This window comes from Phodopus roborovskii, unplaced genomic scaffold (genome assembly GCF_943737965.1).
Source record: "Phodopus roborovskii unplaced genomic scaffold, PHOROB, whole genome shotgun sequence".
Classification (NCBI taxonomy): domain Eukaryota; kingdom Metazoa; phylum Chordata; class Mammalia; order Rodentia; family Cricetidae; genus Phodopus; species Phodopus roborovskii.
The window spans coordinates 8727411-9015768 of NW_026126410.1; the positions used below are offsets into that span (position 1 = coordinate 8727411).

General features: G+C 35.5%; 2 protein-coding genes and 2 pseudogenes across 2 annotated transcripts; 1 reads left to right on the plus strand and 3 right to left on the minus strand.

Annotated features, from left to right (window-relative positions):
• Positions 1 to 33582: 33582 nt before the first annotated feature.
• Positions 33583 to 35865, minus strand: LOC127220746 (disintegrin and metalloproteinase domain-containing protein 29). Its single transcript, XM_051182673.1, has one exon. The coding sequence runs from the start codon at positions 35863 to 35865 to the stop codon at positions 33583 to 33585; it is 2283 nt and encodes a 760-aa protein (XP_051038630.1).
• Positions 35866 to 62562: 26697 nt separating this feature from the next.
• Positions 62563 to 63492, minus strand: LOC127220808 (peptidyl-prolyl cis-trans isomerase E-like; annotated as a pseudogene).
• Positions 63493 to 90000: 26508 nt separating this feature from the next.
• LOC127220809 (palmitoyltransferase ZDHHC21-like) lies at positions 90001 to 90906 on the minus strand (annotated as a pseudogene).
• A 10273-nt stretch (positions 90907 to 101179) lies between these two features.
• Glra3 (glycine receptor alpha 3) lies at positions 101180 to 230284 on the plus strand. Its single transcript, XM_051182439.1, has 10 exons — positions 101180 to 101281; positions 132640 to 132767; positions 145735 to 145802; positions 172802 to 173025; positions 182239 to 182321; positions 204744 to 204881; positions 207421 to 207635; positions 216205 to 216348; positions 218618 to 218662; positions 229942 to 230284. The coding sequence occupies exons 1-10, from the start codon at positions 101211 to 101213 to the stop codon at positions 230218 to 230220; spliced, it is 1395 nt and encodes a 464-aa protein (XP_051038396.1). The 5' UTR covers positions 101180 to 101210; the 3' UTR covers positions 230221 to 230284.
• The last annotated feature ends 58074 nt before the right edge of the window (positions 230285 to 288358 follow it).

The following is a 288358-nucleotide window of genomic DNA, read 5'->3' on the forward strand; positions in this document are numbered from 1 at the left end:
TGTAAATAATGTTTGCCTCAGCATGAAATAAACAGAGCAAATATCAACATCAGCATATATTTAATAACATTGTTTCAGTTTTGTAGGTGATCAGTTGTTTCTATAGAATTCAAATATTTAGTGACAAGAATGAATATTTATTGTTGTTTTTTCAGTTGTAACTTAAAGCTACTTGCAATTTTAGTTAACCTAAAAATAAATTTTGCATATAATTTACTTCACAAAATACTTTAATCATCATCAACATAAGCTAGAACTATAGTATTTTATATTTTGTAATATGGTATCACCGAAAGCTTAATAGTAATTAATATAATGTTGACAATTTAGCTACAGGAAAGACTTCTGGATAAAGTCTTCAACTTTGTGGCATAGTCTAAGGAATCAATACGCAGCAGAAAAATTGGAAAAACATCATGGAAAGGCAATACTTCTTGTTCCAGGTGACCTTAAAAATCTGCCATGGAGGGATAACTGCCTTAACCTAGAGACAGGAGAGAAGCCCTAGTCCCTACTTCACATGACCTGTCAGATCTACATGACTCCAACTGGATGGCATTCCCCTACATATGGAATTGGGGTGGGGGATTGGGAGGGGAGGGTGTTTAGAGTGTATGTGAGAGGGCAGAGAGGGTAAAAGCAAGGGAAGGAGGAAAGGAGGGAGGGAGGAAGGGAGGGAGGGATGGAGGGAGTGAAGGAGAGAGGGAGAGGGAACTGGGATCGACATGTAAAATAATAAATTAAATAAAAAGTGTATTTAAATGATGAAAGGCAATCCTTCATCATCACCAAGAGAAAGGCTTTCATTACATACTGTGGTTAATTCACTATATCTTAATGATGGCACTGTGATGATTAAAGAGAATAATACTTTGTTATGACTTTATACAACACTTCTACATGCATATGTTTCTTCCTTTGTAAAGCATGGTGACTCAAGTAATTGAGAAAAGCAATGAACAATTCATGAAGGTTCTTTCACATGAACATGTGAAACTACAAGTGATTTCCTTACCTATTCATAAATGCAGTATTCCTTTATAACTCCAGGTGTAAAACTATGAAGCGAAGATACAGGTAAGGAATTAAGGTATTGTTAGAAGCAGAGCTGTGCTTCAGGAAGTTGAATATAGCAGGCATATAAAACCTGCATAAAGAATTTGAGAAAATTAAGGATGGTTTGAGAACAAGGAGCTATCAGTTGTAAAATTGCCTCATTGTCCTCAACAAGTGTGCTTGAGGTAACTGGTGATATTGTAAAAGAGGTAGCTATTGTAGTTTTTTGTTTCGTTTGTAAGCCTGGCCTTATCTTCCAAATTTGAAATTAAAAACCTCAGGTAGAGGAGAATAGAATTAGAGTCTGCCGAAGGGTATATTTTAAATATAATGTGATTGTAAAATAAAAGTATATATGGAAAAGAAGTGACCATGAGAACTATGTAACATATTTGTAACACAAGCATAAATATTTTTTCCAAATTAAGGACGTAAAAATAAAAATAGAAAAGGAGTGATCCTGTGATACCTTTGTATTGCTCATGGCAAGGACAAAGAGTATCCAAATGTGGAGGCAGAGAACATAGAACAGAGTGGAGACAGAGATGGAGTGGTAGCTGGGGATCTATCAAAATACAGCTTTTTGCTCTTTGATATGTATTTTAAAAACTATGTTGATTACTAGTGTGTGTGTGTGATGTGTCTAGGAGGCACAAATGCCTCACATATATGTGGAGGTCAGAGATCAACTGTGTGAAGTCAGTTCTCTTTTTATCTTTGCATGCACTCTTAGGATTGAGCCCAAGTGCTTGCTGAGTCATTTCCCCAGTATACTTATTGATATTTTTAAATCCTTGTTTATTTTCTTCATTCTGGTATTTATATCCCTATGCTTACTGATGACAAAATACAAACGTAGTTGCATTTAATTGTTAATACCTGTCTCCTAGAAATATGTAGAAACAGAGCAAAAGGAAAATATTTCTGGAAAATATATATTACATTTCTTAGTCTAATAGTCAATAGTATGGGTACCAATTTCTGCTATCAGATGAAATCTTGTTACTTGTAGGAAGGAATGAACAGATATTGTATGAATGCAAAGAAGATCAGAAGTTTTCCAGATAGGCTTACACAACCATTATATATTATTATATGCTAGAGTATCATTACTGACAAACATGAACTCAGAGGTAATACTTAGCTGTCACCTACATGACCACTCAGGAACTAGATTGGGAAAAATCCTCCCTTTATTTTCAAATATGTGAAACAAAGATCAAGAGAATACAACCATTCACCTATGGACACAACATTTTTCATGTGTCAAGTTGGGGACTAATTCAGATAGTAAAATTCTTTCCTTGCTTTCAAAAGTTCCTGGTTTGATTTCCAACATGAAATAAAGCAGCCACAATGGCACATGCTTTAACTGAAGTACTTGGGAGGTATAAGAAACAGAATCACAAGTTCAAGGTCATCCACAAAATACTCTTTTAGTCTAATAAAATAAAATCAGAATCCCTTACTAACAATGTGCCTGCATCTTTCCTTTTGAATCTGAGCTCCCTAAAGCACTTCCTTGATAAAAATTGAAAAAGCAGGCCAATAACTCTAAGATGTATAATCAGAAAACATTATCAAACAGAATTAGATAGGCATAAGAAAGATAGTACCAAGAAGGATTTATCTTAGGAATGCAATAAAAAGAAGAAAAAAAAAGGAGAAAGAAAGAGAAGTCATGAAATATAGCATGTATTATTGTATATATCTTCTTCGAACAAAATATGAAAAATAAAATGAAATTATACCTTTTGCATTTTTGTCTTCTGCACAGGTTTTAATCATGCTAGAATCTTTTCTGCACTGATCACTAGCAAAACCAAGCCTGGTAAGTATACTAAATGTTATAAGGAATGGGGCAATGCCTGTTTGAAACAAATGATCAAGGGTTATAGAGGAGCAATTGCATTTTTGCACATAGCACTGATATCATTCTGTGCCAGAATAAAGGCACAAATTTTACTCTGAGAGCACAGAACATTCTGGGTCAAAGCATGAGTTAGAGAATTACTTTAAAGAGATATTTAAATTTTCACTCCTATTTCTAATTTCTAGTTATTGAAATTTCTGCCTTTGGTTGGTTAATCTGTAAAACAGGCATTAGATGATTCCTCAAATAATTCCATAAGCAACACTTTAAAATAAATTGGGCAATAGCTTCAAAAAACATCATTTTGCCAATAAAAAGTAATTGTTATGTAAAGACAAAGTAAAGAAAAGAAAAAAATCAGTTATGCTGATATTATTAGATATCTTGTATACTGGACCCCAATATCCAGGCCTCTGCTAGAGGTGAGTCTGGGACCAGGTCAGGTTGAATCCCCCACCGCCTTCCCTGGGATCTCCCTGGTTTGGCCCTGAGTCTTGCTCCCCCCCTGTGTCCTGTGCCCAGAGAGAGCCCTCCTGGTGCTATGATATATACCCATATGATTGCACATATGAAGAAAACAGACGATAGTCACATAAGAGAATTAACAGCCCAACTGAAAGCATTAAAACAGAGAGAAGCGAACGCACCCCATAGGAGTAGACACCAGGAAATAATCAAGTTGATGTCTAAAATCAACAAAATAGAAACCAGCAAAATAATACAAAAAATCAATGCAACAAAGAGTTGATTTTTTGAGAAAATCAACAAGATAGACAAACCTTTATCCAAATTAACTAAAAAACAGAGAGAGAACATGCAAATTAACAAAATCAGAAAAGGAAAGGGGAACATAACAGGACACAGAGGAAATCCAGACAACTTCCAAGTCTTACTTTGAAAATCTGTATTCCACAAACATTGAAAATTCAAAGGAAATGGACAAATTTCTGGATAACTATAACTTACCAAAATTAAATCAAGAACAGACAATTTAAATAGACATATAACCCGCAATGAAATAGAAGCAGTCATCGAAAGCTTTCCAACAAAAAAAAAAGTCTAGGGCCAGAAGCTTCAGTGTTGAATCCTACCGGATATTCAAGGAAGAATTAATAACAATACTCCTCAAATTGTTCCACAAAATATAAACAGAAGATCCATTGCCAAAATCTTTTTATGAGGCCAGAATAACATTGGTACCCAAGCCTCACAAAGACACAACTGAGAAATAAAACTACAGACCAATATCCCTGATGAACATCGATGCAAAAATACTCAATAAAATACTGGCAAACCAAATTCAAGAATACATCAGAGAAATCATCCACCATGACCAAGTATGCTTCATCCCTGGATTGCAGGGATGGTTTAACATATGAAAATCTATCAATGTGATCCACCATATAAACAAACTGATACAGAAAAATCTTATGATTATATCCCAAGATGCTGAAAAAGCCTTCGACAAAATTCAACACCCTTTCATGATAAAGGACTTGGAGAGATCAGGAATAAGAGGAACATTACTAAACATAATAAGAGCAATATATAGCAAACCAACTGCCAACATCAAACTGAATGGAGAGAAATTTAAGCCAATTCCACTAAAATAGGAACAAGACAAGACTGCCCTCTCTCTCTAGCTCTTCAATATCATACTTGAAGTTCTAGATAAAGCTATAAGACAACAAAAGGAGATCAAGGGGATCCAAATTGGAAATGAAGAAGTCAAATTGTCTCTATTTGCAGATGTTATGATAGTTTACATAAGCGACCCAATAGACTCTACCAGGGAATCCTACCTCTGAGAATCACCTTCAGCAAATTAGCAGATTAAACTCAAAAAAATCAGTAGCCCTACTTTTTTCAGATGACAAAGAGATAGAGAAAAAAATCAGAGAAACATCACCCTTTACAATAGCCACAAGCAACATAAAGTATCTTGGTGTAACACTTACCAAACAAGTGAAAGACCTATATAATAAGAACTTTGTGGCTCTAAAGAAAGAAATTAAAGAAGATACCAGAAAATAGAAAGATCTCCCATGCTCTTGGATAGGTAGGATAAACATAGTAAAAATGGCAATCTTGCCAAAAGCAATCTACAGATTCAATGCAATCCCTATTAAAGACCCACCACAATTCTTCACTAACCTTGGAAGGATAATAATCAACTTTATATGGAGAAACAAAAGACCCAGGATAGCCAAAACAACCCTGTACAATAAAAGAACTTCAGGAGGCATCATCATTCCTGACTTTAAGCTCTACTACAGAGCTATAGTTCTGAAAACAGCCTGGTATTGGCATAAAAATAGACAGGTAGACCAATGGAATCGAATTGAAAATCCTGACAGTAACCCACACAACTATGAACACCTGATTTTTGACAAAACAGCTAAAAGTATACAATGGGGTGAGGACAGCATCTTCAACAAATGGTGCTGGCACAATTGAATTGAGGGTGTGTAGAAGACTGCAGATAGACCCATGTCTGTCGCCATGCACAAAACTCAAGTCCAAATGGATCAAAGACCTCAACATCAATCCAGCCACCTTGAACCTCTTAGAAGAGAAAGTAGGAGGTACCCTTGAACAAATTGGTATAGGAGCACGTTTTCTGATTATACTCCATGGGCAGAGACACTGAGAGCCACAATTAATAAATGGGGCCTTTTCAAACTTAGAAGCTTCTGTAAGGCAAAGGACACAGTGGACAAGACTAAACAGCAGCCCACTGACTGGGAAAACATTTTCACTAATCCTTTATCCGACAAAGGGCTGATCTCCAAAATATACAAAGAACTCAAGAAACAGGTCAAAAAAACCACCAAATAACCCTATAAAATATGGGGTACAGAACTGAAGAAAGAATTCTCAATGGAGGAAATCAAAAAGGCTGAAAGACACTTAAGCAGCACTATTTGTAATAGCAAGAACCTGGAGGCAACCTAGATTCCCCTCAACTGAAGAATGGTTAATGAAGATGTGGCACATCTACACAATGGAATACTACACTGCAGAAAAAAACAATGGAATCTTGAAATTCACAGATAAGTGGATGGCACTTGAAGAAACCATCCTGAATGAGGTAACCCAGTCACAAAAAGAGAAACACAGTATGTACTCACTCATATGTGGATTTTAGACCTAGAGCAAAGGATCACCAGCCTTTAATTCACATCACCAGAGGAACTAGGATACAAGGTGTATTCTAAGAGATTCATATAAAGTCCCTCATAGAACTGGGAAGGGACAAGTCCCCCAGATCTCAGGTGAACTGGGGGAGGACAGCGAATGGAGAGAGAAGTAGGAGAAAATGAGGGGGAGGAAAGGAAAACATGTGCTACTAGGAAGACTGAGCTACTAGGAAGAATAGAAGACAGGAGAGAGAGAGGACATAAAAAAGGGAGGCAATATTGGTTTGAAGATAAAATTGAACACAAAGAAAGGTCTAGAGAACTACAAGACTGCCACCACCTAACAATTTGAGCATCCGTGGAAAGGCTACCATAAATGCCCTTCACAGAGAGTGAGATCAACAACTAATTTATCCATGGAGCTCTCATCAAATACCTGTTGGAAACAGGAGCAAGTACCCATACATAAACACTGAGTATAACTAGAATCCAGATGCAGATGGAGAGGACAAGACCAGGCAGCAGAAACACATAGAGACAGCTTTCCTGAACAAGGAGGAGCAAACAGGCCACCAGACTGATAGCTGGGAAGCCACCATGGGACTGATTCAGGCCCCCTGAATATGGGTCTCAGCCAAAAGGATTGAGCAGTCTAAGGGATTCAGACTGTGGAGCCAGGATGTATCCCTGGTGCACAAAAGGACCTTGTTAACACATCCCCCCATGGAGGGATAACTGCCTTAACCTAGAGACAGGAGAGAAGCCCTAGTCATTACTTTACATGACCTGTCAGATCTACATGACCAGAACTTTATGGCATTCCCCTACATATGGAATTGGGGTGGGGGTATGGAAGCAGAGGGTGGTAAGGGCAAATGTGAGAGGGCAGAGAGGGTAAAAGGGAGGGAGGAAGGGAAGGAAGGAGGGATGGAATGAGAAAGGGAGGGAGGAAGGGAGGCAGAGCAAACTTGGATCGGCATGCAAAATAATAAATGAAATAATAATGAAAAAAACAAGAAGTATACTGAACACCAAATAGACTGGACCAAAGAAAAAAGACCCCTCAATACAAAATAATCCAAACACCTAACATACACAATAAAGAATATGAAGAGAAGCGAAGGAAAAATGCTAGATAACATAAAGGCAGACCCATCAAAATTGCTTCTCCATGGAAGCTCCCGTGGCCAGAAGTTCCTGGACTGATGTTCTACAAGTACTAAGAGTTCATGGATGCCAGCCCAGACTACTATACATAGCGAAACTCTCAATCAATATAATCTGATAAATGATATTTAAGGACAAAGCCAGATTTTCACAATATGTATCTACAAATAGAGGTGTACAGAAACATCTAGAAGGAAAACTCCAACTCAAGGAATTTAACTACACTCACAAAGACATAAGCAAAAGATAATCCTACTTCACCAGAACCCAAGGTTAAAGCAGGGCAAATATATTCACAATACCACTGCCAACAACAAATCTAAAACAAACATTGATTACCAATCAATGGTCCTTACTTTCCCTCATTATTAATCGTCTTGACTCACCTATGAAAAGAAAGAGGCTTTCAGAATGGATACAAAGAAAGAATTCATCTTTCTTCTGCATACAAGATACACATCTATGCTTCAAAGACAGAGATTACCTTAGTGTAAAGGATGGGAAAAATATCTTTCAATCAAGTGGACCCAAGAAGCAAGCAGGTATGGCTATCCTAATATCTAACAAGTTAGACTTCAAACCAAATCAATCAAAAGAGTTTAAGATGGTCATTTTGTCTTCATCTGAGGAGACATCCATAAGCACACAGTCTCAGTTCTGAACATCTATGCCCCAAATACATATGTAAAAGAAATGCTACTAAAACTCAAACCTCACATAAAACTTTACACACTTATAGTGGAAGATTTCAACACACCACTCTCACCACTAGACAAGACCACAAGTCAGAAACTTAACAAAGAAACAAAAGAACTAACAGAAGTTATGTTTCAATTGGGTTTAACAGACATCTTTAGAACATTCCATCCAAACACAAAAAAATATTCCTTCTTCTCTGCTCCACATGGAACCTTCTCTAAAATTGACATGATCCTAGGTAAGGTAACAAACCTCAACAGATACAAAAAAAAAAAAAAAAAAAGAAAGAAAGAAAGAAAAAGGAATATTCCCCTGTTTCTTATCAGACTACTAGAAATTGGAATTCACCAGCAATACAAAATACAGAAAGCTGACAAACTAATGGAAAATGAACATTGTCCAATTGCACCATACCTGGGTCAAAGAACAAATTAGAAAGAAATTAAGGACTTCCTAAAATTCAACAAAAATGTGGACATGAGACTCGGAGTTCCTGCAGGCAAAATCATTGACCCCCAAATCCGGGCCCCTGCCAAAGAACGAGGTCTCAGTGGGAGAGCGCCAGTTTCCAGTGAGATCCCACTACCCTGCAAAACCTTCTCAAGTTCAAGCACAGCCCTCGTCCTCTTCTGCCAGTTATTGGCCAGAGCTATTGGCCAGAGCTATTGGCCAGAGGACCACTGTGAGTACCTGCTGGCATCTTCTTCTGGATCCTCATCCTTGACCCCATCCCTGGATCCCTGTCTGCGGAGAAACCTCCTAGAGAGCTTGGACCACACAGAGCTACAGATATTGAATCTCAGATCCACATAAGCCCATCGGGGAAGGACCATAGAGAGAGGGAAGAGACACCACCAACACCTACTGGAAGAAACTATGGGAAGAAGGCAATACAAGAGAACACCTAACAACAGAAAGACAAACATGACACCACCAGAATCTAGAGAATCTACACCAACTAGAATGGAACAGAACAACAAAACAGAGGAAGCAGAAAGGTATGACTTAAAAATCACCATCATAAAAATGATAGAGGCCCACAAAGAAGATGTGAGAAAATCCCTTAAAGAAATGGAGGAAAAAACAAACAAAAAAGTGGAAGAAATGAACAAATTCCTTAAGGAAAGTACAGAAAGCCAAGAAAAAACAATTAACCAGGTGAAGGAAACGGTTCAAGACTTGAAAACTGAAATTGAGAAAATAAAGGCAACACAAACAGAAGGAAGGATGGAAATTGAAAAGCTGGGCAAAAAATCAGAAACCACTGACACAAGCATAACCAATAGAATTCAAGAGATGGAAGAGACAATCTCAGGCACAGAAGATAAACTAGAAGAAATAGATTCATCGACCAAAGAAAATCATAAATCCAACAAATCCTTAACACAAAACATCCAGGAAATGTGGGACACCATGAAAAGGCCAAACCTAAGAATAATAGGCATAGAGGAAGGTGAGGAAGCCCAGCTTAAAGGTGCTGAAAACATATTCAACAAAATCATCGAGGAAAACTTTCCAAATCTGAAGAAGGACATGCCCATGAAAGTACAAGAAGCATACCGAACCCCAAATAGGCTGGACCAAAGAAAAAAGATCCCTCGACATATAATAATCAAAACACCTAGCATACAGAATAAAGAAAGAATATTAAGAGCAGCAAAGGAAAAAGGCCAGGTAACATATAAAGGCAGACCTATCAAAATTACACCTGACTTCTCCATGGAAACCCTCAAGGCCAGAAGGTCCTGGATAGATGTTCTAAAAGAATTAAGAGAACACGGATGCCAGCCTAGGCTACTATATCCAGCAAAACTCTCAGTCAATATAGATGGAGGGAACAAGATATTCAATGACAAAACCAGATTTTCCCAATATGTATCTACAAATCCATCCCTACAGAAAGAATTGGAAGGAAAATTCCAACCCAAGGAAGGAAACTACGCCCACAAAATGTAGGCAACAGATAATGCAACTACACCAGAAACCTAGGGTGAAGAAGAACAAATATATTCTCAATACCACTGCCAACAACAAACCTAAATCAAACAAGCATCAACAATCAATGGACCTTACTCACCCTCAACACTAATGGTCTTAACTCACCTATAAAAAGACACAGGCTAACAGAATGGTTCTGAAGACAGAATCCATCCTTCTGCTGCATACAAGAAACACATCTTAGCTCCAAAGGTTTACATTATCTCAGGGTAAAGGGTTGGGAAAAGATTTTCCAATCAAATGGAAATAAGAAGCAAGCAGGCGTAGCTATCCTAATATCTAACAAGTTAGACTTCAAACCAAAACTAGTCAAAAGAGATGAAGATGGTCATTTCATATTTATCTCAGGAGAAATCCATCAACACAAAGTCTCAATTCTGAACATCTATGCCCCTAATACAAAGTCACCCACATTTGTAAAAGAAACACTACTAAAACTCAAAGCTCATATAAAGCCTCACACACTTATAGTGGGAGACTTCAATACACCACTCTCAACACTAGACAGGACCACAAATCAGAAACTCAACAAAGAAACAAAAGAATTAACAGAAGTTATGTCTCAACTGGGGCTAACAGACATCTATAGAACATTCCATCCAAACACAAAAGAATATACCTTCTTCTCTGCTCCACATGGAACCTTCTCTAAAATCGACCACATACTAGGAGACATAACAAACCTCAACAGATACAAGAGAATAGGAATAGTCCCCTGTATCTTATCGGACCACCATGCTTTAAAACTGGAATTCAACAACAACACAAATAGCAGAAAACCTGCAAACTCATGGAAACTTAACAATGTGCAATTGCACCACTCCTGGGTCAAAGAAGAAAGAAAGAAAGAAATTAAAGACTTTCTAATATTCAACGAGAATGAGGATACAACATACCCGAACTCATGGAACACCTTGAAAGCACTGCTATGAGGGAAGTTTGTTGCACTAAGTGCCCATATGAAGAAAACAGAGGATAGTCACATAAAAGAATTAACAGCCCAACTGAAAACCTTAGAACAGAGAGAAGCGAATTCACCCCGCAGGAGTAGACGCCAGGAAATAATCAACTAGAGGGCTGAAATCAACAAAATAGAAACCAGGAAAACAATACAAAAAAAATCAATGCAACAAAGAGTTGGTTTTTTGAGAAAATCAACAAGATAGACAAACCTTTATCCAAATTAACGAAAAAGCAGAGACAGAACATGCAAATTAACAAAATCAGAAACGAAATGCGGAACATAGCAACAGACATAGAGGAAATCCAGACAATTTTCAGGTCATACTTTGAAAATCTGTTTTCCACAAAAATTGAAAATTCAAAGGAAATGGACAAGTTTCTGGATAACTATCACTTACCAAAATTAAACCAAGAACAGACCAACAACTTAAATAGACCTATAACCCACAATGAAATAGAAGCAGTCATTGAAAGCCTTCCAACCAAAAAAAGTCCAGGGCCAGGTGGATTCAGTGCACAATTCTACCAGACATTCAAGGAAGAACTAATACCACTACTCCTCAACTGTTCCACAAGATAGGAACAGAAGGTTTATTGCCAAACTCTTTTTATGAGGCCACAAAAACTTTGGTACCCAAACCTCACAAAGACGACAGAGACAGATAAAGAAATCAGAGAAACATCACCCTTTACAATAGCCACAAGCAACATAAAGTATCTTGGTGTAACGCTTACCAAACAAGTAAAATACCTATATAATAAGAACTTTGTGACTCTAAAGAAAGAAATTAAAGAAGATACCAGAAAATGGAAAGATCTCCCATGCTCTTTGTTAGGTAGGATTAACATAGTAAAAATGGCAATCTTACCAAAAGCAATCTACAGATTCAATGCAATCCCCATTAAAATCCCACCATAATTCTTCACCGACCTTGAAAGGATAATAATCAACTTTATATGGAAAAACAAAAGACCCAGGATAGGCAAAACAACCCTATACAATAAAAGAACTTCAGGAGGCATCACCATTCCTGACTTTAAGCTCTACTACAGAGCTATAGTTCTGAAAACAGTCTGGTATTGGCATAAAAATAGACAGGTAGACCAATGGAATCAAATTGAAAATACTGATATTAATCCACGCACCTATGAACACCTGATTTTTGACAAAACAGCTAAAATTATACAATGGAACAAAGACAGCATCTTCAACAAATGTTGCTGGCACAATTGGATGAGGGTGTGTAGAAGGCTGCAGATAGACCCATGTCTGTTGCCATGCACAAAACTCAAGTCCAAATGGATCAAAGACCTCAACATCAATCCAGCCACACTGAACCTCTTAGAAGAGAAAGTAGGAAGTACCCTTGAACAAATTGGTATAGGAGACCGCTTCTTGAACATATTTCCAGGGTCACAGACACTGAAAGAAACAATTAATAAATGGGACCTCTTGAAACTTAGAAGCTTCTGTAAGGCAAAGGACACAGTCGACAAGACCAAATGGCAGCCCACTGACTGGGAAAAGATTTTCACTAATCCTATATCCGACAAAGGGCTGATCTCCAAAATATACAAAGAACTCAAGAAACTGGTCAACAAAACACCAAATAACCCTATAAAATATGGGGTACAGAACTGAAGAAAGAATTCTCAATGGAGGAAATCAAAAAGGCTGAAAGACACTTAAGAAAATGCTCCACATCCTTAGCTATCAGGGAAATGCAAATCAAAACAACTTTGAGATACCATCTTACCCCTGCCAGAATTGCTAAAATTAGAAACACCAGTGATGACTTATGTTGGAGAGGATGTGGAGAAAGTGGAACACTCCTCCACTGCTGGTGGGAGTGCAAACTCATACAGCCATTTTGGAGATCAGTATGGCGGTTCCTCAGGAAAATGGGAATTAGTTTACCACAGGACCCGGCAATCCCCATCTTAGGCATATACCCAAATGATCCACATCCATGCAACAATGACATCTTTTCAACTATGTTCATAGCAGCACTATTTGTAATAGCAAGAACCTGGAAGCAACCTAGATGCCCTTCAATTGAAGAATGGTTAATGAAGATGTGGCACATCTACACAATGGAATACTACTCTGCAGAAAAAAATAATGGTATCTTGAAATTTGCAGGCAAGTGGATGGCACTTAAAGAAACCTTCCTGAATGAGGTAACCCAGTCACAAAAAGAGAAACACAGTATGTACTCACTCATATATGGATTTTAGAACTAGATCAAATGATCAACAGCCTATAATTCACATCACCAGAGGAACTAGGATACAAGTTGTATTCTAAGATATTCATATAAAGTCCCTCACAGAACTAGGAAGGGACAAGTCCCCCAGACCTCAGGTAAAGTGGGGAGAGAGAAGTAGGAGAAAATGAGAGGGAGGAGAGGAAGGCATGTGCGACCAGGAGGATTGAGCCTGGTTAGGAATGGAAAATAGGAAAGAGACAGAGAGACAGAGACAGAGACAGAGACAGAGACAGAGACATAGAGAGAGAACATAAAAGAGGGAGCCAATATTGGTTTGAAGATAAAGTTGAACACAAAGAAAGGTCGAGGGAACTACAAGACTGCTCCCAACTAACAATCTCAGCTTCCGTGGAATGGCTATCATAAATGCCCTTCCCGGAGAGTGAGATCAACAACTAACTTCTCCATGGAGTCCTCAACTAATGCCTGTTGAAAACAGGAGCAAACACCCATACATAAACACTGAGCCGAACTAGAACCCAGAAGCAGATGGAGAGGACAAGACCATGCGGTAGAAGTACATAGAGACAGCTTACCTGAACAAGGAGGAGCTAAGGGCCACTAGACTGATAGCTGGGAAGCCAACAGGGGACTGACTCGGACCCCCCCTCAATATGGGTCTCAGCCAGAAGTTCTGAGCAGTCTAAGAGACCTCAGACAGTGGAGCCAGGATGTATCCCTGGTGCACAAAAGGACTTTGCAAACATATCCCCCATGGAGGGATAACTGCCTTATTCTAGAGATAGGAGAGAAGCCCTAGTCCCTACTTCACAGGACCTGTCAGATCTACATGACCCCAACTGGATGGCATTCCCCTACATATGGTATTGTGGTGGGGGGTTGGGAGGGGAGGGTGTTTAGAGTGCATGGGAGAGGGCAGAGAGGGCAAAAGGGAGGGAAGGAGGGAGGGAGGGCTGGAGGGGAGGGAGAGGAACTGGGATCGACATGTAAAATAATAAATTAAAAAAAAAACGCTTTGACTCCAAAATTTAAGTTGAAGAAAAAGTTACTGGGGAAAAGTATTTCTATTTTTGATTCCACAGAAAATGAAAAGATGTGGATTCCTTACAGACTAATGTGGTTTGATCACGCCAGACCGCCTGAAACAGAGTACAATCTGATCCTACATTCCAAACAGCTGGACAAAACAGCCCTGCAGACTACAGCTAGGATATCTGAATCTTCTTCGAATCCCCCAAGACAGCGCCCCTTACCAGCAGGAAGTAGTTTGGAAAGAACGACGCCCAAATTCCCAAATATTGTGTATAAATGTTTGTTTTCATTTAATTGGACTTTGTTATATAAAATTAAATAAAAAAAAAAGATTAGCTAGTCTTTTTGGTAGTTAAGGAATAAGGCTGTGTTGATGGTTCTGACATCAAAATAGGCTATGAGCCATATGAGCTGAACTTCTTACTGTTGCGTAAAAAGGGATTTCACAGTCCTTCCATTCATCTTGCTATGATATTACACAAAAGGGAAGGACTAGTGCTAATACATCATAGCTGCTACTTGTCAAGAATAAAAGGAAGACAAAGGTTTACAGGTAGATAAGAATTATACAGTCATGGTTGGCTTGGTACAATATGCCCAAATATACAATAGTGGCACAAATTTCTTGGGAATAATCAGTGGTATTCTGTTTAGATTTATGGCATGTTTCATAAATTGAAACCCATTATGTGTCACCAAGAATGGATTCAGGAACCTGTGGTTGACTGGTGATAAGCTTAGAAGAGACCTTGTTAATTTTACTCTGCTAAGTGGACACCTTATTAAGCCCATTACTAACCATTTATCATTATATCCACAGATTAGTGCATTTCTTAAGCTTCATCAGAGAAACTTCTTTTGTAGTAGATGGCTATTAACACTGACCCTGGTTAAAGTGTACAAAATAATGGATGTGTGTTTCTCAACACTAAATTGGACATCTGTATCATATCTCTTCTCTTAAGTTTTATATATCATTGCAGAAGAAGAGATAGTGAATGACTATGAGGAAATAAAGCCTTTCAAGCATAACAGAGCAATTATACATACAAACTTACATACAATGTTACAGTTTATGAAAGACCAGTGAAAACTTAAGCTGAAGGCCTGAAGTCCCATCCAAGGCTGAGGAGTTATTGGTAACAAGAAGATGCTAAGAGTGAGTGTTTGTTTTCATGTTTGTTTGTTTGTTTGTTTTTAGCATGTGGTCCCTGGTAGGTCAAATAAGCATCCCTACAAGAGTGTTTAGTAATCACTAATTATACAGTATTTTTTTAAATGAAATTAAAGGTGGATTTAAAAGGTAATGGAGAGGGAGTATATAACCAAAAATAATAAATAACATCTCAAAGAATTAATGAAAATATTCTAAAAGACAAACAGACTGGACAGATATCTCAGAGGTTCAAAGCACATACTTCTCTTACAGAGGACCCGAGTTTGATCCTAAAGACACATTTTAGGCACTTTCCAAATTTCTGTAACTCTAGTGTCAGAGAATCTGATGGCTTTAGCAGCATGTATTTAGAAAACAACAATGCAAGAAGTTATCTTTAGATTGTGTAAATTAAACTGAGTTAAATACAGTAAAGAACTAGTAACAATGTAGCTGACAAAAATACAAAGAGTAATCATTATTTTGTGACAGATAGAGATATATGAAAGAGAAAAAGAGAGAGATGGTGATGTTATACATATAGTTAATAGCAGAAGTGAAGATGAATACATTGATGTAGAAACAGAAAAACAAATACTTAACAAAAACCAAATATGAATACTAAGTTAAACAATCTTAGACACTGAACATTAAATAAGTTCCAAGAAAATTACAATTTGAAACACAGGTTAGCAAAATCTGAAGAATATATAATAATGTTACAACATCAATCAAAAGTAAAGGCAAAGTTAGAATCTAATCAAAATATTATTATACATAATTACACCAAAGTAGCTAACATACCTTCCCCATATCTTCACAATTTTGTCAGTAAGAGTTCCTACAAGGTGTGTGTGTTTTGCAGCTTGAGTTTTAAGCCAGTAGAATATTGGATTCTATAAAAAAAAAGAGAGAGATAAAAAATGCATTCTTAAAATATTTCAGTCACCTAATACAGTTACCTATTTTTAAGTAAGGTCTAAATTTGGGTAAGTACATAGTATTTGTGAATTTCTGTAGTCTCATTAGCCAAACTGTTTCCAAATTGGTAGACAGTAAACTATATTAATCATCTGGTTGAAATTCAGCTCTGCATTCACACACTAAGTAAAGTTTTAACACAGCTTGAGAGAAATCATAAAGCCAATGCATGTTTCTCTGCTTATTAAAATTTCTTTCCACTGTGACAATAACTAAAAATGGCTAACTTTATCTCTTTTGCTTAATTTTGGTTTGAAGTCTAACTTGTTAGATATTAGGAGAGCCATGCCTGCTTGCTTCTTGGTTCCATTTGATTGGAAGATTTTTTTTCCCAACCCTTTACCCTGAGGTAATGTCTATCTTTAAAGCTTAGATGTGTTTCTTGTATGCAGCTGAAGGATGGATTCTGTCTTTGTATCCATTCAGTTAGCCTGTGTCTTTTTATAGGTGAGTTAAAACCATTAATGTTGAGGGTAAGGACCATTGATTTTTGATGTTTCTTTGTTTTATGTTTGTTGCTGACAGTGGCATTGTGAATATATTTATTCTGTTTTACCCTTTCATATTCATCGCAGGAGAAATCCATCATCAGAAAGTCTCAGTTCTGAACATCTATGCCCTTAATTCAAAGGGACACACATTTGTAAAAGAAACGCTACTAAAACTCAAGCTCATATAAAACCTCACACATTTATAGTGGGAGAATTCAACACATCATTCTCAACACTAGAGAGGACCTCCAATCAGAAAATCAACAAAGAAACAAAAGAACTAAATGAAGTTATGTCTCATCTGGGGTTAACAGACATCTATAGAACATTCCATCCAAAGACAAAAGAATATACCTTCTTCTCTGCTCCACATGGAACCTTCTCTGAAATTGACCACATACTAGGTGGCATAACAAACCTCAACAGATACAAGAGAATAGGAATAGTCCCCTGTATCTTATCAGACCACAATGCTTTAAAATTGGAATTCAACAACAACACAAATAGCAGAAAACCTGCAAATTCATGGTCAATTTTTTTCAAAGGCAAAGGAGAACAATATATTACTGGCGAGTAGCAAAAGTATTCTTTCCAGTGGAGTTTCGCAAAATATGCCCAGGAATGAAGGTATATGTTTTTATTTGATTTTTTTGATTTTTTGATTTATTTTATATAACCAAGTCCATTTAAATGAAAACAAACATATATAGACAATATTTAGAAATTTGGGCGTCATTCTTTCCAAACTACTTCCTGCTGGTAAGGGGCACTGTCATGGGGGATTCTAAGAAGATGCAGAAATCCTGGCTGTAGTCTGTAAGGCTGCTTTGTCTAGCTGTTTTGAGTGTGGGATCACCTGGTTCTCTGTTTCAGGTGGTCTGGCTTGATCAAACCACATTACTATGGAAGGAATCCTCATCTTTTCATTTTGTGGGGAAACAAAAATAGAAATCCTTTTCCCCAGTAACTTGTCCTTGAACTTAAATTTTGGAGTCAATGCATTTTCTTAAATTTAATTTATTATTTTACACGTCGATCCCAGTTCCCTCTCTCTCCCTCCCTCCCTTTCTCCCTCCCTCCTTCCCTCCCTTTTACCATCTCTGCTCTCTCACATGCACTCTAACCACCCTTCCCTCCCATCTACCCACTCCAGTTCCATATGTAGGGTAATGCCATCCAGTTGGGGTCATGTAGATCTGACGGGTCATGTGAAGTAGGGACTAGGACTTCTCTCCTGTCTCTAGATTAAGGCAGTTTTCCCTCCATGAGGGATGTGTTGAACAGATGTCTTTGTTGCATGGATGTGGATCATTTGGGTATATGCCTAAGAGGCAGATTGACAGGTCCTGTGGTAAACTAATTCCCACTTTCCTGAGGAACCGCCATAAATGATCTCCAAAATGGCTATATGAGTTTGCACTCCCACCAGCAGTGGAGGAGTGTTCCCCTTTCTCCACATCCTCTCCAATATGAGTCATCATTGGTGTTTCTAATTGTAGCCATTCTGGCAGGAGTATGATGGTATCTCAAAGTTGTTTTGATTTGCATTTCCCTGATAGCTAAGGATGTGGAGCACTTTCTTAAGTGTCTTTCAGCCTTTTTGATTTCCTCTATTGAGAATTCTTTCTTCAGTTTTGCATCCCATTTTTTTTTACTGGGTTATTTGGTGTTTTGTTGGCTAGTTTCTTGAGTTCTTTGTATATTTTGGAGATGACCCCTTTCGGATATAGGATTGGGAAAATCTTTTGCCAGTCTGTGGGCTGCCGTTTGGTCTTGTTGACTGTGTCCTTTGCCTTAGAGAAGCTTCTAAGTTTCAAGAGGTCCCATTTATTAATTGTTTCTCTCAGTGTCTGTGCCCCTGGAGTTATGTTCAGGAAGCGGTCTCCTATACCAATTTGATCAACAGTACCTCCTACTTTCTCTTCTAAGAGGTTCAGTGTGGCTGGATTGATGTTGAGGTCTTTGATCCATTTGGACTTGAGTTTTGTGCATGGCGACAGACATGGGTCTATCTGCAGTCTTCTACACACCCTCAATGTAATTGTGCCAGCACCATTTGTTGAAGATGCTGTCCTCGCCCCATTGTATACTTTTAGCTGTTTTGTCAAAAATCAGGTGTTCATATTTGTGTGGGTTAATGTCAGGATTTTCAATTCGATTCCATGGGTCTACCCGTCTATTTTTATGCCAATACCAGGCTGTTTTCAGAACTATAGCTCTGTAGTAGAGCTTAAAGTCAGGAATGGTGATGCCTCCTGAAGTTCTTTTATTGTACAGGGTTGTTTTGGCTTTCCTGGTTCTTTTGTTTTTCCATATAAAGTTGATTATTATCCTTTCAAGGTCAGTGAAGAATTGTGGTGGGATTTTAATGGGGATTGCATTGAATCTGTCAATTAGTTTTTGTAAGATTGCCATTTTTACTATGTTTATCCTACCTATCCAAGAGCATGGGAGATCTTTCTATTTTCTGGTATCTTCTTTAATTTCTTTCTTTAGAGCCACAAAGTTTGTTTAGTAGTGCATGTGAAAAGTAGTGGGGGGAAATATCTCCACTATTAGAGCAAAAAGAAGATGTAGTTATGTCAATGCATTTATAGTATAAATTGCTGTCATCATATGCAAACTGATTTTAGTCTAGCAAGTAAAAGGAAAAACTGAAGCCAGTGTAAAGTAGCTTCTTGGAAGTCAATAGCAGAGCCAAGCATAGCAAAGTGTTGAGTGCCTGTCCTAAAGAAACTGAAAAACAAAAATAAAACACTAAGGCAAATATATATATATATATATATATATATATATATATATATATATATGAAGGAACTCACTAAAGTATAGTATAGTATAGTATGAAATGATCTTATACTCATGGGTTTTGAGATTAGGAAACAATGTAGATTATGAAATCAATAAAATCAATGAGTTATAAAGAGTAGGAATTCAATTGTGTAGAGTAGTTATTGACATGAGTCAGAATGAAGCAAAAGGGTGAAAGAGAAAGGTTTTAAAGAAAAAACAGCAACAACAAATCTGAGAGGGTGACATGGAAAACAGTCAGAGGAAGCAACAGCCAGAGGTAATAACCCAGTCCGGTATTAAGTTTTAAAAAATAAATCCCAAAACAGCCAAATCAAATGTAAATTTTAAAATTTTAACTCAGAGTTAATACAAGGAAGCCACATCTTTGGTAACAAATGTAGGCATATTAAGTCTTTTTTTAATTTTTGTAGTTTGAATTTAATAACTTGTTAGTATTAACTATCAACATGAAAGATACATTATATTTGCTTAACACTTGCTCATTATATAATAGCTTGCAGCTCTTAATTAGATATATATTATATGTAAATTTAGAGATCAGCTAAATATTTTTACTCCTAAATAATTTGGAATTCCTAGACTATCACAGACCCATTTTTATTCTTTTATAGTAGGTGTGATCTATTTACCTTTAAGCATGTTAATATTTAAAAAATACCTCTTATTTTCTGAAATTATAATTACATAATATCCACCTTCCCCTTTCTCCCTGTCAACTCCTCTATATAACCCTCCTTGCTCTCTTTCATATTTATGGCCTCATTTTGATAATCGCTGCTACATTTAAAGATGTGTTTAAGTATCTTTCTTGGACAGAGTTTCATTAAGACACAGAATGTTGTAAAGGAAGGTGAAACATTCCATTCTTTACGATGTGTCTCAAATCAAAACTCAGGAAGTAAACAATTCAGTAACTACGGAAAGTTCCTGAAACCAAGCAGATTCACTGCCCTGTCAAGCTTACATAAGAGTAAGGAATGCTGGGAGTCTCTCAGACTATCTAAGCTGCGTGGAAGAGGCTCAGACTAACTGAATTGCTTGACATAAATAAACAAACAAACAAACAAACAAACTAACAAACCAACTCTCTCCAGCCTGTCAAGCTGTTTGTAAGTGGAGTGGTGGTGAAGTATGCTCAAGATTTCCAGCTATAATGAGCCATCACCATCCTGACTTGGGTTTCTGGTGTTACAGCTGTCTTTGAATAAATTGAGCATCTGTAAGTCACATATTGCCTATATTCCTGTTAAGTAACCCCATAAAAGTCACTGATTCACAAGGTTGACTTCGGTGGTATCCCTGTTTTGGTTTGTTACCAATTTTATGTCTGAGGTAAACAGTCATTTATTTGTTCTTCTCTCTTCAGGATGGTAACACACAACAGCAAATGACCCTATAGTTATAGGTATTATACTATGTCCTAAAGAGGCTGACATTTATTCACTGTATGTTTTGATATATATATATATATATATATATATATATATATATATATATATATAAAGTAGGTAGTTCTAGCTGAATGGGTTCAATTCTGTGCCCTCTATTTTAGTTCAATGCTGTACATACTGTTTTTGTGTGATTACCATGAATTTTTCTCCTGTAGTTAGACATGAAATAAAGTTTTGGAATAGCTCCAGCACTATTCCTCTTACTAAACATTGCTTTGGCTCTTTAAGTTCCTTCACTTTCCATAGAAAACTTAGATATGCTTTCTCTTTCTTTGAAGATTATCATTGGAACTTTGGTGCAGTTTTCATTTAAGATATAATTTATTTTTAGGCATATGGCCATTTTCACATTAACTCTGCCATACATGCATATACTATATTTTATTCAAATCTTCCTTCTATTCATTCCCCTCTAATTTTCTCCTACCCCTGCCTATTTTTTCCTTTCAACTTTTTGTTCCCCCTTTCATAGCTGATGATTGCACTTAGTGATACATGTACATGTGTGGATTGTAGGACCAGCCAATTAAAGTACTTGTAGTCTCTCAGGATCTGCAACTGTAAGAAAATCCACTCTCCTTCCCACAGCAGCCAGAAGTTGCTGGTACCCCTTCAATTAGGACTGAGACACTACAAGTTCCTACCCTGACAATGCTGTGATTTTGGCTCACTTGTTCTTGTGCATACAGTCTAAGGGACTGTGGATTATCTTACAAACACATCAATATAGGCATTACTGAATTATTTTATTATTATTTTTTCTTATTTTATATATCAATCCCAGTTACCTGTCCATCTCTCCCTCCCATGACGCCCCCACCTCCATACCCATCCCATCTTCCCACTGCACAGGGAGGGTGATGCCTTCCAGGAAGGATTATCAAAATATGTCAAGTCATTTGGAGTAGGGATTAGGTCCTCCCTCATGCCCCTAGGCTAAGTGAGTATCCCTCCATGGGGATTGTGCTCCCAAAGTCCTTTCGTCCACTAGGGATACATCCTGGTTACACTGTCAGAGGTCACTTAGACTGACCAGACCATCTAACCTTCTAACTGAGACCCACATTAAGGGCATCTGAGTAGGTCAAATGTTGGTTTCCCAGCTATTAGTCTGGAGGTCTATGTCAGCTATCTATGTGGTTTTCTCTAGCTTGGTCTTGACCCTTTTTCTTAACACTACTCCCTCTCTGCATCTGGATTCCAGGAGTTTGGCTCACTGTTTAGCTGTGGGTGTCTGCTTCTGTTTCCATGAGGCACAGGAGACCAATTCCTGAACATAACACCAGTAGCACAGACACAGAGATCAACAATTAATAAATGGACCTCCTCAAACTGAGAATCTTCTATAAAGCATAGGACACAGTCAACAAGACCAATCGGCAGCCCACAGACTGGGAAAAGATCTTCACATCTGACAGAGGTCTGATCTCCAAAATATATAAAGAACTCAAGAAACTTGTCAACAAAACACCAAATAGCCTTATTAAAAAGTGGGGTATAGAACTGAATAAAGATTTCTCAATAGAGGAATCCAAAAGGGCTAAAAGACACTTAAGAAAGTGTTCAACATCCTTAGCTATCAGGGAAATGCAAATCAAAACAACTCTGAGATACCATCTTCCTCCTGCTAGAATGGCTAAAATTAGAAACACCAATGACAGCATATGTTGGAGAGGATGTGGAGAATGGGGAACACTCCTCCACTGCTGGTGGGAGTGCAAACTTGTTCAGCCATTTTGGAGATCAGTATGGCAGTTCCTCAGGAAATTGGCAATTAGTTTACCACAGGACCCGGCAATCCCCCTCTTAGGCATATACCCAAATGATCCACATCCATGCAACAAAGACATCTGTTCAACTATGTTCTTATCAGCATTATTTGTTATAGCAAGAACCTGGAAGCAACCTAGATGACCCTCAACTGAAGAATGGATAAAGAAGTTGTGGCACATTTACACAATGGAATATTACTCAGCAGAAAACAAAAAACAAAAAACAAAAAACAAAACAATGGAATTTTGAAATTCTCAGGCAAATGGATGGAACTTGAAGAAACCATCCTGAGTCAGGTAACCCAGTCACAAAAGGAGGAACATATGTACTCACTCATATATGGATTTTAGGTATAGAGCAAAGGATCACCATTCTATAATTTACACCGCCAGAGAAACTAGGATACAAGGAGGATTCTAAGAGATTCATACAAGTTCCCTCAAGAAGGGGAAAGGTGCAAGAGCTCCTGAGCATATTGAGAGTTTGGTGGGCAATGAGTGGAGAGGGAGTTAGGAGAAATTGGAGGGAAGGAGAGGAGTACATGTGGGACCAGGAAGATTGAGTTGGGGAACAAATAGATGAAAACAAAAAGAAAAAAGAAAAAAAAGAGATACTGATAGAGAGGGAGTCATTATAGGTTTGAAGAGAAAACTGACTCTAGAGAAATGTCCAGAGACCTATAAGGTTGACTCCAACTAACAATGTGAACAACAGTGTAGATCCTATGTTAAGTGCCCTTCCCTCATAATGAGATTGATAACTAATTTATATGCCATTATAGAGCTCTCATCTAGTAGCATTGCTTTATTATATGACAATTTTATTTTTAAAATTTTGAGGAATCTGTCTGCTGTTCCTCCTCGGTTAATAATTTCTGATTTCCATTCCAGTAGTGAAACAATGTTTCCTTTTCTTTATATCTTTACATTTCTCATTCATTTTCTCCTGAAGCCACCAAGTATAAAGTGATATCTCATGGTGAATTTAATCTGTTTTTCCAGGATGTGTGATATTGAGAATTTTTCATAGGCCTACAGATATTTGTATGTCACTTTTTGAGAAGTGAATTTGAAAAAATGTTTTTAATTTTTTTGATTAAAATTAAATTATACAGGATTCAAATTCCTTTTTTCTACATCTAATCCCTCCCATGTTTCTCTTCTTCCTCAATTTTAAATTATTTTTTTCATTAACTGCTGTTACACACACACACACACACACACACACACACACACACACACACACAATCTTTCCTAAATACTTAGGTACAACCTGCTCAGTCTTTATAAATTTACTTGTATTTATGCTTCCAGTTCTGACATTTTGGTATTTAATAAATTTAATAATTAATTGACATTCTCTGCTTGGGGAAGATGATCACTCAGTGATGTTATGGAAGACAGTGCCAAGATATTTTAAGAGCAAAAGTAACAGAGAATTTGCTGTGAGGCTGTGTTCTCCTAGGAGTATCAGAAGTGTCAGAAGCTATTCCCATAAAGCCTCATCAACATGACTGCCTAAACACTGACTCAACACAGACTATAGCAATAGACATGCTGGCATGGAAAAGGAAAGCTCATGATACCCCAATTCTACATGTAGAGCTACAGGTAACCTGGGAATTCTGACAGCCAGATTGGAATATGTCTACGTCTTTGTTTTCTTTGTAGAGGATTATTTATATAAGGTTTGTATAACAACCACTTACCATCGTGGATTTTGCAAAACTCTTTTCCCATTGTCTTGCCATTCATATACTAATTTTTACTTTATTGCACAGAACAATGTTAGGACACTTTTATTCTGGCTCCTAGTAGTTCATAGTTTCACATTTTGGCTTATAGTCATTTCGAATTTATATTTGTATACAGTATGAGGTAAAGGTTTAATTCCATATGGATGCCCAATTTCCTCAATCTATTTATTGAAGAAATTATTTTTGTCTCTATTATGTATTCTATCACTGTTACTGAAAATATATCGAGCATATATCAATGCATTTATTCCTGGCTTCCCAGTTACATGAAATTGGTTTATATGTCTATTCTTGTAACAATTATGATCATGTTTTGATTTCTGTGATGTGTGTGTGTGTGTGTGTGTGTGTGTGTGTGTGTGTTTGTGTGTGTGTGCGTGCAGGTGCAGGCACATATGTATGTGTGAACAGGCCAGTATTTCTATAAGAACATTGCTACAAAGAACATTGTGAGATGGGAGAGATACAAACTAACTTTGTATCTTTGAAGAATTAGTCTCCTTAACAATAGAGAGACAGAGAGAAAGTATTTCCATAAGAAGAATGAATAAATTATAAAGGAGATTAAGAGAATACTGAATGCTATCTGGCGACTACTAGCTCTATAGTGTGAATCTAATTTTCCATATGCTTTAAGGCCTCTCTATTTTGGCCCCAATAGATAAGTATGTTTCTAAGAAATAAATATTATAGTATAAAATTATGAAATTCTGAGTGTGAGAACAAATAGTTCTTTTTGTGTCTATATTTGTTTCTTGTACCTTTCTTGGTTTTTTCCCTTCTCTTTGATTTTTTTTTGTTATATTCTGATGTGTTAGTTTCTGTTTTACATTTTATTTTATTTTATTTCATTTATTATTATCCTTTTTATTTTCTAATATGAAACAGAAATGGGGTGATCCTGATGGCAGAGGAAGTAAAGAGGAATTGGGAAAAATGGAGGGAGAGAAAAACCTTAAAAGGACAATTTTATAGACGAAAATAAATCTATTTTTAATAAAAGGAAAAAATTCAAAAGGAAGTCATATTGTTAGCTATATACCTTAACATTATTTTATAGTCACTAATCTTGTTTCTTTCTTTCCTCTCTGGTTATCTCTCTAAAAATACAGAATATGAATGAATCAACCATTGTTAAAATGGGATTTCACCTTCTTTCCTGTTTAGACAATTCATGGTTTGATATCCCAGGTCTTTGACACATCTAGGTCAAAAGACATACCTTGCCATTACATTCATGCCGTATTTCTGACTTGGTAGTTTATTCCTACTTTTGGGAGTTTCTTTGTTTTTGTTTTTGTGAAAAAAGGTAATGGAATATATCTAGTACTGACATGTCACATAGCATCTTTTAAAAGAGACACCTTCACTGCTATTCTTTACCTGTGTTATTTTTTTTTGTCTTTTATTTTCTACCTTTTCCCAATAGTGAACTTATATGAATTGATTTTAATGTTTTATGATCAAGTCTAAGATGAATATATAAATGAATAGAATACATGTTGACACAACCCATAACTTTTTAAACAAGAGAATACTTTAAACATATTTACAAAAACATTCATCAGTGGACACAGAAAGGAACTTATTAATCACATTATTACAAGCCCACAAATTTAAATAGATAATCTACCCAAGTGATTATGTTGGAGCCATCTTGAACCCATACTTAATACTGTTGTCAGGTTCCAGAATTTGCTGCTAGAAAGATCCTAGGTCATTCGAGAGAACCTACTATTATTTGCTACATGGGCATAGGATTAAACTAACTCCTAATGACTAATCATTATTAACACAGGTTTTTAGTTGTCAACCATCCTTACAAAACTTTCTATTTATTTTAGATGGTAATTAACACAGAGGCACACAAGTGCACAAGGCTTAGTTTTTGACTGAATGACCTGTCTTCTGGCAAGAGTGGGATATTTGCTAGGAACTGTTGGTTCACTCCTTTAATTAGAGCACTTGGGAGATAAAGGAAGATGGATATCTGTGAGTTCAAGGCCTGCAAGTTTTACAAAGTGAGTGCCAGGACAGCCTGGACTGTTACATAGAGAAATTCTGTCTCAAAAACAAAACAAAGCAAAATAAAAGAGTGGGGTATTGAAATCCCCTACTATCATTAGACGAAGGTCAACATGTGATTTAACCTCTAGTGGTTACAAATTTTAAAATGTTTAATCAGGGCTTTATTTATTTATTTTTAATCTATGGCTCTTTCTTTTTTTATTTTTTTTTTATTTAATTTTATATAACAAAGTCCAATTAAATGAAAACAAACATTTATACACAATATTTGGGAATTTGGGCGTCGTTCTTTCCAAACGACTTCCTGATGGTAAGGGGCGCTGTCTTGGGGGATTTGAAGAAGATTCAGATATCCTAGCTGTAGTCTGTAGGGCTATTTTGTCCAGCTGTTTGGAATGTAGGATCAGCTTGTACTCTGTTTCAGGCGGTCTGGTGTGATCAAACCACATTAGTCTGTAAGGAATCCACATCTTTTCATTTTCTGTGGAAACAAAAATAGAAATACTTTTCCCCAGTAACTTGTTCTTCAACTTAAATTTTGGAGTCAAAGCGTTTTTTTTTTTTTTTTTTTTTTTTAAATTTATTATTTTACATGTCGATCCCAGTTCCCTCTCCCTCCCTCCCACCCTCCCTTTTGCCCTCTCTGCCCTCTCCCATGCACTCTAAACACCCTCCCCTCCCAACCCCCCACCACAATACCATATGTAGGGGAATATGGCTTTTTCTTATATACATTATGGCTTCCATTTTTGTGTTTATATGTGATTCTTGTGTGTACAAATTTGTGTGTTTCTGGGTCAGTATGTTTCTTGTGATTTTTCTTTGATTCTTTTTCTTCTGTGGGTTTTATCTTATTTTGATTAATTTATATTTGTCTTAATATTCTTTAGATTCCTATTTGTTTTACAAGGAGAGTCTGAAAGGGACTGAACTTGAATGGAAGACAAAGTAGGTGGGATCTCTGAGGAGGTAGGAGAGGAGAAACCATATTCAGAATATATTGCATGAAAATAAACATCTGCTTTCAATAAAAGACAGAAAAGTTTAACTAGCACACCCATTTAAATTTATATACATATATGTTTATATTTATATTAATATTCATATATATGCACACATATGCATATGAAACTTTTGCAACAGCAAGCTTCCACATGATTTTTTGAAATTTTTCTCTCTTTATCAATCTCAGTGTTCCCTCTTCTATTCTGCCTTTCTTTTTCCACCCATCTCATTTAACCCTTCCTGTTCCATTATTCTTCCAAGGGGCAATAGAGCACAGTGATATAAATGCTGAATCCTCTTTTGTATGTGAGTTCTGAAAAAATATATTGTACATCTCTGTCTTGCAGTCATTCTTTTCAAGATTTTGTTTTATTTGACACGTAGATTTTCTTTAATTAAGTTTATAATAACTTAAATTCATCTAAAACCTATTTTTATTATTATTTAAGAATCTCTCCTTACTCCAGGGTCATACATTTGTTTTCTTGTGTTTTCCTGAAATAATCTTTTGATTTTATATGAATAAATTTGAACTAAATCTATGTCACGGGTTGGTCCAGCACATTAGACAAAATGTTACTTGGCTCCCTTTTGTATGTCATTGTTAATTTTATACTGTCTTTATGCTTACAACTTTGTATGATGAATAACTATTACAGTATATATTTCTTGGCTTGCTGTTGTTCTCGGAGATGCAATGATATTACTTTCTGATTCTGACTCTTTTTTTAAATATCTTTTCATTGAAATAGAATCATATCACTGAATCTTGTGTACCTATTTATTTGTGTCTCCTTCATTCATTTCATCAAAATTTTCAGAATTCATTGAGAAAATTTTTCACATATTCTACATTTTTTCATGATTTCTATTACATTCTCTATGCATTTATTTCTGACTGTAAATAAAATCTGGAGTTTTTTTTTCTTATATTCAGCTGTTTTATAAAATAAGTTCTTTTTTAAACTTCCTTTTTATGTAATCTTTGTGTCTTTCACATCATGCATCTCGATCCCATTCATTTCCCTATTCCTCCATATCCACACTCTACCCTTGTATACGCCTCTGAAATAGAATAAAATTTGAGAGAAAAAAGAAAAAGGAAACCAGTAAATATTTTTGTCCTTATATCTTTACTTGCAAGAGTCATTAGCCTGAGGTCTCTGGTTTCTGTAACAATATTAATCCTCGGCCTTCACTGGGAACACTCTTGAATATCTTCTTTTTGCCCTGTATTGTGAAGATCCTGTGTCCTTGGGTCTGTAGAGCTTGCCCCTTCACATGCTCCAACAGATCATAGATGGGGTGGATTTTCAGGTGGGCCAACTCATAACCCTGGTGGTAGGTTTGGGTAGTTGCAAGATTGGTCAGCCTGCCACAGTTCCCCTTCCCTCATTAATCACCAGGTGAGCTGGGCAAGCTCTCTAGCATTGCCCTGGAGGGAGCTATGAGCAAAGGGTGGGTCTAATTCTCTTGCTTTCTTTCTTCAGAGTTGCTGCTCCCACAGCTGAACCATCAGAACTAGTTCTGTTGAGCTGTCCAGGAGAGGTGCAGGGGCCACTTTCTTTAGTGCTACAGCTGGTGAAGAGCAGGGACAGCTTTCCTATTCTTATTACCTCAGGTGCCATCCACCACTTGCAGTGAGGAAAGGGGGGATTGGGTAATTCTTTCCCCGGTGACATGAGGAGTGGGGCCAGATCTTCAGGCTCACATTGTCTGGTGGTTCACCAGACTATGTCAATAAGGTCAGCTCTATTATGGCTAAAATTAGAAACACCAGTGATGACTTATGTTGGAGAGGATGTGGAGAAAGTGGAACACTCCTCCACTGCTGGTAGGAGTGCAAACTCATACAGCCATTTTAGAGATCAGTATGGCGGTTCCTCAGGAAAATGGGAATTAATTTACCACAGGATCTGGCAATCCCCCTCTTAGGCATATACCCAAAGGATTCACATCCATGCAACAAAGACGTCTGTTCAACTATGTTCATAGCAGCACTATTTGTAATAGCAAGAACCTGGAAGCAACCTAGATGCCCCTCAATTGAAGAATGGTTAATGAAGATGTGGCACATCTACACAATGGAATACTACTCTGCAGAAAAAAATAATGGTATCTTAAAAGTCGCAGGCAAGTGGATGGCACTTGAAGAAACCATCCTGAATGAGGTGACCCAGTCACAGAAAGAGGAACTCAGTATGTAATCACTCATATATGGATTTTAGACCTAGATCAAATGATCAACAGCCTATAATTCACATCACCAGAGGAACTAGGATACAAGGTGTATTCTAAGAGATTCATATAAAGTCCCTCACAGAACTGGGAAGGGACAAGTCCCTCAGAGCTCAGGTGAAGTGGGGGGGGGGGCAGCGAATGGAGAGAGAAGTAGGAGAAAATGAGGGGGAGGAAAGGAAAACATGTGCGACCAGGAAGATTGAGCCTGGTTAGGAATAGAAGATAGGAAAGAGAGAGTCAGAGACAGAGAGAGAGAACATAAAAGAGGGAGCCAATATTGGTTTGAAGATAAAATTGAACACAAAGAAAGGTCTAGAGAACTACAAGACTGCTCCCAACTAACAATTTGAGCTTCCGTGGAAAGGCTATCATAAATGCCCTTCCCAGAGAGTGAGATCAACAAGTAACTTCTCCATGGAGCCCTCAACTAATGTCTGTTGAAAACAGGATCAAACACCCATACATAAACACTGAGTCTAACTAGAACCCAGATGCAGATGGAACCCAGAAGATCATCTGGCAGAAACACATACAGACAGCTTACCTGAACAAGGAGGAGCTAACAGCCACTAGACTGATAGCTGGGAAGCCAGCATGGGACTGATTCAGGCCTCCCTGAATATGGGTCTCAGCCAGAAGGACTGAGCAGTCTAAGGGACCTCAGACAGTGGAGCCAGGATGTATCCCTGGTGCATAAAAGGACTTTGCGAACACATCCCCCATGGAGGGATAACTGCCTTAATCTAGAGACAGGAGAGAAGCCCTAGTCCCTACTTCACATGACCTGTCAGATCTACATGACCCCAACTGGATGGCATTACCCTACATATGGAATTGGAGTGGGGGGATGGGAGGTGAGGGTGGTTAGAGTGCATGTGAGAGAGCAGAGAGGGTAAAAGGGAGGGAAGGAGGCAGGGAGGTGTGGAGGGAGGGAGGGAAGGAGAGGGAACTAGGACCGACATGTAAAATAATAAATTAAATTAAAAAAATGCTTTGACTCCAAAATTTAAGTTGAAGGACAAGTTACTGGGGAAAAGGATTTCTATTTTTGTTTCCACAGAAAATGAAAAGATGTGGATTCCTTCTAGACTAATATGGTTTGATCAAGCCAGACAGCCTGAAACAGAGTATAAGGTGATCCTACATTCAAAACAGCTAGACAAAGCAGCCTTACAGACTACAGCCAGGATTTCTGCATCTTCTTAGAATCCCCCATGACAGTGCCCCTTACCAGCAGGAAGTAGTTTGGAAAGAACGACTCCCAAATTCCCAAATATTGTGTATAAATGTGTGTTTTCATTTAATTGGACTTCGTTATATAAAATAAAATAAAATAAAAAAAAAGGTCAGCTCTATTGTGCTGTCCAGGCGAGTCCATTTTCCTGAATACTACAGCTGAAAAGGGGGAGGGTCAGCTCCCTAACTCACCACAGGTGGCAGGAGCAAGGGGGTGAGGGCATCTTTCCCTTGCTCCCACCACTATACCACAGCCAAGTGAGGTGGTACTAGCTATGCTCCTCTCACGCACTCAGGGCTGGCTCACCAACATCCCTGTCTATAGGATCAAATCAATAGTGCTGCACAGGTGAAGTGTGGGGCCTGTTTGCCCGAGCGCTAAAGCTGGGAGAGGCTGATTCAGGTACCTCAAATGCTGTAGCTGTGGAGGGGCATGGAGATGAGGCCATCTTTCTCTTACCCATGCTACGACATGGCATGCAAATTGGGCGCTGTCTGCTCTCCCATTTTCACACACATAGGGTCACTTTGCCCATGCCCAGGCAAACAGAGTCAACTCAATTGTGCTGCCCAGGTGAGTGTAAGGCCCTCTCTCTCCTGAGTGCTTTATCTGGTGAAGGACAGAACCAGTTCTCCCTAGAGTTCAGCCTGTAGGGGCCAGGCCAACTCTGCATGGCCCTCTTCTTTGTGGTATAAGGAACCATGGTATCAATAGAGATCACACCTGCATCAGAGCCATGGACCCAGACATGGGCTCCAACAGCATTATAGGCCCAGATATCACTATGGGTCTGGGTGGCAATCAAGCCACCTACTTCAGCCCACTCCTCACTTCTTTCACTTCTTCAGGAATGCCTCTGTCCATGGGACATGAACCATTTTATCTCTCTCTCCCATCTCACACTATACATTTGATCACCATAGTAGTGTCCATCTTCTTGGTACCACAAGGTGCCAGGTGGGCCTGTTTTCTCTCCTTGGAGCTGGGGCCAGACCATCCAAACATGCATGTGGGTCTCCTTGTCCCACTCAGTCCATCATGACACTGGACAGGACCATGCTTCCTCATCACAAAGATATCACAATAGTGCTCAACTGCCCATCTGGCTTCTGGTTGGTAGAGGTATTGCTGGAATTTTCTCATGGGCTTAGGCTAGAAATCTTGGGTTTCATTTGGTTGAGTTCTCACCACCCAGCCACACGGTATGATATAGAGTTGTTCCTGGAGTTTTCTTGGCATAAAATGAGTTCCTAATTTGAATAACTTACATATCTCTAGATACAATACCTCATTTAACTAACAATAGTTTTATTTTAGCCATAGTTTATTTAATTATTGGCAATTATCCTAGATAGTATATGTAGTAGGATATTTAATAGAGGTCAAATGGAGTTTTATTCCCCTTTCTTCATCAATTTATTGTGTCTCATCAGCTTTCTCAAAACATTTCAAATAATTCACCAGTGGATACAATATTTACTGATAGATATTTGTTGTTATTTTGTCTTGAAAAATTATTCGTGTAAGTAAAACCCTCTTCTCCTTGGAGGTTGCGCTTTCTTGATTAGGTGTTTAGAGTGCTGGAAAGCTTTTGTAGCACTTGAATGTTACTTCCTTTGTTTTTAAAACTTTAATAATGTTATATTGCAAATATCAAAATCACAAAGGACTTAACCATGATACTAAATTCCTTTTCAAGTAAAACTACTTAGCTTTGTTTTAGTGATATTTACTTATGTACTTATGGGGGCTGAGTGTCTCCATTTTTTTTTCTCTGTGTTAAATGTGGTTCAGGATACAGAGGCAGATAGAGGGAAAGAGAGAGAGAGATCATAACAATGACTTGGAAGAAAAATAATTGAGCATAAATAATTAGATACAACATTACTGAAAAAAAGAAATTAAGAAAGAAACTGTGATCCTAATTAACTATGACTAACTAATTAAAGAAGGATAATTTCACATAAAGTAAAAGAACAAAAGAAAACTTGGGGTTACTTCAACTTTCAAAACTGTGTGATCTTAGACTTAGTACTCTAGGATTATTGCTTAGATACTTGTGAAAATGCTCAAATTGCTGGAATTCACATCATTGGGAGTAACACTGGAATCTCTGAAACTCAAAATAGCATTGTTCTGAAATGAGTTCATTAAAAAAACAAGTTGGAGAGTTAAAAGCATGCATCACTCTCAATGGAACATTGGTTATTCAAGAAACTCTAACATATCAGAAGAATACCTCTTCTATATCTTTACTCATTCTCATATCTTATTGTCCTATTGCCCCATAGGAAGAAGTATGCTATAGCAGAAATGGTGCTGATAGCAATTAAAGTATATAAAATGAGAAAATATATCTTATTGACAAGAACCTGAAAAATACCTATACCATCCACACATTTCCCCCCTGGAAATGTAAAGAACAAAATTACAGAAACAAAGTTACTTAAAATAGCAAAGAATAAAGAGAGCCACACTAGTGATTAATATTTATTTGATAGTTTTTATAGATGAAGTTCTTGAAGCCAGTAATGATGGTATTCTTGACTGAGGTCGACTTATAGAAGCTACTGAACTAGGCCGTCTGCTTACAACATTGCTTATTTTTTCAGATGTAGCTTGGATTTGGGGCTCTTGTTGACTTTCTTTCCTAGAACGAATTAGCCAGAAAAGACAGCCCAATAAAATAAACAAAACAGCGAACAGATATAGACACAGGTAACAAAACTTTTTCTTCCTTTTTATCTTGGGAGGTGGGCCACTGTCTACACTACCTCCATAGCCTTTTATCATGCAGTTAGGAGGATCCCACAAATAGTTGCAGTGGCAGTGATGTTTATTGTTGCAGATGCCCCTTTTATGACAAAATGTAGGTGAACAATTGCTGTCCAGTACAGATATATGTACACAATGCCTACGGATGCAGATATGATCTTGACCACACTCTGTACCATCTTTCACATCACCAAAGTCATCTACACGTGTTCCAAGGTGGTAATCGGTGCCCCAGCAAGATAAACCTTTGACAACAGCAAAGTGCACAGTACTGTGTGCTTTCATGCGGGGAATTTCTGACACATTATCACATTGAAGTCTTCCACAAAGGACATCATTGTTTTCACATTTTATGTACCCAGGTCCCTGAAGACCACAGTGTCCAAAACGATCACCTTTAGAGTGTACTTCTTTGTAGCAATTAGTATTTGCAGCCTTTGCTTTGTGGCCAAAAATCTTCTTACAGTATTCATTACGGTCATTACATCGCTTTTCATAGCAATAAGCTGAATCATTACAGGGAATTCCATCTTCCACATAGACATCATCTGGACACTTATGCGATGTTCCGTTGCACCACTCTGGAAGATCACATATGTTATCCTGTTTTCTACACACCTCCCCTGATGGCAAAAATTGGCAGTTTTTACAACAAAGGCCAAAGGCGCAGGAAGACCCCAAACTCAGAGTGCAGTTTGGCATACAGCAGAGATCTTTTGCACAATGCCGTAAAGATCCACAGTCACACTGCTCTTCATCTTCAACAATACCATTTCCACAGTGCCTCAGATTAAAGATATCCTTTGTGTACATGTTCTCCAGCAAACAACTTGCCTTATTTACAGTGTAAGTCCAAAAAGAATCATAACTACAGTTGCTAAATTTGGGTATTGGTGGGTTACTAATGTCCATTATACATTTTTTGTATCTACACTTACAGGTCTCTTCATCATGTTCCATGCCCAAATTATGGCCTAAGTGGTGAGCCACTCCAAAGGCACGAAGGTTTAAAGTTCTGCCTATGAAAGTAACAATTGCACAATTGCGGTTTTGATCACACACCCCACTTGTTGAACCTATGCCACTTAATCCTCTCAAGTGCCTGTATATAAAAAGATGAGTTGTGTCATGTTTTAATCGATGGATAAAGTTTGCAACTTTCCACTGGCAATATAGCTGAAGAGATTTTCTTACATCATCTATTACAATAGGGTTTTGCTTATTCCAAACCTCCAAACCAACCAATAATATTTTAACACCAATTTCGTCATAAATGGCATCCACCATACTTATCACAGAATATAGATCTGACATCATTACTGTGTCATTACTCTGATAGTGGTCATACAGACTCTTATCCACAACCACTACGAATTCAACAATTCTAACATGGGTCCACCAGCCTTCATAGCCAATTTGCTTGAGAGTAGAATTACCAGTTTTTTGTAACTCTACTTGGCATGTTATGTTATCTTGCATAAGGCTGGAAATGCTTGATTCTGTTTTATTGCTATCCATTTTATATACCAGATGTTCAAATTTGGTAGAAAATTTCTTGGGCATGATTTCATAAGCAGTATTATTTATCTCTAATAGTCCTTGAAAGCCCCCAAAACAAGAGTTTAGGGAAACTAAGGATTCTGGGTCACCCTCCACATAACCATGATAGTAGCAGTCATCCTGTACGAAAGGGTAATCTACAAGCAGAGAACCCTGGTCAGAGTAGGTGAACATTGGGAGGTTCCTGGTTAGAAAAAGATTCTTAATCTTCATGTGGATAATATGTCTCTGGCCTCCAAGTTTCAAGCTATAAGAGATCCAATCTGGAGGTTTCATGCCTCTGGATTTCCCAGTTACCTTCAAGGGAATCACCACTTCTGTGGGACTGTGGTAGCGCTGATGTCCAGCTGGGGTGAGTCCAGGCAAAGACAGAAAAATTCCAAGCAATTGTGTTAAGAACAACATCTTCATGAATAACAGAGCTTCAACCACAGTCATCATGAATATGTGCCTATAAAAACATTGGTTCAAAGAAGAAATGAGGTGTGGGAGTCATTGTTACTATGAATCCTTCTAGGCTGGCCAGTGTGTGGTGTTCATAATCAGGCATCTGTCCTCTGGAAGGGCCAAATCATTGGTTTGTATTCCTGTAAGTAAAATAAAATAAAAGACAATATGGATGAGAGTGGTTATGAAAATATGGCAATAAGGAAGGAAGGAAGAAGGGAAGGAAAGCAAGGAATTAAGGTAGTTTTGGTGTGGTCAAGGAATTACTAAAGACTTGTTTGAGTGGCATGTGCCAAGAATCTCAGCACTTCTAAGACAAGAAAGGAGATAGAAAGTTCAAAGATAGATAAGATATGTAGGAAGACTCTGGATCAAAACACCAAATGTTGGGAATATAGATTAGTGGTAAAGTATTTGCCTAGCATTTTCAAAGTCCTGGATTCAATTCTCAGCCCCACAAATGTGAATAATATAAATGAATGGAGACAGACAGTAAGGAAGGAAGGAAGAAAGGAAAGGAGAAATTTATTGGCATTTGTACTTAAATCTTGAGCGTCAGGGCCTGAAGAGGTAATGATTCAGCACTTAAGAATACCACCTGCTCCTTCAAAGGATCTATCTCACTCCCATTATCAGCACCCACATGAAAGCTCACAACTGCTTGTAACTCCTGTTCTAACAGATCAATGACCTAATCTAGTCTCTATGGGCTTCTGTACACATTTGGTACACCTCTACTCTCATAGTCATATATGCAAACACATAATAGATAAATCAACCTTAAAAAAATAAGAGGCAAAAAGAGGCAGAAAGCACACAAAAATTAAAATTGCCTATAAATGTTTATTGCATTTGAATTACCAGCAAAATGAATTAGTTTTATTATTATATAAGTATACATTTTGTTTTCAGATAATCCCAATTATATTTGTCTAATTGGAGTAGTAGTGGCTTTTCAACTTTTGATGACAAATTACTTGGCAACTCTGCATAAGAGATATTTAAACTACTCTTGTGTCATTTTTAAATGTATTTAATGTAAGCTATCAAAATCCTCCTTATAGCACAAGATTTAATTTTGCCTTTCTTTTGTAACTTCATCTTCTCTTCAGAATTGAAGACAGTGTAAAACAACATTTGTTGTAAACACACACACACACACACACACACACACACACACACACACACACACAGAATCTTTAAAATAATCAGCATATCTATCTGAAACTGAGTGCTGAACAAAGCTTAGTATCAAAACCCAAACTTCAAAGACAAAAATAAACAAAAGAAATTGAAGAAATTGTTCATGTCCAATGATTGAGAACTCACATTTTCAAGGGAGACTTGGTAGGTATTTCAGTACCATGTCTGGAATTGGGGCACATATGCACTTTTTTTTTCATGGTGGCAATTTCAGAAATTTGACAACCACACCCAATATAGGATATAAACTCCTATGGATAAATAAAAACAGAGTTTTGAAACATCATGTACATGATGGTACATGAATTACATGTCAATTTGAAATACAAATACATTTGAAATAAAACAATTTCATTGGGTTTCTTTTCACCATTTTTTTCCAGTAAAGCATTATTTTCTAAGATAATTCAGAAAATATTATTACTACCTGAATCTACTGAAGAATCTTAGTTTGTCAAAAGGTAAAAATTCTAATTTTATGCTTAAAATAAATACAAGGAACATAGAATCTTCTATGAATAATTCCCACTAAAAGCATAAAGTCTTATCTAATCAAATTTCAAGAATTAATTTATATTTATATTAGAAAAGAGGCAATAGAGGGGAATAAGAATAAAATAAGTGCATCAAGATATGGTATCTTTTCCTAAACACCTAACTTGTTTGTTTTCAATAAATCAATGACATTAATAGACAACAAAATGTCAGAGGGTGGTACAGATTTAGAGTGCAAGGGTATAGACAGGGCAAATTAATATATCTGTGGACTTTTATAGCTCCTGATTAGCATAGGCTAATGGTGTAACTATGGTATCAGAGTTAAATGTGGTGAAAGAAATGCTCAACAGTTTTGGTATTTTACAAAACACCTACATGTTAGAGATGCAGCAGTAAACCCATACGTGGTGATTGCAAGGCTTAGTCAGGCAACTTGAGAATTACCTTCTCTATTTTCTAGCTTTCAGAACAGACTTGGTTATTACTATTCTATGTTTTGCATAAGCTAAAACATCAAAGATCTAATTGTGCTGCTCCCTGGCCATTTCAAGTCAAGATCCTTCCATTTTATCTGTCTTTGTTCTGGAAAACACACACACACACACACACACACACACACACACACACACACACACACCAGAGACAGAGAAAGACAAAGACAGACAGACAGACAGAGACAAAGACAGAGGCAGAGACAGAGAAAAGGTCAATACCCTGACTGATAATTTCTGAACTGTCTCTTTAGTCACTCTCCCCTTCTAAGATATATTAGCGGAGAATTTTCCCAAATATTCAAGCTCTGATTCTAGCTTACCTTACTAATCCTTTCTTTAATTAATATATCAGTTATGTTTACTATAAGCGATCTGTAGGAACCAGACTGTTCCTTTGAAATGTCACTTACAAATGTCATCAGATACTTATCCAGTCACATTACAGGCCACTAGCTTCATCAGAACACAAGACTTCAACAAGATTTTTTGACACTTCATAATAGGAATTGTCATTCAATTTCTTTCCAATCTACTGCTACTAAAATGCCTTTGAAAGCCCATACCCTACCAACAACTCTGTTCATGATTGCATTTATTCCCCCAGAAGAAAATGAAGTTTTCTGTCTAAGGCCCCCTTTGTCTTTCTGAGCCATCACCAAATCATAAGTGTTTTTTTCTGAGTAAAATGTATTTTATTTTATTTTATTTTTTTACATATCGATCCCAGTTCCCTTTCCCTCCCATTCTCCCATGCCCCCCACCCACCTGCCATCCCATCCCCTATCCAGTCCCCAGGGAGGGTAAAGCCATCCATGAGGGATCACCAAAATCTGTCAAGTCATTTGGGGTAGGGCCTAGGCCCTTTTCTGTCTTTTGGCTAAAGGAGTATCCCTCATGGGGGATGGGCTCCCAAAGTCCATTTTACACTAGCGATAAATAATGATCCTCTACAAGAGGCCCCATAGATTTCCCAGGACTCCTAACTGATACCCCACGTTTAGGGGGTATGGGTCAGTCCTATGCTTGTTTCCCAGCTATCAGTATGGAGTCCCTGAGCTCCCTCTTGTTCAGGTCAGCTGTTTCTGAGGGTTTCTCCAGCCTGGTCTTGGCCCCTTTGCCTATCACTCCTCCCTCTCTGCAACTGGATTCCAAGAGTTCAGCTGTGTTTAGCTGTGGGTGTCTACTCCTGAAACTGAGAAGCTACTGTAAGGCAAAGGACACAGTCAACAAGACAAAACAGCAGCCCACAGAATGGGAAAATATATTCACCAACCAGGCATCTGACAAAGGCCCGATTTCCAAAATATACAAAGAACTCAAAGAAGCTAGTCATCAAAACACCAAACAATCCAATTAAAAGTGGGGTGCAGAACTAAATAGACAATTCTCAAAGGGAAGAATCTAAAATGACTGAAAGTGTTCAACATCCTTTGCCATCAGGAAAATGCAAATCAAAACAACTCTGATACCATCTTGCTCCTGGCAGAATGGCTAAAATCGAAAACACGAAGGACAGTTTATGCTGCAGAGGATGTTGAGAAAGAACACTTCTCTGCTGCTGGTGGGAGTGCAAACTCATATAGAACTACCAGTTTTTAACCATCATTCAATTTCAAATCCATTTCTGTACTTGGTTGTGAGAGAAAATTAATTCTCAGTACTGAAATATAATGGATAATATGGGCATCTCTGACAAACTGTCATAGGCCAGATTACTTAAACTGAAAAAGCTTTATTTTTCATGGTTATAGAAACTAGAGATTGATTCTAAAGTAAAGGAGCCAGTGTACTTGGGCTCTGGTTACAACACTCTTCCTGATAGGAGAAGCCACCTTGACCTGTATTCTCATATGGCAGAGAGCTGCAAAGGAGAATGGAAATAAGGAAAGGAGAAAGAGAAGGGAACTAGAGAAAATATTGAAGAGAATGAATCAAAACAAGCTTCCTAGTAGCTTTTCCTAAGGGACAGTAATCATGACAGTCCCTCCAGGGAGATCTCTTTTTGAACCTAATTCCATACCAATGCTCATCACATTGTGTAGTTAGACACTACATGAATTCAGAAGCACACAGTTTTGCTCCTCAACAATAGACTTGTTATATTATTATTGTGACTTAGTACTTTCTATGATTTTGACAAGTTTATGGGTTGCAGTCTAAAAAACAGGAAATCCCAGTTGCCTGTGATAACAGGTAAATGACACTTCCCCCATGCATAAGGACTCTATATAGAACCTGAATAAAACTTAGTAGCACTATACATATTAAAAAGCTGCCTAACTCCTCTTTTGTACTTACTCAGAACAGGATACAACACAGAATATGACTATTTAAGGGCTGTTTGTGTTTTATCTACTGGACAGATATTTAAACAATTAGGTTAGTTAATGTTTTGTCCTCAAAATTGTAAGCTTAAGGGGATATGAGCACATGTCTTGATGCAGATATTGCCATCAAATGCACCTTGAAAAACTGAGGGATTGGAGTCTTGAGTGTAGTGTTTAGTGTTGTCATCCCGAGTTCAATTCCTAGAGGTAAATTGTAAAACGTAAAAGAAAACTATGAGGGACATGAAGGGAGATGGGAAGGATGGAATGGAGAGAAGATGGAAAAAGGGAAATGTGTGGATAATTCTTTTTAAAAGGCAGAAGGAGAATGGGTAAAATAATGGGAATTAGTGTAACAGTAGGTGTCACTTGCTGTAAAACAATAAACATCATGTTCACTATGGAGCAGGTACCCAATTTATTTTTGATACATATTTGTAACACAGGTGAAACAAATGTAACTGAGATAAGATGTTTTTACAGTAAATTTTTTTTCAGAAGAAAAAGGTCCTTCTCCAAATAATGAAATTAAACAAACATTAAATTTGCTGTCACATAGGAAGCCACTGTTATCTTTTAAAAATCTTTAAATATGCCATTATTGTTGAAATGTGATATACAACTTACATAGTGTTTGCATATTTATGTTCATGTAAAGAAAGGAGAAAATCAGTTCAGCAGATATTTAAACATTGAGAACTGCTTTATTTTTGGCTATACTAATTGCAAAGTACTGTGATATATGCAATAATGACATCTAAGATGTGCAGAATTAATTTCCTGGAGTTTTCTCTTACAAAATTTACTTAACCAGCACAACAAAGTCAACATCTATGGTGAATCAATAATATGGTGTGTACTGTAGAATATGATATCCCAGGCTAATTGCCTAAGATCTCTATGCCTCCATGCAACATTATTATTATTATTATTATTATTATTATTATTATTATTATTATTTGCTTTTTAATATCTTATGAGAAATGAAAATGACAGTGTGGATCATCCCCAGAAAAATGTTCAAGACTAACAAGCAATTTTCATTTCCCTTTTAAGTATTTCAACCACCGCCGCTACCACTATATGCACAGCAATTAGTAATTTGAACACAAAACCAAGACCTACATTTAAGTTTATTCTATTTTGTAGATTTGTGAATCAAAGTATTTTCTTGATTTTTTCCATAAATTGCTTGTTGTAGTGAATAGAAAGTTAGTGATATTTGTGCATTAACTTTCTATCCTGCAAAAAATTAATTCATTATTCATCTTGATCAATTTCAATCTCACATTATAAAGGTGATTCAAAATATACTCATCATAAATGTGATTTATCACACATATAAAATGAGCCCTTTCTTCTGTTGGTCAGTATATCTTTTTTTTTTCTAGATGTTCTTCCAACACACAAAAAAATGTAAAGGGATATTAAAAGCTTTAGAAGTGAGGGTTTAGGGCATTGTTTTTATCTTATAATAATAATAATAATAATAATAATAATAATAGTAATAATTATAATTTCAAATGGTCAGCACTGAATACATACATATTAGTAACAGCTGAGCAAGTTATAGTTAGAAATATATATGTATATGCATATACATTTATGCATGTAACAATAATTAATACAAGAAGACATCAATTTGAAGACATGTTGAAAAAGAACAAGAATGGGTATATAGGAGGGTTTGGAAGGAGAAAATGGTATCAATATCTCCAAAAATTAAAAAAATTCAACTCTGTTTCATCTTAGATATTTTCTATTACTTCCTATTTTATAGCAGTTCAGGGGAATACAAGTCACTTTTAACTGTTAACACAGCAAATGGACCCATAGAAAAAAGACTTCACTCTATTGGGCAATATCCACACTAACCTGACATTTGTCAGACATATCAAGTGATTAGGTCATAGTTGCAATGACGGATTATTCTAGAAATATTATTTTGAAACAAACAACAAAAAATATTAAGAGGCACCCAAAACTAAAGACAAAAAGATCAGGAATTGTTGACTTTCAGAAGCAAACTATTAAAATTGCAAGAATTTACCTGTTTGTTATATCTTCAATAGGTCTTTGTATTTTGCACCTCCCCCATGAATGTTTACATCTACTTTTCCGAATTCTTAAGTGTGTGTGTGTGTGTGTGTGTATTATTTAGCAGCTCTGAAAAAGTTTATTAAGATTTCTAACACTAAGAGAGGTGGTAACTCAGATTTTATTGCTTGCTCTTGGTACTCTGTTCCTCCTCATTGCCTCCTGCAGCCTTGATAGATATGAGACTTTGTGGCTAGTCTTATTGTTTTACTGCAACTTCATATGCCATGTTTGGTTGATATCACAGGGAAGCTTGCTCTTTTCTGAAGGGAAATGAAGGATGGGGGATCTGAGGGAGAGGAGAAATGATGGGGAACTGGTAGGAGTAGAGGGAGGGGAGGCTGTGGTTTTTGGGAATGTATTGCATGAGAGAAGGATGATGATAACGATGATGATGATGACAATAATAATAAACTAGTGTGACAAAAATATCTTTCTAGTTTTGGATCTACTGTCCTGGTCCTGTCTTGTCAGTACAGCTCTCCTCCCTTAACAAAGAAGCCATTAAAGAAATCCACAACTGGCCCAAATCCAAAGAATATCTGACCGTGGTGTTCTTGGACCCAGTGAGCACATCTACAACATAGTCTGTACACCTAGCACTCAAGTAACATAGAACAGGAAAGATCAGAAGAGATACATGATCAGGAAACTGGCATTGAGTATGTATTTCCTATATAAGACAAGGAAGCTCTGCCTATGAAATGTCAACAGTGTGGTCCCTACTTAAGCCCTGAACAATGGGAACACCAGTTGACATGCCAATCTGCGTTGGGGAAATCACAGAAGAAGCCACCCCTAGGTAAAGAGTTACAGGCTAATTAATGACTCCTGAGAGTAGGAGAATTTATTCAAGAATGAACTCACTTGTAGGTTATCTAATACGATGTAGTCTCCATGTGTGTGATGTAACATTAGATAGACTCAGCAGATTGTATGTATGTATGTACATATATAGATATATATGTCTAATATATATCTATATATTAAACAATGATAAAGGAAAACATATAAATTTAACAAGGGGGCAAAGGAGGGAGGAATGATGAAAATCTAACTTAGAAAATGTTAAAATATACTTCTAGTTTTGATTTAAGTTGCATTTCACAAATGAAGGATGAATATCTTTCACATATATATTTGATATTTATGTTTATTCTTTAGCAATGTATCTGCTGAACTAGTCCTATATTTTAATTGGAATTTTTCTTAACAAGAAAATTGAGAGCTGTCAATATCTATCAAGTACAAGAGATCATTAGTAATAATAAAATAAAGCCATATGATAAAAAGTTATAGCCATATACATCATATTGGCTTTAACTGTCAATTCGATTTCATCTGGAACAAGAGGACCTCAAGTGGAGAATTGCCATTATTGGCCTGCTGCAATGTCTGTGTGGTGTTTTCTTAATTAATGATTGATATATGAGGGGCCAGTCCTCTGTAGGTGATGGCATCCTTGGACAGGTAGGTGAGCTATAGAAGAAAGGTAGCTGAGAAAGCCAGAAAATAAGTGTTCTTCTATAATTTCTTCTAAACTTTTTGGCCCCATATTCCCACAGTGAGTTTGTGGCTTTCCTTAATGACAATTTTAACCTACGAGCCAAATAAAGCCTTCATCCCATAACTTGTTTTTGGCTAGAATTTTCTCAGAGTGACAGAAAAACAAACTCATATAACTTACAGCATACTTTAATAGAAATTTACATTGCTTACATTGGAAAACAGCATTTTTGTTGACACGATGTTATTACTGCTATTTTCTAGACTCAGTACAGAAGTTAAAAACTGGTAATCTAACAGAAGACCTAACAAAGCTCAGTAACTATGTCATCTTTGGAGCTTGAGAAAATATTTGCAATATAACCCTAATGATATCTAAGAGGAGTATCCTGAGTCTGTGTAGCCTTATTTACCTATGAGCAAAAGGCCATGTTAAGAAATGGGTCTGAGCATCAGTTTCAAGTAATGTTGCAACATTCCTGGGAACTAACACTGGATGTACAGAAAGCACTCTCAAAAATTTGTTTGCTTCTTTTCTAAAGTTGTGGGAATGCTTACTCATAGTGTATGTAATATGATGATTAATCTTAATTGTCAACTTGATGCACTTTGGAAGTACCTGCAAAAGTAATCTAAGAAAGGGATTGTGTAAGTCAGCTTGGCTTGTGGCTATGGCTATGGGAGTTTGTCTTGATTATATTTGTTTAATTGGGAAGAAACATACCATTTCCTAGACAGGGGATCCTGAACTGTCTGAATGAGAAAATCTAGCTGAGTGAAAGCTTGGGAGTTTGAATGTAATTGTTCCCAATAGACACATAGGGAGTAGTCTGATTAGGTGGTGTGGCCTTGTTGCAATAGCCTTGTTGAAGGAAACATGTCATGTTATTGGGTGGGGCTTGGAGTTCTTATATATGTTCAAGCCATGTCCAGTGTCCCAGGTCATATCCTGCGGCCTGAGATGGAGATGTAGGACTCTAAGCTCCTTCTGCAACACAACATCTACTTGAATGCTTCAATGTTCTGCCATTATGATGGTAATTGACTAAAACCTCTGAAAGAGTAAGGCAACCCATTAAATGTTTCCTTTATAAGAGTTGCTGTGGTCATTGTGTCTCTTCACAGCAATAGATACCCAAGCTAAGATGGCAAGTATGCATGCAATAATTCATTCTTCTTTGCTTGTTGATGATGGATATGATGTGAACAGTTCTCTTGAGCTGCTCCAAGTGTGACTTTTCCACAACAATGTATTGTAACTTAGTGCTATGAGTTAACCCCTCCCACTTGAATTGCTTTAGTTGAGTTATTTTACAGCAAGCAGTAACAGACACAATATTGAGATGGTTTTCTAATTAAACAAGATAATTTACTTTAAGTATTTAGTACAATGAATGCTATACTGATGTACTTGATAAAAATACTTTTACTGAGAGGGGGAAAAAAGTCTTCTCAAATTTACAGCTCTTTTTAACTATGCAAAGACCTAAAAAGTATCTTTCATATCCTGCAAAAGTTATACCCAAGTACTTCTGAGTGTTTGTTTTTCAAGGAAGAGTAAATAATTTTCTCAACAAGTGTATTAAAAGGTAAGTCAATTTTCATTCAAAAGGGTGTGAAGCTTTTCTGATTCACATCCCTAGAAACATCTATACCTGATACTCCAATTTGATTTCTCTTTTGGCAAACTGGAAGGACAGTATTTTGCACTCTGCTTCTGTGATAAAACACTGATCAAAAGCAATGAGTGAAGAGAAGGGTTTATCTTAGTTCACAGGTTGTGGTCGATCACTGAGGAAACCAAAGCAGGAACTCAAAGAACCTGAAGCCAGAATCATGCAGTACAGCTATTTACTTGCTTGCTCCGCTATAGCTCATGGCCAGGGAAAGGAAAAAGTATAGGCTCAGGATCCCCAAGACCAAGTTTTCAGCAGAAAGGAGATTTGCTCCAGGGGAAACAAGAGGTGGGGAACAAGAGGCAAAGACAGGAGACTGAGGATGAGGGTAAAGGGACAAGTGAGATGGGGAAGTAGTATTTCTTGGCGACAGGGTGGGCAGACAAAGGACTGCCTCTGGATAGAGAGGAGACCAATGGGACCCATAGGCAAGTGGTGGTTTATAAAGGTAAAGGGCAAGTTGTTTCATTTTAATTAGAAATGTTAATTAGGTGAACCAAATGGGACCTTTTTTAAATTTAATATTTTCTAATTATTTTACATATCGATCCCAGTTCCCTCTCCCTCCATCCTTCCCGTTCCACCACAGACCCCCCCCCATCCCATCCCCTGTCCACTTACATGAAGGCTCATCAAAGTCTGTCAAGTCATTTGCCATAGGCCCCTGCTTTCTCTTCCCCCCTGATGTCTCTAGGGTAAGGGAGTATCCCTCCATGGGGAATGGGCTCCTGAAATCCTTTCCTGCACTAGGGATACATCCTGTTAAAGGGAACTTCTGATTGCTGGATAACAGTACTTTGTTATCTGGACCTTGGTAGTCAGCCTCAGGAGAAGGCTGTGGCCAAATAAGGGACTATATCAAGATAGCTAGCTTTAGGAATATAGCAGATTTTTAGCAAGGCAGGGGGAGTCCTGGAGAAGGGTAAGGCCTGCCAGTGCCATGCTCATTACAACAGAGCTGGGCAGAGTCCTGTCAGCCAGGTACCTTTCTTACAATGGCCAGGGTTATCATCCCAGCAGTAGTGTTCACCCACAGTGGGCTATGTCCTTCTACATTAACAACCAGAATAAAATGTCCCACAGATATGTCCACAGGCCAATTCAATCAAAGCAATCTCCCAACTGAATCTCCCTCAGATAACTCTTGGCTACGCCTAGAAGACAGCCCAAGCTGACTATGAGAGACTAAGTACACACACTGAGTATCTAGATATTTCTTAAGCCTTCTAAAGAGCTATTGTGCCTAGTTTTCATCTAACATTTTCTTTTCCATCTTGTTTGCTCATTGTTTCTCAGAAGCCCTGGTCTTTATGTAACAATCTGGGTAGCCACTTCCCTTTTCCTTTGAAATGGATACTTTTTCCTGGCAACTTGATTTTGGCACAAGAAAAAGAGGTCTGAAAATTCTTCCAGATTTAAATATGTAAAATGAATTCTGGTACTGATCATTTGAATTGGACAGTTCTGAAAGAGAACACTGCGTAGAGTACTTCCTCTCTCTCTCTCTCTCTCTCTCTCTCTCTCTCTCTCTCACACACACACACACACACACACGCACACACACACACACACACACATGCACACACTATATCATTGTGAGACACATCATGCCTTCTTAGAAGATATACTTTAAACCAGCAGGTAAGGCATGATTATATGAAAAAGAACTGATATAACTATTAAATAATTTTGTCTAAAGTATGTTTATCAAACAGTTTAGGTTTATTGAAAATGTTCATACAGAAAACCTCTTATACCTCATAGTCATCCTTTTTGGCATAATTAAAGCAACAATACTAAATGTACCAGTATACCAAGGAAAACATTTTCAGATTTCCTTAACAATGCCTGGTTTGGGATCCGAAGGTACGGGACACCAAGTTCCAATCAGCTATTTACTCTTTCCTGTATCCCTGGGCTCCTTTCACCCTTGTTTTTCAAGATACTGAGAATTTTGATGATCCCAGCACAAACATGTTGTAAGAAAGTCTTTCAGTTGCTGTTTTTCTGATTTGAATTTATTTCACAATTTCACTGACATATATGTGTTTTGGGAAGAAAGGCCACACACATGAAATGGCTTGTCCTTAGTATATTAACAGCATTTATGATGTCAATATGCCTGAGCTTAAGCACTTAAACTTGGTAGTGTTTCTTCAAATTCTCCACTATAAAATTACGTTTTTGTTTCCATGCTTGCTCTGTGCACGTGTGTAACTGTCACATGGCTCACACTGAGGGGCTGAAGAATTGTACTTCTCTTCTCCCAAAAAAAACTTTAAACATGCACATTTTCCCCCTTTTTCCTGCTTTTTCTAGAATCTCATGGAAAATTATACAGCATGCAATGTTTTCAGACTGGGTTCTTTCACTTTAGCACTATACACTATCTTTATCCGTGGAGTCAAATTGTGCCTACTTTGGCTATTGATACACATGCACTTTTCATTCTTCTATCATTCTTAATTCATTTTCCTCTCTTACGATTTTCCAAAAAAAAAAAAAAAAAAAAAAAAAAAAACCTCTTCCTCATCTGAAATTTGAATCTTGTAGTTATTCAGCTTATTCTATTATTGTACAGGAATACTATCCACATAATGGTAATAGGACCAAAGAAACTAAGATTAAAATGAAATTTTAACTATTTAGTGAAACTTTGACATTAACATTTATTCTATATCTCACTCACACTAATAGGTGAACTAAGAAATGTACAGCTCATCATGGGGAGAAATGGCCTCTCCTATGTGAGATATAGGTCTGTCAAGTCTCTCCTTCTAACATTACAGCTTTTAATTTAATTTAAAATGCATTTACTCCTCTATGCCCCCATTTGAGCCATGAATGTATCTGTTTAAACTTGTTACCAAGATGATTTGGTGAAGTTTGTAGAATTAAAATCAACAAATGTGAGGAAACACTCATGAGGTGTCATCTGCCCTCAGGAGTTTCTTGCTCTCATAAGAATCTATATGTAGCTGTCAGCAGTTCATCAGAATTATTCTACTTCTACCTATTTATCACTTCAATAATCTACTCCAGATAATATGGACAAGGCTATGGCATGACATTAGTTTATTTTATAGTTTAAGGAACAAATTTGCTGTTTGATTTCAATTATCTGATTGTCAATGCCACAGCATCCAATCTGATTATCCCTTGCCATCATTATAGTTGTAAAGAAATACTATAGGTCATTTTCCTTATGTTATTGAGGTTCTATGGTGAGATATTTTAATCTTCATTTATTTATAACATTTTAGAAGGCACCCCCCAGTTAAGAAATTTTGATATTTATATTTACTTCTACCAAACCAATTCTTTAACATCCAAAATGATCATATGTAAATTTAATGGCTGGCTTTAGCTTGACCCTAAAATTGTTACAAAAATCTATGTGAATCAGCCTTCTTGATACATTCACTTATTTCTGCTCTCATTGCAAAACGAGTCTATTCAGACACTAATACCATTGAAAATTTTTGTTGCTCCTATACTCTAGAAAGACAGACACACTTGGAAAATATTTTAAAAATCCAAGTTTTCATACATATGTGAATACAATATATAACCTATATGCACATGTGCGCATAGTTTATTCTTATGAATATTTCCAATTATACTTGATAATATACCTTAGCTGTATTGAATGTTTAGTAAAGTTTTAAAAATGATTTGATATGCATAAGTTTATATAGAGAATTTCTTAGTCTCTTTTACTGAGAATACAATTGAAGATGTCATCTCTTAACATTCAGGCGTGAATCATCCTAACAAGGAATATGCCCCATGCCAAGTTTAGATAACAGATATTTGGTTTCTGTGAGGGTACTAGAAATTGGTTGTTAGAGACCACCTGATGATCTGATCTATGTCAAAATACCCTCCAAGGTTATCAAACAGTATCAAATTCTTTGGTACCACTTAGCAAAAATAGTGTCACAACAGGCAGATAAATGTGTTTCCTCACTAATGCTTGAAAACTGGCCAATTTGTTCTGCGTGTATGGCTAATGCATCACAAAAATGTTTTAAAGATGTCATGTGGAGAAAGCAAGCAGCAATGGAAGGAAGCCAGAAGTTATTTCCACATTATGAATATACTTTTCTGCCTTTGAAACCAAAGACTGGTATTGTGAAATGTTTTACAATATTATCTAAGGCTTTCTAAAAAGTAGGGTCTTTTGCAATATTTGAGATACTGAGATTTGAGGGAAGACAGTTCACTTCCTATAATGGTTAACCAGGACATTCCCTATGGTTTTGATGTTTCCTCGTTTTGTGTGGACATCTTTTCTTCTTAAGTCAATTCCCATAGATCCGCTAGAATTACTACATTGCTCTTAACATTAGTAGTTTGTTATTTTAGCCAGGTATGGTGGTGCACACCTTTGATCCCAGCACTCTGTGAGTTAGTTTAAAATCAGCCTGGTCTAAAGATCGAGTACCTGGACAGCCAGGACTATACAGAGACACACTGTCTTGAAAAACTTTGTTCTCTTAAAAGTTTTGAATGAATTAATACATTATTTTTAAGCTATTTATGATGCTGGAGCCCTTAATCAGTATATCTTTATACTTTAAGGTTCTGACAAAAAAAGTTAACAAAGTAATATATTAATTAGCCTGATGATAAAATAGTTTTATAGTATGATCATAAACATAAACATCAAACATTACCTCATACCCACATTAATATAGAAAATTAAAGATAATTGTAATCTGCTAGCTATTTATATTTGATGTTCCTATTTAGACTATGTGTATTTTTGTCTAAAAGCCTTAACAAAATCACAACATATTTCAAAGCCTTTCTATTGCTAGTTTATATAATCACCTTTCCCAGAATTCACAAAGCAAACTTCTGTTGGGGGATATTTGATCACATTTTGAACTCTGAGTTTGCATTTGCACTGATTAAGTAAAAATAGCATTGGTTCAGGAGGCTGACTTAGTAATTAGTTGACAGAAATTCATCATAGAGCATTAGAAGGCATTCACAGAGACAAGTGACACTGGAAGTAGCAGGGAGGGAGCCAGTGGCTTTATTTGGTTTGGCAGAGTGGAAGCACAGGTCTTTTCAAAGAAGGCAGCAATGAGAAAGGGTTAGCTAGTTGCTACTCCATCTCTCTGAACCTTCAGGTTTTTACTGCAGCCTTTGAATCTCGAGTCTTATTTATAAATAGAGCAATAAAGATTTAATTAAAGCTGCCTTTAGTTGCAGCTACAGTGTCTGTGCCTGCAGGACAAAATTCCCACCATGTTGCAGCCTGATCAGTCAGGCCACAGCCAGAGAAGGAGGTGGTAGCTTCAGAGTTGCAGTTGTTGACTGAAATTGCAGTAGATTAAGGTGCAGCCTCTGTGTACAAGGTGATCCTATATTCAAAACAGCTGGACAAAGCAGCCTTACAGACTACAGCCAGGATTTCTGAATCTTCTTCGAATCCCACATGACAGCGCCCCTTACCAGCAGGAAGTAGTTGGAAAGAACAACGACCAAATTCCCAAATATTGTCTATAAATGTTTGTTTTCATTTAAATGGACTTTGTTATATAAAATAAATTTAAAAAATTAAAAAAAGGTGCAGCCTCTGTGCCAACCTTAAAACAACAAGTTGCTAGAAACACAATGAATTCTGTAACATTACAATTGGTCTTTTTTTTAATGTCTTGAAAGATGTAGTAAGTTAGTAGCAAGTTAAGTCATATTAACAGTATAAGCTTTCTGGAAATTGGTTGATAAGGATAACCTAAAAATACAGTTTGTGTAAAAGTGCCCCCATGGATTGTCAAATGGTGTTATACATTTTTGATATTTGTTTGAGGATTTTGTTTAGAATATGTGATCCACAAACATAAAAGATTAAATACATTTTTTTCTGTGCATGCTCTAATATATTGATTGGTGTCTTTTCATAGATACAATTAAAGAACAACAGTTAGGGAGATATGAACTCCATTATCCCAATAAAAGAAGAGTAGTAATATGAAAATACTGCAATGATGAGTAGAAGATAAGGAAACAGAAACAGCAAAAGTACATTTTCCTTAATTGGTTGGAAACAGTGAAGAAAGAAAATGTTGGCAAACTAAGACACCGGTTGGAGTGTCTTAGTTGAAAAATCATGCCAATCATGTTAATAGATATTTCTTTTGGATCTCTATGCTATCTTTAAATAAGATTTTGACCTTATGCTAAAAAACCATTTTCATGACATTGGTGTGTGAAGTTACAATACATATTTCAATGAATATTTGGCTTGTTTTGGTCTCTTTCATGTGAATAGGTGGCAGGATTTATACAGAAGGGACACTGTTGGGGACCATCACCATCCGTACAACATCAGGTCTCTGAGACAGAAAATTACTGCCTCTTAAAGAAAGAAACAGAGAAGGTGGAGCAAACAGTCCACCCTACTTCGGAGACTTCTCGGAGCAACTCTGAACTAAGGAGACCTGCCTATCCACGCAGAACCACCCGTAATTTCCACATGCTTTGTCTCTGACCCCACCTCCAGTCCTCTGCTGGAGTCCCGGACCCCTGCCAGAGATCCGCCTATCTCTGCAGGTCCACTCTGAGTTCCTGCCTGCAAGATCCTTGACCCCCAAATCCAAGCCTCTGCTAAAGAAAGGCCTCACCTGGAGAGTTCCAGTTTCCAGTGAGATCCAACTATCCTGCAAAACCTTCCCAAGTTTAAGCTCAGCCTTTGTCCTCTTCTGCCAGCTATAGGCCAGAGGTGAGTCTGGGCCCAATCGGGGCTGCCTCTACCCTACAACCTCACCCCCCCAACCCCCCCACTTCGAACTCCCTGGGTTGGCCCCTGATCCTGCCGCTCTGCCTCCTGTCACCATTGAGAACACCCTTGGAGCTCTGATACAACCCCACCCATCCTCACCATAAGCCTGCCCCCATACTCTGTGCCCTACCCCTGCCCAGTGTCCTGCCGCTCTGGTTGAGCACTGGGACAGAGGGTGGAGGCAACAGTCCACCCTACTTCGGAGACTTCTCAGAGCAACTCTGAACAAAGGAGACCTGCCTATCTACGTGGGACCACCCATAATTTCCACCTGCTTGGTCTTTGACCCCCACCTCCAGTCCTCTAGTGGAGTCCCGGGCCCCTCCCAGAGATCCACCTATCTCTGCAGGACCACTGTGAGTTCCTGCTGGCATCTTCTTCTAGATCCTCATCCTTGAACTCATCGCTGGGTCCCTGTCTGCGGAAAGACCTGCTAGAGAGCTTGGACCACCATTAGCTACAGATATTGAATCTCTGACCCACATAAGCCCACCGGGGAAGTACCATAGAGAAAAGGGGAGACCCCACCAACACCTACTGAAAGAAGGCAATACAAGAAAACACCTAACAACAGAAAGACCAGCATGACAACACCAGAACCTAGGGAATCTACACCAACTAGAACGGAACACAACAAAGCAGAGGAAGCAGAAGGGAACAACTTAAAAATTACTGTCATAAAAATGGTAGAGGCCTTCAAAGAAGATGTGAGAAAATGCCTTAAAGAAATGGAGGAAAAAACAAACAAAAAAGTGTAAGAAATGAACAAATTCCTTAAGGAAAGGCCAGAAAGCCAAGAAAACACAATTAAGCAGGTGAAGGAAACGGTTCAAGACTTGAAAACTGAAATAGAGAAAATAAAGGTAACACAAACCGAAGGAATGCTGGAAATAGAAAAACTGGGCAAAAAATTGGGAACTACAGACACAAGCATAACCAACAGAATTCAAGAGATGGAAGAGACAATCTCAGGCGCAGACGACAAACTAGAAGAAATAGATTCATTGACCAAAGAAAATCATAAATCCAGCAAATCCTTAACACAAAACATCCAAGAAATGTGGGACATTATGAAAAGACCAAACCTAAGTATAATAGGCATAGAGGAAGGTGAGGAAGCCCAGCTCAAAGGTGCCAAAAACATATTCAACAAAATCATCGAGGAAAACTTTCCAAATCTGAAGAAGGACATGCCCATGAAAGTACAAGAAGCATACCGAACCCCAAATAGGCTGGACCAAAGAAAAAAGACCCCTCGACATATAATAACCAAAACACCTGGCATATAGAGTAAAGAAAGAATATTAAGAAGGAAAAAAGGACAGGTAACATACACAGGCAGACCTATGAAAATTATACCTGACTTCTCCATGGAAACCCTCAAGGCCAGAGGATACTGGATAGATGTTCAAAAAGTATTAAGAGAACTCGGATGCCAGCCTAGTCTACAATATCCAGCAAAACTCTCAATCACTATAGATGGAGAGAACAAGATATTCAATGACAAAACCAGATTTTCCCAATACACATCTACAAATCCAGCCCTACAGACAGAATTGGAAGGAAAACTCCAACCCAAGGAAGGTAAATACACCCACAAAAATGTAGGCAACAGATAATCCAACTACACCAGAAACCATGGGTAAAGCAGAACAAATATATTCACAATACCACTGCCAACAACAAACCTAAATCAAACAAGCATCAACAATCAATGGTCCTTACTCACCCTCAACATTAATGGTCTTAACTCACCTATAAAAAGACACAGGCTAACAGAATGGATACGAAGACAGAATCCATCCTTCTGCTGCATACAAGAAACACATCTAAGCTTCAAAGATAGACATTACCTCAGGGTAAAGAGTTGGGAAAAGATTTTCCAATCAATGGAAATAAGAAGCAAGCAGGCGCAGCTATCCTAATATCTAACAAGTTAGACTTCAAACCAAAATTAATCAAAAGAGATGAAGAGGGACATTTCGTATTCATCACAGGAGAAATCCATCACCACAAAATCTATGTTCTGAACATTGATGGTCCTAATACAAAGTCACATACATTCGTAAAAGAAACACTACTAAAACTCAAAGCTCATATAAAGCCTCACACACTTATAGTGGGAGACTTCAATACACCACTCTCAGCACTAGACAGGACGACAAATCAGAAACTCAACAAAGAAACAAAAGAACTAACAGAAGTTATGTCTCAACTGGGGTTAACAGACATCTATAGAACATTCCATCCAAACACAAAAGAATATACCTTCTTCTCTGCTCCACATGGAACCTTCTCTAAAATCGACCACATACTAGGAGACATAACAAACATCAACAGATACAAGAGAATAGGAATAGTCCCCTGTATCTTATCAGACCACCATGCTTTCAAATTGGAATTCAACAACAACACAAATAGCAGAAAACATGCAAATTCATGGAAACTGAACAATGTGCAATTGCACCACTCATGGGTCAAAGAAGAAATGAAGAAAGAAATTAAGGATTTTCTAATATTCAACGAGAATGAGGACCAACATACCCGAACTTATGGGACACCTTGAAAGCACTGCTATGAGGGAAGTTCAGTGCACTAAGTGCCCATATGAAGAAAACAGAGGATAGTCACATAAGAGAATTAACAGCCCAACTGAAAGCCTTAGAACAGCGAGAAGCAAATTCACCCCATAGGAGTAGATGCCAGGAAAAAATCAACTTGAGGGCTGAAATCAACAAAATAGAAACCAGGAAAACAATACAAAAAATCAATGCAACAAAGAGTTAGTTTTTTGACAAAATCAACAATATAGACAAACCTTTATCCAAATTAACGAAAAAGCAGAGAGAGGACATGCAAATTAACAAAATCAGAAACGAAATGGGAAACATAACAACAGACACAGAGGAAATCCAGGGCAATTTTCTGGTCATACTTTGAAAACCTGTATTCCACAAAAATTGAAAATTCAAAGGAAATGGACAAGTTTCTGGATAACTATCACTTACCAAAATTAAATCAAGAACAGACCAACAACTTAAATAGACCTATAACCCGCAATGAAATAGAAGCAGCCATAGAAAGCCTTCCAACCAAAAAAAGTCCAGGGCCAGATGGCTTCAGTGCTGAATCCTACCGGATATTCAAGGAAGAATTAATAACAATACTCCTCAAATTGTTCCACAAAATATAAACAGAAGATTCATTGCCAAAATCTTTTTATGAGGCCAGAATAACATTGGTACCCAAGCCTCACAAAGACACAACTGAGAAAGAAAACTATAGACCAATATTCCTGATGAACATCGATGCAAAATTATTCAATAAAATACTGGCAAACCAAATTCAAGAATACATCAGAGAAATCATCCACCATGGCCAAGTATGCTTCATCCCTGGATTGCAGGGATGGTTTAACATATGAAAATCTATCAATGTGATCCACCATATAAACAAACTGATACAGAAAAATCTTATGATTATCTCCCAAGTTGCTGAAAAAGCCTTCGACAAACTTCAACACCCTTTCATGATAAAAGACTTGGAGAGATCAGGAATAAGAGGAACATAACTAAACATAATAAGAGCAATATATAGCAAACCAACTGCCAACATCAAACTGAATGGAGAGAAATTTAAGCCAATTCCACTAAAATCAGGAACAAGACAAGGCTGCCCTCTCTCTTCATAGCTCTTCAATATCATACTTGAAGTTCTAGATAAAGCTATAAGACAACAAAAGGAGATCAAGGTGATCCAAATTGGAAAGGAAAAAGTCAAACTGTCTCTATTTGCAGACCATATGATAGTTTACATAAGCGAACCAATAAACTCTACCAGGGAACCCCTACAGCTGAGAAACGCCTTTAGCAAACTAGCAGGATACAAGATAAATTCAAAAAAATCAGTAGCCCGACATTTTTCATATGACAAAGAGACAGAGAAAGGAATCAGAGAAACATCACCCTTTACAGTAGCCACAAGCAACATAAAGTATCTTTGTGTAACGCTTACCAAACAACTAAAAGACCTATATAATAAGAACTTTGTGGCTCTAAAGAAAGAAATTAAAGAAGATACCCCGAAAATGGAAAGATCTCCCATGCTCTTGGATAGGTAGGATAAACATAGTAAAAATGGCAATCTTGCCAAAAGCAATCTACAGATTCAATGCAATCCCCATTGAAATCTCACCACAATTCTTCACTGACCTTGACAGGAGAATAATCAACTTTATATGGAAAAACAAAAGACCCAGGACAGCCAAAACACAAAAAGTTGTTGATTCTGGCTAGAGAATGCACCATACACTAAGTTATGAAAATTAATGAATTGTCTTCATTTGTAGTTCAGCAATTTGAATTCATTTAGCAGTTCTAATAATGACCTTATATTTTTGTTGACTTTGACTTCTATAAAAATATTTTTAAAAGCCAACAATTACTAAGAATTTTCTACTTATGTTTAAATGATCAACTCATTTGATTTGGTAAAATACATAAAAATGGAATTTTCTTAAAATAGTGAAAAAAAAAAAAAAAAAAGAAATAAACAGAATGTTCAGCAGAGCATTCCAAGGTATAGGCTTTCGGTTTTACAGCCAGTTAAAGAACTGCTCAGGGCTATCTCTCCTGCTGCAGTTTAACAGCCAATTATAGGTTAGCCAAACAATTTAGGGCATTCCTTCTACTGACCTTCTCACTCTGCCTATGTGCCAGCACTCTTGCCCTGGCTACATGCAAACCCTGCTCACATCCTGCCCACAGTTCTATATAAGCCTCCCCCCAAGAAAATAAAATTTGTCAGCTTGATCTGAATACTGTTATGCTTTCCTCCTTTGTATCCATTGTTCTCCATCCTCTCCTAGGTATTTTCTTGGTTTGTTGTTGACTGCCCCTGGGTCGGGGCAGAACACATAGCAGGTTTTTGAGCTAAGTTTGAAGAGCATAATGCCAAGGCTGGAGAGAGAGCTGGAGAGTGAAGAACACATGTTGTTCTTGTAGAGTTTCTAGAAAATGTGTCAAGTGGATCCCAACCACCTCTAATTCCAATCCACCACTATACCCAAGCTCACACAAATAAACAATTAAAAAGAAAAACATTTAAATTGAAAAAAAAATGCCTTAAATTCACAGGGAAGAGATTTGTTTATCAAAGACTTTCCTAAGTTACAGATGCTGTGTCAATTTCTGAAAGTGATGCTAAAATGAACCGTTAGAATCCATAGTGTGAATGCCCTTTCTAATTCTTCCTCTCACTTGTAGGCAAGGTTTTTGTCTTTGAATGGTCAGGTTATGTTACATGTTGGTGGTCTAATTTTGTAATAATAATTTGATTAAAATTTGTAGACTTCAAGTTATAAGCCACATTATTTTGAGTGAGACTTACTTAATCACATGAAAACCATAAAAGTAGGAGAAGATCCAGGTGACCTCAAAGAGATAGTATTGACTATGCCCATACAGAAGCATTGCTAAGAAATTTGTTGCTATAACCACAAGGAACTAAATTCTCTCAATATTAACAACACTGCAATCAGCATAGAGTGCCAGAATGAATGGTTGTAAGATGGTTACACCTTGCTTTTGACTTATGAACCAAATAGGGAACTCAATTGAGTCTTGACTTGCCTCCTCATGGTACATGGAAACTGGAATATATATTACAATCATTCTCATATGCTAAGCACGTGCTCATTTTCTATGCAGAAATAGAAAATTGATGGATTTATGAACCTATTGTCCGGTACAGCTAGTGTCATTCAAGGAATAATTTCTAAGATCTGTTTGGCTATTACTACTCATGGTTATAATATTCTATTTGTTTTATTAATATTTTATTGTTTTTGCTTTTTGAGAGAGGGTTTCTCTGCTGTGTAGGTTTGTAGACCAGGCTGGATTAAAACTGATAGAGATCTGCCTGCCTTTGCCTCCTGAGTGCTGGAATTAAAGGCATGCACCACCACTGCCCACATTATAATTTTCTAAATTGGAGAAATTCATCTCCTTGCAGTAATAGGTAATCAGGCTAGAAAACTTTACCTTCTTGTGATAAACTATTACCAATAATCCTCTTTAATTTTATGACTTTTTTCCTTCTTTTCAGAAAATTCATAGAAATTATATATTGTAGATAAAGCATGTCAGTCCAAGCGTGGGCTATAGATAAGAGTAATTCAAGCAATGGTTATCTCATTGTGTAATTGAACATATTGAAGTTGATGTTACCTTTAAAAAATCACAGTGTCTCAATAAAACTTAGGGTTACAGTTGTGACCCTTTTTTTCATGAGAAAGAAGCCAAAAACCTCTTTTAGCTAAAATATACAAAAATAATTGAAAAAAGTATAGCTTTAAAGTATGTATCTTCTTTATATTCTAAAGCTAAAAGTGTATTTAAAACTATGGAGAAGTAGTTGAGCTAGATCTAGATACCTGAAATTTGAAAAATTTAATTGACCATTTTTAGAATTTTTTCAAAATAATTTGAAATTAATAACTTAATCCTATGTAATATTGCAAAACCACTATGTTGTATCATCAGAATAAAAGTTATTTCTTTTACCTTTGGTTTGTGCTAACAGTACAGGTGTATGCGTGTTAAATTACTTATGGCCTGCTTATGATGAAAAGTGTCCTCCGACATGTTCAGGAACAGACAAGAAGGTGAGTTTCTGTTTTACACTGGACCCTTACAGCTTTCCATGTGCTTAAATAGATGTGATGTCATAAAAGAAGAAAGAATGTTCCACAAGTAGAGGTCTGAGTTTGGCAGTCTTGAGTCACCAGAAGTGATAAATATTTTACCATTACAGTTATCCTGGAGTATTAAAGCTTTGGATCTCATGATAAAGTTGGATAAAAGTGCCAGGGTCTAGGAAAGAAACCACCAAAATTCTCTAAACTATTTTTTCTATGTAAACAAATCTAGCCTTACAATTTAAAGGAAATATTGGGTACTTAATTGTTCATTACGGAAACTTCACAATCTCCTTTTTAGTTCACATTTATTTATTAATTATATCAGTGTAACTATTTTTACAACACCCATTCACCTTAACGTGGAAAAATACACTTTTACATGGTTGTGCTGAATAATCAGATGAGAACATAATGTCACATTATATTTGCAGCATTAATATGCCCTGAAACTTATTCTCTTTTGTCAAAATTACATTTCCAGATATTCAGCAGGGAGTTGATCTCCTAATTGAAATGTTTGTTTGAAATATTATTGTATGAAAAGGAATTAAAAGCATTCTTAGGCTGGCTCAAGTAATAAAATTATAGGACCCTTGTTTTTTCTTCTCATAGGAACTTGTTCTTAAGTATTTGTAAGAGAAACAGGACAGAAAAAAATGAAAAGAAAGACAGTAGTGTCTTTGTAATCAGACAGGCTTCCATAAAGGACATAAGATTTTCAAATATTAACATATGACTACAAGAAACCAAGATGAAAGCAAGCAAACAAATAACATTCAGTATTTGTGAATTCAACAAAAAAAAGCCGGTGGACCTCAGTCTGTCTAAGAGACAATTGTACTTGATGCAAAATAGGGCTCTAAATAGTCTGCTGTCTCTTCAAAGGTCTAATTTCATAGGGTCTGAAAGAGGAAGTATTCATCAGATTTTAGTTGGATGTAAGAAAAAAAAATGTCGATGTCTATAGTAAGATTGACAAACAAAAATGCTTACAGAAGAAAGCTAAGCCACTTTCTTACCAGTGTTAGTACTGTCTTGAAAAAGGAAAAGCAAAGTTTGGATGTTTAACATCATTTCAGTTAAATCATGAAAAACAATTGAAGAAAACGAAATAACTCTCAAGAGTTGACAATTAATTTGGTTGTTTTGCATCATTCTGGGGTAACATTCCACCATTATAACAAATGCCGGCGATAGCTGTCTGGAAAGAAGAAAGGTATTTATTTTGACTCTTAGTTTTAAAGTTTCAGAACAAAGCCAGCTGTTTCTGTTGTTCCTAGCTGGTGACAAGGCCGCACAGCAGGCAGAAAGTAAAGGTGTCACAAGTCAAGTCACCTCAAGGCCAGGACTGGAAATGACAAAGAGGTATCACAGTCATCTCAGAGAGACTTCATCTAACAAATTAAACCCCATTGGACACCATTTCTCACAGTTTCTATCACCTCCAGAAAGTGCAAGGATGAACCCTTAACATACAGACCCTTGTCAGGGACATTCTAAATTCAAACTACAAGAATGTCTATTATCATTCTATACCAATTCGAGTTTTTCAAAAGTACTTCTATGAAGAATGCTACTTGTTTTTTAAAAGAACTAAAATAAACCTATACATTTTTAAAAGGTATAAAAATGTTACCTGTATCAAATATATTAACCTATGAATACACAATTTAAAATTAATTATAACTTCTAAAATAACTCTTATAGGGTAATTAATGAAAATATATATGTTAAAAACCAAGGAGTAGTCATATTAGTTTCTTTAGCTATTGTAACAAGTTACCATAGTTTAGTAGTATTTAAAATATGAATTTATTCTCTCATATTTCTAGAATTCAAATTCTGGATACAGCGATGGACAGAATCTTATCTGTCATCAGGGCTCCTTGGAAGAGTTGTGCCTTTCCTTGCCCAGTTTCTATAGATTGTCCTTATTCCTTGTCCTACAGCTGCATCTTTCTTTTTCCGTAGACCACACAGTGCAATCTCCGTATTTCAATACCTTTAAGTAAATCTTTTAGAGGGCTTTTTCCATGGAAGGCAACATTCATGATTCCATATAGATATATTTTTGAAGGATTACCTTTTAATCCACTAGAAGGGAGAAATAAACCATTTTAATCATATTTTAGCAATAAATAATTTGTTGCAGTCTTCTTGGTTCCATAATTATAAAATAATTAATTTTGTGTTTCAAAATCATTATGTTGCAATGTGTTACAACATAAGTAGGAACCTAGTACATTGTAGTACTTCATTTTGAAACTATTTATGGAAAATATCTTACAACCCATTTAATATGAAAATTTTATTTCTAAAGTTTTATACCAATCTCTTCCCATTCATATCCATAAATGTAATCCATAAAGATATCCTTAGCCTGAGAATCTGTTACATAATGTACTTTGTGTTACAGAAGAAAAAGCTTTAGAAATCCTTAGAGCTAAGGGCATCATATATTCTGAAATCAAATATACCATGATTGCTAACTAAATGATGTACAATAATCAGGAAAATGATGATAATAATTCAGTTTATGCTTACAGAATATACTTAATGTGTTAAAATTAGCATTTCAATTTGATTAAATCATAATTGGCTTTCTTCATTTCAGAATGAACTATTGCCTTAGCAATTGCTCATTAGTGTAATTCTAATTAAGATACTAGTTTTGAGCAGTGATTAAATATCTTCACTGAGTATAGCTTAGTGTTGAAGTAACATTATTATTACTGAATAGGCACACCTGTCAGAAACTGTTAGCTTTAAAATACCTATAAGCTCACAGAACATTCATACATGGTCTACTTTGTCAATAATGTGACATAATTTTTAAACATAGATTTGTTTAAAGGTTTTAACAACATTTCCATAACTGTAATATGATTAAATCCATACGTAAATATTCTCCTCTATGATCTTTTATTTTTATCAGTTATATAGAGTTACTCTGCATTTTTCAGCCAAGAGGAATTATATCTTGTCTTTATCACTGTCTAAATTGGTAGATTTACAAGAGAAAAAACATTATGGTAAATCTATTACTACCAGGCTACTAACAGTACATATATTTTTGTTAACATTATTTATTTGAATTAATATTTCTCAATGTCTATAGTTATTATAACATAATTTTTGAACAGTACAAAAACCATTTTTTTTTTTTAGCAAAGAAGACCCTCAGTGGCTAAAGCCTCCCAGGACAGGATGTGCAGGATGTGGCAGCACACGTCTAAGAGCCTGGGCAATGCAGAGGAGCTGTTGCTAAGGAAGTTGACTCGAAGGGCTTGGGCGATACAAAATTGCTTCACAGGACCCACTCAGCACCAGGGCCCCAGGTCAGGCAGTTCCATCCTTGTCTTACAGAGGTGAGAGCTGAGCAATGCATCACATTTATTCTCCACAGTCAGCGATGATCACCTTCTGCTTTGGCTTCCCGTCCTTGCTGCCCTAGGCCTCAATCTGCTGTAGGACACCCAGGCCCTCCGTGATCTCCCCAAATACCACATGCTTGCCATCCAGCCAATCTGTCTTGTCACAAGTCAGGAAGAACTGGGAGCCGTTGGCGTTTGGGCCAGAATTGGCCATGGAGAGAAGACCTGGTCCTGTGTGTTTGAGAATGAAGTTTTCACCATCGAACTTTTTTCCATAGATGGACTTGCCCCCACCCCTCCGGTGCCATTGTGGTTTGTGAAATCACCGCCCTGGCACATGAACTGGGGGATGAAGCGGTGGAAGCTGCTTCCCTTGAAGCCAAAGGCCTTTTCATGGGTGCATAGGCAACGGAAATTCTCGGCTGTCATGGGTACAACATCAGATCTTAGGAGCATTTGGATGCGGCCAGGTGGCTTGTTCCCCATTTTGATGTCCATGTACACCTGAGAATTTGACCGTGCTTTTTTTTTTTTTTTTTTTTGTAGTGGGCTCTCTCTCTCTTGGGTTTCTTTGGGAGGCTCGGGCCCTTCTTCTTCTTTATTCTCTTTTAGAGTCTTCCCAGAAAACTTCTTCAACCAGTCATCATCTGACCAAACTGGTCTGGAAGAGCCCTCTTTAATTCTCATTGGTTTGGCCAAATTGACACGAATTGTCCGTCCAAAGAGTTCAGATGCATTCATGTTGTCGATAGCTGCTGCAGCATCCTCTGCCAACTCAAATTCAACAAAAGCAAATCCTCGATGCTTTTCTGTTTCATAATCCAGAGGAATCTGAATATCTGTGATGTCTCCAAAAGGGATAAAAGCAGCATGAAGAACCTTGTCGTCCACCTCTTCTGCCAGCCCACCCACGTACAGCACACGCTTGGTGGTAGCCATCTTGCTCACTCCCCTATTATAACATAATTTACAAATGTATAAGATATCATACTGAGGTATTGCTAATTCTATAATTAGCAGGAAGCAGGAAGATGTATCTTTCCTTTTCTGGAAAGCTTTATATATTATTAATATCCCATGGAACAAGTCAATTATAAGGAACATAGCTATATATCCTCATTTAACACAAACTTGAAGTGATCTTAATATGTACAAAATACCATTTACTTCCCCTGAAAGCATGTAGAGGACCAAAAGTTCCACCCAGGGAATCTAAACAAGACCTGACCAGTGATATTTCCTCGTGACTTGCCAACATGGATGAGTGAATTTTCAAAAAGCCTTACCCTAGATGAATGGTAACTGAGAGTGGGAAAGTTAGTTTTTTTCCAAAATAAACCTATATTGGCTATGCAATACTAAATGCTCAGCAGTAAAAATGTACACATAGGAACAACACTAAAATAAAGAAATAAAGAGGTAATTTATATGTAAATTTCTTCCTTTTCTTTGTATTTCTCTTTGGTTACATTCTGCCTAATTAAGAACACTAACTAACATGGAAAAGGTAAGAACTCTGGGCACATAGTTAATAAAAAGACTGATGAATCAGAGACTACAAAGGTTAATTAATACAATAAATATTTAATTTTTTTAAAGAATACTTCCTTTTTTGTGATAATCACAATGATTAACTTCACCTCAAAACTCAAAATTCTGCATTTGTTTTGTTTTGTTTTCTATTTCTGGAGATATTTCACTGTATAGCGTTTTGTTCTTTTCTCTGTCATTAGTTTTATTTTTTTAAACACCTTCACATTTTATAATTGTCTGAAACAGAAGTCATCAATACAGTGGAAAAGCCATGTGCTGTTTTGAAATAATGTATTCCCTACCTACTAGATGTGTTGTTCTGATAGATCAGACTTAGTAATTAATGAAATTGTTGCCATAAGAAAAATTGAAAATATGAAGTCAATAGATACAATGGGTCCTTCTAAAGTTTCCTTTATAGCAGTGGTTAAAAAAAAAAATAATGGAAGACAAAAAATATCAACCATTTAAAAGCATAGAATTTTGTGAAGTTTCACAAAATAAGGTGTCAGGGCAGCAACTACACACAGATAACATGTAATTAAAACTATATGTTTAGATTGATATAAGTAGTATATTATGTAACTGCCAAGAACAAGTCAAAGAAAACAATTGTGAATTCTGTTTGAATAATACCTTCAATAATTAAAAAGGGAAAATATTTTGCTTGAAACAAGAAATAAGCAGAATTTCTATTCTTAGGCTTGTACCCAAACATTATGGTAATTATAAAGAAAATATAGATCATAAAACACTTCTTCAGATAAACATGATCTGTACTGAAATGTACAAAATTAAAAACAAATATCACATACACTCTAAAATACCACCACAAAGAGATACTGTGATTGTATTGATTAGGGTTATCATAGTTAAATAGATTCCCTATAAATACAAAGTCGTTAAAATGCCACATATATATCAACAATAAAAATGTTTACTGCATTATAATAACAAACACACAGCAACTTTTATGCTAATAAAATAATTGGTCTAGTTGAAGTAATACAGAATCAAGTCCCATTTTGTTTTTTTAAGGCAGTAGTTATTTTTGAGTTGTTGTTGCTAAGTAATGAGAAGCATATCAATCACAAATCTATTTTTATCAATCATTAAAATAAAGTCATTTTATTTTCTTGAATTAACTCTATGCTTCAAAATAAAGAAATACATAGGTTACCACTTCCTATACTTTATGACTCTCTCTCTCTCTCTCTCTCTCTCTCTCTCTCTCTCTCTCTCTCTCTCTCTCTCTCTCTGTGTGTGTGTGTGTGTGTGTGTGTATTTATATATAGTTGGATTTTTACACAAAGTTATTATTAGTCACAATTTATTTCTGGTAATTTGGTAATTTCTGGGAAGTAGTGCTATAATCCACTCCTTATACTATAGAATTTTATTTCCTTTTTTTCAGAAAATGAACATAAGCTTTTTGTTTCCCCATAGATATATTTTAATTATGGTGCCCCTCCCTAAACTCCAGCCACCTCCCCTAAATACACAAGTCCACACCCTTTCTGGCTTTCACTTTTATTAGAAAACAAGTGTCACAAAATAACTAAATAAGTAAACATAGACACAAATAAATTAATATTAAACTAAAGCAAACATACATAGTTGCCGAGAAACACACATTTTTACACACAAGAATACCTTAAAAATACAAAACAGGAAGAAGAAAAACAAAGCAAAACAAAGACTCTTCAACAACATTATGAGACAAGGGACCTACAAAAATGTCATTGAGTTTGTTGTGCTGGCCAGGGTCCCTGGTCTTAAAACTGTATTGTATACCTAGTGAGACACCACTGGAAAAAAATCAGTTTTTCATTTGCAAACAATTTTCAATTGGAGAAAGATGGATAGTGGTTATTTGTATGGTTTAGGAAGAGGGTTAGCCAGCCATTTGAAAGTTCTCAGCTCCCCTAGGGCTTGGGAACCTAAACTTCATTTCATTCCAAAGGTAAAATGGAATCTGAAGTCAAAATGGCCATACTCAGGCCAAGGTTTTTTGCCTGGTACCTTCAGGGTAAAGAACTAGGAATTCTTATAAATCCTTGTTAATCACATAATTTTTTTTGTTTCAATTTTTGTCTCACTAATTACTGTAACTTTTAAAAAACACAACCACCCATCTCCTTTCTGCACCATAAGAGTTGACTACAAGTTATTTAGAGTCTGTGCAAGAGTCTCATCAGATTGAGAGCAGTGTTTCCCAGAATTGATTTAGCAACTGATTGATTATATAGACCTTCATTTGGGGTCACTCAGATATTAGCAGATTTTCATTCTTTAAAGTAGTGGGACTGAGTCTATGTTTCTGTCTGCCTGTCAATCCCCCCTCTCTCTCTCTCTCTCTCTCTCTCTCTCTCTGTGTGTGTGTGTGTGTGTGTGTGTGTGTGTGTGTGTGTAAGACTGATCTTAGACCATGGGCTACATTTAGGTCCTTTCCCATTTCTCCTATGCTGAACTTCCAATTTCTCAGATTTCAGAAAGGCCCAAATATATTTTAGAGAATTATCTGAACTGAAAACCCCACCAAGATAATCTGCCTTTTGATTAGCTCTAACTCAAGTGATTGATATTCTAGTTACAAGTATAAAATCATATTTATAAATATTTTTCATACTCAAGAGAAGGGGAGGTCAAGTAAGGGGGCATATACCAAGGGAAAGTTACCATAGAAGCTGTAGCATAACTATGCCAACTACAATGTACATAGTTATTAGTAGTGTGCTCTGTAGGGAGGGAAATCTTACTTGACAAACATACTCCTTTTTACACTATTAGCTTAAAAAGTTACCAGACCAATGACTCTTTGTAACAAACACTTGAAAGTAAAGATAGATAAATAAAAGGGTTTATTGCATGACTCTCTGTGTCACACTATAGCTTCCATGACTAAAATTTTTCCTTTATTTTTTTGTTCTCTCAAGTTTTATTGGGGGGTGCTGCACGGGCAGAGGACAGATATGAAGGGAGTGCAAATAAGTAGGTTTGAGATGTCTGAGGTGTAAGACACAAAGAATAAATAGAAAGGAATGTTTTTAAAAAGTTAAACCAGGCCTTTGTTTTGAAGGATTGTAATGGTACTGTATATTATATATGTATGTATGCATGTATGTATGTATGTATGTATGTATGTATGTATATATATACATATATATCATATATGTGTGTGTATGTGTGTGTGTTTGTGTGTGTATGTGTGTGTGTGTGAAGTATTGCTTCATTTTCTCCCAAATGGTTTGTGTTTGTTATTTAAAATAATTGTTTATTTGGAAAAGAAGGATTTGCTTCTTGAGCTGTTAGAAGTACAGTTTGAACTAGGCTTGGCATAGAAAAAGAAACACCATAAGAAACTACCCACTGGAGTCAGACTGTAGATACAGTCAGATAGCATACATCTTTACGAATCCATAAATGTAATACCCTTTTTTTCTGTTACTTTCAAAATCCCTGATTGTGATCACAGTGATCACAATTCAGCTGCTAGTAGAATCCCTATACTTCCTATCATTTGTGGGATGAAAACATTATTGTACAGAAGAATAAAGAGAAGTCTCCAATACAGACGTTTCTCCCTACACAGAGTAGAAATCCTCAATGCTATATTCTCTGTCAATTGGTTCAATTTGAAACCAGACTGAAAGAATTAACATTTCATTTTCTTTCTAATTCATATTTTAATTAATTCATCAACAGTGACTTCTAAAACAAAGTTCAGCAGGCTATGGCATATGGCAGTACAAGTTATAGTATTTATCTAGGTGGCATATATTTTCCTAAAAGACAGCAACACAAATTCTTATTCAAAGTAGCTATGGTGGCCACAATAATGACTTCATAAACAAGTCCATTTCCTGAGTCCCTAAGACATTGCATATGAAAAAAATAAAAAAGAAAGACAATCAAGGTCGCTAACTAGGAATTCTATTAATACAAGGTAATAATTTTGGTTTTTCCTGATGTGTTGAATCTAACATGGAACCATGAATCTGAAGAAACACAGACCACCATTGGTAGCAAAGTAAAGTGGCAAGCCAGCAAAGCTGGAAATGAGCAACTAAGGCATGCTCCCTAAGAACCTACAGAAACTAATACATCTTGCTAATTTTTTATCTTATTATTGGGAGATGTAAATTAGAGTGTAAGATGTCAAATTCATGTTAAGCCACTAACTTTGCAATAATTAGCCACACTCACAGGCAAAAATTAATATAGTAGCTATTAATTTAGTACATGAATTTCATTTCATGGACCATCAGGAATGAAAATCAAAAGCATTCACTGAAGTAGAAAATATATAGCACACGATTTTGCCCCAGGTCCAAATCTAGTCTGCCCAATTCTGTCACAGTATGTTGTTATTTTGTAGATCATCTATTCTGGTGTTCTGTGGAGACTGAGAAGCAAAAGTTAGCAAATAATATGTATATATTATTGGAATATTAGCTAATCCAAAGACACTGCATCAAATGATATTTTGCTGTTTGGATTTTGTTTGTTTGTTTGCTTGCTTTATTTATTTATTTTGAGAAGTCTTATGCTGCATCCTTGGCTGGCAATTTTCCTGCTTCAGTCTTCAAAGTGCTAGCATTACAGTTATGCATTACCACACAGCCTTTGATGAAATCCTTAATGAGCTAAACATCTACTGTTTTCTGAAACTCTATAACTCCCTGCCATTAAAATGAAGTCAGTACATAGAAGACCCTCTTCATTATTGAAAAATATGTACCAATTCTGGGGATTCCTATATGAAGCGACATAAATCTGGCAGTTTACAATGAGGCTCAGAACACAAGGTAGCATGGCAACCAGTATTTGCTGTGTTATTTAAAACACATCCATAGCAGATCAGAAAATACTATTGATCAAAGGATACTGGTGAGTTGAATTCAACAAGTCTCTTCTGAAAATGGCTGATAGGTGACAGGTGACAGGATTGGGGAGCTGTTGGGTCCCTGTTGTCATTATCAAAGGCTTTTGACCTACTACAACTATAATATTCTACCATCATCACATTGTAGTGCAATTTTAGCCCTATTATTATGATTTTTCCCAAGTGGTAATGATATCAAATTGACTTCTAAATATGTATTTTTATATATCCTGGCTGATGTTAACCTTGGTCTGAGAAACTTCACTTTGCAGTTGGTCATGGTTAATATACAGACTCATAACTGACGAAAGTGCTGAGAGTAAGTGACTGTGATTGCTCATCTATAAGTAATATAGCCATACCCGCCCCCTTTTAGAGATAATATCATAGAAGAGGAGACAGAAATATTGTAAAATGTCATCTTTAGAACATGTTACACCTGTTGCACTTAAGAACTCTCAACACTGTGGCACGTGCAAAAGACCCATGCAAGCAGAAAACAGTCCCACAGGGATGGGCAAAAGACTTATGAGGTACACTTGTAGATGAACAGCTTTGGTAATTGATCAAAAAATGGGGGCAAATAGTTATCTTTCTTTGGGGTTGTGACTAATGATCGTTTGGTCATCTTCCAATTGACAGTGGAAGTCATTAATTAGATATACTGAAATACATTGTTTTTAAAAAGAGGAAGCCAAAGTTAGGAAAGGGACGTGCTGGAAAGATTCAGGAGGAGTTAGATGGGAAAAAATAGGGCATAGAAACAATAATAATACATTATACACATAGGTGGGATTCTCAAGGGATAAATAAATATGCAATAAGTAAAAATTATCATAAAGAAAAGATGACTATATCCCAATAGAACTTTACAAATTGGCCCAGAATCATATATTGCCAAGGACCATATTATACTCACCCCTGATATAGAAAAATAACATTGGATGACTCATCTTTGAAAAACTCAAAAAAGTTAAGGCATAGGCCAATTAGATTTTGGGATGAGACATTTCTATCTTGTGTAATACAATCTCTAAATTAGGAGATATGGTAGAAACTGTTCCCATAGAATGAAATGGCTATGATTCATACTCTAATCATTGGCAAACCTGTTGTGTCATAACAATGAACAATAAACTACCCGAAGTTGAAGGTTGTATAGGTGGGAACCAGCCCAAGCAAATCTAGATAGACTAAGTCAATTGATAAGATTTCCCTGTTACCTTATTTTGTATGCATTTCAAAATATCTGGCCTTGCATGAGGTCTCTATACTTTTAATTAATTTTATAGGAGAAAAAAGGAAGGAAAATTATGGAGAATGATGAGTAATGTGGGAGGGAATGGACAGAAGAGGAGAAACTCCAGTCAGTTTTAAAGAACGATTTCCTGATTTACATCAGTGATGCTCAATATACATGATAGTTGTGTAGAAAAATGTTCCTTTAGAAATTAGTAAGCAATATATCTTCTTACTAGCTTCTGTAGCAAATTAATCATAAATATCATCATGAGTTTCTGAAAACATTAACCTTGAAATATTCTAAAGTAGAACTTGAAGAAATTAAGAATCTAATATATAGAATCTAATAGAACACACTGTGCAGCATCCAGCATGGCTTGGTCATGGAATGCTGCCTAGGAGTAACATGACAATGGAATGAAGAAAGGACAGATACACAGAACATGAACACAGGAACACTGTGGTCAGGTAGGTTCTGTGAACGCTGATAGAGGGAGGAGTGGCACCAGATGAGGCAATAATAAAGGCCATCAGTTTATTTGCACAGGTGAGTTATCTAATCTTAGTAGGTTGAGTCTGTAGGTAAGCAGTTCCAGTCTATACACATCCAGGAGGAGAAAGTTGCTAATTTTCACACATTAATCAATCAATCATGCCCACTGCTCCTGTGACCTGTCCCCATCGAGAGCACCCTTGGAGCTCTGATACAACCCCACACATCCCTACCGTGAGCCTGCCTTCCCCACCCTGTGCCCTATCCTGCCCACTGTCCTGCCTCTCTGGTTGAGCACTGGGACAGAGAGTGGAGCCAACAGTCCACCCTACTTCGGAGACTTCTCAGAGCAACTCTGAACAAAGGAGACCTGCCTATCGACAGAGGACCACCCGTAATTTCCACCTGCTTGGTCTCTGACCCCACCTCCAGTCCTCTGCTAGAGTCCCGGACCCCTGCCAGAGATCCGACTATCTCTGCGGGTTAACTCTGAGTTCCCGCCTGCAAGAACCCTGACCCCAAAGCAGGGCCTCTGCTAAAGAAAGAGGCACCCAGTTTCCAGTGAGATCCGACTATCCTGCAAAACCTTCTTAAGTTTCAGCTCAGCCTTTGTCCACTTCCACCAGCCATTGGCTAGAGGTGAGTATGGGCCTAATCGGGTTGGCCTCTCCCCTACAACCTCTCCCCCCCACCCCTGAGAACTCCCTGGATTGGCCCCTGATCCCGCTGCTCCTGTGTCCTGTTCCCATTGAGAGCACCCTTGGAGCTCTGATACACCCCATCCATCCCCACCACGAGCCTTCCCCCACTACCTTGCCCACTGTCCTGCCTCTCTGGTTGAGCACTGGGACAGAGGGTGGAGCCTACAATCCACCCTACTTCGGAGACTTCTTGGCACAACTCTGAACAAAGGAGACCTGCCTATCCACGCAGGACCACCCGTAATTTCCACCTAATTGGTCTCTGACCCCACCTCCAGTCCTCTGCTGGAGTCCTGGGCCCCTACCAGAGATCCTCCTATCCCTGCAGGTCCACTCCAAATTCCCACCTGCAAGATCCTTGACCTCCAAATCTGGGCCTCTGCTAAAGAAAGAGGCCTCAGCTAGAGGCTCCCAGGTTCCAGTGAGATCAGACTATCCTGCAGAAACTTCCCAAGTTTCAGCTCAGGCTTTGTCCTCTTCCACCAGCCATTGGCTAGAGCCATTGGCTAGTGGCATCTTCTACTGGATCCTCAGCCCTGACCCCATCGCTGGGTCCCTGTCTGCAGAGAGACCTCCTAGAGAATTTGGACCACCCAGAGCTACAGATATTGAATCTCTGACCCACAAAATCCCACTGGAGAAGTACCATAAATAGAGGGGAGACCCCACCAACACCTACTGAAAGAAGCTATGGGAAGACACAATACAAGAAAACACCCAACAACAGAAAGACAAGCATGACACCACCAGAATCTAGGGAATCTACACCAACTAAAATGGAACACAACAACAAGGCAGAGGAAGCAGAAGGGGACGACTTAAAAATTACTGTCGTGAAAATGATAGAAGCCCTCTAGAATATGTGAGAAAATCCTTTAAAGAAATGGAGGAAAAAACAAACAAAAAAGTGTAAGAAATGAACAAATTCTTTAAGGAAAGCAAAGCACGTACAGAAAGCAAAAACAAAAAAAAAAAAAAAAATTAAGCAAGTGAAGGAAACAGTTCAAGACATGAAAACTAAAATAGAGAAAATAAAGGCAACACAAACCAAAGGAATGCTGGAAATAGAAAAACAGGGTAATATATCGGGAACTACAGACACAAGCATAACCAACAGAATTCAAGAGATAGAAGAGAGAATCTCAGGCACAGAAGATAAACTACAAGAAATAGATTCATCGACAAAAGAAAATCATAAATCCAACAAATATTTAACACAAAACATCCAAGAAATGTGGGACACCATGAAAATGCCAAGCCTAAGAATACTAGGCATAGAGGAAGGTGAGAAAGCTCAGCTCAAAGATGCTGAAAAATATTCAACAAAATCATTGAGGAAAACTGTCCAAATCTGAAGAAGGACATGCCCATGAAAGTACAAGAATCATACTGAACCCCAAATAGACTGGACCAAAGAAAAAGGACACCTTGACATATAATAATCAAAACACCTAGCAGTGAAGGAAAAAGGACAAGTAACATATAAAGGCAGACCTATCAAAATTATACCTGACTTCTCCATGGAAACCCTCAAGACCAGAAGATACTGGATAGATGTTCTACAAGTATTAAGAGAACACAGAAGACAGCCTAGGCTACTATATCCAGCAAAACTCTCAATCACTGTACTCGCTCATATATGGATTTTAGACCTAGATCAAAGGATCACCAGCCTATAATTCACACCACCATAGGAACTAGGATACAAGGTGTATTCAAAGAAATTCATATAAAGTCCCTCACAGAACCGGGAAAGGACAAGTCCCCCAGAGCACAGGGGAAGTGGGGGGGGGGCAGCAAATGGAGAGAGAAGTAGGAGTAAACTAGGGGGAGGAAAGGAAAACATATGCGACCAGGAAGATTGAGCCTGGTTAGGAATAGAAGACAGGAGAGAGAGAGAGAGAGAGAGAGAGAGAGAGAGAGAGAGAGAGAACATAAAAGAGGGAGCCAATATTGGTTTGAAGATAAAATTGAACACAAAGAAAGGTCTAGAGAACTACAATACTGCCGCCTACTAACAATTTGAGCTTCCGTGGAAAGGCTATCATAAATGCCCTTCCCGGAGAGTGAGATCAACAACTAACTTATCTATGGAGCCCTCAACTAATGCCTGATGGAAACAGGAGCAAACAGCCATACATAAACACTGAGTCGAAGTAGAGCCCAGATGCACATGAAGAGGACAAGACCAGGGGGCAGAAACACATAGGGACAGTTTACCTGAACAAGGAGGAGCTAAGGGGCCACCAGACTGATAGCTGGGAAGCCAGCATGGGACTTACTCAGGCCCCCCTGAATATGGGTCTCAGCCAGAAGGACTGAGCAGTCTAAGGGACCTCAGACAGTGGAGCCAGGATGTATCCCTGGTGCACAAAAGGACCTTGTGAACACATCCCCCATGGAGGAATAACTGCCTTAACCTAGAGACAGGAGAGAAGCCCTAGTCCCTACTTCACATGACCTGTCAGATCTACATGACTCCAACTGTATGGCATTCCCCTACATATGGATTTGGAGTAGGGGGATGGGAGGGGAGGGTGGTTAGAGTGCATGTGAGAGGGCAGAGAGAGTAAAGTATGGGAAGGAGGTAGGGAGGAAGGGAGGGAATGAGGAAGTGAGGGAGGAAATAAGGGAGGGGGAGGGAACTGGGATCCACATGTAAAATAATAAATAAAAAAATGCTTTGATTTCAAAATTTAAGTTTAAGGACCAGTTACTGGGGAAAGGGATTTCTATTTTTGTTTCCACAGAAAATGAAAACCTGTGGATTCCTTCCAGACTAATGTGGTTTGATCAAACCAGACCACTTGAAACAGAGTACCAGGTGATCCTACATTCAAAACAGCTGGACAAAGCAGCCTTACAGACTACAGCCAGGATTTCTGCATCTTCTTAGAATCCCCCATGACAGTGCCCCACACCAGCAGGAAGTTGTTTTGAAAGAACGATGCACAAATTCCCAAATATTGTGTATAAATCTTTGTTTTCATTTAAATGGACTTGGTTATATAAAATTGATAAATAAAAAAATGGAAAAAATCAACCAATCATAAATACTGTCAATATTCTCACTCGGACCAACTTGGACCAACTGAAGACTTTTGTTAGTACCACACTTGAACTATAGGGAAAGCTTGGACAGTTTCCTGGAGGAGATGTCTAAGGTCCTTGTCAATAATACATATTCACTAACAGTTTCCTTGGTATTTCAAGGTGTAGCGCATAGCTTTGTAGCCTTGATCTTTTCTTATTGGAGAATCATGAATGCTGTCTGCCTTGATGCACTTTGGGTATAGGAGCAAACCTAAACACATTGGTTTTGACTCTATATAGAGTTGAGTAATTGAATGTGGGGACTGTAGAAAACTTGACAACAGGAAGCCTTTTCTGAACACACAGCAAGAAATAAAATTCTAATTCCAAAACATAATGCAATAAATCTGAGTTGTTTCAAAAGCATGAAGCTATATTATCTGGGTTCAAAGTAATCTTTATTATTGTAAATACACAGCTTATGTTATGAGCATGCCATCAAATAGTATTGCTTAACTTCCTTTGTAAAAGTCAAGCCTGCTCTATATTGTGAACTGTTGTATATTTATTATATGTGCAAGTTCTCGTCCCTTACAGAAACATAGAAGTTTTAATGTAGGAAATAATTGCTTTTAATATGTTCATGCTCTAGCATATGAATATCAAATTAATATATCTTTATGTTGCACTGTCAGAACTTTTATTTTAAATTTTCCAATTCAGCTTCTCTCTTGAGTTTTTTTTAACTTGTGCAACTTTTTAAAAATCAATTATTATTTAAATTCAAAACAATCTTAATTCACATACCTATCCCAGTTCCCTCTTCCTCCTGTTCTCCCATTATCCTCATTACCTCCCCATCACACCCCAGATGTACTCCTCAGGGAGGGTGAGGCATCTCATGGGGGGATCATCAAAGTCTGTCACATCATTTGGGGCAGCACCTAGATGCTGCCCCTCCTCCCACCTGTATTTAGGTTGAGAGAGAATTCCTACATAGGGAATGGATTGACAAAGCCCATTCATACACTAGTGATAAATACTGGTTCCACTTCCAGAGGCCCCATAGACAGTCCAAGCTCCCAAACTGACAACCACAAGTAGGGCACTTGGTTCAGTCCTATGCTGGGGTCCGTGAGCTCCCACTTGTTCAGGTCAGCTGTTTCCGTGGGTTTCTCCAGCATGATCATGACCCCTTTGTTCATCACTCCTCCCCATCTCTACAACTGGATTCCAAGAGTTTGGCTCAGTGCTTAGATATGAATCTCTGCTTCTGCTTCCATAAGCTAAGTAATTTTGGGAATAGCTTGGAACATACTTTTGACATTTTATATTGTGTATTTTTGTGACTGAACATTTTTAATATTCGTGACTATAAAATGAAAGCATATATGAATTCTGAAAAATGTTGAAGGCATTTGATATCCTATAATATTAAATGTTCAGCAAATATTTAATTTTCCTTGTAAAAATAAACAAGTATATCTATCTCATTAGCAGAAAAATTTGCTTTAATCTTTTATTAAAGGTAAAATAAAATTAAAATCCTGATAGTGTTAAAACAATTTTGAAAGGTTAGTTACCAGTAAATATTTTAATATTTATTTTGTGTATAACTATGCTTTGCATATTTACACTTATATTAAAAAGTCCTATAAAACATCTCAGATGAAAAAAAATATCACAAGTAGAAAAGGAAATTTAGAAGCTCTGCTTTAGAGGATGTGCCTACCCCCATAAGATCTCAGACATTAGAGACTTTTCACAATTTAGCAGTAGCATATAGCAGCAACATTAGAGCAGTAGCATCTCTGAGTAGAGATGTTATCTTAAGGAGTTAACTGGACTCTGGTACCACTGACCTTATCAATGTATTAACCTATCAGCTGAGTCACAGATTAATGACCCTTAGGGATGCTGTTCGTATAGCAAACTCTTTTTTTCTCTTTGCTTCCTGGCTCTGGGAAATGAATGCCACTCTTCTAACACACATTGTGATAGACTGCCTTTTGTTCAAATGTAGTTTTGCTAAGTTCCCATGAAAAAAAATCTGAATCTGTGAGTCACAGTAAACCTTTCTCCTTTGTTGCAATGTTTATTATGTCAAAATAATGCAAAACTCACTAACTTAAGACATAAAAAGAAAAGGCTGCTTCGTAATATAGCATTTTGCTGTTACTGATTCCTTCCTTTCTTATTCATAGTTTTAAATCCCTTCTTGAATATTAATCAGGTAGACCTTGAATACATGGAATATCCTATAATAAATGAAGCATATATCTAGCAAATGAAAATTAAATGAAATGTATTTTTAACTGCTATAAGTAATTCAACAGGAAACAGGAAGAGACAATTACAGATGTTGAAATATGCAAAAGTCAGGTTTCTTGGATTTTTCTTCATTTTTATTTGATCCAGAAAGAGCATCTTTACCAATGCCATGCCAGCACCTTCCTCTCAGACACTCAGCTTTCAAAATGATGAGAAATAAGAATTTTTATTTGTTTAGCTATTCAGATTAAGTTTTTTGTTACACCAGCACATATTAATCTATTTTTTGTTACTAATTATGGACTAACACAGGCATGCTATAAAGAAAAGAAGTTTATTTGAGAACACGATTTTAGTTCTTAGATAAAGGAGCATGCTTACTGGGCAGTGACATTCTGGATGGCAGAGTCCTAAGTCATGAAGAAATACATGATGAGGGTCTGCGAATATACACATTAAAATAATCTGTGTCTATATGGTCTCTCCTATAATCTGTGTCTATATGGTCTCTCCTAACAGAGCCACTCATCAATCAAAGGTATTCAAACTCAGTAACCAAACACAATCTTAATCACTTCCTGGAGTTCACATATCCCAACAGCACAGGCAGTTTAAGTTTTCTCCAGGTTAATAGAAATTAAAATGCAATATATGATGCCATGTGGGACACACTGAACTGCCTTCCTAACCACATCAAACACTATATAGCTTGTGCAGAGATGAGAATCATCTGTTTCCAAGTAGTGTGTTCACAGTGGTGAACAGAGTGAAAGCAAAGGAATTAACAGTCCAGGATCAAAGGTCAGTGCTGGTTCTTACTTGCCTACCCATAGACTCCATGCAGAGCAGTCAGTGTATGCTTACAAATGTTTGTGGCAATTTATGGCTTTCTAATTTGCTACACAGGAAGAGAGACATATCTGGTACTGCAAACCTGGTGTAAAGCATATGGCTAGGCAGTTCATGGGCTAGGGATATCTACATTTTGATAAATGGAGTTTACTAAGAGTAGTTAAACTGCTTCTAAATACTTGCATTTATACCTGTAGACTTATGAAAGGCCCAGTCTTAGTCAGAGAAGCCTTGTGGTAATGGATAGCAGTCAATATAGAGACTTGTAGAGACTTGTAGCTCTCACTGAGAAAAAGTGACTGACTGTTAAGGGCTCAGACTTTAATGGAATATCGAGACCATGCACTCTGAGGCCCAGAGGACATTGTGGAAGAGGATATGTGAAGGATGAAAGAGTCATAGGACTTGGGAAGAATATAAATTATTATCCTGAATATGACATGACTTTTGTAATCATAAACACATAGTACATGCAAATGTTGCCCTCCCCAAAACAGAGATGTAAAAATTGGAGTTGGACATAATCTGGGGTAGAGGAAGGATAAAAAGTTAACAGCAGAAAAGGATACTATCACAGTACATGTGTATAAGAAACTGTCCAAAAATTTATCTAATCTTTCATGCAAAGATATTAGTTGTATTTGTATCCTCAGAATCAGAAGATTCTTCTATGGTAAACTAAATTTAACCTCAATGAAAATGTGACTTTTAACATTTTGTAAAGTTTGTTTATCATTTCTATAAATCTTATAAGCAATGGGGATTAGAAGCTAAATAGGGAAAAATTCTGGTGTCAGTGGACTCCTTATATACTGGAAAAACCTTCCAGGAAGCATGCAGGAGGAATAAACATTTATGAGTTAGAAGATAGTAATAGATAGGAAAAAAACCCAGCATGAAGCATGCAAGAGGAGTAAACATTTAAGATTTAGCAGGTAGAAAGAAGTCAGAAAGCATAAAGTTCAGTTCTGATGATGAACTCACAGTAGAGTCAAAAAGGATGGTGGTGCCTGCATTAAGATTGAAGATATGAAGACTCCGTTTGTTTCTTTTTGTCTTTCAAGTCTTTAAGCAGCAGACACAGGAAAGCTGAGGAAGACTCCTTATCACAAGACAACTCAGTGCCTTGCTACATAGTTTCAAGTTCATTACAGGATCAATATGGAATAGTGACATAATTTAAATTAAATCTCAGTAATGTAACTAATCCTAGGCTAACAGGATGGGTGGAAGGACAATTGAGGAGCTCCATTTCAAAGGAGGTGGACATAGATAGGTATCAAGTTTGGATTGGATCAATATCATTTTTATGAGAACATTAATTGAATAATCAAAAAACAAAAACAAAACAACAACAAAAATACCTAGCATTTTCTTCACCCATACATCTCAGACCAAAGTATTTTTTTTTCCCTGTTATTGAGGCTCTTGGTGTAAAATTTCTCTATTGTGTAACAGATTACTAAACAATTTCATCTTTAAAATCATTTTCATGTATTTACACATGGCTACACATCAGGAGACAGAATAGCTTAGTTGGTTTTCTTCTTGGGCATATACAAATCTACATTCCAAGCATGGTGGTTTTCTTGTTAGAAGGTTCCCTGGGAGAAAATATGCCTCCACTATCCCTGAATTTGATTTATTATTATGTATTATTATTATTATTTTCATTATCAATATCATTATTATTATCTTTATGGTTTTTAAGACTGTTTCTCTGTGGAGACTTTGCTGGCCTTTAATTCACTCTGTAGACTGGGCTGACCTCCTATTCAGAGATTCACCTGCTTCTGCTTACCAAGTGCTGAGATTAAAGTTGTGCACCACTATGCCCCACAAGTTATTGTTGCTTTGTGTTTGAAGGTATGACATTCAATTTCATGCCAGAGATTCACTCATGAACTAGATCAATCCATGGTTCATTTTGTTATTGTAGTTGTTTTCTTTTTTATTTAAATTAAAAACAATCTTAATTTACATACAAATCCTGGTTCCCTCTCCCTACTCTGTTTCCATGCCCCCATCAAGCCCCCATCCAACCCACCCCATCCACTCCTTATGAAGGGTTAGACCTCCCGTGGGAGCTCATCAAAGTTTGTCATATCATTTGAGGCAGGACCTAGGCCCTCCTCCATGTATCTAGGCTGAGAAAGTGTCCCTCCATACGGAATGAGCTCCCCAGGCCTATTTGTTACCAGGGATAAATACTAGTTTCACTGCCAGAGGCCCTATAGACTACTCAGTCCTCCCAGCTGACACCCACATTCAAGGGGCCTGGTTCAGTCCCCAGCTGTGAGACTGTAGTCTTTGAGCTCCCACTTTCTCAGGTCAGCTCTTTCTATGGGTTTCTCCTGCCTTTTCTTGACTCCTTTACTCAACACTCCTCCCTCTCTGCAGCTGGCTTCCAGGAGTATGTCTCAGTGGTTAGCTGTGGATCTCTGCTTCTTCCATCAACTACTGTGTGAAAGTTCTAGAATCCATTGTTCTTAATGTCACTTTTCTTTACTATACTTCAAACAAAACACCCCAGATTTTGATATATTTTTATAAAATATGGTTATATATGAGTAAGGACTCAGGCAGACCCTCCTACTATCTCTTATCTATAGTCTGTCTTCTGGCATTCAGACTCAAATTCTTTATATGAATAATGCACTCACAACCACTCAAAGCTATCAAGGAATTCATTTACCATATTATCAATCCCCAAGTTTCAAATCTCTTGTTCTAAACCAGGTCCAGTTTTAACACTGGCTTCTATTTATAATCTGCCAATGACAGTTCATAGAACATAATTCTCCATCTGTAGACATAAGAAACAAAAAGGACATGTTATCAATACCCAGGCTAGCAACATAAAACAGAGAGATGAGCATAGACTAATAGATATTGACAGGGCAGATTGAACATCGGGTAAAAGGAGAGATCCAGAGTAGACTGAGTAGACAGATTGGAAATACACATGGTCAAATGTTTGGCATTGCTTGATTACTTTTCACACTCTGGGATACCTTTTGTGGGCAGCCAGATTCACTGTTAACAGTTTTCCTTTCGTGAAAGGTTAACATGTTTGTTTACAGTTGATTTCATCAGTCTGCCTCTTCTAGTAGAATTTTAGACATCTGACAACTTCCTTTCACTGCACATTTGCTGTCATTTTCAGTCCAGTTATTAGTATTTTCTTTCCTATTTTTAGCAATTTATCCAAACTTTTATAGATCTTTCCACATTTCAATGGTTTATTCCATTTTACAAAATCCACTTTAACAAATGCTTTGAAAAGAACCTCATGTCTCAGTCTCCTGCTAAGAGAGATGGGGTTAATTGATGGAACTCCAGAATTCCTATAATTTAATCAAGGAGATCTGGGAGGCCCAGTTTTAAATGATTCAAAAGCTTTGTGTAGTTGAATATTCTAGCTTTGGGTGTTTTTGTGCTAACTTAACAAAAATTAACACTGCCACAATTTGGCCTTTTCTTTCCCCCCTGTGCCAGGATTTCAGAAACGACATGTGAATTGCATAATCTTTTGTACTTGTGTGTTGAGTATTCAGAATTGTAAACTTAGGTCTGGCATAAAGCAGGGTCATCATCTACCACTGATCTATAGAGTTTGATCAATCTGCTATTGTATTAATAGTGTAATAATTTGCAGAATGATTGTTAGTTAAATCATTGCACTGTGATATATAGCTGGCATAATATTTTTTGTTTGTTTGTGATTGGGATTTTTTATTTTACCTTTTTCTTTCCTTTTTTTTCCCTCATGGTGTCAGAAGTTTCAGACTACAATTGCCAGGATTGGCTGGCTCCAGGACTATGTGCCTGTGACAATACTGAATATGAGGGTGATGGAAGCATGTGGAGGAAAAGGAAGCTCACTCCATACTGGCTGAGAAGTAGACAAATAAACAGGACATGTAGGACACAAGGCACACCCTCTATAGAGCCCCATTGACATGATAGGAACCCTCCAATTATATCTGCATGCTAGAGTTATTTGTTTTTTTGTTTGTTTCTGAAACAAGATTTCTCTGTGTAGCTTTGTAGACAAGGCTGGCCTCAAACTCACAATGATCCATCAACCTCTGCCTTCTGAGTGCTGTGATTAAAGGCATGTGCCACCACTGCCAGGCTTCATCCTAGCTTTTGCCAACACTAAAATATTCTAAAAATGTGGATTCCAACAATGTATTTAGTGAGTTGCCCATGTCAGAGCCCTAATTTTTCATCACTTTATAAGATTCTATCAGCTATCAACCAAGTCTTCAACATATAACTCTTTGAGGGAACTAATAGAACTAACATCCAATGTTTACATTTCAGAGATAAATTTACCTTAGTATTCATGGGAATGAGGGACTTTTATAAGCAAGGGACCATGAAGGGGTTGAAGGCAGGTCTCACTTCCATTCAGTATTCATTTTAATTCAAGTACTGGTTGCACTGAAAATTCGTGTAGCTAAGTATTCTCAAGATGACAGTAATCCTATAAAAATGGAGTTTCTATCAACTTCTTCCTCCCAGGGTCAAGCCATAATGACTGCATCTGCCAGTTTGTATTACATGGAACTCTCTGGCCCATCATTTTCTATTGATTGAACAGGGAAGTGGTTATTCCTATGTTTGATAACAAACCACGGTCTCCATGCTTAACAATTCCAAAGTGTTTCATGAAATTATGTTTAAATTTATATTGTGAGGCTGTATTATACTGAAATATACAGCAACACCCATAAATATTAATTCACCTATTTTATTTTGATACATATATGCTATAGTTCTTACAATACTATGTCACTTCACTTGTGCTAAATCTTAAGAAGATTAATATATTAATATCCTATACCAAAGACTTTGAGAAAAAGACTTTGAGAAAAATTTACACTTTAATATGAATGTAATTAAAAGCAAGTGATTAATTTTTTTATGAAATTCTATAAATGAGAAACAGTAGCTTATGTATCATTCCTTATAGGATTATACACATCATTGTTATTTTTTAGTTAAACAAAATGTATTCCTAGATATAGTTTTATAAAATATTAAATGTATAACATCATAGTAGAAGAAAATGCAATAACTATGTTGTAGTTAAACATACAAAAAGCCACACAGACATGGGTATGTACACACACTTAGAACAGTAAAAAGAAAATATCTGAAAACACCAACAATCAAATTTGGTATTTAGTTTCACAAAAGCTCTTGAATATTTTATGAATTGAATTTCCTCTCAATGATCTCTATTTAATGTTTTATTTTAAATGTACAATTGTAATTTTACTTAAATCTACTTTAAGGTTTTTCCAGCCTCTATGTATCCTGAGGATAAATATCATTTGAATACAATGTAGAATACTATGGTAAAATTCTATGTTATGGGATTCTAAGCCTTAAATATGAATATGCCCACTGAACACTGTACTAGAAGTTATGTGTAGATTAAGGTGGTAGGTGTCATACTAACTACATTAAAGTGATCAGGAAATAAACTATCTCCTCCATGCTATAAATTAGGAAAAGACACCCAATAATCCTTTCCATTGTTATTAGCCAAAGTATATACACAGCATCAGGAGAAAAGTAAAACAGAGCAATGGCCAGGACTAATTTTCTCAGTGTCTGTAAAAGTCTGTTTTTAAGGAGGAACATTTCTCTTACAAGGAGGATAATAGATTGGAGGAACACGAGTAAACATTTGCAGCCCTTTGCACAGTTGACGAGAGGCACTGCCAACACTCAGTTAGCCACAAGTGAATTACAATTGCTTTAAATTTTACATTATGATGAAAACTACTTAAGATTCCAAATAGGTACTTGAATATACTTTATAAAGAGGGAAAATTATGTAGCCTGTGAGAATACTTAAAAATGTGAGGGATAATATTTCTCATAATATTTCGTATATACATATTAAGTAAGCTACAGTTGACTTGGTTTTGAGTCAGGGAACTTAGGGAAAGACAAGGATGCTTTTCTGTATTCTTGGCCCAGGAAAGTTGCAAATATTTGGTTTAGATTTTTGTATTTTCATGTGTACAGAAAAATTTTGGGGTCATTTTGGTTTTGATTTTATTTCACAATTTCTCTCCTTTTTAAACATTTACTTTTTATTTACGTATGTGTGTGCATGCCCAAGCACGCATGTGTTTCTGTGCACACGAGTGCTGGTACCCTTGGAGACTAGAGGCTTCAGATGCCCTGGAATTGAGATGCAGAAGTTATTTGCTCTCTTGCTAGGAGCCTGCTAGAGTCGCAATGCTGCCAAAGGAGTACCAACATGCCGGGAGAATACTGGGTAAACCACAGGCTCATGGAAATACATAGATTGATAGAAATGCATTAAGAGTTAAGACAGAGCTAGCTTATTTGAAGGCCTAGTCATCAGCCAAAAGTTTCATAGTTAATATAGTGTCTGTGTGTTCATTTAGGGCTGAAGTAGCTGTGAGACCGGGCTGGTGGGAAGGACCATCTGCAACACTGTCTGATAAAGGTGCAGGAACAGAGCTTGCATACTCATGGAAAACAACACTACATGCAGAATATGTCACATAACTATCTTTTCAGCCCTTCATAATTTATTAAATGATATGCAAATAATGCTATTTTTTAATTAGCTTAACATATACCTATTTATTTTTCAGGAAATCATGCCACCTTCAATTTCTTAATAGAGGATATTGAGAGGCCTTTGAAAGTGTCTTACCTGATAGTCCCCAAAGTTAGCTGTCTCCATGGTTACAACATGATTTTTTTTAAAGACATTTCTGTCTTCTTTTATTTACTGAATATCTCAGTACATTGTTTCTTGGCAATGTCAACTATGTTATCAATACACACTAAACTATACAATACACACATAACTATAGCTGCCACTGCCACAGATTCAATGTCTGTCCCTGAGGCTGACCTTGGTGATAGTGTCTGCATCAATTATTATTTATTACCGATGTTGAGGACCCTGCTGACTATGCCAGGACTACTGCCAAATCACCAGGCTTATCTCCATCAATCAGCACAATGTTTTCTCTATGCCCTCAAATATATATCATAGAAAAAGTTCTCTTCCGCTCTTTTTCTCTCTCTGTGTCTGTCTGTCTCTGTCTCTTTCATATTCAGTAATTGTGATTAAAAAAGTTAACATCAATCATAAATTATTTTCACTCTCCATATGTATGTGACATAGTTATAAATAGATAATAAATGACAGACAGATAAATGCCAGGCAGAAACTTTGTCAACTAAGCTATATCCCTAGTCTCAAATATTGTTATTATCACTATTTGAAGCACTTTGAATAAGACCCAAAGCTATGTCTAAGTTAGGCAAACAAGCATCCTACCACTGTGCTGTATCCATTGACTTCTGGCCATAATTATAAATACTGATGTCTTTATCATAAGTTAATGATATTCTTTTCTATTTAAATTTAAATGTTATTTTAATATATATGTTGTGCTATTATTATTATAGTCAGCGGAAAATACAAAGAGGTAATAAAGGGAGGAACCTACCTCATGAGGCTTTGAATTGGGACAGAAAATACATTAACAGAGGTTATTAATCAGGAGTTAAGTGAATGATGTGATGGAAAAATAGAAGGAACTATCCACTTTGTAGAGGATGATCAAGAATGCCTGCTATCAGTATGGTTTAAGCCCAAGTAGTGGGAAGGGGAGCAATTATTCTTGCAGATTGTTAAATATCATGGATAGAGGAAAGCACAATTACAAATGTCTAAACAAAGTTAGCTAAGTATTTTGAAGAACTTAGAAGAAACTTATTTATCATTAATGTACACAAACTAACTCTGGAATAATTTTAATTTTCACTTACACATAAACAAGGACCACTTTTTCTCCTAGCAATGCATTAAAACATGCTTAAATTTTAAAAATTAATATGGTTCAAGCTGAATTTTAAAAAGAAAATCCTTAAGATACCCAATATTTTACTGTTTTAAAAATATCTTAAGTAATAAATAAGTTCTCAATAAATAGAATAATAAGTAGTTTTGGCTTGCACATAGTTTGAAAGCCATCATCTTGTTCTAACTGTAGTTGAAATGATGAATAAAGTGAACAGCAGCAGAATAGGTGAGATCATAGGACCAATTAGTCCATCCCAAATCTGACAATCAGGTCAGTCATGCCTCAAGTCAGGAAAAACAGCTTGGAGATGACAGACAGTACGTGTCAGTGGGAACTGCAATGGGAACCATGACCAGGTTTGGAAATTGAAGGATACATTAACAAACTGCCTCAGAGTTTGTGTGTGCACACCCAAAGGCTTAAATCCCAGCAGGGGAACTCAGGGTTTTGAGCCTGGCAGATTCACACATTATAAGTACCTGGGACTCTAAGAAGTTGCCACAGCAACAACCAGAGCAAGGTCCCCTCATATTGTGACCAGGCAAGGGGAAAAGAGACCATTTTCTGCAGGCTAGGGCACACTTTCTGAAAAAGCCTGTCCTCCATACTGACAACTTAGTCAAGTGCAAACATGATGGGATTTTACCAGAGTCTGAGTATTATTATTATGTTGGTCTGAATTATTCCTACAAAGCTTGCATATAGAAAGACTGGCCTTAGGACAGCAATGATCAGAAGTGTTTGTGACGTTCATAGCTCAGGACTGAAGCTTATAAAGCACTAAAGTCTAATCATAGGACTATATGACCCCAGTACTACACTTTACCCATTATCATTGAAAACTACTTATAGAAATTTCATTTAATCTTTATGTCAAGCCTAGCAATTAATCACAATAAACATAATAAGAGTTTCAAGAGCAGGAGAAATCAGATTCATGTATGACCCAGATTGCAATTATCCAAATGGGAATGTAAAATGTTTAATGTGGTGAGAGCTGTAATAGATTAATTATACTTCATGCAAAAATAGGTAATGCAAGTAGAGATTTAATAATTATAAGAATCAAAATATGATAATAACAAAAAGTATAATAGGAAAGATAATTAATTGTTTTGGTTAAATCTTTGTTGAGACAGAGTCTAACTATGTTGTTCTGGCTGACCTAGAACTCACTACATGCACCAAGCTAGTCTTGAACTCATCAAAATCTGCCTGGATCTGCGTCCTGAGCAATGGGATTAAGGGAGTTAAAAGATGGTAGCAACATTTGAAAGAATAATAATCTGGATTTTCCAAAATCAGGATCAGGAACAACAGATCCAGGAAGCTTAGAGAACACAAAACACTGCAAATGCCAAAACAATTAAACTCAGGCACAAAATATTCAAATACAGAATATCAAAAACAAAGAAAAAATATCCTGAAAGGAGCCATAGTTAAAGCATAATAGAGGGGAGCAAAATAGGAATTGCATCTGAATGCTCAGAATTCATGTGTGATAGAGGACAATGAAAAAACCCACAGTCTTCAAATCTCAAGCAACTGCACTTAAAATGTAGAGGAAAAAGGATTTCTCAAGAGACAGAAAGTAAGATTGTAGCCTTCTGTGGAGGGAGCTACTTTGAAAGAAGAGTTTTCAAAAGGGAAGTAACAAAGAACAGTAATACAGCTTGATATTAAAATTGGAAGAACTTTAGAGAAAAGGTAAATTAGGGCAAAATGGAAAGTTTAGTTTAATTCTTCCTAACTACGTAAACATTATAAATATAGGCTTAGACATGCTTACATAAAAGTTAAGTTAAAACAAATTATATAAGGGATAGGAAAAAGGAATTGGAACACATTATTCTGAGACCTTCAAATGGTCCATGAAGGGCAATATTGCCATTTGAAGTGGGATCCGATTCCTTTGAAATACAAGTGACAATTCTAGAGCAAAAATGGAAAAATATGAACATTAAAACAAGTATAACTAGTGTTCTTCAAATTGAAAGAGGATTGAATCACATAAAATGTTTATGGAAATCTCTAGAAAGTTAAAATACAGTGGAAGAAAAAGAGGAATAAATAGCAAATAATACAATGAGAACTTGTAATATACTTTAACTATACCTACATTAAAGATCGTTTTGAACTTCAATGGCATATGTGCTTATGTGAGAGCACAAGTATGTGGGTGGACTTATAAATGTTTATATGGGGTACGTGGACTTATACATGTTTGTATGGGGTACAGAGACCAGAAGTCATTGTGCCTTCCTTTATTTGTTGCTTTTTGTTTCATTTTGCTTTTTGTTTTTGATAATTTTAAAAATTATACTAGAAACAAGCTTGTTTTACATGTCAATCTCAATTCCTGTGCCCTCCCATCCTCCCCTGTTCCACCTAGCAACTCCCATCCCATTCTCTTTCTGATCCCCAGGGAGGGTGATGCCTTTCATGGGGAGTCTTTAAAGACTGTCATATCATTTGGAGCAGGGCCCAGGCCCTCTCTTATGTGTCTACGTTGAGAGAGTATCCCTCTATGTGGAATGGGCTCCAAAAGTTCATTCCTATACTAGCGATAAATAATGATCCACTACCAGAGGCCCCATAGCTAAACACTAAGCGGAACTCCTAAAATCCAGTTGCAGAGAGGGAGGAGTGACAGGCAAAGAGGTCAAGACCAGGCTGGAGAAACCCACAGAAACAGACAGATGACCTGAATAAGGGGTTGCCCATGGACCCCAGTCTGATAGCTAGGAAATGAGCATAGGACCAATACAGAACCCTGAATGTGGGTGTTAGGAGGACTAGGCAGTGTATGGGGCCTCTGGTAGTGAACAGTATTTATCCCTAATATAGGAATGGACTTGGGAGCCCACATAGAGGGACATTCCCTCAACCTAGACACATGGGGGAGGGCTTAGGCAGTGCTCCAAATAATATGACAGTCTTTGAACATCCCCCATGGAAGATTTTACCCTTCCTGGGGAGCAGAAAGGGGATAGGATTTGTGGTGGTGGAGGGCAACAGGGGAGGATTGGAAGATGAGGGAATTGGGATTGACATGTAAAACGAGCTTGTTGCAAATTTAAATGAAAACAAAAAGGAGTTATACAATCATGGGAAAGCATTCAGGAGCCCTAAATGCACATATTAAAGTGATCAATGAGACTCATGCTTGGAATTCCAGAGCAAAACATAGAAATAATCAAAAGTATAGTGATTGTTAGGTAATAGATGAAACAAAGTATGACTAGGAAAACAATGAGGGATTATGGACTTATTCAACCACGCTATCACACTGTAAGAGGCAGTGAATGTAACTGTATAATTGTCCACAGAGATATAATAATATAAAAATTAATAATAAACTCCAATGTAGACTACAGCATTTGTGTGATAAGATTGCTTTAATGCATTTTTATCAGTTTAAGCAAATACATCATTGTGTTATAGGATGTCAGTTATAGGGGACATTATAAAATTGTGGCAATGGTAGTGCTTACATCACTTCTAGGCCTTTCATTCAGTTTTGCTTTGGGCCTATCTATGTCTACTCTAAAATAATTATTATTTATAGAGAGTTCACTTGGACAAATGCTTGCCAAACAAGCATAAAGAGTGTAATTCAATCACCAGCACTCAAGAAAAAATTAAGTGTCTCCAAAATTGTGGACCCTTGTGTAGTGGGATATTCACTTTTTCTCCTTCTGTGGCACTGACCACGATCATTGGGGGTGGAGCCAGGGGAGGAAGTGACCTGTGGAAGGAGGTCTGAGGAGGAGCCTGGGAATGCTCCCTTGCTGGCAGGTCAGGGAGAGGAGAACATGGGGTGGAGCCTGCTGGTGTTCATCTGTCTAGGTTGTAAGTTATTTTTGAAAAAGACTTAAAATTTTCCACACCATTTAGGGTCAGGGGAGCTTTCCATGTATCTGTTAATGAAAAATCAGCAATGAAAAAACACTCAAAATGTGTCATTGCATATCAGTGGGAACCAATATGCATGAAAGATTTAAAAGGTGTAAAGGAAGCAGTAGTCTCTTATGGCATGTACTGTCCTTTGTTGTTCACCCTACACTGCATATTAAAAACCCTACAGAACATAGAAAAGGAAGTAATGAAAAGCATTGTAACTTATATTCAAAAAAGAAAATTTACACATAACAAAGTATATCAAGTTTTGTAAATCTGAAGAATTAAATTCAAATTTGGTCAGTACTGCTTAAAGGTAAACATTAAACATCTCAAATTTCCTATAAATTAAAATTTAAAATACTATGAGCACTGAAGGAAATTTATTTACAATTATTTTATCCCAATCACTGCCTTTTGAGTTTAGTAACAAAAGCATTTTAAGAAGTTCTGGTGGAAGGCTAATATGAAAGTATACATCCTTTTAGAACTTAAATATAGATCTTGTATTAGTCCCACAACAGGATCAAGATCACTATTAAAATAAAGCCTGGGGCACATTATGATGCCTAAGATTGGTAGGTGGATTTTAATTGACTTGAAGATTGTCATAGTTCTATTCTCATAAAACTTGTAATGCATTTCCAGCATGGAGGATCCATCTGTGCCCACCATCCATCTGTTTAGACATGATTGGCAAAATGGTAGGGAACTCGCAGTGGTTGCCTCTGCCTGAAAGGAATGAACCACAGGATCTTCCAACGAGTGCCAAAAACTTCTGAGAAGGTCTGCTGCCATGGTTTTCCAGGCCGCAATTTATTTTTTCGCAATAGTTTGACATCTTTTCAATAAATGTTGTATCTGTGATGATGCCAATCAGTTGTGTGTAAGAGTCCAGTTATTCCAACTAACATAGTAATGTCCATAAAGGCAGTTAGTATCATAGTAGCCAGCTTGTACCGAACAACAAAGAGGTCCAAATTACGCTTTTTTAGTGGAAGAAAATAATAATAGTGGCAGAAAGAAAACATCAGTGCGTAGCAAGTGAGAAGCTCAGTGTAGAAACACAACTGCAAGAAGAGCCAGTGGTTGTCTTCACCCACACAATTGTTTATCCAAGGACTTGTTGCATAGCTCCCACAGCTGCGGTTCTGCATGTGGGATCTTGGGGTTTTCCGGCAGTCTTCCAGGGTCAGTTAAGGAGGCCCTCACTAAGGCAACCAGACAAAATATGGAAATGCCATAGAATATTATTATTAAAATGCCTGGAATATGTCCTTCGTCATAGTGAGGAAAGAGGACAATTTTGGGAATTAAAACAATATTGTATAATCAGACAAAGACAATCAAACCCATGCAGCACCAACCATGTGGGTCAACAAAGTGAATCCGAAGCCCCATTCTGCAGTCCTAGAACTGCCTGTCAACCCACAGGAAGACAACCCACTTGCAAATTCACTGAAATGAGCTGTAAGTTTTCTGGCACTTGCATTTAGAAGTGGTATCTTCTTGGGTCATTCTTTTACTCATTTCTTTATATCACTTATTCCATCATATGGGCCTCCCTTCAATAACAGTTTCTAGTGAGTACCACCGCCTGCTCCATAGCTCGCCACTTGGTTTCCCACCCTCCTGCCGCCCAGGCCAGGCGCACTCCCCTTCTGCTTCAGGGAGCTGCAGCGCTGGGACTGCCTGAGTGGGTGTTTACACGCCAGTGGATTCACCATCTCAGCTTCAGGCCCCTGGCTCCCTATGGGCATGGTCAGTGCCACAGAAGGAGACAAAGTGAATATCCTACTACACTCTTGTAATCCCAATACTTGGTGAGTAAAGACAAGGAGACCACCTGTGGGAGATCACCTGCCAAGCATCCTACCCTAACCTGTGAACCCAAGTTCCTATCCCAAAGGCAAGGTAAATCTGGACTTCGTATGAATGTATACATGCATACAAACTTGTGTTGACACAAACACACTCACACACACACACAGACACACACATACAGAGGACCCATAAACATTTTATTAGATAGACATAACATTTGAGAAATCAATGTTTTCTTCAGCAAATCTGAAAAATATTAAGATATATGAGAAAAACTGATCACATTGTTCATGGTTCCATTTATAGAAAATATGCACAATAGGCCAATTTATGAAAGCAAAAAAAAAAAAAAAAAAAAAAAAAAGCTTAGTTCTTCTCAGAGGCCAGAGATAAAAAGGAATTAAAAATGATTGTCAAAGGGTGTAGGGCTCATTATTAAAGAGTTTAAATGCTATAAATTCACTAACAAAATTATATAGAAATACTTAAGAATTATATATTCCAAGGAGTAACTAATTGTATAAGATATATCTTATTTCTCAGTAAAACTATCATTTTAAAGATTATATTAATTATCTTCTTTGGTCACTAAGTTGTTGGTCCTTTTCATGGACAAATTGAAAGAGTTACAGGTATCTAAAATAATAACAAAAATTTAAAGAATTCTTCAGACATGAAATTTCAATGGAAGTGAGAAGCAAGGCCAGGTGGCAGAAACACATAGAGACAGCTTACCTGAACAAGGAGGAGCTAAGGGGCCAGCAGACTGATAGCTGGGAAGCCAGCATGGGACTGACTCAGGGCCCCCTGAATATGAGTCTCAGCCAGAAGGACTGAGCAGTCGAAGGGACCTCAGACAGTGGAGCCAGAATGTATCTCTGGTGCACAAAAGGACCTTGCAAACACATCCCCCATGGAGGAATAACTGCCTTAATCTAGAGACAGGAGAGAAGCCCTAGTCCCTACTTCACATGACCTGTCAGATCTACATGACCCCAACTGGATGGCATTCCCCTACACATGGAATTGGGGTGGGGGGATGGGAGGGGAGGGTGGTTAGAGTGCATGTGAGAGGGCAGAGAGGGTAAAAGGGAGGTAAGGAGGGAAGGGAAGAGGAAGGGAAGGAGGGATGGAGGGAGGGAGAGGGAATTGGGGTCGACATGTAAAATAATAAATTAAATTAAAAAAATGCTTTGACTCCAAAATTTAAGTTGAAGGACAAGTTACTGGGGAAAAAGATTTCTGTTTTTGTCTCCACAGAAAATGAAAAGCTGTGTATTCCTTCCAGACTAATGTGGTTTGATCAAGCCAGACCACCTGAAACAGAGTACCAGGTGATCCTACATTCAAAACAGCTGGTCAAAGCAGCCTTACAGACTACAGCCAGGATTTCTGCATCTTCTTCTAATCCCCCATGACAGCGCCCCTTACCAGCAGGAAGTAGTTTGGAAAGAATGACGCCCAAATTCCCAAATATTGTCTATAAATGTTTGTTTTCATTTAAATGGACTTGGTTATATAAAATAAATAAAAAAGAAATATATGAAAATGAATAGGTGAATACATTTACATTTACAACACTGAAACTCAAAATAACAGTTTTGAATGAGGTAGCAGGAAAGCAGGCATTAGAATTGGAAGATGAACTGCTGATGTCTCTTAAAAGTCCTCCTCAATACTCAGATATCTCAGCAAACATTATCACCCTCATGGTGTTCCTTATATATCCCCTTAAAATATCCAGTCTTCTTTTCTTCAATATAGTTTCTTTACATATCAATCCCAGTTCCTTCTCCCTCCCACACCTTCCAAAATAAACCCCCATACCACCACCACCCCACCTACTCCATAGGGAGGGTGAAGCCTTCCATGAGAGATCATCAAGTCATTTGGGGTAGGGCCTAGGTCCTCCACCAAGTCTCTAGGCTAAGGGAGTATCTCTCAAAGGGGAATGGGCTCCCAAAGTCCATTTGCACTAGGGCTACATCCTGGTTCCACTGCCAGAGGTCCCATAGACTGCCCAGTCCTCCTTGCTGACATCCACATTTAGGGGGCCTGGTTTGGTCCTATGTGGGTTCCCCAGGCCACCACAATAAGCAAAAAATTGCATATTATATATTCCAGGTGACTAAAAGTTAAAAACCATTCAGAAAATTACTAATAATAATGCTCCAGAACAACTAAAATTCTAACTACTGTGGCCATAAATTTCTAGCTGCCACTGTGGGTTACCTGCCTTAGCACATGGGGAATCAGGATCCTGAGAGCTGTGCTTTATCATCCTTTTCAGGAACAGATTGGTTAGTGGTTTATATTTACTCTGAAAAATATCCATTGTTATCAAAACAGGCTGAATTAATATTCAGGCCATTTACCACCTTTATCATTACTACAGGCAAGCAAATCAGTGTTCCCAGGTAGAATCTACAACGGACCACAAAAGGTAACCACAAACACATATACAACTATTTACATTTTCCAGACAATTCTTGTCTCATATCTTCTGTTAAGTCGTCCAGTAAGTTTGAAGCCTGTGATACACACATAGATAGTATACTGTTTTTAAGAGTGAATCTCTGGCCTTGGTGGCAGAAAAGGGTATAAATTAAAATCTCTAATATCTATGATAAATTTTATAAGTGATACAATTACACAATCTAGAGAAAGGCATATTAAGCCTAATGAATAATTAGACATGTGATGTTTTATAATAATTTAGAATTCTCCTTTTCCATTTACAGTAGCAACTTGTTATTGTTTACACTGTTACATATTCACAGTTGTAAAAGCAATAGACATTCAAAACCACATGTATATTGTACATGACAAAGTAAAATCAGTGTCTTTTTTACCAAGTATGATCACAAATTATTCATTTGTTTTAGTAGTTACATTATCCTTGAGATTATGTACTGTCTGTTTGCTGGTGCATAAAACAGAGTTTGAAAATCATTTGAAGGTTTGATACCATAGTAGTTTTTAATTAACACATTGACAAGTACCTCTTAAGTGATAAATCATAGCAACCATGGAGATGGTTCAGCAAATAAAAGCACCATAAATGCCTAATAGCCTAACTTCCATCTCTAGACTCAAATAATAGTCACATGTCTAATACTCAAAAAAAGGTCAAAAAAGGAGTGACCCTGTCACAAACAAGGTAGAAGGAGAGAACTCTGGAAAGATTGTTGTTTAATGACCACGGGCATGTGGTAGCATATGCACACCTGTAGCTTCAACACACACACACACACACACACACACACAGTGGGGAACAATAATAAATAGAACACTATAAGATAAACACATGGGAAAATTTTATTGTAAAACATTAAAATATCAAAGTTGCTATAGTGACTGGAAAAATACTTTTCAAAAAGTCTTACATATTTTCTCTAAAAGGAACTACATTAAAATGTACAAGGTTGAAATAAAGAGTAATGTGGTAATAGAACATTTTGCTAAATAAACACAGTGGGGTGTTATGGTATATAAATTATAACCATAAAAATTAAAGGAAAAAGATCATAAATTTGAAAATGAGTTGGGGGTGGACACAGAAAGAACTGTAAGCATGTGGAGGTTAAATAGTTTAAATACAGTATGAGTATATGAAGTTCACAAAATTATTTTTAAAAATTAAAAGTTATTACACAGGAAAATATAATGATGGGGGATGTTCTTCTGTATATGTTTCTCTTATTGGTTGATTAATAAAAGACTGATTGTCCAGTAGCCAGGCTACAAGATAAAAATTCTGGGGAGAGGATACAGAGTGAGCTTCAAGGAGATACCATGCAGCTATCTAAAGATAGGATAATGGACATTATCTGGTAAGATAAGCCCTTGTAGAAATACACAGATTAGTAGTTATGGATTAATAAATATGATAGAGCTAGTCAGTGAGACGTCTAAGCTATTGTCCATACATTTTATAATTAATATAAGCTTCTGTGTGTTTATTTGGGACTAAATGGCAGCAGGGATAGGAGGGACAGAAACTCCATCTTCAATATAAAAAATAATTAAATGCTATTTTCAGTGAATCTTTAAATAAGAGAGTCTGTTAAAATTAATAATTTAAGGATAATTATAAAATATTTTAATGATAATTCAAATATGTAAAAAAGTAAACTTTGTAATATATAATTTGCCTCCAGGAATAAAAATGTTCCATTTGAATAATTACTCTTTTAAAACTATCGACACTTTTTGATTGTCTTAGATATTTACACAGAGTGAGGTTTAGTCATATTGTGTGACTTTTCCTCATGAAATATGAATTGATATCTATTTACCCACAAAGAACACTATCAGAAAAAGGACATGATTCCACCCCAAGTCTAGCTGAGGGAACCGGTGAGTTTACTGGAGTTTCCTTCATGAGCATAGATATCTCAAAATATGAATATCTCTGAATGAAGAGAAATTCCAGCCCATCATGAGTCAGGAAATACACATGCCTGTTACTCCCTGTGTGAGTAGGATACTTGGCAAGTTGGAGTCATCATCATCATCTTCTCCTCTTCCTTCTTCTTTTCTCTTCCTCCTTCTCCTTCTTCTTTTGCACACAAAACTTTATTGTCACAACAAACTATATACTTAAAACAAGCAAAAAAGACATTTATTTTAAATTATCCAGTTTCTTAAAAGCAAGGTGCCTATCATCAAGCACCCTATCCACTTTGGGGAATACACAGGAGCCATAGCCAGCACATACTAACAAATCCGAAAACCACATGGGCTGTGACAAATAAATAATTTGGAGAATTTATAAATTATCATTCAATCAAGTAATTAAATTGCTAATTTTGAAAGTCTTTATTAAAATGAACATTATATATGCTTTATTTTATGATTGGAGGCCTTTCTCTCTGATAACTATTACTGTCTCTTATATATTTCTTGCGGAGGAATACCATGAATCTTTTTAAGTTTTAGAAACTCCGTGAAACTTGTGAATTGATTAGTTCCTGAATATTGGGAAGGTTTCTCTTCATTTTCTGAGTCATAATGAGCCTCCCTCCTGAATTAAATATTTTAATGTCGAGGCAACAAGTCAACACTTAGAAATGTTGAAAATTCCTAATAGCAGCATAAGAAAATAAAATAAAATTCCAAGATCAATATTTATATCATAAATGTCTGTGCTTCATGCCACAGAATGAGTTAAGCTTTACAAACACCAAATATCCTGAAGGTAAAACCTCTGACAAAATTTTGCATTGGCTAAACCTTCCTTGAATGGCTGACTTTTACATTTGTTTAATAACTGGAAGAAAATAAGTGTGACTCTCTGTTAGTGCCTGAGGAGAGAATTTGCCCAAAAGCAATTAAGTTCAATTGCAATTATTTGAGGCCTTTTGGAAAACATTGGTGATAAGATTTCCAAACACTGAAAATTATTGACAGCACATAAAAATTTAACTTACATTATACCATAAATATTCTTATTATACAAGTTCAAGATGTTATCTTAGTATTAAACATATTAATAAGGCAGTGATGCATTTTATCTTTTCTACTTGAACATATTCTCTACTCCCTCTCTCTCCAGTGTAGAACTATACTACTTTATTTTCTATAGAATGGTCTTTCTTTGAAATTAGTCAAAAGACTGAGAATATTCCCATTCCCAAATGATACTCAATTTTAGCTTCTTTTAAAATGGACAAAGTCCTTTTCATCATTTACTATGTCTTCATCATTCCTACAATCACCAAGATGCTGTAACATTAATAATTAATTAATTTACACATTGGATTGAAATATTTAGAACCTTAATTTAAGCATAATAATCTGTTCAGCAATTTCAAAGTATTTACTATACTCAAAATTGTATTTGTCTAGTTTACTTGGAATTTTATCTGCATATAAAACTGAATAAATAATCCTGTGTTTAACTTCTTAAAATTTCATACCTTTCTCTGTGAATGAAAATCATTATTGTTGTTTATTTCTTTTTTATAAAACATAGAGCAGGATTGTCTTCCTTTTGGCTCTGTCTTTCCATTTCTTGGAGTCCAGGCTTACACCATGCCAGAGTTCAAGCCTTCATTATATTGAAGAAGACTGGTCTCCTTAACATAAGAGGTAGTTGGTAACAAGATACCTTTATCTCCTATGATAAATTACTAAATTCTTTTACACATTTTTTATATTATTGGATTGAAACATATGGAAGAAAGCTTAGGGTAGCTTATTATTACTTATAAATGCATTGATTATAGGAGGGTTTGACTATATTTATTTTCACTTCAAAACTGCCTCCAACTTAGCATTATTTTTAATACTCTTAATTCTTTAACTCAGTAAATTATTTTATCATATATATTTTCTACATCTTAAACTTATGTCATTTGTTTCTTATGCAACTCTAATTTTTTCATATTATTCCATTTACTCTTGCATGTATGCTTGCTTATTTTTCTCTCAGCAGTTGAATTCCTATGCTATGAAATGTTTTTTTTTCTATTGTGTCTTCTCTACCACTAAATTAACCTGAGTTTATTATTAAGTTGGGCTGTAATTTACCTTCTGATGTAATTACTTGCCAAATCAACATTTCTAAATTGAGAAAGCATGTAGGATTGCAATGCACTTAATTTTCTTTAAATTCTTGTTATTTGTTCAAATTGTCTCAAAAACAAATTTATTTTCCTAGCATGAGGTCTGTTTGTACAGACTGATCTTGCTTGATGTTTGTTGTTTCTTTACTAGACTTAAGTTTGATTGTAGGAGCAAAGAAGAAAAGAAAGTCTAGTTCTGAAAAATGGTGTTGATGGTGCAAGACAAGGTGGGCTGCCAGCCCCTGCTGAGTGTCAGGATAAAGCCCCTTTTGTTTCAGATCTCAAGTAATATTCTCAATTTTGGGATCTAGGATCCAGTCCAGTTCTTCCATTTATGCAAAATATTTGTCATTCAGGGTTTAAGAATTTATGTGAGCTCCTTTTTATCACAAATTGTAGTTACCTCCACACATAAGTAAACACGTAGCTACCACCTCTAACTCTATAATGTTACTTGTATGTGTGCTTTCAGGGCTGACCATTTGGAGATTGATGTCCAATTTATTTGCTCTTCCTGGGGAAGACAATTTCTCCCATTCTCAGCATTCCTAGATTGACTACAGAGGGTTATATGGAAGGGTTTGGGAGGAGGAAAGGGAAGAAGGAAATGATGCAATTACATTTTAATCTAAAAACTAATACAAGACAAACTAAATGGGGTGGATGCAGGAGGTTTTATCTATATATTTATGTGTACATGTACACACACATGAATTTTATAAAATATATTAATACTACTAATAATACCAGTAATAATGAGGCCATGAATTTGAGATGTAATGAGAAGGGAACCATTATCAACTGATAAACAAAACAAAGATTCTAAAAAGTTACTCAAAACTGCTATGATAGTAATCTTGAACATCTCCCAGAATGCAGAAAATCCATCACATTTGTTAAAATAACAGTTGGAAGCATCCCCTTCTTCATTCTCTAGATTAGGGAATATATGCTCCAGGACTTTAGAAAGTTTGGCTTTTCCTGGTAATAGATCATACTTTTAAAGAAGTTTTCATAAATGTAACAAGGTCCTTGAAGAACTCAAAACTAGAAACCAGGGAAATAAGTCTAGTAATGCACCCCATGATTTGAGTTATAGCCCTTAATTATGAATAAAATTGACCATCATTAATTCTATCAATATTGTGCTAATTGCTTTTTTGTCAACTTGACACACACATAGACATACTGGAAAAAGAGAATCTTAATTTAGGAGTTGTCCCCAAGGGGCCAGTGTAAGAGGCATTTTCTTTATTATGATTGAAGTTGGTGACCCAAGACTACTTTCACCACCACCTCTGGGCATGTGGTTTTTGTAGAATAAAAAAGAAAGCCAGTAAGAAACTTTCTTCATGGTTCCTGACTCTGCTTCAGTGTCAGTAATGGACTGTGGTAGGGCTTGAAGAATTGTTTTCTTTAACAATAACTAATATAAGAAAAATTATAATGTGGACATCATTTTATTGTGTGGTTTTTCTTAAAGCTGTAATGGTTAACCAAAGAATAACTAATAAGCATGTGTGTTACGTAAGCTTTCATCAACTTCATTAAAGCATTTAGTTAATCAAAAATAGTATCTTCTCAGAGACAGTGAGAAGGCTGAGGAGGTGAAGGCATTTCTACCAAGCTTGATGGCCAAGTTTGAACTCAAACTGACAAGGTGAAATGACAGCATTGACTCTCCACAAGTTATCTTATGACCACCAAACATAGCATAAGCATGCCCATACATACATTTATGTGTGCATTCAACACATATGCAAATGTAATACAAGTATAAAAAGAGTGGTATGAACATATGAGTGTTCTGATAGTTTATGATTTAAATCAAGAAACAGCCACATAAAATATCTTTCCAAATACAGATGTAAATTGAGAAAACTTTTATTTTGACTGGATGAGAATAATGTGATCTACTAAATAGGGGAACTAAAATCATATTTATGGTTATTCCTTTTAGCTGGTTGAGACATAGTGCCTTGCATTTGTACCGTGGAATAGAGTACTGCAGAGGTACTTAAATTGTGAATTGCACTTTCAATTCAGCTATGATAAATATTGAGAGACTGGTTATTAATAATTATTAATATGCAGCTTAGTTGTCGAAAAGGTTAAGAGTAGAAGGGACAGCTTTCACAATAAATTCCCAATGGACTTTTGAAAAAAGAAGAAATGAACATTTTGCCAACAGCAAATAAAGATTTTCTATTTTATACACATACACACACACACACACACACACACACACACATACACACACACACACACATGCATGCACGCACACAAACATGCGCTCGAGAACTCATGCTAACTGAATGAGAAGAAGAACGAAGGATCAAGGAATGGAACGCGGAGGAAACAGAGAGAGACAGAGCTCTGAAAGTATCAAAGAAGAGATAAACCAACTGATACTATAAGCTAGTTCCTCCCTTTCAATCCACTGTGAACCTTGGAAAACTGGAGGTGGAATGGGGGTGGGGTCAGGTCCAAGTGATGTCTCTAGCAGCAGTCTCAGGAGACTTCACCTCTTAGTCTTTTCAGAAGTCTTATTAGTATTGGAGTCAATTAACTGGCTTCTAGCTGGCCATGCTCATGAGATGCTTCTAGAGAAATCTGATTCTGCTCTGTGTGTGCACCATATACCCAACTTCCCAAGCCCTTTTCAACCATTTCAATATGAGCTGTCTTTATTAAATCGTGTCTTTTCCGTGAAGCAAGGAGCATCCCCACGTTCTGCTCCCTAATCCTGGAAACAGCTAATACTCCCTTTTCAGCCCTGAAGCTTCCTTCTCCACTCCCTCCGGGAACCTAGTAGGCTCTGCACCAAATCTATTCTGCCCCTTCCTTTTTTTACATGGTGAAAGGCTGAGCACTCACAGGCGTGGTAAGTGGCCTGTCACTCTGTCCTGCTGTGCAGCTGTGATTGGCGGGAAGGACAAGTCCTGTGGCCCCGCCCCCGCCTGTCTTTGCCGCGCTCCTTGGGGTTTTTTCTTTTTTCTTTTTCTTTTTCCAAAGGTGGAGAGCGATATTCTGGAGAGTCTGGCGCTTGGACCTAATGGAGCAGTCTTCCCAATTTTGACTGCTGTTGTTCTTTCTCAACCAGTGAGTGGGGTCAGAGCCAAGAAAAAGCGAGTCCTTTCCTGCTGAAAAAGCTTTGGGGGAACTGTTGCTCAGGACCTAGGCACTCCTGACGCATCGTCTCAGTCTCACTCCATTCTATGGCTCTACTGTGAAATCACTTGCTTGCACGTTTGTAGCCCTGTGAATCCCTCAGCTCACTGCTTGGAGGAGGGGTCTAGGAAAATATCCAGTGTTTGAAGAGCAGTATCCAGAGTACTGCGGGAGCTGTCTGAGGTGCTGAAACCTTCCAAGTGTTTGTCTCCACCAGCCCCAGAAGGGGTTAGATGGCAGGTTTTCATTTCTGTCCTTCTGGTCCCTCATGCCTCGGATAAGACTCTTCGGGATCGTGAATATCGCTCCGTATCATGGCCCACGTGAGACACTTTCGGACACTAGTTTCTGGATTTTACTTCTGGGAGGCTGCACTGTTACTGAGGTAAGTCCCCATTCATTAACACTAATTAAGAGCTCAGAAAGCCAATGTGCTAAGCTGCAACCACTTGTTAATAAGGAAGCTGACAAAATGTGTGATTGTGTACTGACTTACTGAAGCTATCCTTTAAATCACACTTTTCTGTCTAAAAGGCCCTCATAATCTCTCTATTGAGACTTATAAAAACATGTAATTTCCTGTTATTTTCACTGGTTATGTGTGTTTAAGTAACTGAACACTTCCCATGTTACTGTTTAAAACCATATGGTTTAAAAAACATAGACATTTTTCCTTCTCATATATTTCTCTTAGATTATTCTTTGAAATGGTGGATTGTGTGTTCTTAATGTTAATTTCTTTTTAAAAGTTACAAAACAATAATCATTTAGAAGGGGCATTATTAAATTGGAAAGAAAAATATACAACATAGGCATTTATTGATCAGAGAAATATCATTTTTAATATATTCATGGATTGTTAAAATGGGGACTTTGAGGTACTACTTTGCAATGACCTAATTCAATGCATGAAGGCAAAATCATTAATAAATCATCAGATATAGTCTATCCCTACAGTTGTTTTTGGAAGCAAGCAGCATAAAAGGCCTATCAACTTGTAAAATTGTTGTGATATGACATTTTTTTTTTACCATGTCCCAATCATGTTAGGTAAGCTTTCTACATTAACATTGCCTAGAAGAGACTAATAGAAGCTAGGTGAGAGATCAGATAATTAAGATCCCATAGTTAAGCAAATTCTGTATGAAAGCAACAATGTTCACATAGATATTTAAACTAGCAACAAAAATTTTATGTTACCATTGTCACTTAATGAGTGTTCCTGGGATTTTCACTTCATGACTGACAACTGTTTCAAGAATGCCAAAGTTAAATAGCTAGAACAATTAAGTTAGTTAAGTATATACTGGTTTTCATCTGGAGTAAGAATTCTTTCTTGTGCTAGTAAATCAAGTTTTAATCTTTAGGCTGCCTTAAAAATGAGACTCTCATGAGCTACGTTGTAGAAAGTCATATAGTTCTGGCATGCCTGCATGTAATAGTTGAAATGATTGAGAAGAAAATTACATTTTCTCCAAATGTTGACTGCCTTCTATATTGAGGGTTTGAAGCATTTCAGATCACAGTATATTCAGTGAAAAGTATTTCAATATTATTTTATTATTTTTGTAACTTTCAATTCACAGAGATTTTATATGTAGAAAGCAATTTAAAAGTATATAGAGCTTTCATGTGTATGAAAATGTTATGCAAAGTGACATAAAGTTGAGATTGCAATAAACTGGTCAATTCTCCTTGATATTTTCTACTATAGTCATTTACAATGTTTATATCAAAGGTGATCATGTGCATGTTTTTAAAAAGGAAAAAGTCTTTATTTGATGGATATTGAAGATCAATAATTAAGACATGTTACTCAATGAACTAAAATGTCAATTCATCATGGTATTTTTATTGTAACTGTATATAAACTCTTCACCATTGTATCCTCAGGTTTATGACATGTTTTATGAAATTTGCAAAAAGCCAATTTGATAATTATAATTGATTTTCCATAACATTAACTAATTAACAAATGTAAAAGAGCAATACAATCACACACCCTTAGGGAAAAAATAAAACTTCCCCAAAAGAGCTTATTTCATACCTAGATTCTTAATCAACTTTCTTCCAAATGTCAAGGAAAACTTCTAAACTGGAATCAGATTAGAGTAGGTCATTGTTCTATGAAAACTTTAATAACATATGAAAAATAATTATTTTCACTCCCAGTGGTAGTCCTTAAAAGACGATTTCCATGGGAATGAAAGAAAACCTTACTAAAATTATGTATTAGTGTCTTCAGGGAAGTTATTCTTTGTTAACTAATTCTACTTGTGTTGTGTTCATAGAAAAGAAAACGTGAAGATATTGATTTGAAATATGTACTTCATTATTGTTAGCTATAGTCAGCTTACTATCCTACTGAGCAGCAGAAATCATTACTTTAATATGATATTTTAGCAAACTCTTTCCAGGACAACATAGACGTAAGAGCAGCAACCAAACACCAAAATCATTAATAATGTTCTAGTTCAAATGATTTTTACAAGTTTTTAAGATATTGAAAGTTTTATCTAAGGAGTATACACATTTCTAGAATAGACATAAATGTAAGATTTAGGTGAGGTTTTCATAAAGGAAACATACCAAGATGATGAGATCACAGAACAAGAAATAGAAGTATCAATCAATACCACATAGGTTCACATCCCAACTACCACCTCCATCTCCTTTCAAAGACAACCTTTCCCAATGGTAATCTCTATCCTAATTTATGCCACAAATATGTTTTCCTGCTTTTTATTTCCTGCTTTTATTATAAATAAAAGTAATTTGCATCTTACTCATTTTTCAGAATGCTGTGCTTGAAAGATTATCCATAGTGCTGTTTATTAAACTATGGGTTTATCTTGTATGACCACATAACAATCAACTTATCCATTGCTCTCAATAAATTCATGAGCTATATTCATGGACTAGTTTGGGCTAATATATTCCTACTATGAATATCCTTGAACATCTTGTATGTATGTATGTATGCATGTATGTATGTAGCTAGCATGTACATGAGAACTGTGTATGCCAGATGTGAGCTTTTCTCTAGAAGAATTGCTAGGTCATAGGGCAGGCATGAATATGGTTAGACAAGTATATTAAACTTTGGTAGATGCTGTTACCTTCCCAAAACAGGTGTACCTAATTCTATTCTTGTAAATGACATCTGTGTTCCTCTTGTTTACTAATACATCACTTGACTAATGCTAAGATATTATAAAAATGGCTAATGTTTTTCTTGATGACTATTGCATGGCTACAGATTTTTTTTATGTTGGGATGATTTTTGCATTTAGAAATTAAGTTTAATAAAATCAGCCAAAATTATCAGAACAAAATATTTATTACCACAATGCAATTAGAACTAACTATGAGGAAGAAATGTCAGTTTTGGAATATTTTAAAGAAAATTTTACAGAAGATAGTTTTTTAAATTTATGTTTCAAAACTGTATAGGCATAGAATATTAATTTCTAGGTGTTGAAGGTGTTAAAGCTTTCTTGTTTTGCTAGAATATTCCTGTTTTGTTAAGCACTTTTTCATGGGTTTTAGTTTTCATCTTAATAAAGCCAGAAACAAAGCATCACTGTTCAGGTCTCTTTGAAATGCAGATAAATGATGATTAAGAAGGGCTTGCAGAATAACTGTCAAAGCATAAAACTACAAACAAAACTTTCTTTAACATGGTGGACCACCAACTATACCATTTAATTTTTTTTTATTCATAGAAGACCAACAGAGGCTTGCTATGTGAAAAAACAAATTATATCATTTTGTGGCTAAACCTGACTGCGTAAACTTCAGAGATCAATGCAAATGAGAAGAAATCAAGTTGTAATACATTACTTTGATATCTACCAAAATATTTTATCATTTAAAACTTTTGGTTTTGCTTTTTATTATACTCTAGAAGATGAGAACGATCCTTGTAAGTGGCTTTTCTGGGAAGATATGTTTTTTGTGTAACACACTGAAAAATAATATATTTCAAAGAATAAACTTACACCTTATTACATGAAGTTAAATAGACTCAATGATTTTTATAGTTTCAATTAATTATACCTCACACATGATTCTTCTGCTGCTGAATGAAAAAAATAGAGAGATTAATCATAGCCCAGAATTCCAATCTATGTTGAAGATTACAGAACAGATTATAAAATACCCTTTAAAAAATAAACTAATTCTTTTTTTATTCACACAACTCTGTACCAATGTATAGCAATCAACAATTGTGTTCTTATGTATAGCATTAAGAATTTCAGTATGATTCATTCTCCAAATCCTGCACATGTGTTTGTGTCCAAAGCATACTTAGTTATATTTTTGACTGGGGAACTATCACCACTGAGCCCAGAAGAGAAAATGGGGTCAAGTGTCAAGAAATATACTAACTCCATTTCCTGGACTTTGAGGCAGGGAAGCTAGCTGTTGAGAAATCTTGATAACTGTTTCGGGTCATATGAATTAGGCACTCAATAGTCAGAAAAGAATATTTTGAACATTAAATAATAGTACAGTTATAAAGTGCATGGTTATGTTACTGGAAGAAAACATAGTTTATGGTTTGTGATCACATTCTTCTTGCTATAATTATTAACATGGCTAGCATAATAAAGCTTGAGGGAGAGAGAGATGGCTCAGGTTGGGATGCTGTTGCTAGGTCATATGACCCAAGATATAATCCTAGAGACAACATGGTAAAAGGAAGAATGAACTCCTAAATTCTCTCTGACCTCCACATGTGCTGTGGAATGTATATGCTCCAATATATAAATATTTAAATAAATATAGGCACACATAGTAAATAAACATAAATAATAATAAGTCCTCCCTAATAGGGAGAAAATGCAATGGAATAGAATATGAATAAAATTAGAAGCAATTGACTCAGTAGCTGCTATTGCATGGATAGTGCTAGATTAGAACTTACATCAAAATACCTATGTATCTCTCTCCTGGGAGACAGTGTTTCTTTCAACATATGGGCAATTACTGGGTATAGTGTCATTCATGAGGGCTCAGCTACTCAAGAGGATGAGGTAGGTAGGAGAGTTACTTGAACCAAGAGAGCTCATGGTCAGCCAAATTAATACAACAAAACACAGTGTAATAAAACATGCAGTTAATCTTAAAGTTGATAATAAAAACTAGTCTATCATGGTGGTAACATCCAGTAATATGAGTTACTCTGGAGGCCTAAGAAAGAAAGACTGAAAGCTCAAGGCCTTTCTGGGCTACAGAGCATGGCCCTGTCTCAAAACTAAAAATAAATAAATAAATAGAGTAAAACTGGGACATAACTTCATAGTAAACACCTGCTGTATGTTAAATCGTCCACACAGAAATGAAAAAGAAAAAACACGAAAAGATGGAAATACTGACATAACTAAATTTGCATGAAAAAAATCATTACATGTATGTTTGCTTTATCATTTAGAAACTAAATTTGCATTTTCTTAAAAATGTGCCTGAAATATTAGAATTCTACTGAATATTTGGGTCATTTCAAGTCAGGGGCCCCTAAAGCAGTTTAGGATGCTTCAAACTGAGGTGTTACTTTTGTGTCCTACCATCCATTAGGTCTGTAGAGAGAGATCTAAAATAATGTAACTGCTGCCAATGTGAATTTCAGCAGATATATATATATATATACATATATATATATCAAAAGAACATGCATGAAAAGCTATAAACAATACAATTATGGGTCAGAAATATGGCTCAGCAGTTACAAGGGCAAGATTGCAAGACTCAGTTCCAAACACTTACACTCATGTGTGTGCACACACATGCATGTGCACACACATAAGTACACAAATATGCACATACACTTTTTCTCATACTGTGTTGTCTCATTAATCCTTGATATGGGGTTTGTGTCTGTTCTTATTGTAATGTGTTATGCACTGTAAAGTTGATTTTCCTGCAAGACCTGTTATTTTCTGGAGGGAAATGGAGGAGTAGATCGAGGGTAGGGAGAACTTGGAGGCATGAGGGGAGGGAAAACCTTGGTTTGTATGTAATGCATAAAAGAAAAATGAAAAACAAAAACAAATAAAAGAATGGGAAATACATTTAGGTTGAATGATGGTGGAATACAGAACACAGTATAGTTAATGTTCAGCTTTGATCTCATGTATCTTGTGATGTGTCCAATGGGTATTCACTGCTTCTTCTACTATCTTCTATCTAGTTCCCTTCTACATATTTTTCTTTATATTTAGATTACCAGTACTCATGGAATACAACTAACAAAGACACTTGTCTGCACAGAACTGTGAGGTGATTATTCATGGGTTGTCTTTGCTTTGTTGCTTCCCAATCAACAATGGTACAGCTTGTAGCTTTCTTTTCCTTGGATGAGTAGCCAGGAACAGGGAATAATGAGTTATCCAAATCTGGTTTTGGATTAGAGGCAAGAATTATATGACAGAACCAACAAAGTATGTGTATCAATTGAGACATTCAGACACAGGGGTGAACCTATGCTAAAACTGTGTGCCAACAGCATGCATTTTTCCAAAATTAGAGTACTTTACTAATCCTCAGATGCCATCAGAGGAAGAAAATAATAAGTAGATGTGGCCCCATCATGGAACATTTCTGAAATGCAAACTTCGCCATGCTAGATATTCTTTTGGAGGAAGTAAGATAACTGGTAACTCATAGTCAATTTAATTCATAGTAGTAGCCTTCAAATATGCAGCTAAAAATGACACAAAAGCTAAGTTTATTACTACTATTAGAATGTTAATGGATGGAAGAATTTCAAAGGCAATTGGTGAGGGCATGCATCCACACATATTTTCCATATCAAATATAGCAAACCTTGAGACAGTTCTGACAGTATTAAAACTTACTGCTCAAGTAGTGTGATTAGGCTAGCCATGTAGGTAACTGAGCCATGCAACTCCTGACTCTGAGAGCATCTGACAATCATTTATGCTAGAGGGCCATTCCTGACAGTTTCAAAAATTCTTCATATTGGGACTTCTTCACAAGAAAAATAATAAAATATATTTGTTAAATAATTTTAATAACAAAATTAAAATATTCTATTCTTCCTATTCAAAATAAGCTTGTTTTCCCTATATACACAAAAGTAAATCTTAGACTCTGAGTTTACATTTTATTTACTCATTTTTTTTAGATTTTTATACATTTTAGATGAGTTTTCTGCAATTTCTTACTCATGATTAGAATCAGGAACAGATTCCAGTCTGTGTTTTCATGTATGAAGCCCAAATACTCCAGGTTAATATTGTTTTGGAAATTTAACCTGGATCTTACTATGGTTTTTATTAAAATGGGTAGAATAATGGCTACATTAACTTTCTAAGGTGCAAAGCACTAGTTCAAAACCCACCCTTTGACAGTCAGTTACTGTACAGACAGCATCAGTTTCATATTTGTGTTTTAGTTTCAACTAAGTTTTCTCTCACCTTAAAATTTGTAAGTTCCTCAAGGATGGGTTTATATCTGAACAACATTCTATCTCTATAATGTCTCATTCAATATCACATATGGAGTAGCAACTCAACAATCAATAAAAGAACCTGAGATGATATCTGCTTATATGACATAAAAAGTAAGTTTTGCATTCAGTATCTCATATGAAATACATAACCAAACAAATTGTCACTAAAAATATTACATACCGTGAAAAGAGGTTCAAAAATATACATATAGACATTGGACACGTCTTAAGATTAGTAATAGATTTGTTTGATTTTACTCCATGAAGACTTGAAATCCTGTTATGTAATGCAATATGAATTATTTTACAATGGTTCAATTATTATTGCTATCAATTCTTTCTCAGATATTTCTGATTATTGCTTTTAGGACTATTTTCTACATAATTCAAACCATAGTCCATGAAAGTATGATACCACAGGATCTTCATCTCTTACTCATATATTCTATGTTCTTGTACTCTTATGTGTTAATACCAACAGTTTAAATCCCTGTACAAGTAAAACATTCTGCCTGCTTAATGGTAGCCACCCTGTTATGATAGTTCTGTGTTAAAACTGTACAGTTATATCACCTGGAGTCATAACTGAGAAATAAAGCATATATTTGCTTATTTTGAAGTACTAGATCTTTGCAAATTTGACAATAAAAGATTGTGTCAACTAAGTATTGGCACTGTTTAATATAAAGTAGTTCTAAGAGCAAAGCAGCAGGGTTTAGCACTTTCTCTTTTCATAAAAATATGATTTTAAGGTAACATTAGGCTTTCTACAAATATATTTTAAGTCACAACTGGCCCGACTAATGTCACTGTTGGATGACGTTATACTTGTGAATATATGTACATACATATATATATATATTCACAAAAGAAAATTAGAGACAATGACACTTACTCTATTTCTTTTTTATACTTTGGACTCAATTATCATATTGATCAGGAACATGTGAAACATCTTATGTAAATTTATGATATCCTAATAAAGCATAATCTTAGTATATAGTATTTGTATTCACTCTACAATGTCTCCTGTTGGGAAAATATAAGATGTCAAGTGTGGCTATTACAAAGATTTTAATTTTTTAAGGTTAGATTTTTAATTATAATATAGTTTTTTCTCTCATTAGAAAACAGAGAAAATCTAGAAGAAATAATGAATTGTTAGTAGTATGTGAGGCATCATCAGCAATAATGTTTGACTTGCAAAAATTGTTGTCTAAAGAAGATGTGGCACATTTACACAATGGAATATTACTCAGTTGGGGAAAAACAATGGAAACTTGAAAATTTCAGGCAAATGGATGGAACTTGAAGAAACCATCTGGAGTGAGGTAACCCAGGCACAAAAAGATCAACATGGTATGTACTCATTCATATATGGATTTTAGACATAAAACAAAGGATCACCAGCCTACAATTCACACCACCAGAGAAGCTAGAATACAAGAAGGACCCTAAGAGAGTCATACAAGGTCCCTCACAGAAGGGGAAAGGGACAAGATCTCATAACATATTGGGAGTGAGGGGTGGGTAGTGAGTGGAAAGGGAGTTAGGAGAAAGAGACAAGGATGGGAGAGGAGAACATGAGGGACCAGGAAGATTGAGTTGGGGGATGAATAGAGGAGAGCAAGAAAAGAGACAACATAATAGAGAGAGCCATTATAGGTTTGAAGAGAAAACTGACACTAGAGAAATGTCCAGAGACCTACAAGGTTGACCCCCACCTAACAATTTGAGCAACAGTGGAGAGGCTACCTTAAATGCCTTTCCCTGATAATGAGATTGATAACTAACTTATATCCATCCTAGAGCCCTCATCTAGTAGCTGATGGAAACAGAAGCCAGCACCCACAGATAAACACTGAGCAGATTATCTTAATAATACTTCAAATGTGAGTCTGAAGAAGATAAACAATTAGAATCCAGTGAAATGGCATCCGACTTCTTCCATGAAAGGACTGGGAGAAAACATGAATTCTGTCTCTTTGCATGACTAAATTGTTCTCATTTTATAACACCTTTTCTAAGACACCACCTCCGATCTCGTCCCTAGTCTCAGTGATGACATCTCTTCCATTTTCCAATGTCATGTGGTTGTTTGAGTATACCACCTACTCAAAGTGTAAGTGCTTTCAGTACAAAGACAGACATATTCCTCACATGAATATCTTGCATCCAAATAGGTCTCCTGACCACAAGTCAGATATTAATCAAGTGTTAAGTAACATATTGAAGGTCACACTTAAATTTCTGTCGTGTCTATTACAGCTCTCAGATCAGAGTCACTGGCATGTTTCCAAGTCCCTAGATAAAGGGAAAATGCTGACAGCATAGATATTTTTTCTTCTTTTAATATATTTATTATATGCATATAAATATTTAGTTCCAAGAGAATATTTTTTCATTTATTTCTGTATTTATTTATTTATTTTATTGTTGATAATCGCTGAAAATATAGCCATAGATAACTGCCAAAAGTAATAACAATTATCAACACTGAAAAAAAGCAAGAAACATTTTCTTTGGGAGTGGAAACAGATACAATCTTCCTAAGGAAGAAGGAAATTTAAGTGCACATAGAGCTCCAGATGGGACCTGAGAAAAGGAGGAGGACCATTTCAAGTGGAAGCTGCTTCATTAGCATGGATGACATTTTCAAAGGGGAGTCATAGTGACATTTCTACCACAAGGGCCCACACTTTCTTTTAAATAAATACATACTTAATGCTATTTTTGGAGAACTGTCTCCTGAAAAATCTGTAAGATATCAGCAAGTGCTTTTTAAAATAATATTTTCTCTATTCCCAAATGTTTTATGTGTATTTCTTTGATGGTAAGGGAAGATCATACTCTGAAAATCTAATTCATCTGCATGTGTCTAGTATATGCATTTGTTGATTTCTGTCATAAAAGTCTGTTTATTCTGTGCTTGGAAGCTTAAGGAATAAACTTTAATTACTGGTAAATTTTTAAAAAGCCAACAAAAATGGCTGTGGATATGGTTAAGTCAGTATGGTGTTTCCAGAACAAGGGAGAGGATCCCAGTTCTGTCTCTAGAGCCTTTGGAAAACTATGCTGCTGCATGATTGTAATCCCAGCACTAGGGAGAAAGAAGTGTACTGTCTCAAGGACTTAGTGGCCAGACAGCATAGCTACACTGATGACTTCCACACTTCCACATCCTAGTGATTGGCCCATCTACAAAACACACTACAGCATCTGAAGGACAACGACCAACAGTTTCCTCTGAAATTTGGATGTGCACACATCCATACCTATTGGAACTTTCATACAAATAGATTTCTGACACAACACACACACACACACACACACACACAGAGAGAGAGAGAGAGAGAGAGAGACAGACAGACACACATGTGTGCACACACATTTACACATAAGTTTATGAATTTTCATAGTGATAAAAAGGCATTATTTTCCTGACCAGAGTTATAAAATTGAATATGTCAGATAACCTTAATTCTGAGTACACTTGAACAATGTACCTTATAAACTATTACTTGTTACTAAAAACTCTAAGATGCATAGACTGGCTATCTATTACTTATTCAATGATCATCTAGTAAGATATTTGTCTTTAGTCTGCTTACATACTGAAGAGCCTTTCATTGTATAGCACATCCTATAATCTAATACAAATACATAAACTTCTCCATGTTCCTTTTTGCTTCATGTTTTACATAGTGGGGAATAATAGAAGCGGCAAGGATTATCTAGATTAGACTTGTACATCTTACTCTTCCTCAAGTTGTTACTTTGTAAGGATCTTAAAATACTTGAAAGGACTTTTGAATCCTTTTTTTCTTCCTTAAACCCTCAGGATTTAGAGTATCTCTTTCTTCCTGGAAATCTTAAACAGTGAACACCATCAAAGGTTCATTCTACTGCAGATCTCAGCTGGTGTCTTCAAGATTATAGTAGTGTTGAATCCTATTTTTAGCTCAAATATTTCTGCTTAACTAAAATCACACAAAACTCAAACTTTGCTTCACCTCTTATCATTCTCTGTATATAACTCTGAGTTTTCATATATAGCAACACAGAACTAAGACTATATTGGAAAAGTTTAATGAATATAAAAAATATATCAAAGAGTTAGAGACAACTAAGACCTAAGCCCTGAATGTAGTGTAGAACTGTAAGCCTTCCTAAGAAACAGCTAGCTTATTTTTTATTTTTTTCTAAAATAGCACACCTTACATTTTTCTGCTCTCTGAATTCTTTTGTCAGCATGTACCTAAACAAGAAACCTGGAGACAATACTCTAGGTCAAACTTCATTTCTCAATATGAAGGTCTCAGTGACCTTTCCAAGGACTGACTAATTGTTTCAACTATGCTACCTTTAAAGTACAACGTATGTAGCTGTATACATCTAAAGAATACATTATTTAAACTGACATGCTCAGAATGTGATCATATTCCCTTAGCAGAAATATGTACTGGTCATTGCAGTGATGACTCCTTACTTATATTAATAAATAACCTGTCTTGTAAAATCTATTTTATAACTATCATTCACTGTACTCATATATTTAAAAGATATTTAATTATAGTAAAAATCATCATTGTTTTAGTTCAGATGAGATTCATTTGTGTGCTGCTGAATAATATCAATTTAGGGAAGTCGTGTTTCTGTCATGTTTTAAGACAGCATCTTTTTAGAGACCTGTGTTCTGGAACTGTCTATGCTGGCTGGGAATATCCTAAGACTTATAGAAACCCAGTAAGTCTCTGCCTTCTAAGTGCTGAAATTAAAGGTGGACATCACCACACCCACTCTCTGTCCAATATAATAATAATAATAATAATAATAATAATAATAATAATAATAATAATAAACAGTATGGGGAGGGTAAGGAATAGGATCAAAATTTATTTTCTGAAATTTTTTTAAATTAAATTTTAAAAACATACCTGAGGACACACGAACAAGGCTGGCATGGCGCGGGTTGGGCTGTCCTTGATACGGTATTGCTTCTGTGAGATGTAGGATAAACCAGAACAGAAGAGGAGGCTCATTTTTAGGCACAATCTCAAAGTTCTAAAGTTTCTCTCTCTCTCTCTTTTCTTTTTTCAGTCAAGTGTCAAATGCTGGCCAGTACACTCAATGCAGAAACTGCATATTCACCTTTTTTTTTTTTTTTTTTTTTTTTTTTTTTGAAATACCTTAGTGTGAAGCATAGAAATTCTGCTTTGTGGAACTCTATTCTTTTACTAGAGGGGGAAAAGGAGTTATGGATCAATTGGGAGAATGATCAGGTTGAGGTTCAGGTATGGCTCTCAGGAAAAAATCATAACTAAGGACAATTTGAAAGAAATTATTTCATCGCTGGGAAAAGGGAAACTGGGTCTTAGTGAAATTAAAGTATGATCAATGCAAGATAATTTTCTAAAATTAAAGAAGAGACCATATATATAAAATAGGAGGAAAACGTTTACAATAATTGCATGTGAGAAACAGAAGGTAACATACGATAATAATAATCACACACACACACACACACACGCACACACACAGAGAAGGGGCTGAGAAAGAAATGTGATATTCATGATTCTCCCAGTTTGTGGAAAACTTCAAAAGTAATTATAAGATCTGCAAGTAAACATGATTGGAGAGCGATTATTATGAGGCAGAGCTTACAGCACTTTTCATACTTAACAGTATGCATTCAATTGCAACAAGCAAAATGCCTGATGGTTCATGTAGACCTCTGGCTAGTCCCGTATCACATCACATACACTGGGAGCTGAACTATGGGTATTAACATAGCATACCTTTAACCCATTGTGGCATTCAGATGATAAAGCAAAATGAAAGAGCCAAAAGAAGGATTTCTTGATAGCTTTGATTCACAGTTAGTTTCTACTTATTATTATTATTATTATCATCATCATAATCACCATCATCACCATCATCATTTAGTAGAAAGAATTAGGTAGGGGCAGGAAATGTATAGAACCACTCAGAAACTTTTCTCAATTTTTTCATGCACCTAAAACTTTATTAGATCTATAAGGACAACTTACTAAATTAGAAATTGGTTTATGTTTGTTACCTGTAGAAAAGAAGTACATGAATTTGGAAATGCTTTGTAACAGAAAGTAAGAAGAAAAGGTGGCCAAAGAGTCTGACAAAGATGAAGAACATTTGTAAGAGCAGTAGCTGAAAGGGTAGATTCTGAAGCACAAAGAGTCAAAGTCTTTGAAACTAAAATGAATGTAAGAATAGTTGCATCATAGGCTATACAGATCAGAGAGGTTCTGATTTTATAAGTAAGACAATTTAATGGCAAGTTATTCTTTTGAAATAGAAGAATGGGTTATCAACTGAAATACAGATGAACAGTAAAGCAGACTTGATGATGGCTACTCAACTAATTACAAAAGCAGCCCCGTTCACTCTGTGCCACTGCAGCAAAAATCTGCTGTGGATCTCAGTGAAAACCCAGCCCAGCATTGCTGCAACAGATGACAACTGTGAAGAGGAAGCTGAGGGACAGAGGGTTGGGTCTTTACTAGACCATATTAATTTGGGTGGTAAAGCCATGAGTAGAATTCATGCAACCTAATTAACACAAACTGCTTATTTTTCCATGAATGTCATATGAGGCTATTTTAATGGACAATAATATTAACAAAAGACAAACCTTAATTCTGTCAAAGGTGATAGGTAGTCCAGGTTGGTAGCACACTTACAATGTCAGAATTTGGGAAGTGGCCAGAAGGATAGATGCAATTAAAGGACAGCCTAGACTGCAGAATAAGACTAATTCAGCAATAAATAAAAATCAACATCAAAACAAAAAAAAATAAATAAAATTAGGAGTTTAAAGCAGAATAAGACTAATTCAGAAATAAATAAAAATCAACATCAAAACAAAAAAAATAAATAAAATTAGGAGTTTAAAATGTGACAGTGTTAATTAGAATCAAGAGTATTGATTAATCTTTCTATTGGAAAATATGATACCATGTCTCAAAATTTTTATGTTCTTTACATTAGTTTATGTCTGTGCATGAAAGCAAGAAATGTTGGGCTATATTTTCCCTCAAAATCTTGATTTATTTTTCGTTTAGTTTTTGTTTTGTTTGCATCTTGACATGGTCATCCTATTATTGTAAAACAGTGTGTGTGTAGTGGGTGAAGGGCATGCTTTAATGAATAAAAACAAACTCTCTTAATGCTAAAGGTGATAACTTCTATAATGTAGGGCAAATACTTTCATATCACCCCCCCCCTAAAAATTATGCATGTAGATCAAAGGTTAAAAAGAGGATGAGAAAATGTGGAGGTGGGATGTAGATGAAGACCTGGTGGGAAGATGTGCAAGTTGCTTACTAATGCTGTATGCTAGTTAAGTATGAAATGATTACTAGCTTGTAGTATAATGTGTGCATCCTTGATCATGACTTTTTGATTTTATTCCTACTCTTAAAAAGGAATGTAGCTGAATAAAAGCCCTTGAAGTCTATTATAATATTAACTGTTCATAAATTTAATCATACTGCATCTACTGTTACATCTTGTCTAATCAGAATTTTATGGTATTATTTGATTAACAGTGTGTTCTGTGTCTTAGTTTTTGTTTTGTTTTTTTTTTTATCTACTACAAAGAATGTGATATTGAAGTAAATGTGAGACTTTCTGAACCACAGGAAGAAATATTTTCAGTCTGTCTTAAATACAGTTTAGGTACAGTACCTTCCACAGCAATGCATCATTTACATAAACATTCATAGTCACACAAATGGGAATATCTATGAAATTCTGATTATCAGTGTTCTGTTGATGCAGTGTTGATGCACATTTTTAGCATGATTCCATTTTAAATCCTCTGTACTTCTCTTTTCTACACTGGAGATTTAAAAGACAGGTGCTTTGCTTTATATTATCTTGCTTTTATATCATGAATTTTTGCCACATTGAGAATTTATTTTTAACATGTACTTCAAAAATATGTGTTGATATAATTTCAGTTGAAACAGCAAACTATAAGTTCAACATAAATTAATGTTATTTCTGCGTTGTATATTTCCTTGGTGAACCTCACTAACTGTTAAAATACAAGTGAAACATCATCTGAAATAGTCCCAGACACTCCTGATTGGTGAGGTAAGGAACATTTTTTTTTCGCTGTAGTTTTTTTTTTGTTTTGTTTTGTTTTGTATATGAACTACTTGGGTCATACTAAAAAGAAATCTACATTGATTTTAAACAAAATCAATTTTGAAGTATAAGAAATATTTTTTAGATAAAATTCAGAAAAAAAGACATCCCTTTTGCAAAATTGCTCACTGAGTATTTTATATAGCAGTTTTGACATTAGTCATTCAAAACACTGTTGAAGCCATCCTCAAAGATTCTGTTTTGTAAATTAAACTATTTGATGCATATTAAAGAACAATGTTCTCTTAAGCTACACATTAAGCAACCTACCCTCTATCAAACTGAACACTAGAAGGTATTTCAGAAACTACAGCAAATCGTATATCAGGGCTTTTTGTTCATCTCATTCCCCATGAAGAAGTTACATGGTGCAGGCTTTGCCCTCAGCACTGAAGTTACCAGTCTTGTAGAGAATATAATGATATACTATATTACATATCAGTAGTGAATACCAGTGAAGGACAGAGTTCTACATAAACTGTGCTCTGTGACAAGTTGAAGAGGGATACTTCTGACTCAGCTAATCAAAGGAAATGTTAAGTATCATGGCATTCAAGGAACAATTGATAAAATTCTAATAATCATAATGTAGTTCCCAGTGACCAGGCCACATTCTAAATTGTGAATAGTTAGTTGCTATTATAGCTTCAGTGAACCTTGCTTACATTCCATATTCCAGATGCAAAACACATCTCTGCTCTGGAGGGTACTGGGATTGGTATGTAAAATAAGAAATGCTTTTAATTTAAACAAATTTTTTTTAAAAAGATGTAGCATTTATTTAGGTGGTGAAAACTTTATGTACAACGTGGGATTATGTATGTATGCACATGTGTCTTTGCTGTGTGTGGTGAATAAATACAAATAGAATAAGCAGGTTTAAAACCAACCTGAAGAGATGAGGAAACCATGCCTGAAGAAAAAGATTTGCATGTGTATGTCAAAAAAAAAAATAAAATAATCTCTACCAAAAGGAAGAGAAGAGCCATGGTAATTATGAGCAATGTTTTACATTATGCAATTCATCTTAAGAAGTCAGCAGTATTTCACACTTTTTAAAATAAAGTGAATGTTGATACATATTTCTCTGACATGCTGGGAAGATAAAGAATGAATCTGCTATTTTGTAAAGTAGAAGTTGTAGCTGCTAGTGGAATTATTGTTGTGTCACTATCATGAATGTGTATTCATAATGTTTCTTGTTTACTTCAAAAATATCCCGGAGTACTTGCATGAATTTAATTTTGTGTTTTCAATAATCACTTAGGTAATGCATGGTTTGGTTGTCAGTACAGAAATCCAAATACTTCAGATAAATCAAAACTATTCCCCACTGTTGCCTGGCCCTCTCCTTAGAGAGCATGGCTGAAGAACTTATGCTTTCCTGCGAGGTGACATGCTTATTAGGGATGGAACACCACTTTATTTGAATACCATGTGCTTTTCTCTCAAAGAGAGACAGTGACACAGACACAGAGAGAGACACAGACACAGAGGTAGAGACAGAGAGACATGGAGACAGAGGGTGGTGGGGAGACTTCACAGAAAGTCCACTCTTCTCCCAATCTATTCTACCACAGTAAAGACAAGGAAATACACAGAACTCAGCTTTTCTCCTCCCTTCTTTTTCCATGAACTTTTGAGTAAAGTGGTGTGTGCATGCCTCAAATAAGAATTTCCATTTACAACAGTCTGAGCAATTACATCCATCCTGTGCTTTAGTGTCTACATTTCAAATAAAGACACATTTTACCTACTCACTCATCAATTTTTATCTCAAAAATTTTTACCAATTTTAATGACATCTACCCTCATTAAAATGGACACTCTGGTTATTACAAAACTTGAGAAGTCTGTTTCATGCTAAATGTGTTTATTTTGTATAAACTGATTATTCATACACTTTTTCTACTCTTCCATGGAAACAGCTTCCTAAATGATTTGAATTGCTTCATACAATTCAAATAGTAGTGTACTGTTAGATATATACTTTAGAAGTGACCTACTAAATTTATTTCTTAAAAACATGACTTCTTAAGCACACACACAAGTTTTCAGTACCATGAACTATTGTAATTATGATACATTTCAGCTGTGCCCATTGCAGTTTTTGCTCTCTCATATTTTCTCAAGCCCATTCAGCTTGATTTTAACTAATTTCCTAACAGTGCACCATTCAGGCAACACTGACCTCTGTATTGAAGAATAAAATGATTAATTTTCAGTCTTCATCTATTTGGACTGTTAATAGCTTTTACTGGCTGGCTCATTGCTTCCTCCTCTTTGTTTTGACTGGCTTCCAGGATACCTTATACACTGGTGGCCCCTTCTACCTCATCTGCTCTTGGCCTGGTAGGCTGTTTTCTCGTCTAGCCTTTTATCACTTCTCGTTTCTCTTTGTTTAATCTTTTCATGACATTATCTAGCCTCAAGTCTTTAAACAGATTCCTAGTATAATATTATATGGTATAATGGAATATAATAAATTTCAATGTGGCAAACTTCTTCACCCCAGCAAGTGCCTTGACAAATACAACCTTCAAACTAAAGTTTATTTCTGGTTTATAATGCTCTGGTAGACTTCAATCTCAATTATATGAGGTAGATGATTTGAGCACATCTTGTTTATTGTAGAATCCAGAGTCCCCCAAATAGTACTTAGCGTATTGAATATTTTCTAGGAATATTTTGAAGAGAAAATAAATAAGTGTAGGTAATATACAAACTTTTCCTCTTAAGACTTTCCTTTTTTTCCAGTTTGTAAAAGTCTGTTCTACAAATCTTAAGCAAATACTGCTTTATTTCTAATCCTTTATTTTGAAATTATTCCAAAAGACAATTACATATGGATTAAAACATGAAAAAAATTGAAAAACACTTTCATAGCACTCCTTGGTACTGCATCCCTCCCACATATTTGTATTTCTATAGAGCAGCATTTTCATACACATGCTTTAACTCTGCTGATTGGTTTCACACATTTAACTAATAACTTCATATTGTTAATTATTGGCTCACAGTTTCTCTGCCTTTAATTTTAGAATTATTCCTCTAGCTTTATTGAATCTTATTGAAAAATTGTGTCAATTTGACACAGAATACTTATAGAGAAAAGAACCTCCTTTGTGAAAATGCTCCTACCAGATTGTCCAGTGATAATTGGTTTGTGGGGGTTGGTTTCACATGAGTGTTGTTACCCCTGCATGGATAATCCTGTATGATATGGGGAAGCAGGCTAGGAAAGCCACTAGGAGCAAGTTAGGAGAAGCACTCTTCCATGGCCTCTGCATCAGTCCTGCCTTGAGCTTGTGCCCTGGCTGAGTACAAGCTGTAAGATGAAATGAATCTCCTCCTTCACTAGTTTCTTTGGTCATGGTGTTTTATAACAGCAACATAATTTCTAGTTAAGACAGCACTCTTTCTTCATGGATTTCATTTCTCTTATGCTCCAACCTATTATTTTTGTCTTTGAAATATATTTTTTGTCAGTGAAATATATATATATTTTACACTCCTTAGTAGATGTTTTCTTACACTTCTGTACGGCTTTCTGAGTTGATACTGTCTGTGGAAATCATAATATGTTTTCCTAAGTTAAATAAGCTCCTTCCTTGATTCTTTTTCTTGGTTTACTTTCTCAGTGTGCTCTAATCAGTCCTAAGGCTTTTCAAAAGAGAGCTTTTGTGCAGGTAATTGGTAAATGACTTGTGTTATGATTATTTAATAGGTCCTTCACTTTATATTAAGATTGTCTAGAATTCTTGTGCAAAAGTACTGAACAAGCATGAGAAAATTTAACTTATTATCTTATAATATCCATAAATGGTGGTTAAAAAGATAAACACCACTCTTATTTTACTCATTTGAATTTTTCTTTTAAGATTTTATTTTTGCTTGTATTATTGTTCTTTCTACATGGAGTTTTACTTCATTTATATATACATTTTTCTATTTACCTTTATCTCCCAACCAACTCTTCCCAGATCTCCCTTCCCTTTCCACATAATCCCCACCATTCCTGTCTTTCCTTAAAAAATAAACAGGAATGTAAAGAAAAAATAATAAAATTAAATTAAATAAAGCAATATAAAACAAATTAAAATGTAAACATAAATAAGGCAAAACCTCTGTGTGTGTGTGTGAGAGAGAGAGAGAGAGAGGTAGAGACAGAGAGAGAGAGAGATTGTTAAAACAAAGGGAAAATACATACAGGAGAAGAAACACACATGTTAGTGCCATAAAACACAAAACTTGATGCCATGATATATACAGTAGTTGACTTGGTATGTTAACCATCTGCTGCTGGTCACTGGCCTTTCCTTTGGGAGTGTTTTATATCCTCAGTGAGATTCTGTTGGAGAGAACTGAATTTCATTTGCAAGATCTTTTGGGACAATCTCTTTATTTTTAATGTTTGACAGTTTTACTAAAAGTCATTCTCTATCAGTTCTATCTACTCTGAACTTAAGTGAACTCCTTTTACTCTGAAAAGATATGTATATTTAACCATTTCTTTATGTTATCTACATGATAAGATATACACATTCAAGGAGAGATTATTTTCTCAGTTATTTTTTCTTCCAGGAACTTGAAGATAATTGTTCTTTGTGTCTCTTTTCTGCTGTTTTCTTAGGTAAAAGTATGCTTCCAGTCATTCAATTCTGGTGATTCAAACTCGCATATTCACATTGTGTGGTTAAAAGTACTACTACCCATAAAGCTATCTCTTGAGGCCTGTACCTGGGTCTCTCATTAAACATAGATCTCAATGATTTTGCAGGGCCAGTGGGTCAGTAGGACCAAGGGGTTCACTTAGTTCTCCTCAGCATTGAGATTGTAGGCTTGTATGTGTGGTGGGATTCAAACTCAAGTCCTAGTACTTGTACAGGAAATACAGACTAAGTAATTTCCCATGTACTCACATTCTATGCATTTATATTTCACAATAACTTTTTTAGTTTTGTGTAAGAGTTTTCAAAATTAGTTTTATTTCATATGGAAGTATTAAATATAATTTGTCTGAAAGGCTCACACATGAAGCATTTAGTTTAATCATATATATTTTCCAGTATGTTTATAATTTGATTTCAGTTCATGTTTTTCATTGTGAAGATTGAACAAAGTATTTTTTTTTTATTTTATAAATGTGCTTTACCACTGATAGCTCCAGCCTCTACTTACTTTAATTGTTGTATGATCCAATTGAAAACAATAGTATTCCCAGACAAAGAAATATATGGCTTCAAAATTGTTTAAATGAAATAAGAACAAGAACCATAAACATGAGCAGAAATCTCAAGAGGAAACAACATAACATTCAGACTTTCTGTCCTATCCTTTCAAAAGTTCAATGATGTTCCAACTCAAACAGCAGTTTTTTTAATTGGCCTTTGAGACAATACCGAGTTTAGCAATTGAGTAATCATATTTTCAGAAGCATATTTGCAAGCATCTTTATTTGAGATATTCTCCTAAAGACTATTTGTTTGAAAAAACCCCAATATGTAATATCAAATCATGATATAGTAAACATTTATTTTCAATAAATATTAATCTTTTGTGATTAAAAAGAAATGTCTTAGTAATTGTTCAGTGCCCTTACTATAAATGGCTTAAAATAGCAATGCATTTCATGAACCTCATAGTTTCTGTGAGTCAAGATGGCTAAACTGTTTAATCAGGAGTCTTAGCTTAATTTCTCTTGAAATGACATCAAATCATCAGTAATGGCTATAGTCACATGGTACTTTAGATGTGGGTGAGAATCCAGTTGGGGAGTTGCTAATGTGTACTGAGAACAACCCTTATCTTCTTCTCTCAGACATTCAGTGTCTTTATAACAGGATTCCCTATGTTCCCAGTGACCCAAGGACCCTCTGTAAGTTAGAAGTAACAATACATTTCATTACTTAGCAAAAATATTATATGCCATTCTCCAGCCACCAGTCCAGTCAATATTAATATGGAGTAAATTAGGAAAGCCAGTAAAAAGAATGATATGCCAAAAGTTACTTATTTTAAACTTACTATAATTACCATTGCAAAATTTCTCTAATTCACATCACGTAGAAATAAGTTTTAATTTCTGTGGAAGCTCTTCATTGAATCACCTAGCTTCTTCTCTTCTTCATCGTTGAATAATATGGTACCCTTCATGTTCTGCAGCCTCTCTTGGCATTGTGTTGACACACTTTGTCTCTATTACAACTTCACTAATCTCTTGACCCTTGAGTATTTCTGTCTGTTCATCTAGATGGCACTGTGCATTTTTATTGTCATCTGTCATTTAAATCATTTTTTTAGGTCTGAAAAACTAAACTACCCCTACCATTCTTACATTCTTACACATTTTCAGAGCTTTATATAGATTGATTCATTTTGAATTATTTAAGATATGCCACAGAACCAAATCCATTTAAATCCATCTATTGAAAATAAAATTCAAACTAAACTCAAAATAAGTATTTTTAGGTGCAGATTCAATCACTGAGTTAAAGCAGGTTCAATGTCATGAATGAGAATATTGAAAATGTGAATAGACAAAAATGTTAGCTAGTGCTCATATAGGCAAATCTCTTCTTAATGTGTCATTGAATCTCTCTGGCAGTTTCAATTATGAATTGCATTCATGACCAAGGATGAGTCAATGTGATTCTATTTCTGTTTATGTTACTCATTCATTACTAAGATCTCTGTATTGTCTTTAGTCGGGTTGCAAGAGGCCACTGTAGCTACACAGGACATTTACATAGATTAACTTGAATAGATTTCTCTTTAATTCAATCAAAGAGTTATGGTGCTTAATGCAAAAGGAAAACCTTGTCATATCTTCTTGATGTTTTAATAAACATATTTATACTTTTTGTCATTTGTTTTATTAAACTCTTCTATGGAGAAAACAATGTGTATTTGCTTTACATCACTATATTCATACTGATAAATGAATGTTGGGCTTGCCCAAGGCCAAATAACTAGTTAGTGACAGGAAAGAAACACAAAATAAGGCTCCTGACTGTGCAACTGGAGCCTTTAATCACTGTACCACGAGGCCTTATGTTCCATTATCATGTTCACTCAATACATAATAAGAACCGTTAAGCTGATTCTAAGCAATTTCTGTGTACTCTGAAACATTTAATTAGTTTTCTTTAAAATAAATAAGTCATTAGGAAACTACAAATTAGTGAGTTAATTAGATGTATTATGGCCTTTTGGCTCTTTCAGCTGAAGTAAGCCCATGCCCAAACTAGCAAGTATCCTAGTCATTAGCCATAAGATAATCAGCTTAGATGAAGCCACAGGAGTCATCAAGAATTTGAAGCATAGAACTAGTATGGTGTTCAGTAACAATGATAGATATATTTTGTATAGAAATGAATATTGTTCAGATGTACCTGTTATACAACAGCAAAGTGGCACAATGATTTCCTAGTATGTTTGAGACCTTGGAATTTATCTTTATCATAATAAATAACAATAATAGTAATAAAATTATATTACTCTTTCTCGTGCCTATTTCATGGCACATTGCATATACATCAAGCTTATCCTTAAATAGTTCTTAAAAATCTTAGTACTTAGTGTTATTGTAGCTAAATATTTTTAGTTTCAGAGACTCTTCAGCAATTAATTGTTTAATTATTGCTGAGTTCCCCAATTATACCTATTTTCCCACTTTACAGATATTCAGTTTTTTTTTTTTGCAGTAATCTTTACTCTGCCCTCTAGTTGTCACTTATTATCTTTCCATGTTGCCTTTTATGTATTTTCTTTTACTCTGTGTTCCAAATGACTGGTTCTCTTATTAGTTGTGCTTAATCCGTTGTTAATACAATTGAGCAATTGAACTTAATTTACTTTGAAATTGTTAATCATTTTAATTTGGTTGGTAAATAAAATTAGACACCCCCTGGTGAAAATTTACACCTTGTGCTTTAATTCTTTAAGTGTACAAAAGAAAATCATTTAAAGTCAGTATGAGGATGTTGTTATCTGAATCTTCATCCTACTTTTATCATGATTTTTATTATTAGTCCTTTCACTTCATCATACTTATATGCATCTTTCATTCTCTCCTCCCATATATATATATATATATATATATATATATATATATCATTGTATTCTAATATAATCTCTGACGTAGATGATTTCATGGAAACCTTAGATAATTCTAATATATCTGTATTTCTGTTTATTTTGCCAATAGTTATAATCCTCTGAGAGCTTCAGTTCTTATTAATTTACACCTTTGATGACTCTAGGATGTAATTGTTGTGACATTAAGCTCATAAAACATTCAAAACTCATACTTTATTATTAAATTCTCTATTGTTGCTTCTAAAATTCATTGCTTTGCATATTGGAAATAGAAACCTAGAAGCTATGTTCACTTCTGTGAGTTTCTTTACCCTTCACATATTAGCCATGACACTTTTCTCTGTACATATTTTTGTTTCTCAGGAAACAATTTTTGGTCTCTTTTTTTTTTTAACAAAGAGAAAGAAAAGCATGGTTTGAGACTGTAAGAGGTGTAGCTGATAGGAGAGACAGGACCATGTGGTATTTTTCATTAGCTAAGAACAAAAGAAACACATTGTTACTCATCTGTGGTAGTTCAGAAAATAAAGCTTGCTTTGATTTAAAATATGGGCTGGTTTTAGTGTGTGAATAATCTGGGGAACATTGCCAACTCTTTCCTAGATGTGCTGTTATTCATCTGTAATATACAGGTAACAGTACCACCAAGGTTGCTGTGATACCATTATAAAATTCTGTGACTAAGAAACCTGGAGGCAGCTGTCATTTCTGTTGGCAGTGTAAAGTTCCCCATACTCATAAGAGTGCAGAGAGAAATGAGATCATTTAAAAACAATACTCATATTTTATTGTCACATTACCAAGTAGAAAGAATCAAGATCCCTGTGGTCCATCAATTTTTACTTAAATATTCTACTGCAGAGGTGTTCCAAAATAGTCCTGTTTATATTTCTTCTACTTTGATCTTCGGGTTAATGGTTAATACAAAAAATAAAAAAAAATACTAATAATGTCTTAGCTATAGTAAGGTATTATTTTGGTTTAAAACAATCAAAATGTTGCTTATTTTAAGATAGACTAGGTTCTCTTTAGTTCTTCCTACACTAACACATAGAGAAATGTTTAGTATGCTAATCTCCTCCATGTGGGTCTTGTTTTTCAAACTGTGGTGTATTTTACTGCTGTTCAGACAATGTCAAGAAGTAACAACTGGTCTTTAGTTCACAAGGAGTGATAAACTTATGAAACTGGCTAATGGAGATGGAAAAGACAGGGTAAACTCTTTCTATTTCACACTCAACATTTCTGCTCAGAATCAGAAAGAACACTCTTTTGTTCCCCACAATCACTTTATGCAAATCAGCTCACAAAAATATATACATTGAAGTTTGTAGCCACAAATGCAAAGAAGTCTCTTACATCAACGTTGTTTTTCACCACTATAAATTTCAGATTTCCTCTATGATATGAACATTAATTTGGCAAGGATAGCAAAGCATTTGAGAGTTTTATGAAAAGACATTTGGAAGCATTTAAATTGTGTCATTGTTTTTGTTCACCAAAAACTCTACTGTAAAAACTCTACTGTAAAATTCTTGACAATTTTAATGTTTAGTTTAATTAAGGGAATGGATTCTTCTTTAAAAGGCTCCTGTGGAGAACCCACTAGTATCATTTGGCCAAATAGACATACTATCAGCCAGTCTTGTAATTTTCTATTTCTATATCCATAGAGTAGAGCAGCTTTTAGGCCAAGTCCAAGAAGGTTCTTTGTGTGCTAGGTGATAGCTAACATGGAAACTCACAAGTAATAAAAGTTCAGAGGATATGTCAGAGGACAACTCATTCTCAAATGTGACATCTATGTTACATCTTTTCACAAAGTTCAGCGGTTATCTCAGAAGAAAGGATAGAAAGATCATAAGAGCTAGAGGTCATGGAGGAACAGAATGAAACTGACTCCTGGACACAGCAATATTAAAGCATTCATGAAATCACAGCAGCTGTGGCTGCCTGAGTAATATCTACCCAAGTTCAAGCCAGTCAACATTCTAGCATGGAATGGGCGGGGAACTCATGGACCCCCTACCTAAGTGAGCAGCTATAGATGATTGATGGTTTCGGGGGACAGGTCATTTTTCTCTAAGGGAGTGGTCTGTGGCTCAGATGATAATGGTTTCACTCACATAAGTGTGTTGGCAGCACTGACTGGACTTGGTGGATTATTTACATCAAAAGAAGAAGACACAGTTGAGGAGGGATTCAAAGGTTGACGGTAAATAAAAGGTGTTTGGGGCTGAATTCAGCTGGGGCTGAATATGAACTAACTCTATTATATTGTAATACTCAAGAAATTATATTTAAGAAGTTTCTGAATTTTCCACTACTGTGTCTTTGTACAAATAATATGTAAACTACTTAGGTTTAAAGAAAAAGATTTTGAAGGGAATGTGTTTAGGGGCACACATAATTTCCAACTAAAGTTAATGTGAGTGAGCTCATGAGTATACCATTAAAAAAGTGCAGCATCCGCACGTGGGAGGGAAGCTAATTCACACAGATTTTTGAGATGATGCATAAATAAAAGAGTCAAGTTTGCTTCTTTTAAAAGTACTGATGATGATTTTTCCACAGTCGTAGTAACACTCTGTAAATATCTTAGATTTGTGTACTGAGAGGTTTGAAGAACAACAACAAAAATATGGCATTGATGATAGTCTATTTTCAGAAGATCTGTCTTAAACGAATCTAAGACTTTCTCTTTGCCTGTTTCTATCTAGAAGTTTTAAAAATTAAAAAGTATATTTTTGAATATGAATGCATAGATGATGTTGACACTCTGAGAAAACATTTCAGATTAGTTATGTGGAGCTTATTTGTGTTTTCTTATGAGATCTTTTAAGTGGCTATAATTCTCTGACAGCTGACATTAATATGGTACAATTCTCACATACAACTGTGTAGGAAGAAAGTTTTAAGAACATGCTAAAGCAAGAATTAGTGTTGACACAAAATCTCACTTGCATATGAATTCTCTATGATTTTTAGAAAAGGGATAATTCATAGAAAATGATTCAATGCCTTTTTGAGAAAATTCATTTTCACTCAAAATTAAGTTTATCAAAACAAAACACTTCTAATTGTGTGCTCTACATTAGCCAATTTATGAAATGGTAATCGACTGTAAGTAAATGAGGTCACATAACAATAGAAGCCAATTTATCAGGATGCTGCAATCTGAAAAGTCCAACATTAAGCTACAAAAATGTGTGTCTGGTGAAGGTCTGCTGGATTAATTATAATTGCCTTCTCACTGTGATCTCACATTTGGAGGAGCTAAACCAACCTCTGGAACCTCTTGTGTGATGACTTTTTTTGTGATGATTCTAGTTAGCTGCCCACATTTCCATGTTCTAATGCCATCATCTTGGACTTAGAACATTAAAACTGAAGGAAGACATAAACACTCAAGTCACAGTAACTGGAAATAAAACTTGGGGGTATTTCTCTGCCCATTTCTCTGACTATATTTTATAGTCAAAACTTGCTTTGCAATTTTCATTTTGAAGACATTTTATTTTTTATTTATTTGTTTATTTTACTTCCCAGCCACAGTTTCCAATTCCATCCTCTCTTCCCAAAGTCCATTTGTATACTAGGGATAAATACTGATCCATTACTAGAGGCCCCATAGACTGTACAGTCCTCCTAATTAATATGCACATTCAGGGGGTCTGCGTCAGGCCTAAGCTGGTTTCCCAGCTATCAGACTGGATTCCATGAGCTCCTCTTTGTTCAGGTCAGCTGTCTCTGTGGGTTTCTATAACCTGATCTTGACCTCTTTTGTTATTACTCCTCCCTCTCTGCAACTGGTTTCCAGGAGTTTGGCTCAGTGTTTAGCTATGGATGTCTACATCTGCTTCCATCAGCTAATAGATGAAGGCTCTAGGATTCCATATAAGGTAATCATCAATCTCATTTATTGTGGAAGGGCATTAAAGGTAGCCTCTCCACTATTGTTTAGATTGTTAGTTGGGTTCATGCTTGTAGATCTCTGGGCTTTCCCCTTGTGCCAGATTTCTCCTTAAATCTATAGTGGCACTCTCTATTATGGTATCTCTTTTCTTTTTCCCCTCTATTCTTTCCCTCATGCCCACCTCTCCCCTCCTCTTCTCCTCTTCTCTTTCTCCTATTCCCCCCTGCTTCCATGGTATTTTTATATAAATAACTTCTTCTCAATTTCTTATGGAGATACTCATTGCTTGCTTCAGTAGGTATAGATGATAGTTTGAAAAGGAAATGATAGATGATAGATAGATAGGTGATATATATATATATATATTATCTTTTAATTTTCCCACTAGAATAGCAATCAACTACTTATTAATATTTACTAATATGTAGTTAATTAGTAGCTTATGACTTACCAGTTTGAAATAGCAAAAGCAGTACCAAAACCTTTTCTTTTCATATCAAATTTTGATGTTAGTTATGAGATTTTTCTATAGTCCTAAAAATAGTATTAAGGAATTATGTGAGGACATGTCTATCATGTCTCCATGTCTATCATGGAGACATAAGTATGTTAGATCTTCATAGGAAAAAACAAACGAACAAACAAAAACAAATCATAAGTCCAATATGACAAAGTGTCTAGGAGATAAATTATGGGAATGCAGGGACTGGTTTAGAGTCATATGGACCTCTATCAACTCACTTCCCTAGAAATGCTGAGAGAAAAATTGGAAACCAACATTTTCAAAGCTCTGGCATTTAATCAGAGGCTTGCAACAATCTAGGAAATAACTTAATTACTAAAAATATATAATGAAACTTTTGGAATTATATTTTTCTGGATTCCTAGACCAACTTCTTGAGATCTGTGGGAACATTATAAATCAAGAGCAGTTAATCACAAGTGGCAGAATGGAGTTTCAACCTTCAGTTCTCCATTCTCAGAGAGCTGCTGTTATTTTTCATATTTGAAGGTTCTCTAGGAAAATGCATTGGCACAGATTCTTTTATCTAATGTAACTTGTAACTCATCCACTGCAAAATGCTTTTTTTTTCCTGGAGACATTTATCAAAAGTATTTATAGATATCATTTTTAGCATGACAAGTACCTGAGGCAATGTATAATAGTGAGAACAAATAATAGACTATATTCTTTCTTTAAAATCAATGGATTTGCATGTGTACAGGGGCTTGGGAAGCTTTCATATGCTCCTAGACATCTAGACTGTCTCATGTATGTATGGAGTAGTGAGTATTATATATGGTGTGGGCTAAAGTGTGTTGTTTGAAAATTCATATTAATGTCATAAACCCTAATATCTTAAAACCTAACTTGGAAATTCAAGAATTAGAGTAAACCAAAGTCATATTGGAAGTGACTTATACAATGGCTGATTATTTGAAGAAGACAAGCACACATAGACCCTGGGAAGAGACTGTGAGAAATTGCCATATTTAAGAAGAGGGAAGAGTTTTAAATAACCAACATCGGTGGTTTCCCGATCTTGAAATTAGTTAATTGTCTGTTGTTGTCATAAAGCACCATGACCAAAAGCAATGGGCAGAAAAAGGATTCTTTCAACTTATAGTTTATAGTTCATCGTGCAGGAAACCAGGATCTCAAGACAGGAATGAAGAGGCAATAGCGGATGAAAAGGCCATGGAGCAGTTTTGTTTGCTGCCTTGTGCTCCCTGGCTTGCTTATTAAGCCAGAAACTACCCCAGACTCACCTACTAGTCAGTGTTAAGGAGGCATTTTCAAAGACCCCCTCTTTTCAGCTATGTATAGTTTTATGTTAACAAATGAAGAAACCAAAAAATAAAGCAAAACAAAACAAAAACAGCCAACACAGAATTCTAGTCTTTAAGAAATAGGAAAATTAATTGCTGCTCCTAAACTCCACTGTCAGTAATACTCTATGGCAGCCCTACCAGCAAATAACCTCAAGCACACGAGTGTTCAGGAAAGACCAAAGAAGACCTTCTCAACTCTGTCTATCTCAAAAACAGAGCTCCCAGTAACACTTGGTGACTTAGTCTAAGAATTCATAGACACCATTTCCATTCTAAATATGTATGATGTCAAATGATGATGAATGTAGATATTATGAGTTTAGTTGGACAGGTCAGCCTTACAAAATACAGTCCAACTTGGCTCAACACAGGTTCTATCCATTTAATGGCTAGGTTCCCAGACCAAATTTATGGTAGGTTTTTCTACATTGAGACACCTATTCTAGATCTGTTTCTTCCTCTATTTTTATTCATCCAATGTGTCTTTCACATCATGCATCCTAATCCCATTGCATCCACCCTTTGCCTCTGCAAGCCTCCACAACCCCCAATAAAACAACATTTAAGAGGAAAAAAAGGAAAAAATTTAAAATCTCGTTATGGAAGCTCTCTTGTGATACAGTGAGTCACACAGTAAAACTCCTTTGTCTATGTATCTTTACTTGTGAATTTTTTTTTTTTTTTAGTTTCTTTTTTTTTTTTTTTACTTGTGAATGTTTATAACAAAGAATCATTGGTCTGGTTTGAGCCCTGTGGTTTCTACTACACTATGGATACTGGGCACTCAATGATACTCCTCTTGGATATCCTGTTGTTGCTCTGTGTTTGTGGAGATCCTGTATCTTTGGGTCTGTGTGTCAGACCCCTTCACTTGCTCCAAAAGATCATATATGGGGTGGTTGTTGGGGAAGACCATATCAAAATCCTGGTTCTGGGCCTGAGCAGCTGCCAGATTGAACAGCCCACCAGTTCTTCCCTGTCCTCACCACCGGTGTGAACTCTACAGCATTGACCTGGTAATTCACCGTTGTAGCAATGAAAGGGGTGGGACAAGTTCTTCTGTCCCCATGCACTCAGGTTCAGCTCTCCCCCACTTCCACCATTAGGTGCTGCCCAGTTGAGGTACATGAGGCCCAACTTTCTGATCCCAGGGTTAGGTCTTCCACCTGTCTCAGGTGTTGATGAGGCATCTACTTTGCCCATGCCATCACGTCAGATGAGTAATGGGGGCAAAGCTCCCTTGCTCATAACATTGGTTCTGGGTCACCCACACCCCTGAAAACCAGCCCAGCTCTGCTGTGCTGTACTGTGCTGCCTAGGCGAGGAGCAAGTCTGATTTCTTGAGTTCTATAGCTGTCAAGGGAGAGGGTAATCCCATACCCCTGTTGCAGACAGTAAGGAGCAGGGGCAGGCAATGAGAGGTTCACACACTATTGTGTGACAGACAAGTAGTGGAGACAACTTTCCCATGCTTACAACTTCGGGGCTTGCTTGCGCACACCTCTGCCAACAGGGTAGGCACTATTGCATTGCTCTGGTGAGGTTCAGGGCCTGTTTCCCTGAGTGTTGCAGCTGGTGGAGATGAGCAGCAGCTCTCCCACTCTCATAGCCTCCCACCTGCCTCAGACATTGATAAGTGTGTTTGTGGGTGAAGGGGGAATGTTAAAAAAATGTATATAGCAGATAAACAGCAGACAAGTGCAAATGAACGAATTTAATGAATTGTTATTAATAAAGGAAACTAACTGAATCACAAATATTACTATTTATTTATTTTATAGTCATTTTTTAAGGCAGAAGAAAATGCACAAAGTCTAACTGATAGGTGTTTTTGTCTCAATAGAAGCAATGAAAATTAAATTACACAATACAGGTACACTTTCATGTTTTTATACCTCAAGCACTAAGAATACTTTTAGCCAAAATGGTAATCTGACATCAGGTCTGAGTAAAAAGATTCTGAAAGCTTTAAAATTTGGAAATGCATTTAGTTTCAAGATACAACATAACATGATACCACCTCTAGTGAATGAAGGAATACATGTGAAATTTTACTAATAACCTTTGATCATAAATCCATATACATTTGTCTCATAACATTCACTGTTTGGTATTTAAATTTCTCTTTGTATTGTTTCCCAAGATACTCTTAATTCACATTTTACTTTCATGGAAAGCAACAATTGACTTCTGTTTGTAAAGTCTCTCATTTTGTCTTCATCTGCAGTTTGGTTGCCACGAAGGAAACAAACAGTGCAAGATCTCGAAGTGCTCCAATGTCACCTTCTGATTTTCTGGACAAACTAATGGGGAGGACATCTGGGTATGATGCAAGAATCAGGCCTAACTTCAAAGGTAGCTATTCTGTTTATTTCTTCCTGTGTGGTGTGCTTTTCAAGTTGATTCCACCAGACACTGTAATGTTTATTTCCAATACTTTTTGAGATATATTGTATTAATAAGAGTTGTGTCTGCAAAAGAAAAGCCTACTTTTCATGTTCAGGGATAGCATAATGTGCCTGCTGTTGACAAAAAGTACTATTCTCTCCTTAATTTATAATTTGTTTGGTTTTGATTTTTCTGAGGCAAGATCTTCTTGTACAGTTCATGTAGCCCAAGCCAGAATCAAGCTCATGTCCATTCTCCTGCAAATAGTATTATAGGTGTATTTCACCATGCATGAGTTCTAAATAGTTCTATTTCTTATATCAACTTTTTATTTTAGAATGCGTGATGTGTGTGTGTGTGTGTGTGTGTGTGTGTGTGTGTGTGTGTGTGCATATTAATTGCTATCTGTTATCTCATTGTCTGGAACAAAAGACCAACATCCTAAGTTTAGGTTTTATTTCTATGTTTGTCTCTATAAACCAGAAGCAACCAGAAAAAAAATAATAAATGCCTTTTTCATTTTCAGTATAATAATTAAATGGACATAGTTTTTGTGCTCTGGTTTATCTTGAAAACTTTGTTGTAAAATTTATAGGCACCTGGTAGAGCAGTTTATGTGTTATAAAGCACTGATTATAAAATGCATATACTTCCATTCCGATGGTTTGTCCACTATTAGCATCTTCTATTAATATATTTTTTGTCATAATTGATGAACTATGACCCCTATTTTGCCCTACAGCAAGTCTTTGTGCTAAACAGTTTTTATAGGCTAATCCCATTCATAAAAGCATGTTACATTTCTACATCATAAGTTTGGCTTCATGGCACTAAAATTCTACCCCAAAATTTAAGATTAAATAGGAAAAATCATACTTACTAATATTGCTTATTCATATAAAACCACCAAATTTCTTCTGAGTGAGAGAATGCAATTTTAGTTCAGAACATCAAGTTGATTTGCATGGGTATTGTTGCAGCTTTTGCATTTTCCTCCTAACCACTTTCTCTTTCTCTTTCACTCTGCCATTTTAAAAATATTTTCTCTAGAAAATGAAGTTTGAAAGGAAAGGCTTTCTTGGTGTTGAGTGTTGAGTTTTGTCATGCAATGGTTGGCTGTGAAATATACCTTAAAAACACAGGTGTTGAGCACTTGGTCTCCAGCTCCTGGGATGTGATATAACTTCCAGCTGGTAAGATCTAGCTGGAAGAATGGTTGCTAGACTTGAATAATTTAGCATGGACTGAGCTTTATGCTTCTCTGTAGAATTGTGAGGAAGCTACACTTTATTTCTGCCACCCAGACCAAACTGGTCTCAGCCATAATGTTTTTCTTGACATGATGAATTGTGTACCCTAAAACTGGTAGCCAAATAAAACCTCCTTCCCTTTCTATGTGGTTTCTGTACTCTTCACAGTTACAATGAGTGTTCCTAAAGCTAAATGCTTGCCAGCTAGAGAAGAAGGCTTTTGTCTTGAAGCAAGGAAAAGTATCATGTCTGTCCCAATTGTCAACAAAGTTATTCAGAATGTTTCAAAAGTTCCTGGAAGCTAACTAATAACAGGCTTGTTACAGGACATGAGGAAGAAGTATATTTTTGAGGCCTTTTTACTCAGTCCTAAGCCATTCAGTCTTCACTTGTATTCCTATAATATCTCATCTGCCAGTCATCTTTAAGAGCCCTTTACCTTTTTAAACAATAAATTATGCATTTATTAGTAATCCATCAACATGGATATCAGTCATGAAAAAGAGAAGTGGTTCCAAACAATATTGTTGATATTTAATCTGATAAGCAGAGAAATTGAGGGTCAGACAAGTTATAAATACAATAAAAGAAAATTGCACCACAGAAAGCTTAGCAGCAACAACAACAACAACCAAAAATAATGCATTCTGTCTAGAGAAGATGAAATTGCCAAATGAAAGTGAGACTTAGTTAACAAGTCAAAGTCAATGGGAGCAACTTCATATTTAGTGGAATGGCATTAAAAGTAAAGGGTTATGTAACACGTTCAGAGATTGTATGCACATGTGTATGATTTTTTGTGGACTTATTTTTTTCTTTTTGAACTTGTACAATTTTTCTTTTTACCAGAACATTTTCTCGAAATAAAATAGTTAATCAATTAATCTCAGGAAACCCATACTGTTATTTTTGGATACCTCTATATGTGTTAGGACTTAGTAAATTTAATATTGATTTCCCAGCTTGCAACCTTGAAAGCACACATTTCTTTCAAGGGTATGTATCTAATTTTAAGTTTTGTTCCTTTACAGCTGCCACTTCACTGTTTTGTTTTGCTTTGTTTTTTTCATGTTTTGGAAGTCTTCTGTCTGAATAGAAAAATATGCTCCAATGTAATGTTCTTATTATCCTGATTTCAAAACACCAATAACGAATCTCAGAACAGACAGAATGCAAGCTGTTTCAGGTCTTTATTGCAGTACAATTTTCTGGTTTCATTTGAAACTTGAAGCAATCTTAATAGAACAATTGAATAGCAAATAAAAGTTTAATCATGTTATATAACAACATTGTAGTTAATTAAAATATTCTAGCAGCAGGTATTTGCTTCTCTTTGTTGTTACTAATCTTGGTTCCTCCCATTGGCCTTTCATGATCTTTAATATAAATTGGACTTCAGCAGAGAGTATTGTGTTATTAATCACTCAATTCTCAAATCCTCACGAATATGTATTTGTTGTTGCTATGTTACTCTTGTTGCTATTGTGCACTTTTATGGATAGAAATAACATTGCTTAGTATAGTGTTCTGCCTGCACTTGCTCATATACGGATTTTAGACCTAGAGCAAAGGACCATCAGCCTATAATTCATACCACCAGAGGAACTAGGATACAAGGTGTATTCTAAGAGATTCATATAAGGTCCCTCACAAAAGGCAGAAGGGATAAGTCCCCCAGACCACATGGGAAGTGGGGGGGCAGTGAATGGAGAGAGAACTAGGAGAAAGAGGAGGAGAGGAGAGGAAAGCATGTGCAACTAGGAAGATTGAGTCAGGGTAGGAATAAAAGAGAGAAGAGAGAGAGAGAGCATAAAAGAGGGAGCCATTATTGGTTTGAAGAGAAGACTGAATGTAAAGAAAGATCTAGAAACCTACAAGACTGACTTGAACTAACAATTTGAGCAACCATGGAAAGGCTATCATAAATGCCCTTCCCTGATAGTGAGATCAACAACTAACGTATCCACCATCATGGAGCTCTCACCTAGTACCTCATCTGTTGTACAGAGAAGCAAATACCTGTAACTAAACACTAAGTTGAACAAGAATCCAGATGCAGAGAGAGAGGACAAGACCAGGTTGCAGAAACACATAGAGACAGCTGACCTGAACAAGAAGGAGCTAATGCCCCCCCCCAGACTGATAGCATGGGACTGACTCAGACCCCCTGAATATGGGTCTCAGCTAGAAGGACTGAGCATTGTAAGGGACCTCAGACAGTGGAACAAGGATATATTCCTGGTGCACAAAAGGACCTTGCGGACACATTCCCAATGGAGGGACACTCCCTTAACATAGAGACAGGAGAGAAGTCCTAGTGCCTACTTCAAATGCCTTGACAGATTTAGATGACCTTACCTGGATGGCATAACCCTACATGTGGAATAGAGTTGTGGGTTTGGGAGGGGAGGGTGGTCAGGGTGCATGTGATGGGGCAGAGAGGGTAAGCGGGAGGAAGGAAGGGAGGGAGGGAGGCAGAGTGAACTGGGATCGACATGTAAAATAAAAAAAAGAAATAAAAAAAGAAATAACATTGTTTTTACAGTATCTTAGTCATTTCTCTCTACTTGCAATATTTCTCTATATTAATACCCTTCTGAACATATCACGAATCAATTAACACTGCTAGTGAATGCCTATATTTACATATTAACATACATGCAAATTGAATGTGTGCATATTTTTATATTATAGATAGTATTATATATATTATCTGCAAGATACACTTAGTTTATTGTTCCTAGATATTTTTTAGTACAAGCTGAATATTTTAAGGATTTTATTTTCTTATTTTAGCTATTCCTATGTACCAAGACACCATTTTTCTTGGTACTTTGGGGAAACTGTTTTCTATTTGCTTGTCTACATATTGGAAGGCCATTGTTGCAGAGCTGAGAAAAATACTTTTCCAAAATTATAAATGTCTATGGGTTCAAAGTATATTTACTTTTGTTCTATTTTGCTGTTAAAATATGTTTGTTTGTTTGATTTTTGATTTTTTTGAGACAGGTTTCTCTGTATTGTTTTGGAGCCTGTCCTGGAACTCTCTTTGTAGACCAGGATGGCCTTGAACACATAGAGATTTGCCTTACTGCCTCCTGAGTGCTGGGATTGAGAGAGGGCTCGGCCATAAAAGGTTAGGCTCACACCAAAAATCTAAAAAAATATGTTTTAATTGAAATAAAATTACATCACTTTCCTTTTACCTTTTGTTCTTCCATCGCTTCACAGTAACCTTTCCTCTAATAACTCCTAAGCACCCCCATCTTAACTTGATAGCCTCTTTTTCTTTCATTACTGTATTACATATAGATATGTACAAATACACAAATATTTAAATTGCTGTTGTTGCATGTAGATATGTGCAAATGTACAAATATATGGATATAGTCTGGTTTTCTTGATTTTGTAGGTATGGTTTCAAGGCCTATCACTCTGCATTCGCCAAACAAAAAGCATGTTCATCACAAGAAAGCTAATTCTCCTCCCAGCAGTCATTAGTTTTCTCTAGATCTTTATGTACGTGTGAGATGACATGCTATTGTAACCATTGATATCCTAGGAAAGACTGTTTACAAATCATGTGTTGGTCCTCTGCATCTTACAATCTTTCCATCCCTTATTCTGTGATTCTGTGATAGTCTCTGAGTCATAGATGGTGGAGCTGTGATCTAGATATATTAATTGGGATTGGCTCTCTACTGTAGGTTGACTTAATTACCTTTAAATTGCTATTTAAGTAGTGATTGTGTTACTTTAATTTCAAAATATTCTCAAACTAACAAAATAACAAGTACAATAAAAGCCACATCTTTTAAAGTTAAATTACTTCAATGTAAGTTGGTGATCTGAAATTATGACACTTAATTCCTTACTAGAAACAAGACCAATTAGATTTGACAACCACTAAAACTAGCAACATAACATGAAAGTAACATTTCTGTCTAACTTCCAAATTCCCAATCATATTTCATCAGTTATTTAAATAATAATGAATATCTAACAATGTTATATACTGTCAGTTACAATCATTGTCTCCTTCAGTCTGAAACATCTCTTCATTTTTTAACATTGAAAATATAATTTTCATGCACTATTCTAGTTTCCTCTTTCTTAATTAGAAGAATATGCTCCCATATTCTCCTAATCTACCCATCTACCCAAATCTATACCCTTTCTTTCTCTTTCATTAGAAAATAAACAGACAACTAAATAGTTCTTGGCATTGAAATATTTTCTCAGTTATGTAGACAAATATAAATTACCTTGCATTTGTCAAGTATTCAATCAACTTTTTTTTTGTGCATCTTGTCTGTGATATGATAGGTTACATCTTATCGAACATAAGTCATGTTGATATTTATCATTATTGGTAACTTTTCACATGGAACACTTATGTTGTACCCACCAAAATACATCCACACAAAGGAGATAGCTCTAAGCACACATATACAAACATTGCAAACACATGTTTGCAGATATGTCTGTATTTACTTCCTTATATATGATCACTGGAGACCATGATTTCACATTGATATTTACAGTACTATAAAGTTTTTTTGTTAACCAGTTTCTCAATTCTTATTTTTTCAACTTTCTCTCCTGAGAGCAGGAACCTGAATCCCATTACCCTCTATATAATTATTTATTGGATCAAAATGAAATCAATCTCAGATGCTACACTGTTTTCTTTGTTCCACATTTTGGTTATACTTTGAAATCCTGCTAGGTTGTATCATCCAGACAAGAGAGTCATTCACATTTCATCTCTATATGCTAGGAGCAAACACGCACACACTCTGTATCCTTTTCTGGGTCTTACATGTCTCTCCATTGTGATAACACATTTCTCACTTAATCTCTACCTGACATGCTGTGTCTTGCAGGCTTTCTCTACAGAAGTGCTTCTCTCCTGCAGTAGGTTACCAAAACTCTAGGTACCCCTGACACAGAAACCTATCTTACAATGGCCACCTGAAAAAAAAATTAAAACTGTATTTCTGTGAAGCAATAGAATAAATGGAATTCTATTTTTGTTCACAAAGTACAAATTATATGTCTTTATTTCAGTCATCAAGAATATTTTGCTCATTAAAAAACAGGACAGTTCTCCCAACTGACATGTATAAACATTTAACTAAAATAAAAACAAATTTCTGGGTTGAGTTATTTTTCATATTCAATTATGCTATCTTTAAGAAGGATAAAGCTTTAGAACAGAATTCTATTAAAAATTCCTTAGAGTAATTCTTAGGAAAATTTGAGTTGTTTGATTGTTTGCTTTACATTGGCCTAATGAACACTTTCTCCAGTGTGATTAAAAATAACATCATTAGCAACTGTTTGAATTGTGCTTTGATATTCTGCCTTTCCTTCATCTCTAAACTTAAAAGCCATGTTCTATGTCTTTAAGGGACATTTAAAAGAAAAAATGCCACTGAAAACATCTGCAACTACTGTCATTTGCTTTCCAGGCCAAGGATGTCGACTGTAATGAACAATTTAGAAGCACAGTTTGCCATATGGATGCTGTAGCAGTTATTTGTTCTGTTGCTAAACATAGTGGTGTATTGGATGGATATAACAGCTTTTGCATTGGCACAGAGAAGTAACAGATTGGCCAAAGACTGTTAAACAGGTGCTGCCTGTGATAGCAAGTAGATTTACAATCTTCTCAGAGTTTCCTACTCCATAAAAGTTTTCAATAGATATAGCACTACTTAAGATAAAGAGGATTCTCTGTAATTGCTGGCTTATCTGACTTCTACCAGACCTATGGGTAGATCACAGTTTCTTTAGTCTTCATGTTCACTGTCCTCAGAGGGGTCCATTCCATATTACTCTTACACCATTACAAACATACCCCATACTTTTCCATAAGTAAAACTAAGGATTGCAAAACAGTGCAAGGCTACCTCCTTGCTGTACTTATTTTTGGTAGCTTTAATTAAATGCCAAGAAGTAAAACAACTTGGGAATGAAAGCATTGGCATACAGGCCACAGTCAAAAATAAAGGGAAGCCAAGACAGGAACTTGGAGACTGGAAACAAAGCAGAGAGCATGCAGGAAGGATGTTTACTGGATTTCTCAGCTTGTATTTTTATATAACCTATAATATCTGTCCAGTAGTGGCATCATCTACAATTGGTCCTCCCATATCATTCATTAATCAATAAATGTCCCAAATGCCTACCATAGGCTAATGTGATTGAGGCAATCCCTCAGTTGAGGCTTCCTTTTTCAAGGTGCCTCTAGATTGTGTCAAGATGACAAAATTTAATCAACATACTCTTATAGTAACATTATCAAGAATCTGTATGGGCCCCAAGATGATTATAAAGTATATATCAAACACTTCATTATCAAAAGAGTTCTAGATCTGAAACATTGACCTTTATAACCAAATTGATGTCTGCTTTCATATTTCAAAATGATATCTCAATATTATTTACCTAAGAGTGTATCTTTTGAATAAGTATGTGCTGTAAGTTTGAAAAAAAAATGTAATTAGTATTTGATTCCTGAATTCATGTGTCCTTCTTTTTGTGGGAAAGAATGTACAAACTAATAAGTAGTTGGCTGAATACCAAATAGCATCTGTGTGTGCATCACACACAGGCAAAAAGCATATCTGACATGACAGTATAAAATTTAATCTGGGACCACTGGCAGTTCCTTTATTTACACATTAAATTTGTAAATGACTGTTTACTTTTGGAAACAGCTTTCTGCATCTTATTGGAGATATGTTGGAGTACCTTGGCTACCATTTGTAGGGCTTTACCTGTTATCTTTCTTTTGTCCTTGCTCTTTTGTAGAAACAGGTTTATTTCCTTGTGACATTCTTTGACATTTAAATTCAAGTCTCTGCTCAACAGAATGATGGCATTACCATATTTTATGGAATAAATCAACAGTTTCAGTAGTTTCTCCTCCTAATGTGGTATTTAACAAAGCACTTTCTGAACCTTCATGGGATGATGAAAATATGCTCTGAAACATTTGTTCTCAAAAATTTATTAAAGTAGAAGTTATTATTTTGCCCCCATCTTATTTTCTCTACTACCATTCATACCTTTGCAGATAAAAATCACATTTAAAAAATTGTACTAAAAATAATCAGAGAATATCTCACCTTTTCCTCAATGTCTAGTGCAAATCAAAGTTTTACAGCAAAGGCCTTTCTTGATAAAACAAGGAAGGCAAGTCACCCCCTTCTGTTTTCTTTATCTCAGTTTCAACAAATGAATAAGGCTGATGGTCCTGTTATAGCTTCTTCAGCTGTCTTCCCAGAGTACATGTATCTGCACCTTATATTGCAGCTCCATCTGCATTTAATTTTAAAGTGAATTAAACAACACTAGCAAATCTGTGGTTTTCTTTTCTAAAGGAAAATCAAGACGGTACAACATAATTAATCTGAAACTAAAGAATGATCCTGACACTTGCATTGTTGAAACCAACAAGAGAAAAGAGCAGTGTTTACTGTTAAGTAGAATCACAGGATAAGAGCATGGAAGTGTGAAAAGTATCTTTAAGTTTCTGAGGATACCATCACCCTTGTGGGTATTTTCAGAGTCTATCATTTTAACCTACATGGAGTGAAGGAAAAACTTGCCACTAATACTTTGTGACATCACACTTTCCCTTTGATGAAATATAAAGAAATAGTAGAGCAAACTATATTTTCTCTTATCACCAAATCTTTGGGCATTTACATCAAGTTGTCCCAAAATGTTATTGTTGTTCATTTCTCAATTTTATGTTTGAGATTATAATGTAATTAATGTATTTCTGCCTTCTCTTTCCTCCCTTAAGCCCTTTCATATACCCTCCCAATCTTCAAATATATGTCTCTACTGACTAATTACATTGATTCAGATTATATATATATATGTATATATATAAATGTAACCACTTTCACCATATATTACTTTTATGTATGTTTTCCAGGCTGACCATTTAGCACTGGACAACCATGTATTGTTCTCTTACCTGGAGGTGACTATCTCTCCTGTTCCCAGCTTTACACACTTGCTTATAGTTCTTTGTTTAAGGTTGAGGTCTCATGGAATTTTCCCTGTTCACCTTGGGGATTCCATCAATGCTTCCTTATTCTGCTCCTATTTAGAGAGTCATGCTGGTGAGACTTTATGCATTTGGTTCTGATATGACAGGCAGACATAAATCTTCCAGCAAACTCCCTAATCTTCTAGCTCTTGCAATCTTTCCATCTCCTCTGCTGCCTGCTCTCTGAGCCACAGGTATGATAGTGTTTTGTAGATGTATCCAATAAAACTGGGCTCTAAAGCTCAGCATTCAGTTGGTTTGGATTTTACAAATAAGCAATTTAATGTTGTAGGCATATGCTTTTATTCTCACCCAGAAGAGTGAGTCTTTTTTATGCATCTACCCATACCCCAAATGCAAAATCATTTTGTAAATTGCATTATCCATACATAGTTATAATTTCATATTTATGTCACATTTGCTCTCTAAAATTATTATAGCAATGTAAATATTCTCCAAGTTTAATTTATCTGCATGTTCTGAATATGGCATTAGAATTCATAGCTGACACAATTTTAGGATGAAAAGTATGTCATATATAAGATCACAAGTCACCATTTTGTAGTTTTCAATGGCAATGCTGGAAAACGGAGATGTGACATCAAAACGTAGAACCAAAATATTATTTCTAGCTTAAACTTCTGTAAGAAAATCTATGACAATGCATCTGTAGGTAAAGAAGTGCTAAGCTGTTACAGTCATACATACTTCTTCAAAAACTAACAGAAGACATCTTCAATTAAAATGAAGACATGAACCTACAAAGGGGAAGTGGGCATCATGAAAGAGTATCCCACAAAACAAAGCAGTGGGAACATGGCCCAGTGCACTGTTGGCAAGTTGCACATTTTAAACATATTGATTGCTTTGTTATAAAGAAAAATATTCTTGATTATATGTTCAAGAAAAATGAAACCACTATAGTACCCAAAGGGTTGCATACATAGATAGATAGTTTATATGTTTCAGGCCTTGTGGTCAATAATGATCCACATGGGAAGAAGCTATGAGAAATACATAATATATTTATCAATCTCAGAAAAAAAATCTGTGAAAAATGAAATTATAGGTATTTTCTGGCTTAGTGTGTTTCCCCAACTGTTTGTAAAAGTCTAAGTGGCCTACTTTTCTTTTGAACATTGCTCTTCTGTAAGTACAGATTTGTTTCCTTATGTCATACAGAAACCTTTATATTCAAACCCCTGATCAACTATGGATGGTAATACCACATTCAGAATTTGTGAGTAAATTAACTATATACATGAAATATATTTGCATTGCTACAATGATGTTAGAAAATGAATATTACATAAAATTATATTTTAACTCTGTACAGGTAATAGGGTATTAAAATGCCTTTTTGTCTGGAGTATGGACAGAAATATGAAGAAAGCATTCATTCCTTAGCTTCTGTGAGAGCATCAGAACATATGCCTATACCATTAAGTATCTTATTTAGATAATTTCAGATGAATACACAAAGAATCTCTCTCTTTTCTATGTCCTCCTCTGTGTGTGTGTGTGTGTGTGTGTGTGTGTGTGTGTGTGTTCTATGCACATGGTGGTATGTATGACATTCCCTCAAATTAAGAATCAGAAATGGGTACAAATATCTCCCTATAGACTCTGTACCTTATTACCTTGAAAAAAGTCTCTCTCTCTCTCTCTCTCTCTCTCTCTCTCTCTCTCTCTCTCTCTCTCTCTCTCTCTCTCTCTCTCTCTCTCTGAACTGAGACTGAGAGTTTGCTGTTTAGGCTAGGATGACCAGAGAGCTCCTAAAACCCACTAGCTACATCCATCAATGCTGGAACTACAGACACACATATGTATGTCTAGATGATTTTGCTTGGTTGTTTAGGATTGGAACTCAGGTCTTCATTTTTGCGCATCACAAGCCTTTACTCACTGACCATTCCCCAAGCTTTCCAAAGAACTTTTAAACCAGTTAGTAATTTTTTTAAAGAGAAAGGTAAAGATTGGCCTATAGTCTATTTTCTTATACTAAGCCTTGAAAATAAATAAATTTACTCGTTTATTCTTATGAATTAGCTAAGGAAACAAAATTAATTATTCTGATCTATTAGCTTGTACATTATTCTCCTATGATAAATTTAGATTTTTTTCAGTAATTCAACAATTTATTTCTCTGAAAATTTGTGTAAAAGTATATAGCTCTCATAAATTTTAAAGCAGAGAAATTTAACTTGTACAATAAAATACTTCATTTATATTACTATCAGCCTAATTTCAGAAGTTGGGACCAGATAATTGGATGTTTATAGAATATCATCTAGAGAATATTAGGGGAACAATCACACAGTTATGAAAACATGATTTTTTAAAATGGGACCTTACCATGTTACATAAAGCATCTAAATTGTCCCTTGTGGTATTTGATATCTTGGATAGCTTAATGTACAAATGGTAGAATATTGTCCAGTCCTCAATTATTTTGGGATAGATAATATCCTGTACTTGGCAAGAAGCTCTCAAGACTTCTCTGATCCCAGATCTCCCATCTCTGTTATCATCAGTGTATCTCTGTGAATCTTCTGTTTGCTGTTCACAGGTTTTAGATATTTAGTGAATAAGTGAGTAAACAGATTTAATGAAAATAAAATTCTTTGAATTCATAGTAACTGCAATCAGGCATTGGGGGGGGGAGTGGAAGATAGTTGAGTTGGGAATCTTCTTTCAATAAAACATTGGTTTGTTCAAGAAAAATTTGATGGATTCTTTAATATCAAAAGGCTCTTAAATTTGGTTCATTGCCCAGGTTTATAGTAGCCTGCAATGCAGCACCATTCAAGTAGCTTCCAAGAAAACAGACAACCCTGGAGCTCTTTTGATAGTATATCCTGAGAGGATTGTCTGTGTGTGGCCAGTCCAGAGCTTCACAACAGGAGTTACTCGATAATTGACTCCTCTCAGAACATATTTGGGCAAAGTCCCGATTCCCTGGATATTTGTTGAAAACAGATTCAGGTAAAGCTGTCTATCCATTCTGGCTGAGCATGGGCCCCGTACTAAGATGAAAAAGATAAGGTAGACAGTTATATTTTCCTGAACATTGAAGCCCTGCCTTCAAAGAAAATGAAATTCCCTGACTGGGTAGATAGTTACAGGCTCAAGGAACTCAAGAAACCACTGTCCAACCACTCTGACCTCAAAGTTCACAGAATAAAATTTCTGTGACTAGAAGTCACTTACCAACAAAGAATAAAACCTAAAAGCAATAACGAAATGTGGACTGGAGGTAAATGTGTGTATGGAGCCAAAGGTGTACTGCCATACACTGTCTAGCTATGAACCACCATGGCCTGAGATCAACCGGAATTGACTTCATTTGGTCTTTGTGGAGCATGAAAATAGACCTTCACATACATTCAGTCTCCATACTCACTAGAATACATTTTTATGTATTAGACAATGTCACTGTCCAACGGACATTATAACAGCCTTGATATTTTTCACCTATACTTTGTAGTGGTGCACATTTATGACCATTCAAAAAAATACCTCTATTTTTTGTGAATGATGCAAAGCACAGAATCATTCAAAACTATCTCAGGCAGGCATCTATCAGCCTTCATAATATTCTTCTCTTTTTCAGGTCCTCCTGTTAATGTCACATGCAACATATTCATAAACAGCTTTGGCTCCATTGCAGAAACAACTATGGTAAGCCTGTCTGCTTGGTAATACCTTTCACACTGGATGAGTTTCTCATTACATTAGTGGGAATTTACAACCTAATTTTCTATAATGAGATTTAATAAATGAAATTAGTGGAATGATTAAATTGCTATCAATTGCAGATGGTAGTGTCTATATAGAAATTGTATATCAAAGAACCAAAATAAAGCATTAAAAACAAGATTGGACTTTTCTGATTCAACACTATAGTGTTAAATTTCCATTTAAAATTGAAACCCTGTCACATTATTTATTTCCAATACTCAACTATAGCTAGTATAGGCCCACTAGTAAGTATCTTGGTATTCAATTATTCTCCATGCATACAGTCTACTTATATTATACATTCATGTGCCCTACTAAATTCCCTTTTCAAGTGACTAAAGCACTTTCCTAAATATAATAAATAAAGTTTTATAATAAAAGCACTAGTCCTAGAGCTAAAGGCCCCTAGTCCCAGCTACTTGGGAGTCTGAGATGAGATGATCACAGGTTCAAATGATGTGTGGGCTACAGAGTGAGCTGCAGGCTAGCCTAAGAAACATAGTTAGATATTATCAACATGAAAACATGAAGGAAAAACAGAGAGCTAGTGAGATGTGGTATTGTGCCAGGCGCTTCTCCTAGTATGGAAGTCTTAGGTTCATACCTCAGTATCTAAATCAAAACAAACCCAAAACTAAAATAATCTATGCAAACTATAATTATGGTGTATATTTATTTCATGTTGATGTCTAACTCAGGAAACTACATAAAATCAGGTTAATAAGGTCCAGAAAAGAAAGCTGATCATTATAGACCAACTTTGTATGTTTTGAATTATGAATTATTTAATATAAATTAAATACTGTAATCTCTGTATATATATATATATATATACACACACACACACACACACACACACAGAGAGAGAGAGAGAGAGAGAGAGAGAGAGAGAGAGAGAGAGAGAGAGAGAGAGAGACTGTTCTGGAACTAGCTCTGTAGACCAGGCTGGCCTCGAACTCACAGAGATCTGCCCAGTGTGTTGTATATTCTTATGTGATCTATCACAGTAATTGAGAAGTTTAGCAGGTGTATGGAGGCAAAGCTATGTTATTGAACCACTGAATATCTGTAAAATAATCTAGCAGCCAAAATTTAAAATGAAAGTGTGATAGTTCTTAAATTTCCTAGTTATACTGTATTCCTAAGCTAACTTTCATTAAGATCTGAAGTAGACTTAACTAAACTATCATATAAAATTCTTGAAAAGTTCATATTCCCAAGTCTGTCATAAGAAAATTACAATCATCTCCACATATCAGACTTACATAATAATTTAATTTCTTATGAAATATACTGAGAAAAAAATTGATGATTTAATATGAAAATTATTTTCACTATCAGTTCTTTAGATTTTTTAAACAGAAAAGAAAAAAAATTCATCTCAACAGAAAGAATCTTTCAGGTACCATTTCCTTTAAATTGCTGCAATATTTATCATTAAACAAAATTTCCATGGTTTCCTCCAAATGCAGTATAATAATAAGAAAAGCACTGAAGAAGAATTATGGAGTTTGAACAACACATGATAAAGATTTGTAGAGTCTTCTTTAACAGAGCATATAAATGCGTGTGACTTGTATTAGTGCAAACAAAGAAAACAATACAACTTCTTGTATAAGCACAGTGTGATTTTTTCAAGAGTCTTTCTTTAGAGTAGCTGGAATTGTTTCAGACTGGCACATTCCAGAGTCTTATTGGATTGCTAGGTTCTGGTTCATCTCCTGTATACGTATATGCTTTGTCTAAATCATAAAAAGAAAACTACAACTGGACTTTTTCTGTGTAATTCCTGAGTTATATTTAAGTCCCAGGGAAACTTTCTCATAGTAATTTCTTCTATACGCGAACAGCAATACTGAAATCCTGGAAATACATTTCCTTTTATTTCTCTTGTGCAAGAAAATACCTCACATAACAATCATTGGAAAACTTTGCTGTCTTAGTGAAGTAAGGTAACAGGACTTAAATGAAATAGAGGAACTCTGATTTTCAGGTTCCTGGAAAAATCTTTTCTTTATGAAGTGATGTTTCAGCCCACATTACACTGTCCATCATAGCTACAATATGACTGTGATGATTAAATGTATTAATATTTTGCATTGCAAATTATTGTAAACATACAGACATATCAAACACAGCTCAGCTTTATCTCCTTCCTGCAGCATAGCAAAACTTTGCATTCTTATATATTGTTTAGCAAATGTTAGGTAAAATAGGCAAATTTAGCAAATGTTTCTCACTTTTTGACAGTCATGAGCAAGTATAAGTAAAGATAAATAAAGGCCACAGAGATTAAGCACTCATTAAATACTTCACATTGGTCTCTTTCTCCTTTATTCTTTCATACTATTAATATGTGATATCATTATTCTCACCCAAATGCTTAGATTAGCTCTTGTAGACCAGGCTGGTCTCAAACTCACAGAACTCTTACTGCCTCTGCCTTCCAAGTGCTGGGATTAAAGGTGTGTGCTGCATCGCCGTAATGCTCAGATTTGATATTAAAAAATTTTATAGTGTCTGCTACTACAGCTGAAATATGGTTTCCATATCTCGAAAGAATAGAGGAAAGTAGAACTTGGTAGTTTATTTTGATCAGAAGAATCATAAATTGTCTTACTTCCAGTTGATTAATTTGTTATATTTTATTCATAATATTCACCATCATTACTCTCCAAATAAATCACATGCTACCTACTTTTAGTGGCTGCATTTGTTTAAACCAATTTTATGCTTATGTATGCTAACATACTTTTAAATTAACTTCATACTAAAAACATGTTAATGTTTTATTACATTTTATTTATGTTTATATTCTGTGTGTATGTGTGCATTTGCCTGCACATGTGCATACACCCCACAGCACATATGTAGAGGTGTGAGGACAAGTTGTGAGTGTTGTCTTTTTCCTTCCACCAAGTGACTTGTGAGAAATGAACTTTGGTTCATTTAAACACCAGCTCAACTTACCAGCTCCGTGTTTTTAAATACATTCACATTATTCTAGTTCTATTTTGTATATAATCTAATTCAACTAAGATTACTCATTTAAATTAAAGGAACAAGATTATATGGTTGCTTAAAATTAAATTCATATCTTTGTGTCTGAAAATTCATATATAAATGTGACTAATTATCCTATATACATCTAAGTAACAATCTTATGAGGTGTCTTCATTGTTCTTACAACCAAATATTTGAGCATCCTCTGCTGGGTGGGGGAGTTTATTGACTATTGGATCTCCCTATTTCAATAGACAGTATTATTCTCACCTGAATATAGCACTATTCTTCCTGTAGAACATATTCTATTTTTTAAGTCTCTTAAAATACATCTCAAATTTTGTTTTTTGGATCAATGCATATTGTTTGTATAATATTCATGCGTTGAGGAGTGCTGGGTATGGAATAAACATCTGCCCTGTATTTTAGACTAGAGATGAAAGCATTTCATGATGGTTTCCATAAGGCAAAACTTATGACCACTGATTCAAATGATATATATACCTGAAATTAGTGTTTGAGTAGTAAACAAGGCTTACATGCACAGATGAAACACTTCTGAAGTGAGTTTTATGTTTAACTAATAGGTATAGAAGTATTCATTTGGATATGTAATTATAGCAGTATCTCAAATGGCTTTATTGGCTTAACTATATATCCAAGAAAACAGTTGACATCAACTTTCTGACACATGTGTTAAAGAACTAGAAATGTCTCTATTATATGGTGAAAATCAATATTTACTCTTGTAATACTATATTATGTCAGCACATTTTATAAAGTTAAGAGACAAAACTCAGGTTCTGTTGTAATAGCTTCACAGTAGTCTTTCTGTGCATACATGTATAACAAGGATTTGAAGAAAATGATGAAGTCATTGTATTTTCAAATATCAGGAAAACTGAGAAGTGTTTCAATATTTTATACAACAGCTAGGTTTTACTTTTTGTTGTTGCAATGAAAATATACTTTCAAGTATTACTTTAAATCATGTAAAAATTAGAAGTCTGTACTCATGTCAACAGAATCTTTAAACTACTAATTCTTTTAAAAATATTTTAATCAAATAACTTCAGAAACACAAAGATGTATTGATAATAAGATAAGAACTAATATGCTTATTATAAGCATATCAGGCAAATTATAGCTATTTACTTCAATCTAAAGAGTAGTTTCTCTATGTACTTAAAAGAAGCCTTTAAAATCAAGATATAAGCTTCATGATATATATATGTATGTATATATATATATATATACATACATATCTATATTAAATAACTTTAAAGAACTGTCCATATATAACCAATTGTTTTGTTTGCTCAAGTTTATGTTTTGGGAGATGACCCAAACTTACATACGAAATAATATTATTTAATTTTAATTTTAGTAAGTGTTCCACAATATAATTATTCATTCTATATTTCATAAACAAATATTTAATTCTAATTTTATTACTACTACAAAAGAACACTATATGCAAAATCAACCATAGCTCTTTAGCTAGTAGTGTATATATTCTATAGAGTATACATACCCAGAATTGGAATTACTTGATTAAGATATTATTAATTTTTTTCCAAAGTGTTCACTTTGTTTTAAATGCCTAATAGCTGTTTTACCACATTTTGTTTTTATTCAGATTTATTATTTAAAGTTATGATTGACATCAAATTGGCATTAATTAATACTTATTATGATTTTTCTTGAATAGAAAGGATTGATAAATGGTAAGGATGACATGTCTGTTGTGGAAAATTTGTTTTAATCTTCTCTGCGTTATGGCTGTGTTTATTATATACGTAGTACAAACTCAAACATACACTCCCCACAAAATTACTCCCAAAATGATCTGAAGATGCATAATTTTACTGATATATTTTTTGAGTAGTCTTTTTATTTCATTATGTTTATAATGTTTTCTTGATGAATAAATGATTTTGGCTTTATCTTAAAATTTTTAACTTTGCTTTACTTAGGAGTTTGTGTTTATGGTAATCTACACTCACCCAAGCTGATAGATATATTTTCTTGTTCTTTACACTAAAATATTTTACTATCTAGACAGGGGTTAACATGGAATGCTTCATTCTATTTTTATTGAGATATAATTGCAATATTTCCCTTCTCTTTCCTCCCACACAACTCCTGGTGCTCTCGTTCAGATTCATGGCCTCCTTTTATTTTACTAACTGTTATTGTATTCCTATAAGTATATATATTCCTAAATATAAATGTGTATGACATAGAACAATTTGTTTTCATTCCACAACCAAATGGTTATCCACATTATTTTTGATAATGTCTCTATCATATGTATTTCTCCATTCATGGCTTTAAGTCCATGTCAATGTTCTATTTGTTTGTAGCTATTTAATATATTCTTAGATTAAACATGATATTTAGTAAGGCAATTTCCCTAACATATTTTTTTTTCATTTTCATGCTGTCGTAAACTATTCCTGCTCAAATTACTTTATCACACAGATAAACATTAGTGTGTAAGTGACCAATGAAAATTGCATTTTCAAGCATTATTTCTCTTCATAATTGTATTGCATATGTTCCTGTTCTGAAGTTTTAAAAAGTAAGAGTTTTTTTCTATTTTGTGCACATGACTGTTTTAACTGCATGTGGATACCACGTGTGTGACAGGTTCCCATGTAGGTCAGAAAAAAGAATGAGCTGGGGTTATGGATGGTTGTGAGTCAACATGTCAGTGCTAGGAATTGAATCAGGGACCTCTACAAGAATAATAGCTGCAGTTAACTGGAGAAGTGAGCCACTTCTCCAGGCCCTTTTATTAATTTTGTAATTCAAAATAGCATATAACATCTGATAAATTCTTATGCACATTTTATATCTAGTCACTTTCACATTGCTTTTGATTTTTCTTTGTTTTTTGACTTTATTATTGTATATTTTTTTTAAATTAAAATAGAATTACATCTTTTCCCCTTCCCTTTCTTCCTTCCATCCCTTTCCATGTATCACCTTACTCTCTTTCAAACTCATGACCTCTTTATTTAATTATTATTTATTTAATTAATTATTTAATTAACGTTATATCTACATTTCCCTACATATACAAAAGCAATCATCTCAGTCTATGTAAGTTTCCTTGAAGGTATATGTATGGGATATACCAAATGGGAGCCTTGTCCTTGGGAACTAATACTTAGTTGCCTTAGTTCTACCATTTTCCCTTCCATGTTAGTATGTCTATTGTTATCCTTGTTCAGGTATCATTTAGGCAGTTAGGTGTTGAGACTACATGGATGTAGCTTCTTTGACATTTCTTTTTTTTATGGATTCATAATTTTTAATATAATTTTTATTTAAATTTCAAACAAGCTTGTTTAGATATTATTCCCAGTTTCTGCCCCCTCCTGTCCTCTCATGTTCCCCCACAAACCCCCCTGTACAATAATTTCTGGAGACATCACCATCCCTGACTTCAAGCTCTATTATAGGCTATAGTCCTGAAAACAGCTTGGTATTGGCACAAAAAGACAGGAAGACGAATGGAATCAAAACGAAAACCCTGATATTAACCCACACATCTATGAACACCTGATTTTTTCACAAACTAAAACTATACAATAGAAAAAAGAAAGTGGCTTTATCAAATGGTGCTGGCATAACTGGATGCTTCTTTGACAGTTCTAGGAGATGCAATTTCATAGCCATTTCCTGTTCCTTTGGGTCTTGCATTGTTTTCACCCCCACTTCATTTTTTAAAAAATAATATATTTTGTAATTGCATTTCAATTACTCACTTTTTATTAATATGCTAGAATGAGTATTTTCAGCTAACCTGTGGCCTATTTTAGACTAAAATGTTCGCAATTCCTTCCTATAGTATAAATACCTATGAATAACATCATGTTAGATTCTATTTTTTGGTACTTTCATGATTTACATATTTTTCTTATTTTGCTAGGTCACCTGAAAGATGGTTAAAACGATATTACTTCCTGTCTTTTAAAAGACTAGGTACTTAATATACTTCCTGAATAAAACTGGATTCACTGAACTGAAACAAACAACAGAAATTAAAATTTTAATTCATGAACACGGTGACTTAATTTGCTATTTATAATTTCTCAGTTTCTTTCCTCTTTCAGTTACTCTGTTAACAATATTTTTGAGGTTGCAATGTGTGTTAGTTTGAATGTAATTGGCCCCCATGATATCATGGGGTTTGCCACTATGAGTAGTTATGGCTTTGTTAGCATGGCTATGGCCTTGTTGAAGGAAGTTTGTCAATGTGGGGGGTGGGCTTTGAAGTTTCTTATGCTGGGGATACTGCCTAGTGTCTTAGTTGACTTCTCATCGCCTACAAGTGTAGGACTTCGAGCTACCTCTTCAGTGACATATCTGCCCACATGCCACCATGCTCTCCACCAAGATGATAATGGACAGAACCTGAAACTGTAAGTGGACCACCCCAATTAAAATGTGTTTTTTAGTAAGAATTGCTGTGGTAGGAACTGGGATCAATATGTAAAGTAAAAATTTTATATATATATATATATATATATATATATATGTGTGTGTGTGTGTGTGTGTGTGTGTATGTGTGTGTGTGTGTGTATGTATCATAGAATTGCTGTGGTCATGGTGTCTCACAGCAACAAAAATCCTAAGACACCATGCATTTTAAGTTTATTCCTAAATATTTCTATATATTTACTAAAGATTAAAATCTTTTATAAACCCTTTTTAATTTTAGGGTAGTTAATAACTAATGAATATTTGTAAAGGTATGTGTGTGTGTGTGTGTGTGTGTGTGTGTGAGTGTGTGTGTGTACTAAAGCTACATTAAGATCTCATCTTACTCTACTTATTATTGCTATAATTAAGAAAATTTAAAACAGAAAATCCTGGTAAGGGAAATGGGACCTCTTATACATAGCCGTGGCAAATGTAGATTAGCCCAGGCTCTGTAGAAAACAGTAGGTAGCTACTCAAAACTAAGAGAAGAGTTTGGCTGTGACTGAACTATACCACTTCTGTATATTTAACAGGCTCCATGTCAACATGGCACAGGTGTGTGTACATATCAGTGCCCAATGCAGCACTGTATACAAATAGCAATTAGGATATATAGTAGACATATAGTGGAAATGTGGTATATATCTGTAAGGATATGTCCTCATGTCCTCTATTGAAAAATGGACACAACTTGAAATTATTGTATTAAGTGTAATAAACATACTCAGAAAGGCAAATGTATATTTTCTGTTGTTTGAGGAGTCTTTATTTTATATAACTATTACACATTATATATGCATGTACACATATGTATGAGAAGTTATCCAAGGGAAGTAGGAGGAAGATGGAGAAAATGGAAAGGGGTTGATTTGGTTGAAGTCTATGATATTTTTGTATAAAAATATCTACATAACCCATGACTATGTAAAGTACATCTATGAAATTAAATATTGTATAAACATATCTGCAACTTCCACTTAAAAGTCTATCAATTGTAACTTTCCCACAAATGAGCTTTATCAAACTGAGGATTTTATTTTATTTCCTGTTGTTTCCTTTTAAAATTTTATTGCATATGCTAGTGTTTGTACATGCACGTGTGTGTGTGTGTGTGCATGTGTGTGTAAATGCATGTCATGGCCCTTACTTGGAGGTCAGAGAAACACTAACTAGAGTAGGTTCTCTCTTTTTACCCTGTGCAACTTGGGATCAAAGTCAGCCACTTTGTTTTGTTGTAATTGATAGCTGTGTTTTCTCCAGTGAGATCCCAGGATTAAGTAAATCGTAATTGTTTTATTGAATCTACATTTCCTTTTAAAGCATTTTATATTCCTTCCTTGAAATTCATTTAATGACTTTCACTAAGACCATTAATGAAATCACAGTCATTGAGGACATTCCGAGGGCTGTTTTCTAAGGTCTATTAACGTGTATGCTCCTAGTCCTGAGTTGTCAAATAAACTTAAATGGAATCACATTGTCCTACTCAATTTAGAATTCAGTGTTTTTATTTTTCTTTATATATTTTGTACAAATTTTTAAATTTTGTGACCACAGGACCTGTAAGGCAATGGTTCTCCTTGAGATAGTATCATTATAAGCTGATATAATGCTCATTGTGGCATATCTCCTAAATGCAAGCTGTTGCATATGAATAGATAATTTTTGTATTCTAAATCATTTCTCTCCAAAGATAGTTTCCTAATATGTATATGACATGGGTGAATAAAGGATAATTTTGATTTTGTTAATTCATGTATTCCCACAGTCCCAAGTTTTATTCCCAGTATTAAGTCAATGCTGTGGCTCCTGTAATAGGAGTTAAATGTTCCATTGAACAATAAAATGAACATGGGCTAATAATATCTAAATGCACTTGCCTTTTCCCATATATTTTTCCATATAATTCAATATTTCCTCCAAAAGAATTTGATTTGTTTTTAAGCTATCTTGAAGCAAAGATAATTTCACAATTTTCTATGAAGAAATAAATATGTTCAAAAATAAGAGACCCTTCAGGGTTTACAGAGATAAAAGAATGCTTTTTAAATCTAAGACATTAAAGAGAAATTACTTAACAAATTCACTAACATATTTTTCTTGACAATGATAAGGAAATGTGTCCAAATTAAAAAAAAAAAAGACTTACTTTGTTCTTTTGTAACTTTTGCTAAAAATGACATCTTGGTCTTTCAAATGCTTTGCCAATGAGTTACATTCTCATAGAGGAATTGTCACTATTTAGGAGTGTCATTACAGCATTCAGAGAGCAATCCTATGCTACATTTACAGATTAAATAACTCATTTCATTCCTTCTGGGAATTGCCTGGAAGCAATTGGATAGCCTTTTAATATTAACATTGGATCTGTTAACATCTTGACCTCACTATATTACTTTTATAGTAGTAAAGCCAACCTAAATGTAGTAATATCTTTGGTCTGGAATATTTCTAATTCCATGCATGAGTAACCAGTGACAGGCAGTATAGATATGTTTGAACTGCTGTTTCTAAGAATCAAAAAGAAATAAACTCATTTATGAAGAAAATATGTATATGAGATTGTCGAACACCTTAGAAACACCCATACTTTTCAAATAAATCTCAGCTTAATATATTCATCTACAAGATTTTCCTCAAAAAGAGACACTCTGGAAATCTTTCTCTGATAATATATTTCTCGTAAAAGAATATTACAAAGTCCACAATTGTTTAGAGATAGGATAGTGATGTTAAACAAATTGTTTAAATGTATTTTTTTAACTAAAAGACAAAACACAAATGATACTGATGACTCAGAGAAAGTGTAAATAAAGAGTAAAACAAATTCAGATCCTCATCTCTAGGAATATATCTTTTAGACCATTTGTCATTCTACAGTTTCTTTAATGATCTGAGCCCATAAGATAGACTAACCCATTTCTCCAGTGGAATTCTTTTTGCTTTGGTTTGTGCTTTCACTTTTCCCAATTTGCACAGTAATTCTTTTTGTTTTTTTTTTTCATTTTTTAATTTTTTTATTTCATTTTACATTTCACCCACAGTTTTCCCTCCCACCCTTCTCCCACCTACCTCCCACCACCCTTGCCTACTCCCATTCCTTCTCACCTTCCCCTAATTCCAGCCCCCAATTCCATTCTTCACAGGTAAGGGCTCCCATAAGGAGTCAACATAGTCATCATAATAGTTTAAGGTAGGTTCAGGCCTCTTTCCCATGAATTAAGGCTGAATAGAGCTCCAACAAGCTAGCTCACATACCAGGACTATACTGTAGTCCTCCTTCCAATGAGTGTGGCATCCACACAACAGTTTTCTTCCTAAGCCCATAGTGGCACTAACTATTAAGAAATCTCTTTCCCTGAGCAATGGAAGAGAGCAATGTTCAGCCATTTTTTTATGCACACCAGTTCCTCTTATGCCTTTTACTTACTGTATTTTTAACTGTCATTTGCTGAATTACAATATGTCAAAAGTTTTACATAAGCATTTTGAAAAACAGCTTCATGAGGATAAAAACTCTAAATATATTTTGCTATTTGTTGCATTGTAACTAGATATAAAGATAATTGCTATCCTTCATTCAGTGGAGCATAAGACTAAAATTATTAATTAATACTTGACAGCAGACATGAATATATATATATACATACACAGGCCACCCATATATATATATATATATATATATATATATATATATATATATAATCTTCTTTGCTTTAGTTTATTTAAGGTAATGATTCACAAGCAATGCATTCATTATGCCTCCCTACAGAAGCCTATTTCATAGCTTTCCATTTAATTTATTTCCTCATGAAATCTTAACACTTCATTTATAACATGTATTTATTCACCTAATTGAGTATTTCTTAAGAGGAAGATTTTATTTTTATTTATTTATTTATTTTATATAACCAAGTCCATTTAAATGAAAACTAACATTTATTCACAATATTTTGGAATTTGGGTGTCTTTCTTTCCAAACTACTTCCAGCTAGTAAGGGGCGTCGTCATGGGGGATTATAACAAGATGCAGAAAACCTGGCTGTAATCTGTAAGGCTGCTTTGTCCAGCTGTTTTGAATGTAGAATCACCTGGTACTTTGTTTGGCAGTCTAGCATGATCAAACCACATTAGTCAAGAAGGAATCCTCAGCTTTTCATTTTCTGTGTAAACAAAAATATACATCCTTTTCCCCAGTAACTTGTCCTTGAACTTAAATTTTGGAGTCAAAGCATTATTTTTTTTAATTTAATTTATTATTTTACATGTCGATCCCTGTTACCTCTCCCTTCTTCCCTCCCTCCTTCCTTCCGTCCCTCCCTCCCTCCCTTTTATGCTCTCTGCCCTCTCACATGCACCCTAACCACCCTCCCCTCCAACCCCCCACCCCAATTCCATATGTAGGGTAATGCCATCCAGTTGGGGAAATATAGATCTGACAGGTCATGTGAAGTAGGAACTAGGGCTTCTCTCCTGTCTCTAGGATAAGGCAGTTATCCCTACATGGGGGATGTGTTCGCAAGGTCCTTTTGTGCACCAAGGATACACCACTGTCTGAGGTCCCTTAGACTGCTCAGCCCTTCTGGCTGAGACCCATATTCAGGGGGGCCTCAGTCAGTCCCATGCTAGCTTTCTAGCTATCAGACTGGTGGCCTGTTAGCTCCTCCTTTTTCAGGTAAGCTGTCCCTATGTGTTTCTGCCCCCTGGTCTTCTCCTCTCCATGTGCATCTGGGTTCTACTTAGACTCAGTGTTTATGTATGGGTGTTTGCTCCTGTTTCCAATAGGTATTAGATGATGGCTGCATAGATAAGTTAGTTGTTGATCTCACTCTCCAGGAAGGGCATTTATGGTAGCCTTTCCACGGATGCTCAAATTGTTAGTTGGGAGCAGTCTTGTAGTTCTCTAGACCTTTCTTTGTGTTAAATTTTCTCTTCAAACCAATATTGGCTCCCTCTTTTAAGTTCTCTCTCTCTCTCTCTCTCTCTCTCTCTCTCTCTCTCTCTCTCTCTCTCTCTCTCTCTCTCTCCCTCCCTTGTCTTCTATTCCTAAACAGGCAGGCTCAATCTTCTTGGTCACACATGTGTTCCTTTCCTCCCCCCTCATTTTCTCCTACTTCTCTCTCCATTTGCTGCCACCACCACTTCCCCTGTGCTCTTGGGGACTTGCCCTTCCCAGTTCTGTGAGGGACTTTATATGAATCTCTTAGAATACACCTTGTATCCTAGTTCCTCTGGTGGTGTGAATTATAGGCTGGTGATCTTTGCTCTAGGTCTAAAATCCATATATGAGTGAGTACATACTGTGTTCCTCTTTTTGTGACTGGGTTACCTCATTCTTGATGGTTTCTTCAAGTGCCACCCACTTGCCTGCGAATTTCAAGATACCATTATTTTTTTCTGCAGAGTAGTATTCCATTATGTAGATGTGCCACATCTTCATTATCCATTCTTCAATTGAGGAGCATCCATCTAGGTTGCTTCCAGGTTCTTGCTATTACAAATAGTGCTGCTATGAACATAGTTGAACAGATGTCTTTGTTGCATGGATGTGAACACTTTGGGTATATGTCTACGAGGGGGATTGCCAGGTCCTGTGGTAAACTAATTCCCATTTTACGGAGGATCTGCAATACTGATCTCAAAAATGCCTGTATAAGTTTGCACTCCCACCAGCAGTGGAGGAGTGTTCCCATTTCTCCACATCCTCTCCAGCATGAGTCATCATTAGTGTTTCTAATTTTAGCCATTCTGGCAGGAGTAAGATGGTATCTCAAAATTGTTTTGATTTGCATTTCCCTGATAGCTAAGGATGTTAAGCACTTTCTTAAGTGTCTTTCAGCTTTTTTGATTTCCTCTATTGATAATTCATTCTTCAGTTCTGTACCCCATTTTTAATAGGGTTATTTGGTGTTTTGTTGACTAGTTTCTTGACTTCTTTGTATATTTTGGAGATCAGCCCTTTGATCTCTCTAAGATTGGTGAAGACCTTTTTCCAGTCTGTGGGCTTCCATTTGGTATTATCCACTGTGTCCTTTGCCTTACAGAAGCTTCTAAGTTTGAAGAGGTCCCATTTATTAATTGTTTCTCTCAGTGTCTGTGCCCCTGGAGTTATGTTCAGGAAGCAGTCTCCTATACCAATTTGTTCAAGGGTTCCTCCTACTTTCTCTTCTAAGAGGTTCAATGTGGCTGTTTTGATGTTGAGGTCTTTGATCCATTTGGACTTGAGTTTTGTCCATGGCGACAGACATGGATCTATCTGCAGTCTTCTACACACTCTCAATGCAATTGTGCCAGCACCATTTGTTGAAGATGCTGTCCTTACCCCATTGTACAATTTTAGCTGTTTTGTTGAAAATCAGGTGTTCATAGGTGTGTGGGTTATTATCAGGATTATCAATTCGATTCCACTCGTCTACCTGTCTATATTTGTGCCAATACCAGGCTGTTTTCAGAACTATAGCTCTGTAGTAGAGCTTAAAGTCAGGAATGGTGATGCCTCCTGAAGTTCTTTTATTGTATAGGGTTGTCCTGGGTCTTTTGTTTTTCCATATAAAGTTTCAAGGTCAGTGAAGAATTGTGGTGGGATTTTAATGGGGATTGCATTGAATCTGTAGATTGTTTTTGGCAAGATTGCCATTTTTATTATGTTTATCCTACCTATCCAAGAGCATGGGAGATCTTTCCATTTTCTGGTATCTTCTTTAATTTCTTTCTTTAGAGCCACAAAGTTCTTATTATATACGTCTTTTACTTGTTTGGAAAGCATTACACCAAGATACTATATGGTTGCTTGTGGCTATTGTGAAGGGTGATGTTTCTCTGATTTCTTTCTCTGTCTCTTTGTCATCTGAAAAATGTCGGGCCACTGATTTTTTTGTTTATTTTGTATCCTGCTAGTTTGCTGAAGGTGTTTATCAGCTGTAGGAGTTCCCTGGTAGAGTTTATTGGGTCACTTATGTAAAGTATCATAGCATCTGCAAATAGAGACAGTTTGACTTCTTCCTTTCCAATTTGGATCCCCTTGATCTCCTTTTGTTGTCTTGTAGCAATAGCTAGAACTTCAAGTATGATATTGAAGATATATGGAGAGAGAGGGCAGCCTTGTCTTGTTCCTGTATTTAGAGGAATTGACTTATGTTTCTCTCCATTCAGTTTGATGTTGGCAGTTGGTTTGCTGTATATTGCTCTTATTATGTTTAGGTATGTTCCTGTTATCTCTGACCTCTCCAACCTTTATAATGTTGAATATTGTCAAAGGCTTTTTCAGCATCTAGGGAGATAATCATATTGTTTTTCTTTTTCAGTTTGTTTATATGGTGGATCACATTGATAGATTTTCGTATGTTAAACCATCCCTGCAATCCAGGGATGAAGGTTACTTGGTCATGTTGCATGAATTCGGTTTGCCAGTATTTTATTGATTATTTTTGCATCGATGTTCATCAGGGATATTGGTCTGTAGTTTTCTTTCTTAGTTGTGTCTTTGTGAGGCTTGGGTACCAAGGTTCTTGTGGCCTCATAAAAAGAGTTTGGCAATGAACCTTCTGTTTCTATTTTGTGGAACAGTTTGAGGAGTAGTGGTATTAGTTCTTCCTTGAATGTCTGGTAGAATTCTGCACTGAATCCACTTGGCCCTCGATCTCACTGGAAACTGGCACTTTCCAGATGTGGCTTCTTTCTTTAGCAGAGGCCCTGCTTTGGGGGTCAAGATTTGCTCTGGAGGGAACTCAGAGTGGACCTGCAGAGTCCAAGGATCTCTGGGAGGGACCTGGGACTCCAGCAGAGGACTGGAGGTGGGGTCAGAGACCAAGCAGGTGGAAATTATGGGTGGTCCCGTGTGGATAGGCAGGTCTCCTTTGTTCAGAGATTCTCTGAGAAGTCTCCAAAGTCAAGAGGAAGAATTTCTTAATGCCAAGAATGATACTTACTTGTGCTACCTTGAGAATAGCGTACATCTTCAGATTGAATATTTGAAAGTACAGATTTCATAATTATAGTTGTTGTTTTTGTGCTCTTGACACAAAACTCATGGCCTCACACATGCTAGGAAAATGTTCAATCATCAGCTAGCTACTTTTCCAGCCCCCAGAATACTCATTTGTATTATATGGATGAGTACAATTAGCACCATAATCTATTTGTGTAGTGGTACATAGGATAAGCAAAGACAGCAAATATTCTGAAAAAGAAGAAATATAATCTTCATATTTCTCCATATATTTGGAAAATTATTAATATATGTAGGCTGAAAGCTAAATTACATTCTTTTTGGTTATTATGGTGATTTATCTGTTCCAGATATTTTTTTCAAACTTTACATGTATACATGTGTGCAAATTGACACCTGAATTAATGTGGATACATTCAACTACTAGGCTTATTTCCATACTGATGCAAGAAAAAGTTTTATCTTATTTATAGTCTATAATATTGTATTCTTTTATTTCATTCATGTAAACATTATGAAATCATATTTTTAAATATTTGTCAGAAATTACTCTCAATCCCCTGCAAGGTTTGTTCTTTCGTTTCTCCCCAATAGCAACATAATTTCTATGAGTAAATTCCTATGTTTTAATTTTTGACAATTTCATTCATGTGTATGTAATGAAAAATAATTGTATCTATTCCTTCTTTCCCTCCACACCACTGACATCACATATCTCTGTCATCTTCATGCCATTCCTTCTTCTTCTCCTTCTCCTTCTCTTCTCCTTCTCTTCTTCTTCCTCTTCCTCTTCTTATCCTCCTTTTTGATAACTCACTAATTTGTGCTGCCTGTATTTGATTCAGTGTGGGGCCATGTACTAGAGTATGAAAAATTATCAGTTACCATATCTTCAATAAAGAATTATTCTCCCACACCCAGCAACTACTCACTGCCAATGGCTCTTCAGGGAGGGATAGCTCCTGTGAGATGATCTATACCATATGTGCCAGTATTTTGTCTGTCTTCATCTTATGCAGGTAACCATAGTTTCTGCAATTGTCATCTTATGCCCAGAAGCAGCAGTTCACAACTCCCCACAACCATCATCCAACACATCCTCTATCTCCTCTTCTAGGATACTCCCTGAGCCTTGGGTTTGGTGGTGACAATGTATGGAATTAATAAAGATGTTATGTTCATGGCTAAGTATGTAGCTTCTTAGTCATTGCACTTTTATCAATTGCATAGCTCTCCACTGACTGCTATCCACAGTGTAAGACAATGAGAAGACTGGGAGTAACAAAATATAGATGGTAATCCAAAGAGATAAAGAAAGTGATTGCATAAAAAAAACAAGACAACAAGAGAAGCTCCTACCCTTGCACCTTGTAGGCAGGGGAAGCTGAAGCCACAGACACAAGGTCATCGAGGTGGTTCTGGTGACATCTGTCTAGCATTCCTAACTACAAGATGACTCTTCAGTTCTCAGAATCCTGGATTCAGTGGAAGGTTTGATGGACTGGTGACTTCTCCTATGTAGAAAAAGAGAAGTAGAGAAAACAAATGTTTTTTTTTCTTTTTTTGCTCTCTGTCCCTCAGAAAACTATAATCTAGTGCTGTCTTCAAAGGGGCATCTATTGCTTGAGAATGAGTTGCTCTGAGAAGATGAAAACAAGCCACCACATAGAGACATGAAGATATATGGAGTGAAAGACAAGAAGAAACTGTAGTGGAGAGGAAGAAGGTTGGATGAATGCCCACTTGTGGATTTAGACATCATGGGGCTGATGAATAAAGAGAATTGAGTTATCAGTAAGGCCTGAAACCTAAAATTTAGTCACTGCAGATATGGAACACCCTTAGTCCTGACATGGCCAGTGGGTCACTTGGCTTCTGTTGCTGCCTCACTGCCCTAGGTAACTAGCTGCAGGTGGAACTTCCAGCCTTGGAACCACTATAACATTTTATTTACCACTCTCCACCTTTTTAGGGTGTTTGTTCAAAGAAGACTTTTTTTCAAATGTAAAATTTGCCAAAAAATTATCATGGATGGATCTGTAATATAGATGTTTTGCCTGGGGTGCTTAAAGTTTTACCAGTAAGTTTTGTTGAAGAGTTAGAAGATAAACTCACCTATCAGTAAAATTTCTGATTTAATAATGACCTGGATCTACTGGATCTACACCCATATTAACTCAATTATTCAGAACAAGTAGAACTTTTTTCTAATGAACTATTCACAGATTTCAAATCCACTGACCCTCTTGGGTTTATTTGTTATGGAAACCTTTCTGAGGCAGTTCCCCTATGGTAATCATGTTTATTTGACCTAGGACTATGTATGACAGAATATTATCTATGACACTAGCAAGTACAACCATCACTAGTTGGTTAATGAGTTGTTTGTCTTTGTGATACCTGGGATTGAATGGAGACCACATGCAAGCTCAAAATGTGCATTATTTCTCTCCCATATTGGTGCTACCATCTTCAATATATGAGAGCTCATTTTGATGGCACCACATTCCAGAAGCATTCAATTCTGTCTTCTTGAGAAAGATGATGAAATGTTATAAGATAGGCTTTACAAGGCATTGTCTTTAGGCTATCAGAATAAAATTTCATAACAAACCAATGGAAAGATAACAATATTCTTTGTTAGGAAGCTGATCAGGTACAATTAAATCAGTGGGCTCAGTGCTTATGTGCATATTGACAAGGGGCTGGCTTAATTTTCTTGGTGTTAGAAGAATGCATTGTTCAGTGCTTTAGTAAGCTATTTTGAGATTTGAATTATTTAATTCACATTCATTATAAGACTAAATTTCTCCCTACCTTCCTTTCATCTCAAAACAAGGAAGCAAAAGGAAACATATGGAACAAAGGAGAAAGTTTTTGTTTTTAGATTTTGCCCTGGGTTTAGAAGTATTATCCACTGTAAAAGTAACTATTTGATTCTGAATGCAGGCAATCTATTTTTTCAATCTTCTTTCCTTTATGGGCCTTCTCTTTCTCATTACTTATCAGGGCTAAATTATTTGCCCTTGACAATTTTTAGTGCCTTGGTTGTGGAGGAATATGTTCTAAAACTTAATTCATTCTGCAGAATTCAGCCCTTGAAGGTGGTTTTATTGCCTTCACTCTTCAAATCTTATTTCTCAAAATAGCTTATTAAGAACAATGCGTTCTTCTACCACCAAATGAATTAAGCTAGGAACCCCTTGTTAATATGCATATAAATATTTAAACCACTAATTCAATTGTAGCTTATCAGCTTCCTAACAAAGAATATTGCTATCTTCCCATTTCTGCATTTAAATAAAAAGGTCCAGGTATTTTGTATTTTATCACACTTTGGATTTTTGCCATTGCTTTGTTATTAGTTTCTAAATTGCTTCTTGCATAAAGAATGCTAGAGACTGTATGCATATTACCAATCATCCTGTATATCTGGGGAAAATAAATGCTTCCATTGAAAGCCAAAGAAACATCCTGAGGTAGGAGTTTACTTAATGTAGTTTAAAATAAGTTCTTTATTTTTTTATTTTATGATACTTTCTTTTTTGATTTTATTGTTTTCTTATTTTACGTATCTATCCTAGTTTCCTCTCCCTCCCATCCTCCCATGCCCCTCCCCTGACATCCCTTTCCTCTTCCCCACCCACTTCCCAGTGATGGTGAGCCCTTCCAGGAGGAATCATCAAAATCTGTCAAGTCATTTGGGTAGGGCATAGGCCCTCCCTCTTGTCACTAAGCTAAGGGGATATCCCTCCACAGGGAATGTGCTCCTGAAGTCCTGACATTGGAACCAGGATGTATTCCTGGTGCATGAAAGGACTTCAGGAATAAAATTACTTCTTAGAAGTCACACACACACACACACACACACACACACACACACACACACACACACACGCACACACACGCACACACAAATTCTCAACAGAATATTGCTCCAGAGTGAGAGAAAGAAATAAAAAATCCTCTGTAGGCGAGAGAATCATGCTGCAGTGCCTTTTCCACAGGATGTCAATAAAGGTCACCCAGTGGTATTCTGTCAGGGGGATAGACACGATGCCTGACAGGAAATACCCTGCTTCCACACAGGAATCACTGCTTGAAATGGCAGTACAGTGTGTAGAATGCTGAGTTAGTCTTTAGCCTGAAAGAAAATGACAGTATGTCATGTTTCATGCTTGCCTGTCATGTGGCATTAGTAAAGCTACTTAATGCTCTCAATCTGTGGGAATTTAATCAGTTAAAGTAACTTACCTCTTATGAAAGTAGTCAAGTGCAAACATCAACTTAATTTTAGAGAGAAAAAAAATAATAACTGTGGATTTAGAAATAGTCCAGAACAAAACCACGATATAGAAATGCAATAATTGTGCTTACGTGTTTCTCAGTTTTAGTATCAGTATCATGCTAAAAACCATTTTAGGATTTGCATTCAATTAAGGTAACATTCTCATACTGTATTCACCTAAAAGATGGCACAGATTACCAGATACAAGTATAAAAATGGAAACATACCACAGTTAGACAATATATCTCTACCTTACATTCAATTGTTACCTTACATTCAACTCTAAAGTATCACACACAAATACACACACACACACACACACACACACACACACACACACACACACACACAAAATATCCATGAATTTGAGAGTTAGCAAGGTGGGGTTCATGGGATGAGATCGATGGAGGATTGAAAAGGGGAAATATGGTAATATTTTAAAATCCAAAAAATATATAAATGTCTACATATTCTCAAAGAAAATATGGAACTATTCATGCTAATGGTTTCCTCTACCCATAAATATAATATAGAATGATTCACTACATTTTCCTTTTAGTTCTAAATTTTTGTAGATTGTTTATAGACTGTTTAGTCAATAATAACTTATAAAAAAATTAATTAAACATTCATTTCATTTGACTCATAAGCATCAAATATTTTATCTGTTATTCTTAAGAACTATGTGAGTAAGGCTTCAGCATTCAATAATAGTTTCTAAAAAAGAAGTGAATTCCTCTGCATCTATACGGTACAGTGAGCAGCCTCTGCTCATCTTCTTGGCCAACGTCCAAATCATTAAACAGCTTCTACAGAATTATCCAAATTGCTCAGGAGATAACAAATACAAAACAACTTAATCTTGTCCTGAACAATGTTTAACTCTCTAAAACTTTTGCAAAATAGAACATTTGTTTATGAATCTTCAGCTCAGAGTTGTGCATAGTAAATGTTATATCCCAAATAAGCTCTCAATAAGATTCTCCTGAACAATAAATGACTAAAAATTCAGAAATGTAAATAATGGTTTATATTTTTAAATGAAGAGGTCATAGAGTTGAAATGTATTTGAAAATATTCAAAGCAATCACTAGAATATTTTATGTACGTGTCCAACATTTTATTTAAAGCAAAAATAGTTTACCAATAATGTCTATTCTTTTGTCCATGTTTACTGTGTGTTTTCCCCAAACACAAAGCAATTGTCTTAAGAAAACATTGAAGATGTGAAGGAAATTGTAGATAGTATACAAATATAACAGGTTATGTTTTAAAAATATGCACCTATATATCCAAATCTAGATAGTGTGTGTAGTGTGTGTGTGTGGGAGGTACATGTATGTGTGAAGTCACAGATTAATTTCTCAGGTGCTGCCTATGTTGATTTTGGAGTCAAGTTCTCCTAATGAACATGATGTATTAAGTAGTCTGGCTGATAAGTGTCTCCCCTGGGGGGTACTGGAACTAAGAGTGTGTGACACCAAGCTACCTTTAAAAAAAATGAGGGTTTGGGGGACAGAATTCAGGTTCTCATGATTGCACCTACAAGTGCTTTCATCTAGTTCCCTAGACCTAGATAAATACCTTTAAAGTAGAATATTTTGAGGTGAATAAGCTTGGTTTATATAATTATCTTTTCCATTTTTTTATTATACATAGATTCAAAATAAATCCTCTTTGGTTAGTTATTGGTGAAATGTTAATCTCAAATTATACATGCTATTGATTAAATCTAATTGCTCAAAATGAATAGTGATGTTGTGACTGTTATACATTGTCACCATCAAACGTGTTGATACAAGATAGATGAGGCTGGTAGTTATTTACATGCTTAATTAGAATCCCAAATCTTCTATGCAAGTTTATGTTTTATGAAGCAGGTAGATTCATGTTTGAAATAAATGCATTTCATCATTTAATAATACTGTTTTCATCTTTTATGATGATTGTGGTTTATGATAAGATATATACAATTCTATGCACATATATACATACTTATACATGTTTGTGGGCATTGTAATAGGATGTACTGTATATAATATATATGTATATTTACATACATACATACACACACACACACACACATTTCAATTATCTTTGGAAAGTACGTCAACTTCAGGTAGAATTCCCCCAATAAGATTTTTAATAAATTTAACATGATCTCTATATTCTTTTTTCTGAAACTTTAAAAATATTTTTTCATATTTTACATAGTGATCCCAGTTCCCTCTCCCCCCTCCCTCCTTGCCTCCTTCTCTCTATCCCTCCCATGCCCCCCCAACCACCTTTCCATCCCATTCCCCCCACACTCCACAGGGAGGGTGATAGCATCCAGGAGGGATCGACAAAATCTGTCAAGTCATTTGGAGTAGGGACTAGGCTCTCCCTCCTGCCTCTAGGTTAACGGAGTATCCCTCAATGGGGAATGTGCTCCCAAAGTACTTTTGTGCACCAGGGATACAATACATCCTGGTTCCACTGTCAGAGGTCCCTTAGACTGCCCAGGAGTTCTCAGACCCATGCTCAGGGGGTCTGAGTCAGTCCAATGCTGGTTTCCCAGCTATCAGTCTGGGGGTCCATTATCTCCTCCTTGTTCAGCTCAACTGTCTCTGTAGGTTTCTGTAGCCTGGTCTTGCCCCCATTTTCTTATCCTAACTAATCTCTATATTCTTAAATACACTACAGATCCTGGAAACATACTAAGTGAAAGAACCTAGACACATAGGGTCACAGGTTGTGTCCCACCCACCGATGAACTGAGTGTCCAGTGCTACTGAGTCTATATAGGTGGAAAGTGGAGCACTGGTTATCAGTAGTTAGATGCAGAGATAAGAGACTGCACAGTGCATACAGACTTTCCTTCTGAGGTGACAAAAATAACATGGAACTGTATAGTTGTTGTGGCTATACAAAATTAAAGTATGAAATTCTATCAATGGCTGATTCTATGTGCACCCAAGAATACATTTAACACTTACTGTGTGCATCACAGTTTACAAAAGATATTTCAGGAAACTCACTGATTGGAAGGTCTTCAAAATGTCCTTAAGTGATGATATTATCCATCTTTAAAGTACAAAGTGCTTTCTGGCATCTTCAAAAAGTTTCTTTCTATGAGTTGGAAGGAATTTTCTGGATTCTTAGAATGTTGAAGGACATTTTTAGTGCTGATAGAAACAAGATGTGTTCTGAACAATTCATTACCCCCTCCAAAAGGTTTAATGAATTTCATGGTTTGAGTTATATATTCTGGTAGAGAAAGATAATTGACAAGCAGATCATGCTCACATACTGTAAAATCATATTGCAAATGAATGCCATGCATGGATTGTAACAAGTGCATGTAACAAGTGCATTTATTGTAACATGCACTTGTGATTCCCATCAAGTAATGATGCAGTTAAGTTAAGCAACTTGTTCTCAGTTGGCATGAGTAAAATTCCAGATGCAGACCTGTAGTAGTGGCAAGATATTCATGTCTACAATGCCTAGACCAGGAGGACTCCTGCTTTGTTTTCCTGTTTAGTATATCATAAAATTAAGTGGTGGGTAGAAACATAGTGAGGGAAATTGAACTGTTTTTAATTCTACCCAGCAGTCTATCAGCATAACTGTCTGTAAGAATGACATCTGCCTGTTTATCTAAGCCAACATAAAGAAGGAAAGTGCAAATAAAAGGAAAGAATAGGAGTGTGAGCAGGCATGTGTGGTAGAAGAAGACAGCAGAAATAGTGGGAACATGTGCATTGATTGCTGCTATGCATACATGAAAAGAGATTCAAGCACCTCAAAACCAAAGAGCAACTGTGATTATTATTTTTCATTGATCTCCAGCAGCTACTAAAAATACTGGCTATGTGCCAATGTTTCTCTACAAAACTAAGAGCCCAAATTAAATGAACTTATTTATTAAAATAAATATCCAAATTCTGAAAGAATGTTTATGAAAACATGTTTGCCTTTTTAGCAGTTCTGACACTATAGTGAGATGATTGAGATGTGTTCTTAATTTGTGGGTTCCAATCATAAATACACAAAGAGGTTTCTGCTCGTTTAACACATTTTATGCTCTAAGCAATATTTCTTTGTTTTTTGTCTTTTATTTTTGTTTCTTTGGTTTTTTTTCTTTCAGAATTGTTACAAAATTATATGCCTTTATAGGTGTTAGTAATTCAAAAACTAAACTATTCTTACGTTTTTAAAGAGAATAAACATGCGGATAATGAAGAGGAACTCAGAAGTAATTTTGAAATAACCTTTCATAGACTCCAAATAGTTTGTATAAAATAGCTTTCTTTCCTATTGGTTTAGTAACTGAGGAATGAACCAGGCTTTTCCATTAGGCCATTATTTCAGAATCAGTGGTCCCAGACTACCACTCTCTCCATGGATGCTCCATGAACAGATGGTGCAGACATCATGGGGGATATTATGGAGACAGTGCAAGTAGCAATTATACCACAATTGATTCTGTATAGTGCTTCAGAACTGGAAAAGTCTAGAAAACAAAAGTGGCTGAGTATTTGGGGGAGTTGTTTTTATTATTATTTCTTTGACAAATTAATTTTCTGGTCACTTTTTACCTTAGACATCAACTTTGGATATGACACCTTAAAGCAGGAAGAGTTCTGGATTATTTCTCAATTTGTCTATGAATTTTGTATTGTTATTCAAATTACATATCCTTTCTAATTAAAATAAGAAATGTTGATAGTAATATCTTAAATATCTTGAAAGTAATACAAATATATGCATACATGTGCATATTAAAAATTACCTGGTCACTATGCACAACATTTTTGTAATCCTAGCACAGACCATGGAGAGGGACTATGGACACAAAGTCTCATCTCTAGCCGAACAACTAACTACTGGCAAATCATAGCTACCAGAAGGAGGTTTCTTTTCTTTCTTTTTAAGCTTTCCTTTGTGAGTTTTTAAAATTTAAATTTAAAACAATCTTATTTTACATATCAATCCCAGTTTCTTCTCCCTCCAGCCCTCCCCCACCATCTTTTCATCCCATCTACCATAAACTCCTCAGAGAGGGTGAGGCTTCCCATGGGGGATCAATCATCAAAGTTTGTCACATCCTTTGGGGCAGGACTGAGACACCACCCCCTTCATCTATGCTGAGAGAGAATCCCCCCATGGTTAATTGGCTTCAAAAAGCCACTTCATGCACTAGGGATAAACACTGGTTCCAGTGCCAGTGGCCCCAAGACTGCTTAAGCTCCCCAACTGACACCTATGTTCAGGAGGCCTGGTTTGGTCTTATGCAGGTTCCCTATCTGCCAGTCTGGGGTTCATGAGCTTCCACTTGCTCAGGTCAGCTGTTTCTGTGGAGCTCTCTCTAGGGCCAGATTTCTCATTAAGCCCATAAATGTTCCCTCTATTATCTCTTTCCTTGCTATGCTCCTCTATTCTTCCCCCAACTTGACCTTCCCAATCCTTCATGTTCTCCTCCTCCATCTCTTCCTCCTGTTATATTTCTCCTACCTCCCTTCCCACCCCAATGGAATGCCATACACATAAGAACATATGGCTATGGAAATTGGAATTTATGGCTTTAAGAATAAAAAGAGGACACAAAGTTTGAATTGTGGGGGTGGGAAGATAACTCTGGGGGAAGTGGAAAAAGGTGTTAATATATTCAAAAGAAATTTCATAAAATTTTGAAAGAATTTATATATTCCTATTGCTAAATGCCAAACATTCTGTGGTGCATACACACACACACACACACACACACACACACACACACATATATATATATATAAGAAGAAACAAAAGAAGATTCATGGAACATCTAGCAGGCAGAGGAGGAAAAATCTGGTATGTAAGCTCAGTTGGAGGGAAGTGACATTGGTGTAGAAATACTGATCAGATTGTGTTGCCATATTCAAAGCAAAGCATGAATTTGACTCGCCTAAATGACAAAATGTAAGATTTTGGAAGTCTCTCTTTTGTGGCTTGCTTACCGTATTTGATATTAAAGAAACAAGAAAATAGTCAGGTTTTATGTTTCTCTGTATAGTTCCAGTATTTTGCAGATAGCCTAAGCTTTCTTCAAGCATATGCATAAATCACATATAATAAATTCAAAAGGTTTACCCACTTCAAACAGTAAGGAGAAAACTAAGAGTAAAATTCCCTATACTGTTGCATGGTCAGGTACACCTGTAGTTTTTTCACATGAGAGGTGGAGGCATAAGGATTAGATCAGGATAGTCCTTGCCTTCATAGTGAGAGGGAGGCTAATCTGAGACCCTGGCTCAAAAAACCCAAACAAAAAGATATGTTGTATTTTATATACAATGTGTGCACAAACCTCTCTCTCCCTCTCTCTCTATTTCTCTTTCTCCCTCTCTCCCTCTCTCTTTCTCTCTCTCTCATTTACACACCAAGCTAAAATTTTGGTGAAAACATTGATTCTTTTTTAAAAAAATAATCTTTTATAGTTGGAAAATGTCACTAGAAATATCAATTTAAAATATTACTGGGATTAACCATTATTATTTTTAATATTAACAAGTCATCTTTTATTTTCATAAATTATTTATTTGTTGAACTTGTCATATTCAACAAAGTTGAATAATAAACAAAATTCAAAAGTAAACAAGTGTTTCATGCCAGGTATAGTGGCACACACTTTCAATCTCAGCACTCAAGAGACAGAGACAGATATATCTCTAGGATATATCTACATGGTAAATTCCAAGCCTACTTACAAAGGCTTCACAGACCTTGATTCAAAAACAAAAAATAAATAAATAAATAAATAAAATTTTATAACTCTAAATGTATACATTGCTATTTTTATAGAACCCAAAGCTTTCAGAAAAAAATTGCTTTGAATCTTGTTAGATATTCGAAAAAAAAAATGTTTCTAAACTTTGAGTATAGGAGAAAATGTTTGGCTTACCACTCATCTACTATCTTAATACGACAAATCATAAAAGTAAAATTTGAAGGAAAAAACAAAAAAGTGTGATGAACTGCCATCCTCTGTGGTCTTTTATTAGAAGACTTGAGGGTCACCAAGGACACAGTCAAAACGGTATTGCATCATTGCAGCTTTCTCCATTGTATACATATTTCACATAGTGCTCCATGTTGGGATTGGTGAAGCTACAGGGACAGACATTGGTATACTACACTTCTTAAAGCCTCTTTCAATTTCTTTTCTGTTCTCTCTCACATCAGGATTACAGAGTAAATATTTTTCTTCGTCAGAAATGGAATGATCCACGTCTTGCATACAGTGAATATCCTGATGATTCGTTAGACCTGGACCCATCCATGTTAGACTCCATTTGGAAGCCAGACTTGTTCTTTGCTAATGAGAAAGGGGCTAACTTCCATGAAGTCACCACTGATAACAAGCTGCTAAGAATTTTCAAAAATGGAAATGTCTTGTACTCAATAAGGTAAGCACAAACTTAAATATCCAATTTTAGTAAAATTAAGCTTGGTTATTTTTGCTTGTTTTGTTTATGTCTTTGGTATATTGTTGAAATTTGGGTGAAACATCATTGATTTACTTGAGTTATTCTAGTATATGATATTCCAAATACATCTAATCAGTAACAATAGTCATAAATATCTAATCTATGAACAATATGAATACCAATCTATCTTAACAAGTCAATGATGATTACTAAAATAAGCAAGTTGGCAGGTTCACACAGGCAACTGAAAAGTATCTGGGTCACAAATCAAGGCTCTAGAACTCATTCAACTTTGTTAGATCATCAAATATCAAATAGGAACAGACTTAGTAAATAGGAAAAACATTTATTTACAGGGATTTACTTAATCAGCTTCACATTTTAAATGCCTTTAAAATATATGAATTATTGTTGAAAAATGTGTTCTATAGTAATTTTCTTAGCTGTGATAAGTAAAAGGACAAGGACAGAATTCATGCCATTTTTCTCACATGAGAAAATGCCATGCTTAAATAGATATGCTGTGTTGAATATTTGTATCAACAGTAACATGTTCTTAAATAAAAATAAAATTAGACTTCATATTTAGGCTTTAAGCATAAATTAATTCTCTTTCTGTCTTAGTTTTGTTGTTCTTATTTACTGTTCTTTTCATAAGGAAAAGAGGTATTTCATTTTCATCTTGTCTTTGCAATATCAAAGGTGTTTCTACTTTTACCAAGTAGTAGAATAATTATGAAAAATGAATTTTTAATCTTAGTGTCATGGTGATTTTGAAAACTTTTCAGTCAAGGGATTTTCCAATTTATGCTGTTTTATATTTGCTTCTCATCTCTTCCTTCTATTGGACTCTGTTGGCTTTTCATATTTTCCTATTTCATGTGCTTATGCTTCCCTTTAATACATTGTTTACATTGTAAAAGTGTCTACCATTAATTTGAAAATTCTTCAGAATTCTTAAGTCTAACAAAATAATATAAATATGCATATACTTCATTCAAAATTTATTTGTCATTTAAAGGACCAGAAACATCAAATAGAGGAAGAATGGGAAAATTAATGTCAAATATCATAATGGGAGGAATATTAAGTATTGAATGTACTTTAGACATGGTAAAAGTTCTTCAATGAGCAATTACCAGGCAGGAGAATTTCTGTGAGTTTGAGACAAGCCTGGTCTACAAGAGCTAGTTCCAGCACAGTACATCCTCCAAAGCTACAGAGAAAGCCTGTCTCAAAAAATAAAAAAAAAAAAAAAACCAATATGACTGAACCCAATGATAGGTTCATATTGTTAAATATTTTATATTAGCTATACAATAATACAAGAATATATGGAATAACAGCTTCTTACAAGATATATATGTATATATATTGCATGTATAAAATATATATACTTATATTTTAATATCTACAAATTTTGAAAGAAGCCAAGCTGAGGGTATACACGGGAGAGTTTGGTTGAAAGACAAGGGAGTAAATTTTGTGATTATATAAAAATGTATTCAAAGTATTACAAATATACATATGCATGTACACACACATATATACATATACATACATATATACACACATACATACATACATACATACATACATACATACATACATGCATATCTCCTAGTGCTAGGAAGTTGGAATCAGGCAGGTCTGAGACCTTGCTAATTGGACAAAAGAACCTACATGGTGATTTGTGGATCAAAATCAGAGAGCCTTCATCCAGTAACTGATGAAAGCAGATGCATAGATCCACGGCCAAACACTGGCCTCAGCTCCAGGAATCCATCTCAGGAGAGGGAGGAGGGATTGTACAAGCAAAGAGGGTCAAAATTATGAAGGAAGACTCACAGAGACAGCTGACCTGAGGTAGTAGGAGCTCACAGACTCTGGACTGACAGCTAGGGAGCCTGCATAGGACTTACCTAGGTACTTCACATGTGGGTGGCAGTTGTTTATCTTGGTCTGTTTGTGGGACCCCTAGCAATGGGATCAGGACTTTTCCCTAGTGCTTAGCTGAATTTTGGTAACCTGTTCCCCATGTAGGATTACCTTGCCCAGCCTTTATGCAAAAAAAAAAAAAAAAAAAAAAAAAAAAAAAAAAGAAAGAAAGAAAGAAAAGAAGAGCTAAGCCCTCATTTAAAATAACTAGATTTCTTCTTGTGGGGAGGACCTTTTGATAGCAATATAATGTCTTGCAAGCTTATAACAATGAAGTGTCAATTGTTATTTAAACAAGAATTTTGTATAATTATCAAGACCTTGTTACTGTGTCCCTTGTAAATGCCAGAATATGTTGTTTGAAAATAGAGGAATAATGACACATTTTGTCTTTTGTAAAAAGCTTGTATTCCTTCTAATATTTGGGGAAAAGGCTATGGAATGATTCCGAAATGCATCTTTTATCTTTCAGTATGAATTCAGATGAAACAGATGGTCTTTTGGTTCATAGTCATTCCTGTATCCTGGATCAAATGATCAAACAATTTTTTTTGTGTGTGAGTTGATTTTGGATATCTCACAGGACTTTGAAATCTTCAAATGCTCCAAATCTTCAGTTTCTTTGATAGGAAAAAAAACTGTACTAGAAAACAAACTTGTTCAGTTTGCAAATGGGGCATCTGTGCTGTTTCATGTGATATCTGGCTTCCCTGTCTGTTGAAAGAAGGCAGAATGTCTTGGCAAGTGCAATGGAGAGAACTTGAGCAGTCATCTGCATTCCACCTTTAAATCTCACTAAAACAATGAATTGAATTGAATAAGGAGGAAAGATGCCGCTGGTGCACAGAAAGTTGAAATGAATAGACAATAAATCAACAACAGACACATGGAGAGAACTTCATCTAGGAGGCCTGGAAATGAATGTGAGAACTGAGTTAGACAGGGATGGCAGAATGTAAGACAAAGTGGAAAAATACCAAAAGACAGAAAATAATTAAGATCTTCAAACTTTTGGAATTTTAGGCAAGAAGGACTTAAAAATGCAGGAGATAGCAAAGAACTACAATGAAAACACGGAGGAGAAAGAGGAAGAAGAGGAAGATGAAAGGAGAGCAGATATAAACTTTTAGGATTATTGGTGGACTTCCTGAACTGATTTTTTTCATCTGTGCTCTTCAGTCAAGCATTTCTTTTCTTGTCTTTATACCTGGGCATAAGCAGGATAGAAAATAGCAGAGACATGTTTCCAGGAGTTCCAAGAGAAAAGATATAGGCATCATCTTGAAATCAAACCAAGAACATGAGAATATGATGAGATTGTAAAGGAAATATTTATGAACACTAACATTCTGAAAGTCACAGCTAACCACTTCTTCCATAGGATATTCATAAACATATTTCTGGTAGAACTTAGCTACTCTATGGAAAAGAGCTATTGGTGAGCTATTGATGCTGGCAGTTGTATTGCCATATCATCGTATAGCTATGAATATTATTCCATAAACATGTCACTTCAGTTGTACTCCAAATAAGTTTTAGTGTCTGTCTCAGAAACAGCCATTTGAAAATATCCTGCCATTTTTTTTTATGTCAGAGACTAGAAAAACAAGCAAAGAGAAAACAAAAAGAAAATAAAAACTAATGAAGACATGACTGAAGAGAGGTCCCCCCCTCCAATAAAAAGAGTATTTTTAAATTATCTGGACAAATAAAATTGCATGTGTAAAATAATGCTTCCAAAAATAATAAAAAAAAAAAAGACATTAGTATACTATAAGAGCAATAGTGGGGAGAATTAGGTAAGATATAAGAAACTTCCAAGAAAGTAGAATCCACACGCATGCCCCCCCACACACACACAATCAGATAGTACAAAATTTAAAACATCTGAACATCAGTACAGAAACTCAAACATGAGTTGAAAGGCAGAACAGAAGAGAAGGAATTTCCATTGAAATAGCACAGATATCCTGCTGTTTTCAACCACTAAGAAGGATTGAATAGCAGCTAGACTGAGTAGAACTCTAATCAGCCCTGAAACTATAAAAGCATAAAAAACCTTACCATGAGACACTTATTAATACCAAGGAAAAAAAGCATTATGCAATAGAAGTAATTATGGAAGTTATCAACCATAACACAAACATTAATCACAGACTCCTAAGATGTAATTGTGTAATATTTGTTTAACTATAGACTTGGGCTTGGTGGGAAGTTAAATATGCATAGAATATATTATGAATTTTTAAAAAATTATATTTCCCCAACAGGCTATTAAACAGAGAATTTCAACTATTTAATAGCACATAACATCATTTTATAATGGCATGGATATATTAATTTAAATAATAGACAAATAGCTGAAAAAAGTCTAACATTGAGGATGTAGAACTGAGGTATGAATAAATGGGTGAAATAATCCTGTGTACTTAAGGAAATGTATTTTTAGTTTTATTTATTTTATATGTTTAAGTATTTTGCCTGTATATATGTATATGCATCGCACGTATGCCAGGGACCTGCCGAACTTATAAGTGTGCATTAGATTCCCTGGTTATGGATGGCTACAAGGTCCCATATAAGTTCTGGAAACCAAAGCCAGGTACTATGAAAGAATATCAAGTGGTCTTAACCATTTGCCAACTCTCCTGCCTTGGTGTTACTGGTTGTTATGATTTACAGGGCTGTTTAGAATTTTAAATCTCATTTATGGATTATACTAAAAACATCGAAATAAATTGCCTTTTGGATGAGGTATTTGGAGTCAGACATTTGACTCAAGATTAAGTTTCAAATTGTATTTTTATCTTGCTTATAACATTAGCCTATCTCCGTTTTATGGTTCCTGAAAACACGAAATTCCTGAGTCTGAAATAATGGAATTTGTTATTAGGGGAAAGCAAGCATCAAGAATACTTCTCCCATCCCCACACGTCTCTCTGGAACAATGCAATGGGTTTAGATGCATAAAAGCATGCAGCCCGTTATGTGACGACTCAGGAAAACAGTCGGAGGACACACTATTTTTAGAGCAAACTTCAAGCAAGCCTCCTCTTTGTCCAAGTGAACAATGTAATCCCGTGTCAGAATGGTAGCAGAGTCTAGAATACTTAGACACGGTACAGATAAAATTGTGGCACTGTGACTGTCAGTTCTGGTATACTCACCAGGATATGTGGGGAGAACCAGAGGCCCAATAAAGGCTGTCTACATCTTCCAACCCTGATCTGGGCTGTACTGGCTGCTAGCTGTGATTTGAGACAAGACTCCTTACTTCTAAAAAAATAAAAATAAAATACTTTTCCTTCTATATATGAAAACAATAACACCAAATAAATCAAACCAAAAATAATGAATGTGAAACACTTAGTGTGGTGTCAGGCATAAAATAGGCACCAAAGCTTTTACTTTTATCTTTCAAAAGGGAAAGCAAAGCAAAGCCAACCAAAGGACGATCCTCATCAAAAGGGATGGAAGACATGAGAGCCATACTGTCTACTCTAATAGGACCCCAGCAACTTCACTGTTGCTGCTGCCACAGAAGCCTCATCCTTTTTGAATCAAATGACAAGACTGTATTTTTCCAGAGTTATTGCATACAAGTCAGTGGTCATAATTTTAACTTTTACTTGAGCCAGCTGACATTTCTATTGCTATGAAATTTAACCATGTAAACAATTAAAGTTTACCTGCATAATATATATGTATTTATTTTTGAACGCTGACTGATGCTAATGAATGTAAACTAAAAAGTGACATATGTCAACTGATGGCTCTTAAAATGTTCATTCACTAGAAAGGCTATTTATAGCGCTGAAAAATATATGTTTGCAAATGTGGCATGTGTATAAACAAATGTGTTTCTTTTTAAAATTCATATTTTTTTCATGTCAGCTTCCCACCAGGATCATAATTGATGTTATTGTTATAGGTTGGTTGGAGTTATACTTTCTAAACCTTATTGTCAGTTGACAAAAAAAAATTCCTCCCAGATTTAATTAATAGTAAAATTTTTTAATGTCTGTCCTGGTGTTCCTATACTTGAATCTATTCTAAGTTATTCATTCCTTATGAAATTATTCATAATCACATATCAAACCACTCAGTTACGTAAAATCCCTGGGGAAACTGCTTATGCTTTCAGCAATCTAGTCATATGTCTTACTTCATAGCTAAGGATTAATACTGCATGCACTTTATCAATTCAGTGTTGTGATCATATATAGAACTGAAATGACCTACTGCTTTCTAGTAGTACTCTTAAAGGTTAAGTAAGACCTTGGAGTCTAGGCTAGACATAAACTTACCAAGTTGCAAATTCTGCCTTGCCCATTTCTGTTGCATAATATCAAGCCAGTTATGTTAACTCTTAAGTTTTCTCACTTAAAAGAAGTGAATATGATTTACCTATCTTGTGAGTTTTTACTACAGAGCAATGGATTATTATCTACAAAACATTTGCACTCTTTCTAGTACAAACTAAATGGCATGAATGTGTTAGTATGGTATTACAGAAACTCTTTCAAAGCTCCCTACATCATTGAGCAAGAGACATTTTCTTTATGTTGCCAAATTACAAAATACTGGGAAATGTTTTAATATGCATTTGAACACAAAAATGTTCTTATGCATAAAATTATATGCCAATAAATAATAAACATACTTATTTTGAGTTAAAAGGCTATAATGAAGTCAGAAAACATTGGAGTCAGAAAACATATTTAATTTCAAACAGACATTGGGACAGACATCACTCTATAAGCAATGCTACTTTAAAAAGGGATAGTAATTAAATTTTAATGAGGCCAATGGTTTTCAAGGATGAGTCAGCCTTTTGAAGATCACTGTTTCAGTAATCCAAGACTTCTTAGGGGGAAGGCAGTAAGAAGTGCATATCCTGTTTACGTGTCTTGTCTCAGGAAAAGGACTCAGTGTCCTCTTTAAACAAGTCATCATTCAAGTCCAACATGGAATGAGTCATTGCCTCCTTACTTAGTTTAGCTTTGATGTGGTCAGAAGATAGGTCAGAACACATCTTTAATTTTCATGTTGTATTTCTGTTTAGCAAATTCAACATTGCAGCCAGAAGATGCTTGTTTGTCAATCAGTGTTTTGTTTAGTCAATAATAATTTACATTAAGTAAAATAAAACAGAGTCAATCAATTGGTTTTTATAGGATCTGATTTGCAACAGATTTGCTGCAAATTTTTGGGCTTTGCCAAATAATTCCTTTGAACTATTTTTGTTGTTGTTGTTGTTGTTGGAATTATGTAACAGTTCCCATCTTAAGCCAGAGAAATAGCCAGGTTATAAATTTGACAGTGCATGCATGGTGAGAGTATGGAGAAGAATCTGAGAACATTTTTTCCTTCCTCACAGAAGGCCAGAGCATTCTGCAAGCCAATGCTAGAAGGTGGCTGGCAAGAGCGTTGGATTTTTCGAAAATGAATGTGTGTAAATTTCAGGATGTGCATGTGTATTTCCTCCTGATAAACCCTTTCACAAGGCAGGGAATATCCTGTTCACCTAGTTCTAAAGTTGCCTTTTGAAGAGAGTAAAATTGCCTTTTTGAAAAGAGTATATTGTAAATACACTCTATTACTTAGTATCATTTAACCTAGCTAGAAAGACCAGAAAAAAGTACTAGTTTTGAATATCAAGATCTCTGATAATTTTGGCTTGCTAAGGACACTAACTTGAATGAATTACCCAACAATCCTTCTGGAACTCTTAAAAATCCAGCAGTTCCAATTGTCTATTCATTTATGTCTCCATAACACTGCTCACTGGACCTATGTCAGCAAGATATTCACTGGAGACTAAATATCATTGTAATTTTTTGTCTATGATCTACATAAAAATGCCCTTTTAGTGAATGTAGCTGTATTTGCTAGATTGTTATTTTTGTTATAGTATAAATTACTCCATGTGTGATTTAACTAATTCATCTTTGTGCTCACACAACAGAATTATGAGGAAGGGAATATGGGGGAGTCAACAATCAATCATTTAAATTTAATAAGTATTCAGTATTTTCTGTGTCAAGCCACACCTCAAGTACCACCTCCCCACCTCTGGTAGGTACCATTGTCATCTTCCTTCTGGATATGAGGAAGCTGTTGATTAGGGAAGTTGGAGTAATATGCCTCTAACCTCAAAGCTCAGATAATCTTAACCACTTAGCATGAAATGAACCAAAGTGCCTGAACGGGATTTCTCAGAAAAGAACTTAGAAGAATATTAACCTTGCATCTAGAACTCCCTCTCTTTCTTTCTCCCAGTTTCATTGACTATAAATTCTTATTAAAAATGGAAGATATATCAGTAATACATTTTCTGTCTATATATAAATATATATATATATATGTGTGTGTGTGTGTGTGTGTGTGTGTGTGTGTGTGTTCAATATATACAATCTTAAATGTATGTATATACATGCATGGATATATGTGTATGTAATGGATCATATGAAACATATTTGTTAAGTCTCTGGAAGTATAAGAGGGTTCTTTGCAAGGGCAGGATGCTGATGTAGACCTTCTGCATTTCCTTCACACACTGCCATAGAAACTATTTCCTGACTCCTGTGGGACATGGTAGAATGTTCTAGCCAGAGGCAAGAACCACTACTTACTCTACTAAAAACATTCGAGCTCTTCAGATTTGCTATGCTCATTGCCTCTCTATCCACTGACAACTTCAAGTTGTTCAGATTTTCTGTCCTCAATGGATTTCTATCCACTGACATTTCCCAGAGAGAGTTGCAAAAAAAGATCAGAATTGTCATTTTCGATTATTTCTCTACATCTCGTTTTTCCACATTTAAAACTTCTTATATACACTGACCTCTTAAATTATTATAATATGATTTTAAATGAATTGTGCCTTTTGACATTTGGTAAATCTTTAGATGTCATGTTCAGGTTTATCTTATGGGAACCACTTTTGGAGGAAAAGGCCTCTTCTGGGCATTTCTACTCTACCATAAAGGGGGGAACATGAATAAACAAATGAATAAGCAAAAGTACAGAATGTCATGCTTGCTATGGTACTTCAATGTCTTTCCTGCTTAAAAAATACAGATTAATTCATAAATACAGTTATTTCAGAATAAATGATGTTCTTAAGCTGAGGAAATTTCATCTGCACACTTTTATCGCTCTCAATGTAAAACTTGTTTTCTCTAGGCAATAGAATATTCATGTGTCAGTGTAAAAGCGGTGCCTTTAAAAGAATTACTTTCATCCTTCCAGGCTGACATTAACACTGTCCTGTCCTATGGACCTCAAGAATTTCCCAATGGATGTACAAACATGTATAATGCAACTAGAAAGCTGTAAGTATGAGTAACTGATGTTTTCCTGAGCACTTTTTAAATGAAGAAGATGCAAGTTTTAGTGGCTAGACAGATAATTTATTTTGGAATTCGCCATGCACATGTTTACTGAGTAAACAAAAGTAAAATGGGTACATCACTGAAAATCAACTGTCTTCCATATTTGCTGAAAACCTTCAAATGTCCAGACACTTTCTGCATGTCACCTCATAGTTACAACAGAAACATACTTTCCCCCGTGTTTTCAGTTGTGAATATGATCCCTTGGAGTGTCTAGGGAATGAGCATATAGTCAGAGTTGGTGGAAACTAGCTGCCTAGCTCCACACCTTACAGTTTCCATTAACTGTTTGGTATTTTAACTGCTGTGTATATCACATCCGAAGCTTTTGAATGTATCAGATACTCGCCCGAGTTTTCAGAGTTCCTCCAAAAGTCTTCCTGGGAAATGGATCCTTTCGCATCATTGATTAATGCTAGAGTCTGACAGGCAAGTCTTGTAGTGAGTTAGAGTTGTCACTAGATGGCGTACAAAACTCATGGCGGAACATGGCCCAACCCTTGTATCCTCGCCCAGCTCTGTTCTTCTTCAGGACATGTAAGTATCTATTGCTCTGTTAATTACGCTTGTCTTTGAATTTTTAGTGTTTATTCTGCAAGTGTCTCTTAAATATTAATCACAGATAAAATGTCAAAGTAGCTAAAAGCAAAGCAATCTAAAATTAGGATATTTAGATTTTTGCATATTGGTACTGCAAGTGGAGGAATGAGTAATGAAAATTGCCTAAGAGTACATTCTTAGGACTTTGTACAATACAGAAAAGTAACAAGAGAATAGCTGACTGTGTATCTTGGTCAATGTCAGGACACAGAGAAAAACCTCTCTCCCCTTCTCTCTGTCTCTGTCTCTCTGCACCCCCCTCCACACACACACACACACACACACAAACTGGCAAAACGGGCCACAGGACAAAACAGTTCACTGGCACCATGCTTATTGAAAGCTATTCAGAGGCCAGAGAGGAACTGTCCAAACATTAAGGAACAAAGAAATTATTTGGTAATTATTTCTTTCTTTATTTATTTAGAGCATGTATATGCATATCTGTGCCTATTTGAACAAATGTGTGCAGGTGCACTTGTACATGTGAATGTGTACATGTGGATGCCAGAGAAATCAGGTGTCTTCTTCATTTGCTTCTCTACTTCATTACTTACTTATTTATAGATGGGAGCTCACTCACTTGGTGACTGGGAATCCTAAGAAATTCTAGGGATCCTCCTGTCTCTACCTCTCTATACTGTGCTTGAAGGTACACTCAGATTTTTATGACTCTTTGAGGATTAAAAACAGGTCCTTGTATTTGCATAGCAATCACTTTAACAATGGAGCCCTGTACTAATAGCAAATGCTTTACCTCAAAGATTATTTTACCAATGATCTAAGATTATACATTTTTTTAATATTCTAAGAATAGGAATAGAAAATAGGAACAAAACACTGGTTCTGGAATGTAATTTTAGGTATTTGGGAGGCTGAGTTCTGAGGATCATGAATTCAAGGCCATTCTGAGTTACTTAGTGAGCTCTTTTTTATATATTTACTTTTTTAAATTGTATTTTATATTCCAACAACAGCTTTGCATCACACTCTTAATTCCACTCCCTCCTCCCCTTGGCTCACTCACCCTCATGAGTAAGGGCTCTCAGGAGAAATCAACAAAGTCTGACAGAATAGATTGGGGCAAATACAAACCCCTCTCCCATTCATTAAGACTGAGTGTGGCATCCCACTATAGGGAATAGGTTCTAACAAACTAGCTCATGACCCTATTGCCAGGAGCCCCACTGATCAAGTTTCACAACCTTCTCCCACATACAGAGGGCCTACTTCAGTCCCCTGGAGTCTCTACTGTTGGTCTAGAATTTGTGAGTTTCCACAAGATCCGTTCAGCCGTCTCTATAGATTTCCCATCATGATCTTTACCTCCCTTGCTTATATGTTTTTTCCTCTCTCTCTTTAACTGGATTCTCAGAGCTAAGCCTGGTACTTGGTTGTGGATCTCTACATTTGGTTCCATCAATTACTGGATGAAGGTTCTATGATAATAGTTGGGGTATTCACCAGTCTGATTAGAGGGAGAAGCCAGGCCAAGCACCCTCTCCATTATTACTAGGAGTCATAGCTAGAGTCATCTTTGTTGATTCTGGAAATTACCCAAGCACCAGGTTTCTCCCTAACCCCATAGTGACTCTCTTTCTCTCTCTCTCTCTCTCTCTCTCTCTCTCTCTCTCTCTCTCTCTCTCTCTCTTTCTCTCTCTCTCTCTCCATCCATCCATCCATCCATCCATCCATCCATCTATCTATCTGTCTCTCTGAAGATATCTCTTTCATTGTTAGTGAGCCATTTTTATAAATAAAAACACAGGAGAGGGCTTGTGACATTACTCAGTGATACACAGGGCACTTGCTTAGCATGTTCAAGGATGTCCTAGATAAAGATACCTAAAGCAAGAAAAGTAAAAAGGGGAAGCAAAGGGAAGTGAAAGTGGAAGGAACAATAGTCAAATGAGATGATTGATGTAACATGGATTTAAAGTTTCTAGGTAGCTGTGAGTGAGAACTAAAAATATCATGTCTTAGGACCATGTCAGACACATTAACAAATATTGGAATATATGAAAAGGAAGCATTTATAGGACTAGTAATAAATGCATTAGCATGTTTGTAGCTTGGAATATTTAGGCCTATAGTCAAAGGGAGTTAGTACTGAAGATAAATCACTAAAAGGACATGTGAATTTTTGGCTCAAGATATCAGATGAATTTATTGAAAAAAGCAAAATAACTACAAGGACCACACCTTTAAGAGAACCTTTCTAAGTTATTTGGGGGGAAATTCTAGAAAAATGTTGTCATAGATGACAAACTAAACTTAATATATTTCAATTTTAAGAGGCTGGAGAGATCTCTTTTAAACTATTCAATTTGACAACTATAATAAATAGAATTTTAAAAAATGGAAGAAAGAACAAGTGTTACTGTTGACAATGACAACTGTGATTAGAATAATGAGGATCTAATTTAAATTCTCAAAACCTAAAGGAGATTAGGTGATGAGAGAAGAGGAGCAAAGATCAAAGTCCATGAACGTCAGTCAATAAAGGGATAAACAAACTTCAGCATTTGAGAGATAGCTGGGTTGTAGAGCTCAGAACAATTGTGGTTGTGTGCACAAAAGCTAGAAAGTTAAAAATTCCAACTTGCATAGGGATAGGACCATCAAGGTCTCATCCTGAACTGTAGAGTTACTAGTCCTTGGGGCTTCTCAGAACAATACTCAATATTTCTTTGAAAAGTGGGTTGCCCATGCCTTTGTGGGTGACTAAATACCCAGACAAATGTGGGCAGCAATAATTAGATTCAGTGAGTCAATAGTATTTTTTAAAATATCGAAGTGGAGAAAGAAATGTGTTTAGCATCCTAGGGGAAATTGGAGAGGAAGAAGGGATAGATTAGGATACATTAGATACATATAGGAAATACTCAAAACAGTAAATAAAATATTACTAAATAAGAAAAGCTAATCAGGACTACTTTGTGGGATGCTGGAGAGGGTGCACAGGGTCATTCATGTATCTGGCTTCCTAGGAACATTTCCAGAGAAATTGAAAGCTGAATACAATAAAAGAGAGCCTCTTGCCACTTCCCCCCTCCTCCTTAATTTCTTTATCAGGAATGAATGCTCTGCCTCAAGTGATCCTTTAGCATCATCATTAAACTCTTCCTTCCCTTTGGATGGAAACTGATCCCATGCATAGTGGAAGCACTATCCGCTAGGCAAGCTCCTTTAAAGGACACTCTGAGAATCTTGGACAAAGAGAGTGGCCATGAGAATGGAACTGGAAGAGGAAAGTTACCCAGAAGCCATATTGTAAGAGAATTAGAAATGATCCCACATGTCTCAAAGTATATATTTACGACTTAGAACTAAAACTGTAGGCCATGAACAGCAAACTTCCACACAGTATTAGTTTTTGGATGTTCTGTTTCCATATACTGTATGATCTCTTTAAAGGGATTTTTTAGACATAAATCTGCCCTTTCAAGAGGCATTCTTACTACTAGTTTCATTTAAAAATACATTTCTGTGAAATACATTTGCAAATTACCTTGAATTAATATGGAGCAAATGACCAGCAAGCACAAATCTATCATGATTTATGTTATATCCCTGAAGACTTTACAGCAACAGGGCTAAGAAAAGGTCCTATATTCGATTTCTAGCTTTTTGTTCACATTATAAAAGCATTTGTAAATTTGCATCTCCTGTTGGCAGTACCAGTTATCTGCCAAATATGACAGGGTCTTTAACACTGGAGCGGCAAGACTTTAATTCTGTGCTTCATATGTAAATAATAACACAGATAACACAAGGAAAAGACAACATTGATGCATAATATTTAAAGAAATTTTGATTGGTGACAGAAAAGTAAAAATGAAGCAACAAAAGAAAGCCACTGCCAAAAAAAAAGCCTTGAAAACATACATATCATACATATAACATACAAGTACTATTATATGGTTTCATCAGGTTATATTTAGGAATGCATGCAAGACACAGACACACACACACACACACACACACACACACACACACACACACACACACACACACAATTAATAAGAAAAAAAGCCAGGAACTTGAGAGGTGTATTGAAGGGCTTGAAAGGAGGAAAGAGAAGGGGGAAATATTGTTATTAAATGACAACCTCAAAAATAAACAATACAAACAGAAGTAAAGAAGTATACTTTTTCTCAAGCAGTACCCCAAATCATTAAAAACTATTTTTGAAAAGGGCTTGAGTGTAAGGAGTATGGCTTTTCCTGCCTGCTGCCTAGTCTTGACCCACCGTGGCGCTAGCCCCAAATAATGCACTGAGACTCTGTATTTGATATAATCTGTTGGCCAGTTACTTGTTTCTTATCATCTAGCTCTATCTTAATTATTAACCCACTTCTGTTGATCTATGTATTTCTCTTACCAGGGAGCTAGCCGGCATTCTGCTTTCTCCAGACTCTCCATCTTGACCCCTCCTTACTACTTCCTCTTTCTCCTTGTCTCCTAGTCCCTCCTATCTAGCTTTCCTATTGGTTAACAGTGCTTTATTCATTAACCAGTATGAGAAACATATACTGAATGATGTCTCCCATCACTTGAGGACCAATTTAAAGAAAGCACTAAAAACTCAAAAACTTTGATATACTTTAATAGGATTTGGGGATAGAAATTTCTAAAAATAGACTTTGTTCAGGTTTGAGCTAGAGCATCTAAATGTGGAAGGGTTTTATTATTGACATTTTCAGATTATTTTTTTAGCCAGGTCTGATACACAGATTGCTTATTCTGGATCTTATGCTAAGTTTAGTTACAAAAATAACAGAGCTTGTTTTATTTTTTCAATTGTGTCCTAATAATTTCTACTGTTATCCAAACTCTCTCATAATTTAAGAGTTTGGATTAGGTTCAGGGTAATATTGTCCTTTTTGTTTGCTTACTCAGAGATACAGATGGTTCTTGTTTTGAGAGTATTTGTTTCTAAATCTCTGTAGTTATGATGTTAGTTACGAAGAAAAATCTCTCTCAAGACAAAAGTATCAACTGGTGAATTCTTTACTTATAAAATAAATTCCAATTTGACTTTAATGATCCCACTCCTCACAATAGCCAAGACTTTTACCACCTCTATACTTCACATCTTTTTAAATTGGATTTTCCAATTACCAAATCTTCCAAACATATGGCAATACATTGAAAATGTGAAGCAACCACCAGCTTATAAAGTGATGATGTCACAAATATAGTATGATTTTACATCTTTCAAATATATTACCTGCTTTAATCCTAGCCACAAATTAATGAAATAGGCTTATTTCCTTCTTAAAGATAGACCAACAATGCTTAAAAATGCTCTCTTTCTCAATGGCATAAAACAATGGAATAAACACAGCAAAGTATGACTATGTAACTCTCAAAGACATTATGTAAATGTCAGTCACATTTAAATCTATCTGGTGAGTTATATTTGTAAATGGTAACTATGATAGTTTTAAGTTTTCTTCACAAGATACTAATACACAATACTTGAAAGAAAATGTTGGTTTATATTTTTCCTATTTCCCGTCTTGGTTATTTTCCAAAGTTAAAATTTGCCTCAACTTTAAAGTAGGGTGCCACCTCCTGGTGGTATTGCCAGTGAATTATCCTATGAACATCAACCAACAGCTAACTACTTTTGACTGGAACTACACCAGTCAACTACCACAAACAAATTCTATGTCCTCCATCCTATATTTGTCCATGTAGCTCACTTGAATAAATACCATGTCCCTACCCTTTCCTTTAGTTAAATATCATCTTTTTGGGCTACCCCATCATCTGGATATGACTGGATATGGAGACTTGAACTGCATACCATCACACATGTCCCAAAAGAAATGCCTTGGAAAACTTGGCTACAATATGCTACAGATATTTCTCTTTTGTTTCCCTTGACAGATAAAGCTAGTTTGACCTGCTGAACACCACTTAAGCCATGACTAATAACCATTGAACAAATCATCTTGAAATCCTAAAAGTATTATGACACAACAAAAATCTACCTAAAAAATTTAAGTGACTCTATAGCCAAATAGTGATCCACACAAGTTGATAATAAGACTATGGTGTCGTATTAATATAACATGGCTTTACCCTTAGGATCCCAAACTAGGTTCCTGCTGGTTTCTGACTTCTCACCTGCAATTTCTTTTAATGATGTTGAGATTCAGTACTTAGCTCTGCTATCACTCACTCAGCACCTACCATTTAACAGACTCCAATATAGTAATCTCTATGCAATTATTTTTTACCTTTCTCAGGTGCAACAACATATCTTCTCTTTGACTTTCAAGACATCCCCATTTCTCAGAATATTATGTAACTTCACAGATAGTGATTAAAGATGCTGGATGATCTGTCTACTTCTACAAGGTCACTTCTGCCCACTCTTTCTCCATATTTACTTCTCTGATCCACAATCACTTATTACATTATATTCCATCACAACATGTTCCCTCGAACTTTTACATATTTACTGCCTACCCCATCTAAATCCTTTTCATTAGGTTAGGTGACTACCCTTCTTGCTCATCCGTCTTTGCCACTGAAATCGCCATGAAGTTAGGATAATACTTCATCTTTATTGCTGTTAATTTGGATGCATTTTGTACAGAGCATCAGAGTGTAGCCCAGTTGAGATCATGTTTAACTCGAGAATTTTTTAAAATAAGAACAAGTTACTGCCTGTTCCACTTCCTTTCTTATTCATATTACCTAGGAAATTCTGCAAATATGAACTCCCATTATTTTTCTGCTGTTCCTTGCAATACTCCTCCAGCTGGATCAAGGTCTTCTCTAAACTATACTATCTCCTATTCTACACACTCAGGAAATTTCCCTTTTGATGATTTTTAATGTCTATTTTATTTTATGAAGATTCTCTCTGTGTGTGTGTGTGTGTGTACACGTGTGTGTGTGTGTGTGTGTGTGTGCGCGCGCGCGCGCGCGCATGTGCACATGCAGCTACCCTTGGAGGTTAGATGAGGGAATCAAATACATTAGAGCTGGCATTACAGGCATCCAGTGTGGGTGCTGGGAACCAAACTTAGGTCCTTAAGAAAAGCAGCAGTATTCTAAACCACTGGGCCATCTGTCCAGCTTCTAAAAGTTTTATTTATTATTATTGTGTGTGTCTCTGTGTGGGTGCACATGGCATTAACCATTCAGCATTGAACAACCAATAGTGGGGCTCATCCATGAGAAAGGCTAATTTTACTTTTCCCAGAAGTCATTAGTAGCCCAAAATTCCTTGTCTAAGGGTGAGACCTCACAAATACTTCTCTCTTTTGTGTTAATATGCCCACTGCTATTGTCATTGTTCTAGTCTTGTTTATACAGCCATTTCTAGGGCAGGTTGTTTTACTGAATACTTGTGGGTATTATGTGTCTTATAGTCCTTGTCCCCCCCCCCCGCCAATATTCCCCCAAGACATAGACATAGGAGCTCTGATACAGTTGTAGCCACTGGAGCTCTGTTCCCCATGATTGCCCAATTTCTGCATTGTGTCCATTTGGGGTTTTCTGTCATGGACTTCATGCATTGTAAAGAAAGTCTTTGGTGGGGATTGGTAGCTACACTTACCCAGTGGTTTGTACAAAAATAAAGTGCTTTTAATTGTAGTAAAGTATATGAAATGATTCGTTTTGTATTGCTAAAACAGAATACCACTTACTGGGTAACTTCAAATAGAATAGACATAAATGTATTGTTTCCAAGCCCAAGGTCAAGGCACCAATATCTATCAGGGTTTTCTTGCTGTGTTTTTGCATGTCACAAAACCAAAAGGTCAAGAGACAAAGGTAGGTTGAATACCCTAGGCTTGGAGCCATAGTAATGGCACCTATGAAGATAAATCTCATAGTCTGATTATTTTTGAAATGATCATATCTCAATATTGTTGTAAAGACAAGTGTGACATAAATGAGTTTTAGAGATTAGAATTTCAAGTCAGAAATCATACAGAAACAGAGCCAATGAAAGTACCTGTCTGATGACCTAAGGTCATCTGTTCTTTTCTACTAAAAGTTGTCAACATTTATTCCTTTCTTTAGTTAGTTCTCCAGACAACTTTAGTTCTCCTAACCCTATATTTCCTACCCTTATGAGAGCAGTATCTTTCAGAGCTTGAGCAACATTCCCCCTGAAAATGACTCCACAGTATAGTCATGAATACACCTTAATCCAAGTACCCCACTGATATCTGCCAGAGGATTTCAGGGGAAAACAAAAAACAAACATGCCCACAATTCTTTTGTTAAGAAATACATGACTTTTCTAAATTCATTAACTTTTCAGAAGCTGTGTGTCTCTTTTGTAAGGCAAATGAGCTACATTAGATGCTGCAAGGTCATCTCCAATCCTGGATTCCATAAAATATTTAAATACATACACAAGATTATGAATCTGATAGCTACAACTTAAGGACACTATCTAGAATTGACAGAATTCATTATGGATCAAGAAGAAAATAAACTCAAACCAGTAAATAAACACAATATGAAATGTCTGTAATGACAATTAACAGGAAACTAGAATAAGTAAAAAACATAGTTGAAATTTTGAAGACAATTGTCTATTTTTTTTAAAGGCATGAAAAGTGTGACTGAAGAGTGATATTTTGAATAAGTTGATGAGGTAAACTTAACAAGCATTAGTGTATCCATTGAGTTCCCCACTCAGGAGCTGTGAAAACTGATGGCAATGGCTTTGGCCATTTGCTATCTACTCGTCCCTTTGGAAAACAATGTTCTGAAAGCCCCATTAGTAGGTTCTTTCTAGTTGTTTTACAAGAGTCGTCTTCACATTCCAGAGAATTTTAGAGACTCTACAGTATTTAAGAAATGCCTGGTCAATTGTAGGCACTCTTAAAAGTCCCAAATGTTCTACTCTTCAAAATATACCCAACCAGGAACATCTAGTTCTTAGCAATTTGTTTTGTTTTCTCTCTCAGGTTGGATAAGACTTAAGAGGAAACTCCTGGGTAGAGCTGAGAAAATACAATGAGAATAAAACCCAGCAAACTGTTAAATCTTGCAAGGCATAAAGAAGTTCAATGACAGTTTAGGATCAACAGTACTCTGAAAGAACTGTAGATTTAACCTAAGAATTATAATGTGTAATTTCTATAATATGTTTTATATATAAATATAATGAAAATAAACTAGCTGTAGACAATATATTTTACAAGTACAGTGACTGTTTTTCTTAAGCCGGAATCTTACAATTCTTCATCACATAGTCATTTTGAACTAAAGGATTATATGTGAGAATAATTGGGACACAAGAAATAACAAAATCTTCCTTCAGTGTAGTTAACATGTTCATTTATAATTAAACCCCCACATTTAATGTAACTACAATTCCTGTTTCTTTCTTCTTCATGAAATGTCACCATAATATATACCCTGGATATAAAATCTTTACACCCAAAATTAGGTTTGTATATTTACCTGTTATAAATAACATATAATTAGAAATTAGTGGATGATAACTCTCTTTATCCCTCTCTCTCACACACACAAAAAAATAAATGTACATTATAATAATATTTGATGTGACAAATACTTATTTAATTATTTAGCATGTGTTACCTCTCTAAAATAATGCTGGCATAATTTAAACCCAGTACTGGTCTCAAATTCTGGTTCAATTGCATTTGAAATGCTCAATTAAGATTCAAGTCTTCTTGATGTGAATTTTCAGTGACTTGAAAATAGGCTAATCTAGGAGTATTTTATTACCACAATAGTAAAGATTCCTATAAACCTGTATTTTTCTCAGTCATATTTTTTGGCATGCAACTTAATTATTTTGAGTAAAACAGAATTGTACTTCTAATTACTTTAATAGTGTTTCCAATGGTAGTTGTTTTTACTTTAGTTATAGCTGATATTATATGCCTTGGATTTAAGTCATCATCTATGTTTTGTCTTTGGCAATACACTCTTTTTGGTTAAAGTTTATATAAGAATGGAAAATTATTGATTGTAAGTGTTATTGCATCTGAAGGGATTTTTTAATGTGGTAAATTACAGAACACTAAATAATTACTGCTAACATCTGGATTTTAATGCACTATGTAGTAAATGTCAGTTTCAGTGTCTGGAATCTGCCCAATATCATGCTGATTATTTCTCCTTAGTCTTCTCTGAATGTATTACAATGTTAGCTGTTTTATAATACTCCATTTTGGAGAGTAATTATGTTTATAGTTCTATTTTCTATTTTTTAATATAGTCGATCATTTTAAAATTGAATCATATAGTGCTGTGAATACTATTTCAGGACACCCTTTAAATAGTTTCTGAAAGAAGAGTCTAGTGTCCATTTTAGCATTAAAAAAAAGTCTTCTCTTGAACTATCTTGGGCTAAGTCTTTCTGAAGGGAATAGTGACACAGTAAAATATTGAACATAAGGAATCTCAAAAATATAAATGCAGCTCCTTTCCAGGCTCCACTCCAAACAGTTTGAACGTCTAGGTACTGTGTGACTGTCACACAGTACCTAGGGTCACTGTGGATCTCTTTGGTGTGATATGAGGCCTGTGAGATTGATTTTTTTTTCATACATTTGAATGATCCTGAAGTTTTGACCTTCTGCAGTCACATTGGATTGTTTTCCCAACCACCTGAAGTTTATTCCAAGGAAGTAGGCAGGCAGTGTCCTTCTGTGACTTGTTCTACTGCAAAACCCCAAGTAACCACAACACATTTTTCTCATTAAAATGGTTTAGCTCAAGGTCAGGTCCTTTTCCAATTTTAATTAAGATCTCCCGTAAGAACTTTTAACACTGTATGTTTAATGTATATCAATCTTATAAAATCTTGAGAATGTGAACCAAATGATTTGTCTGATTGATATTTAAGAAAGCTAAATTCCTCTATTTTACCACCATTATCCCAAACAGAAAGGAGAAAGAAAAGGTAATTCTAGTCTTTAAAGTACTTGTTAAGAGAAGTTACATCATAAGGTAGTTACACCAGAGGGCTTCAGAGAATGTAACAGACACTTAATTTAGCAGACTTACATATTTAAATGAAACCATATGTGACACTATGAGTTATGGAAAAGGATTTCAAATCAAATGCACAAATCATAAAAGAATCAGTTAAATGCGTTTTGACATAGCAGTTGTTCCTTGTCAAGTCAATAAAAGTGACTTGAGTAATATTTCTCCCAGCAAAAATCAGTATGAGCCAAGAGTGGATATTTTCTTCCCTTATTTTTTTTTTAAATCCAGATGTTGATTAAAAACACAAGAATTTGCAAACTAGGTCAAACTAGAAATAATTTTCTGTCCTCTCCTAAAAACATTTTTGAGACAGCTAACCCAAATGCTTTTCTGACTTTCTTTTAAAATTAAATGTGAATTTAGAACTCATCAATAAATCTCTAAACTACAATTTTATTTAAATATATTATTAGCCCAGAGTCTTCATTTGAATAAGCATATTTCTAATTTGTATATGTTAGTGACATTATAAAACTTTATTTCATTTTCATAGCACAGTATTTCAAATGTACATGTAATTAAATCTACATTGTAAATAGTTATGGAATGGTAATTATACAAAAACATTATTGTTTTAACCCAAAATTTTAATGGCATAGGATATATGTACTTTTTCAATATAAGTAAATTTTGTTTTATTTCAATAAATATTTACATTATTATTATTATTATTGCCTCTGTCTCTCTCTCTCTCTCTCTCTCTCTCTCTCTCTCTCTCTCTCTCTCTGTACATGTATGTGCATACATGCCTTGACACACCAATCTGGAGGTCAGAGGACAACTTTTGGAAGTCAGCTCTCTGCTTTTACCTTGAGTTCCAGGGAATGAAATCAAATTCTCAAGGAATAGCAATTATTTTTGCTCACTCTGCCTTCTAGACCTATATTGTATACTTATTTTCTAGAATATAGAAAATTTCCCCATTTTTCTTTTATATTATGTTCATGCTGATTTCAAGTGTATCTTTTAGGTTAATTCTCCTTTTATAGTTCTGATGCTGAGTTGTTTTCTGTAACGCTTCTCTACTTGATCATTCTTAAATCACTGAAAGACTATAGCCACATTTGTCTAGATTTTCATTTACTAGCAGGTCTACACTGTTCTCACAACTGGTACTGTGATATGTGTTTTTGTACTTCAGATTAACTACCAGTTGAAGAACACAGTAAAATTTTCATTTAAATCAAGTTATGAATCAATTTTTGTAGAGAAGTTTTAACTTCTCTACACAGCATTTCACTGTTTTTATATTTCTGTCTTACAATTATTATTTAAATTTTACTGTTTTGTAAGCATTATTTTAATAATGTGATGGTATTTAAAATAATCATTTGCTTAAGATACTACATTAAAAATATTTTTCTTTCATTTTTTTTTAGAAATGAGAAGAGGTTAATAGCCTATAGCAGATAACGTAATGGGAGAAAAGACCATAAGTGGGATGAAAGGTGAATTACCAGTAGTAATATGGAAAAATAGAAATTTTTCTATGTCTAATGAAACATATTCAGAAGTGAAATACTAGGGAATGAAGTCTGTTAGGATTGTCTAGAGACTTCCCCTGAAGCAGTATGATTGTAGAGTTAGAAGATTGTTTGAAAAAATGACAAAAGCTTCAGAAAAGTTAGAGGGGATTGGAAATGAAAATGTTTGGATAAGGTTACTCTTCAGGTTTTTGAGAGTGATTCAGATATCCTTACAGGGTACTTGAGTCAACACAGGCAGCCATATAAATTACCTATGTCAATGTGGCATGTTGAGTTAGATAAATGAATAGATGAAAAATATATATGTAGGTTCTTCTTTGAATGATTGGGAAAACACATAAACAGAGAGTCAAATGAACAAATACTTTTTAAAATTTTTGGTTTGATTTATTACTGTTTTGTTCCTTGGAAATAGTCCTGATTCTAGATGGTCCCGCAGAGTCCTATAAAGTATGAGCTGGTAATTTCAATTCTTAGCTCATCCACCAAGGGGTTTAAAATAAAGAGCTTCTATATCCTGTTGCTTGGAAATGGTAAAAATTATCTTAGAACAATGACTGAAGGATAATTCAGTGGACATAAGGGCTCCTTAGAGGTTATGCCAGACATTGTCTCCCTGTTGTTATGGCAACAAATGAAAATATCCAAGTACAATAGTGCCAATAGAAATGACCACCAATTTTACCCATCTCAGCCTTATTGGATGATAGGACCCAGTAATAGGAGAATGATCATGTATCCTGTAGCAAGAAAACCCAGCCATACAACATGTGTCCAAGAAGCACATTGCTCTCTACATCTGCCAAGGGACCTAATCTTTTTCCTCTTAAGAGAATACCTTATCAACCAAATGTCAAGTACTTTTAAAAGCAAAACAAGGACAAAGAAAACATCTAAACTATTGTTCTCATTTAATATTATTAACTAAAAAGTTTTTTGTTTTCCTTTGTTTTTTTTTTATTTTGCACTGATTATTATTTCAGTGTGTTAGAGTTTCTATAACAATGTTCCTCAAGCAGAGTGGCTTAGGTAGCAGAAGTTTATTTCCTCATGATGTAGAATCAGGTTGTCTAAAATCATCATGTCTGCAAGAATGGTTTCACCTAAGGTTTCCTGCCATGGCTTCAATGTGGTCTTACAGTCCTTGTTCTCTTCTCCTTTGTGCATATACATGGCCAAAAGGCCCCTTCCTATGAGAACAACAATCACATTAGAACAAGGCCCACTTGAACAGTGTGATTTTAAATCTCTTTAAAAGAACCAGTTTTCCACCACACATACATTTGTAGTTACAAATGCAGATTGGTTTTAATTGCCAACTGACAAAAACAGAATCACTTGAAAGAGTCTCAATGAGCAATTACCTAGATAAGGTTCACCTGTGGGAGGTGTCCATGGAGGACAGTCTTGTTACCCGTTCCAGTCCAAAATGAGCAGCACCATTTCCTAGGCTGTACATTGAATTGTATAAGAGTAAAGAAAGCTAGCGGAACATAAATAGCAAGGAAGCACACAGTGGGTGAATTTCTCTTCAGGTCTGTTCTTGACTGTGAATATAATAATCCTTTCCTTAACTTCCCCATAATGACAGACTATATAATGATTTGAAAGCCAAATAAACTGTTTCTTCCTGTGTTGCTTGTAGTTGCAATAGTTTTAAATTAATTTTTAATTATATTAAAAGCAATCTTATTTTACATACTAATTTCAGTTCCCTCTCCCTTTTAACCCATTCTCCCCACCATCTCCCCACCTCCCTGTTATGAGCAGTTTTCCCACCAGCCTGGTCCCACAGTCTCATCAGCCCCAAATAACACACAGAGATGCTATATTATATATAAAGCTGTTGGCCTGTTACCAGAGTTTCTTATTGGCTAGCTCTGTCTTAAACATTAACCCATTTCTATTAATCTAAGTGTTTCCATGTGGTCTTATCTTACTGGAGAGAAGGTCTGGACTTCTTCTCTCAAGTCCCTACATCTTGGCTCTCCCTACTAAATCTCCCAGAATCCTCCTTATCTCCTAGTCATGCCTATTTTGCTTTCCTATTTGCCAACATTAACCATTCATTAACCAATAAGAGAAACATATTTACAGAATGACATCTTCCATAACCACCCCCATTCACTAGTCAGGAAAGGTGAAGCCTCCCATGGGGGATATTCAAAATCTGTCACATGATTTGGGGCAGGACCTAGGCTCTCCTCCATGTATCTAGGCTGAGAGAGCATCCCAACATAGGGATTGGAGTCCCAAAGCCCATTCCTTCAATAGGGATACATAATGGTTCCACTGTAAGAGGCCCCATACGACTGCCCAGGCCCCACAACTGACGTCCACGTTCAGGGACATTTAGTTCTATGCTGGTTTCCCAGCTGTCAGACTGGTATCCCTAAGTTCCCACTTTCTCAGGTCAGTTGTTTCTATGGGTTTCCCCAACATAGTCTTGACCCCTTTGCTCCTCATTTCTCTCTCTCTATAACTGAACTCCAGGAGTTCAGTGCTTAGCAGTGACTCTCCACATCTGCTTCCATCAGCTGCTGGGTGAAGGCCTTATGGAAGGGCATTTAAGGCAGCCTCTCCACTAATGCTCAGATTCTTAGTTGGGGTTTTCCTTGTGGCTCCCTGGAGATTTCTCTAGCACCATTTCTCATTAGGCCTATAATGTTTCCCTCTTTTAAGGAATCTCTTTCCTTGCTCTCCTTCTCTGTTCTTCCCCCAACTTGACCTTCCTGATGCCTAATGTTCTCCTCCCTCCTCCACTTCTCCCCTCCTCTTTTTTCTATTCCCTCCCCCATGACACTGTGCTCCAAATTTGCTCAGGATATCTTGACCCTTTTCCCTACTCCAGGAGGTCCATGTCCCTCTTAGGCTCCTTCCTGTTTCCTACCTTGTCTTCAGTTTGTGGATTATAGGCTGGTTATCTGTTTCATTATGTCTAATATCCACTTATGAGTGAGTATATGCCATGTTTGTCTTTATGTTCCTGGGTTACCTCACTCAGGATGATTTACTCTAGTTTCATCCCTTTGCCTGCAAATTTCAAGTTTTCATTTTTTCCCATTAAATAGTACTCCATTGTGTAAATGTGCCACATATTCTCCATCCATTCTTCAGTTGAGGGGCATCTAAGTTGCTTCCAGGTTTTGGCTACTATAAATAATGATGCTATGAGCATAGCTGAACAAATATCCTTGTGTTATAAATGTGCACGCTTTGGGTATATACTGCCTAAGAGTGGAATTACTGGATCTTGAGGTAGACTGATTCCCTTTTTCCTGAAAAACTGCCATACTGATTTCCAAAGTGGCTGTTCAAGTTTGCATTCCCACCAGGAGGAGTGTACCCATTTCTACACATCCTCTCCAGCATAAGCTGTCATTGCTGTTTCTAATTTTAGCCATTCTGACTAACTTGACAGATTTAGATGAGCCCTCCTGGAAGGCATCATCCTACATGTTGAGTTGGGGAGGGATGAGAGGGGAGGGTGGTAGGGGAATGGGAGGGTGGAAGAAAGGGAGGGAAGAAGGGAAGGAGAGAGAGGGAACTGGGATGGATATATAAAATAAGAAAAGCAAATAAAAAAAAAACTTTTATATGGTAGATAAGTAAAGTAGCTCTAACTTTTTAAAATAATTTCCAAACTTAAAGTAAATCACATTTATTTGGATTCAAAGTTGCAAGCAATATTTGTTACTACAATTGAATTTATTATCACTGTCTATTAATCCTGCTGGATAAACTATTACTTTTTTTTTAATTGAGAAAACTAACATTTTCTTGACCAAAAGAAAAAATAAAGGAAATCCTAAAAGATTGAAAAACCTTCCTTTAACACTTTAGAATTTTTCCCTTTTATTGAAAATGGCTTTGCCCCACCCCAGGGAAAGATTCTAATTACAGTTTCCCCTTTCTTATGTGTACTCTTTCTGGCCAGCCACTTGGGTTCCAGTGCATCTTCAGCCCCCAAATAACACAGCAGACACTATATTAATAATGGAGCTGTTGGCCATTCACTAGAGCTTCTTATTGGCTAGCTGTGTCTTAATTATTAACCCATTTCTATAAATCTGAGTGTTTCCAGTTGGTCTTTTCTTACCTCTATGTTCTGTAGGATGTCTGGCAGACTCTTCCATGAAGCAGGAAACCTGAAGCAATGTCCCATCTTGTTTCAGCAGTCACTTTCCTGGTCCGACATGTCCAGTTCATACACCATACAGTGAAACAGTCCAGACAACAGCAGTGTTTTTTTGCCCAAATGGTTAGTCTCACCATGTCACAGGCAAACCCCATAAGGAGTTTCTTTGATGTCTACCTTCCTTTCTGATGCAGTTGGTGTTGCCAGGAGCAGTTGTGTCTCACTGTTAAGACACTGTTAAGAAAAACCATAAACCATTTTAAATGCCATATTCTGTAGGTCTTTGGAAGGTTTAAAGAATGCCTATCCAATTGAAATATATCTCTATATATCTAGAACACCTAACTAACCTAACTATAAGGTTTCACTATATAGGTGACTACAAGCTGTGTTTAATTATTCATTACATTTTTAAAAGAGCCATATAAATACAATACCTAAACAAGAGGAGAAATATACCTATAACAAAAATGACCTTAAATTTGTATCATCAAACCAAAACTCACACCAATGTAAAGTACTCATTTATATATCATAATCCCCTCCCTTTTTTAGAAGGAGATTTTCTGTGATCATTAACCATTTAGAATCAACCCTATTTAAATGAAAACAAACATTTATAAACAATATTTGGGAATGTGGGTGTCATTCTCTCCAAATTGCTTCCTGCTGTAAACCATGGGGATCATCAGAAAACAGAAACCTGTTCTTAGCTGTAGTATTCTGCAAGGCTGAATCATCCCAGGTGTCTTGGATGTGATATCACCTGGGTTATTGCTACAGGGGGTGTTGCTTGGTCAAACCATGTTAGTCTAGAAGGAATCCACAGCTTTTCATCTTCTGTGGGAACAGAAAGAAAGCGTCTTTTCCAAAGAACCATTTCCTTATACTATTCCTTTTTTCTTTAACCACTTATACTTTTTCTTTTCTTTCCAAGCCTATGTATTTTTTTTTAACACTGTAAACCTTTTAGAGGTTTTACTTCATCTGAATCTGCCTTTACTATAAATCTTTATCTTCTAGCCATGAGTCTTTTATTTGTTAAACAATATTGTTAAAATCAAAGCTGCAGCTGCTTTAGCCATTGTCTTTCCAAGATGTGAGGGGGGTACATTTATCACCAGCACTGAGAGCTGTACTCACCACCTTGGTCAATGTTGCCATCAAACAGCATGTTGCAGCCTTAGAGATGTGGTGAATGCCACTGCCAGCTGCTCATACACATCACCAATTGTTAGCAAGACCACTTAAAAGAGCCATGCAGTTTTTCCATTTATGCTGAGTTAGGAAACTCACTTAAAAGAGCTGTGCAAGTCTCTGCTTGTCTCTAGCAAAACAGAACCCACCTGAGAAAATGCTGCTACCAAGAAGCCATGCTTTTCTTTGTTCTTGTTTTTTCTAAAATCCCTTTTTAAGTATTTTGAGATTCTAAGTGGAAGTTCTTAAAACCTACCTTGCAGGCACAATTATGTTACTTGTACTTTTTCCTGCCAGCTGCCTGGGTCCTGTGGCTGCTTCAGCCCCCAAATAACACAAGACACTATATATTAATTACAGAGTTGTTGGCCATTGACTATGGCTTCTTATTGGCTAGCTCTATCTTAATTACTAACACATTTCTATAAATCTAATAATTTCCACGTGGTCTTATCTTAAGAAGAAGTCTGGGCCTCTTACTCCATTGTGGTCTACTTTTGGTCTCCCTGTGCCTACACTTCACACCTACCTTGTTTCCCAATTGGCCAACAGTGCTTTATTCATCAACCAATAAGGGAAACATATTTACAGGATGTCATCTCCCATCACTGCCCCCCTTCCAGTTCCTTCCTTCCTCCTCACTCATAGGGACACATCCCTTTTAATTTCTCTTTGAAAAAAAAAACAGAATTCTAAGGGGTAATAATAAAGTAAATTAAATAAGACAAAATCAAACAAAACAAAATAAAAAGATCTCAAGAGAAGGCAATTGTAACAGATAAAGATGACTCACTCATTCATACACTACACACTAAACTGGAAATATATGTGTATACACACACACACACACACACACACACACACACACACACACACACAGGACCTCCAGGTTAAAAGATAGAGAAAACAAACAAACTGAAAATAGCCATGATGCATTATGTAACAAGGAACCTCTAAAGATGTCATTGAGTTTTTATATTGGCCATCTACTGCTGGGTGGCGAAGCCCTCCGTTAAGAATAGTTTGTATCCCCAATAAGAAACACTTGGTGAAAACTATTTTTTTCATTTGCAAGTGGTTATCAAGTGTAGATTGCTTCTGAGTTGCAGATAAGGGCTTGAGTCCTCTCCTTTCAGCTCTAGGACCCCATCTGATGCAGACCCTGCAGGCCTGTGCATGCAGCCTCAGTCTCTGTGAGTTCATATGTGCATCTATCATGTTGATTTAGAAGGCCTTGTTTCCTTAGTGTCCTCCATCCCCTCTGGCTCATATACTCTTTCTACCTCCTTTTCTTCAGGGTTGTCTGAGCTCTAAGGGGAGGGATTTGATGGAGACATCCCACTGAAGCCTGAATATTCCAGAGAGTCCCACTCTCTACATAATGTCTGTCTGTGGGTCTCTGTGTTTGTTCCCATCTGTTGCATGAGGCAGCTTCCCTGATGATGGCTGAGCTAGACACTGGTCTATGAGTATAGCAGAACGTTTTGTTAGAGATTTGTTTGTATGATGCCTATATATATATATATATATATATATATATATATATATATATATATATATTCTTTTTGTATTTGGTTTTACCGTAGTCCCTGGGATATCTAGTCTCAGATTCTTGGTTTTTCCATCAGCTTTGCAGAAAACAATTTCTCAATCATGTAATTTTGGCTTGAAATCTCAGAATCTGTTATTCACAGAAACTATTACCAGTTTTGTTCCTGTGGTATGTTCATAAGTGTGTATATTTTTACAAGTGGACTGTTAAGTACCTAGGAAACATTAATCTACAACTTCAATTTACAAGAAGGATGTGCAATGTACCCACATGAAAAAGGAAAAACAATCTAGTTCAGTTTGTTCCTAAGTCAACTAGTGCTATTCCTTACATACAGTTCGCAGAAAAGTACTATATACAGGCTTCCCATGTTGCCACAAAGATTAGAAGGATATTTTCATAAGGATCAGTCCTAGTAGATTAGTACTTGTTACTAATCCAAAGATCTAGGATACTTTTGAAGCATTTCTTTTACCACAAGGTATTTACAACTTCATCAAACATGAGCATGGTAAAATGAAAATGACATTCTTTACCAAGAGTTATGGCACTTAGGGACACACCAGCACAGCCTGGTACCACTGTCTGTGTTGTGTTAAAGCATTACCTACCACTATTTCTACATGAGAAAATATTAGAACAATGCAAATAACAAATAATTTGGCATTATGACCATAAAAGTGTTTTGGACCTTGTGAATTTTATGAAAGGATCTTGCTACTGCACTATTCTGTGACATCACCTTATTTCTCTAAAGATATTTACCTCTTAATTTTACTTATAGGTATTTTTAGAAAGTCGATCTTTTAACTCAGAATTTAACCCCAACACAAACTTGTATTGATTTATCTGTTCATTTCATGTCCTTCTTTATACACTAGATATGAATGAAAAGGGCATTTCTAATATCTATTATAAACCTTGAGTGTTTTAGCTTATTTCAAACAAACTGCTTTGCCTTTTTCTTGAGGTTCTTTTTCTTTTGCATTCTTCATTTGGGGGCCATTCATTACTTTCAAGGTCCAACTCAAATGGAGTGGAATGACTTACAGTTGGTACTGACAAATACATGTTGAAAAGCAAGAGAAGAGATGTCCACTTGCAGGTTTCACCATAATCATCAAATAAAATTTTTGCTCAAGTTCCAGTTAACATCTTTGTTCTTTGTGTGAATTAATTTTTCATTGTGAAATTCAAGGCAATTCAAGGCAAATGAATTTATCACCTTGCTCTCATTACCAAGTCTGTTTTCGTTAATATTCTTAAGCTTCTACAAAGATTTGTTAGTTAGAGGAAAAGGATATTAAAACACTTTGGACTCTGGGGAAGAAAATCTATTAAAGTATGTTTGAAGGTTTACTGAGGCAATAATGCCATTGTTTCCTTCAACTCTCACTGAGTTACTCAGTATAAGGGAAATAAACTTTAAACATGGTTATCTCATTATTTACCTAAGGTTTTCAAGCTTAAGCCTCCTGAGTTCTAAATAAGTAAATACAGTAATATGGCTGTAAAATGTCCATGCATTTATCACTTGATGTGAATAGTTCTTCACCACAATAACAAGCTATATGTGCTTGTATAAACTGGATGAGAAAAAAATTAGAGCTTGGCTTCAATGGGATTTCAGGCAGCTAGTTTCTGTTTCCAGCAGATTTTACAAAGCCCTTGTTATGTCAAAACTGATAGAAGTTTGACTTATTTTTTCATTCATCTGTCTAAATTGGTGCAAAAAATAACCTCAAATACTTTGTCTTCTGTAATTCTTTGTATGGATGTAAGATACATATCTCAAATGGCAGCAGATAAAATGAGTGCTTATCTTACTGCTATTAGATCTCTGAGAAATGTGCATCCTTGTTGGCTTTAAACGGAATGCGATTTATAATGCACATATGAAAGGGCTTATGAATAAGAGTGAATCATCGGGGAGGAAGAGGCAGGTGGCTCTGTGAGTTCAAGGCCAGTCAGAAGCAGATTACACAACCTGAGATGATTAAAGCAAGAAAAGCATCAGTCATTAATACTTTCCCCAGAGATATTTATATTTTAATTCCTTTTCTAGTCAGGAACTATTTGGCTTTATCGAGTAGTCCTGGAAATTAAGGTAGTGAAATAATGTTAAAAATTGCTGAATTAATTCAAGAGCTTTCCATCCCTATGAAAGAATAAATACCACCTTCCATATTATGTTCTTCCAAGCCTACTTCATTTTCTTACATTATGAAGGTGCAATAAGAAAATGCACTATTCAGTTAATAGACTCTAGGTCTTAGTGATCCTCTCCTTCCATGTGTTGATTATACAGAAATGTTATTATTGCTTCTATTTGAATGTCTTCCTTTGATACAAGTGTTTCTATAACATTTGTCTAGTTGGGTACACAATGAATGATCTCATTTTTGAATGGCAAGATGAGGCACCAGTACAAGTAGCTGAAGGACTCACTTTGCCTCAGTTTCTGTTGAAAGAAGAAAAAGATTTGCGATACTGCACTAAACACTACAATACAGGTAGGGACTGATTATTTTTCTCTATGATTATGATATTTCATCTTAACAATATACAGATTATTAAAAAAAGCAATGTAATGTTTATTTTAATAGTTTTATCTCATGGAATAGAAAATGGACAATTTCAAAATTTATGGATGCTTCCCCTCATTGATTCTTGTCATATTTGATTTGTAAGAGATCAAAGAAATGCTTGATGCTTAGTTACACTTGAAAAATCTTTATGGAACAACATGGTTGTGGGTGATGTGATACTTATAAACATGTTTCATTTCTATAGAAAAATATTAAACTATTTTTGGATATAAACACTGCATATGTTAACAAAGGGACTTGTTTTAAATAATGACATCATTTGCCATACTTTCATGCATTCCAAAACATTTTTTCTATTTTATATTTAGTTTAGTATTTTCATTAATTAATATTCTCAGTTACTTCTTGAAATGATAGAGAAACCCTTTGTCTTGAGTAGATATCATATTTAACAACTAACACCTAGGATTAAGAAACTTAATGTGGTATTTATACCCTTATGAAATCAATTCACTTCTCCTAACTTTTGTGGGCTATTCCCATAAACGTATTCCACCTACAAATGCCATTAAACTTCCACAAGTCAAGTTTCCCCTCCAGTGAGATGTGTATATGGTTTGATGCTAGCATGCTAACATCAGCTGTAACTCTTACAGTGTCATTATGTTAAAGAATGATTCATTGTGACCTCAGTATTTTCCAGAACTGTGAGCTCTGTTTACCTCCCATAACGTCCCAGTCTCCCTTATCTCCTTAACTAACTCACAATATCTAATTTTTAATTACCATTTTCAGCTCACAGAAGAAGGTGTTACCTAACTTATAAGTAAGTTCATGGTTAGCATCTAAGCATAAAATTAAAGAACATGGAATTGCCTTTGTCCATTTCTCTCTAAGGGCAGACAAATTTATTACTTCATTTAGGATATGCTGAAATGTTTCTAGAGATGGTACATAGCTGTGCATTAGTTTCCCCAGACTACAATCACAGACTACCATACATTTGGTAGATTAAAACACCAAAATTTTATTCTCTCATAGCTCTAGAAGCTAAATACAAAAAAAAAAAAAAAAAAATCAAAGTAACAGATAAACTATGTTTACTGTGGAGGCTCCAAGGAAGGTTCCTTCTCTGAACTTTTTCTTAATTTCCTGTTTCTGACAACTCTTGGTTTATGTTGACTTAAAAACACATCACTTTAGTCTATTTCTCCATTGTCACATGCTGTCCTCTACAAATATCTCTCATCCTATAAGGAAACCAGTGATGTTGGAATAGAGCCCCATTAATACACACAATAATTCATTTTAACTTGATTACATCTTCAAATTAATAGTTTGTAAATAAAGTTAAATTTACAGATTCTCCTAGAATGTGAATTAAAAGGATACTGTCAACACAGTAGATGACTCTGGAGATACCATCTGCGGGAGAATTTTGATGATACAGAGTCAAAAGATTCATCTAAGCAGAAAGTACATTTGCCTACCTTTATATTTCAGCTCATAATTATGAGTGCTTACCTCAAGTAATTAATTGAATACAAATTTTCCAGAAGACCTGGTTGCCTAATATTTGTGTGATATAGGAGATGAAAGTATCCCCAAGTATGCCTGCTCCAAATAATATAAAAACATCTGGTAATGTCTCCATTCACATATGTAACTAACTTGTATCAGAGAATACTTAAAGAGCATATGAGCTTTCAGACATTATCCTACTCAAAATAGTAGACAATAAATCCAAGAATCCAATATTTAAAATGCCATTTAGTTGAAGGACTGATAACAAATTAGTAGAGATAAATGAATAGAATTAGAACCAGAGGATAAGGAGACATATTAGTGTGATGTTGAATCAAACGTTCATAACATTTATTTGCAGAAAGATGTATATAACAGAGGCATAAAGGCATACATACATTTATGCAGTGTATGCAACTAATTTATTTTTCAGTGCATTCTAAAATTATCTCAAAGGTTTATTAATGCAAAATAATACATATTTAATTTTCTATAGTATTATTTATGAAACCACTCATCTTCATTTGCAATCATCTCTTAGCACTTACAGGAAGCATAAAGTTCTCTGAAACAAATAGCAGCTGATAAAGTAAAAAGCATATGAAAGCTCCTGAATTACAAAATGTAGATAACCTTCACATAGTAAACATGTTCTATACACCTCAGCAAAAGTGTTAGAAACTGGAAAAAAAAAAAAACAACAACAGACCTTTGAGTACTTTGACAAGTATGAAAAGCTATTTGAACATGAAAATAGGATTGCATAATATTTGCTGGAAGAGTTCACTCCCTTGTCACATTGCTTCCAGATGCAAACAGAAAAAAAAAAAAAATTGAAGACAAACTCCAATTTTAATATGTGTCTCTCCATTTTAGTGGAAATCTTATAGTAAAGTTATTATGAAAATGCAGTCACCTTTGTTGACTTAACAAAACTTGACATTTATTTAATGGTTGCATTTATTTTATGAACAAATAGGAAAGTTTACATGCATAGAAGTGCGGTTCCATCTTGAGCGGCAGATGGGCTACTACTTGATCCAGATGTACATTCCCAGCCTTCTGATTGTTATTCTATCTTGGGTATCATTCTGGATTAACATGGATGCAGCCCCAGCAAGGGTAGCTTTGGGTATCACCACTGTGCTTACTATGACGACACAGAGTTCTGGATCCCGGGCCTCCTTACCAAAGGTAAGTGTCCTGAGGGGAAATGCATGTACTATATGCACAAAAATGTCATCAGATTGATCAAAAATTCATTAGGTTATCCAACATTGATTTTTAAAGCACTAAATCTTACAAAATGAAGTTATTTAAGGAAACTACTCAGTAAATCGCTGATACCTGGAATGCACAGAATGTGTAATGGCTTCCTATTATTTAAATCTCAACAGTCATCATATGTACCATGAAAATTTTTGTATCTGTATATTTAAACACTTAAAATATATTGAAAAATTATTTAAATTGATGTACATGGCAATTTTAAATGCTGGTACATATGTACACATGTTTACACATAAATAATGTTTTCATATTATTTTCTTGGTATATATTTAGAATATAAACTGAGACACTGATATCTGTATGTGTTGGTAATGTATTATCAAATTGATTCCAGGAAAACATTATAGTAATTACTCTCCATCAATAACTGCACTTGCTATTGGTGCTACACCCTGGTTTGCATTACTTTGTGCCCCTACCTTCTAGCTCCAAGCAGCTATAGGTCAATAGGAAACAGTGCTTATCTAAGTCTATAATTTGATTCTAATCACCCAGGTTTAAACTGTTTGCCATATGAAGTTTGTAAAACTTTCAATACCTCTCTCAATAAGATATACTAAAAGTAAAATATGAGTTTATGTTTATTTATGTAATGGAAAATTATTTTCTTCTTGTAAGATGATTTCTAAGAAGTATCTATTATCTAAATCAATGGTTCTTAACCTACCTAATTCTGTGACCTGACCCTTTAGTATAGTTCTTCCTGTTGTTATCAACAATAAATTTATTTTCACTGCTGCATGATAACTATAATTTTGCTACTGTTATGAATCATAATGGAAATATCTAATGTACAGGATATTGATATGAAATTCCCCAAAAGATCACAACACACAGGTTGAAAACCACTGATGTAAAGAAACTTTCTAAATTTTCCAACACAAAATATTATTATTTTTCTTAAAATTATGACCTTCAACATAATAAAGTAAAGTTAGCTTATCATGAACATTTGATGCAGTATGTGCTACCTGAGATAAATTATAAATTTATGCACAGTCCCCTTACTGTAATAGGAATGCATTCTAGTTCAATTGATTAAATAAAAATGTGTGAGTAAATCTACTTTGGTCACATAATGCAAATGTTACATAATATAGAAAAAATTGCTATTGAACAATGTTCACTTTTCTCATTAAGAAGTGATGATTTTCTTCAAGATAATATCTTCCTTTATTGAGACTGTATTATGCCTTTTAAATAGTTCAAATCAGTTTGTGTTTTTGAAATATATTTCCCATGTGAAAATTACAAACTTGCTTATTTGTTTAACCTGAGTTTCAGTGCTTATGCATTTGTGTATGAATGTCTTAAGGAGTCTGGGTGATAGTAGAAAATACATAATCAAATTTTAAAGGGAATTTACTCACATCTGTCTTATTCCTGAGCTAACAGGAGATGAAATCTTATTGGAGCCATAAGTTAGTACTTAGTACTTAAAAAAGGACAGAATGTTTCCATTTTAAGAGTTTACAGGTTTTATGGAGTACAGAAGAGAACTAACTATTTATGACACTGAATGGGACAGCTCTGAGAGAATTGAAAGGTGTGAGTAGAAAGAACAAGATATTTAGCACATTTAGTTAGACATACTAGAATTCAGAAGGGCCAACTTCGAACACCCTGAACAAGCAACAGTCATTAACATACTGGATCAGTTTATTCTAAAGAACAGAATTTCTCTTGAAATTAGAATTCTGACTGTTTATTTGTTTGAGGGCTAGTAAAACAGATGCTGAGAATTCTCCTGTACATTTCAAAACAGTCACCTAAAAGAACATATTCCTATCTGCTGTTTGAAATCTCAAAATTGCTTGCAATCATCAAACTTGATACTGTGACATCCACCCAAAGACTTTCAAACTCGAATCCCTACATTATTATGAGTTTTCAAATATGGAAAAGCAGTCATTCTTCAGAGGCACCAATGTGCATCATGAGTGGAAAAAGAGTAATACTGGTCACTCATGATTTTAACCCAATAGCAAGTTCAGATATGAACAATGAAACATCTACTTTTTAAAGACTAATGATCAGCCACAGGTACCTTTCTGGCATATACTTATATCCATCACAGTACAACCTCAGCAAGGGTTCATCCAAACTCTGTCTCTTAACACTAGGTATTCTGTGTGAGATTCTTAGCCCTAAGGACTGTCTAGGTCTTATTTCATTACAATTATTCTACAGAACAAGTAACAACAAAATTGGTTGTCTTAGTGATATTTTTTCTTACACAGCAAACTATGAATTATCTTTGTGTCTTCTAGGCTTCTCTGAGATTGGCTTAATTCTCAGCATCTGATAATTGGGTTTAGAATGTGGAGCAGTTTAGTTTGCTCCTTATGTCTTATGTAGAAACTATGGTTACCAGCTATATGCCCCATTCTCTCAATTGGGGAGTGCATGAACACTAGAAAGCAACCACATACAAAAACACCTTTTAGATAAAAGTTGGCATAGAATCAATTTCTGTTCTCAATGCACAAATCATACCAATTTTCATGGCCAAACCCGAAGAACCCAAGTTGAATGGATTGGTGGTGTATTACATTAGAAAGGTAGCATTGGTGAAGGAAAGAGAAAGGAATCGTTACAAGCATACACTTCTATCTTCTAAAACTTTGTGTCTTTTCTTCAGCTACACTGTAGTTCATTCATATACAAATTATAAAAGGACATGAAAGGTGAGAAAGATTGGAGATTCAGAGGAAGGAAAATTCTCAGGGAGATTCTATATGGATCCCTCCCACTCTGTGTCTACCACTCCAGCTATCTTATTTACAAAAAACTAATGCACATAAACATACAAAGAACATTTGAAGGTATGAAGACAGCTAATTAAGTTTATCACAGAGGCCCAGAAGCCTCTGGTCCACACATATTGTAAATTCTAGACTATAGGACTACAGGGTATTTAAGGGATGAGGGACAGGATCTTGAGCCTAATATTTCAGATATTTCAGTTACTGTCCTCTTTTTCTTTCTTTCTTCCTTCCTTTCTTCCTTTCTTTCTTTCTTTATTTTGGTTAATTTTGCTTGTGAAACACACCTTTATGAGAAGTAAAGTAGCTTTACGAGAGGGCAGTGTATCTTTTACACATTTCCATCCTCAGAATCTAACATTGCATGTGTGTCTACTGAGTACCACATGCATATTTAGGCAACATGAGCTTTTTAAATTGTTTACTCAATACTTGGTTTTAAAAAGCAAGCAAATATACCATTTTCATCTTTCTGAAAATTCAGTTGCAATAAACTTTACCTCTGCTTCTCTCCTTTTTTACTCTAGAGTATCCCAAAATTAATGAAAAAGAACTTAAAGCTTGCAGTTATCTCCCTCATGTTATAAGGAAAACAATAGTTCATGGAAAATATAAAAATAGTTTCGCTACCAATTATAGAAATAACTATAGCTAATGTAAAATTAAGGTGAATCCTTATGTTCTCTTAATGCTTTGATTATGCTGGCATACTGTTTATTGTGGGCTATATTAATTGAAAGAATAAAAGGTGAAAATGGAAAGAGGTATATTTACTGTTGGTTTCTTAAAATTAATTAACAAACACTTGTAATGGTCTAGAAAATACTCAATGGATTTAAACAGTAAGTTATATGACAAGGTGAGCATATAGTAATCAGACTTTCTTGTCACTACAGCAGTGGAAAGCTATTCCAGCCAGCAGGGTGTTTGCCTTACTATTTAAATACAAAATATAATTAACTGATAGTACCTCAATCAAGTCTGGAAAAAGTAGACACGTGGGGATTCATTTTTGCTTTGTTATTGTAGTATCATATCCTAAAATGGATTTTCATTTTATGGTAGACCATTTGAATGTGAACAAAATACTCAATACATTACTTAAATGTTTTACTTTAATAATATAAATATTCCATACATGTTAATATTTGAAAAAAGAGGAGAAAGAAAACTCAACAGAAAATGAAAAGATTATTTACCCAAACTTTTACCATTAAATATACATTATATAATGTATATTAAGCTAAAATGTTTTAATACTATATAAAAATACCCTATGAGTGTGATTTCTAAGCATGGGTGGAGCCATAGAAAATAAAATGCTGGGTATTTACAGTTGTCCTTTAATCTGGCTACACTTAGTAGGCTTATTGAGTATAAAATTTATAATTTAATAAACATTTTCTCTCTACTTGACATATAGACAGAGTTGCTGTATTTTTTCAATTTATTTATTTTTACTTTCGAGACTACAAATTATAGCATTCCCCCTAATACTTTCCTCCCATATTCTGATGCTTCTCACTCTCTTTCAAATTCATGGCTTTTGTGTGTATATGTGTGTATATACTAAGTTTAAGTACAATTCCAAAGTTTACATTTTCATAACAGCAGTATACAATGACTTGATGCTAAAGTTAAATTTATAAAGCAAAACCTGTATATGCAATTTTGACACTACTTTTCACCTAAAACTCCTCTTTACTCTATACTGTATTGAACACAAATATATGTACATATTACATATATCATAGTTTATATTACACACACACACACACACATATATATATATATATATAAAATCACAGAACCATATTTATGAACTTCCTAAAAGATAAAATGAAGTAATGTACCTTTGTTGAGAGATAGACCTTTCCTCAAAAATAGGTATTTAAATGACCCTTATAGGCATGATCTCTCTCCAAGATTGTAGTCTGAATTATAAATAACACTCTTAGACACCTGAGCAAAAGGAATGAGAATGAAAGGTGGTCATAATAAGTAGGCAGCTAGAGTGCAAAATCTCCAGCATATAAAACAGGAGCAAGAAGTCATACGTTTAATTTAACTTCAAATGAGCATGTTGAAAGTTAATAGATTATGAATGCCAGGAAGTCTAATGGCACCCTCCCAAGAACCATCTCCAGTAATGTCTAGATTCATTTTATGTTTACATGTAAATGTTAGAAAACTTTAGTCACACCTGATAGAAGATATGAAAGCAAGGCTCTGGGACCTAAAACTGGAATCAGAAGTAACGGTGACCATTGTGATCCTTTCTTCTTTCCCTGGTGGCACTTTCAGTGGTGCCTCAAGGATGACTCTAGTCTTTAGAAATAATGCAACTCGGGACAAAGGGCTTCTTCACTGCATTTTGTCTCTTTTAATAAATTTCATTTTCCATTTCAATCCAGTTCTCCCTCCTACCCCTCCTTCCAACCCATTGCCTCCTCCCACCTCACCCTCCCACATTCCCCCAGTCCACTCCTGCTCATAGGTAAGAGCTCCCATCAGGAATCAACAATAGGTTGGGGCATAGCCCAGCTCCTCTCCCATGCATTAAGACATTCCATGGATCCATGGCATCCATCAGGAATGGGCTCACAAAAGCTAGCTCATGTACCAAGTTTGTATTGTGGTCCTACTGCCCAAGGGCGCCACAGAGAGTACAAGCTTCACAACTGTTTCCCACATATGGAGGGCCTAGTTTGGTCCCCTGTAGTCTCCACAGTTATAGGTCTAGAGTTTATGAGTTTCAGTGAGCTTGGTTCATCTGTCTCTGTAGATTACTCCATCATGATCTTGACCTCCCTTGCTCATATATTGGCATTTTATCTCTTAAAGTAAAAACCTTGAGTGTGACAAATGTTGCATAAGAAGCATCATGCATGTACTACAAGTCTGCCTATAATCAGAGTGCCTATATCTTCAGTGCAACCACTGAAAGTCAACTTCCAGGGCTATGGCTTAAAAATCCCAGGATATCAAAGCTCCAAATACCTCACTGCCCTCACTGGCTACTGCCTAGTGCTTTCCTTCAGCCCTTTTTAATACCAACTCCACTTGCTTTAGCTAATGACCTTAAAACACTATTTATTCTTTCTCTTTGTTGAAATTATTTTATCTCTGACATTAGATGACATTCAAAAGCATTTCAGGATAATATTTATCCTATAAACATTACAAAAATATAAACATTTTAGGGAGGATCTCACATCATAGTGAATAAACTAAATGATCAAGTAAAAGTCATAGAGATCAACAATAAAAGCCCCAGACAACAAAGCAACACATATGAAGACTAATTGCCAGCATGTTTTGAGGAACACATTTGTCTGAATGTCTGACCCACTTGCTTATTCCACAGTCAAACTTATCCATCATGGTTTGCTTGACATTTATGGAACTGGGGAAATCTACAAAGATGGATGACAGTTAGAGGAGGAACAAATACCTTACCCAAAGGCATAAATTGCAATGTTCTGTAACATACACATATTTCTTTTTTAAAAAAGCAAGTTTAGATTGAAGAAAAATTGCCAAGACAATAACTCTTCAATGACTTGGTTCTATCTGATATCCAAACTCATTAATAATGATAAAATTCAGTCATATATGTCTTATGTTATTTATAATGCAAATTTTTTATATTTTCTAATTATAACATTAAATAATAGAGGAAATGCACAGTACTTATGGAATGAGAACATAAGTCTACAGATCATATATTATAAACTTTCAAAATACTTTTAATAATTTTTGAGAAATTCATACAATGTTCTTTGATCTATTTTACCCCTCATTCTTCCCCTTACCACTCTCACATCCATCTCCATCTCCCTACCCCATCCAACTTTATCCATTTTTCTAGATTTTAAGATTATAACATAATTACATAATTTCCCCATGTCCCCTTTCTTCATATGTCCCCATTCCTTTTCCTCTCCCCAACTCCTGCATACCCCATATGGATAAAGTCAGCATAAGCCACAAGTTAATTAGTCTAAACTGGGAAGTAATAGAACAGTGGCCACATTTATGGCCTCCAGATGTACATTAATTATTTTCACATCTTTACCTTTGCCATTGGTAGTTCTATGACTTTAAACAGGTATTTTACTAGGCCTCAATACCACCTCTATGATGAGGAGCTTTGCCTCTGGTTTGAAGAAGGCAGAGGAAGGAAGTGAAATGTGATCTTCTATTATGGACATTTAGGAAAAGATTTCCTGAGAAAGTAGCTTATGCTGACTTCAGAAGGATAAACAGGAGTACCTCAAAGGGAATATTCCAAACAAAGTAAAGGCAAGTCAAAAGCTCATAAGGCAGGAAGAAGGGAATTGTTGGTTGTTTTCAGTTTCCAAATATTCGAAGAAGGAAACAGGAGCTAGGACATAGTAAGGAACCCTATGATGAACCTATAAGGAACCCGAGTGATGAATACATCCCCAGAGCAGTCCTTACCTAGTGTATTCTCCTTTGCCTGGTCCTTCTTCCATCATTCCATTTTCCTTTATGTGTATTCTCTTAGTACATAGTTTGGTTATGAATTGCTTACCTAATTGCGTCAACATAAGCTCCATTTCTATTTCTAAAATACAAAATAATAGAACTCAAAATTATTGGCATTTAATAAATATCAGATGGAAGTGGTAAAAAAACAAAATGGATGGTATTGGTAAGAAAGGTAAGCTAGAGCCTAATAGCAAAGGTTTCTATGGACCTGAAATAGATATTTGAGCCTTTAAATTCATGATGAGAAAATAGTGAGTTTAACTTGAAGGCAATGCAGTCATGTTTGCCCTTAAAAATAATCTCAAAAAAAAAAAAAAAAATCACTGCGAGACTGGAAAGTTGACTTTGTGGTTAAGAGCACTGGCTGCTCTGCCACAGGACCTGATTCAATACTCCACATCAAAATGGCAGTTAACAACCACCTCTAACTTGTAGTGAGAGATCCACCCAGCTTGTACCTGTTGCGCTGAACACGCCCACTTGGGTGCGGACCTGAAGCATTCCTGGACCCTAGATTGCTCTCTTGCTTCCTGGTTGGATTGCAGAGAGTATCCAGGTGTCAGGATGTCATCGTGTCATCGGTGGAGCGGGAACCTGTTTCATGTGTAAGTGAATTCTCCTGGAATCAACCTCACTTAACCTGAACTGAGTCCAGTGAATCTTAATTCCCATGCATTAGTAGCTCCCATTCTGACAAATCCCATACCCTTAGAGACTTCCTGACAAGGAGAATGTGTGGCCTTTGGGATCCTGGGTGAGGACAATTAGGAGCCCAGAGACTGGCTGGACCAATGGATACAGACAGAGTGCCAGAGACAATGGAGAACGGTAAAGGGGTCACTGTGGCTTTCAGGAATGAGGCTTGGAACAGGAGACTGCTGGCTCCAAGAGGTCACAGGCTGAGGTGGTTTTCAGCAGTATTAATAACATACTTGATGAATGATCAAATATATTACAGCCAAATTTCTCACTAATGACTAATCCATAAAATTTGTAAAAAAAAAAAAAAAAAAAAATAGCATCTTGGAAGATCTTAGTGAGTAGATTTTTTTCACTCATTTTTCTCATTGATTTATAAACTATATTCAGAATCATAAAATAACAACCAATTTTGCTTTTGAAGGCAGTAGCAACCAAAGTTAATTTTCTTGTTTTTTTTTTTTTTTTTTTTTTTCCTCTTCTCTCCTGGCCAGGTTTCATATGTCAAAGCTATTGATATTTGGATGGCAGTATGCCTCCTTTTTGTGTTTTCAGCACTTCTGGAGTACGCAGCAGTGAATTTTGTATCTAGACAACACAAAGAACTTCTGAGATTTCGACGGAAGAGAAAGAATAAGGTAAGCGATTACTTTTATGGGATTTAACGTGATATCAATTTGTAACGTATAGCAATTTGTTGTGTGTGATGTAAATGCACAAGAGAGAAATTTGGATTACTGTATAAATGAAATGATATTCTCTCATTTTTGTTCAGTAGAAAACTGCACAGATCATTTCAGGGAGAAATTGTAGTATTAAAATATACCTATGTAGCATATCTGGTACCATGATATGCTTTATCAAGTTATTTATATATTTCCAGGAACAACATTATTTATATTTCAGTTGATAAATATTTCATCTCCTACTGGCAAGGCCAGAGTATTCATGATGGCATCACTTAATACAGACATCAGATTTAATTATGAAAATTGTTCTTTTTTCTGAGCTAATTTATTGATTCCATAAAACACTATGGAAATATTACTTGACTACAAACAGCATAGTTTCCTTCTTATGCACATTTTCATAGTTAAACATTTTTGTTCTGATACATTGTGGTAAACAAAACAGGTGCTATTATTACCTTGCTAATATCTGATCAAAGATGGACCCACAATAAAATGCATTTGGAACATCATTATGAAGTCACAGAAAGTTGTGAAAGTAACTGGATAGCTGATTTTGGTTTGTCTACAATGTGTGTGTTCTGACATTAAAACCTGTTAAGGCATCTTCCTTTATGGATGACATGATTTTGAGTAACTTTCTTTACTTTATAATAATGGAACTTCTCTCAATTATAGATGTATGGTTTACTTATTACCATGTAAATGTGCCAACTGACAACTTAAAGGAAAAATCTTTGTTCAACAACAATGCTGTCAGAGTCATGTAAAACTATTGCCACAGTCCTATATACTAATACATTTAAACAAAACATGAATCTTAAGAACCTTGATCTGGCTTATATGGTATAAACTTTTAAGAATTTTTAAATGGTCAAGGGTGTATGAATTATTACTGCTTGTACATTTATTAAATATTTTAAAGCAGAAGTTGTTACTGTCTCAGCTTAAGTGCACTTAATATTAAGTGTATTCTAAGGCAATTGACTTCCAAAACTTACCACAAAGCCAATAAATATCCTCAAATGGCTGTAAGAAGGGAGCATTAGCACTCAGGCAATGTTATACTGGTCATAAAACAATACTCGATTTTTTATCTGATAATTTGAATGAAAATAAAACTATACCATTCATGTGTTGAAATGTATTGTGACAAGGAGATTAACTTTCACATTGTCCTTCCACATTCCCCTGGTCTCTGGTCAATTATGTTTTTTTCTCCTCTTACTCCTGTTTGCCTCCTCCTTCACCTCATTCTCCTCCTCCCTCTCCTCCCCCTCCTCTTCTTCCTTTACCACCTGGCTCCTCACCCTAGTCTTCTTTCTTTATCATGGCATTCCCCTCCTCCTCATTTCCTTCCTCTCCCTCAAACTTCACTCCTTCCATGCCTTTGTCCTATCACTTCTCTCACATAGACTTTTACTGCATTTTCTTGCCTGATTCTTAGACTGACTAAAACATTGTACCGGAACCAAGGCTTCAAAGGGCCCAAGAACATGATTTTTTTCCTGTTAGAGATTGATACGATTTTTCTGATCATTGTTTGTTGTAACTGGGGCAGCACTTGGTTTCCTTATCATTAGTATTTGATTTTACAATTTTCATTTCCATTTCCATTATTTTTCTGTGCTTCAACCACAGGCTACATAGACTAGAAATGAGAAGTATTGTGTGTATGATATCTAATGGGAAAAGACTGCTATCTCATTGTCAGTCTACCCTAAACATAACTGATAACTAACCAGACCACAATTTAGATACTAAATTCTGATTCCTCTTTTCAAGAAAAAAAAATTGACTGAAGTGCTGCTTTCTTCAATTTTACCACATGTAGGAGTGAGATAAAAATATTTGATGTACTTGATGTCTGTTTCTCTTTAGCTCACAGCAAAAATGCAAAGATTCATATGTTCATCAACTGGTGTTTCAGGAAATGTTAGAAAGACGTACAATAATAATAATGGTTTACAATTCTCTCATCACTGCTTGAAATATTCTGGCAGCATATGTGACTAAGGGTAACTAAAACTTAATGCAGAACAAATTTGTTTGTTTTTATTTTAATACTTTTGGATAGAGACTTTGTATCTGGGAACATCAATAAATTGACACATATGTATGCTAAAATAGTGTATGTAATTAAAATCAATTGTGTAATTATACGTGACTTGATTCTCTGGTTTCTCAATCCCTCTTGGTCCACTTTACCTTCCCACAGACAGAAGCTTTTGCACTGGAGAAGTTTTACCGTTTCTCAGACACGGTAAATTGACTTTTTTAACTCTAAGTAGAGGAATATGATCATCTCTAAAACGCAGACAGCACATTCTGCTCCGAGGCAGTGTTTGGTGGGGAAACAAAGCACCTTTCTTACTTACAGCAAGCAAACACCCTTTCTCTTCAGCTAAGAACAGTCATCTCTTCTAGGAGCTATACTCTTTTCTTTCCTTGCTCAATAAAATGCTAAGTTATGATTCATTTGTTCAGCTAAATATAACTGTCAAAGTGATTTTAATTATATATATATATGTATATATACATATATATATATATATATATATATATATATATATATATATATATATTCCTACACTGTTCTTCACAGGGGAAAATCATAGAACTTGAAAAAATTAACTTAAAAATAAATGGCTGCTGGGTGTGGTAGCACACACTTTTAATCCCAGCACTAGGAAGGCAGAGGCAGGCAGATCTCTGTGAGTTTGAGTCAGCCTAAACTAAACAGAAAATTCCAGATGATCCATAGCAATAAAATGAGATCAGACTCAATAAATAAATAAGGAAGGAAACAAATACAAAACGTATTTGTATACACAATTCTAAGCGCTGTACAAGCAACCTGAGAATCAGGTCCTTAATGCTTTTCTGCAATCTGTATATCTTTAGAATATGTTCACTATAAGATTATGTATAAAAATTAACAACTTTGTTTTAGAGAGAGAGTATTTTCAAATTTATAAATTAAAATATACAGAGATATCACAATGACATACATCCAAGCATGAAGCGTGGTGTGTAAATATCTAGGAAGGAAATCTACAGTTTACGTCTATAGATGATTTATAATTGTACCAGAGCCAAAAATTTGGTCTGTGAAATTAGTCTAGTTTGCTAAACTGAAATTTTGGGGTAAATTGTATTTTTAAAGTAGCTCACAGGATGCATTCTGCTGTGCATTCTTAATATCCCCCATAAGAATCTTGCAAATGAAATAATATTAAGTGAATTTTTTTACCATCTCAACTTTCTTACATACTGTGTTGACTTTAAAGTACTATATTGACTAGTTTCATGTCAACTCAACATTAGCTAGAGTCACCTGAAAGTAGGTACTCTCAACTGAGAAAAGGCCTCCATAAGATCCAGCTGTAGGGCAATTTCTTAATTAGTGATCACTGGGGGAGGGGCCCAGCCCCTTGTGGATGGTGCTGTCACTGAGCTAGTGATCCTAGGTTCTAGGAGAAAACAAGTTGAAAAAGCCATGAGGAGCAAGCCAGTGAGCAGACCCCTTATTGGCCTCTGGAAGCTCCAGGTTTCTGCCTGGTTTCAATTCCTGTACTGACTTACTTCAGTGATAAACTATGATGGGGAATTATAAGCCAAATATACTCTTTCCTCGCCTATTTGCTTTTGATCATGTTTCATCACAGCAATAGAAATTAACTTTCTAAATTCTCCTAGAATCTAAAGTCATTTAACTAGTTTATACTTGGTTAGTCAAATTTATGTTATTTCCAATACCAATATTTCCAAAACCAATATTTCTTGGTTTTATCTGTAAAATTGTCATATGATTGATTGGCTATAACTATCCTATAAGCAATACTTTAATTTCATGAAATCTCAATCAGATGTAATTATTTCAATATAGGGTCATATACATGCACATATTAAAATATATAATAACTAAGATATGCCTATCTAAAGTCTGTCTCTAAAAACTACATAACTATATATCATTAGTAACTTAAAGGATTTCAGAAATTATTTCATGAAAACTACACATTCTATTAATTATGGATTTATATAGATTTCTGATGAGATCTTACCCTTATCTCATAATTAATTATTTTCAACAGGAAAACAATTTATGGTTTATATGGTAATATAAACACTCTATTTAGAAAAGTATATTCCTGTTTTTAATAAGTAGGATAAACATTGTACAAATCTGGAAGTGGTAACTTTAACTTTCATAAAGTATTTTTCTGAAACTGAAAACCATCTGGGCTGACCAAATTATTTATCCTCTTAAATTACCTATTCTGCTCTGAAAGGCTCTGAGCAATCCAAGTCTTAAAACCCACATAATTAGAACAAACCAAATGAATACAGTGTGTCCATTTTCATGAGCAACAATTTGCATGAGTTTCTTTCCAAATGCTAATTTGGAAGAATAGCCAAAATAAACAAAATGCCTCCTTACAGAAGGTTTGTTACAAGAAGAGATAGATCCGACATTAGTACAGATAGAATTCTTGGAAATGTTGTTTTTATAATTTAATGTAGTATTGGCTTGAACTTGGTATGTAAATCTTTGGAATTCCACATTTTTTCTTTTCTATTAGAGATACAAAAGAACCCTTTGTCTATTTGGAAGAGTAAAAGTTTGCTCTTGTATCCAAATTTCCCCACCCCACACTGTCATACCCTGCTATGTGCTGACTCCCACCTCACCCTGTCATAGATGCTATCTCCAGTGCTGAATGTGTGTGGGTGTATGCATGATACAAAAATATTTCGGTAAGAGGTTACTATTTTCATGTACGGAGAGATACAGAGACACTGTAGTATTTCCGAACATGTATTACCTGTTGAGAGCTTTGAGTGACAATGGACTGCATCAACACATTTCATATAGCTTCTTCCCCATTACAGTAATGATGCAATGCTTTGCTAAGAGAAAATTCATTTGCACAACATCCTAGAACCTCTGTCTCCTAAGTACTACCTGTGCATATGCAAATTAAATAGAAATGAGCTAGTATTATGCCTAAGAAATTACATACAAAATTTGTGTTTATCTAGGCCAATAGTTTTCTTTATAAAAAACAAGAGAAAAATAACTGCATTCTGAAAATTGTTATAACACATTAAAATTACTTTTATTTTAAGTGAATCTATTGTCTTACTTTAAAATAGATCAATATAACTTTTAAGACCAATATATAAGCTATGTTTCTGTCTTGTGTTTTGTCAATTCTACAGTCTTAAAATGGATACAAATTATATGTGTGATGTGTTGGTTGAAAAGATGAAAGCTCATGGCTGAAACTATATGGTATCCACATACATTAAGTCATTTAATGTGTTCCATTCTAGATTTATTTATGCTATATTCTAGAATAAAGTTATTCTTTGAATGGGTATCATTATTTTTATGTATACTTTTAAAAAGTGGATTCTGAATAGTTAAATGAAAAAAAATATTTTTTAAAGCTCTCACTTAGGAGTTATTGAAATTTTATCTTCCCAAGTAAAATAAAGATTTTGACTATTTTATAAATTAGTTAGGATTCATGTTAAGCAAACTACTCCTTTGGGGTTTATTTTGAATACTTTTCATAAAATAATATTCAGTAAAGTAGTGTAGGGCTGGTAAGATGGTTCTGTAGGTAAGGGCACTTGCTATGAAAATGGATCAGAACCTGACTTGGAGTTTATTCTCAGGACCAAGGTGGGAAGGAGAGAACTGACTCCCTCAAATTTTCCTCCACACCTGTGTCATCCTATGGCCCATCCTCACCAACATATACACATACAAACACAAACCACATAAAATTAATAGGCAAAAAATAATTAAAAGGAAAAATCAAGTAATATAATTCCATCTTACTTGAAATTAAAATATGTCATAATTGCCTCTATGTCAAGGTTAACTAAAACAAACATGGTGCTTTCTTACATACCACCAGTAACTCTCAACAAATAATTACTATTCACTGTAAGAATTAAGTATACTACACCAGAAGTAAGGACATATATTGTTCTACAGACTTCTCACCTTTCCGTTGAAATGTCTATATTCAGCTTTCATAATTCATCTACATTCTTAACATTCATCTTAAAAACTTAGCATTTGCCACTTTTTGCCCTTCATAATTTTGGGATCAACATTCAATACATTCAGGATGCACTCAGTTCTGAGGCCAAGCCATCTCTGATAAATGCAAAATTCTCCTTCAACTAGTTAGTGTTCAAAGTATTTCAACTATGAAATAGTTTGATTGACTATACTTGTATTTTCTTAAGATTTATTTTTAAAAACTACATAGAAATATATAAAGGTATATTTAGTAACATTTTATACTAACTTTAAAATCGTATTACCATGTTTCATCTGATCACAGACTTCTCAAAATGATAGTATCCCCAACAAAATAAGTAATAATTGAACTTACTAACAATTTTTTAAAAATCCACACATTTCAGAACCAACTAAATTGAAATTAATTTAACTGTCTTTCTCTGTTACTTATGCATTGTGCAATAAATTTGAAAAAATTATTTAAACATGTAGATGTTTACAGTTATCTATTCATTATCTTAAATGTAGAAAGAATGCTTGAAAGGTATCTACTGAGATAGAAACATAAGGTGGGAATTACATATGTAATCTAACTACAATCTTACTATATTTCTCCATATCTTACATAATCAGTACTTCCTGGTGTCTTGGGTGCTGAATGTTTTGTGATTGCTTACTGGAAATTTTCCTGCCATCATCATTTTCATATTCCAAGTTTGTATTTTTGATTCATCGTTTTAAAGACCCAGAATGAGATACAAATTTTATTCTGGTTGTTCTGACATCACAGATATGGTAATATATTATTATGATGACAGAGATGAGATTTTGTTGAAGGACTATATCTAGGCTTCTCTTGTCAGTCTACCACTACCATTTCAATCTACAGTATGTAGTTAAATGAGTTGTCCTTCAATGTGAGGCTCTAAATATAGTGAAAGAACACTTAAAATTTTCATAGTGTAGTTCTGATGCAGTGTTACTAAAATAGTTTTCTCCATTTCCAATTTAAAATATTTTTTAAAAGTCCTTTTATATATAGAAATGATGCAGTAACTAAGTGGCATTTTAAATTTTTCATTATCTTAAGGGATAATAACAGGACTTGTCTCCACATAAATTAAACTATTTTCATTTTTAAACAGTCATGTTGTATAACTTAATTTTAGTTCAGTCTATTTAATATTTATTCTATATAATCTGTGTTTTCAAATAACATGCCTTTATTTATGATCACTAAATATTAGCAAATATAGAGCTTTTCAGTCAAATATTCATATGATTTCATTATTACATGCTTTTGTGGCATGCAGTTCATTATAATATACATAAAAGATATTTCAAAATATGAATTATATTCAATAAGTATTTGAGGTGATTAGAATAAGGACTGTCAGTAACAAGCTAAAAATTTATAAACAGTAGATAATTTTGTCTCAGTTATATAAAAATAAAAATTAATTTAATATTAAAGTAATATATCCCAGAATATTTCAATTCAATAACATAATAATAATAATAACTTTCTAAGGCAGATTAACCATTGCTTTATTATTTAGTATCAGCCTCTCAGGAAAATTGCAAGAAGTCACTTCAGAAATTCCTTTTGTCTCTTTTGTGGTATTAGAAATATCATAGGAAAAATTTTTATAAGATATTTTTTAAACTAAGGTTTCCCACTAGCTAAGTACATTATTTGTTCTGTCTCAGAGGGACAAAATCACGAAGTTCAGAGGACTTTGACAGTTCAGGAGGAAATTCCATTTGGGGTTCATTGTCAGATAGCTGCCTTTATACAGATTAGATAGATACCACACAAGTCACCTCTTTGAAAATTCCTGAATAAACAATTTCCCTAAATATATGATATTCATCTTATAAGGGATTATTGATTGAAATTCCCTTTTTATGAAACCCCTTATGCAAATATATCAGAACAAAATATGGAGCAATGCCTGCTGGTTGCTTCTGTCTTGTATATTCTCATCAAACTCCATAAGGATTCCCATAGTTATCATTGAAATGCATCATCTTTGCTAACAACATCGAAAATTTTATTTCTTTACATTCTGGCAGTCATTTCAAAATCCCACTATTTGTATTTTCCCAGGAATTGCAGTCTACATGCATTTTTGTACTGGATACCTCAACAACTAGTGGGTTTTAAGGCTCTGGGTCTCAGGTCTCTCAGTTCGTCACTGTTCACATTTCAAATACAATTTATCTTCTAGTTACAGTATACAGAAGGGCTAATAAAAGTCCAAAGTAGACCCAACAGAATTTAGTAGTATTGTACATTGGTTTTCTCTTGGTTGATACAGAAGAGTTGGCATTTTTTCCTTCAATGCTTGTGAATTGCAGCTATTGGCTTTAGACTTAGTTAGTCCTAAATGTAGACCAATGATGTTGACCTGGGAGTCTGGATTAATTGGTTTATATTGCCTATTGAATGTGCTACCAAATCTTCCAAATCTGTCTGATTTTTCCATTGAAGAGAAAGTTGTCATCATTAACTGATTAACTTTAACTGTGGTACCAACAAAATGCTCATCAGCTTTCTGGAGAAGCTGGAAAATGACGTTTTCCTAAGAGGAAAGGATACAGTAACTGTATCTATCTGACATAAATGTATACTGTGTCTGGCTTTATTGTTAGATCGAGATTGAAAACAAAATATCAGGAACATCGATCTAATCATAACTCCCTCCCTTGTCCCCCTTGTCCTGACAAAACTCTGAAAAATTTCACCATATCCAGCATGTGAAGATGAGTGTAGGAATGCTTTACTGAACACAAATAACAGCCAGCCTGCTAAAACCTGTCTAGTTTGCTCAAGGATCAGACAGACTATTCTAGCAAAATTTACTAGGACTAGCACCCCTGCTTCCACTCATGTAATCAGAGCTAAGGATTCCAAGTATCATCTTTCAACCAGTAGTCTTTGATATTTACTTTAGATGAAGATTTGAATAAGTGTAATAGGTCCATCCTAATATGTTCGATTAAAACTATACTAAAAGAATTGCTAATCAATATTATACTCAGGTCAGAAATAGCAATGTGTGTTCTATTCTTTCAATTGCACATAGAGGCAAAGTCCCCTCTGTACTCTATTTATTCTTAACTAGAATTTTTTGACTGCTGATAACTACAGCCCTAGCCTCCTTTCTCCTACCCCACCAGCTTTTCTTTGTTTTCTCTTATTGCATTATTGTTCCTTTGTAATACTATCATATATTTTCACTGATTTAAGTATCCCGCAAGCCTGTTTTTACTGTCCTTGACTACTCTGTTTTAAATATTGTTTTATCTTTAATTCCTACTCAGAGTTGGGTAAGAAAACCCTGACCTTCAAGACTGTCTTTAGGTGTGTCAACAGCCTTAACTTTATTTGTCCAATTAAATCTATTTGAGGGAATGGAATAAGTTAAAAACTTCTATCAGTGTCTTTATCTCCATCTCCCACTATTATCATTGCATCTAATGTGTGATACAAATAAATCTAGTGGACTTCTTTAAGAGTGGTAGCTTCATCTTATTTCCAGCCTCCCAGATGTGTCAAGAAATCATGCACAGGAATCCTACCTATTTTTACTATAACATTTTAGTTTCTAAATAACCATGTATCATGTTCTTTCTTTTAAACAGTCCAGAGATATGTTCTCCCCACTAATGAACTCAGCATGATCTTTACAAGAATAAGTGTGTTCATGAATCTACACATTCTTCCACTTTCAGTAAAGTAAGACTTCCCCTACCCATCCATGGTCATTCTACAGAGTTTAAATGAGAGGGTATGATTTGATCACTAAGGTCAGACATTCATAAATAAGAATACTGCAAGTTGGATTTCAGCATTTCTACCAAATATTCTGATGATGATGTGGCTAGCCTAGGTTTCCTACTGCACTGAATAGGTCTACATTTGTACAGGACTATTCCTCCTCATAGTAGTGAGAAACATTTTCTCTTCTCAGGATGAATTAATAGCACCACCGAGTTTTCCCACTAGAAAATTGGCCATTGATCACTAAGGCCAGCAATTCCTGAAGAACACTGCATATTAGAATTCAGCATTTCTGCCAAACATTCTTAAGCTGCATCACCCTGAAGTCTATCTTTAGCTTCTACATTGATTAACCTGAAAATTCATAGAAACATGGATCACACAGAGCTCCACTAACTCTACAAATAGTTACATTGCAACTACTTTGCCCTATTTGGTGGCTCCTGGCAATTTTTGACTACCAGACACTAGAAATGTAGTTTGAATTTATAGATGAAATAAGTGCAAAATACACACCAAATCCCAAAAATTTAGTATTATTAAGGTAAAAATTTTCAATTTATATATTGTACAAATGCTAAAATATTACTCTGGACATACTGAATTCAAACTTCTTAATTAAAATTAACTGCCTACTTCCTGTAACTTGCTAACATGTATTTTTATTGGGCATGATAGATGTAATCAACACTAAATAAAATATTCTTTCAAGTTTCCACCTTGAGCCAGGTAGGAAAGGCAATTCCTTCACTTGCTGCTTTCCCTACTACTCGTTGCTTCCAATTACATGAGGATGGCTAAGTAAGAAAGAAGTCACTGGAGCTTGAAGCACATCCTCTTCGATTTTCATCCTCATCACTCTTACACATAATACTTCCCAAGGGGATATATCTGTGCCGTCCATATTCCTTTAATAAGACTCGGGCCTGATAATTTTCTGCACATCTTTTGCTTCCTTAAACAGAGATCAGATCAGTGTCAGATTCCCATTAGAGGATACCAAACTCAAAATGCCTACGCATGTTAAGGGGAAACTATTCTAAAATGTATCATCCATGTCCACTGTTGAAGTTTGGGTTGAAATGTCTCTCACACTCTCTAAACAACAGTCTTTCAACAGAGTGTGTAGTCCAAGCACCATCTTACAGGAGTCTGAGCCATTTCTCTAGAGCACAGGTTCTTTGCCCCTCTCTCACATAGATGCAAGTACAAAAGACAAGGGTTATGTGGTTGCCTTTACACATAGAAGTCACAGAGTTTGTTTCAACCATGCTTTTTATACTTCGAATCACACTGGCTAAAGATCTACAAGCCTATGTGCAGCCCTCCTGATGCTTCCATGCTGGTTCACTTCCTCACAGTGAAGGTGACTGATTCCATTCTTCATTTAGCTTGATTCTACATTTTCAAGAAAATGATAGCTTAGAAACCAGGGATATTTCTCAGAATGTCATAGCAGCTCAGGACTGATGTAAATCCACTACAAACAGCCAGGTATATAAAAAGACACAGAAGAAAAAAAATGGTTGTTCATTATGTTTAATTTACTATAAGAAACCTTTACTTGAGAAGAATAGCTGTGTTTGAAAACAATTTTAAAATAAATAGTCCAGAATGAATGGGAAGAAAGGCAGCCAATGAAATGTTTTGTTAAACATATATTGTAAAATCATGAAATCTTAGTATTTTGATAATTAACTTTCCAATTCAACTAATATGCCAGAATATGAGAATGCTCATGGAAATGCTATTTGTCTTTTTAATGATGTATTTTAAACATGTGCATTAATATAACTTGAATACTATAGTGTATTTCAACATTAAATGACCTGCACACATACTTTAAATTATTGAGATAAATTATGTTTCCATTCACATATGCAGAATAATTTCTTAATCCTAAAAAATATAATGTACCATTTTCATAATTACAACCGAATTTATATACACTTTTTAAAAGAGATAATTTCGAATCATGCAATACATTCGTCATAAAATTGACTTTTGGAAGACAAAACATGGTCACAATGAATGAACATATTTACTAGAGTCCTGAAAAAAGAAATGTTTTCCATTTTCTTTTTTCTTTTTTTTTCTTGAAAGATTACAACAATAGTCATAGGTAACTTGGATGGAAACTTTATTTCAAGGTGATTTTAATTGTCATATTTTAATTGCTTTCACCCAAATCCAATTGCTTAATGAATGTTACAGTTGAAATGTTTCCAGTAATTATATGCTTTTGTCTTTTAGGTGGAACTTCCTCACCTTCATAATTCTAGAAAACTACTTCAACCTTGTTCATTTTCTCACTTTTACTATCCATAATTTTTTCAATTTTTCACTTTCATATTTTATATACAGCTACATTCATACACCTGATGCAGTTTTCAAGTTGAACCAAGTGATTATTTTTATTTTTTAAACTAATATAAAAAAGAACTATCTTAGCAGCTTTATACCTACAAAATATATTAATCAGTTCCTTTAAACTAGCAGTTTTACTAGGGGAAAAATGAGCCTTATTATGAGTAACCATTTATTCTCACATTCTAAAGAATTTATTGATTTTACTATATATTAGTTAATAGCATATTTATCTACCATAAGGATATTATATTTATTAAATTTCAATGAAATTGTATAGTTTTAAATTAAACATTTTATATGTATGTATATGTGTTTGTGAAAGTTTATTTGTACCATGTGCTTGCAGTGTCTTTGGAAGCCAGAAGAGGACAGTAACTCCCCTGGAGCCAGAGTTAAATGCAGTTATGAGCCGCTATGTGGGTTCTGGGATCCAAACTTGGATCTATACGAACAATAAGTGCTCCTAACCACTGAGCTATTTTCCCAACCCCAAATTTAGTTTTTTTGTTTTGTTTCTTTTGTTTTTTGTTCTTTTTTTTTAATGTAACTAAATGGAAACATCTCTTTAGTTTGCCATATTTAGAAGTTAATGATATGATTTCATACATTATTTATGATTTTTAACTTTATAACAAGTTTATTATTTACAATTGATCTTAACCAAAGGGGCAAGAAGTGATAATAAGTTCACTGTTTCAACATGAAGTAAAACTTTCAAATTCCATTCATAATTTACCAAACTTCAATTACCTGTGATGTAGCCATACATATTAGAGCATGTTATTTTCTTGTAACTCTTGCAAACAGGATGGTATAAAACAGAGAACTAACACCAAAGATAACAAGAAGCAGGCAGCATTTGTTGATAGACTGTAATTTCCAAGGAAGTAACTAGAGTTCTAAGAAATAAGTATTAAAATGTTGTCTCCATGAGAAAGAAAAGTTCAGTCAATGATTCTGATACATATTTCCCTTTTGTTGGGTATTTGCACATTTAAACTCATAACCAAAAACAACAACAACAAAAAAACTCTAAGATGTGCATTTTTATAATAAATTACTCATTAGCGTTTTTTAAACTCTCATTTAGACATGCAAACACCACAGAAATTTTATCTCTCCATTAAAACTACAGTTGGGGTGTCATATTAGTGAGCATATCCATATGTAGCAAGACAAGGAAAACGTCAAATCAACTCATCTTCATGTGCTTCAGCTCTGTGTTCTTCATATTAAAGCAAACATATGTCATAATAAAGGTTAAGCTGTGACTCTGAAATCCTGCATTGCATACCCCTGTTTCCTTACTAAAACATTTCCTGCTATATTCTATAAACAGGAAGATGAGGTGAGGGAGAGTCGGTTCAGCTTCACAGCTTATGGAATGGGGCCGTGTCTGCAAGCAAAAGATGGTGTGCTTTCAAAAGGCCCCAACCACGCTCTCCAAGTAATGCCAAAGAGCCCCGATGAAATGAGGAAGGTGTTCATCGACAGGGCCAAGAGGATTGATACCATCTCCCGAGCATGCTTTCCACTGGCGTTTCTGATTTTTAACATTTTCTACTGGGTTATCTATAAAATTCTTAGGCATGAAGACATTCACCAGCAGCAAGATTAAGTCTCTGAGGGCATACAGAAACACTTCAGGCATAAGAAAGTGTCGCTGACATCTGACTGGGTGTGTGTGCGTGTGGTGTGCAAGGGACAACCAATGCATCAAGACAGCATAGGGGAGTTTATTCTTATTTTCTATGTAAAATAATGCGACAGATTGGCTCTTCTAAAGAATATAAAATACACAATGTGGTGTCTATTTCATATTACTTACTACAAGATGATCTGTTTTCTTGGTATCAATGTGTGTTGTATATGTTATACTAGCAAACACAGTAGATGTGATAACTACTCTTTCTTGATTTTTAATTCAGTTATGGTAAATAATGTTGAATCAAGATTTACACAGTAAAATTCATGAGACAAGTATAACAAAATTACAAGGCTAATAAAAACAGTTTGAGATGATAGTATTTTTAAAAAGGAAATAACAATGTCATCTCATCCAGTGGCAAGTTCACTCCAGTTAGAACACTATCCATAAGAAAATTGTAGGAGCAACGTATACAATAACAAAATATTAAATTGGATGGTCAAAATAAAAGCCATCATTTAGAATACTAAATATCTCTAGTGGAAATTTGAAATAAACAACTTAGGCAATCATGTAATGCAAAAATTCTACTTATTTTTCCTTTTTTAAGAATGAAGATAAAGATACTAATGACATTCTTATGTTTGTAAATAAGTGTTACATTTATTTTTATTTAGAGCCAAACAATGAAATTTATTAAGCCAGCACGTTTGCTTTTGTTAAATTTAAGAGTAGCTTGTGTGTATGTTTGTTTTTATGTAATTAAGCAAAGTTCAATAAGACTTTTCTATTCAGTTTAGAATGAGACTTTAAATATTAATTATACTAAAGTACTTACATTTTGATATAAACAAATTCAAGAAAAAAATAAAAGTAGATTCACAAAAGATGACTTCTTTTTAATAAGAATCATTTTCTCACCAAATTTACATGAACCCAAAATAGCACCAAATGGCAAGAGAATCCGTTTAATTTTAAATGATTTAAACATATCAATTATATCAAAAGATATTGTTTTATTCTTCATGAGTTAATGCATTCAAAATGGAGCCATTCACAAGTTGTGGGGAATTTAACAATTTTTCCTGGAATTTGTCCTTGACCCATGCAATTATTTCAGCTATAGTGGAATTGCTTAGTTCAGCCATACAGCAGCTGCTAGGGCAAAATTTGTAATAGAATTCTTGGTAAAAATTAAACCAAGTTCTAATTTATTTGCTGTTTTTCTTAATTATTAGTGCCACTAATAATATATTTGAAAAACTTTTAGAGTGATTTTAGATATTTTAATTATTGATTAGTCTATAAAATATATAAAGTGAAAACATCAAGATTTTAAACAAAATCTCAGACATGTTGTAGAAAAAAACAGCTGTTTTTGAACTAAATGGTACTATTTTATGACCTTCAACCACTGTCAAAACACAAAGCAGAAACTGCCATTTAAAACTAAAGACTTTTCAGTACTCTGTAGTTTGGTTGACCCAACCATAGATTTTAAAACTAACTTTTTAAAAAGTAATCCATTCTAAGTGATATTTGCTAATAAAAGACAAAATATCACTTTTATAAGTAACTACACAAGATAAGAACATTGTGTTTGTGGTTATACACAGCCAACAATTGAAATAATGTGTTACTGTGCACCTCCTTTGCTTAAAATATACACACCTAAATGTTGGATACATATGTCATCCTTTGCTGTCTATGAGCCAAAACCATGGAAAAATACTCATGTATAAAATAAAATGCAAGATATGTTGTTTACGCTGAGAATTAGCAGAGAGTTTGAAGAAATGATGGACTATATCTCTTCAAAGTTGGCAAAATGCTTACATACATTTTTCTCCATATTTTATATATATCTTATTTTAAAGGTTTTTCTGACATTACTTAAATTGAGTAAATTCTGCCCAAAGCAAACAGAAACATAATGATCACAGACATATGCCCCAAGGAAAACTCCAGGTGTGACTAGTTTTCATAGTTGAAGTCATTAAATATCTGGGTTTGTTTTTATCTCTAAAACTGGAAGGTGATAGATCAGCCATGAGAAAATTTGTCAAGAATAACATTAGTTCTACAGAAATATTGATATATCAAAAGTATATTTTTCTTTATCTTTCCTTATAAATAATTCTGCTTTCAATTATACTCACCCTGTCCTCCAACACCACAAACAGCCTTCATTTATGAGGCAACTGTAGCAAGGCAAACAGAGCTGAATAAAAAGAATTTAAAGGAACATGTATTCTCTAATGAGCTAATGGGATATTTCAGAATCATTAAAACTTCAATAATAACAATATCATAAAATATTTACCTCAAAAGATCTGTATCAAATGAGATTTTGTTTCTTAGTATAGAGACTTGGAACCAGGCTCTGCTACACATTAAGGAAAAGAACCTTTTAAAGGAAAACTAGGAAAAAAAGCAGTGGTAAGAAATAATGAAATATGCATATACACCAGCTACCATTCACTTAAGACTAAATTTCAGTACAAACTCTAAAGAATTCTGAATTATTCATATTAGAAACTATGGGAAGGAGTACATGAATTATATTTCACTTAACTTTAAAATTCATGCATTTTAACTTGAAATATTTGGTACCACAGTACATGCAGTTTTAGTTTTAGGTGTCTGTTTTCTTGTTAGTATAGATATGCACATCTCTCTGTTTTTTCTTTGGGCTCAGCCTCAACTCAGGTTCAGGTCTTGAGATGGGGAAGTGGCATCTGCTCAAGAAGAATTCTGACCACCAGGTGGATTGCACTTCAGTGGTTGTGGACATCTTAAGCCATCTTTGTTTTTCTTAGCAGGTTTACATGAACTGCTTTACTATTGGCTCCTACTTTTTTTTTTTTTTTTTTTTTAACTTTTAAGAAATACACCCCCATTCAGGGGGCCTGGGTCAGACTGTGCTGGTTTCCCAGATATCAGACTGGGGTGCATGAGCTTCCCCTTGTTCAGGTCAGCTGATTGCATAGGACTATAGGACTGACCCAGACCCCCTGAATATGGGTGTTAGTTAGGAGGGCAGGGTAGCCTCTAGTAATGGATCAGTATTTATCCCTAATATATGAATGGACTTTGCGAGCCCATATCACATAGAGGGATAGTCCCTCAGCCTGAACACATGGGGGAGGGCCTAGGCCCTGCCCCAAATATTATGACAGACTTTGCAGACTCCCCATGGAAGGCCTCACCCTCCCTGGGGAGCAGAAAGGGGATGGGCTGGGGTTTGGTGGGGTTTATAGGGGAGGCTGGGAGGGTGAGGGAACTGGGACTGGCATGTAAAACAAGCTTGTTTCAAATTTAAATAAAAACAGAAAAAAAAAAAAGAAACAAAGAAGTAAAAGAAAAGAAATATACCATATTTTAAGAAATATATCATAATCATTATAAAAGCCCCATTTTCCTCCTTTATGCTTCCCCAAATAAATTTTTTCTACCCACTAAATAACCTTATTATACACACAACACTTAGCATTTTTGCAGGCTTAACTAAATCTAAAGCCAGACACATCCTGCCTTTGTAGAACTTATGTCAGCTGGCATCTACTTGCAGTTACAAAGTTTAAATGAGATAGACATAGGTACATTGCTTTAAGGACAAAAATATTCAAATTTGGACAATTCTTTTATGTCTGTGAGATGTTTTTTAAACAGTTTCCCTTTCTACAAGAAGGTCCCATGTCTCAATCTCTATCAAAGGCAGACTTTGATAATGCTCCTTTTTTCCATCCCCCCATACCATAACTCTTTCACCAATATAAGCTCCTGTATATGGCAAAGATGGATCTATTCAAACCATAGTTTGCATTGTATTTTTTTCCTCTTGAAAAATACAAGATCCCCTTACCAGCAGGAAGTAGTTTGGAAAGAACAATGCCCAAATTCCCAAATATTGTGTATAAATGTTTGTTTTCATTTAATTGGACTTTGTTATATAAAATTAAAAAATAAAATAAAGTAAAATAAAAGAAAAATACCAGATCCTACCATTAATTCTATGTGCTCAATGTCCAGGGAATTTACTCTTCACAGTTGGCACTATATGTATTGCTGTAAACCTTTCCCTTGGTTTGTTTGTGTATGCCTTACTCTCCTTTCCGTAACTGTGTAACATGGTTAATGTTCCAAGTGTTATTTTTTTTCATATGCCTTTTACTTCTTACCACTACAGTTCTATGAGTCTCCTTCTCCACAAGGTGGTTCAACCTACCTTTTCCTTAGAACAATTATTCAAGCAAGACACAGTAATTTTAACTGCAATGAACGTCCAAGGATTTGGAGTTGTAGTTAGTAAATCCGAATAAAAAATTGCAGGCATTGGGCCTCTGCTGATTCTAAGGGAAAAATAATAAAACAAGCAAACAAACAAAAAAGCCCCAGAATTTCCAAGGGAAATTAAAACTGTTGTATGCATACCTAACAAATTACAATAAAAACACCAAAGGAATCAACAATATAAGAGAAAAAAGAGACTGCAAGCTGCAAAAATTCAACAAAGTCCTGTGCTGCTCTGTGGCCCACTGGTTTTTGCCAAGGGAGAGACCATCTCAATGGATTTTACCTCATGGGAGATGCATTGGTTAAGCATTCATAAGCTGGTGAAGACTGGGCTACATAGCTGCTGACACTTTCCAAATCACTACAAGATCTAGATCCTTCTTTATGACTTATAGTAGGTATCAGACTCACTGTAGGTAAGAAATGCAATTTTTCCGTAATACATACCCAAAAAACTAATCCAGCTCTCAACTCTGTTAGACACGGAGAGTATCATGAATGTTTATTTTATTCCACAATAAATGTTTATTTTATGGGCATATTCTAATAAACTTAATTTTAAAATGTCAAATTCTAAGTGCATGAGAATTATATATACCTATTACATGATCACATGCTTTGATTTTACAAATACCTGGTATCTATGTAAAACACTGGAAATTATTATGAAAATTATGAAAAAAATATGTGCTTAACAGAAATGATGAATTCTTACCTAGTCTAATATTTCTGTAACTAAAGAGACTTTTTTGGATATAAATAAGCATATGTTTCACAATATTTTTAAATTAAATTCATCTCATTTTGTGAAAACATAGTCTTCTACTCTCGGCATGCTACACTTTAATGCACTTGGAAGAATGGGATATCATAGTAGCAATGAAGTTTCCTTTTATTTATTTAAGCTCTTTTATTTATAAAATGTGCACTCTAGGAAGTTGTCCTATGAGAATATGAGAAGTAAGAAAATCAAATAGGAAATATGCTTAATATTAATAGTTGGAAAATGGAAGCACTCCAAACCAATCAACTTCAAAATAGATTTCACACATTTTATGGCATAAAAAATCATAAACTCTTTAAAATTAGCAGCATATGTTCTCTATTTCTCATACAAGTTGGTCAGTATTCATTGATATTAAAAAGGCAAAGACTGTAAGACAGTGGATAGCTGGATCAGGACATTAGGGACACATTAGTATGGTTTCTAATCATGCAACAACTTAATTTTACAATCAACCCAAGGCAATTATAACCAATAAAACTACAACCTATAAACATAAGAAGTATTTTACATGAGGGAGGAAGTTGTTATAGGGGTGACTGAAATAACTGTTATCTCATTTTAAAATTGCAAGGCTCTTTAATCAATACCTACCAATAAAGCACAGTTATAATACTTATATTCCTGGCCTGTTAATTTTTATTTACTTTTTATCATAATAATTTTTATTGTATTGCCTATAATTGGCTTCAATGCTGAACAATGAGCTGTTAAAGAGGCATTAATCCTTTTAGCTCTATGGCTTCAAGGAGACTGTAAACTTGCAGTAAATTTTTAGCTTTTATGCATTTTGGGAAAGAGTTTGGTTATCAAAACTGTACAATATTTTAAATGTCAAAATTCAAGTCCTATAAAATGGGACTCAAGATTGTCTAATCTGTACCAATAGATCTAGAGAAGTTCAAAAGCACAATGTTCAAATAATTTTAGCAAGACCATCTTAGCTGAATAATGGATAGTGAATAATGAATAGTTGAAAATATTGCTACAAAAATTAGAATTCTATAAAAGACTTACATGTTGAACATAATAACTGAGTCATATTCTCTGTTCATTACTGCATTTACTTTGGGAGCTTACAATGCTACCCATAACATTGCATGCTACTTACAGGAATGTATCTTACTGGGGAGAGTGCCTGCCTGGAACATATAAAACAACGCCGGGGATCAAGCACCACTGGCCATAATAATACACTGTTTATACTGCTTCTTAACACATAATATGTATAAGCAAAAATTAGCTGTCATCCAAAAATGATGTTTACTTCCCAAAAAGGAAATTTCAATCTATTCCAATTAGAGTTCTCTGTACATTCCCTAATACCCACTGCCACTGTTTTTGACTAGTCAGTATCTTCGTTACTTTTTATTTATTTTAGAAATTCACTGCATCACTTTGTACAATAATAAGATGTATTGAAAAATTGTGAAATATAAAATTGTTTATTTAATAAAGTGAATTGGTAAAAGTTCTATGCACATTATTTGTAGTAACTTTTAATTTTGTCCAATAATTTGGCAATTATTTTAAATTAAATATTTACTAAATATGTTTCAAATATAAAGATATATAAAATCCTGGAAAGAAATGCAAATTTTAAAAACACTGTGAAGTAAACATAATGGTTTTTATTTAGAATAAAGGTATAATTGAAATGACCTGATTAGATTTTATTTTAATACTTGATTTTTTTCTCTGAAGTAGTTAAGCAAAGATACCTTCTGAGAATACCAGTTCCACACACACACAGTGTCTAGCCCAGCTTGTTAATGTACTGGAGGAGTAAGGAACTCTGAACTAAACACCAATAAAAAAAAAAAAAAAAAAAAAAAAAAAACAAGAGTATTCAGATGTAAAACTGTACTCCAACTTGTTTGAATAATTTTGCATTTCTTTACAGTCTCATCATTATGAATTATACAAAAGCTTTTCCTTAAGCTTACATTTAAATGTATTATGACTGATGATACTCTGAAAAAATACAGTGAAATATGTTGACATTTTAGGGGTACATTTGTGGGAAACAAAATAAAAAGAAACCATGTCATATATTTTTTGATGAAATCTCTTTACATGATGTGTAGTGACTTCATAATATTAGTGAGAAAAGTAGTCCAAAAGGGTATTCCACATATAAGTATTGCTATTTTATTATGCTAAATATTTTTCTGTACATCTAAAATGTATCTTCCTGAGTGGGATATTTGTGTCTGTTGTCCAATAAAGGTGATGTCTCACTTATCAAGAGAGTATGCTTTAAATGAATTAAAGTGTTATGCACAGTTTTATCAGTTGTTTTTTGTTATGTTACCTTTAGGTTAATTTTACAGCTAACAAATGCTCTAATGAGTCATTAACCTGTGAACAATATATGGTCTTCCTTATGTAATTGCAGATAATTTGATCAGAAATACAATAAAAATTAATGTTGTTTTTCTCTTTTGTATGATTATTTATATAGAATTTTTAATTTTTTAAAGCATTACATTATGTCAAAAATTATAGTTACATTTCTCCTGTTAGAAACTATCACATCTCAGATATTAAAGCCTAGGATATACCATTCAAGAAAGATTGATACATATCAGGATCCTTCCTTTTAGACTAAAATTTGTGTCAAGGTCTTTGGCCTAAGAGCCCTTTCCTTAAAATTTCGTTATTGGCTACATCACTTTCAGTTGATTTGTTTATAGACTCTATTTCAAGGTTGAGTTTTTGGTAATCTTTTATTTTCTTTAATCTTCAAGTTCTTCTTGATTTTGCTCTTCAAACAATGAGATTTGAATGTAGTAATAGTACAATATCAAATAAATGATAGAAATTTAACAGTATAAGAAAACCTAAAACTATTGTTGTCAGGTAAAGGATTGCAATATGTCTTGTATTATTGCAGCACCTAAAATTTACTTGTAACAACATTTTCCATAACTTTATAGATTTAGGTCACATGATTCAGAAAAATTATAGACTAGAAATTCCTTGCTAAATTGGCACATATTTCCTCAATACGCTGGCTTTTATTAACTGTTAGACTGGTTCTTATTTTAATATCAGTAATATCTCTTGACTGAAGTAGCCAGGGCATTAGGAAAAATCATTGCAAAGAATAACGGCAATAGGTATCTCGCAATAAAATATGTAAGCAAAATATACAAATTAATTGTGACTATACTAACAATAAAGAGAAATGTATTGGTGGACTAGAATTTTTAATCAATTTTATTACTAATTTAAAACTACCATCATTATCCTGACTACATTAATTACTTTCATTATGGCCAAATATTTAGTTTGCTCCCCTTATTTTTTCTTAATTTACTTTTGCCAACCATTGCTTCATTCCTTCCTCCCTCCCTCACTCCCTTCCTTCCTTCCTTCCTTCCTTTCTTCCTTCCTTCCTTCCTTCCTATCTTCCTTAATCAAATGACTTTTGAAATTTGTTTCCTTTTCATTATGATGTATGAACTGGTGGTGCCACTTTACTCATTTGTGGCATCTTAAATCAGAATGAAAGTATAGTAGTAGAACTGTGCTTTGCTAGACAAACTTGCATATTTCATTTATAGTGTCTCTGTATGTTAGAAACCACATGCTATGCTGTCAAGCTGCTTTTTGTCAACTATTCTACTAGCATCTGAAAATTCACTCTAGTAAACTAAGCTAGGATGCTGTGGAGAAATCCATTGCTGCTACATACAAACTACAGCACTGAAAATAAACTTCATCCAAGAAGATTTGCAATAGTAATAAACAAACCTCAACATAGAAATGGCTTACATTCTGAATATGACAAAGACAACTAGGGATTGGTGCATAGGAAGAGGTCAGCTAGTAGAAAATTACTAGGAGGAAACATAAGTATCAGAGGGATTGTAGCCAGATTGACTCAGAAACATTTTTGATGAAGGCAGGGTGAAGTGAAAGATATGATGGGTGAGAATAAAAGAAGGTTGACCAGATATAAAGATTGGTTGGATTTAAAAAGTAAATACATAACCTGCCAGAATTCTTACTAACACTGAATTATGTAGTTCAAGAACAGATAGCAAGTTAGGAAGTACACATTAAGGGATCAGAGAAGATAAATGACAAGATTGTAGTCAAGAAAGGGTTTTGTGTTCCTCAATGAGCCACTTATATGGCATGAGTAATTTTCCTGAAAATATGATATCCACATAATGAACAACTAAAACTTAAATGACATATAGTCACCATTGAGCAGCCTTATACTTATTTCTCCTGTAAACTGAATATGTTCTCAAACTATTCATCATAAATTTATTTTTCTATGTCAATAGCATGATGATGTTTTTGAAAGGAAAGAAACATTAAATTCTTCCAAATAAAATGCAACAAAAATCGAATGGGTAGTGAATAATTGAAACAAATATACCCACCAATTCCCAAATAATGATTTATTTGTGTGGATTGATATCATGTTGCACATGTTGTAAACTGCAAGTATATATGCCTATACATTTAGATAACACAGACAGGAGGGGAGGAAGAGAAACTAGAGAAGCAGAGAGAGAGAGAGAGAGAGAGAGAGAGAGAGAGAGAGAGAGAGAGAGATTGTTTCTTCATTTTCAACTTGACTTCACTTGAACATATATTCTGTTGTAGTAGCTGCTTAAAATTGTAACATGTCCATTCTGATGTTAAGAATTAAATAACATGGGATAGAAGATAATAGCAAACAAACTGAGAGTTTTCATATTGTGAAACTTATTGACAGAGTGGAAAATCTGCCAAACCAATGATTTCTAATCCAACTGCTATTCAGTTCCATTAAATGTTAATTGATGTTTAATCAGCACTAGGCACCATATTGTTCTCCTCGGCCATGGCAAAGAGGTGTGTGTGTGTGTGTGTGTGTGTGTATGTGTGTGTGTGTGGTGTATACAATAAATTATGGTCAAGAAAATGTGCAACCTAACATTACACTCTGTTCCACTTCTCTGTTCTCCACATATGGTTTTCTAAAGTTGACTGATGCCAAAAAGATGACTATGCTAGATGTACTTATCTTTATTAAAAAAGATATTTATGGGGAAAGCAACAATATATTCCAAGCAAATTGGGAGCATGGGAGGCGGGGAGAGGGAGTTAGGAGGAAGAGAAGAGGAGAAGAGGAATAGAGAGGAGAACATGAGGGACCAGAAAGATTGAGTAGGGGAAAAATTAGAGGAGAATAAGAAAATAGATACCATAATAGCAGGAGCCATTATAGATTGAAAGAAAATCTGGCATTAGGGAAATATCCAGAGATCAATGAGGATGACCCCAACTAACAATCTAAGCAATAGTAGAGAGGCTACCTTAAATGCCCTTTCCTGATAATGAGATTGATGACTACATTATATGTCATCCTAGAGCCTTCATCTAGTAGCTGATGGAAGCAGCTAAACCCTGAGCAGAACTCCTGGAACCCAGTTGGAGAAAGGGAGAAATGATGACTAAAGGGGTCAAGACCATGCTGGAGAAACCCACAGAAACAGTTGACCTGAACAAGCCGGAGTGCATGGACCGCAGTCTGATATCTGGGAAACCAGCATAGGACTGACCCAGACCTCCTGAATGCGGGTGTTAGCTAGGAGGACTGGGCAGTCTATGGGGCCTCTGGTGGTGGATCAGTATTTACCCCTAGTATATGAATGGACTTTGGGAGCCCATTCCACATAGAGGGATACTCTCTCAGCCTAGACACATGGGGGAGGGCCTAGGCCCTGCTCCAAATGATATGACAGACTTTGAAGATTCCCTCATGGAAGGTCTCACCCTCCCTGGGGAGTAGAAAGGGATGGGATGGGATGGGGATTTGGGGGGAGACAGGGGAAGAAGGGAGGGAAAGGAAACTGGGATTGACAAGAAAAACAAGCTTGTTTCAAATTTAAATTTAAAAAAGGAAAAAAATAAAATATAAAAAGCTAAGTATAATAAACAAAGATAATCCATATGTAGTTTTTCCAACATTCCAGCATGAGAAGTTTTCATCTTAAAATATGAAAATACTACAGAAGATATAGTCCAAGTTTGTAAAATATATATGACAAATAATCATACATATATATAATATTTATATATACTATTGAGATATTATAAAAAAAATCAACTTTTACTGCTAACCATGTAATACTACTTGTTTTCCTTTGTAATATTGTGTAAAATCTCTGCTACCAGATGATAGAGAGGTTTCTCAGTTAGTAAAGGATTCCTACACATGCATAAACAACTGAATTTGAATCCCCAACACCCATTTAAAAACTCAGGCATAGCTGTGAGGGCTTATCGTCCATGAACTGGGAAATCAGAGACAGGAGAATCACTGTGACCTGTTGGCCAGTCAGTCTAGCTGAACTGATTACATCCAGGTTCAATGGGAGACTTTGCCTCAAAAACTAAGGTGAAGAGCAATTGAGAAAGATGGCTCCACATATAAGGCCTCCACATAAATGTTCACACACAAGAACTTATACACACACACACACACACACACACACACACACACACACACACCATGGTTTCCATCTTAAAGTCATAACTGTCTTACAAAAATAAGTTTTGGGTGTAGTAGCACACACCATTAATGCCAACATTGGGGAGGTAAAGACACACAGATCTCTATGAATTGAAGGCCGATATAGTTTACAACGAGAATTCAAAGCATGTGTATGCACGTTTTTGTGTGGGTGCACATATATGCAGTTTTCCACAGAGGCCAAAAAAGAGTGTCAGACTCCCTGAGTTATAAGCCCAAGTGTCTGTCAATCACCAGACATGGGTGTTGGAACTGAATTCAGGTCCTTTGAAAGATTAGTGGGTGGTACTCTTAACCACTTAGTCATCTCTGCAGCTCCATAAAACATGTTTTTAAAATGTATAAGTGACCTACAAACTTCATCATAATAGAATAACATAGGACTCAACATCATCCATGGAAACCCATTTTGAGTTTGCTAAGATGCATCTACTGGGAAAAGAGAGGGGTCAAGAAATCATTTGAATTGAAATGGTGTTTATAAATTAATTTGAGTATTTTAGTTGTTCTCCTTTAACACATATGTATTTCCTTAAGTACATGTTTATTCTTAAGCTGATAGTTGCTTTTATTGCTTATTTAATATTCATTATGGAAGTTGATGCCATTTTGCTTTTGATTTCAGAATATTTACTAATAAAAATATTCATAAAATGTTGTTGCAGCTTATAAACAGCAGTCATTTTTTATTTATTTATTTTTTATAACCAAGTCCATTTAAATGAAAACAAACAACATTTATAGACAATATTTGGGAATTTGGGCGTTGTTCTTTCCAAACTACTTCCTGCTGGTAAGGGGCACTGTCATGGGGGATTCGAAGAAGATGCAGAAATCCTGGCTGTAGTCTGCAAGGTTTCTTTGTTCAACTGTTTTGAATGTAGGATCACCTGGTATTCTGTTTCAGGTGAGCTGGCTTGATCAAACCACAGTAGTGTGGAAGGAATCCACATCTTTTCATTTTCTGTGGAAACAAAAATAGAAATCCTTTTCCCCAGTATCTTGTCCTTGAACTTAAATTTTGGAGTCAAAGCATTTTTTTTAATTTAATTTATTATTTTACATGTTGACATAGTACCCTCTCCCTCTCTCCTTCCCACCCTCCCTCCCTCCCTCCCTCCCTCCCTCACTCACTCACTCACTCACTCACTTTTACCCTATCTGCCTTCTCACATGCACCCTAGCCACCCTCCCCTCCCACCCCCCCACCTGAATTCCATGTGTAGGGGAATGCCATCCAGTTGGGTTCATGTAGATCTGACCCTAGTCCCTACTTCACATAACAGCAGTCATTTTCAAAACCCAAAAGGCAAATACAAAAGCTAAATGACAGAGATGGTTAAAATAAGTCATGCAGGTTTTACAACAGAAAGTGTTTTTATGTGACTCTTGACAGGTTAGGAACTATTATAAATTCAGAGAGACTGGGTTCAATTAAAACTGAGCCAAATTTGAGCTACTCCTTTGCCTCTTCCACATTTACCCCTGCCCTTGCCATCTTGAGGTTTTAAAATTTAGATGATACTAATGACGTCCAAGAACCCTGCTCAGAAGACATTTAGTAGACCCATAAAATCCCCAAGCAAAGAAAATTCCCACACTAAATGAGACAATGAATCTGCTGAAAGCAATCTAAACTCGGGTAGTTAACTCTAAACATGGTTGGTTCTCTCTCCAGTCTTCTCTAGTGGGAAAAAAATAATTTAAAAGTCAAGAAAGAACATGTGTATTCTTTAGATGCTAAAGACTAGTAGTTTTCACAATCTCCATCAATGGAGGAATTTAAAAGTTTGAGAATAAAGACCAGGAGCAATTGAAAATGAACATGTTCACTCTGATCTATATCTTCAGTATTACAAAATACATATAGTTTGTTTACACTGTACAACCATTAAAACTGCATTTCTCATTGCAGGGCTATTTATTATTTAGTAGAACTATTCATTATTTTATTATTTAAACCTGAACAGTGAGAATAATGTTCATTTAAAAGATAAACCAATGAACTCTCTCCAACTAATAATTGCTGGTTATTATGGAAAAAAAGAGACAATGTCAGGGTGCTCTTCCTTAGTCATTGTTTTAGCTAACTATAAATAATTTTGCCTGGATATAACACCAAGATAGTTTATAGCATGTTAATTTTTCTGGTCCCCAAGTCCTTCTATATTAGAGAAAGTTTCACTGTTATTTTTAATAGGTCAAGTCAACATTTGTGTGCTGTAGTGAGATATTCAACCGCCCCTGGCCTGTCTTGATCTGCATGTCCATAGTGTGCATCAAACACTTCTGAACATTCAAGAGTTATGCCCCCCCAAAAAAGAGTTATGGCCCCACACATATCTTTAAGAATAGAAATTGGTGGGGAGATAGGATTGGTGGGTAGTCGGGGGCATGAGAGGGTGGGAGAGATGGAAAGAGGGAGGGAGAGGTAACTGGGATAGATATGTAAAAAATAATAAAAAATAAATTTATATATATATATATATATATGAATAGAAATTTGGAGTAAAGGAAAGTATAAATCAAAATAAAATAGTAAAAATTTAATGTAGTTTTTAAGATTACTAAAATATGAAATCTTGTTTATCACAAAATAATATTATGTAAGGCAGACTTTAACTGACTTCTAAATGTTGCTCATATTGTTGCCAAAATTCAAATTTGCAAATACTGTTGATATAATAAGGCTGGAGTTGCCTAATTCTTTTCTTTTACCACAATTCCTTCTAATTCTTTCATCCTGGAATTTATTTAATTGGTAAGAAATGTAAAACACAAGTAAGAACTTTACCAACATTTACATTATGTTTCCTCAGTAATGGGAAAAACTTGAAAGCCACCTGTGGTATTTTGAACATTAAGATCTTTATGCAATAATAAAATTTAATCCGACATATATAACTTAAATTTTAACAAACTTTTCATTAATGTGACTACTATGATAAACATTGTATACATCTGTGGTGGATGCTGAGGTCACAGTAAACTGTTTCAAAATCCAATATATTAAAGTCAATGAGAAAATGGATCATGCTGAAGATATATCAATAATTGTGTGTGAATTAATACCTTGCATGTATTGCTTGAGCACATTGAAGAGAGGAAACTGAGGTCACCTTGATGCTATGTGTAGATTTTAAATATGTACATCTTTTCAATCCCATAATAAATCTTCACATGATAAAACAATCTGTTGAAAATAGAAAAATGTAATGTGACACAACAAGTATTTACTATGTGACAAAAGTGAACAGAAAAGTTTCTCAACAGTGTTATCTAACAATATAAGCATAGGAGAGTCATTCTTTGTAACTGAGTTTATGTGTGTTACATCTATTCAGTCCTATGACTCATAACTCATGACATAAACAAAAGACTAGTTAATGTGCATATTCCTGTAAAAGTCACCATGGCTCACCATGATGTTAGCATTGCACAATTCACAAATATCTCATTGGTGTGGAATAATTGTTCAACCAATTATTACATTCTGAGGCAGCTAGTAACCCAGGCAACCAGAAATTTAACATGAATGAGTAAGGACACTTCAGTTCTTTTACTGTATGCATCTGTAATGATGGATATTGGAGACTTAATGAAGAGCTAAAAGACAGGTAGTAGTTTATAGAATCCTGTGTTTAAAAACATGATGACTGAGAACAAAAAGGGGATTCTGCTATAGCTGTTGCGATATATATGCAGTCTGGAAAAGCAGTATTGAAACCTCACAATCTCAATCAAAGAGCTGAGGTGGGAGAAAGAGAAGCCAGTGAAAGACATCACATAATAATAGATGGGACACAGTGTTTGTAAAATCGTGTCCCTCTGACTTTCACTTCTCAAAAATAAATAAATAAAGGGGGTCTTTATACATATTATAAAATTTTTACTATATTAGCATCTGAAAAAAGTCATAGAATGATGTCTATTAAATGAAATAAAAAGAACATTGTATGCCATTGTATAGCAGGATCAATCAAAGGCACACTGGATTAGTTAACATGGTATAAAGATATGGACAAAATCAGGAATTAGCTATGGGATTTTAAACTTCAAGAATATAAGAAATCCATGGTTCATTAACGTACCCTTTTCTTAAAATATGCCCTTGATCAACAGTCATTTGAGAAGCAATTGTGGAATGAGTAGTGAGCAGATCATTCATTGCAAAGCCAGTATTTCTAGAAACTGTGACATCATTCTAGATTTACAGCAAACACTGGCAATAAATAACTAATAATGTGATCACATTCTCACGGCTCTGTACATAGTTTCATTAATGACATACATACACAGCCTTATGTAATTGACTGCTAGTAGAATTAACAACAAGAGTTTTTGCTTTCTTGCCATGGCTTTCCCAGATATAGTCCCTATACATCAGTTACATTTCTCAAAAAAATAAGGTAGCTAGATAGCTCCTAAGGTGCAGTACCCAAAGTTGTGCTCTGGCCTCCAAACACATAAATACATATGTTCATAAACATTTCACACATGAATATACATACATTAAAATTCATAAATAAGTAGACCTCTAGTTTATAATGATCATATAATAAAATGAGCTCATACTTTAGTATATAAACATTATAAATATAAAATGTTTAAAATTAAATGAAAGAATCTGACTGGAGAATGGATATTCTTTGTTCTTTAAGCTTTTAATTTTTTCCGTTTTTTATTTTTTTAATTTATTTTATATAACAAAGTCCATTTAAATGAAAACAAATATTTATAGACAATATTTGGGAATTTGGGCGTTGTTCTTTCCAAATTACTTCCTGCTGGTAAGGGGCGCTGTCATGGGGGATTCGAAGAAGATGCAGAAATCCTGGCTGTAGTCTGTAAGGCTGTTTTGTCCAGCTGTTTTGAATGTAGGATCACCTGGTACGCTGTTTCAGGTGAGCTGGCTTGATCAAACCACATTAGTCTGGAAGGAATCCACATCTTTTCATTTTCTGTGGAAACAAAAATAGAAATCCTTTTCCCCAGTACCTTGTCCTTGAACTTAAATTTTAGAGTGAAAGCATTTTTTTTAATTTAATTTATTATTTTACATGACGATCCCAGCTCCCTCTCCCTCCCTCTCTCCCTCCCTCCCACCTACCCTCCCTTTTACCCTCTCTGCCCTCTCACATGCACTCTAACCACCCTCTCCTCCCATCCCTCCACCCCAATTCCATATGTAGGGGAATGCCATCCAGTTGGGGGCATGTAGATCTGACAGGTCATGTGACCTAGGGACTAGGGCTTCTATCCTGTCTCTAGATTAAGGCAGTTATCCCTCCATGGGGGATGTGTTCGCAAAGTCCTTTTGTGCACCAGGGATACATCCTGGCTCCACTGTCTGAGGTCCCTTAGACTGCTCAGTCCTTCTGGCTGAGACCCATATTCAGGGGGGGCCTGAGTCAGTCCCATGCTGGCTTCCCAGCTACCAGTCTGGGGGCCCGTTAGCTCCTCCTTGTTCAGGTAAGCTGTCTCTATGTGTTTCTGCCACCTGGTCTTGTCCTCTCCATCTGCATCTGGGTTCTAGTTCAACTCAGTGTTTATGTATGGGTGTTTGATCCTGTTTCCAACAGGCATTAGTTGAGGGCTCCATGGATAAGTTAGTTGTTGATCTCACTCTCCAGGAAGGGCATTTATGATAGCCTTTCCACGGAAGCTCAAATTGTTAGTTGGCAGCAGTCTTGTAGTTCTCTAGACCTTTCTTTGTGTTCAATTTTATCTTCAAACCAATATTGGCTCCCTCTTTTATGCTTGTACATGTTTTCCTTTCCTCCCCCTCGTTTTCTCCTACTTCTCTCTCCATTCGATGCCCCCCACTTCCCCTGAGCTCTGGGGGACTTGCCCCTTCCTAGTTCTGTGAGGGATTTTATATGAATCTCTTAGAATACACCTTGTATCCTAGTTCCTCTGGTGGTGTGAATTATAACCTGGTGATCCTTTGATATAGGTCTAAAATCCATATATGAGTGAGTACATACTGTGTTCCTCTTTTTGTGACTGGGTTACTTCATTCAGGATGGTTTCTTCAAGTGCCATCCACTTGCCTGCAAATTTCAAGATACCATTATTTTTTTTTCTGCAGAGTAGTATTCCATTGTGTAGATGTACCACATCTTCATTAACCATTCTTCAATTGAGGGGCATCTAGGTTGCTTCCAGGTTCTTGCTATTACAAATAGTGCTGCTATGAACATAGTTGAACAGATGTCTTTGTTGCATGGATATGAATCCTTTGGGTATATGCCTGAGATGGGGATTACCGGGTCCTGTGGTAAACTTATTCCCATTTTCCTGAGGAACCGTCATACTGATCTCCAAAATGGCTGTATGAGTTTGCACTCCCACCAGCAGTGGAGGAGTGTTCCCCTTTCTCAACATCCTCTCCAACATGAGTCATCATTGGTGTTTCTAATTTTAGCCATTCTGGCAGGAGTAAGATGGTATCTCAAAGTTGCTTTGATTTGCATTTCCCTGATCGCTAAGGATGGGGAGCACTTTCTTAAGTGTCTTTCAGCCTTTTTGATAAAATTTATTGTGAATATAAAAGCCTTAGAAAACTCAAAATTTGTACGTGAATATTTTTCTTCAAATGCACATAATACAGGAAGAACCTGATAATATTTGAAAAGATAAGAATTTAATTACAAGGCAGTCTGAATTTAACTCTTTATAGTAGTTGTAAACATGTAAGTCTATAGGTTCCAAATTTAAATACTTAATTCATATGAACTGACGGTAAATTTAAGAAAACCAACTACAAAAGTAAAACTATGGAAAACAGTCATAAAACAGTACTGGTTCCATGTTAAGCTCGTGTAATTCACTCATTTCTTAAGGTAGCTTTGGAACAAAATTTAGGAATTAAAAATTTTGTATGGAGTACATGAAGCAATATTGTTATACACATATTTCTCTTTGATCTTATCATGCTTACCTTCCAAAGGAACTATTACACAGACAAACCTAGCAGACACTGTGATACTTGGAATTTCATCACTCTATCTATGGCAGCCATATTCAATTTTAGTTTTCTTCTCTAAACATGTTGTTTAGCATGTTGCTTCAGCAATTATCCATGTTATAACAAATCTCCACTCAGTCTTAAGAAGTAAACTCACATTTGTAACAAATTTCTCATGTCTCTCTTATAAATACAAACATAATATTATTTCTAAAGTCAATTACTTTAGCTATGGTAATTGACAGCACCAGAAAATGATGTATCTTTCAATTATTTGAAACTTCTTTTTTATTATCAACCTCTGAATTCCATTGATCTGTGTCTGTTCCTCCTGATGTTTTTAATATTCAGATCTTAATCTTTTCACATATTGATTCCAAACCTTCCCTACCTCAGGTTTTAACTGCAAGGCTAGGGTTTATTTAGCTCTAGAAAAAGGGCCAGTGGAGCACTCCATCAAATGTCATTGCTTAAAATGGAATACTTAAGAAGCCTCTTATCATCTTCAAACTATAGGCCCAGTCCTATGACTCACATGAAAGCACACACATACATTTTAATCCAATTTTCTAAACATTACCTTATTTCAAGGGCACCTTTATACACAGTGTTTACTTTGCCTAATGTGTATGGTTAACACTATTTTACCACGTTATAGTATTCTAAATTCCCTCCAGAAATTACTATAAAATACATTATAGATATCAATTATGGCAAAGTTTTTCCCTTTGGTCTGTTTCTGACAACAAAATGCTTCTTTTTAAATGGCTACTATAGTAACTGTTATGTTGTTATTTACTTTCCTATCTCCCCAAATTTATCACAGAATTTTTGAAATCACAAACGTAGTTTTGAAATTTCTCTATCCATCTGGATAACAAACAAAAGTGATTAAATATTCAGCAAACATTTTAACAGACGAGACATTTAACATAGTAGAGAAAATCCTGAGAAATGGCAATAGCATAAGACAGAATGTCAAGCTCAACAGTATAGTCAGTATCACAGAAATCATTCTACAGGTATAAAGAAGTGAACGAAATTTCCATGTTGCTGCTATATGCTTCCATCTTCAATTTGATTTGATATGAGAAAGGTTTAAAGAGGTTATGATGGGAGATGTCATTCTGTATATGTTTCTTATGCTGGTTAATGAATAAAGCACTGTTGGCCAATAGGAAAGGAGATAGGAGGGACTAGGAAACAAGGAGGAAAGAGGAAATGGTAAGGAGAGTGAAGATGGAGAGTCTGGAGGAGACAAAACCTCCAGCTGCCTCTTCCTGGTAAGACTACATGAAAATACATAAAAATGGATTAATAATTAAGACAGAACTAGCCGATAAAGAACTAGTACCTGGCCAACAAAATTATCAAATACAAAATCTCTGTGTTATTTGGGGCTGGCGCAGCGGCGGGATCAGACCAGCGGTGGGAGAAAAAATCGGACTCCTTACAAAGTTACAAATGCAAACATAACTTAATTTAATTTTCTAACATAATGAAGACCAAATGTGAAGTCAGTTACAGCATACTGAGCTAGGAAGTCAACCAGTCATGGCATGTCCACAGTATCCAACCTCTAATGATGGATATTTGTTTGATAGATGATTATTTCATGAGGCATTCTGTTATTAAGATGTGGCCAATGAATTATAAGCTCCCAAGGTTAACTATGTTATATATGATGACAAGTTACTGTACAATTAATTATGATTCTGATTGAAATTTAAGTTGGTATATTTTGTTCATCATGTGAAAGTCTCATGCAAATAATAGTTCATATATACATACATATATGAAGTTAAAATAAAACAAAATTAAAATTTCATCTTCTGTACAATAAAATTCATGTTCAGTGCTATAGCATTGATCTTTGGATGTTTTGGGGTTTAGGGATAAGACACTTCTTTCATAAAAATCATAATACTCCAAATGAAAGCTAGGATTTTGAATATATTAATGTATTTAGTAGCTCCCCTTATACATAAGGAACATATTCCAAGACCTATAGTGGAATTCCAATGACAGACAACTCTAAGTGAAGAACTTCTACCTTTTCATTTAAAGAGAGTCCTTTATTGTACCCCTTGGAAGCCCAAATTACTATGTGCTTTAGTGACGTTATCATTAAAATAGGTGATTTCATGAAGGGAAGCATTGTGACACTGAACACAATAGTCAACTTCACAAAAGTGGCTAAAAGTAACTAGCAGGTAAGTAGCATATGCAATGTGGGTATGGTCAATACAGGGTGATCCTGATCTCATGTAATTTGAAGTAGAACATAAGTATAATATTTAAAGCTTTTAAAATCTTTTTTTTTCATTTTTCATTTTCATTCTCTCTGGTGGTTTGGTGTGGGTAATAAAAATTGTAGAAACCACACCCTTAAAGAGAGGACCACTTCACTCCTTGGGATCCAGCTACAAGGTATGAAAATAATGTATGTACCTATCCCCAGTTCCATAAGTGAGGAGATGAGTAAATTTCCAACTTGAAATTGGTACCTAAGGATCAGCAGAAAAGCATATGAACAAATGGATATAGAAAGAGAATGGGAATAAAATAATGCAAATGGACATGAGATTAGAAGAAAATGAAATTAAAAGTGGTCCCTGGCTGACACAACAAACACTAAGTAAGAATTAAAGCATCCAAGAAGACAGAAACAAGAGAAAGGAAATTGCAGGACCAGCAAAGCATTCTATGGAGACATTTATTATTGAGATAGCTTTCTGCGTACTTCAGTCTGACTCAGTCTTCGTTCATCCTGCAGCAGATGACAATCTCACCTAAGGTCATTTTAATGTCCCCTCACACCCACTGTGGCTTACACAGACTAAAGTATTAAACCACTAACCCTGTTCCAAGAAACAGACCGGAACATTTAAACTCACATTCTCTTGTTGTCTTGTTTGTCCTGGAATTCTTGGTATGTGTCTAGACTTTGATAATATTTTCCTCTTTGCTTCCAGACTTTTTGTCTTACTGGGCTCTGACATACTATGAATGTCTCTGTGTAAATCTGAGATTCTTTGTTCTACTAGGAGCTGACCTCTCTGTTCCAATATGCTTCTAACAGTTTATATGCCAAACATGAGTAAACTGAGACATATTGCAGAGAAAATATTATGTTAAAACTTCCTGACACACAAAATACTTGCTTATACTGTAGGAACTAATTAGAGTATAACATTAAGTGAAGAGAGCAAACAATGTCAGGGATCAATCAAAAGTTAGGGATACATTGGGGTCCCATGGTAATAAATGAAAGAAGTAAAAGAAATTAGGAATGTCAACTTTTATATAAACAAGATGAAACATAGCCGTTACTGATAAATACCTGTCTATATTAAAATGTAATATATAAACAAGTTATGAAAAGTAAACTGGACATCTACTGATTCAAAATCTACATACATGCAAACCTACATGTAATAAAAATCCCTCTAAAGGCTCTTCTTACAGTCACCTTCAATTTTTCATTACCTAGTGCTCATACTTGGGCCTTCTCTGCATGAATTCATATATATATATATATATATATATATATATATATATATATAATTTAAATTAGAAACAATCTTATTTTACATATAATCCCAGTTCCTTCTCCCTCCCATCCTCTCATGTCTCCCACAAATCCCCTGTACATGCATTCATGGATTCTTAACCTTATTTTTTTAACTTTTGATAATAAACTGACTCAAGTGATTTTAATTTCAAAAGCCAAAATGTATATGATTTGTTCTCATTTTATGTGATTTTTCTGGTATGGCCCAAATCTATTATTTCTTATAAATATGTATTCTTCATATAACACCAAATACCATTCCAATTTACAAAAGCATAACTTTCACATGACTATGTTTATTTAAGGAATGTCATCTATCTAGTCATTTTCTCCTCCTGCTTCTTACTGCACGGGGAACATAAAGAGAAGCAAATGGGCAGGTGCCAAGCTGGCATAGAAATGCTGTCTTCAGGTCAGTCCCTGGCATTCTCTAACATGTGTTATGTTAACCTTCCACTGCTTTCTTGGTTTTCTTTTGTGTTCCCATTTGAGGCTGACTTTCTTGTTCTATTTTGCAGTAGAAATACTCAAATCTTTTCCCATCTCGACTGAGTCCCTGCTAATGCCAGCCTTCCCTGCTAACTTCCACCTCTGTTATCACAAGATCAAGACCACAAGCTTTTCCTCATTTCTCCCACCATTGCTGCCTTGCCAACACAGCAGGGCAATGCTGTAGGAACAGCATGATCATCACTTTCTTTTTCATATTTCATTTTGTCTAAACCTGTCCTTTCCTTGATTAAATGTGTTCTTTAGACTTAAGTTGTATCAGGATTGAAGATGAAGAATATAAAAGTAAAGAAAGACTCAATATCCACATGTTAAAGTATAAGATAATATTTTTGTGCTACCAGATTACAGACTTAGATTTTAAAAAAAAAGCTTTACCAAAAGGAAGATTTTTCTAAATACTTTAAGCTCTCCCCAAATATAAGGAGGTCAAATCTGGTCAAATCAGCTGTTAAGATTCATCTAATCCAGAGCTATATATAAGGGAAAATACCACAAAAGGTAACAGGATATACTTTGCACACCCAAAATTATGCCACTCAAATCAAAGGATTATTTTGAGCTGAAGAAACTTATAAAGTAGCAAATGCAAGAGAGGACTTTTAATCTCCTTGTTCTTCCTGCAAGTGGTAGATAAAGCTTCCCCTGTGAAATATGTTTTTCCTGTACCAGAGGAAGAGAAAGACTCGACAACAAAGTCACGGGGAGAAACTTCTGCACAGAGCTTATTTTAAAAAGAAACAAAAAACTTATTAAGTCTCTCTGCAGTCTATTTTCCCACAGCTTCTCTTCTTTATTCACTCTACACAAGGCCTTGAGGGTTTTTCCACATCTTTGGGTCTTCCCTGTCTTAGGAAAAAGTGTTGTTGTATCACACAAAACTTAAATAAAATGTCTATGTTTTCCTTCTGCTTGTCTTATATCAACATAATTCTCTAGTCTCTATAGCTGCTATTAATATTTTATTTTACTGTTCATGAAAGGGCATTATAATTTATAGATCTTATTGCTGTACTAGATGATCTCCATAAAGGCAAGAGTTTAATTGGTTCCTTATACGAGTAGTGTTTAACTTGTTCTTTGTTTTTTTTAACCTTTAATAAAAATTAAATTGTATGTGATATATTTGCACAATATATTTTTATGTTGAATATGCGAACATGTGAGTGTGAAAATACGCATGCCCATGTAGAAACATATGGAGGCCAGAGAACAAGGTCAGGTGACATGCTTTCTCAGTCTTTGTCTTAGTCTTTTGACTCAGGGTCTCTCACTAACCTGGAACAAGGAGCCAGCAAACTTTTGGAATTGCCCATTCCCCACACTCCTTTGCTAACACACTGAATACTAAGGTTGTGTGTTCACACAGAGCTATGCCTGGTTTAATTTATGCATGTTAGTGACTCAAACACATGCACTTATGATTGTACAACAAGCACTTTTTACCACTGAGCTATCTCCCTAGCCCCCTCTAACACTGATTGTGTGTTTATAGAACCATCACATACTATTAGCCTTCACATAAGCAGCATTTGAAACAATGTCTAGCATATAAGTAAGACTAAAACATTCTTTCAGGAAAACTACAAGACAAAAAATAGACAAGCAAGCCACATGGAAAATCAGGTGAATTTTGTTGAAAGGAGGAAAGAATGTCTTAAAATATTTCACTTTTCATCAAGTGTTATAATTTTTAGGGCATAAATTTAAAGGTTTATGAATATCAAATTTGTGTTTATAGTTATATAAACTTCATAGCTATTTTTACACATTTACAGCCATGTGAGTGTTCAGGAATGATAGTGTCCTGGCTAGTTTTATGTCAGCTTGACACTAGCTAAGGTCATCAGAGAAGAAGCTTCAATTGAGAAAATGCCTCGATAAAACCAGGCTGTAGGCAAGCTTGTGTGGTATTTTCTTAATTACTGTTTGAAGTGGGAGGGCTCAGCCCACTGTGGGCGTGGCATCCCTGTACAGGTGGTCCTGGTTCTATGAGAATGCAGGCTGAGCTTTCATTGGAAGTAAGTCCCTAAGCAGCATTCCCCCATGGTCCCAGCATCAGCTCCTGCATTCAGGTTCCTGCCCTGTTTGACTTCCTGTCCTGACTTCATTGGTGATGAAGTGATATAGAAATGTAAGCCAAGTAAATGCTTTTTTCCCAAGTAGGTTTGGTCATAGTGTTTCGTTACAGCAATAGTAACCCTAACTAAGACTGTTTTCACAATAAATAGTAATTTAGAGATGACTTATTGTAATTCTAGGTATCTATTTTACTTATTGACAGGTTTCAATTTAATCTCAATGCAAGGCCTTTTGAATTTCATTCATTTCCAGCGTAGAAAAACGTGTTTTGATGTCTTAATCCTCCCCAAAGTTGATGTATTTATCAAACATCACATTGATTGGAAGGGCAGTTTTATGGATGCTTAGACATCTCTTCATGTGACTTCTCTTTCTTATAATTTCATAGCCTATTTTTTCTGTTGCAAATAGAATAAACTGAATGCCATTCTTGAATAACTAGAATATCCTGTCTGTCTTCATTTCCCTTTATAGTTGGCCATATTTTTCTAAATTATTTTAATCTTTCTGTTGCAGATGTTAAATATTAATGTGAAGATTTTGTAACCATTACCACACTTGTTGTTTCTCCTAAGACAGAGGTTCTAAAGCAATGTCAAGTTCTAATGAAACCCAGAGAAAAAGACATCCATAGACAGCTACACACATGTTTTACACACACTCACACACACACACACACACACACATACACTCCAGATTTTTTAATCTGTGGAAATCTAATTCACAATTTTGAATTTTAAGAAATATTTCCTAATATTTAAACAAGTTTTTTGTGCAAAAGCACTTCAGATAAAGTCTTATATCAACTTCATTGAATAATTTATATTTGTAATTATTTATAGCAGTGAGATATGGTTTGTCTTTGAAAATTTCTAACAAATTCTCTTTCTAAGGGAGTTTTCTTGTACAGATTTTAAGAATATAATTCATGATATTCCTCTCAATTGGCATTACACATGATAGCCAAAAGAGATAATTGGTAGAGGCCTGGTTTAGAAGAAGTTAGAGAGGCAAAATGTAGGGTGTAGAAATGATTAAAATACAGAACTCAAACATGAAATTCTCAAAACACTCAAAAAGTAAATTGAGAAGCGAATGTGTTTATGTTGTCACAGCTGTTCCAACTTCATTGCCCTTAGAAGTGCTTCCTTCTTAGCATCTCTAGATGAAACAGCAATCCTAGATGCTCTGTAACTATAAAAATGTACTGAATATTGTGAATTCCAAAGCAACTGATCTTAAAAATGGCAAGTATTTATAGACCTTAAAGTTAAACAGAAAACCTAGTATGAAATAACTAGTATGAAATAATCTGATGGTGATCCTATTTACTTCTAACTAGAATAGAAAGCATCTTCACCACCATTATTTCAGAATTCCATGCAAATAAAATTGTAGTTGTACTAATATTGCCTTGAGAAAGCCACATGTTAACCATGGATATTTGAGATTTGAAAAACATCTTTTAAATTTTCATAAGTCTCCTTAAATATGAATAAAGTAAATTTTCCCCTACAAGTTATGTAACAGTTGTTAAAAAGAAACAAACCTGGGCACTAGCAAAGATTGGTGAAAGTGTTACCTAATGAGAGCAGCAACTATGCCAGGGAAAGCGCCCAGGGCCAATTGAGCCTAACTAACTTCCAAGTGTGCAGTTGGCTCAGCTCTTTAAGGGAGGATGAGTAGGGAAGGAGAGTGGAGGATAGCTGGACCAGAGTCAAGAGACTAAAAACAGAAGAAAATCACAGGTTAGTCAAAGTAAATACTACAAGACAATTTGTATCCACTGACACTGACAGGTTAAAGAAAAATCTGAGATGAAGTAAATACATCAAAATCTAGAGAAAGTCAAGGGCTTCAGAAGCAGATGGGATTTCATCTGCACATGTGCCGATTTTGATTATAGTTAGAGAAAAGAAGAGGTCTTCTGGGGCACCATTGTTGTAATTTTTAAAAGCTATTCAAGAGAGAAAGACTCCAGGCTATAGAACTTGAGTGGAAAGATTTCTTTATTGGGGGAAAGGGAAAGGGAAAAGGAAAATGAAAAATGGAAGGGGAAGGGAAGGGGAAAGGAAATGGAAAGGAAAGGGGTTGGGGAGAGGAGAGAACAGGCTTTGTGGACCAGAATGGCAGAAGAGAAGAGAGAAGAAAAAAGAGAGAGTGAGGGAGAACGAGAGACAGAGAGAGTGGGAGAAAGAGACAAAAATTGGAGATGGGCAGGGCCCTTTTAAAAAGGGAACATAGTGAATGTGCAGAGAAGGTGCTCTTAGTGTCTGCAACTTAGAGTATATCAGTATCCTGTTAGAACCCCAAGGTCAGGCCAGTACAAATGCCTGAATGCTAACATCAATGGCAGGTTTCATATGGTGCTTGGGTTTGAAGGTGCTGAAAACATGCCATCTTAAAATATTCCAAATGGGGAATGGTTATTTAAATCTGAAGATATTTAAGGAATTAGACCTTTAGAAAGCACCATTTGACCTGTACTTTCCTACATGCAGCAAGACCTAAAGACTTTATGAAGAGAGATGTCCTTTTTACACCAAAACTAGAAAACAGTTTTGATCACAGAGACTGGTAACCAGAGCTGTAATGAATGCCAATTAGCAAAATCACTAATGTGAACCTGATGCATCGTCACAGTATATCTCCCAAAAGCATCCCTTCAATAACTGTAATCTGGTCATTCATTTGTCCTTTCACTCCTACATAATTCTGGTGGCTGTCAAAAACACATAATTACACCTTGTTTCAACATCTTCTTCAGGTTTTTCTGTCATGCAGACACTGCTGTGTAAATTAGATTATGAGTTCTCAGATTAGAGATGCACAACTTGTGTTCAAACGTCAAATATGTATGTCTAAGAATTTTATTTGGTTTCCTTATTTATCAATGAAATATAAATGAAAACCACAGTGAATGCAAGGATGAAAGTTGCTAAAAATCAAATGTCAGACTTATGTTGGAGAACACTCAAAAGCCTCCCACATTGCTGGTTGAAATGTAAATTGGTACTAACCACTTGTTAAAAGATTTGGAAGTTCTAAAGAAGTTAAACATACCTTACATTATGACCTAGCAACTTCACCCCTACACATTTGCACAAGAGAAATGAAAATATATCCAAGAATGTTTGTACCAGCTTTATTTACAAGAACAAAAATCCATAGACAACTCAAATGCTTATGAACATTGGCATTCTATAAATAAATGCTGGTATACTAATTCACTGAATAACTTATCAACAATAAAAAGAAATGAATTTCTGTTGCACTCAATAGCACAGAAGAATCTCCAAAACATTTTGGTTAAGGAAAAGTTAGACTTAAAACAATGTAATAGTATATGAATCCATTGATACAGAGTTCTACAATAGGAAAACCTGTAGTTAGAGGTCATATTATTCACTGTCTTTAGCTGGGAATAGAAATTCTCTAAGAAGAGAATCATGGTTGTGGGATTCTTTGGAGTGACAATTATACCAATTCCTCATAGGATATATGTACATTTGTTAAAACTCATAAACCCTCAATGGTTTTACATGTTTCAAATATTTCTTTGAATAAACAGGTAGAGGTTGCCAATAAATAGTACGGTTATGATCTATGCATGTGCCAATTTGTACCATGACTACGAAACACCAAAAATATAATTCTAAGGAAGATAAAATTCCCATTACTAGAAATACATCAGCTATGCATTTGGCCTCATGTTGAACATATTTTATCATATTTTATGAGCAGCCTATTCTTGTGCTAGTATGCATTCTATCAAACATTATGACAAAGCTGGTTGGACTAGTTAAAGCCACATCATCAGAATTCATCAATCTTGCTATAGTAGACAGTGTCTTCTCCAAAAGCTAGTCTCATTTCATGTTTTCAAGTTATGATTACTGAAACTCTTGACTCAGAAGCAGTTCACAAGTCATTCACAAAATTGATTCCTGTTACTTAAACATCCCCCACAGACAGGAAAATGGGAGTTTCTGGGACTCAGCCTAGAACATCATTATCTGTTGGGTTTGGTTGGCACTGGCTTGCTACTTAATGCTTTAACCTTGTTCTAATGAACAATGGCATATGAACAAGCCACATCTGTCAAGGAACTGTAAAAAAGGCCAAGAAGATCCCCATGTATTTAGCCTCAGGAACACTTCCTGAGTAATTGGAGGGAAGGAAGCCAATATCCTAGTTTGAATAGACCAATCATATCATCATTTTTGAGAATTTGGCATTACTTTTTCAAAAGTCAAAGTCTGTAACTGGTTTTTACTAGGTACTAATATTTATATATTATTTTAAAGATCCATGTGTCCTCACACCTGTAAGCTGATTGATTTTTTACATTCTTGTATGGTGTATGCTTTTAAGAGAAGCAATGCAATAATAAAGAACACATAAGTGGAAATAGCACAGCAAGGAGGGGGGTGCTAAGTTGGCAGAATTCTTGCCTGATTGTAGAAAACCCTAGGTTTAATGCTAAGAACTAAAAAATTCTGCATGGTGGAACCAGCTTCTATTTACAGCCCTCAAGGTGTAGAAACAGGAAGAGAATATATTCAAGGTCTTCTTCAATTACATAGTGAGAATTAGGCCAAAATGGGCGACATGAAGCCCCAGCACATACATTGTACAAAAATTCTACATACTATGTACAATGTGCATATGTAAGCCTGTACAAATTTTTCTTTTTTTTCTGATAAATAGGGAATATTCTGCAATGTGTATTATGTAAGTTTATTTTTATATTCATGAACTAGTATGAATTTCTGCATATCCTTTTAAATACTTCTCTTCAACCCATTATTTTAATAATATCATTAAGATCTTTTCTTAGTGATTTTCTGCTATAAGACAGCATCATAGATTAAGCAAATTATAATAGAAATAAGTTGATTTTACATTGTGATAGAGTCTAAAAATTCCAAACGAAGATACGACACAAGATCAGAACCTTTTTGGTATGTCATCTCATGGAAGAAGGTAGAGGAAGAATATAAGCAAAGAAGAAGTGGGGGAGCAAATACATTCTTTATCTAATGGGTAAAACAGAATTAATACTCAAAGTGCAAGAAAAACTAAAGCCTAATGATTAGTTTAAGACATCATTTTTAACACTGTTAATGTGGTAAATAAATTTTAACCTGAGTTTGATAAGCAAAACTAATGCAAATAATTGCATATATAAATAAATAAATCACATATACGAATGAGCAATATTGGTAGTAATGGGATTATTGTATAAAAAATGATGCAAACTTTTGCTTTTGTACCTACTGTCGATTTACTCAACACCAATGCCATGACATGTTACCTTTCCACAACCAGTGATATCTAGGAATACCTGTTTTCAACATCTTTTAGTTGCTTACAGTTGAGTATGGAAGGTGATGTTCAGACTCAGGTATCTCTTTTCGTTAAGTTTAGGGTATGGTTGGGAAGGGTATGTTATGATGGGTTATAGGTAGATATACATAATTTCTGGTATACTAATTTGAGCAACTGTTAGCTATAGATAACTTAAATTACTAGATCTTTGATAACTTAAATTGTTTCTGTATGTTGACTGTTTAGGGTCTTTTTCTACTTATAATGTTTTGCACACAGATATAAAATTAGCTGGATGTACATACATTTTGTATATTGATACAACAGGATATTTTATCATATTGAACTTTACAGTTCTACCTCTAGTCATGACATTTCAGCTCTATATCTGTTAGTGAGCAAGATAGATATGTATATAGTTACATTTTTTTAAAGTCTCTATCCTTGCTAAATTAGTTTGGGAAGCTTCAGCCATTGTACAACCAGGTCCCCAAGAATTACAGGTATTTTCACCCATATTTCTTATACCTGTGAGTTTAGTCCAACAGATTTTGACCTTCAAACACTTCATAGACCTGCAGAATATGGCATTTAAATGTCTCAATACTAGTACAGCATTGACATGAGACATATTTGCTTCTTATAGCACCAGGTTATTCCCGAGAAAATGTTGAGCACTGATGTCACTCCTTCTGGAGTCCATTCTCTCCTTGGCTATGGCCTCTCGGGCAAAGAACTGCCCCCACCTCAACCACTGACTTTGGACATGCTGTCCTATTGTGTGTACTTGAGACAAACATAGAAGACAGGTGAACCTTGCCACATCAGGGTAAGATAGCCTTTCTACCTGCCTGCTTCTGTGTTGGTCAGTCTGTTACTCTAGATCTTAGCCACTCTAGATCACAGCCTGTACACTGCTGTGAGACTTTGGGTGACTGCACAGGTAGCCTGCTGTTTCTGTCTTTGATTTACCTTTTGGAAGTTGCTAGACTACACTTCCTGCCTACCCTACCATTGTTATTCTCCTTCTCCGGTCTTTGATAACATTGAAGATTAGACTGTCAGTATTATTGTTTTCTCTTCCTAAATAGAAATATTTGATACAAGACTTAAACATTCCAGAATAGGACAACTTTGTTAAGCCTTCACCCTAGGACTGGATATGTAGTTCTTGCCATTTGTTCTTGTTGCCTCACTGGCAATAGATCTCAAGTGTTAATATTACTTATCCTTCTCCTAGAGCATACTTGATATTTACTGTCTTTGTATATAGTTTTATATCAAGCCTAATTTTTTCCTTTAGAATAAAAAGGGAATTTTAGTGATATATTCATCCTTCCTACACCTGTTGCACTGACCACGCCCAATGGGGCATGGGCACAGGTCCTGATGTGACCTGTGGGAGGCTAGGTTTGGGGTCCCAGACCCCAGCTTACTCGCTTGCTTCCTGGTCAAGTTGCAGAGAAATCAAGGTGGCATGCTTGTAGCAGGAACTTGCAGTTGTCATCTGTTTCAGGTGTAAGTGATTTCTCCTTGAATAAACATCATTCAACCTATACTTTATCCCAGTGAATCTTATTTCTCATGCAATAGTTAACAATGTAAAATACCATCAACCTGACTCCAGCCAAGCAAGCAGGGAGGCTGGCTGCAGGTCTTCACCTCTCCTCAGCACCTCCAAAACTAATGCCCCTGCTTTGCAGCAAATCACCTGCTGTAGCCCTTCCTCTCCATGCCCACATTCCAGTTCATCACACAGATTTTCTCATCCAAATTTGACCCTCAACACACACATAAAATGCTTTATCTTAGCACCCAATAACAGCAGGCATTGGAGAAAACAAAGTATCTCTATTTGTAGATGATATGATAGTATTCCAGAAAAATCCTATAGCTGATAATAACTTTCAGCAAAGTAGATGTATACAAACCAGTAGCCCTTCTATGTATAAACATCAAACAGTATAAGGATAAAGCTTCCTAAAATAAATACATACATTAAGGCAATCTAAATTAGATTGCCAAATAATGGGGGATATATAGCTCCAACTAGAAATCTCTTGTCACAAAATGAAGAATTTGTAACTGTACTTGTTTACATTTAATTGAGTTGTTGGCCAAAGGGGTCCCATGGGAAATCCCTAAATAATTTGGACTGTTGCCAAGACTATAGGTTGGTATTTTCATTACTGAAGACAACACCTACACAACTCATTAAACATGCATAAATTGAACTGGTGTCTACACAGATCCTACATCCCTACTGTGTCTTTGGTAAAGTAAGATACCTTGAATGCTACCAAAGGAGAAGCATAAACAACACTACAGGCAAAGACATGTTGATCCACTACGGTATCCTGCCTATAAGATATGTTAGTAGAAGCACAAAGTTAATGGAGTAACTAAACTAGTTATCTATCTGATTTGACTTAAGGCATACTCCATGAGATGGAAACCATACCTGACTCTGCTTGGATGATGAAGAACCTGAAACCAGATAGCACAGGGACATAGAGTGAAACCACACACTACTGCTCTAAAGTAAAAATGCACATTGCAATGAGATGACTCCTAATGACCTTATGCTATACTCATAAATCACTGCCTTATTCAACCATCATTGAAGAAGCTTCCTCTTGCATCAGATGGAAAAAATACAGAGACCCATAGCCAAAAGTGAAGAGAGTTAGAGACCTTGGAACATTCAGCCCTAAATTGGATGTCTCCATCTAATCAATCTCCCTCATGGCTCATAGGACTTTGAGGAAGAGGATGAAGAAAGAGTTTAAGAGATGGAGAGGGTGGAGAACACCAAGAAAACAAAGCCTTTTTAAGTCAACATGATTACAAAAACATATATACCCTCTCAGAGACTGAGGAAGCATCCACACGGTCTGCATGTGTGTTCACCAGATGAGGTTCCTGAAATGAAAGAAGTGGACATCAGCTCTGTTCCCTAACACAGAAGCCATTTCCTATTGATAACAACTTGTAAATGAAAATTTGGTTTATTCCAAGAGAGACTCACCTGAGAAACAAACCAAAGAGGTGACTGTGTGCCTAATAGTAGATGGAGAACAGAAAACTAAATATCATCTTTGGAGGTTCCTTGTCTCAAAATGTCATATCAGAGCTTTTCTTTCTTCTTTTTTAATTTCATCATATTGCCTTTTATTTTTATTTGATTTATTTATTTTTTCTCCATTTATATCCTACAGGTCTAGTGTGTGTGTGTGTGTGTGTGTGTGTGTGTGTGTGTGTGTGTGTATGTGTGTGTGTGTGTACAGATATATGCAGATAGAGGTATATAGGTAGATAGATAGATAGATGATAGACAGACAGAAAATATATAATAGGCTTCCAGTTTAGTGTTCTTATAGGATTGTTGAGTGTGCGAGTGAGTGGGATTTTTTTTCCTCCTTTTTTTTAATTTGTTTTGTTTTGCATGATTGCAGTGTGTTTTGCTTTTATGTTTTTATATTTTAGGATTTTTTCATTAGTATTCCTTAAAACTCTGCTTACATTCTTTTTATTATTTATTTCTTATTTTACATATCTATCCCAGTTCCCTTGCTCTCCCATGCTGTCCGATCCCCATCCCATCCCATTCCCCACCCACTCCACAGGGAGGGTGATTCCAGGACGGAACATCAAAATCTGTCAAATCATTTAGAGTGAAGCCTAGGCCCTCCCTCCTGTCTCTAGGTTAAGAGAGTATTCCTCCATGGGGAATGTGTTCCCAAAGTCCTTTCTTGTACCAGGAATACATCCTGGTTCCACTATCAAAGGTTTAGTAGACTGCCTAGGTCTTCTAATTGAGACTTATGTTCAGGCAGTCTGGGTGGGTCCAATGATGGTTTCCCAGCTATCAGACTGGAGTCCATAAGCTCACACTTACTCAGGTCAGCTGTCTCTGTGGGTTTCTGTAGCCTGGTCTTAACCTCTTTGCTCATCACTCCTCCCTCTCTGTAACTGGATTCCAGGAGTTTGGCTCAGTGTTTAGCTGTGGGTGTCTGTTTCTGTTTCCAGCAGCTACTAGATGAGGGCTCTATGATCGTGGGTAAGTTAGTCGTCGATCTCATTATCAGGGAAGGGCATTTAAGGTAGCCTCTCCACTATTGCTCAGATTGTTAGTTGGGGTCATCCTGATAGGACTCTGGACATTTCTCTAGTGTCAGTTTTCCTTCAAACCCATAATGTCTCCCCCTCTTATGGTATCTCTTTTCTTTCTCTCGTCTATTCATCCCCCATCTCAATCTTCCTGGTCCCTCATGTTCTCCTCGCCCCTCATGTTCTCCTTGCCCCTGCTCTTCTCCAAAACTAGATGCTGAAAAAGCATTCAACAAAATCCAACACCCTTTCATGATAAAGGTTTTGGAGAGATCAGGGATAACAGGAATATACCTAAACATAATAAAAGCAATATACCAACATAAAAGGTACAGCCAACATAAAACTAAATGGAGAGAAGCTTAATGCTATTCCTCTAAAATCAGGAACAAGACAAGGCTGTCCACTCTCTCCATGTCTCTTTAATATTATACCTGCTTATTTTCTAATGAGAGATAGAAATGGGATGGAAGGAGTAGAGAGAGGAAAAACTGTAACCAGGATATATTATGTGAGAAAAAAAATCCTATTTTTCAATAAAAGAAAAAAAAAACAGTTTTTAAAGGTATTTTAAAAGTAAAGAAATACTGCCATTGTACAGAGATTTTCCATATATCCTACATCCTCTCTGTCTCCTGCTGTTTATAGCTTATGACAGGTAATATATTAGAATTAATGTCCCAGTATTGACATATTATTTTTAATAAAGTCCATACATTATTCAGATATTTCAGTTTTAGCATAATGTTCTTTTTCCCTTCCAAGTTTCTATAGCACTTTCAGCTGCCATGTCTCATTAGACATCTTTTGAATGTGATGGCCTGTTAGCATTCCTTCCTAATGACCTTGAGAGTTTTAAAAGAACTAGTCTGGTATTTTGCATATTTCCTTCATTAGTCATTTTCTTTAAAAATATTATTAGATGTAGCCAGTGTGTATACTTCCCTTAGTCTCGGGATTAAATATGCAAAATCTGACATTAAGTCAACAATAGGAAACCCATCAGTAGGGACTTCTTGCATGTAGAAGTTTGGGTATTTTTCTAGTATTGCTGTTGTGAAAAACAGTATCTGGGTAGTTGTGGAGCTTTTCAAAAATACATCTTCAGACAAATGTCTTTTTAAACCATGCATATTAAAATGTCTGTAAAGACAGTTCTGAACCATTAGGTGTCAATGTTCAGGTAGCTTTAGATGCTATTCTGAGTTAAAAGCTTGGTTGGCTATATGGGATTCCCATCTAATAAGAACTCTGCATTGTAGGCAGTAGTGGGAAAGGTGACCAATTTCTCTCTCTCTCTCTCTCTCTCTCTCTCTCTCTCTCTCTCTCTCTCTGTGTGTGTGTGTGTGTGTGTGTGTGTGTGTGTGTGTATTTTCCCAAAGAAAAAATTGAAATGTATGTAATGAATAGTCACCTAGTCTGTTTCATGGTAGGGCCAGTTGCACAGAAAACTTATTTCAAGTGTCATTTTTACAAATCTGCTTTTTATTACTCTGTAGCCTCCCTGTTCTCTCTTTCCTATTAAGTCTCCTAGTAAAGCATTAATGATCATGACTTAAAGAAACAAATTTCAATTTACATTACATCATAACAAAGTTAGATCATAAGTGCATATAGCTAAACTTTAACAGAAAAAAAAAATCAAATGACTAGACAAAGATACCTTTCATAGGGATTGTGATCTGCAATGAATGAATACAGGACCTTGCAATTACATCTGAAAGCCATTACATTAGGAATAAAGGTCACAAATTGTGTGGGATTGCTTTTATTATCCTTTTTATGTCTGTGGCATTTATTTTTCAAATGTTTTGCAAATGGGGGTTTTATAAGTCAGCCATTAATTTTATTCTCTGTAGCTTTTTCAAATAGATTACACACGTGGGACATCATATAAAATAAATAGATACTATCCATGGCTAAAAAAGGAGAAAATAGAAAAATGATGTACCTTTCTGTATAATTAAATGTATTCTGCAAGCTCATTACGTTCTATTTTGTGAGTTCCAGAATTTGTACACTTTTGTCTTACCCTCAGAAAGACATGGATGTCATCATTGTTTATTTTTGGAAATAGGTTTTACACAAAGTCTTGTAGTTTGAATACATGGAAAGCATGAAGAACTGTGTAAATGCCTATGTTTCTTTATGCCTTTAACAGACATATAGTGCAAACTTAATCAGCTGTTTTCAAAATAATATCAAAGATAATCAACACATCTTCAAATTATTACAAATATAAAAAATAATAATTTCTACAGAAATTCAGTGAGAGAGAGAGAGAGAGAGAGAGAGAGAGAGAGAGAGAGAGAGAGAGAGTTTCTGTATGGTATTCTGTGAATAGATCTTAAATTACATCTACCTTAATTTGAAGTGGGTCTCTGAAGATACGAAATCATCACATAAGTTCAGAAACCTAAATGTAAGGTCACAAATTAAGTGCTCCAAAGAGTTAGAGGACAGAGTTTGACTCATATATTTATAAGTAATATCATAATTTTCCTTCTTAAAATAAAAAGTTTAACTTAGCTGCATTCTTAAGTGAATCCATGAAGGAAATAAATTAGCAAAATTGAACATCACCTTTGGAACACCAAAATAATAAATCCAGCCACACGGTTCAAGAGACCAACTTCTTTTAAGAAGAAAGGACTGCATTGTAGCGTCATAGTATCTTTCACCAGCATGGTAATTATACTAACTGATGGAGTTCATTGTGCCATTTTCTGTCTGATACTAAAATTTTATTCATAAACTTGAGAATTTCACGCATTCATACAGTGTATTTGGATTTACCCCCAACTACTATATCTACCTCCTCAAAATGCCATATACTCTTTCTGTTTGGATTATTTTGTTTTGTTTTTTTTTCTTTGTAATCACCTGAGTCATATTTATGCTGCACAAAATAACTTGTGCTGCACAAATACTCATGAGTGTAGGTGACCAGGGGTTATCTCCTGGGGTGTGGATGATCTCTCAGGAGTCATAACTGTTCATTTTGCCCATAAGAGTCAGCTATCAATAGCTTCTTAGAGTTGAAGCAAGAGTTCCCAAGCCCCCATGCTAGCATGCTGACTAGCTTGATCTTATACAGAGATGCTGTGAATCTATGAGTGTAACACTCCATTCATATTCAAAAAATACTGCTTCACTCCAATCCTTCCTGACTTTCAGCTCTTAACAATCTTTCTGCCCTATCTTCCCCAATAAATCCTAATCACTGTGGAGAGAGGGGAGATACAGATGTCCTATTTGTGGCTGAGCACTCAGTGGAGACCTACTTCTGTACACTTCTGTACACTTTGAGCAAAAGTTAATTTCCACATTTACTACCATTCACTGCACAAACAAATATCTCTAATGATGTCTAAGAGCTATGTTAATCTATGGCTACAGAGATATGAGACTAAAGGGCAGAAGACCATTTAGCAAAATAATAGTAGTAGGCTGACCCCTTCACATGGTTTTGAAAAGAATTACATTGCCAAGTGTATGTTTCCTCCTGTGGAGTAGGTCTTAAACCCAAGCAGAAAGGGGATATTACCTCTGTAACATTCATGTCACTTTCACACTCATGAGCATAGCACATTATTGTAGCTTATAGAATTCTCAGCTGAGTAAGGTAATTGATGACTTTTACTCTCTGTATCCTGCACAACACCTTCCAGTATTGTGGAAGCTAGCCAGGATGAAGGAAGTGTCTTGGTCAGTACCAATTTGATTTCTTCATGTCCTGTGACCAAAGTTTTGGTATTTTCAGCAACTGGACCTACCATTAAATGATAGGGAAAACCAAGAATATATAGCAATAGTAGACATTATTTGAGGTTCTCCAAGTCACTCCTGGCCAACAGGTGAGAAGGAATATACCATCAAGGTACTGAACATTTTATTTGGTAGTCTATAGCTTCTAGGAAAAATATTATAGCATGTGTATTATAACTACAATTAAATACTTTATACTTATTTTCATATGAAATTGTTGTATAAAATTAGATATCTGTATGTAATATGAATATATATTTTATAAAATAGGATTCTGTGTGGTTTTTTCAAACATATTTATTATTAACTATCCCTCCTCCACTTGTCTATCCTAAATATTTGTTTTCTTCTTATGGGAAAGGGATCATTGGTGTATTGGTGTACTTAGCTTTGACATGTGTCAAAATTTCACCATCTTTTATCATATCTCCATAACTTTATCAGGGAAATACAGTGCTTTAAATGAGATGTCCCTCATAAGTCTAAGGTATTAGTATACTTTGTCCCCAGATGTTGCCAATATTTGGAGAGGTTTGGGAGGTTTGTCCTTGCTAGAAGAAGTGTTTCATTGGGTGTGGGCTTTGAGGTTTCAAAAGCCCCATGTCATTCCCAATTAGCTTTCTCTGCTTCCTATTTGTAGTTCTATATGTGAGCCCTCAGCACTCACCTTCCAATTCCTGCCCTCCATATCTGCCACCTCCCATCCACAACATTTTGGACTCCAACCCTCTAGAACCATAAGGCCCATTAAAATATTTCTTCTATAAGCTGCCTTGGTTATTATGCTTCATCAGAGCAATAGAAAAGTAACTAATACATAATGGATGGTGGTGTTTGTACATTTACTTGGGTAAAATTCTTCTTTTTTCAGGTACTATTTGCTAGTCAATGTCATGTTTCTATAAAGAAATGTCTGAGATAATAAGGAATAGAAGATTTCTTTTCACTCACATGTTTGGAAGTGGTAGTCCACAATGAAGTGGTCTTACATTTTGGTCTCTGGCAAAGCAGCACATCATGACTATTGTGTGTAGACCTGGTTTCTACCACCATCTGAGATTCATGCAATCTCTAAATTATAATCCCTTATAAAATCAAAATCAATGCAGAGATCACAATATTGGCACAGGATATATATTGCCATTCTAAAGGGTAAGGAGGGGAACATAGTGAGGAAATACTGGAACAAAGCAAGACCAGAAACCAGCTGGGCAAATTCCAGACTCTCTATCTCCATGCCTGATGTCAAACATTATTCAGATTTCCAACTCCATTCAATTTTGTTGACTATAAAACACTTCTTTCTCTTGGGCTGGTTCCATTCCTAATTAGCAGCTTTCTTTGGCAGGTATCCCACGACTCTGACATCTCTGGCATCTTGGGGTCTTCAAAACAATCCAAGCTTCAACTTCTAAGTTTCACAAAATGGCCACTCTAGGCTTTCATTCAGGGACACCCTTGACATCTGTCTAGCTGCAGCAGCCTTCCTTGAATGTGAAGACAAATTCTGTAGCCTGTTTCAATTATCCTTAATTCTAAAGCCAGAACTACATTGCCAAAGCTGCAAAGTTCTGCTTCTACTCTCTATGTGATTATGGGGGGCAATTACATTTAAACTACCACAGCATCTAAGCATCTCATTAAAAAAAACTGGGAAAGAGAACATCCACTGAAGAACACAATGTAGTGTATCACCAATGTCATACTACAAGAATATTTGCAATATCAGAATTTTTCTATGTATCAGTGATAGGCACATTTAAGAAGGACACAGTTAAAAAAAATGTCAATCAACTTGTCTCTTTTTGATGTAATGATAGTTCTGAAGGGTAAATGTTACTTCACTGCCATAAATATACCAATCTAAGGTCAAAGTATTGCAAATCCTCTTTAAGCAAAATGTCTTTATTCTGAGTTTCTGGCTCTTTCTGGATTAAACTAGTCAAGATTTAAAATAATACATTGTTAAAATAATAAATTGCTTCTCTGTCTCTCACAGAGTTCAAGATCTGGATGCATTGCTTTCCTGTCAGAAGTTAATACTTGATTCCATTCATTTTCATTTCCTGTCGCCACTAGAGCTCCATGGAGAGAAGCTGCTATATCAGCAATCTCTAAAATGTATGGCTTTCACAGCCCAGCTGTTTACTTAATTAAAAAGAAGACCGACATGCCTATTTGTTTGGAGCTACATACATGTTCTTCAACTGGATATTCTCCTGTATACTACTTTAGCTTTCTTATAGATGGAGAGCTGTCTATCCACCTCTAATCACAGCTGATGACAGCTTGGACCATGGTTCTATAATTGACAACACTGGCAAATGAGGAAGGTAAAATATAATAAGCATTCTTAATTTCTCTCCCACATAAAGAAGCAATTCCACAAGTGTAGAAAGTTAAATCTAGTCCATCACTGTAAATTTCATGGTACAAAAAAAAAACATGCATGGGCCTGAAATAATAACTGATTATGGGTGTAGGTTTCAAGGGGGGAAATGATAAAATACTGGATCAATATGCTCAGTCTTACAGCATTATTTCCTGTTTCAATCCACATCCTTTCTCCTAAAGAACTTCCCCATGTCACAGCTGTTTACAGTAATTCTTTAAAATACACTACAAGAATATTTGTGATATCAGAATTTTTCTATTCGTTTTGACAGTATCTTGTTATATAAATTGGAAAATGACATAGAACTCAATAACTGACTAAATCATAAAATCCTTTACATTGTTTAAATAGTTGTCTCTAAAACATAAATGGCACAGGAATATAGTACTACAAAAGAAGTAGTGATGATCAAAATACAGTTGAGTAGCACTTACAATAAATATTAATATGAAATGTGAACATATTTAATACACAATACATATATGTATTACAAGTACATTTTAGCATACATTACTAATGTGTGATACATGTAGTTCATGTTATAATAAGCCCTAAAATGTATAACTGTTACATGAACTTTCCCACCATCCTGTTTCCAGAGCTGCATCATCCTTAAAAATAACAAATAGAGACTCTATTAGTTATAAAGCTGTTGGCCAATGGATAGAGCTTCTTATTGGTAGCTCTGTCTTAAACATTAACTCATTTCTATCAATCTCAGTGTTTCCATGTGGTCTTATCTTACCAAAGAGAGGGTCCAAATGTCTTATTCCTCTCAAGGCCTACATTTTGACTCCTCTTTACTATCTCTTCGAGAATCCTTTGTCTCCTAGTGCTGCCTATCTTTTATTCATTAACCAAAAAGAGAAACATAGTTACAGAATGACATCTCCCATCATCTCCTCTTTTCTGTCTAAAATAAAAAGAGCAGCTTTAACTTTAACATAGTAAAATTACATATGATAAAACAGTTATCAAATAAGAACTATAGTTAACAATATTTAGTCATTTAATATTTAGTAAGAATTAAAGAAAATTTTCCATCATCTATCCTCTTTTCTGTATAAAATAAAAAGAACAGCTTTAACTTTAACATAGTAAAATTACATATGATAAAACAGTTATCAAATAAGAACTATAGTTAACAATATTTAGTCCTTTAATATTTAGTAAGAATTAAAGAAAATATTCCATCATCTATCCTATCTTTGTGAGTCTAAAATCTTATATGTAACTTGTCTGTAATCCTCACTAAGGAAAACCATAACCATAACTATTAGTCTTCAACTCCATCAAAGACCACAAAAGAATACTATAGAAACTTGAGAATTGACAGAGATATTTTTGTCAGGTCAGTCACCTGAAATTCTTCTATAATGTTCCATCTTCAGCCTATAGGCCATAGTGTGTCTGGCAGACTCATCAGCAAAGCAGAAAACTTTAAATTGTCCACCTGTATTGGGAGTTTGTCAGTCACTTTTCTCTGTGTCCTGCAGAATGTCTGGGAGACTCTTCCATAAAGCAGGAACCATGTAGCACTGTCCACCTTGTTTCAGCAGTCACTTTTCTGTAGGTCTTGTATGTCCAGTTTATACAGCATAAAGTCAAACAGTTCAGACAAGAGCAGTATCTTGCCCAGATGACTAGACTTGCCATAATGGAAGCGAACTCCATAACGACCTTCTTTGATGTCCATCTTCCCTTCAGATGCAGTTGGTGTTGCTAGGAACAGTTGCATCTCAGTTAAGAAAAAACATAAACCATTTTAAATACCATATTCTGTAGGTCTTTGAACAAATTAAAGAATGTGTATCCAATTGAAATATATCTCTATATATTTATAAAAACATCACAATCCTAACTATAAGTTCTGACTAATAGGGATAATTATCTATAATTTGTGTTTAATTATACATCATATTTTAAAATGAGCTATACAAACACAATGCTTAATCAAGAGGAGAAACATACATATCACAAAATTGACCTTAAATTTGTTATTAATAACTGTGCAACTGATGGGAGATGTCATTATGTAAATATGTTTCTCTTAGGAAAGCAGGCGGGACTGGGAGACAAGGAGGATTCTGAGAAATGTACTGGAGTCACGGTGTAATCTCAGGAAGAGAGAACTCAACTTTGGCATTCTCAGTAAGATAAGACCATGTAGCAATACATATATTAGTGATTATGTGTTATTATTTAAGACAGAGCTAACTAATAAGAAACGCTAATAATTGGCCAACAACCTTATAACTAGTAGAGTTTCTTTGTGTTATTTTGGGACTGACGTGACTCTGGGACCAGTCTGCAGGAAAGTGCTCATAACATATAACCCATATTTTAATTATATAAAACAATTTTTCAATTTAATATATGAGATAATAATAACAAAAAAAATGCTTCTCTGGCAGGTAGAGAAGCTCCCTATGGCACCTAAAACACTAGACATATGTAGTAATTGATATTAAATGCTGCAAGAAAAAACTATTATATGAACACCTGAGTTTTAATGAATAGAGACTCTGAAAGCCTGAAGAAGCATGTTATACAAGCTCTGAAAGACCACACATTACATTTCAGACCACTGCTCTCAGGAAAATCTCAATTACAAAGTACAGACAAAGAAAATCATTCCACACTAACACCAAATTAAGCAAATGTTTTCCCCCCATGTCTACCAATGGCACTAGAGAAAAAACATGAGACTAAAGATGCTAGCTATACCTAGAAAGACACAAGAATAAATAATCCCAGAACAGTAAATCAAAAGAGATGTGAAAATTCCACAGCATAACAAGAAAATAACATGAACCAACAAATATTGTACATTAATAACTCTCAGTATTAGAATTCTCAATTCCACATAAAAATAATTTAACAGATTGTATAGGAAGATATGCTCCACCTTTCTGCTGAATCCAAAAAACATACCTTATCATCAAGGACAGATACCATATTAGAATGAAAGGATGGAAAAATGTATTCTGAACAAATGGATGGTGAAAGCAAGCAGGTGTAGAAAGTTTAATACATGACAAAATAGACTTCAAACCAAAATTATTTAGAAAAGATAGAGAAGGACACTGCACACCCATCAAAGGAAAATCCACCAAAAAGGATATTGCAATTCTAAATATTTATATATAAAACACAAGGGCACCTAAGTTCATATAGTAAATATTATTACAGCTAAAATAGCACATTGACCTTAACACAATGATAGTGGGTTATCATTATTGGTTCATCTAGACAAAAATTAAACAGAGAAATGTTGGAGTTAAATAACATCATAAATCAAATGGACCTAGCAGGTATTGGCAGAACACTTCACCCAAACACTAAAGAATATACTTTCTTTTCCCCATCTCATGGAACTTCCTCCAAAATTTGCTGTAATAACTGTATCACCAGGTTCTTCCTGGGAGTTCTTGACTTCCCTAGCTGTGGCTTTTGACCATGCTTAAAGTACTGGGCATAGTTTCCCTACCTGTAGAACAAGCCTCAAATCCAATCAAGAAAGTAGAAGTGGATGGATGCCCTGCAATGGATGGGATATATCTATTAACACTTTCTTCCCAAGGCTCAAAGAACATCATCAAGTAGGAATTGGAAAGCCTATGAAGCTGAAAGATGGGAATGGGTGCTGTGAAACTGTCCTCTAAGCACAGCATGGCATGGCTGTTGAATACATAAACTCATAGCAGCTATTGTTATCTGAAAAATATCTGTAAGAGAGCTATCCAGCTTAAAATTCTCAAGGGTATTGGAAAGGAGAGATGCCCTACCCCTAGTGGAGATGCCATGGGCATTTGATGGCTACTAAAGGAGAATCACTTTTACTTAGGAGTATAGCCACTGGTAGGTACTTATGCTCCTGTGGAGAATGCCAAGTCTATGTAGATAGTGGCACTAATTAGACTTGGTTAGTTAAAAGTCTTAAATAAATACAAAAAAGAGGACATAAAGTTAGAAGCAATGTATTAGAGAGTCTTGCAGCCAACTAGAGATGGGGAATGAGGAGTATATATGGTCAAAGACATGTTGTATACTTTTATAAATTTTCAAAACATAAAACAGAGTAGGATGTAACAATATGGTTGTCATCTAATGACTCAATTGTAGAGTAGTATTATCAAAGCCATTTAGATAATATTTTATTATTATAGCTGGCAGAAACTTAATTCTATATTATAGAAGAAATTAATATGATTTGATTCCATGTTTTCATTGAATAATTACATGTAACATCTAAAAATCTGAATTTTTATGAGTCTAAAATATGGTGGTAGCCTGTACGAGTACTGACTACAATCACCACATTATTGAAGCTGGAATTATATTAGAAAACTTTCATAATGTGTAGAGAATTCTTACTAACAGTTATAATTATTTTAGATTTCTTTAATTTATTATATGAGTGTACACTCTATGTATGTACACTATGTGATAGGAGTGACAGACTGTTGTATGCCACCATGTGAGTGCTAGGAACCTAACCCATGTCCTCTAGAAGAGGACATGAGTGATCTCAGATGCTGAGCCAACTCTCCAGACCAATACATAAATTTTTCATGTCAAATATTTTCATGTTAATCAGTGACATACACCCTCCACAATAATTTTGCTAACCCAATGTAATTGCTTCAGAAAGAATAAAAGAATGTGTCCTTGCCCTTTAAGGCATAGTATCTGTAAACATAGAGAACCTTGCTTACAGAGAAAAATGTCAGCATTCAGTGCAATTGTGAAGGAAACATCATGTTTCCTCTGTGTAATGATACAGCTTGTTGAGGCCCAGAGCTTTATGCACTTGACACATGACCTTTGGGTTTGTTTGCATGGTATGCACCTTTCTTGTTCTGAGTTGCATTAGTTTTGTTTTGAAATGAAATACATTAATTACTGCCTTTCTTTTGATTTAGAAATTTGGACACTGCTCCCAGAAGAGTCACGGTTTGAAGTGATTCAAAATCTTAGAATTCTGAAAGGTAAAGGAAGTTGTTTTATGCCAAACATGATAAAAGCTTAGTTAAAAGGAAATGAACACTGAATGAGAGTTGGACAGACCTAGTTTTCTTTGTGTTCATCTCAAGCATACCTTGAAAGCCCTATTAACTGTGTTAACTTATGTAACAAATGTCACCACAGAATCATGCCTCTGGAAGCTTCTGTGTTCCTGTAGGCAGAATTACACTTTTCAAACTTCAAGAGAAAAACAGTACGACTGTGTAAAAAAATTTATAGGGAGGAATTTTATAGACGTCTCCAATAATCATTCTTATTTTTCTTACCTGTACTGGTAGGCCACTAACACTCCTGTTAATTTGCATGCCTTTACTTCTGTCCATTGAGTTATTGAGTCTTCTCTTCTGGCCTAACATTTCATTGCCCTTAACTCTGCTTGTGCCAGATATTTCTCAGGACAAGTTATGGCTTCTCTCTTTCTTGTTGCTAGCAGGTGGCCATTGTTCCTAATCACCCTCCTTCACTTCTCTTTCAACACTATGAAGATTTATATCCTTCAGTTACATTTTACAATCCTCCACAGCTTTCAGATATGAATGATAATTATCACTGACTTGGTTGATTTTATCCTCTTATGGTCATCTCAAAAGAATTTGTCTTCATAAATCCTTTCGTGTGTGTGTGTGTGTGTGTGTGTGTGTGTGTGTGTGTGTGTGTGTGTGTACAGAAGTGAATATGCCATGTGGCACACGGGATCAGAAGATAACTTGTGGGAGTCAGTTCACTCCCTCTCAGGTGAATCCTGGGGATTAAGGCTGTCAGATTTGGTAGTGAGCACCAATACACAATCAGCCATCTTGACATCCTTGTCTTCATAATAATTCTTATGAAACCTTTGAACTATTTTTCCTGTTGTTATGATTTTTGTTGGGTTATCTTCTTTTTTCTTTATACTTTCTTTTTTCTTTTTATATTCCCTAAGATGCTATAAACGAAACCTAGTTATACCTAGGAATTCCATGGCTTTGGATAAAACCAACCCAAGATAAATGAAGATTTAATTATTATAACTGAAACACACACCTCTAAAGCTTGAGAACTAAAATCCTTATATAAGAAAACATGCAATATTTGACTTTTGGGTTCTGAGTTACTTTATTCAGGATGATTGCTTTAGCTCTATCCACTTACTTGCAAATTCCATAACTTCCTTTTCTTAACAGATGAATAATATTTCATTGTGTAAATACAGCACATCTTAATTATCCATGTATCATCTTATATATAACTAGGCAAGTTTCAATTTCTGGTATTTCGACTAAAGCAGCAATGGGCATGCAGAAGCAAGTATCTCTGTAGCAAGACGCAGAGTTGTTTTGGTGTATGCCTGAGAGTGCTTTATCAAGATCTTGAGATAGATCCATTTTCAGTTTCTGTGGAATTTTCATACTGAATTTTATAGTGTTTGTACCAGTTTTCACTCCTCCCCATAATGAATAAGTGTTCCTCTCTCCCTGCATCCTAGTCATCAGGTGCTGCCTGCTTTTTTAAATTGATCTTGGCTATTTTGACTGAGGTGATATAAGATAAGGTTAGATAGCCTGTAAGAGGAGGGATAGTCAAAAAAAATGTGGGAGACAGAGCAAACTGTAGTAAAATACAGGAAAAAGTAGAATAGGAGGAGAATAAATGAGGAGAGGGGTGAGAAGGCACAGTATAAACAGGAAAATACAGGGAGGGAAACTCACAATAAAGGTCTTTTGAAAAGCTGAATGCAAGCATACTACCATTCAAGTTTCCTGAATTATAAATACATCTGAAATAAATTTAAATTGTATCACCATGTATTGGCAGAGACAATGTGCCAATGAAACATTTTTTTTGTCACTAGGTTAAGTTTCCAGTGCCAGAAAGGGTTACAATTTGTTGAATCATTGCCCAAAGAGGTCCCATAGATTTCTGTCCCTACCCTCAATCACAGGCCATTGTCAAGACAATTTGTTACCTTCAGAAATCTGACAGTACTGTTGATGATACCACTAACTTAAGTTATCAAACAAGAAAGCAAGCTGCTGCCCTACTGACTTTCATTCACAGTGCTGAAAAGTACTCTGCATACTACTAGAGGGAAAGAGTAATCATCAAGTTGACCTAGTACAAATTCTGTGACCTATAATCATGCCCACCTGTAATACACACTATTGAAACAGTGACATCAATGTTATGGGAGCAGCCAACTTCTTTTTGGTTGGATTTAAGCCCCACTCCATGATCTGGAATCTAAACATGATGCTGCAAAAGGGCCAAGGATCTGCGATTAAGTAGGTCATGGGTTCTAGTGGGAAAACTTACTATTATTGTTCTTCTAAATGAACACAGCTATACAATGACTCCTAATGACATACTGCTATACCCATAGATAATACATTTCTCAGTCCTTATTAGAAAAGCTCATTATTTCAATGAATGATACTGACACAGACACGCTCACCTGGCTCAACTGAACAATGTGTAGAGAGTGACAGATTTTGAAGTTCTCTTTCTAAATGAGACATCAATATCAAACTGACCCCCTCAAGGCTAAAGACAATATATAGAAGAGCTTCAGAGGTGGTAGATGACTCCATGAAAAGAGCTCTTCCACACTCTACAGAACCAATACACATATTAACACACAGGACCTGTCCAGATAAAACCAGACTAAATTCAGCACTCAAAAGGGGAGATAACAATGCTGGATTCCCTACCCAAGAAGCTACATGCAGTTGGTGACTACTGAATAAGGGAAAATTAGTTTTCTCCAATGAAATAACACTCAGTATATCAACCACACACTAAGCTGGACCCTCGTCCAATACTACTTGACAAACATGAAATGGACTCCATAGTTTTATATGTATTTGTTCCTTTTCTTTTGTGAGATTTTATTTAGTCTTGTTTTGTTGTGGTACTTTTTATGTTTTGTTTGTTTTGATTTTAGATTTTTAATTTTTAGAGGGAGAGGGAGAACAAGATGCCTGGTAGATATGGGTGATGTTGTAGCAGGGAAAAGAATCTGAGTGAAATGTTGTATGAAAAATTAAATAAAAACACAAGAAATTATGAACAAAGTTCAACTATACCAATGGTGATTGGGCTTTTCCTGAGTTAAAATATACTCAATAGCAACTATGAACCTCATATTTATATTGAATTAGTTTTTAAGTAACTACACATGACTAAAGTGCTTAGGAGTAATTGAATAGATAAAATGAGAATACTGTTTTTATAAAGACTGGATCATCCTCAGATTTTGGCCTCTGTGAGAGATCCTTGGGTCAGTTTTTCCTGGATCCCTAAGATGACTGAATATTATTGAGCTCATTTATTGTCAGAATACATGGAAGATAAACCTGAGTTGTCAGGGTGATAGTTATGTTAGTAAATCTCTACTTAGCAAAGTTAACTTACTGTTGTCAACAATTAGAGTACAAGTAATAGTGAGTAATTTAATTACTGCTATATATGTCAGTTCAGAGCCTGATTGACATGAATATCTGAATCACAGAGCTAAACTGTTGCTTCCAAGGCTGGGATAGGAATTTTCATAGGTAACCTCCTCTCTTTGGATCTTGAGTAATGTTTAGCATCACCAAGCTATGGTCACTAAATTTGGGCCACAGCAGAAATCCCTTATTTCTTCTTTCTTGAGAAATGTCAATTATTTTGAGAAGATGTTGTGATCTGCTTTTAGCATATATGATGGCTAATCTTGTTTATTAATTGGCTACATCTGGAACCAACTGAAAACCAAGCATCTGCTTGTGTGTGTCAGTGCAGGGTTTTCTTTTATTAAAATTTAAATTAGAAACAATCTTATTTTACATATCAATCCTAGCTCCCTCTCCATCCCATCCTCCCATGCTCCCCACCAATCCCCATCCTATCCTCTTTCTTCTCCCCAGGGAGGGTGAGGCATTTCATGGAGGAATCATCAACGTCTGTCATATCTTTTGGGGCCGAGTCTAAGCCCTCCCCAATGTTTCTAGGCTAAGAGAGTATCACTCTATAGGGAGCAGGCTCTCAAAAGAAGATTCATGCACCAGGGTTAAATACTGGTTAGACTACCAGAGGCCCCATAAACTACCCAGTCCTCCTAACTGACACCCATGTTCAAGGGTTGGTCCTATGCTGGTTTCACAGATATCTTTCTGGTATCCATGAACTCCTCCTTGTTCAGGTAAGCTGTTTCTGTGGATTTCTCTAGCCTGGTCTTGACACCTTTGCTCATCACTCCTCCCTATCCAGTGCAGGATTATCTTGATTTGGTAATTTGAGGTGAGACTATCCACCCTAAATCTGCCCTTTGCCTTAGCGGTGACAATCCACATAAAGGGGCATGGAAGAGGAAGATTTGTTCTTTGCCTGCCTACTCTCACTCTCACTGGCAAGTACATCTTTCTTGATGTCAAGACAGTACTTCAGAGGGATTAGAAGCTTCCTTGGGATTCCACCATAAACTGAAGAACCACTGAAACATCCAACCTCATGGGCAGTGCAATTATTGAATGCTTAGCCTTTCCACGAGGAGACAGCCATTTCTGGATAAGCCACACAACAGCCTGTAAATTCTTCTGTTCAATTCCCCTTTAATATGTCTAAATTCAGTCTATCAGTCCTTTTCCTCCAGAGAATATGAATACAGTATGTAAGGAGGAAATCCACACACACTAAACATTATTGAGAAATATTTTAAGTAGCCTATCAATCTGATTCTAAGTATGAAAACCTCAAATGGTGAAAGTGTACCTACATTAGATCACAAAAACCTGACCAAGACTAAAAATGAAAACTTAAGGAAAGTATGTACTGTATATGAACAAATACATATAATGAATAGCATTATCTTAAGATAAGCATAAAATTCCTAGAAGTGAATTAGAGAGACATGAAGGATTCTGCCAAGCTCTGCTTCCACAACAATGGAGTCCCTTTGGGTTTGTGCCTCTGTTATTATTACAAAGATTACAAGAGAGGTTCAAGCTCTGAAAGTGGTAATTGATGTATTGGGCCATGTTTCAGTCTTACTGTAATTTCCATTGGACTGGAAATAATTTTTGTTTACAACTCCAATGTGGTTTGCTATGTTTTTTTCAATTTAATTATTGGTATTTTTTATCTTTATTTTCTGCTGTATAGTCTAGGTCTTATTCGACTTTCAGAGTCAGTGAAAATAAATGGGCTTTAATTGCTTGTGAATGAGCTGAGTTAATTATTGACAAGTTTCTCATTTGTTCTTCTATATTGTAGGCAACATTCACTTATGAAGAAGATACCATTTTTCTTATTTTCAACCACCCAAATCTGGCATGTGATTTTTAGCTTTTCTCTCCAATACTTTTGCTCTTTCTCATAGTACCTTCTCTCTCTCTCTCTCCTGTTCTTTCCTTCCACCTACCTTTATATAAACATAAATTTTGTGTTTTAAAATAAACATTAGTGTTTTTATAACTCATAAAAGTTTGCAGTTGTAGAGAGAAGTAGGTAGAAAGAAGCCATGAGTAACTTACTGGTTGGATTACCAGATGTGAACATCATTGCTGATGGATTGCCAACCTATGGATCTTTGAACAAAGGTAAGTACATAAAGCCAACAGTAGCCAGGGCTTCCTGAGCACTGATCAAAATACTTGCAGGGTATTTGCATAATCCTTCCTGTACAGTCATGATCAGGTCCAGATGAGGGAACTGACACTCTTGGTGGTTAAGCAATTTACTAAAGATATTGACAGTAAGGGTAGAGGGAATAATCAAGTGCTTTTGGAATGGGTGAAGGTACCTGGGTGGGATGGCATTATTGTTAGATCCTTTAATTTGTAATTCTAATACTTGTAAAGTAGCATTCATTTAGACTAGTTTCACAGCAAAACTGGGCCAAGAGTATAGAGAATGCCTTTATGTCTTCTCCCACACACACCATCTGCTCACTGCCAATGGTCTACACCATCTTGATACAGTGTTAACAATTTATGGACCAGCACTCAGACATCATTAACTCCTGAAGTGTAGTGTGAAAACTACTATTGGGTTACATGCATATTCAGATACTTGGAGCTACATCTTGAGTGACTCTCCTGTTTTCCCCTCTCCCCACAGCCTCTATGTTTTGGCTCCTAGGAAATGTCAGAACTGGAGCCGTATAGTCTGCCATGGCTTTGGCAGATCAGCTATAATATGATTTTGGTATTCCTCCATGACATTTCATGGTCTGATGAATGACACCACTGTTGAGTAAAAAGCAATGTTGGGATAGCAGGAGGAGGGGAGGGAGTGAGAACTGGGATTGGTATGTAAAAATGAGAAGAGGTTGTTTTAAAATAAAAAAAAGTCTTAAAAAAAGAAACTTAAAAACAATATTTTTATTTCAATTTGAAAAAAGGTATAGGTGTAATTTTTATATTTGAACATTTCCTGCTTCTTTTGAATGTGGTCAGAAGTTTATAAAATGTATGACAGATCACTTAGTACAAAAATTTTACAAGGTAATGGAAACATCTAAAGGTGAGACCCTGATATATTTATTCCAAATAAAGAACAATGGCAATTAATGGTCAATGAGTGGGGTAGATCAGTCTTTTCTAGAGATAAGCCCCCTGGTAGGTTATCCAATCCCCTCAAAAAAGTGATCAGCCTAAAGGAATATACATATGAGCAAAAGTAAGTGGAGAAGACACACACACACACACACACACACACACACACGCACACGCACATGCACACACACACACACACACACACACACACACACACACACACACATCCTTGATTGTATACCCATGTGCTGTATCCATCAGTAGCTGCAACAACTTCTACAAACAGATGTACTCTCTGGTAGTTATGGACTATGTAGGGAAATCCTACAATAATAATTTGCTCTATAATATTTGCAGAGACAAAATCCTAGATAAAAGAATAAATTGGCTTTTATTCTAATTCAATGTTAAAATTAGAAACTCTAACTGAAATGAGTGAATACATCTAATATGAGTAAAGCATAATTAAAGACAAAAAAACAATCTTTTAACATGGAAAGCACTTCCTAGGTAATAGAGACATAGAGAGATTTTGTTAGTGAATATTCATTAATCCAGAATGTGATGCACTTCACACTGATGAGACAGGAAACTGCTTCATTTCCCTTACTGCTCCAAGACAGGAAACCAATGACATTGGTGCTCTCAGATCTTAAGGAGGACCACAGCACAGCTTGTCACATGAAGCTCTTCCCAATTTCAGCATAGGAGTTGGGAAGCCTCCCTCAACTGGTTTTCCTAGGGAGAGTTTAAACTTCTCATTGCAAATTGAAACAAATTGCCCGCTGGAGTTTGTTTGAAATTCAATAGCTCATAGATCCCTGAGGAAATATTTCTGAGTAGTGAGACTGGTAGAGGCTTGTTTGGTCATTATAAAGATTTATGTATTGGGTGGGTGGAGGCAGAATGCTTTTCCCACTTGTTCTTGTTTCGTGTGTGTGCATGAGTGTGTGTATGCGTGTGTGCGCGCGCACACGTGTGTGTGTGGGGGGGTGTATTTTAGGTGGAATCTGCTATATAACCTTGGTAGGCTTCTGAATCACTGTGTGGTCCAGGTTGACCTTAAACTTGAGCCCCCTCGGATAAGCCTTGAGTATAGTCCTGGGGTTACAGGCATGCACTGACATTTCTAATACAAATGTCTTATTTTCAGTTTGTATTTGCTTTAGTCCACACAGTGGAATAGAGAAAAAGGACTATTTCACAACGATTAGTTTCCTCTCCCTCTAACCTTTTACAACAATCTGGAGAGCTTTCCTGAAATCCTATGTACTTTTTCTGGCAGTTGAGATTTAATCAACACATATCACAAATTGACCGCACTGTTTAAAGTTACAGTATAAATTTTTGACATGTGTATAAACCTGTGAAATGATCACCAGGACAGAACACTTGTTCTTCACGCATGAAGATTTTTCCTTCCATTATTCACTTGGTTTCTCTACTCCTTCCCTCACTAGGCACACACTGACTTGCTGGCTGTCACTACAGATTAGTTTCCACTTTAGAGTACTACATAAATGCTTCACTCGCTGTGAATCCTTTCATGTTTGCCTCTTTATTTACCATGGCTATTTTGACATATGTTCATGCTATCACACTATCACACACAGAATTGGGACTTCTTTTCATTACCAAATAGCATGGATTTCTTTGTATGCAGAAGATTAATAATGCATTAACCTATTTCTGGGCATTTTGGTTAGATTTCATTTGAGCAATCACAAACAAACTGGAAATTCAGTATTTGGGTAGATTTACACTTTTCTTGCTCTTGGGAAAATATCTAGGAGAAAAGTTGCTGGATTATATGGTAGTTGATACATTTAAATTTTTAGTGAACCAGAAAACTATTTTCTGGGGTGATGGCATCATTTTAAATACCTAATAATACATGGTATTGTGTCCTACACTTGAGGAAGCCACATTTTTTTATATATATTAACTTATTTATGCTAACCAGTCTAATAGGTATGTGCTAACATATGATTCTGATTTTAATCTGCGTTTTTATGTTATTACTGCCACCCAAAGGATCACAATATGGCACTCCAAAATATGCTATTTTCGAAAGATTATTTTATTTTTTTCCCATTGGTTGGGCCTTTGTGCTATATTTGGTCCTTGAATTCTTGACACAGAATCCCTTAATTATCTGAAGAAATAATGTGTTTAAAATATCACTGAGAGTTGAATTGTTTCTTTAAACAATTTAAACCTATTCATACATGAGTCTTCATAAACTAGAGTGGAGTTTCCATATTTGTATACACTTTGTATAACTGTATGCATATATTAGTTGGTTTAAACATATGACATCTGGTGTTATAAGATCTGTCATCCATATCGTCTCTGGAGAACACTTTTAACTCCAACACACAATTCTAACATTATCTATATTGTCTATGATTTTAGTTCTTTCGACATATTTCATATATTTATTTAACATCACACAACATATTTTATTGTGTCTTCTTGCTGTTATAGTTTTAGTAATCACATATATCTTCTGTTGTACATTCTGTAGCTGAAATTAATCTAACGGTGCTATATCATTCACATTAACTTACAATATCACATTTCCTAAACACTTAAGATGGGTTTCTATCACATTATCTCATCGGTAACATTCTTCATAGAACTCAATTGAGGACTTTTTTCTTCTTAGACCTTCTTTTCTAAAGGTCTATATATTCTAATGATTATTTTTGCTTAGGCCCCTTTACCACCCTTATATCCTAAGAGGCAGTGGGTGGGAAAATAGGAATTTCAACCGTTGTAAATTTCTTTGTTTCTCCTTTAAAAAAAAATATTATGAAGCAGCATACATTTCCTTACATACCCATAATTCACATGGATCTATTTATCAAGATTTCTGAGGATGGGTTAGGGACAACTGACAATTTAGTTAAGAATGGTGTCCAGGCTTCCAAACAGACCAATCTAAGTTTTCTCAATTCTTAACTGTATTTCTTTCTACCTTTGTATGATATGAAGTTAATTTTTACAATTTCTAGAAACACTTTTCTTTCTAATTAACTACTTCTTCCTTAATAAATTCCCTTTTTCTTTGCCAATTGGTTGTTCATTAACTTTCTCTCAACTTCGAAATCTGTGTGTCATGGCTGAACAGGTTCTTCCATAATCTTTAAATAAACATATTTCTTCCCCCATCAAATCAGTATTATTTAGAGAAAATTAAAGGGTATGGGTATTTCTGTTCTTAAATAATTCGTCCTGGGGTTTACCAAGAAGGTAGCTGTGGTGTTTTGAATGAAAATGGCCACCCCATAGGCTCATAGGGAGTGACACTATTTAGAGATGTGGCCTTGTTGCCTGAGCGTAGCTTAGTTGGAGGAAGTGTGTCACTGTGGGGTGGGTTTTGAGGTTTCAGAAGCTCAAGCTAGGTCAGGGGCCTCAGTCTTCTCCTGTTGACTGAGGAACCAGTTATAGAACTCTCAGCTACCACTTCAGCACCCTATCTGCTTTCATGACACCATGTTCCCCACCATGATGACAATGGTCTGAGGCTCTGAACTGTAATCCAGCCCCAGTTAAATGTTCTGTTTTGTGGTCATGCTGTCACTTCACAACAATAGAAATCCTAACTAAGACAGTAGCTGAGCAAGCAGTATAAAGCAGTCCAGTAAGTAGTCACCTCTGTGCTTAGGTTCCTTCCCTGACTTCCCTCTGTTATGGACAGAGATGTGTAAGTATAATAAACTCAGGATCAAATACTTGGTATAAAGTAACCCCCACACACAATATCCCTATAACTGAAAGGACAAGGGTCATTTTGGGCCAGAGAAGCACAGGTCAGACAGGAGTTGTTCCAATAAACTTCCATGAACTGTGTGTCCCTGATACTTGTTTACAGAATTTTTGCTGCTGGATGAAACTAGGACAATTATAATACTTTTGGATGTCTGTTATAAATTTGATCATATCTTAATGTTTTCTCTTCTGGTTGGGTATTTAACTAGCAGTAGTTTCTTTGAATTCTAGCTAACCAAACTGACCACTATTGGCATTTTTGCTTCATGGAGATCAAGGGCCTATGGCTCAATTAATGGAAAGAGATTTGTGGCGCCTCACATAAAACCCAAGGAATTCTAGAAACCAAGCCAAAGCAACCGATATGTGTGTGAGCCAATGATAAGTGAAAATAGCTCCTTAGGCCATAAAGCACTACTTGGCACTGAATAAAGACAATTTGATTTATGTTGCCCTTATGTTTTTGTAACACAAAAACACCTTTCATATGAGTTTATTTTAAAGTGTACTTTGACAAACAATGAACAATATATTTAAAATGATTTGAGAAATACTGGAATAAGCAGTTGTGCCAAATTACTGAAAGCAATGACTAGAGCCCTTTTTCTGCCTCCAACTCAGTTTTATCCTTTGATCTCAATAGGCCATTTGTTTTTCTCTCTTAACATTTAAATTAAAAGTATTTAACTATGTCATAATAAATAAAGTCCTCAATGGCTCCTCTAATTTTTCAATTTATTTCTTTTGATTATTGATTTTGGCATAATGCTGTGCATTTGTCCTTGTCTGTGCTACTATAGGAGAATACCACAGGCTTGATAACTTATAAGAGTAAACATTTTGAGATTCACAGTACTGAAAGCTAAGAAGTCCAAGATCATGGAACTAGTAAGAGTCTTTGTAGAGTTTAGAAGTTGAATATCACCCAAAAGACCATTCATCAAAGGTTTAGCCCTCAGATAAGTGCTGTGGGGGAGGGGTGAAAACTACAAGAAGTGGGGTCTATTGAGAGGTTTCTAGATATGTGAGAGATTACCCTTGAAGGGAATTGTGGGTCCCTATCATTCCCCATAATTCTGCAACCATAAGATGAGAATTTTATTGTTTGTGCATATTCTTCCTGCTATTACCATCTGGCATCACATCCAGAGACATAAAAGTTATGAATTGCCTTCATCACTGAATAGAATCTCTAAATCTCCAAGTTCTACGAATAAGGCTCTTCTCTTTATCAAATATTTCAGGCATTTTTTTTAATGTAGTGAAAAGCTAAAGCAGGCCCTTACTTTATCTAGAAAAAAATATTTTGTAATTAAAAGGAACAAGCTTTAATCACTGAAGTATCATTTAAGAAAAGATCAAAAGGTATGATTAAACTTATCTTTTAGATATTTAAAATATGAAGTAATTTGTGCAGACTAACTGAGGTCTCACTTTTAAATGATAATTTGATTTATTCAAAATGGTACATGCTCAGGAAATTTCCTCACAGTATTCCATATACCCATGTCTATTTTCCAGGGAAACACATTGTCAAATATCTTGGATAATTGAGAGTATTTTCTTTTTTATAGTCATATATATTATACTACTATCATCATTTAATATTACAGTGTATGTCATATATACTGACAAAAACAGAGAAAGATTATATTAGTGATTTAGACTACTTAAACAATTCTTGCTGTTAGCTCCCCGTTGCCATGCACTGTATATACAGTAGGTTTTGTCTGCTCACTTCCTCTGCTGTCTAGTTGAGACCATGCTAATAGCTAATGATTTCCCAAGTATTCTAAATAATTTGACAAACATCCATCAATGAATTTTCAAGGTCAAATAAATCAAGCTGTTTTTTAGTTAAAATTTCCTCCTCTATGTTCCTAGGATGGGGACGTTCCTATTCAACAAGAATTAAAACAATTATCTATAAAAGAAATGTTAATACCACAATCTTTATTCATCAAAAGGTCTCATAATATTGAACAGACAATAGACAGACTGTGGAAAATTATTTGCAAAATTATCTTACAAAGAATACAAAGAAAGACTATTTGAAGAGCTTCTAGAAATTGACAAGGAAAACCTAGGTCCCTCATGGGTAGAGGGGAAGTGCTAAGGACATCATAGAATTTGATACCTGAGTGGCTAAAATATGTATGAAAAATGTCCAAATGGTTAATAATTGTGCTCATGTACATTAACATTAGAGTGAGTTACCTCAACCTGTAGAAGAGAGTCACCAGTGTGACTCATATGCCACATATTGGTTTTCAACATCAGATGAACTGGAGTCACCAGTGTGACTCATATGCCACATATACTGATTTTGAACATCAGATGAACTGGAACTATTTGAATGTAATTGAATACATTGATCTTTATCTGGAAACACTAACCAGAAAAGTTAACATTGAAATTGCTAACAATATCAGG

What these genes read in the sequence shown, in the direction of transcription:
- LOC127220746 (XM_051182673.1), bottom strand. Translation starts at nt 35,865, where the DNA reads ATGACTGTGGTTGAAGCTCTGTTATTCATGAAGATGTTGTTCTTAACA.
- Glra3 (XM_051182439.1), top strand. Translation starts at nt 101,211, where the DNA reads ATGGCCCACGTGAGACACTTTCGGACACTAGTTTCTGGATTTTACTTC. An exon ending in AATGTCTTGTACTCAATAAG is followed by an intron (nt 173,026 to 182,238) that starts GTAAGCACAAAC and finishes TCATCCTTCCAG; the next exon opens with GCTGACATTAACACTGTCCT. An exon ending in TTTACCGTTTCTCAGACACG is followed by an intron (nt 218,663 to 229,941) that starts GTAAATTGACTT and finishes TTCTATAAACAG; the next exon opens with GAAGATGAGGTGAGGGAGAG.